At 36.4% G+C, this 282,515-nt stretch overlaps 20 protein-coding genes, 3 long non-coding RNA genes and 2 pseudogenes across 34 annotated transcripts; 12 read left to right on the forward strand and 13 right to left on the reverse strand.

The window, feature by feature from the left end:
• Positions 1-18,047: 18,047 nt before the first annotated feature.
• Positions 18,048-24,120, forward strand: LOC110896350. Of its 7 annotated transcripts, none has more exons than XR_004874407.1 (11): positions 18,048-18,632; positions 18,745-18,822; positions 18,897-18,978; positions 19,067-19,166; positions 20,230-20,315; positions 20,808-21,036; positions 21,147-21,212; positions 22,139-22,366; positions 22,456-22,538; positions 22,705-22,841; positions 23,438-24,120. It is a non-coding gene; the product is annotated as an uncharacterized LOC110896350 (long non-coding RNA). The 7 variants fall into 7 exon arrangements; XR_004874408.1 differs by having other exon boundaries at positions 20,248-20,315; positions 23,438-24,119; XR_004874405.1 differs by having other exon boundaries at positions 18,897-19,166; positions 23,438-23,731; positions 23,821-24,114.
• Positions 24,121-30,601: 6,481 nt separating this feature from the next.
• Positions 30,602-39,789, forward strand: LOC118484768 (ubiquitin carboxyl-terminal hydrolase 23-like). The gene is made up of 10 exons (XM_035980747.1): positions 30,602-31,162; positions 33,111-33,225; positions 33,309-33,419; positions 33,949-34,121; positions 34,900-35,226; positions 36,288-36,413; positions 36,504-37,076; positions 37,970-38,585; positions 39,157-39,247; positions 39,351-39,789. Exons 1-10 carry the CDS (start codon positions 30,803-30,805, stop codon positions 39,565-39,567), a joined length of 2,709 nt encoding a protein of 902 aa, XP_035836640.1. The 5' UTR covers positions 30,602-30,802; the 3' UTR covers positions 39,568-39,789.
• Positions 39,790-42,663: 2,874 nt separating this feature from the next.
• LOC110893952 (probable LRR receptor-like serine/threonine-protein kinase At2g24230) lies at positions 42,664-46,994 on the forward strand. Its single transcript, XM_022141110.2, has one exon. It carries the CDS (start codon positions 43,824-43,826, stop codon positions 46,389-46,391), a length of 2,568 nt encoding a protein of 855 aa, XP_021996802.1. The 5' UTR covers positions 42,664-43,823; the 3' UTR covers positions 46,392-46,994.
• Positions 46,995-53,904: 6,910 nt separating this feature from the next.
• Positions 53,905-55,961, reverse strand: LOC110892353 (annotated as a pseudogene).
• Positions 55,962-56,409: 448 nt separating this feature from the next.
• On the forward strand, positions 56,410-57,764 carry LOC110892354. Its single transcript, XM_022139522.1, has 2 exons — positions 56,410-56,812; positions 56,902-57,764. The coding sequence occupies exons 1-2, from the start codon at positions 56,752-56,754 to the stop codon at positions 57,762-57,764; spliced, it is 924 nt and encodes a 307-aa protein (XP_021995214.1). The 5' UTR covers positions 56,410-56,751.
• Positions 57,674-59,049, forward strand: LOC110893954. The gene is made up of 2 exons (XM_022141113.2): positions 57,674-58,549; positions 58,617-59,049. The coding sequence occupies exons 1-2, from the start codon at positions 57,989-57,991 to the stop codon at positions 59,001-59,003; spliced, it is 948 nt and encodes a 315-aa protein (XP_021996805.1). The 5' UTR covers positions 57,674-57,988; the 3' UTR covers positions 59,004-59,049.
• Positions 59,050-62,690: 3,641 nt separating this feature from the next.
• On the reverse strand, positions 62,691-68,754 carry LOC110893953 (leucine aminopeptidase 2, chloroplastic). The gene is made up of 10 exons (XM_022141111.2): positions 68,661-68,754; positions 67,588-68,002; positions 66,444-66,638; positions 66,122-66,347; positions 64,807-64,930; positions 64,429-64,524; positions 64,249-64,326; positions 64,097-64,157; positions 63,580-63,767; positions 62,691-63,019 (listed from the first exon to the last, which is right to left on the reverse strand). The coding sequence occupies exons 1-10, from the start codon at positions 68,724-68,726 to the stop codon at positions 62,888-62,890; spliced, it is 1,581 nt and encodes a 526-aa protein (XP_021996803.1). The 5' UTR covers positions 68,727-68,754; the 3' UTR covers positions 62,691-62,887.
• A 963-nt stretch (positions 68,755-69,717) lies between these two features.
• LOC110893955 (transmembrane 9 superfamily member 8) lies at positions 69,718-76,736 on the reverse strand. The gene is made up of 7 exons (XM_022141114.2): positions 76,388-76,736; positions 74,421-74,585; positions 74,231-74,340; positions 72,878-72,986; positions 72,646-72,758; positions 71,562-71,712; positions 69,718-71,094 (listed from the first exon to the last, which is right to left on the reverse strand). The coding sequence occupies exons 1-7, from the start codon at positions 76,499-76,501 to the stop codon at positions 69,937-69,939; spliced, it is 1,920 nt and encodes a 639-aa protein (XP_021996806.1). The 5' UTR covers positions 76,502-76,736; the 3' UTR covers positions 69,718-69,936.
• Positions 76,737-81,623: 4,887 nt separating this feature from the next.
• On the forward strand, positions 81,624-83,023 carry LOC110893956 (F-box/kelch-repeat protein At3g23880). The gene has a single exon (XM_022141115.2). It carries the CDS (start codon positions 81,624-81,626, stop codon positions 82,659-82,661), a length of 1,038 nt encoding a protein of 345 aa, XP_021996807.1. The 3' UTR covers positions 82,662-83,023.
• A 182-nt stretch (positions 83,024-83,205) lies between these two features.
• Positions 83,206-91,194, reverse strand: LOC110893957 (probable cyclic nucleotide-gated ion channel 5). Of its 3 annotated transcripts, none has more exons than XM_022141116.2 (8): positions 91,071-91,194; positions 90,570-90,632; positions 88,577-89,147; positions 87,678-87,890; positions 86,693-86,994; positions 85,400-85,511; positions 85,062-85,298; positions 83,206-84,023 (listed from the first exon to the last, which is right to left on the reverse strand). In XM_022141116.2, exons 2-8 carry the CDS (start codon positions 90,602-90,604, stop codon positions 83,337-83,339), a joined length of 2,157 nt encoding a protein of 718 aa, XP_021996808.1. In that variant the 5' UTR covers positions 90,605-90,632; positions 91,071-91,194; the 3' UTR covers positions 83,206-83,336. The 3 variants fall into 3 exon arrangements, with proteins under 3 accessions (XP_021996808.1, XP_021996809.1, XP_035836641.1); XM_022141117.2 differs by having other exon boundaries at positions 90,570-90,614; positions 91,071-91,188; XM_035980748.1 differs by lacking the exons at positions 90,570-90,632; positions 91,071-91,194 and adding an exon at positions 90,194-90,337.
• A 1,842-nt stretch (positions 91,195-93,036) lies between these two features.
• Positions 93,037-93,821, reverse strand: LOC110896338 (early nodulin-like protein 1). The gene is made up of 2 exons (XM_022143745.2): positions 93,613-93,821; positions 93,037-93,506 (listed from the first exon to the last, which is right to left on the reverse strand). The coding sequence occupies exons 1-2, from the start codon at positions 93,800-93,802 to the stop codon at positions 93,127-93,129; spliced, it is 570 nt and encodes a 189-aa protein (XP_021999437.1). The 5' UTR covers positions 93,803-93,821; the 3' UTR covers positions 93,037-93,126.
• A 2,286-nt stretch (positions 93,822-96,107) lies between these two features.
• On the forward strand, positions 96,108-97,665 carry LOC118484769. Its single transcript, XM_035980749.1, has 2 exons — positions 96,108-96,373; positions 96,508-97,665. Exons 1-2 carry the CDS (start codon positions 96,175-96,177, stop codon positions 97,419-97,421), a joined length of 1,113 nt encoding a protein of 370 aa, XP_035836642.1. The 5' UTR covers positions 96,108-96,174; the 3' UTR covers positions 97,422-97,665.
• Positions 97,666-100,426: 2,761 nt separating this feature from the next.
• Positions 100,427-106,521, reverse strand: LOC110893958 (cytochrome b5 domain-containing protein RLF). The gene is made up of 6 exons (XM_022141118.2): positions 106,358-106,521; positions 104,817-104,935; positions 103,664-103,988; positions 102,498-102,632; positions 101,672-101,722; positions 100,427-100,668 (listed from the first exon to the last, which is right to left on the reverse strand). The coding sequence occupies exons 2-6, from the start codon at positions 104,856-104,858 to the stop codon at positions 100,589-100,591; spliced, it is 633 nt and encodes a 210-aa protein (XP_021996810.1). The 5' UTR covers positions 104,859-104,935; positions 106,358-106,521; the 3' UTR covers positions 100,427-100,588.
• Positions 106,522-129,908: 23,387 nt separating this feature from the next.
• Positions 129,909-143,794, forward strand: LOC110893960 (serine carboxypeptidase 24-like). Its single transcript, XM_022141120.2, has 9 exons — positions 129,909-130,187; positions 137,837-137,944; positions 138,049-138,144; positions 138,536-138,628; positions 139,797-139,882; positions 141,497-141,894; positions 142,996-143,091; positions 143,182-143,287; positions 143,542-143,794. Exons 1-9 carry the CDS (start codon positions 129,947-129,949, stop codon positions 143,680-143,682), a joined length of 1,365 nt encoding a protein of 454 aa, XP_021996812.1. The 5' UTR covers positions 129,909-129,946; the 3' UTR covers positions 143,683-143,794.
• Positions 132,024-133,581, reverse strand: LOC118484770. The gene is made up of 2 exons (XR_004874409.1): positions 133,495-133,581; positions 132,024-132,191 (listed from the first exon to the last, which is right to left on the reverse strand). It is a non-coding gene; the product is annotated as an uncharacterized LOC118484770 (long non-coding RNA).
• Positions 143,795-145,910: 2,116 nt separating the features above from the next.
• On the forward strand, positions 145,911-152,815 carry LOC110893961 (serine carboxypeptidase 24-like). The gene is made up of 9 exons (XM_022141121.2): positions 145,911-146,255; positions 148,962-149,069; positions 149,170-149,265; positions 149,539-149,631; positions 150,762-150,847; positions 150,954-151,351; positions 152,026-152,121; positions 152,208-152,313; positions 152,475-152,815. The coding sequence occupies exons 1-9, from the start codon at positions 146,015-146,017 to the stop codon at positions 152,616-152,618; spliced, it is 1,368 nt and encodes a 455-aa protein (XP_021996813.1). The 5' UTR covers positions 145,911-146,014; the 3' UTR covers positions 152,619-152,815.
• Positions 152,816-161,614: 8,799 nt separating this feature from the next.
• Positions 161,615-163,571, forward strand: LOC110892356 (annotated as a pseudogene).
• A 326-nt stretch (positions 163,572-163,897) lies between these two features.
• LOC110893962 lies at positions 163,898-164,297 on the forward strand. The gene is made up of 2 exons (XR_002566021.2): positions 163,898-164,011; positions 164,143-164,297. It is a non-coding gene; the product is annotated as an uncharacterized LOC110893962 (long non-coding RNA).
• A 3,404-nt stretch (positions 164,298-167,701) lies between these two features.
• Positions 167,702-171,034, forward strand: LOC110893963. Its single transcript, XM_022141123.2, has 4 exons — positions 167,702-168,599; positions 169,647-169,717; positions 169,825-170,224; positions 170,648-171,034. Exons 1-4 carry the CDS (start codon positions 168,492-168,494, stop codon positions 170,804-170,806), a joined length of 738 nt encoding a protein of 245 aa, XP_021996815.1. The 5' UTR covers positions 167,702-168,491; the 3' UTR covers positions 170,807-171,034.
• Positions 171,035-172,105: 1,071 nt separating this feature from the next.
• LOC110893964 (OVARIAN TUMOR DOMAIN-containing deubiquitinating enzyme 5) lies at positions 172,106-175,635 on the reverse strand. Of its 2 annotated transcripts, none has more exons than XM_022141124.2 (3): positions 175,550-175,635; positions 173,765-173,872; positions 172,106-173,187 (listed from the first exon to the last, which is right to left on the reverse strand). In XM_022141124.2, exons 2-3 carry the CDS (start codon positions 173,851-173,853, stop codon positions 172,326-172,328), a joined length of 951 nt encoding a protein of 316 aa, XP_021996816.1. In that variant the 5' UTR covers positions 173,854-173,872; positions 175,550-175,635; the 3' UTR covers positions 172,106-172,325. The 2 variants fall into 2 exon arrangements, with proteins under 2 accessions (XP_021996816.1, XP_021996817.1); XM_022141125.2 differs by having other exon boundaries at positions 173,765-173,863; positions 175,550-175,622.
• Positions 175,636-177,688: 2,053 nt separating this feature from the next.
• Positions 177,689-179,623, reverse strand: LOC110893965. 3 transcript variants are annotated; one of them, XM_022141128.2, is made up of 4 exons: positions 179,376-179,623; positions 179,141-179,247; positions 178,731-179,071; positions 177,689-178,052 (listed from the first exon to the last, which is right to left on the reverse strand). In XM_022141128.2, the coding sequence occupies exons 2-4, from the start codon at positions 179,211-179,213 to the stop codon at positions 177,849-177,851; spliced, it is 618 nt and encodes a 205-aa protein (XP_021996820.1). In that variant the 5' UTR covers positions 179,214-179,247; positions 179,376-179,623; the 3' UTR covers positions 177,689-177,848. The 3 variants fall into 3 exon arrangements, with proteins under 3 accessions (XP_021996820.1, XP_021996819.1, XP_021996818.1); XM_022141127.2 differs by having other exon boundaries at positions 179,141-179,262; positions 179,376-179,622; XM_022141126.2 differs by having other exon boundaries at positions 179,141-179,250; positions 179,376-179,620.
• A 3,164-nt stretch (positions 179,624-182,787) lies between these two features.
• Positions 182,788-183,384, reverse strand: LOC110896339. Its single transcript, XM_022143747.2, has 2 exons — positions 183,223-183,384; positions 182,788-183,154 (listed from the first exon to the last, which is right to left on the reverse strand). Exons 1-2 carry the CDS (start codon positions 183,323-183,325, stop codon positions 182,916-182,918), a joined length of 342 nt encoding a protein of 113 aa, XP_021999439.1. The 5' UTR covers positions 183,326-183,384; the 3' UTR covers positions 182,788-182,915.
• A 2,939-nt stretch (positions 183,385-186,323) lies between these two features.
• LOC110892357 lies at positions 186,324-186,800 on the reverse strand. Its single transcript, XM_022139524.1, has one exon. The coding sequence runs from the start codon at positions 186,798-186,800 to the stop codon at positions 186,324-186,326; it is 477 nt and encodes a 158-aa protein (XP_021995216.1).
• Positions 186,801-187,249: 449 nt separating this feature from the next.
• On the reverse strand, positions 187,250-190,231 carry LOC110893966 (shikimate O-hydroxycinnamoyltransferase). The gene is made up of 2 exons (XM_022141129.2): positions 189,719-190,231; positions 187,250-188,249 (listed from the first exon to the last, which is right to left on the reverse strand). The coding sequence occupies exons 1-2, from the start codon at positions 190,160-190,162 to the stop codon at positions 187,362-187,364; spliced, it is 1,332 nt and encodes a 443-aa protein (XP_021996821.1). The 5' UTR covers positions 190,163-190,231; the 3' UTR covers positions 187,250-187,361.
• Positions 190,232-263,861: 73,630 nt separating this feature from the next.
• Positions 263,862-269,387, reverse strand: LOC110893967 (eukaryotic translation initiation factor). The gene is made up of 9 exons (XM_022141130.2): positions 268,991-269,387; positions 267,494-267,565; positions 267,121-267,216; positions 266,849-267,031; positions 266,296-266,396; positions 266,124-266,211; positions 265,676-266,026; positions 265,193-265,435; positions 263,862-265,102 (listed from the first exon to the last, which is right to left on the reverse strand). Exons 1-9 carry the CDS (start codon positions 269,129-269,131, stop codon positions 264,128-264,130), a joined length of 2,250 nt encoding a protein of 749 aa, XP_021996822.1. The 5' UTR covers positions 269,132-269,387; the 3' UTR covers positions 263,862-264,127.
• Positions 269,388-282,515: the final 13,128 nt, after the last annotated feature.

Genomic DNA, 282,515 nt, shown 5'->3' on the forward strand with positions numbered 1-282,515 from the left:
AAGTTCTCATGTAATATTGCTGTTGATCTGAAGAATGCACAAAACTTTGATGAAGAATCTGTGAAGCAACAGATGGTGTTTCTAGCATCTGTGCTAGAATCATATGAGGGGCTGATTGCTGGAAAGATTGGGAATACTAATCTGACAAAGAAGACTATGATCAGATAGATCCCGAAGAGATGGAGTTAATTGATATCCAATGGGCAATGGCGAGTGCAGTGCGACGTGCACAACGCTTTATGGAGATAACGGGAAGAAAAACAATCGGTGGTCCTTCAACAAAGCTGGGATTTGATAAATCAAAGGTGAAGTGTTTCAAGTGCAAACAGAAAGGCCCACTTCAAACGAGAATGCCGAAATGCATATGTTGAAGAATCTGAGAATCCATTCAAGGATGACTACTACAAGAAAGCTATCTATCATCAGAATAAGTCCGAACCGCAAGAATAAAGCAATCTTGAAGACAACAAAGGAAAATCTAGAGCTTTGGCAGTGATTTACGATGATGAAGGATATGATTGGAGTAAGGAAGTGTTACTGAAGATGATGCTATTGGTTATGCTTTTATGGCGAGTCATAATGAACCAATTCAATGGAAGGATAATCGTACAGAACAACAAAGTACGGAATATCGAAAAATGGTTGCTGAAGCAAAGATCATCCGACTCTCAGGTGTTTATGAGGAAAGCAACACGTGCAAACCGATGGGGATCCAGATAGAGAGTGTTATTTGGATGAATATGGTAACATTGCTGTCGACTACAAAGACGATAGACATTGAAGCCATTATCCAAGAATACAAAGAAGAGGATGAGTACTGGCAACACAAATGGTGGGGTACACCAACATCGAAAATGATCGAGGAAGAAAGAGAGAAAGAAAGAAGAGAAAAGGAGAAGATAGAAGAACCTGTGAAAATTGACACCGGGATGATCAACATGCACAGGAGATGACAGCTGAAAACTTGAGAGAATGGCTGATAAAGTGCTTGCTGTCAAAGCACTTGAGGTAGATTCTACTCCTAATTCTGAGTCAAAGAAACAGGTCAGTCAAACTAAGTCATCAACTGTGTCAGGTAACAAAAACAATTGCAATGCTGATTGCAAAAGTTGTAATAAACAATGCAACTTTTGTACAACAGTCACATACCTCAATGGGGAGAAAATCAAGAATCTGACAAATAATGTTAGAAAACTTGAAAGTCAAATTCTTGATTGTGACAAAGAGTCAAAAGAATCAGCTGAACAAATAAAAGAATTAAAAACTGAAAACCTGAAAATTAAAGCTGATCATGACAAAATTCTTCTTGAAAGCAGAAATGTTGTTGAAAATTTGAAAATTGAAAAATGTCGTTAAAGAGAGTGATGATAGAAATGGAAAAAACAACTAAGGAAAACGAGCATTTAAGAGCTGTTTTGATAATAAAAGAGGAAACAATCAACAAACAACTGGATGAGATAGCAAAATTAAAACTGAAGGTTCAAGAAAGTGAAATTGAAAATGAAAGAATCCAGTTAAAATTAAACAGCTATAGCTCAGCTAGCTTTGTTTTGCAGCACATAGTTCCTAAACCCATAGGGAAAACAAAGCTGATGAGGATGTGTTTTCGGATGGAAAAGGTGTAGGGTTTCACAGAGTTCCACGCCAATCTTAGACAACTACACGAAAAAGCAGTCTAGTTTGTTGGAAATTGAAGAAGAAAATGATGTTACATTCCCTGAGAGTATTGATGTCACGTTCACGTCTTCCAATGACGAGGGTGTCCAAAATGATGTGGTGAAAAGTGTGGTGGATAATGTGCTTAAACCAGATTGTGACACTTCTGAGGAGGATGGTTGTTTTCTAGACAAATACATTCCGAAACAGAAATCCAAAAGCAACTTACATGATGAATCTGATCTTGTCATGTACAAGATGTCAGGATCGGATAAGTTGTTTTCGGATTCCGAGTTTCCATTAGAGAATGTGAATCTGAACAAATTGGCCAAAGTTTTTAAATTGATTGAAGTCGAGTTGTCAACAGTAAAACACTCAAAAGGTCGAAAAGGTTCATAACAGGAAAACTGCCTATCCATCACGTGGTTATAATAATAACAACAGAAATTGGTCAGGTGGTTATCAGGGGGGTAAATCATATCAGAAAAGATTTGATCAAAATAAAAGCTATGTCAAAAAGAAAACATTTGTGAATAGCTCAAGTTCACTTGCTGAGGAAGAACAGAAAATTTTTTCAAAATCTAACAAAGAATTTTTTGAGAAGAAAGCTTCACAAATTCAGTCTGAAGGCACAAGTCAAGTAGTTGATACTCGTACTTGTTTCAAATGTAATCAAATGGGTCATATTGCACGAAAGTGTACTGTTGTAAAACCTAAGACTGAAATTGTGAAGGTTCAACAAAGAAAAGATGACAAAAAGGGAAAAGCACCGATGTATGTTGAGAAGAAAGTTGTTCAAACTAACAACTTGAAAGAAAAATCTAAACACGTGAAGAAGTTGGTACCTAAACAAGATAAATTTTATAAGCGGGGTGCTGAAACTCAACAAGTGTGGAAACCAAAGGTTGTAACAAAAATTGAAAAGAAGGTCTCAATTCCTGAGATGAAAAATGCTGAAGAATCAATGAAAATTGATTATGATGCAAATTTTCCACCTCTTAACTCAAAGAATTTCAAAATTCAAGTTGCAAAAGTCACGGTTGTCCCTAAGGCTGATAAGGCCTGGGTGGACTCCATGTTTGACTAAACAATTTGAATTGCCGGAGCTTCCTGGATTGCGAAGCATGAATCGGCATCTTTCTTGAAAGTTGTTTAAATGATGATTTGTTATGTGCAGGATCTTCCAAAACTTATATCCAGGTGGATAATGGATAGTGGAGCTTCAAGGCATATGACAGGGAAGACCGCATTGCTGTATGATGTGAATGACATTAATGGTGGCTATGTGGGTTTTGCGGGTAATCAAGGAGGCAGGATCATAGGTGAAGGAACATTATCAAATGGTATTATCACGTTTGAGAGAGTTAACTACATCGCTGAGCTGGAGAACAACCTGCTGAGTATCTCCCAGATCTGTGACAGGATGTATACTACTTATTTCACCGACAAAGAATGTTTAATCTTGAAACCGGGATTTGTGATACCTGAAGAGTGGATCATCATGAGGGCACCAAGAGTCAACGATCTGTACGTGTTGGACATGAGCGTTGCTACTACAACCACGGGTCAGGCTCATTGTTTTGTGTCCAGAGCAACGGAAAAGGAGTCAAGGTTATGGCACAGAAAGATGGGGCATATTCATCTAAGGAAAATGAATCACTTAGTGCATAACGACTTGGTCACAGGAGTAAATATTAAAGGTTTTCATCTGGAAGGGGAGTGCATAAGCTGTGTCAGAGGTAAACAGAAGAAAAAGTCACACCCTACAAAACAAGTCAATTCAGTTTCGAGACCTTTGGAAAGACTTCACATGGATTTGTTCGGTCCAGTGAATGTTAAAAGTATAACAGGAGACTCTTACTGTTTGGTCGTGACTGATGACTACTCCAGATTTTCGTGGGTCATGTTCTTGAAAACGAAAGACGAAACCTTTGATAGTTTGGTGGTTTTGTTTAAGAAAATTGAGAATCTGTACCAGAGACCGATTTGTAGAATTCGAAGTGACAATGGTACTGAGTTCAAAAACAGTAAGATGGAGGAATACTGTGATGAAAGAGGTATACTGCATGAGTTTAGTGCTCCGTATACTCCTCAGCAAAATGGAGTTGCAGAACGCAAGAACCGGACGCTAATCGAGACAGCCAGAACAATGCTTGCAGATTCCAAGTTACCAATCAATTTCTGGGCTGAAGCTGTTTCTGCTGCATGCTATACTCTCAACAGAGTTCTTACTGTGAAGAAGTTCAACAAGACATGTTTTGAGCTAATCAATAAACGCAAGCCAAATCTGAAGTATCTAGAGCCGTTTGGGTCACCATGCACGGTTATAGAGCCTAATGGGAAGTTTGGTACAAAGAGTTTTGAAGGAATCTTTGTTGGTTATTCAGGTCCTACACGGAGAGTCTTTGTTCCAAGTGAAAAGCGTATTATTGAAGCAGCAAATGTTGAATGTCAGGGTTATACTATGCCACCTCAAAATCCTGGTGATTCATGGCGTTATAACTATGATAGACTTTGGGGATCGTTTGACATGAGAAAAGAATCTGAAGAGGAAGAAGATTTCTTTGATGAGCTGGATGTTTTTCGAGAATATGAATCATCGCTCAGATTTCCAGCAGAATATACGAGAAGATCTAGTGAAACATCAAATGACAATGAAGCAGGTCCTAGCAATACTGGTGATCATGAGGATGAAGTTGCTCCTGGAAATCAGTCAGTGGTAAATGATAATCAAGAAGCTGAAAATATGCCAATGTTTGATGATAGTGATTCAGACCTTGAGGGGGAGCAAATCCAGGTTTTAAGTCAAAACCAAGTTAGTGAGCAGGATGCTGAACAGAATGTTACAAATCTAGAAGGAAATGTAGAAGTTCCAGACGAAGTGATGCCTCGAACTCTTTCGTATCATCCAGAGGAACAGATTATAGGAGATTTGCAATCAGGAGTTCGCACCAGACGTCAACTTGATCAGGGCCTTTCAAGTTTTTATTCTTCAGTAAAGTCTTTACAAGATGAATTCTCACTGTGTTGTTTTATTTCGCAGATAGAACCTCGCACATACAAAGAGGCACTTACTGAGGATTCCTGGGTCAACGCGATGCAGGAAGAATTGAATCAATTTGAAAAATTGAAAGTTTGGAAGCTGGTGGATCTACCTGAAGGTCATCGGAAAATAAATACCAAATGGGTGTTTAAGTGTAAGAGGGACGACAGAGGAGTAGTAGTCAGAAACAAAGCTCGGCTCGTCGTTCAAGGTTTCAGTCAACAGGAGGGAATTGATTTTACAGAGGTATACGCTCCTGTAGCAAGACTTGAAGCCATCAGGATCTTTCTAGCATTCGCATCATGGAAGAATTTCAAAGTGTATCAGCTTGATGTAAAGTCGGCCTTTTTATATGGCAAAGTGAAAGAGGAAGTATATGTGGGACAGCCGCCGGGGTTTGTCGATCCACATCACTCAAACAAAGTGTATCTTTTGGATAAAGCTTTATATGGCTTGCACCAGGCCCCGAGAGCCTGGTATGAGACTTTGTCTCAGCACTTGCTAGCCAATAACTTCATCCGGGGAACAATTGATGCTACTCTTTTCACAAAGATTGTTGATGGTCACTTGCTGATAGTTCAGATTTATGTGGATGACATAATTTTCGGGTCAACCAACGAAAACTTGTGCAAAGATTTTGAGCAAGTGATGAAGCAGAAATTCGAAATGTCGTCAATGGGGGAAATGAAATTCTTTTTAGGATTACAAGTTGATCAGCTTCCTGAAGGAATTTTCATACACCAGACAAAGTACGTCCATGATATTCTAGAGAAATTCGGAATGTCAGACTCTTCATCTGCTGCAACCCCACTAGCAACAAATCATGGGATTCACCCAGATCTCACCGGAGACAGGGCAGACGAACGACTATATCGATCCATGATTGGTTCCTTGATGTATCTAACTGCTTCTCGGCCCGACATTATGTACCCAACATGCCTCGCAGCAAGATTTCAATCTAACCCTAGAGCATCGCACTTAATCATTGTGAAAAGGATACTACGCTACCTGAAAGGAACTCCATCATTGGGGTTATGGTATCCTAGAAAAGGCGATTTCACACTCGAGGGGTATTCCGACTCGGATTTCGGATGCTGCAAACAAAATGCGAAATCAACAACTGCAGAATGCCAGTTCTTTGGACCTCGCTTGGTCACCTGGCAGTGTAAGAAACAAACATCTGTTGCGCTATCCACATGTGAAGCAGAATACGTATCTGCAAGCAGCTGCTGTTCTCAAATCCTGTGGATACAGCAACAAATGCGCGATTACGGTTTGCAGTTTCTTAACACTCCTATTTTTGTTGATAATGAGGCTGCAATTAACATAACTAAAAATCCGGTACATCACGCTAAAACAAAACATATAGAAATTCGTCATCACTTTATTCGCGACTGCTTTGAGAAAAAGTTGATACGAATTGAGAAAATCCACACTGATGAGCAAAAAGCTGATCTGCATACCAAAGCTTTTGACAGAAATCGTTTTAAATATCTTTTAAAACTAAATGGTATGATGCTCTTTTCAGTGGTTGATGGAATTGTTAGCGTTGATGCAGAAACCACTGTGGATGATGATGATAAACAATCTGGAATGGTTTGTCGTCTTTTTACATGTTTTGGTCTTTAGGGGGAGATAGAAATATTTGTAAATATTGTAAATATATCGTTTTAGAAAAGACAAAAACAGTAAAAATTCAAAAAGTCAAAAAAAAAAAAAAACAAAACATGATAAAATTTTCAAAATACCAAAAACATTGAAAAAGCAAAAATGAGTTTTGTTGATAAAAGAGGAAATGATAGTACATCAGTGGACTATCACAGCATGCTAAAGAAATGTAATGTCAAATGTGATAAACGGTCTCACTAATGATGTGACGATAGGTTTTTGTACATTTAGTAGATTTATTCGGGATATAAACATAAAATTTCAAACTTGCGAAATTTGTGGGGAACACTACTTGGATATATAGGTAACCCCTGAAATCTCGTTTGAAAGGTCTCGTATTCTGATATACTAGGTGTTAATACTCTATGATGTCTGGGGTATTATTCCGGGACTTCTGCTGAACGGTAGTTCTGACCTAGTCCCTGGATAATGCTTTGCAGTAAATGCTTGAAACATAGCATTCTAGCCCTCAGTGATTAGACAATAAAATTGATAATCATCTGTTGTAGCTAAAAAGATCCTCTAAAGGGGACACACTGCTAAGTCGAAGCTGATATCTCTCTGCTGAACGGAAGTTCTGACCTGAGATCCCTCAGTTCTCGCATTTAACCCCTAAATTATGTACAGACATCATTGTAGTATTCTTGCCTGTAAGACTGAATATTGAGATTCTGGATACGGGAGTATATTCAAGAGGTGGGACACATGAATTGAGCAAAGTTCCTAAAACATCTAAATCGTATCCTGAATAGATTGAAAATTGTGTGAAAATTTAAGAGGACAACTATATCGTCAATCGAGGTGAATCGTTTAGAACTTAAAACGATTAAAAGCTTAACGGTGCTAGTGATTTGTCTAATGAACTGATATGATCCTCTTACACAAACTCACAAAGAGGTTTGTAAATAAGATTTACTTTCATTCCTGTTAATATTTCAGTATTCTTTTGATCTACTTCATGCATTGAAAATACAAAAATATATTTTACATTTCTACTTTATTTTTGACAAACCAAGGTAGAAAGCGTATCATCAGATTCACAGTCTGATGCAAATGCAGAAAGTTGATCCTGTACTGAAAAGGCGAGTTGGGAGCTAATCACAAACAGAGAGTTTTGAAATATCAAAATACAAGTTCATTAATTTGTAACTTGTAAATTTTCAAGAAAAATCTTTGAAAAAACAATCAGTGTGTTTTGCTTCAGGTCAACCAAGGTCATTAAGTTGAACTTGGTAGACGAATTAAGTTTCTAGGGTCATTAACTTGGACCTAGATGCTTAAATGGATTTCTCATTCACTGATAACATATGAAAAGGTTCAAAATCAGAAAAAGGGTCAAACGTTATTCGAGTAAAGAGGTCATAATCTTTGAAACGAACAGCTAGCCGATCGGCTAGGCTAGCCGATCGGTTAGGCCAATCGATCAGGTCATACCTATAAATAGGCAGTCAAGGCTTCTAGAAAACTTTTTCATTTCCGTTCGAACAGACTGCTACTCGATTTATTGTTCTTGAAGATTCTTGATCCCTTTTTCATTTCAAATTTGTGTTGTTGGCTCACTCATCATCACAAATGGTAAAGGTATGTCATTCAATCTTTGAATCAGTGATTTCATTCATGTTCTTAACTGTTTGATGTTCTTCATTGAGTCGGTTAGAAAAATCAAGATTAGGAAAGATTAAGAAAGAGTTAGATGATTCTGAGAATAGGGTTTTGATCGGAATTGCATGATCTACAAGATTACCGGTTTAATTTTTGCAAAATCTTAATTAATCTTGATAGATCTAAGATTGAAAGTGACGTCAGTCGGAACTTTAGATGAAGATTTGAACAGGTTTTAGGTTGTTTTTAGAGAAAATGAAAACAGAGTTTTGATGTCGATATCAGGAAGAATAATAATCTGTGTTCAATTTTGAGATATCTGTTAGTTTGTTCTTCATGTTTATTTGAATGTTCTTCATGATGAAGATGTTGCTAGCCGATCGGCTAGACCAGCCGAACGAACAGCATCATGTTTTCATTTATGAATAATGTTTAAATCTTTTGTTTTTCTGCCTTGAAATGTGTGCCATGAAATATTTTGTCATTGTTTAAAGTGTTAGAATGAATCTGATGTATGTTGTTTTTGTTTAGTCATTTGCTAGCCGATCGGTTAGTCTAGCCGATCGAACAGCAAATGCTAGTCGTTCGAACAGCATTCTGCTAGCCGATCGAACAGTATTTTACTAGCCGATCGAACAGTATTTTACTAGCCGATCGAACAGCTTTATGCTAGTCGATCGAACAGCATTTTGCTAACCGTTCGAACAGCATTGTTTGATGACCTTAGATATCTTGCATAGTCTTTTGCTAATCGATCGAACAGTATTTTGCTAGCCGATCGAGTAGACCACTCGATCGATCAGACCAGCCGATCGAACAGCAAAGGTTCTTTCAACACATCATTCCTATTCGATCGAAAAGCAAATACTATTCGATCGAACAAGCCATTCGATTCATTGTTCTATCACTCTAAATGTTTCAAGTGTTTCAAGTCTCTATATCTAATGTTTAAATTTTTCACAGGGACGAGGAAAAGACACTAACAAAGGACACAATGTTCCAAGTGCAATTGATGAGGTCTCTACAAAAGGAACAGAAGCAGAAAAAATGGCTGAGTGCTTAAGAAAAAGCAGAATTGCTAAGGCATTGTCTGATACAACAATAGTTTATGAATCTCATGTTAGAAGATTCTGGGACACTGCAAGGTTTGAAGAAAAGGATAATAAAATTCATGCAGTAGTCAAGAAGAAAGATGAAAACAACAAGGATATTGATGTTGAAGTAGTGTTTGGAGTAGAGGACATAAGAAGGGTTCTTGATTTACAAGATTCTGACAATGATCCAACGATCATGTCAGAACGTCTTGCTAAAGGGCTATGGTGTAGATTGGGATTTTCTTCACACATCAACGGAAAAATGTTCAAAAGGAGTTTCTCGAGTCAATACAGATACTTAATGCATTGCTTAGTGCATTCCCTATCTCACAGAAAGGGAGCCTATGATGAGGTGTCTGACTACATAATGAACATTGTTGTAAGTATTGTGCTGAACAGGAAATACAATATTTCACAAGTGATTTTTGAATTTTTAAAAGAAAATTGCTTAGCCGGGAAAGACAAATACATTATGTACCCAAGATTCATTATGATGATCTTGGATGACAAAGTTAAGGATTTGCCAAAGAATAATGATGATATTATGGCAATGGCTGAAGTGAATAAGACTGCTATTCTGAGAATCACAAAGGAGAAGGATGCTAAAACAAAAGAGTTGATCTGTGCATTAAAGGATGAAGCATATGTAGCTCCTGAAAATGATAGATGGAGACATGATAATAGTGATTCAGACAATGAAGACAATAAGATGAGTGAAATGATTGAAAAGAAAACCAGATGGTGGTGTATCAAAGATGGAAAGAGAAAGAGAACACCAAAGTCGACCCCTGTGATTGTAATTAAAGAAACAGCAAAGGGTACAGTGATAGGGGGAGCTATATGATTCTTAGATTATGTTATGAAAATTGTTACTAATTTTGCTTTAAATAATTGTTTTTGCAGGGTCTTCTGAAGAACCTCAAAGAAAGCTAATTGATGAACCTGTCATAGAACCGAGGGAGGTGGTTGATAAAGGTGTTGGTTTAAAAGAGACTTTGGAAAGCTATTTTAAAAAGCATGAAGAGGCTGAACAAGCACAAGCTCAAAAGAAAGTTGGTCAAGAGGATGAAGCTCAAAAGAACTCCAGTAATGAAGATTCAGAAGAAACTTTATCTGAATCTGAACTGGTCAAAGAGACAGTGGGAAAAGGAAAGGTACATCTGAAGAAAAGACCTTTAAAGAAAAGAAAGAATTCTGAAGATGAAGATTCACCGTACAATCCTGAGGATTCCCTGAAAAACAGAAAGAAAAGAAAAGCTACTCGCACCGGTGATATTCCAAGAGTGGTTAGAGCAAAGAAACAGAATGCTATATCACAAAAAGAGAAGGAAGGAAAGAAGAAACAGGACACTGCTGAAACTAGTCCTGTAGTTGAGATACCAAAAGAAGTTCCTTTAACAGAAATTCCAATAGAAACACAAACTTCTTATGATGATTATGTGGAGATCACCGGAGTCAAATCTGCTAAACAAACATCTGATCATCATGATATTCCAGAATCATCACAACGAAAGACAGATTATTTCAACTTAGATTTTGATAGCCTTGGTGGTGCTACTGGAGATTTCTTTAAAGATATGCCAGAGAGTGAAGGAGACCTATTTCATGATAAAAAGATGAAAGAATTGGAAGAAAAAGTTAAAGCCTTGGAAAAGGAAAAGGAAGAAAACGAAGCTGTGCAAGTAAAGTTGAAGGAAATGATTGATGAGTTGGAGAAACGGCATGAAGACGTAATGGATGCAGTGCTTACAAAAGATGAGAAATTGAATGAAATGAAGGAAGATATAAAAGATAATGCAGAAGTTATTAGCGCACTTACTGATGAAATTGCTGCATTGAACGCCAAAGTCAAAGACTTGCAGAATATCAATCAGACTTTGAATCAACTCTTAAATGAGATGAATGAAGCTTCGACAAACGAAATGAAGGCAATGAAGCTAGAAATGGAAGCTATGAGAGCAGATAAGGTGATGAAAGATAAGCAACTAGAAATGCTTACGGCTGTGATTGAAGCACATCTGAAGGTGAACATCCACGAGGCTTTTGATCAAGTTGACATTATCAAGGCAAATGAAAGAAGGAAAGAAAGAGAAAGACAGCTTGCTGAAGAAGCTAACCTGAAAAATAAAGGCATAGCAGAAGAAGTTGAAGTTGTTGGATCTTCACAAAATCAACTTGAGGTAGGTGGATCATCTTCTCAACCAGAAATTGAAATGGTGGATGCTCAAGATGTTACAGCAAATGATGAAGAAATGGTGGAAGCAGAAAATGAAGCAGTTCATGAACCAGAGTTTATTATGGTTGGTGAATCTGTAGAGCCTATGATTCCGGAGAATGTTTTGAGAGACGTTCAAATCATACAAAGAAAGAAAAAGGCTAAAGAAGTATTACTACTGGAGTACTCTACCGACAAGTTTGTATTAGTTGGAAAAGCCTATAGAGTGCCCTATAGTGAAGAAGAATCTGCCAAGCTGTTAAGATTTTTTGAATTAAAGTATCAAGGGAAGATAGCTAGAGGAGAAGTGGAAGAAGAATCTGATAGTGATTTTTGGGAGGAAGAAGATGAAGATAATGATAAAGATGATAAAGCAGACGATAAATCCGATGATGATGATAAGCCTGATGATGATGATGATGATCAAGGCACATCGGGTTTGCTAATCAATGATCCATCCGTTCAAAATAAAGTAAATGAACTCATGAATGATGAAGTGAATGAACAGAATGATGATGCAGAGTGTGAAGGGTCATCTTCTGAAAACCAATCCGGTGATCAGGTACATCAACTCACATCTACTTTTATTTCTCTTTCTGAATATCATCAAGGAGAAGTAGATATTATCAGAACAAGAGCTGAAATGCTTGAGGAGTTGGGGTTAGAAGATGGGAAGTTTAAATTTGATATCGAAGATGAAATCCCAGAGTCTCCGATTAAAAACTTTGAACCACAATTTCCACTTGAAGCAGAATTTTATGATAATGTGACCATAGAGACTGATTCAGATTCGGAAGAAGAAAGAATAGATTTTCACTATGAAGGTGAAGACATGGCATTTCCTACATTCACAGAGTTGTTTGAAGACATGAATGCAGAATTATTGAAAAGAAAAATTGAAGAAAGAGTTGCATCTGCTGATATGCCTGAACCAGTTCCAAGAGAAATTTCTGCTGAAGAGAGAAAGAAATGGTTCAGATCAATGCCAAAGGAAAGAAAGCCTCTTAGAGCCCTACAGTATTTTACTCATGATAAAGACTTATCTTGGGGTGATATTCTTTCTTGGGGGTATTTGGAAGACTTGAATGTTTATGCAATTCGAAGAGAGCAAGGTGTTCAATACTTCAGGTGCATTTCTGATCTTGCTACCTTACCTTGGTGGGACGTAGATGAATTGGTGGTTACAAAGAATATTAAACAACTCTACTACGGTCCTGAAGTAAAACAGAGAGACCAGAAGCTGTGGAATTACATCAAGTATCAAGCAACGATCAATTATCCAGATTGGAAACCACAGTTTCCTAAAAGAATTGTGAAGTATACAGCTAAAGGTGAGAAGGACGTTACTCTTGATGTCAAACCGCCAAAGTGTTTGAAGAGCATGCCTTTAAGGGCTATTGAGCAGGATTTCTATGATTTATTTCAAGCATGGCTCTATAATCCTTCTACTGCTGAAGCTGTGATCTCTTTGTACGATAAAGACACTGGTGAAGCTAGGAAAATTTGTATTCTAGACCCGATGTGGCTGGTAAATTGCTCAAAGAAAGACATAGATTGCTTGTTTGTCAACAAGATAATCTATGACAAGAAAGACAAAGCCATTGCTCAGCAGTACCAGAGTGTAGTTGATGTCTGTTTTGCTAAAGAAATCAACTCTGGTAAGAACTGGAAAACTTCATGGAGAGAAATAGAGGTTGATGAGTTTCTAAAGGTGTACAAGAGAAGTCTAAGATCCAAGGAAATTCAGAGAAAAGCTGCTGAAAGAGGAAGACGAAATCTTGGATTTGTACCTCCTACTGATCAGACACCCATAGAGTCTGAAGAGAACAAGATCCCTAAGTGGGACAGAAAAAGAGATGGAGATCCAGTGTACAGAAATTGGTGGATAACAGAGGGAAGACATAAGAGAAGACAAATGTTAGCTGAACGAGAAGAGAAGAGAAAACAAAAGGCACGAGATAGAAGACGCAACAGGAAATAATCAAGACTTTGCTGGAAGGGACTACAGCTTCATCCGAGGGGGAGTCTGTTAGTACATAAACGTCTGTAGCTTCCGTCAGCTTAAAGTCTTTATTTTGTTAAAGTTGTATAGTTTAATATATAAGGCGTCAGAATACAGGGTTTGTTTTGTAAAAGTGCTGCTTTGTAAGCCGATCGGCTGGCCTAGCCGATCGAACAGCCTAACCGATCGAACAGCTGTTCGATCGGGTGGCCCAACCGATCGGTTAGCCTAACCGATCGGACAGCACTTAGCTTATTCTGACTTGCCTATAAATAGAAGTTCTGTCAGCTCATTTAGGACTTTTGAATCTGTCTGTAACCTAGAGAGCTGAAGTCTGTGATCAACTGGAACTTGTATCTTGTCATATATTTCAATTGAATTGCAGACTGTTGAACATGGAAATCATATGTCTTTCTGTATCTGTGTATGATTTGCTGGATTCCGCACAGCAATCATAGTGTGACATTCATTAACAGGAAGATCCCGATCAACCAGGGACCAACATTACCTTTAGTTCCTGAGGTGTTGGAGTACCTTTTTTATGCTGAAATTAGGGTGTCTTGATTTGAGGTGTTTATGATTCATGTAACTGGTAAAGATTTGTGGGATTATATGCAATACCTCTATTTTTTGCATATATTCTGGGATACCTAAAACTAAGAATTTTTGGGAAGCAATGTGTATTAAGGTGATGCAACACAATGATTAAGAATACAACACTTTACATGCTACCTTTCTTCACTAACAAGCATCCATAAGTGTTCATGTTAATATGTTATTAGTTAGCCCAGGGGGTGTGGTATAAAGCCCTCCTGCCACCTAAGCACCGTTAACGCCCTATAGCTCCCTATAGCCACCCCCTGGGCGCCAAAGGGGGAGCGCTATGGGGAGGGCTCCATTGCACTAACGCCAGTTAAAGGGGAAAGAAGGTGGGGCCCACTCTTTTCAACCAATCAAATCTCTTCTCCCTTTTTTTATGTATTTTGTTTAATAGATTGAGAAGCTGTTGAGAGTAAAGAGGAATGGCATTTTCCCTTTAGCATAGATAATCCATCTTTCTTAATCTTATGTATAGCTTACTCGAAGATTAGCCCCCTCTGCTAGCCTTGAAGGAAGCGAAAGAAATCAGGCAAGTGAAAGTGAAGTTGACTATAGCTTTTTGGCAAGAGATCTCAACAAAGAAGCATAGCTCAGTGACGACTATCAATTTACTAAGAGAAGAAAGATCGGATTGTAGGCTAGATTCAAGGTATGCCAGTTTCTTGATTCTACTCAACTTTCCAGATTGGCTTAGTGACGTGGCGTTGAGGTGGCGTGATAAAACCCCTAGGGGCTTTATACCACACCATGTAGCCTTGAAACTTGAAATGATGTTTAATTATTCTTTTAGATTTTCACTTATATTGTGCTTTCTTGATTCTAAGTTTTTGATTTGTGTATAATGCAAGTACCACTGATGGGTTTTATATGAGATAATTACAATTGTAACTTATTACATGATTAATTTAGTTTTTTACTTGAAGCTAATATTTATGTACCATTAAGGTGTGGAATAGACAAAAATAATATGTGATTCTTGATTTAATGTATGCAGGTAGCTTATGCTAGAGCCTTACTTCTTTGGGTTAAACATATGGAAAAAGTACTGTTCACACTTTGCGAGCCGTAGGTGAGTCATCCGTAGTCATCAGTATACTTTACTATAAAAAGGCAATGTGAACTCTGTTTATTTGAATTTCATTTACCTATATTTATTTCACTTTTATGTTTTTATTATAATGACGACTACAAATGGAAAATTGATGGTTGAACTTAATTAATCTAGGCAACGCCTCGCTGAAAACCTCACGGAAGTAACGGAGAAAGCTGCAAATATTCGCAAGTTACAAGCTGAATTGAAGGCGATCATTGACGCACTTTATGTTTATTCGTATATGTCATGTCTAAATTTCTAAGCCCCCGACCGCATCGCGGCGGGGTCTTCCATCTAGTTCTCTATGAATTGGGACACAGTATGCCATTTATACAAAAAGGAACGAAATTACATCTCGTTTGAAGAGGTTGCTCCTGAGATATCCCAGCCGGTCACATTCCTTAGATGGGTAATGCCCGATTGCGCATAAGATAATCACACCTTCGTTTTCTAATTTTTTAGCTTGAGAATCGGCAATTATGTATTTATTTACATCTATATACGACAAGTTGACTCTTTTCACAATGAAGCTTTCTTGGTGATCCATATACAATTATTTTGTAAAATTCATTATAGACTTTTTGAGATCGCATGCTTTTAACCATTTTAATCATTTTGATCGGTGTAACTGGTATCTAGTCTAGTATTAAAACACTAAGGTAGCGTTTGGTACGAAGGAATAGAAGGCGGAATGGAATGGATCATTCTATTGGAATGAAAAGAAAGATGTTTGGTTGTCAAGTGGTAATGGAATGGAGCATTCCACAAGGAATGTAAACCTTCCAAATATAATAATTTTCATTCCTTAGTAAGGTGGTGTTTTTTTTTCATTCCTTCAAGGAATGGAAAGATATATTATTATTATTATTATTATTATTATTATTATTATTATTATTATTATTATCAATATTTTTATTATTTTTACCATTATTATTATTATTATTATTATTATTATTATTATTATTATTATTATTATTATTATTATTATTATTATTATTATTATTATTATTATTATTGGTTTTAATAACTCACTCACGGGCGACACCACTACTGCCATAGTTGCCGCCGTCACCCACTTCCGTCACCACCACCACCACCACCACCACCCACCTCCACCCCAGCTGTCTCCCGCCACCACCCACCTCCACCCCAGTCGTCACCCACCTTCGCCACTACTAACCGTCACCCACATCCACACCTCCGCCCTCGCCGTCACTCGCCACCACCCACCACCCCCGACACCACCGCGCTACAGCTGCCACCCACCCCGCCTCCGCCGTCATCCGCCACCCACCTCCACCACCGACCACCACCGTCCCCGTCACCCACCACCATTGTTGTCGCCACCACCTACCTCTGCCCCTCCCACCACCCACCGCCGCCACCTAGAGGTGTACAAAAAACTGGTTTTAGAATCGAAACCGGAAAAAAAACCGAAACTGGTTTTTTTTTAACCGGTTTTTTTTATAACCGGTTTTTTTTTAACCGGTTTTTTTTAACCGCCGGTTTTTATACCGGATACTATTCTTGATTTCAAAAACCGGTTATTAACCGAACCGGTTACTAAAAAACCGGTTAAAACCGGAAAAAAACCGGTTTTTTTGGGAAAAACCGGTTAAAAACCGGTCCCAACCGGTTATACCGGTTATTGTTTTGGACCTCAAAAACCGGTTAGTAACCGGAACCGGTTATTAAAAAAACCGGTTTTTATTTTGGGTGAAAAAACCGGTTTTTTTTTAACCGGTTTTTTAAAAACCGATTAACCGATTTGTACACCTCTACCGCCACCCATCGACGCCACCCACCGCCACCACCTCCGACCATCGCTACCATTGCCACCTATCACCACCCACCACCACCGACTACCATCACTTATCACCGATTTTATTCTTTCGTCTATTCTTTCCTACCAAACAACACAAAGTAATGATTCACTTCATTCTCACATGGTAACCAAACAAGACATGGAATGGTAATGATCCATTCTATTACATCTTCCGTTCCATTACCTCATACATTTCATTCACCCGTCTATTCCATTACGTCATACCAAACAGACCCTAACTAATAATCAAGTTATAGCATGCTTTTATGCATTATTTATAAATTACATTACCTATAAAATCCCCCTAGGAGATCATTTTAATCATTTTGACCGATTATTGGTGTAACTAGTATACCTACTACCAACCGGGTATTTTAACTATGATTGTATACATGTTTCTCCAACTCCTTTGCTATAGTCTCTGTCTTTTTATGATTTTTTTTTTTTTTGAGTTAAATGTTATTTTAGTCTATGTGGTTTGGGTTATTTTGTCAGTTTAGTTTAAAGATTTCATTTTTCATATGTGGGTCCAAAAAGGTTTCACCATGTCCGCTGGGTTAAGTTCATCCATTTATTTCTGTTAACGAGAAGGATAATTCGGTCATTTTATATTTTATATGGCCAAATTGCCCTTCTAGTTAACATAATTACATATAAAATGACCGAATTGCCCTTCTCGTTAACAGAAAAAATGAATGAAATTAACTCAGTGGACTAAAATGGCAACAGTGAAACCTTTTTGGACCTACAAACGAAAAATGAAACATTTGGACTAAACTGGCAAAATGACCCAGACCATAAGGATTAAAATGACATTTAACTTTTTTTTCTACATGATAAAGTTGATATACAAATATAGAATGAGATTCGCCTACAAAGTCTAAATTTTCTAAAAATTGTACAAAGTTATAAAACATCCTAATTTAACAAACACCCAAAATCTACAAATAATAAAGTGAAGATTACTAAAACACAGTAATCTTTATTATGTTATGTGTGGGTTTTGAGTGTGTTTTTTGGTTGACATTAGAGTATTTTATGTTTTTTTTACATTTTTTAGAAATTTTGAACTGTATTTTATGACTTTTTTACATTTTTTTTAGAAATTTTGAACTTTGTATCCAACACCTAAAAGAATATATATTTAATTTCTTAATTATATTAATCTATCTATACAACCTAATAAAAGCCAAAAATAGGGGACACATGTCCCCCTTCTAGGGCCTCTAAAGCTCATTTTCCCGCCATTTTTGCAATTTCTTCAATCCGTTCATATGAAACCCGACGCGGGATCCATTTACACTATTCGGGTCATTCGGGTACTTCCATATTTAAAGCTCGAAACCGTTGATTTGTTTCAATTCTCTCTCTCTTCTCTCATACGTTTCTCTCTTTTCCTTCTGCATCTCTCAATATGCTCTTGGAGACATCTTCAATATCAAGATCGGAAGCTGCGGCAGATGCAGAGTGTTTTACAAGAGGTTTCGATTGATACATAACTTGATGTTACGGTTTCTGTTTTGTCCTGCGAACAAATGAGTGGATATCGTCTTCATCTTGCAACAAGTTTCAGATCCGATCTTCATCTTTTCGTCTTCTGTTCAATCAACGCATCATTTAAACAGATCTGTTTACGATCTACGTTCTGATGCGGTTGTTTATGTTTTTATGTATCAATTTGTGGCGATTTTGCAGGATGCCTAGGGTTTTGACGCAAGTTTTTGACTTTTTTTGTTGATCTACCTTTGATCGGTGGTAACTGGATTGTTTAGCGTCGATTTGGTTATCAACATCTCAGATCTACAGTCTCTTGACGGCGTGTACGGTATGGAAGGTACGGTTGACTTACTTTTGCTTTATGTTTATTATATTTTTTGTAATTTTATGCAAAAAAAAAAGTTGTTATGTTTATTGACAGAGTTCGGTACGTGCCTATTGTTGTTCAGGTATAACTTCGTCACGTCTGTTTCAAATTTAGTGTTTTGAGACAATTTTTTTTTTTTTGGAAAAGGCTTTATATTGAGGTGCGTTTGGATTATGTGAATTACAATTTCAATGTTACAATTGGGTTTTTCGATTGAGGATTTAACGATTTTAGGGTTTTGTCAAGTTTAATGAACACCTTCAGTGTTTGTGAATTTTATCCGACGTCTTCGATTCTTTGATTTCGATATTCACAGGTATGGTTTATTTCTGCGTTAATTGGAATTTGGATTTGGTAGTTCTGGATTTTAAAACAGGTGTTTGTTTGTTAATTGTTTGTGATAGTTGTTGTTTTAGTTCGAACAATAATCTTCGAAGATGACTTGGTTATTGCTATCTAACTCAAATTCTTATTATGAGAGGGATGGGTTGCAACGACACTAAGGTTGATTACCTAAATTCCATATATGATATACATGTTTTCTAGAATCCATTAGTGTAATTTGCGTATTTTTAGATTTATAACTATCCGTGGGATAGGCATATGGTAAAACGAGGAACTGCAATAGTAAAGTGCAAACCAAACTTAGCAAAAAGCTAAGAAGTTTGCAAAACAACAAGAATACGAGTAAATTGTTGTTTTAATAGTTTATTGGTTTGATTTCTTTTGTTGTCACCTATTCTATTGTTGAAAGAACAATAAAGACGCCGCTAATCGTCGATCGTGGGTGAAATTCTGTCTCCGTTCAATTTTGATGCATTTGAACACCCTAAATCCAATCCAAAACTGAAGACGCCCAATAAAGTCAGATAAATTAGTGCTTTGATTTCCAATTGTTTACAAACATAGTCTACTGGATCTTGGTAAGTTTCTGTTGATTTGTTTTACATGAAATGGAAATTTGTATGGTTATTTGGCTAATTGTAGGGTTTTAAGCTTTGATTATTGGTGCTTATTGATGTTCATGTGTGTTTGAAATCTGAGTTTTTCTTATGGTTTGAGGATGGTTGGGTTATGTTATCGAGCAATGTATGTTTTATGCAGTGACTTATTTTTAATTTTTATTGTAAAGCTCTGTGCAGTACTAAACTTGGTATGTGATGTTTGCTGATATAATGAAGATAATCCAAATTGAGATGTAAACAATAAAATGAACAGGTGTGGCAGTGCATGTGTGGTTATGACTTGCACTAAGAAATAATATAATCATATTAGTTAGATTTGTTGATTTCGTGGATGAAAGTGAATTAAACTCTATAAATGATACATACCTGATGTCATATTACTTTTTTGCATTTGGCAGGGTGTTAGGCCTTTCTCTGTTCAAATTTTAGATAAGAACTATATGCAAGGAACATCAGATTTGAAAGAACATAAATAAAAGAATGATTTTTTTTCTAATTATTAAGTAAACTAAATTGAAGTTTCTTTACTATTTAAAGGTGTGTTGGGACTTGAGAAATATTATAATTTTAATTTATACATTCAGCTTTTTATTTAATTCCAGGTTGTTGTTGATTGTTAGGCTGGAAAATGCCAGTTAAGGAGTACGAGTTTGATGAAAAGAAGATGACCAATGTGCAACCTCATTAGGTATGTCCTTGATTAGTTGTTGTAGCATAATTATAGTAGTTTTTTGTTTAATAGTTTTTTGATGTAGCAAAATTGGTTGGCACCAATTATTACTTGAACAAATCGGCTGAAGATGCAAGCATATCATACTTTTTAGCCAACAAAGTTAAACAAACATAAATTTAAAGAGCCTGGATTTTCAATAAGCTGCATTTTAAACAAAAGGTACATCTGATTTGGTTGGCAAAATACTTATTTTGTATACCAAAATCATTTTTACACTTCATTGTGGCTCTTGATTAAATGCATTTCCACTAAACGCTTCGTAACAAACTTATAATCAGATTGTTGCTGATGTTTTTTTTAATCTTTTGCTATTTATGATTGTTTTATATGTTGTTAATATGTTGAGCTGGCCACATAAGTCATAACTTTCCCAAAATGCATAAAAGTGTAAAACCTCCCGAACCGTCGAAAAAGACCATATAATATATTAACTTTGCTTCTTGACAGGTTAAAGTTCCAGACAAATTGCAATTGCATAAATAATTAATGGAATGTAAGGCGATGAAATAACCCGCTTGCAAAAGACTCAAGAGATTTAGAAAGATTAATTGAAGGTTAATTACCACCAATCTCTTCTGAGTAAGCTTATCGATCTTAGCATCAGTGTTGAAAAAGAAAACTGGCTACCAAAGGGTCATGTATTGGTATCACATCTGGTGCATCTACTCCCAACAAGGTAAATATTATTTAGAAATTAGGATCTTTAATTTCAATTTTGTCGATTTTTAGAACATATAATGTTTGTAGATATGTGGTTTTCATTCATTGAAATTGAACTCTGTGTAGGCTGTTGAAGATGTTTCTATGAGGGTGTTTGAGATCAGACGCGAAGAATCACTTCAGCTCACATAGGTTAGTGGTTTATTTAACAAGATAATCAAATACCATACCTAAGTTCATCTGCTGAACCATATATGGCATATTATTAAGTTGTGGTTCCTCTTTATGTTGTAACAAAGATGGTAAAAAGTGTCGACTTGCCGTAACCATTTGAAAACAAAAGAGCAATATAGTTCGCTTTTTTTCTTTAATACTCTTTAAGGCTGAAAATATGGTTCATAGACTAGAAATGTTAAGATCTTACGAAAAATCAAATACCAAATTACCTATAGCTATCCAGTGCAACAGACACTGGGGGTGCTGCTATCGTAACCACCACCACAGGGCATATCAACATCGCCATAAAAAGTAGCCACAAAGACAACCAATGACACTTTCCTCCATGTTTGAATACACTTCACGTTCTTACCCAACTTTGTCTTCTTGGCCTGTAACTTTTCAAGCATCACCATTTGTTGTCTATAAACTGAATAGAAATTTTTTATAAAATTCTTCAGTAAACGGGTCACCCGCATCATTAAAACTCTTCAAATCTTTAAGACTTTTCTCATACCTGTTCTTTACACCTTCGTCTTCATCAAAATGTTGTAAAGCTACAAGAATCAACGATTGGCTGCCTCAAACCCGTTAAAAACATTTATCCAAAGTGGAACATATATCTACGGTTTGCAGGCTATTCTCAAAATACTCTTCCACCAATTCAAAATTTCAAACAGAGAAGAGCATAAACTAAGCTCTTAGATCATACATTGATAGCCATGAACAGGTTAATTTTGTTACTTGGTAATATTAACAAATCTATACTTGATTTGATTTTGATCAAAGGATGGTTTGATGCTTAGCATTAAGTATGAATTCATACCTTAACTTTTGTTTTCAATTGTATGGAACATGATCTGAAAAGTCGCTGATTTTGGGTTGGCAAATTTCTTCCGCAGAGAAAATTAGGTAGGAGAAAGATTAAAATCATTTGGATCGAAAACACGACAAATTAACAAGTGACATTTTGTTACAAAGGAATATTAAAGCAGTTAGACAAGTCAGCGGAATATATGTGGTGACTGATGACCATGATAATGATGAAAACATGGTTAGAAATAAAAAAAAGGCGAGCCCATTCTCAATGATGGTCACTTCAGATCTTAACATCACACAATCTTCAGCCGGTAAGCGTTTTACCATTACGTTTTGTTAGATAGATAATTCATTTTTTATAATTACATCAGTTAACTTTTGAATGGTTAAAAATTAAAAGGTGTGATGTAGTTGTACAAATAACGAATGGTTGATCTAAGAGCTCAGTTTATGATTTGTGATTCTGGAACCAAACAAAGACAGGTACGCAGCATGTCTTTTAACAACTTGCAAGACTAATTTAGGTTGAATGAAATTAAATTTTAGCTTTAGGTTGACTAATGGTTTTGCACCACCTATGAATTATTAAACTTTTATTGTATCATTTTAAATTATCAGATTACTTTACCCATTTTTTAATGGTTGTCAGGGTATGTGAGTCTCATGTGATGGTACTGGAAAATCAGTCATGTCGCCCAAGATGATGGCCCGGGTCAAGCTTCAAGGTACACACAAAGTGACCATAGCACAAACTTGAGACACAATGAGAGTAGAGTAGTGCATCAGGTATATTTAATGACCAAAAGACCCATTTAGACAATGAGTTTTTGAAGCATGAAATCCGCATTTGGTAGTTTTGCTTGAGAAAAAATGCATATGGGATAATATTTGATAAATCATAATAAGATCAGCTACTTTCTTTCTTGATACATCTTACTATCTTTCTTATAATAAGCAGTCTGTAAGTTTACCTACGAATAAACTTTGGTCTATTTGTGTGTTTGTTAATGTGGGAGTTTATGTTAGGGAGGAATCAAACAAGACAGTTTAATGTATATTGAAATAAATTAAGCCATTTGAAATGTTAGACCTCAAACTTACTAGGAATCTACATTTCTATAGTTTGAGACCACTGGTGGGAAACAAGCATAAGATTTCTTTTAAAATTAGTGGTACTCCGAATGTTCTACCAACTGATTAAGGAATGAACCCCCCAACCCTTTAAAATTAGATTTGTCTTTGCATCTATTAAAAATTGAGGGGTTTAATAGAAAAGTGCTTTAAGAAGGAAAGATAATTGAAGAGGAAGCAGGATGGATTATGTTATTGAATGAAGAAGTGAAGATGGATCTAATGTTGTTACAATCTTTCTTCTTTTTCAGGAAACAACGGAACCATTTTTAAAACAAACCGACCCAACGCAAACCCGTTCCGACCTGAACCCGTTCTGACCCAAACCCAACCCCATCTAAACCTGTTCTGACCTAAACCAAAACTCCCTTTTTTTAAATGTCCCGTGTTGACCCGAACACGTTTTGACACACCCGATTTGACTCTGCATGCCACCTGATCCGACCGGCATGTCACCTGACCTGACCCGCATGTTTGGCCAAGTGTATTGAACATCTAATAAAGAATGAACTGCTACACTTTTGCTTTTTTGGTTCTGAAAATCTGTAAGTAATCACTTTATTATTTTGTTGCATTGTTGATGGTTACTAATATTTTTTTTTCATATACTTTGTTCTCTTTCATACTGGTACAGTGGCCAAAAGATTTATCTTGGTAGGGGTATTAGACTATTCAATTCAATTCAAAGTTATATTTATATAATGTGGACTCTATTTCTTTTTTTTTCATTTTAATATTGTTTCCAAACCTGTAGACTTTCTATTTGCAAATTTCAAATGTAAGAGGTACTTTCATAACAAGTTGAAGCCTTCCTTACATGGACGGATATGTAGCGAAAGCAGCACAAGAAGGTGTGAGATGTTTGCTGAGCTAAATGTTTTATAATATGTTAACTGTTAGAATTCGTATGATTTTGTCATAAACAGAACTACTCACTTGAAAAAAAATATGATACTTACAATGTATTAATGTTGTTATATCGAATACTAAGTACAAAATTAAATTCAAAGACACTAAATCATGATATGCATTCATAGGATCTTTCTTTTTCAAGAAAGTCGAACCGAAAGAACAAAACCCACCGTTTTTTACTACTGTTATTATTACTACACTTCCATATTTTTCTCTTGCTTTTTTCCCCTAAAACACCGTGTTGTGAGTTGTATCAATTTTTATTGAAGTGGTTTTGACCCGAACCAAAATTACCTTTTTTTTTTTTTAAAATGACCCATTCAAATCCGAGCCCATTATAATGTGTTACCATGCCTGGCCCGACCTGCATGTCTTACCATGTATGGAAGGACCCATGATATGCATCCATATGATCTTTTTTTTCTTCATGAAATTGGGTAAGATCGTGTTTCTACGGTATCTCTTTTAAAGCATTCATAGGTTTTCAACTATCATTCTTAAATCTACGTGTGTTCTACATTTATACAAATCTATAACCGATGTGAAATCAATTTACCATTTGCCGGACTACATGCCAAATACCTTGCTACATCAGCAACCGGGCAACTACTTCTTCAAGGTGCCAGTTACATAAGTTTTTGTTACCATGTTTTAATTTACTAAAAACATTTTTATTACAAGTTGTTTTGTTATCTTTAAAGTGAAGTTCGAGTATCGAAGACTTCGAGAAGTTGCACCTGTCCCTGTCCGACCATTTGGTGTGTAGTCTAGGGGATGAAACTAAAGCGTGGTCTTGGGTTGATCAGTTTAAATGTATTTTTTTCAAAAAATAAAAAACGTATCATTTTCAACACCGCGAAATTCACGGGTATTAGCACTAGTAAAACATTAAAAAGCATACAGATAGAATAACCGGAGGAAGAAAAGAGATTGTAGGAGGAAGGAGTAGAGTTGGCCATTATTTTTCAAACCATAATTCTGATTGCTACCATGTAAGAGTAGGAAATATCTACACCGATTTGGTGAGAGGTATTATTCTATTTATATATTTTATATATGACTAGTTTAAATTTCTGTGTGCTACACGGGCTGTATAAAAGAAAAAATTCTTCTTATAAATCTATTAATTTAATAAACTACACATAGATGTATATGGTACCATACTCACAATTGACTTGCGTGTTACAATTATTAATATATTTTAACAGCCCACTACTCTTTAACACAAAAAGAATATAATAAGTCGGATCCCGTGAGTAGATATAACCCATAGAAAAAGACTATAAGTACTTAACTAACTAAACCTCACCATAACCTAAATCCAGCTGTGTATAGCAAACATGTTTAAAAAAAAGTTATCGCCATTAACTAAATAAAGGGGCTGTTTGGCAACATCTGAATGGTTAAGTACTGCACCAGTAAAATGTCTAAAATGTCTGAACTATTAAGAGCCTGTATAATGCTTAACCGTTTAGAGTCAAATGTCTGACAAATTCAGATTAGAGGTCTTAACCATTCAAACTCTATATAAATCTTAACCATTCAGAGGCAAATGTCTGAACCATTCAGACATCTGCTCGTGAAACAAACAGTCTGAACCATTAAGTGCTGAACTAGTAAGAGGTCTGAACCATTAAGAGCCTCATTAAAAGGTAAACAAACAACCCCTAACTACTACAAATCTTATAGATTACTCTCAAGAGATGCTTATCACCCAAATTTTACAGATTAGCTTCATACCGAAAACAAAAGATCTAACAAAACCAAAGTATTCTAGAATCCCAACTATAGACCTTTTGGGGTGTTTGGGCAAATCGGATTCTGATTAATGTTTGCATGAAAACTACCTAAGTGACAAATTGACACAAATGATCCATTAATCAAAATATACTTCATATAATCAAACATAAAAAAGAATAGAATAGATTAGAATATACATAAAAACATCATATTAAAGCTTTTTTTATTAATGCTGTCGGGAATATATTAGTTTTTCGTGTTATGAATTTACATCAAGATAGTTGGTAAACGGGCAACAAATTACGCCGCTACCCCTTTTTGGATAACAAAACTAAGTTTTTTTTTTTAAAACTACGTCCATAGATCTCGTGGTTATAACATTACTATACATGACCCTTTGATACGTGGTCGAAAACCGGTGCTTGTAATTGTTTAATTTGATGTCTTTACACAAGTTTTAATTTCGAATAGCCTACTTTTGATTAGATACTTGTTTTGCAGGTCTAGCAGAGTTTAAAGAGCTTTTCGGGAGCTTTACGGGTCACCGGAGTGAAAACCCGAGCCACCGGGAAGCGAAACGGGTCAACCGGGAGCAAGGAACGCGAAAAACAAAGAATACGGTTTCTGGGCACCGTCGCCGACGCCCATATGGGCCGTCGCCGATGGTCGGTGTAAATGTCTGTCGCCACAAAAGCCCGTAGGCAGCAAGATTGGCCGTCGGCCGTTTTTGAAAAAACACACACCGTCGCCGACGGGGATTCAGGCCGTCGGCGACAGTCCCTCTATGTTGCAGACGCGCAAGTTTGACTTCTTTGATGGTTTTGACGAATTAAAACTAATCTTCACCAACCAAAAAGGGAGTTACACATTCCTTGGAGTTGAAATTCATCTTGAAGCCATTATCATTCATCTATCACCTACCATCCTACCAACCATCATCATATCCATTACGAATCAAGATCCGAATCACAATCAAGAACCCTAATTCATCACTATTCCGTTCATCTTTCACTTCACAATCACCAACCATCCACAACCCTAACCATTCATCCATCTTCAAGCTTCAAGATGACCCAATTCAAGTCTCAAGCATCCGTTGATCGTGCCTCTCCGACTATGAGCGGCTAATTCTTGGAGGTTTCACGCCGGTGTAGATGTTGTAAGATTTCTAGGGTTTATACATTTGTATTTTAATTTGGTTTTGTGACAAATTGTTTAGTATTTGAAACTTATGATAATTGTCGTGCATTTGAATTGAATTTGTGAATTGTCGAACGATGATAAAGTTATGACTTTGCGAAATGAATTTGTGCACTTATGCCTTATCGTAGGTTAGGATTTACATGTCCGAGGCAACGAAGTGCATTACGGTCCGTTGTCTACGACGTTGATAACAATTGGCACCTAAGCTTCGTGATAGTAATCCGTTAATCACTATATGCAATTGAATCAAATTAAAACATGTAGGAACCCTAGGTCTTGCAATTATCAAACGGGCGTGATCCGTATTCTCGTTTCTTGTTTCAACTTTCTAGTTAGTATTTTAGTTGCAATTTTAGTTAATCAAAAGAGTTTTAGATAATACCCATTGTCGGTTCACTCCGATTTATTTTCAAATCAATTGAACAAATAAAATTAGCAAACTTTATAAGCACGCTGTACATTGTTTGTAAATAGTCTAACTAATCGAACGGGTCGTGCGATACTGACCACCTGCTCTTCGTGGATACGATACCCGACTTACCCTAGCTACCTAGGTTTAATTGGATTTTGACTGATCGGGACGACACAGTCACGTCACCCTTTGAACGTAAAATGCACCACATGAAGTGCATATTTGAGATTGTTGTAAATCATTCGTATCAAGGGACATGTATTGTAATCCGTAGCTAGATTAACTGTAGGGCTGTTCACGAGCCTAGACTCGACTCATTATTATCTATTAGCTATTATATTAAAAAAATAAAAATAATAGACCTATTTCAGCTCGCGAGTTGATAAGTGAAGATCGGGCTCGTTTACTAAATAACCTTTATTTTAGGTTCAGACTCAGTTCATAAACAAGTTAAATAAGCTCATTTCAACTCATTTACTAAACAATTTAAAGTGATAAAAGTTATTAAATATTTATAAAACTAAGAGTTAAATGCTTGGTTGGTCCCTGTGGTTTTCAAAAATTGCAGACTTGGTCCCAATGGTTTACTAATTACACGCGTGATCCCAAAACTTGTCAAAAATGCACTCGGTTGGTCCCCAGCCCTAACATCAGTTAAATTTCTCAGTTAAGTCCATGTTAAATGACCAAAATACCCTTGCTTATTAACTCTCTTTATAATTTTTGTTTAGTTTTACTTTTCACTTGGTTAAATCTCAACAATCCCTATCTAATCAAGCAATCAAAGTGAACATATACATTGTTTATCACACAAAATCATCAAAAAACAAACACCAATCAATTAAACTTGTAAAAAAAGAACTGAAACAAACAAACAAACAAAAGAAAGAGTAAATTACAAGTTTTGTCCTTTATGTTTGTCCCAAATTTCAGGCGCTGTCCTTTACCTTTAAAATTAACGAGTTTTGTCCTTAATGTTTCAAAATCTTGCACGTTATGTCCTTTAAGGCAAACTCAGTTAATTTTTTTTGTTAGATCTGATCATGTGCCTTGCACATGAGGGCATTGTTGTCATTTCATGTCATCAGGGACCATTGTGTGTAAAAGAACTTGTCTTCAGGGACCATTGTGTAATAATAAAAAGATGTTTACTATAAAAAATAAAAAATATATATAAAAACAAAACCATCCCTCCCATCCACAGTTCCACACCATCACTCTCTCTTCTCTCCCCTCTCTCTCACCTGCCGGCACCTCCCACACCACCACCATCCCGGCGATCTGCTCGTCCGTCTTCTCCGGCAACATCACCGTCTCCTCCGTCTTCTCCGGCAACATCACCGTCTCCTCCGTCTTCTCCGGCGACATCACCGTCTCATCCGTCTTCTCCGACGATCTGCTCCTCCGTCTTCTCCGACGACATCAACGGTAAATCGCTCTAATCTGGTTTGGATTGTTACAGGTTGGGGTTAGGGTTCTAGTCTGGTTTGGGTTGTTACAGGTGGGGGTGGTGGGTTTAATGGTGTTTGTTGTTGGTTTGGGTTGTTACAGGTTGGGGTTAGGGTTAGGGTTCTAGTGAGGGTGGTGATGGTGGAGACGGTGGTGGGTGAAGGAGAGAGAGAATCGATGGTGGTGGGTGGGTTGTGTGGGTGGGGTTGCACTATTGAGACTATTGAGTAATCATGTAGGATGGAACTAGATCTCATGTCTCTGATGACGAGAAATCAGATGCAAGTTAACTTCAATACTTGTTGCTGGAGCACTTGGTGGAAGGTTTGACCACGAAATGGGAAACGTGAACACATTGTACCGGAGGTGGGTGAAGGAAAAAGACAAAGAATCGATGGTGGCGGTGGGTTAATCGATGGTGGTGGTGGGTCTGCAGATAACGGGAGAGAAGAGAGAGAGTGGGAATTTAGGGGTTTTGTGGGTGTTTGGTGGAAGGTGGTGATGATGTCGGTGAAGGGTGGAGGGTGGGGGTGATGGTGGCCATAGTGACGGTGGCGATGGAGGGTGGTGGTGACGGTGACGGTGACGGTGGATGGTGGTGGAGATGGCGGTGACGGGTTGTGGTAATTGTTAAAGATTATGGTATATATATACACTTATAATAATAATAATAATAATAATAATAATAATAATAATAATAATAATAATAATAATAATAATAATAATAATAATATTTTTAAAATCATTTTGTTTTATTTTTTAATAATACTAAGTAAACAGGGTAAAAAGACTAAAATACCCCTGGGTGACCAGATTTAACCAAAAAATCTATCTGGGTTTGGCCTAAAGGACATAACGTGTAGGATTTGGAAACATTAAGGACAAAACTCATCAATTTTAAAGGTAAAGGACAACGCCTGAAATTTGGGACAAACATAAAGGACAAAACTTGTAATTTACTCCAAAAGAAATAAACCATCGTTCATAAGAAGCATGCAGAGAGGAAGCTCCCGTTTAAACGCATCGATCTTCTTAACCTCCGATTCTAATCTGCTAACAAGATCCTCTGCTTTCAATATCTTCTCAGATTCACTCTCAATTCGACCCATATCCCCTAAAAATTGAGTAATCGATTTGGGTATGAAACCAAAATCCAAATTCAGTTCAGGTGGTGAAACCAAAATCGATTTGGGTATGAAACCAAAATCCAAACTTAGAAGGGAGTGATGATATGTGTGAAAAAGAGGAAATTTGTAAGGAAAAAGATGCAAAAAGAATCTGGATTTTATTATTAGATTAATAATAATAAGAGAGGTTGAAGAAATGAAAAGTCTAGATTCTGTATTTCTTTCTTTCACTCGGCTCGTCGCGTATTTTTATCTTTTAAGGAACTTGTGTAAGTGGTCCTTTTGGTTTTAACAATTTGCAAACTTTGGTCCTTTACTATTACTTTTGACTTGGTTAATAAGCAAGGGTATTTTGGTCATTTAACATGGACTTAACTGAGAAATTTAACTGATGTTAGGGCTGGGACCAACCGAGTGCATTTTTGACAAGTTTTAGGACCACACATGTAATTAGTAAACCACTGGGACCAAGTCTGCAATTTTTGAAAACCACAGGGACCAACCAAGCATTTAACTCTAAAACATAAATTAACTCGTTATCCCTGGTCAAGTCCATGTTTACCAATCAAATCCCTGAAAGTTGAAACCGTGTGAAGAAATTGACCCCACACGTGTGAATGCTAACATAGAACAAGTAGGGTTTATACACTCTCGTCCCCTTCACCTCCCCCCTCACAAACCCTAAATCAATCAACCAATCAATCGATCCATATACACATATCACACCAGTCTGCCGTATTTCAATCACCCATCACAACTAATTTCAATCCACCATGTCCGAAACCATGACCATACTTAACAGTAATAATATTATCCTCACACAAAACCCAATTAGTTTCAATCAAGAAACCCCAGGTGATGATGAATCTACGGAACCGTCGGCTCCGGTGGATGTTTTTCCGTTTCGAAGGATTGAGTTTCATTTAGCCAGGAAGCCGTTCACCGGGTTTAGTAACGGTGGCGGCGATGGAAGTTTTCGGCTCGAAACGCTTAACCCGGCTGCGGCGAGTAGTTGTGTGACGAATGTTGATGAGCAGAGAGTCGGGTCGGGTCGGAAAAGAGATGCGGTGGAGATGGAAAATGGGTTGGATCCGGAACTTGGTTTTGGGATTAGTTTCAGTTTCAGGAGGATTGTAAGTTTCTTGGTTTTTACTTTTTGAAAAAAAAAATACTTTTTTTTTAATATTATTGATTGGTTTAGTTGTTTATAACCAAGGTTTATTAGTTGCTACACTACCATTAGACTTTTGGTTAGGACAAATAAGTTGCAGAAAGCGCAAAAGCGGCAGGATTTTCGTACCCGAGGTGCAAGGCGATCGTGTAAAGAAGTTTTATATATCCCATCATAGTTGTCAATAGCGAGTGTAGCGATTTACACCCGCTATAGTGCGCTATGTAGCGTATAGGTCGAGGCTCACTATTAGGGCTGTAGTGATAGATAGCGATAATAGCGACATTTTATTTAATTTTTTGTTTTTTTAATATAAATAGCAATTAAATTTAGCTATAAAATAGCTGGATTTTAGTTTTTTTTTGTAAAGTAGCATATATACCAGGGTATTTTGATATAATATACATATAAATAGTTAAAAGAAATTATCGTGTATCGCTATTTATAAAATAGCCGATCGCTATTCGCTATCTAGCATATAGGTACCTTAGCGCTATTTGTCGCCATTCGCCATTAACAAGTATGTATCCCATAGTTTTTTAGCACCCTATATTCAAAGTGTAGCTATAACTAAGGTTTTAATATGAATTTACTTGCATGTACAAGCCAAAAAATCTTTTGTATAACATTTTAGTGCATAAAAACACACTTGGTACACAAGGCTCGCATCCCAGGCTTGAAAAATTCCCCCAAAAATGCGCTTCCTGGTTTAGGCGCTCCTCACCGTACACGCGGCTTGCCTCAGTGCGCCTAAGGCGCGCTTTTTAAAACCAAGGCAATGCTTAATGTCTAATCACACATGTCGCCCTAAAGAAATTGTGACCCGTTACAGCGTTACTACACACACCACCCTTTTCGTTTGCCATCTCTAGAAGGGGATCATGTTTCTTGTGTATTGTTTACTTCATTGGGCTTTTCAGTTACGTGTTTATCATGTTTACTTCATTTCAAAACTTCAAGGGTTGGTCCAATTATAGTTCCATTCTTGAACTGGGTCAGTTCCGATTTATATTGTTACCCGGACTACCGGCTTGAAACTTTGAGCTATGAAAAGGGAAAAAAGATCATCATAGTAACCTTGGGGTACCGATTACTGAGTTTAGTAATGGCAAATTGGCAAATCTTGTGTATGATGGGGCTTTTTATAGATATGGCCATTTTGTATCATTTAATCAAAAGAGTAAATTACAAAAATTGTCCTTTATGTATGTCACTTATTGCAAACTGTGTCCTCTATCTTCAATAATTACAGAAAACGTACTCGATATTTGCGAACCCTTGCAAGTTATGTCCTTTAGCCATTACTGAGTTTAGTAATGGCAAATTGGCAAATCTTGTGTATGATGGGGCTTTTTATAGATATGGCCATTTTGTATCATTTAAATCAAAAGAGTAAATTACAAAAATCGTCCTTTATGTATGTCACTTATTGCAAATTATGTCCTTTATCTTCAATAATTACAGAAAACGTACTCGATGTTTGCGAACCCTTGCAAGTTATGTCCTTTAGCCCTAACTCAGTTATTTTTTTGTGGTTAAATCTGACCAAATGGACCCCACATGAGGGTATTTTGGTCATTTTACTCTCATGTGGGGTCCATTTGGTTAGATTTAACCACAAAAATACCCTCATGTGGGGTCCATTTGGTCAGATTTAACCACAAAAATACCCTCATGTGGGGTCCATTTGGTTAGATTTAACCACAAAAATTAACTGAGTTAGGGCTAAAGGACATAACTTGCAAGGGTTTGCAAACATGGAGTACGTTTTCCAGTAATTATTGAAGACAAAGGACATAGTTTGCAATAAGTGACATACATAAAGGACGTTTTTTGTAATTTACTCAAATCAAAATTATTCGAAACAATGTTTTTTAGATATTCATGTGTTTTTTATGTGGAATTTAAAGGGTGCTGGTTTGGAGAATCTCGGGAACACTTGCTTTCTCAATTCAGTACTACAATGTTTAACGTATACCGAGCCTTTAGCTGCATATCTACAAAGTGGAAAGCATCAAGTTACTTGTAAGTATTCGACTTACATTTTAGTCAATAAAATAAACACTCGCCAGTATTTGACTTAGACTGACTTTGATTGACGTATAAAGGTCGAAAATCCGGATTCTGCGCTTTATGTGCTATTCAGAAACACGTCAGTCGGGCATTACAACTATCAGGGAGATCATTGGCACCTAAGGATCTGGTTTCAAATTTGCGTTGTATCCTACAATAAGTTTATGTTTGTTACTTTTTTTTATTAAGTTAAAGATTTCATTTTCTTCATTCTAGAAGACCAAAATTTTGGATTTGGTCCCTAGATTTCCAAAAGTACAAGGATGGTCCTTGTGGTTTGCACTTTGTAACACATTTAGTCCCCAAGTTTTGCCAAAAGTACCTAGATGGTCTTTGTAGTTTGCACTTTGTAGTGCATTTAGGATTTTAGTCCCCAAGGTTTACCAAAAGTACATAGATGGTCCCTGTAGTTTGCACTTTGTAACGCATTTAGTCCCTAACTTGGACCTGTTGAAACCTTTAGATTTGTTAGCTAGGGATTAAATTTGTTACAAAGTGCAAACCACAGGGATCATTCGTGTACTTTTGAAAAGATAGGGACCAAATCCATAAATTTGGTTAACCATATGGAGTAGGGACCATCCATGTACGTTACTCTTTCTTTTATTAAAAATTTTAAGCTCACTGGATTGAATTGTATTTCAGATATTTGAATATTCTTAACGGCATAATTAGGTATATCTAGGACTTTTAGGAATTCAAGGCAGGAGGATGCACATGAATACATGGTAAATTTGTTGGAGTCGATGCACAAATGTTGCTTACCGAATGGAGTGCCGAGCGAATCACAAAGTGCGTACGATAGAAGTTTGGTTCACAAGATATTCGGTGGCCGTCTTCGTAGTCAGGTAATTAATCTACGGTTTTCTGCATTAAAAATACGCTTTGGTGACTTTTGGTCTGTTGTTTACCTGTTAGTAGGGCTGCAAACGAACACGAACAAGACCTTGTTCGTGTTCGTTTGTTAAGGAAATATATATGTTTATTGTTCACGAACTGTTCATGAACAATTACTGAACGAGATTTTCTGTTCGTGTTTGTTCATTAAGGAAATGAACATGTATGTGTTCGTTTGTTAATTTTAGGTAACGAACGTAAACGAACACAAATGAAAACAAACGTAAACGAACACAAATGAAAACAAACGAGCACAAACAAGCGTTCATGAACAGAACATATAATACACTGAAACTTATTAAATGTATAATTTATCAGAATTGTAGTATTTAAATAAAATATAAAAATTAAAAACACTAGCTATCTAACACAAATGAACATGTCACAGAGCGTTCACGAACATAAATGAACAAACGCGACCTCTGTTCATGTTCGTTCATAAACTAAACGAATGGAATTTCTTATTCGTGTTTGTTCATTAATTAAACGAACAAACATAAATGACCTTCCCGCCGAACTGTTTGCTGAACGTTCGGTTTGTTTGCAGCCTTATCTGTTATTATCAAAACATAAATAAGACAAAATTGCCACTTTTAACACGAAGTGATCTTTTTTTTTTTTATAAAAGTTATGATATTTAATCACGAATAGAGACATCATTTATGTGTGTTTAAATTATTGAAAAATTTAAGGATTTGCTGAAATTTGAATAAACTGTCGATCTTGCAGGTGAAGTGCATGCAATGTAACTATTGTTCCAACAAGTTTGACCCGTTCTTGGACTTAAGTCTCGAAATTTTGAGAGCTGACACTATATACAAGGCGTTTGCGAACTTTACTGCCAAAGAACAGTTAGATGGTGGGGCTAAGCAATATCAGTGTCAGCAGTGCAAGCAAAAAGTCAAAGCTCTCAAACAGCTTACGATTCACAAGCCCCCAAATGTTCTAACCGTTCATCTTAAACGCTTTGGGTCCCACATGTCAGGTCAAAAAATCGACAAGAAAATCCAGTTTGGTCCTACTTTGGACTTGAAACCTTTTGTCACCGGTCCATATGTAAGTTTTTTTATTTCAACCGTAATTATTATTATTATATATAACATTTAAGGCTGACCTGATCACTGTAGCTAGCGTGTTTTTCTTTTCAACCGTAATTATTATTATTATTATTATTATTATTATTATTATTATTATTATTACTACTACTATATATAACATTTAAGGCTGACCTGATCACTGTAGCTAGCGTGTTTTTCTTTTCAACCGTAATTATTATTATTATTATTATTATTATTATTATAATTATTATTATTATTATTATTACTATTATATATAACATTTAAGGCTGACCTGATCACTGTAGCTAGCGTCACATTAAGCTATAGTGATTTGTTTTTTTTTTAAATTTTTTTAATTTTTATTGTCTTTATGTTTACCTCAACTTTCAGCATTGACACTTATACCCCCTAAGCTTTCATAAAACTTTGTAAAATGATTTTGACCCTCTCGAGTTTTACATGCTTATTTTTATGTACGTTTACCGTTGGTCTACGTTTTGACATATTTTTGTTCGGAAATTAGTCGGGTTAAAAATAATTCATTTTCACTAGGCGGTATAAATTCGAGTTACTATGTTTCGACGTTGTCGCAACATGCGATGCCATTCTTTAACTTAAAAAATGCTATTTTCCCGTGTTCTTATTTTTAAGTACATTTCGGTATAATCCAAGTTGGTCTACGTTTTGAGGTAAATTTTGTTCGGAAACAAGTCGGGTCAAATATTTAACAATATAAATTCAAGTTACTTTAAGTTTTGACACCGCCGCAATGCGTAACGGGTCAAAATACTAGTTATCTAAATATTGCATGAAGTAGTCGTAGTATGTGAAGAATAGTGTGTTGAATAATTAGTCTCAAATATTATTAGATAAGTTATATTGTTCAACAAGAATCCAAATTTTATTTTTAATTTTTGACTCATTTTTTCTGTTTCCATTTAAGCTATTTTTTTGTTTGACCCATTAGAGTTAGAACATGACCAAAATTGACATATAAAATGCCCCCATTACTTTATACTAAACATATTTTTATCAAAATTTATATACAAAACAATGCAGGATGGGGATTTGAAGTACACGCTTTACGGTGTTTTGGTTCATGCGGGTTGGAGTACACATTCGGGTCACTATTACTGCTTTGTTCGGACTTCTAGTGGCATGTGGTACTCACTTGATGACAATCGGGTACGATGCCGACTTGTCTTACTAAATATAAAAACGATAAATTGTTCCATTTTGTTATTTTTCTTTTTTTTTACACTTTTATTTGAACAGGTCTATCAAGTGAGTGAAAAGAAGGTTTTTGAGCAGAAAGCCTACATGTTATTTTACTTTAAAGATAGAAAAAATATTCCAACAAAAAAGACTACGGATGTTCATCATAAAGATAGGATTGTGATGAACGGTCCACTCAATGGGCCTGGTGCAGCAAGAGAAGCCCAAATGAAAACGGGCTTAAGTAATGGGTCAAAAGAGATCTCAACAAACACCGTTCTTAGTAACGTGTCAATAAATGGTCACACGTCTTCCGTTCCCGTTAGTACACAAAATGGATCTGGTGCACCGAAAGAGGCTGAAATTAAAACGGGTTTGAGTGATGGATCTTTAAATGCCGAAACGGCTTTAGTGACTGGTAACGGCAGAAATGGGTTCACCGCGGTTGCACCAAAAAGGACTCAAACAGACTCCGGTTTATGTAACGGGTCATTAAACGGTCAAAAGTCTTCTGCTGCTGCTGAATCCATTAGTAATGGGTTCAGTACTGTTGCAACGGAAGCGACTCAAAAGAAACAAGCTTCAGTTCCAGAAAGTATCTCAGAGCCCAGTAAAACAGAAGACCATATGAAGGTAAAAAATTTAATAGAAATGGGCGAAACAACTCGTTTTGTACGCGTTTTAGGTTGAGTTGTTCTTAAACCACTTTTTGGTCTGAACTTTTTGAAGTTTCTCTAAACAATTTTTTTCACATTAAACCCTCAAATTTTTTACATGAAACACTATTAATCGTCATCTTTAAGTAAATTGCACATTCACTTCTAATTTTTGGTAATTGACAACTTTGACCCTCCAACCTTTTCTACTTGATAACCTGACACCTCCTTTTGTTTAAATTACTTTTACGACTTCACACCGCAACGTGCAACTCATTATTATAGTGTTTTTTATCTATGTCTAACTATGTTAATGTCTAAATTACTTTTACGACTTTACATCACTCTCTAAATTACTTTTACGACTTTACATCACTGTCTAAATTACTTTTATGACTTTACACCGCAACGTCCGGGCCATACTCTTTTTTATCTATGTATAATGACGTTAATGTCACGAATGTAACATGTGTACAAAAGAAAAAACGTGTAATGTCACGTGCGCGCACTACACACCAATGCCATCATTGTTACGTGTGTAACGACGAAGTCACAAACGTGACGTTGCCGCCACAGTGCGTGGCATGGGTCAAAAATTTTAGTTATTACAAAAACTATATATTATTTCATTAGTGATATTTTTTGAATAAAATTGTTTAGGAGGTTTTAATGCATTGAAAGTACAGTTCTTTTGACTCGTTTGACCCGTTTGACTCATTAAAGCTGTTTTCCTTTTTGACTAATTTTTTACTTTACCCTTATGACCGTTAGAGATTAAACATAACCCGTCATACCATTTCATAAGTAAATGGTAGAAATCGTCATTTTCAATTTATTGTTTATGCATATTAATCAAAGAAAAATATTCAGGAAATTGGTGGAGGTGAGTCATCTGGCGGCAACAACCGTGGTAATGAGAAAGCTGTTGGCGGGAATACCAACACGATGGAGCTGCCAGATTTATCAAAAACCGAAAGTTCTATCGAGAAGAAAGCACTCGTTGAGAAAACTGTCAAAACAGATCCGTCAAATTTACCAAAAACGGAAAGTTTTCCAGAGAAAAAAGCTCTTGGTGGCAAAACCGATAAAAAAGTCAAAAACGCTTTGAAGTGTAAGATAGTCACCATGAAATTCAGCTCAAACGTTCTTATGGGTACATCGTTATTGAACAAGAGAAAGAAAAAGAAACATAAGCGGAACAAGCGGGTCAAGAATCTTGGTCAAGAGAATTCGGTCAATGACGGCCCGTCTTCATCAGCCAAAACTGAACCACAGGAGTCTGTCAAACCGGTTAAATCTCCTGCTGAAAACGGACTTAAAGAGAGAGTTGATAAAGATGGCGCTGTACCTGCAACGAGTGATTTGAATGGTGACTCGACAGGAAGCCAATCTCACTGTAAAGAATCAAAGCGTTTGGAAAATTGTTCAAAATCGTCGGCACAAAAAAATCTGGTTCATATGCTTACCGTAGGCGATGAAGGAAACCGTGAGTCAAATTACTCTGTTGTCTATTCTATACTCCGGTGTATGGTTATATTTAGTTTAAAATGCCATTTTTGTCCCTGAGGTTTGGCCAGTTTTGTGACTTTCGTCCAAAGGTTTGTTTTTTCGCACATGGATCAAAAAGGTTTGAAATCTTGACATTTTCATCCGGCACGTTAACTCCATCCATTTTCTCCGTTAAGGCAGGGGTATTTTCATTTTTTGTTAACTTGAGGGTATTTTCGTCTTTTCTGAATACTTGTACATTATGCTAAATGCTTGTACACTAAGTGAAACAGACCAAGTTTCCCTTTAAGTTAACAGAAAAGACGAAAATACCCTTGCCTTAACGAAGAAAAATGAATGGAGTTAACGAGACTGATGAAAATGGCAAGATTACAAACCTTTTTGGATCCGGATGCGGAAAAACAAACCTTTGGACGAAAGTCGTAAAACTGGCCAAACCTCAGGGACGAAAGTGGCATTTTACCTTTATATTAATCCGTCAACCTTTCGAGAACTGTAAAGTCAAAAGTTTTGCGAGTATTTTTGACCCGTATTTTTTTTTATTGTAGTCCCTAGGTGGGATGAAGACGCGTCAGCACCATTTCAGAAATTTAGAGAGAACAAGCGTGATCTCACTATTGGTTATATTGGCGATGAATGGTAAGAGCCATAGATCGACCATTTTCCTTATTCCGATCTTCAGAAACCGTTATAAATTACACATAATCTTTAATTAATGTTTTCGAGCTTATAAATCCAACAGGGATGAAGAATATGACCGAGGAAAGAGGAAGAAAGTACGGATCTCAAAAACTGAATTCGACGGAAAGAACCCGTTTCAAGATATTGCGAACGAGAGGCTAAAATCGCGTATGGGAAAACAAAATTTATCGACAAGACCATTTACGACCAAGAACAAACACAACGGACATTTTAAAAAATCAAGATCTGGTAACGAGCCTTTCAGGATACGAAACTGAAAGTGAGCCAAGATTTTGTTTTCTGAGAAATTAAGAATGACAATACGAGGTAATTCGTAGTAGTTCTTATCCGATCTGTAGATTTTACGTCGAGTTCCCGAGGTGTGGGAGTACTTTTTTTTAATATTTTAAATTAGGGTTCTGAATTGAGGTGTTTATGATTTATGTAACTGGTTAAGATCATCTGTATGATTATTATACAATACCTCTAATTTTTGAATATTTTCTGGGATATTTAAAATTAAGAATCGAGTTAATAACTGTTTTCGTCCCTGTGGTTTGTCAAAAATCACTATTTCAGTCCATTAGTTTAAAAATTGCGATTTCAGTCCCTGTGGTTTCACTTTCGTAACCATTTCAATTCATTTATTATGTTAGTACAGGGACTGAAATGGTTACGAGGTGGACTGAAATGGTTACGAAAGTGAAATCACAGGGATTGAAATCGCATTTTTTAAACTAATGGACTGAAATAGTGATTTTTGACAAACCACAGGGACGAAAACAGTAATTAACTCTTAAGAATTTCTGGAAGCAGTGTGTGTTTAGGTGATGCAGCACAATGATTAAGAATACAACACTTTACATGATAGCTTTCTTCATTAACAAGCATCCATAAGTGTTCATGTATTAATTAAAAGTTAAAACATGAAATGATGTTTAATTATTCTTTTAGATTTTCACTGATTTTGTGTTTTCTTGATTCTTAGGTTTTGATTTGTGTATAATGCAAGTATCACTGATGGGTTTTGTTTGATAAAAGATAATTACAAATCTAGTTATATATTTGTCTTGATGATAAATGATTTAAAAGGGTATTTCTTCGCCGGATGTGGATGATGCAGAGGGAGGGCGTGTTTGTCCACCTGAACGCTATACGTGAGGATTGCGAGAGGGGAAACAAATCTGTCGGTGTTTGTGGAGAATAATCCTAGCGAACGACGCTAATATGGAGGTGAAATGAATGATGTTTGTGAGCTCCGTGAGAGACACTTCTACAAAATGAAAAAAAATATGATGGATTGTGAAAAGTAACTAACACAAATTTTTTTTCTAATGAATTAAGATGATAAAAGTATAGATTTATCTCTTATGTAGTGATCTGGCTGGTAAAAATGCTCAAAGATCCATATGGTTAAGCATTTACCCATAATCAGTCAAAGTCAATGATGAGAATTTGGTCTTTAGATATCACACATTATTATACCCGCCTCGAATTTGTATCAACTTTTTTAAATAAAGGAAAAATTACAAGTTTTGTCTTTTATCTATATATAACTTTTCAGGCAGTGTCTTTTTCAATGAATTTTGACAGGTTTTGCCCTTTATAGGGAATTTTGTTACAAAATCTAACTGGGTTAGGGTCAAAGGACGTAACTTGTAACAAAATTCCCTATAAAAGACAAAACCCGTCAAAATTCGTTGAAAAAGACACCGTCTGAAAAGTGGTATATAGATAAAGGACAAAATTTGTAATTTGTCCTTAAATAAATTCATTGCGCTCCCTATACCCGAATACTCACAGGTTTTGGGGTTTATGTATGAACTACGAATTTTTAAAGTAAGTTTTTTTACGTACTTTTTTACTATTTTTTAAATGGTAGTTAAACAATATATAAAAGTTTTTGAGGGGACATAAAGTGAATGGAAGATTCCAAACAATGAAACACTTAAACAATGAAACAAGGCACATAAACTTTAACAAAAAGGAGAATCTTAACATCGTTTCAATCAAACCTACAAATATAGTGTTCCTCCATGCGGTTTTGTTAAAAAAATCACACCACCATCCACATTAAAATAACACACACATGTATATAGATCCTTTTTATTTATCATATAAAATATGAAAAGATTTAGGGTTATGATTAAGACCATATTATAGTTTTTTTTTAATTTCTTTGTGTGAATATATTTTTGATGATAACCATAATGCGGATTGATAAATACTTAATTTAAAGAAAATTAACAAGCATAAGTTATTTTTTATGATTTTATCCATAGTCCAATAGTTATATTTATGGAAAAAAAAGTGTGAAAATATAATTGTTTTATAAGAGATCAAGTCCAACTTGAATACACTTAAAAGTTTAAACGATATATAATATGAACAAAATTCATGCAACACATTTATCTAAATATGTCAAATGGGTTGAACTAGGAAAACGGGTTGAAAAAATTTAGAGCTTTTTCGACATTTAAAATTTAGAGCTTTTTCTACATTAATAATATTACTTTATTTAAAATTTAGAGCTTTTTACTTCATTTGGTTAAAAAGCAGATCGAAATTCTATGATATCGTATGGGAGAGATGGGCGGACTTTAATATTCGAGATATAGTGAGATAGTTGATATAATCGGTGGGTGTATTACGTTTTGGCTTTTGTTTTTCTTTTCTGTATTGTACTTTCGGGTTTTTACAGTATATGCTGGCCCTATTCTATTAATCATAGAATCTTACCGTTCAAAAAAAAAAAAAAAGTTAGATGGTGTTTTGTAAATGAGTAACAAGTTGAACTTGTAAATTTATATTAGATGGTGAAATACATGCATTTAATTATGTGCATGTCGTGGCTTAAAATTGGTATTATTGTTTTCCACGTGATTGCATAATTTAATGGGCCTAATTCCCAACACTGTTTTTCTTTAGTTCCCCTTCCCCAACAAAACGTAAAATATATTTGATTTTTATCATTATACCATAACAACTAATAAATATCTTTTCCAAATAATGTAACATATCGGATTTAGAAAAAGAAATATTATTGGAATTTAAAATTTTATTTTGTAAATATCAAAATTATATTTGATTGAGGGGTGGTCGGTTCGGGTGAAGATTACCAACGAACATATATACATTTTAGAATTAAAATCTGCATAATTCATCACAAAGATTAAGATTACAAAGAATCCATCAAAAAATAAATAAGCATTTAACATAATTATCTGAAAACAGTTGACATAATAATCAGAAACATGATTAACACAAGCTTAAGAAGTTTGTCACGCTTTAACGCAAATAGACATAAATAAAAGAACTTTAAATGAACGAACACAAATAAACATAACTAAACGAACATAAATGAACACATTATTGAGATTCACGAACGTAAACGGACGAACAAACATCTGCTCGTGTTTGTTAATTAACTTAACGAACATAATTTCTTGTCCGTATTCGTTCATTTATTAAACGGACGAACATAAACGAACTTTCTGCTGAACGGTTCACGAACTGTTTGCTAAACGCTCGTTTCTTTTACAACCATAATCAAAGAGCTTATAGCCTAGCGATACTAAGAAGTGAAGTGTGAGTTTTAGTCCCATATTAAACCTTGATGTAATATTTAGAAGCAGATTTAGTGAGCATGCGAGTTTGCCGTTCTTAAAACCATTAGGGTATACGGTGTGGTCGGTAAAGGGGCGCGGCAAAGTCGGTTTGCCGAGCGGCAACACCGCCGCCAACCCCTTTACCGATCGGTGTGGTAAATGGAGCGGCAACCGCTTGCCGACGCGGGGAAGAAGAGAGAGAGTGAGGGAGCAGGAGAGAGAGAGGGAGTGTATGAGAGAGAGGGTGTTCTGGGGTGGGGTCCATGCCATCTCTCAACCAATCACACCTTTTTCCTTTTTTTTAAAAAAAAAAAAGTTTACCACTTCACAAGTGTTTAAACCATTGCCAACACTTTTCACCAAAGTTTAAACACTTTTCACTGATTGACGTGGCACACTCTCATTGGTTGATTTTTTAGTTTGCCACTCCAAAGTGTTTAACCACTCCTTACACCCTTAATGTCAAACTTTCTTTTTAGCCTTCCAAAATACTGAATTTACATCCATAATTACATCCAAATTTGATCATAATCTCACCAACTTGAGTAAATATGATGTCTACCACCACACACATCAAAACACACACAATATGGCATCATTGAATACCACCACCTGCTTTTGTTGATAATCTCACCAACCCATGACACATTTATGAACACCCTTCACTCTTCACAATCTCCCACTCACTCTCTCTCTCTGCACTAGATTCACAATTTCCAACATTTCACCCTCTTTTTCTTCTTTTTTATTTAAAAAAGTTGGAGCCTTTTTTCATTCCCCTTTGAAAAAACACTCAAAAAATCAGCTAAAAAATTCTAGTAAAAAAAAAAAAAAAAAGACCCTTTTGTTCTTGAAGTGTTTTTTTTCTTCAACATTGTTACCTTCTTCTTTTTTTTTTTTTGTTTTTTTTTTGGTAATTTACAAAAATGGGGTTTGCTGTATTAGCTTCCATAGTGATTCTAACCCTTTTCTTGAAGTCAACTTATGGTCAACAACAAGACCAATCAATACCCAATTCAGATGAGTACTTCATCTCTCAATTCTTTGAGAAAATGAGTACAAATTCCACAAAAAGCACTCATCTTTACAATCTTTCTTCACCTGTTTGTTCATGGCAGTTTGTGTTTTGTGATGCTAATCAACAAACTGTCATTGGTCTTATTGCACCTAATCTTGGGCTCACAGGCCCAATTCCTGATACCACCATTGGCAAACTGAAAACCCTTCAGTTTCTTGATTTAAACACTAATCAAATCAATGATTTTTCATCTGATTTTTGGAGCTTAACTTCACTCAAAAGCCTTAACCTTTCAAACAATAATTTCTCCATTAATCTTCCAACCAACATTGGTAACTTTGGATCACTTGAAAAACTTGATCTTTCTGTCAACAATTTTGTTGGAAACATCCCTGAGTCTTTCACTTCTTTAACTGGTTTACAAAATCTTAACCTTAACCGAAACCGGTTCGATTCGGTTATTCCATTAGGGATCACAAGCTGCCACTCTTTGACTTCCATTGACCTTTCAGTTAACAATTTTCATGGAAGTCTTCCTCAAGGGTTTGATACTGCATTTCCTAAGCTGAAAAGCTTGAATCTTGCTGCAAATTTGATCACAGGGAAGGGTTCCGAGTTTTCGAAAATGGTTTCTTTGAATTATTTGAATGTTTCCAAGAATCTTTTTAAAGGTTCTGTTGTTGAAATCTTTAATGGGCCATTGGAGATTGTTGATTTGAGTAGTAATTGTTTTGAGGGTCATATTTCTCAAGTGGCATTTGATTGGTCTCATTTGATTCATCTTGATTTATCTGATAATGAGATTAGTGGAATGTTTTTTAGTAATTTTACATTGTCACAAGCCCTTAATCTTAAGCATTTAAATCTTGCAAAAAACAGGTTTTTTAAACAAAGTTTTATACAAATTAGTGAACTTTATAGTTTAGAGTACCTTAATCTATCAGAAACCAATATGATTGGTCACATTGGTAACCAAATTTCAGAATTAACTCATTTGAAAACACTAGATCTTTCAAACAATCATCTTGTTGGTAAAATTCCACTTTTGCCCTTCAAAACCCTCCAAAATCTTGATCTTTCAAACAATAATTTAACTGGAGACATACCCTTTTCACTCCTGCAAAAACTCCAGTGGATGGAAAGATTCAATTTTTCTTACAACAATTTGAGTTTTTGTGATTCGGAGCTTTCGGTCGAAACGGTTCGATCGGCGTTCATCGGGTCGACAAACAGTTGCCCGATCGCTGCAAACCCGACGTTTTTCAAGAAAAAGATGCATAAACAAAGGGGACTCAAGGTTGCTTTGGGTTTAGCTACCACTTTGATCATTTTGCTTGTCGGTTTGTTGCTTTTCGCGTTCGGGTGCCGGAAGAAAACCCGAATGTGGGATGTTAAAAAGTCTTGTAACGAAGAAAACGTCATTTCTGGCCCGTTTTCGTTCAAAACGGATTCCACCACTTGGGTTGCGGATGTAAAGGTTGCATCTTTAGTCCCTGTAGTGATTTTCGAGAAGCCGTTGTTGAATTTCACCTTCTCGGATCTTTTATCCGCCACGTCGAACTTTGATCAGGGTACCCTTTTGGCTGAAGGGCGGTTTGGGCCCGTTTATCGAGGCGTTTTAGGTGGTACGGTTCATGTTGCTATTAAGGTTCTGGTTCATGGCTCCACCATGACCGATGACGAGGCTGCAGCCGAGTTCATGCATCTTGGCCGGATTAAACACCCGAATCTTGTTCCTTTGATGGGTTACTGTTTAGCGGGTGAACAGCGAATCGCGATTTATGATTATATGGAAAATGGGAATTTGCATAATCTGTTGTATGATCTTCCTCTTGGAGTTCATGTGAATGAAGATTGGAGCACCGACACGTGGGAAGATCAAGAAACTAACGATAACGATATTCAAAACGTGGGGTCCGAAGCTTTGTTGATGACGTGGCGGTTCCGGCACAAGATCGGGCTCGGGACCGCCCGTGCACTGGCGTTTCTCCACCACGGATGTTCGCCACCAATCATTCATCGAGATGTGAAAGCGAGCAGCGTTTATCTTGATTACTACCTTGAACCGAGGTTATCAGATTTCGGGCTCTCAAAGATCTTTGGGAACCGAGTCTGCGATGACATGGCACTTGGGTCCCCTGGGTACGCCTCGCCAGATGGCGCAATCACAACAAAATCTGACGTTTATGGATTCGGGATGGTGCTTCTTGAGCTCATTACGGGTAAAAAGCCTGTTGGTGATGAGTATCCAAACGAGGATAACTCAAAAGCGCAAGATTTGGTTAGTTGGGTTAGAGGGCTTGTGAGGGTGAACCGTGGCTCACGAGCCATAGACCCCAAGATTCGAGCCACGGGTGATGAAGGTCAAATGGTTGAAGGTTTGAAAATCGGGTATCTATGTACAGCTGATCTTTCATCGAAGCGACCAAGCATGCAACAAGTCGTTGGACTTCTTAAGGATATCGAACCAGTATGAGATATCACACGGTTTCCTTGTTAATTGTTTCGTTGTTAGCAGACGTTTGTAACGGACATTGTACTTGTTTTCGTGGTTGTTAACTTGTTATGCAAGAAATCGACGGAGCCATTAAGCTAGCTAAAACATGATTATTATTAAATGTTGATCCAAATTGCAAGTCACAAAGAAACAATCGTTTTTGTAAAATGACTAAAATACCCTTATTGTAATTACCGCGGCTCTTTTTTTGAAGCAGGTATGTAGTATGTGGGGTCCATTTGGTCAGATTTAACCACAAAAATTAACTGAGTTAGGGCTAAAGGACATAACTTGCAAGGGTTTGCAAACATCGAGTACGTTTTCTGTAATTATTGCAGACAAAGGACACAGTTTGCAATAAGTGACATACATAAAGGACGATTTTTGTAATTTACTCTTTACACAATTATCAATTTTGGAACACGGTCAAATTTTTAACGCGCGATAAAAAAAAAAGTTAAACATGAGCATATAAATCGACCCGAAATAGAAAACAGCTCAAAGTTTACCTTGTCTACACCTTGATTACAGGCATACACCAAAGCATCAGCAAGTGTAAGTCTGCCTTCAGCATCCGTGTCGCTAACCTAAAATAATAACGATCTCAACGGGATGTTAACGACTGTATCAAAACTAGTGGAGTTGTAAACTGGAAAGAGATATACATACCTCAATTGTCTTTCCGTTTGAGGCTGTTAAAATGTCGCCGGGCCTCATACCGGTCCCACTTATCATATTCTCACAAGCTGCCACTATAAAATGAATCTGTGATGGCACATTTATAACCCGAGTCAGTTTAGTGTCAGTTATGATTTATGAATGGGTCGATTATGGCTATGTTCAATCACAAACGGGTCAAACAGGTAAAAGTCATAAGATTAGCCATAAAGAACCGGCAAAACGAGTTGAACGAGTCAAAGCTCCTGACCCGTACTATAATAGTATAAGGTTATTACTGAAATAATATATTTTTAAAATCAGAGTTAATGTGTTTTGGATAAATTCTGAACAAAAGTGTTTTGGGTCAAGCCAACCTAGGGCTGTTCACGAGCCGAACCGAACCGATCAGACCTTTGCTCGTGCTCGGTTCGTTTACAAACCGAACCGAATCGATCCGAGCGTTTTTTCAACCGAGCCAAAGTCGAACGAGCGCCTTTCGATCCGAGTATTTTTCGAACGAGCGTCGAGCGAGTATCGAGCGTCGCATAACAAATAGAAAAGTGACGATGGGGTACTTAGTTTTTATGGTAAATTGCATTTTTCATCCCTAAGGTTTCGTCCAATTAGAACACATGTATAAATTTACTAAGTAACAAGGAATAGAAAAAACACTTAATTGGTTCTTTCAAGATCATCTAAGCAGAAAGATAAATCATCTACCAATTGAAGCAGGCCTTTGATCTATAAGAAGTTTAAAATCGAATGAACTGAATGAAACAAACTTAGGGAGTTGGCGTCTTGGCGACAGAGAATTCGAATTATGATGGTTGATGCGGGGTTGTAACTAGGATTATATACTTCTAAATTGAATGTGGGTTGACACTTGAGTATCGATCAACGCTTCACATTTTGGTGTTTTGACATTTTGACTCAATTACTCATGATTATTAGGCAATGGACTATTGATATCGGCCTTTAATTCTATAATTAAATGGTCTCTAGTTGGATCTTGGTCCAAACATTATTAATGTTTACCTCTAGTTATTTTATTAATATATATATATATATATATATATATATATATGAAAAATAATTCGAGCCAACCGAGTCGAACCGAACTGAGCAGACCTTTGCTCATGCTCGGTTCGTTTCAAACCGAACCGATCGCCTTTTTCAATCGAGCTGAATCGAACGAGCAAATTCCGAACATTTTTCGATCGAGCATCGAACGAGTCTCGAGCATCGAGCAATTTGAACAGCCCTAATGTCACACCCCTAGTTTCCACGTGTCACCGGTGGGCCCGGTGGGGAGTATAGTGACGTAGTTGGCATCATCATAGACAAACAACACAATATATAAATGCACAGCGGAAGCAAAGATAGATTCATTTCAACTTTAAAAGAATGTAATATTAAACATCACTAATAGTTGAAACGGATCCACAGGCGGATCAAAATAAAATAAGATATTGTTCAACAGATTTATTGTCATCCAAGCTTGCGAGACTTATTGTGGACGCTCTAGAAGACTGCCAGCCTATTTCGTAAGGTACCTGCACTTAACCTTTTGGAAAAATATGTCAGTTTACACTGGTAAATACAAATTAACTGACTCATTTTGAAAAGGTTGAAAATTGATTTAAATGCTCAAGGCACAAAACATTTTTATAACTTGGGATAATTATTTATTATAATCTTGTGAACGAATTACATGTTACTTGTGCGTTCAGTAGCCCGGATCTTGTCCGGGTTAAAGATCAATAGACACACCACAATAATGAGTTATACACTGACAGGTGTACGCCTACACCTCGTGCTCTGGTCGTGGCCATCTCGTAAGATGATGCCAAGGATATCCGGGACATGGTCATTAACCCCCCAAAGGCTTAAAGTAAACAAGACTGTTTAAACGAGCCGATCAAATTATTCAATTAACCACCCAAAGGTGTAAGATTTGATGCTCGATCAAGCGGTTTTCTATATACCGTAACCCAAACCCGTATAGGGAAAATAAGTTAAAAGTATTTACCTTGGTAAGTATAAATCACAACTAGCAAGTGAAGGTAGCTTTTACTGGTTCTTCTATTCTGGAACAAAGGTTTATAATAACCTATTAGATTTCTAACGGGTCTCTAATTAAGCCTAAGCTTAGACCGGTTAGTTTTGAGGACGATACGGTTCAAACGCACGATTAAGCGAAGACCGGATAGAACGTGATTTAGACCCGACAAGTTTGGATACTTGTATAATATGGGTATGCTAAATACATTCTGGATTTTGAGACAAAAATGATAATGTTTGACCCGTTTTGGTCAATTTATGCAACTAGTTACATAAACCGAACCGAACGCTAAAAGAGCGTTACGGGCAACCATAAGAGTCATATGCAAGTTTCCTGAGATAATATGCTTCAAATATGTTATAATATCAGTAAGATATCTTCTATTATGCCCCAAACGAAATTAAACTCAATTTACGCCTCATAAGGGCATTTTGGTCATTTAAAAGATTATAAAAGAGTTAAATTTGTAATCTGAGTTACAGGTCTGATTTATACAGCAAATACACTTAATTTAACATGTTATAACAGTAGGTTATGACCCGTATGTGAAACTTATCATTTAAAACAAAACTATGCCCCTTAGGGGTATTTTGGTAATTTCACAAGGGCTCAAACGGTCAAAACTGGAAACCTGAGTTCAAAAACTTATACTTACTGTTATTTTATAAAAATATATTAAGAATATCAGTAGGTATCAACCTTATATGTTTAATATGGTTATAGTGCATACTAGGCGTTAAAAACGCTTAAAAAGACGATTTAGAGCATGTTTCTGGGTTTTCAAAAGAAAGCTGATATTTTTATATTTCCAGAATGCTCAAAATAATTTATTTAACAAATAAAATCAGTAGAAAAAGGTTTGGGGTCAAAAAGATTTATAAAACTCATTTTATGGCTTAAAAGGGTAAATTCGGTATTTACCGAATTAAACTTAGAGACCTATGGTACGATCAGCCAAAAATTAAATAAAAATCTTCAAAAATCCCAAAATATTATATAACATCAGTGGGTAAAAAGTTTGGTATTAAAAAGTGGGCTTAAATAGGTTATACGCTAATTACGCCGTTTATTTAACATAAAGCTTTAAATTTACGATATTGAGCATAACTCTAAATCTGGACCTCAAACTGATATCAAATTTTTGGTGCAAGTTTATAACTCAGTAACAAACGTTTCTACTCTTTCACTTTTTCAAAAATCACGTTTTATAGCAAAAAGGGCAAAATAGTCATATTTAAGCATAAACCGGTAACATGCACATGAATCGGACAAGTGCTGAACCAAGTTGTAAAATCTCATAGAGTTGCACATATATAAAAATGGTCCAAAATGAGCTCTAAGGCAGATCTCAAACATGCATGCACGGATCCGAATCGAGAGTCAAAGATTAAGTCATTTTATAAGACTTTCGGTTCCGATCCGGGTTTAAACTGAAAATTGTCGAGTTGATCATGATAAAACATGTTCTTACATTAATTACAAAGTTATTTTGATGATCAAACAGGTTGCATGTAACCTACATTACTATTTATGCTAAATTTTGCAAAAACACATTCTGTTGACTTTTTAAGAAAAGCTTTGACTCGACAATCATCATGCTTAGAGTGAGAATCTAAAAATACCCTTTTGAGGGTTTGTTACCTACATAAATACCAACTTGTAGGTACTTTCAATTCGAGAAATGACTGAGCCATTTTCGTTTAATCGAAAAGTCAAACTAAATTTACGACGGATTGACTTTCGGTTGAATAACTAAGCTAGAACGAATTAGAGAAGGGTATGAACACTTACAAGAGTCCTAATGACAAGAAGGAAGCCCTATGAACCCTTGTTGATGACCAGAGAGCTCCAGAATTGCTCTTGTGAATTTTTGAAGATGCAAGTGTTCTTGGTTTACTACTTCAAGACCCTATTTATGGAACTTTGATCTCATTAGGAGCTGCCACAAGAGTCTAGGGATGTTGTAAGATGGTTACAAGTGCCCCTAAATGCATGTAAGTCCATTGGTGAGTCCCTTGTATCGAGCAACAGCTGTAAACAACCGATATCAGACCTGAAACTGGCATTTGCCCGTTTTCTGTCGCTGGGCAGGTCACGCGGCCCGCGTAAGGGCCTTCAGGCGGGCCGCCTGGGCCTTCTGATCCACCAACAACCTTTTTAAAGTTTGCGTTTTGGTCCTTGGTCCTTGGTTACGAGGTTTTGGCCATCTATCTTGCTCTTTAGACCTTCAAACTTGATTTTTAAGGACCTTGGGACATTTACAAACATGGAAAAGTCCTCGGTTAACTTTGCGCTCACCCGAAAAGTCACGAAATTCAACGTTGACGCATTTAGCCCTTCGTGCACGGTTTTGATCATAACTTTCTCATACGATAACGAAACTTCATGAAATTTTTACCACATATTCTAGTGAGTATATTTTATCATTACAAAGCTTCGGGTTTGCCAAAAGATCACTCAGAGGTATACTTTCGACATGTTGACACAATTGGCCCCTGCAGTTTGCAATTCCTCACTTTCTTTCATTTTCCGCTTTGTATGATCCATGATTTATCCGTTTAGGGTTATAAACATCATGTAGGGTTATTGTAGAGCCTATTTATCCATTGTTGTCTCTTTGGACCCTTATATTCCATAGTTTCACTGTTTGTCAACTTTAGTCCCTCTAAAGTATGTTTTCGCATATCCAAAGCCTATGCCACGTGTCAATGTATTATTGGACGTAAATTTACGAGGTGTTACACCTAAGCCAACCCGTTAACCAACTGACCTCTACTCGAGGCCGTATAATTTGAGCTAGTTGTCACGGAGTAAAGGGCATTCCAACGAGTACAAGCGTTGGAAACTGATTTCGAAACTTTCAAAGACGACGTCAAGCCTCTCATGGGAGTTTGGCGTCACGAGCTTACGACGTTGTTCAAGGAGGAAATGTCGAAGCTACGAAAGGAGGTGGAGAATAGTATTCGTGATTGTCATCGAAGCTTCTTGGACCTGGAAGCTAAAGTAAAGGAAAATAAGCAAGTAGTTGTGCATTCAGCCAACACCGATCTCTTCACCCCTAGGGTGGAGATCCTAAAACCATCTCCATTCCCTGGCAAAAGAGAAGCACGAGCGGTTGACGACTTCGTATGGGAGATGGAACAATACTTGGGTGGAGTGCAAATCAAGGACGATGCCACCAAAATCAAGACGGCCAGCAAGTACCTAAAAGACACGGCAGCACTATGGTAGAGACGTCGATACACGGACATCACCAAAGGTACGTGCACTGTTAACACTTGGGCTGAATTTGTCCAAGAACTGAAGAAACAATTTTACCCGGTCAATGCTGAGCACGAAGCTAGGAGCAAATTGAGAAAGCTCAAGCATACCGGAACCCTCAAGGACTATGTCAAAGAATTCACGACACTTGTCCTTGAAATCCCCGATCTGTCGGATAAGGATTCCCTTTTCTACTTCCTCGACGGGTTACAATATTGGGCTAGAACAGAATTGGATCGTCGCAATGTTCAAGATTTAGCTACTGCCATCGCCGTAGCTGAAAGCTTGATCGATCTTAAGGAAAAACGCCCAACTAAACCCGTAGTCGAAGAACCTGATGACGACATAGGTGGGGGAGCAAAACCAAGTTACACTCGAAGGACGGAAGGTCCAAAACCCCCAAGATATAATAGCAACCAGCCCGCAAGGAGAGGATGCTTCATTTGTGAAGGGTTGCACGATGCACGCGATTGTCCAAAGAAGTCTAAGTTAACAGCCCTTATCAGGACTGAAGATGATGAAGCCGAAGATAGCGAGGAGGCTCGTCTAGGAGCAATGCAACTTCAAGCCCTCAATGCTTTAAGTCTAACCCAAAGGAAGCCTTTAAAAATGGTTCATGACCCCTCGAGAAAAGCCAAGGTTAGTCATTCAAATGGAGAACCAAAAGGTCTTCGGTTCGTAACTCTTGAGATTAACGGAGAACAAGCAAAAGCCTTAATCGATACCGGAGCCAGTCACAATTTCATTACCGGGACGAGGCCGAAAGACTTGGTTTGCGGATCACTATCAAAGAAGGACTAATGATGAAGGTTGTTGGCGGGGAACCTAAGTCAATCGAAGGCGTAACCTATGACGCCAAAGCCAAGATCGGGACATGGAAGGGCAAAATTACTTTCTCAGTCGTTCCCATGGACGACTACAAAATTGTGCTCGGGTTGGCATTCTTCGATAGGTCCAACGCCATCCCCGATGCATTCCTCAACACCTTGTACCTCATCAAGGACAAGGAGGTTCACACGGCACCCATGGAGACGGATACAACGCACCGAGGCAAAACCTTATCCGCCATGCAGATTGTGAGAACAAAGCAACAACCACGTAAGCGACACGACGAGGGCGTCGTGAATTTAGGTGGGGGACAATGTCACGATCCGCCTAAATACAGAATTTTTTTCGCGAGTTCCGGAAGATTCCGGAACACTAAAGAAGCATCTAGGGCTGCCCAGAAGTTTCCGGAACAGCTTACAAGTTGCGGGCACGTCTTGGCACCATCGGAAGACTCTAGATCGGCCTTGAAAGAGCTCGGAAGGGTCCAGAAAGGGCTACATAATTCTGTCCAAAGTTTCAGCCAAGAATTCTCTAGAAACACCTTGAAAACACTTGATATTTTGCAAGAAGGCTCTAGAAATCAACTTATAAATATCTAAGATATTATGTAAAGAATTATCTAGATGGAGAATTCTCTAGAACTAGGAAGGACTAGTATAAATAGGATGATAGGGTCTCATTTGGAGATCACCCAACAATATCACAAGTAAACACACTTGTACTTGTAAACACACTCTTGTAAATCTTCTTGTAATCAATACAAAGTTGTTTCTTTGTATACACAACTTGCAACCATCACTTGAATCACTCAAAACACTACATTGTTGGGGCACATAGCTTAACTTAGATCAAGTCTAAGTTGCTACACGTGAGTCGAAAGTTAACTCCGTGACATAGTGCTTTTGCAGCACCTAACACGGTAGCTGAACCACCCATGTCACATTTCATCAGATCCATAGAACCAGAGCCTTTCTTAATGTTGTAGCCACCACTGCAAACATATGAAATTCAAGCTCGCCACGAGGTGGTAATTTCAACCCATTTACTAATGTTTAAAAGTTTCTTTTTAAAAAAGCCGAAACTCAAAAGTCTCCCAAGTGTATTTTTAAATTCTAAATTTTCTTTATTAAAAAGTATAATCTTTTTAAATACTATGAATCATATAGAAGAAAAAACTGGCAAAAAGGTTTTTGGGTCAATCCAACCAGGCGCGTTAAAACCGTAGAAACGGATCATCTTTCCTTGGGATTAGTGCGTAATATGTTCTAGACGGAAGTTTTAGATAAATATAACAATTTCGGCAGCATAACGTTTAGTCAACACATATTTTTATTAACTACCGAAAGAGTTTACATCGATAAGCACAGGAAGAGAACAAGTGTGTTCGGTCTCTATCAAATCTAAAACATATCACTGACTAACTCATGTCTTCCTATATATAGGGTATGAGTCATATGTTGGTCAGTACTTCACGTATGACTCGTACGTTCAACATCACTGAACATATGTCACATTACAAACGCATCACTCATGCATTACACACTATCTAACCTATACATATACAACACACACTTCATCTATCCTATTCGCACAGTAACGGATACACAAATATGCACAAGCAGCGCGTACCAAAATTACTCGTTTCTACTAGACCCATTACCAAACCCCTCCAAACCATCCATTTCGCCACCTCTAATATCAGAAAGGAAAATACTCATAGAAATGAAATTTGACATTTATACAAAGGAAATAAGATTATTACCTGTCAAAAGTCAACCCCTTTCCGACTAAAGCGAGCTTGGTTTTAATAGGCCCGTTTGGAGGTTTATAACATAAATGTATAAATTTAGGAGGATTTGTAGAAGCAGCCACAACGCCAAGATACGAACCCATTTTCAATTCTTTGCATTGTTCCGTATCCAAAATCTTTATTGTAAAAACATCACTATATGTAGCAGCAATCTTTGCAGCCTCTTCTGCTAGCACCTCTGTGGACATAAATGTAACAACACAAATAGTGAAATTGAAAGAATAAACAGAAATGACAAATGTTTACTACCCGGGAGTGAGCACGTTAGCAGGTGCATTTACAAGCTCTTTTGCCAATATTACCCCTGAGCAAATGTCTTCTGTGTACTTAAGTTTCTTTTCGAACTCGGGTCCACCTCCGAGAGCAACATTGTTCGCTTATGAAGCAAGTGCGACAACAACATTGTTCGCTTATGAAGCCTTCGCTGCTGATGCAACAGACTCACCAAGAACACGATAACTAGACGGGTCTGTGGGTCCATTTCCCAGCCCAATCAAGCTGACCCGTTTGGAACCAAGACCTGAAACTCTAATAACAGTTGACTGTCCCGCCTTTCTAGTGAAATCTTCCTCTCCAGATACTTCAGACAACAATCCATTCACTTTAGAATCAAGTTTTTCTAAAATCTAGTTGACGAATTTTATGTTTTTGTCTTTTGTCATGTCTTTCTCAGTGACGCCTATTGCAAGTATATCTCCTTTCCATTCTACCAAATCAGTTTCTTTAGCAGCAAACAATATCTTTCATATATCAAAAGAAGCAAATTAATATTAATACAAACAAATTTCTTTAAGACGACTTCACATAAATTAACACCAGGCTTCAAAACAACATCTAAATTAGTATTAGGACAAGAAGGGACCTTGGGGTGATCTATTTGGGCAGGATGAGTGAGGCCAAGAGTGGGCTTAGTAACAACATGATCCATCTGTTTGTTTCTTGGAAATAATATTTAAGAATGTGGATGATGAGAGTATATATAGGGAAGGAGTTGAACTTGGAGGGATTTGTTTAACATTTAAATGTTTAACTAACTATACGGGGAGGATCCGCGATTAGATGCGGGATGGTATGGTAAAACTGGTTAACGTGAGTACAAAGTGTTACACCTATGATTTGTACGGAGCAGACCGATTTTTAATAAAATTTAAATAAAAAGTTAGATATTTGAAAGTTAAAAAGTATTAAGTGTTTAATAAAACAATAAAAGGAAAAGAGAAAAAAATATAAATATGAAACCAAACAACAAAGTAAAAAAAAAGGAAAAATAAATAAATAAATAAATAAAATAGAAACAAACTTGAAAATGGTTTTGTTAATTAAAGAATAACTATTAATTTAATTCCCCAACTAATTGCAATTATTGGTGTTGATTGGGTTAGGAAATTAAAAAAAAGGGGTTATGTGCGGGTTGGATGGGTTTTTTTTTGAAAAATAAACTTTAGAGTAAAATGTAATTTGCGTCCCTGTGGTGTGTCCCAAACATCAACTTGAGCCCCTAAATTAAATTTTTGGTTTTTTGAGCCCCTGATTTTATAAATTCATAACAGTATGAGTCCTTCTGTCAAGCTGCCGTTTGTTTGACTGTTTGAGCTAGGGGTAAGACCGTCTTTTTGCTTTATTTCCCTTCTAAAAACCCCAAAAATCACTATTAAGCCCTAATTTACTCCCGCCAAAACACATAGACGGTTGATTGTGCAAGAGAGAAACCCAAAGCGATGGTGTTCACATGGCGACTTCGTCCTCAAGGTGAATACTACGATCCTGAAGATATATATGGTAAGTTGATTGTGTCTTCTTCCTCAGGGGTATAGTTTGTTTTCGGTAAGTTGAATATTATCTGATGGTTTGATCATTTGTGTTAACAGGGGATGAACCCAGACTATTTTCTCTAAAGATTAACCATGGAGGTGAGTTTACTGATTATCCAGGAAGGGAGTATGTCAACGGTAAGGTTAGTTACATTGACTGGGTTGAGTTTGAAAAGTTAAGTGTTGATGTTCTTCGTGAAATGCTGAAAGATATAGGTTACTCTGTAGATGATGTGTTCAATTATTTTGTTAAAGATCCTAATCTGTGTTTGGATTTTGGTCTTAGACACTTTACTGATGATGATGAGTTAGATTATGTGTATGACCAACTTAGAAAAGGATGCAAGTTAGTAGATTTGTATGTTGAAATAGGAGAATCTAGAATCAAGGATTCAACTGCAATGAGCTTGGCTTTACTAGATAATGTGGGTGAAGATAATGTGGTTGAGGGTGAGTCAGAAAGTAGCGAGGCAGTTTCTAAGGGTGAGTCAGAAAGTAGTGATAAAGAGAACAGTGATGAAGAAGATCCAGATTACACATTTGATCAGGAACCAGATAATCCAGTGTTTGATTATGAAGTAGATATGAGTCAGTTCAAGTCATGTGTTGACTTTGATCCTGATGAAGTCAATGAGACAATTAAGGATGCTAGAAATGAGAATACTGAAGAAGAACTTAGGCAGGAAGATATAACTTGTGATCATGAGGATTTTAGTGATAAAGATGATAACTGTACACTGCTGGACAAGGTTGCCAAGAAGGTAAAGAAGAAGAGAAAAATTACAGGTAATGTTAGTGACTTATACCTCCCATTTTCAATTGGTCAATTAATACCAGATAAAAAACAATTGAATGACATGGTTAAGACATATGGTGTTAAGAGTAGAAGGCAGATTTATATATTAAAAATGATAAGTTGAGGTTCAGAGTTATTTGTCTTGGGACTAATCCTACTTTGGGTTCTGGTGAGGGGCAGAATAGTAAATTTAGAGGGCTAGGGTTAAAACAAGATAAAAGGCACTTGAAGCCCACTTGTCCTTGGGCGGTTCAGATCTTCAGGAGAACTGAAAAGGAATCTTGGTGTGTGAAAACCATTACCTCACAACATCATTGCCTCCAAACAAGAGAAGTGGGCCTGTACACCATGTCTCGGATAGCTAATGAGATCCAACCCATGATCGAGTCAAACCCTGACATGCCTTTGCCAGCCATACAGGATATGCTTGTGAAGAACCATCAGGTGAATGTTTCAATCCAGAAAGTGTTTAGGGCTAAAAGAATTGCTACAACAAGGATCATTGGAGATTATAGAGAGCAGTATGGTATCCTAAGGTCTTATTGTGAAGCACTGTTGAGGGCAAATCCAGGTAGCACAATTAAAATAGATTGTGAACCCTGTGCTAACCCTTGTCTTCCTACTAGGCAATTCAAGAGATGTTATGTTTGTTTTGCTTCTATTATGAGAGGGTTCAAGATGTGTGGTAGAGAAATATTGGGACTAGATGGATGTTTTATGAAAGGTCCATTTCCTGGACAGATTCTTACTGCAATTGGTGTTGATGGCAACAACGGTATATATCCTGTAGCATATGCTTTAGTGGAGGCTGAAACTTTTAAATCTTGGGAATGGTTTTTGGAATTACTCAAAGATGATCTTGGCTTAGAAGACAGTACCAACTTCACATTTATCTCAGATAGGCAAAAGGTATGGCATTTTATCATTTAAATGTTTATGCCATTTTATCATATCTAACTTACATTGTATGAGGCAGGGACTACTTCTGCCTCCCAAACACCATAAGCAGGTTGGGAGGCCACAAAAGAAGAGAAAGAAATCAGTTGGTGAGGCTGAAGTTGAAGCTCATTTTGATAGTGAGGAAAAAATGACCAGGAAGGGCAATACAACCAAGTGCAGCAAGTGTGGAAATTTGGGACACAACAGTAGGACATGCAAGGGGCAGGGTGGGGAGAATGTGGAGAATGTTGTACATGCACCAAGTGAGGATCAAGTTGCAGGTGGAGAAAACAAAACCAGGAAGAAGTGTAGCAAGTGTGGAAGCTTGGGTCACAACAGTAGGACATACAAGGGCCAGGAAGGGGAGAATGTTCAAGAATCTCAAACTGTATCACAAGGTGCACCAAGTGAGAGTGAAGCTTAGTTAGGTTGATTTCAATGGTTTAAGACTTGTTTATGTATGGTTTAAGACTTGTTTATGTATGGTTTAAGTATGGTTTAAGACTGCAGTTTATATTTGTAATGGTTTAAGACTTGTAATGCAGTTCAACTACAGTTTATGTTTGTGCTGCAGTTTATGTTTGTGCTGCAGTTTATGCAGTTTATGTTCAACTGCAGTTTATGTTTGTATTATACACATTGAGTCTCAACCAACTAAATTTCATTAAACGTATCAATACAAACACATGCAATTAATGTATCAATACAAACATTTAAAACCCTAACAATCTACTTCCAATGAGCATCATCATTTGACCATTCGGAGTCAGAAGAATGCTCCCCCGGGTACAGATCGTGGTACCAATCATCCTCCGGTGGTTGAACTGCACATTCCCACCTATCCCTTTCCAACTCTTCTGAGTCGTAGTCCGCTGCTGGATCTGGAAGAGATGCTTCATACTCTGCTTTCAACACTTCTATCACAGCATCATAGTCATCAAACCACTCCTCCTTCAGCACAGACGACACTAAGTCCAACTCATTGTCAGCCACTTCCTCAACCAATTCGTTATTCTACACATCAACGACAACATTCATAGCATTAAAGTGATACTAACCAAAACTTGTTGAATGCTCATTCATACATTAACCAAAACAAGACACATAACCAACATTCATTACATTAAGAGACTCTTACATTAAACTAAAAATACACATAAACAACCACAATCATTAACCAACTAAACAATAAACACATCTTCAAAAACATCACTTCGTTAGCTTTCTTGATTGCAAAATCATCTTTCTTTTCCATGCTCCTTAACAATGCGGGTATTACCTTCTCACAAGCAGAGCATGAATTTGAAGGTGGAGATGAAGGTGTATCAGCCCACCTTATAAATCCACAATCTTTCTTCTGTAAAAACAAATCAATCAGGAAATAGCCATATAACTTCAATCTTTCTTCTATAATTTTAACTTACACAACATAAGAAGCGTCGATTTGGGTTAGCTTCCGTCTTTGATACCTTGTACCATGTAGGTGCACCACAAGAACACAGGAATTGAGAAGCTTCCCCACCAGCTGATTTCTTGTTGGAGCTTGAAGCTGATTTTTGAGACATATTCACAATAGTTTAAGACTGGATCGATCGATTAGGGAATTGGGGTTAGGGTTCGTATCAGATCAGTGTTCTTTTGAATCAGTTTGATGAATTTAGGGGATAAGGGATTATTTGTATAAGGTCATTAAGGGTATATTGGACATTTAACAATAGTCAAACAGTCAAACAGACGGAACCTTGACAGAAGGACTCAGAGTGTTATGAATTTATAAAGTCAGGGGCTCAAAAAACCAAAAATTTAATTTAGGGGCTCAAGTTGATGTTTGGGACATACCACAGGAACGCAAATTGCATTTTTCTCTAAACTTTATTAAAACACAGCTCTGACCCAACCGGACAAAAGGCCAAACAAGCAACAACGCCCCCGACCCAAACAAACAAAGGGCCAAAAATTACAACATGTACAATGAGTATTTACATCAGTCCGTCCAACTAATATAATTGGGTTTTAACACAGGATACTCATGTTGTTAGCCAAGGGTAGCAACCAACTGCGCTGATTGGTTTTTCTTCTTAAATTATGTTTCAATACGTGTTTGTGTTATTTTTTTTGAACGTCAATAAATCCTTTAAATGGACTACTAGCGAAATTCACCATATCGAGATACACTCGCTTCCGAACAGGGGAAAACCTCACCTAGGGCCGAAGCTTGTGAACACTCGTCCGAAGACACGACAGTGCGGTGATATAAAACCCGCTCAGTTAGTGGTTTGCGTGTGAACCAATGGGAGTCCACCATGTGAAGCAGTGAGCTCAAATCATTGTTTAATTGTCTTTTTAATAGAGTACATAATTTTCTTTGGGTTTTAATACATTTATAAACAAGTCGCATAAAAAATGATTTATAATCTTATTGAACTTTACTAGAGATAATTTATTTTTTTTTTATGAGTAAATTGCCAAAATAGTTCCTGAGGTTTGGGCATGTTTGCCATTTTCATCCAAAATATTTTTTTTTTTGTACCATATACTGCTTCATTTTTGGGATTTTTGTCATTTTCATCCAAACATCTAATTTGCTTTATTTTTTTTATCAAACATTTGGATGAAAATGACAAAAAATCCTAAATCTCAAGGATGATTTTGGCAAAAAAATTAGACGTTTGGATGAAAATGGCAAAAAAAAAAATAATACCAAAAGTGAAGAATTATATGGTACAAAAAAGTTGTTTTGGATGAAATTGGCAGACATGCCTAGACCTTAGGAACGATTTTGACAATTTACCTTTATTTTATTGTAGTAATATATTTTTTTACCTTTTTTCGTTTATGCAATCAATAGAAATGTTTATTACTTTTTAATTGTCAATAAAACTTTCAGAAATAAAATTCATCTTAACAATTTCAGTTGTGTAAAATAAAGAATATAGAGATATCTTATAACGTCTCATAAAAATAATTTAAAACTGAAAATAATAAATATATTTAAGCTTGAAAAGATGTTGATTGGGTCAGGCGGGTCCAAATGGTTCTTACCAGAAAGAGTTCGGGTTGAAATGAGTCGATTTAAGAAAGAAAATCCAAATGGGTTCACCTGCCATATATTTTTATGGAGGTAGAGGCAGCGGCGTAAAGCCATAGGTGCTGCGTTTGGGTAGCGTTACATGGTGGTGATGGTGGTGGAGGTGTGTCGATGACAAATAATAGGTAGTGACACTAAACAATAGGCATAGGTGGTGCGTTTATAAGAATAACCTATCTTAACCATATTTTTTAAATTGAGTTGAATCAAACTGAATCGTATATATTTTGAGTCATCCAAACAAATTATGACAAAAAGAAAGAATGAAAAAGAAAAATTAATTTCAGATAATCCGATATCCGAAAACTAATTTTTTATAGATATATATAGTATACAACCTTATATTTAGTTTGAAATATAATAAAAAGTAGTAAATAATAGGATTCGGATGTGGATTTATGAATGTTTTTAGTTATCAATGTTGGAAATTTGGAAAATAGAATATAGGTTTAGTTTTAATCCATGTACGAAACAGATTTTTTTTTAACTTTTTATAAATTCGGATATCCGTTTTAATATCCGAATCCATATCCGAATTTTTGGATATACAAAATCTCGGATACGGATTAGGATATTAATGTTCACTATCCGAAATTTTCGGATATCCCAAAACCGGATAATCCGATTTTGAACACACTTACCTTACATTGTCACAACTCACAACATAGTTGAAAAATTAACTAAAAATTGAAAATGTTATAAATGATGATAATGGACAGAAATAACGTACCATCATTCTTCTATTTATGAGTTAGCGTTAGTTACACTTAGTACGTGTATATATATAGATGTTATAAATCGGGTATCTATGTCCAACTGATCTTCCTTCAAAGTGGCCAAGCATGCAACAAGTGGTTGGACTTCTTATTTTCTTAAGGATATCGAACCAGTATGAGATATCGCTCATTTTCTTGTTAAGTGTCTCGTCATTATCGGAAATTTGTAACATTGTACTTGTTTTCATGATGTTAACTTGTTATGCAAGAAATCGACAAAGCCATTATCATAAAAATTTTATTAAGCTAGCTAAAACAAGATTATTATTAAATGTTGATCCAAATTACAAGTTACAAAGAGTTCAACTTTCTTTCTAGACATATTTTATTCATACACATTTCACAATCTCCATTCTCTTATACATATAACTTGAGGGCATTTCAACACCCAAACTTGTAGCTGCCACGTGTGCAGGACAATAAGATAGTGTTGTTATTAAGGTTTTAAGATGATGAGTTGGACAAAACCCATTCTACCAAAGTGGGAGTAGCAAATCCAGTTGCAGCCTTTTTCTTGTGATTCCAAACAGGCCCAGACATGTCTATATGCAACCATTCTACTTTCTCATCAACAAACTGCCAAACGAAAAAAAATCGGTTTTCGTAAAATGACTAAAATACCCTTATAGTAATCACAAAACAAGGGAGCTTAATTAGTATAATCATGACTCTTTTGTGATGATCACAATGGCAAAAATGTAACTTTTAGTTAACAAGTTGCAACACCAAACACATATAATCAATTCTGTGTTTATAACAATGAGCAAATAAGTAGCTTGAAATTTTTAGTTTGAACAAAGTTGACAAAAAAAAAAAAAAAGAGTTAATTACTGTTTTCGTCCATGTGGTTTGTCAAAAAACACTATTTCAGTCCATTAATTTAAAAATTGCGATTTCAGTCCCTGTGATTTCACTTTCGTAACCATTTCAGTCCACCTCGTAACCATTTCAGTCCCTGTACTAACAGAATAAATGGATTGAAATGGTTACGAAAATGAAACCACAGGGACTAAAATGGTTACGAAAGTGAAACCACAGGGACTGAAATCGCAATTTTTAAACCAATGGACTGAAATAGTGATTTTTGACAAACCACGGGGACGAAAACCGTAATTAACTCAAAAAAACAAAAATACCTGCTTCAAGAAAAGAGCTGCGGTAATGGAACCACCGTGACGACTGCCAGTGTTGACCATATCCGCAACCCCGGATTTCATACAATCCCAATAACTTTCTTCCATTGGCAACCTCCAAAGTTTTTCTCCGGCAACTTCCGCAGCGGCAACCACCTCCTTAGACAACTCATCACTAGGTGTGAAGATGCCTGATTGAATTTTTGACCAAAACATTATAAAAATTTTTACGTAAAAAATATGGGTTGGGAATCTAAATTACTACAGAACTTTCAGAACTCATAATATACAATCTTTATATATCTCTATATATTTATATTTAGGGTACTTTATCTTTTATTATGTGGATTTTTACGATTACATACATGTTTATTATGATTACACATATGTAAACTACCCTTAATATGTATGCAATCATAAAAAATATATATAATAAATGATAAAAGTACCATAAAGATATAAATATATATAAAATGATTGTTTATTAGGTGTTCTAAAATCTATTTTCAGCCCTATATACCTGCAATTGAGGGCCCAAGAGCAACTACACATGCTGCAGTCAAAGTTGCCAAGTCAACTATCTGCAGACAATATCAAATTTGGATTAAGATTAAATCTATAACACGCAAAATAAAAAAATCGACCCGAAATAGAAAATAGCTCAAAGTTTACCTTGTCGACACCTTGATTACAGGCATACACCAAAGCATCAGCAAGTGTAAGTCTGCCTTCAGCATCAGTGTTATTAACCTAAAATATAGAAATAAAAAAAAATAAAAAAAAACACTCATGTCATTTTATTTTTTTGAAACTGATCAAACTAATGAACTTATAAACTGGAAGGAGATATACCTCAATTGTCTTTCCGTTTGAGGCCGTTACAATGTCACCGGGCCTCATACCGGTCCCACTTATCATATTCTCGCAAGCTGCCACTATAAAATGAACCTGTAATATAGCCCAAGTCAATTTAAAGGTGGCGATAATGAATGGGTTGATTCTGGTTGTGTTTAATTGCAAACGGGTCAAACAACTAAAAAAAGGAAGAGACAAAAGGGTTGAAGGCCTAAGTGTATTATTAAGGTATACAGAATATTATTAACTCATAAGATTATTGTTGAAATAATTTATTTACTATTAATCATGTTACTCAACTGGTTACCTACAAATAAAGTTTATGATTACTGGACCAAAATGTTTTGGGTCAACCCAACCCGTTAACCAACTCACCTCTACTCCAGGCGGTTTAATTTGAGCTAGTGCTTTCGCGGCACCTAACACCGCTGCTGAACCAGCCATGTCTTTTTTCATCAACTCCATAGAAGCCTGGCTCGTCTTAATGTTGTAGCCACCGCTACAAACGAATAAGATTCAAGTGGCATGATTTACAAAAGAGAAAAAATAGAGGTGCCAATTTCAACCTATTATAAAGAGTAAACTGTCAAAATCCCTGAGATTTGGTCACTTTTGTCACTTTAGTCCAAAACTCAAACCTGTTTCAATTTTGTTGCCATTTTCATCCAAAACCAAAATTTGATCAGATTTTTCAGTTAATATCCAACTTTTTTGTCTTTTTTTCTCCCTTTAATGAAGGGCAAAATGGTCTTTTAACGTTTTATTATAACAAATTAAAAAAATCTGACCATTTTTCCATTCATTAAAAGGGAGGAAAAGGACAAAAAAATTGGATGTTAACTGAAAAATCTGACCAGATTTTGCTTTTGGATGAAAATGACAACAAAATTGAAACCACAGGGACCCAGATTCAAAAGGTTTGAGTTTTGGACTAAAGTGGCAAAAGTGACCAAACCTCATGGACCAATTTCAACCTATTATAAATATACACTAGATTATTGTTGGGTTTAATGTGTGAAGTCCTTGGGCTAAATTAAGTGCTATTGGGCTTGGATGATTAGAAAACTTAGATGGAGGCCCGTTGAGTTTTCTTGTTCATTAAGTATTGGGCTTGGATGATTAGAAGACTTAGATGGAGGCCCGCTGAGTTTTCTTGTTCATTAAGTTGTTAACCCTATCCTGTCTATTGTAATTGTAAATATTGGCAGAGTCAAATAAAATATCTCTAGTTGCAGCCGGTGGACGTAGGTTCCGCACTGGAACCGAACCACGTAAAATTCTAATGTTCATGTGTTGCTTTATATTTTCTCGTTTATTAGGCTATAGGGTGTGGTCATGACCCTCATGATCACCATGACCCTCCACATCAGCGTCATGTCACCTACTTCTAATCCATCATCCAAAACCACTACCCTAAGGGTGTGGTCATGACTCAAACCACTATTATCTTACTTTAATTTATTTTTGTGAAAAGGAAAGAAAATATTAAATATGGAAAGTAGGCTCATGGTTGCCATGGTTTAATCCATGGGAATCATGGTGGATGAGACAAGGGGGTGGTGTACCAATCCATTAATAGTCCTACGTGGCGATTAATGACCCAACCATGTCCCTCACACCCTATAGCCTTATTGCGTGTTCATCGTGGATTGATATTCCACTTCGCCACTTGATACCTAACAATTATTACCTGTCAAAAGTCAACCCCTTTCCAACTAAAGCCAGTTTGGTTTTAGTAAACCCGTTTGGAGGTTTGTAACATAAATGTATAAATTTAGGAGGATTTGTAGAAGCGGCAGCAACGCCAAGATACGAACCCATTTTCAACTTTTTGCATTGTTCTGCATCTAAAATCTTTGCTGTAAAAACATCATTATACGCAGCAGCAATCTTTGCAGCCTCTTCTGCTAGCACCTCTGAGGGCATAAACATACAACACAAATAGTATAAAAACAAATAATGAAATTCAACGAATAAACAGAAATGACAAATGAGATGAAATGTTAACTAACCAGGAGTGAGCACATTAGCAGGTGCATTTACAAGCTCTTTTGCCAATACTACCCCTGAGCAAATGTCTTCTGTGTACTTAAGTTTTTTTTCGAGCACGGGCCCACATCCGAGACCGAAAAAGTCAACAGACTCGAGAGATGGCTTCTTAGACTTGGATTTGAATCTGTTATCTTCATAAGTACCCAACAACGTGCCTATATAAAAAAACGGGTCAAAACAGGTATAGGTTATTGATAGGTAATTTTAGTATGTCCGGCCAGGCCAACGCCTAAATACCTTTTTATTCTTTTAATATAATATGATAAATGATTAATGAGATAATGATTATAAGAGAACTATATTATTATTTATTATGATAATAATTTATTCATCTTCCAGATTACATTAAACCTATTTGATCCATTTTTAGTGATTCTTTAATTTTAACCTATTTTACCTGCTAAAGATCGACTAAAACCCAAGTGGGCCCATTTATAGATAAAACGGGTCAAACCAGACATCTCTAGTCAAACACAAATTTTTTTTATTTTTATTTTTCAAAGCCTGTTGATCAAAAGTCACCAAATGGTCACATCCTCCTAAATCCCTACATTAAAATAATAAACAATCATTTTAATAGAGTTTTTGTAATCACATGATAACAAACATTTTATATAAAATAAAGGGTAAAATGCCATTTCCGTCCCTTCGGCAAGTTTTGCAATTTTCGTCCAAATGCTTGTTTTTCCGCATCTGCATCCAAAAGGTTTGAAATCTTGTCACTTTCATCTGGCTCGTTAACTCTATCTATTTTTCTCCGTTAAGTCAAGAGTAGTTCCGTCTTTTTTGTTTACTTAAACGGCAATTCGTTTTTTTTTCACTTTATGTACAAGCATTTAGCATAATGTACAAGTATTCAAAATACCTTTAACATAGAAAAAATACGAAAATACCCCTGACTTAAAGGAGAAACAAACCTTTTACTCTAAAATGGCAAGATTTCAAATCTTTTGGATCCAGATGCCGAAAAACAAACCTTTGGACGAAAGTCGCAAAACTTGCTAAACCTAGAGACGAAAATGACATTTACTCTAAAATAAAAAAGAATAAAAACAGTTTTTTGCCACCTCTAACTAATAAAGTCAAAAATAAAAAAAAAATTACCTTTCGCTATTGCTGAGGCAATGGCCAGCCTTGATCTAGGAGTCAAGCCTTCCGATGAAGCAAGTGCAACGGCAACAATGTTCGCTTGTGAAGCCTTAGCAGCCGATGCAACAGACTCACCAAGAACATGATAACTAGACGGGACTGTGGGACACTTTCCAAGCCCGATCAAGCTGACTCGTTTGGCCCAAAGACCCGAAACTCTAATAACAGTTGACCGTCCCACCTTTCCTGTGAAATTTTCCTCACAAGATACTTCAGACAACAATCCACCCAATTTAGAATCAAGATTTTCTAAAATTTGGTTTTCGAATTTTAAGTTTTCGTCTTTCGTCATGTCTTTCTCAGTGACACCCACTGCGAGTATATCTCCTTTCCATTCTAGCAAATCGGTTTCTTTAGTCGAAAAAGATATCTTTCATATATCAAAAAAAAGCAAAAAGGATTTAGACTTTCATATTATATAAGTTACATCCCCGGTAAATCCTGAACTAACGGGTTAATGTAAAAAAAAATCAAACTGCTTTCTTATTTTTCACAAAACAAAGTCTCTCAACAAAATTTTGACGCATAAGATTATATTATCTTTTTACAAAATGTTGAATGTCACTTCATCAAACTTTGAAAAAATGAAGAGGTAACGGACTAACGGATCATCTAAAAAATATCAAAAGTACCTGCATTCTGAACAAGTGTAAAGACTTTAATAAATCAAACAGACTTTTTCATGTTTTTTTTTTTTTTTTTTTTTTTTTGACATGGGACTTTTATACCAATAATATGTTAAGAGAATTTTTCTTGAAAAATAAGAAAGTATATTGGTTTTTTATATATGGTTAAAACCAAAATGTGACTACGTTTGGAACAGAGGGCGTATGATTCAAGGCAACTTTATTGGCCTTTAACCAAAATACAAATATAAAGATTATAGAACTAACACAGAATACAGAAAGATGAAATGATGGGTATGATAAGAAACTGAATGATCATACATACAAACTAACATAACACAACTGATATGAATTAATAATAAGCAAGATCAAAACTAGTGGAATGAATTAACAAAAACAGACCTTGGGGTGATCAATTTGGGCAGGATGAGTGAGGCCAAGAGTGGCCTTAGCAACAACATGGTCCATAACTTTGTTTATTGAACAACAAAACAATGAATATGAAGAAAGAAGAACCTGTAACTCTATTGGATGATGAGTGTGTATATATATATGGAAGGAGTTGAAAAGGACAGAAGGGTAGTTCTTGTAAATTTAAACACAAATTGCATGAAAAGGACTTGTATTTTTATTTTATTAGACTTTGCAAAAGATAAATTTTATATTTTATGGGAACATGTTTTTGAATTTTTGGAAGTATAATTGCTAGTAACAGTGATCAGTTGTGTAAAATAAAGAAAATCTGAGCATAAATAATTGATATAATAATAGTTTAAATCAAGATTTACTAAAATACATTTTGAAGTTTTGAAAACCAAGTGGATCCGGTTAGGTAGTAGCGCAAAACTATTCTAACCAAAACGAGTTCAGGATGTGATGAGTGGATTTAAGTAAAAAAAAAATATCCGGATGGGTTCACCCGCTATATTTATAGCGGCAGAGGCAGCGGCAGTGTATGTGTATTCTGTAGGCGGTGTAGCGGTGGTGGAGGCGATGGTGACGTAGTTGGCGTCACATGGTGACGGTGGAAGCCGTAGTGAAGGGAGTATGTTGGTGCCGACTAGTAGGTAGTTGTAACAGATAATGGTCCTAGGTGGCGCTTCGCATAATATGAGTCAACCCAAACAAACTCATGCAAACCCATTATTTTGTCTTGAAGAATATATTGTTGTTTTAGGTAAGTTGCATGTTGTATGATTTATTCTCAAAAATTTGTCATATATAACAAGAAAATGTGATTTATTTAATAACTAACCCATTTTTTAAACATATATAAAACGTATTGAGATAAAGGCAGAGTAGGTTATATCTTACAACAAAATTTGGAAAATAAATTAAATGAAATTTGTGAATTAGGTTATTGTCTTGTAGCCAATGCTGACTTGCCAATTTCAATACATTATTCCTAACTCAAAATTAAAAATTTAAATAAAAATATTTAATCGAAAGGAAACGAACAAACAAACAAGAAACTGATTAAACTACACATGATTAAAATCTGCAAATACAATTAACTTCAAACACAAAAACCTGAGAGAATCACTTAAATCTCTACACACAAATCATGCAGAAACTGAGAAACAATTAAAAAAAAAATTAATCGAAATTCGAGTAGCAAAAAAGCCCGATTCGGGAAACAATTTGTATAACTAAACATCAATAACATCCCTATAAAACATCAATCAATCTTCACCGAAGAGTAAATAAGCCTCGTGAACCAGAAGCACGCGTAGAAACCAATCGCGCCAGTGAGCACGAAGAAAGCATACGACGCAATCAACATATACCCAAAGTACAAAATACCCGAAACCGGCTTAGTGATGTTAAGCTTTGTGAAGAAGTAGAAAATCGTGTATAGAAACAGGTATAAAGCCGATGAACCTGAGGTTAGATAGGATCTCCACCACCATAGATAGTCCTCGCTGCACAACTGGAAGTAGCATAACACGATTGTGATTTCCGCACATGTCACGATTAAGATCACAAACACGATAAAAAGGAAGCCGAAGATGTAGTAAAACTGTTGTAACCAGATCGATGTTAATATAAAGAAAAGCTCGATAAACACCGCACCGAACGGAAGTATTCCACCGATCAGAATAGAGAAAGCTGAGCTCATGTACCAAGGTTGTTCGGGTATTTGTCTCGGGATCTTGTTCGTTTTCACCGGGTCTTCAATTGCGGGCTTTTTAAACCCGATATAACTTCCAACAAAAACGAGTGGGACCGAAATCCCGAACCATAAGCACACTAAAGCAAACATGGTACCAAACGGGACCGCTCCAGATGATTTCTCGCCCCAGATTAGCGCATTGAGTACGAAGAAAACCGCAAACGCGATTCCCGGGAACATGAAAGCGGTTTTGAGAGCGATCGATTTCCATTCGGTTCCTTTAAACGCTTTGTAGAGTCGAGCCGATGCGTACCCGCCGAAGATACCCATGAGAACCCAGAGTAGAAGTAACGCTGTCATGAGCCCGCCGCGGTTCGATGGGGAGAGAAACCCGAGTACGGCGAAAATCATGGCGATTAATATCATACCAAAGAATTGAACACCGGTTCCGACATAAACGCATAGTAGATCTGCGTTAACTGGAGGGCGGAAAACGTCGCCGTGAACGAGCTTCCAGCCCGTTTCTTCTTGAGCTTCTTCTTGGGTTTCGAGTTGGTTGTATTTGGAAATGTCACGGTAAAGTGTTCGTAACATGATCATAGCTACCATACCCGATAAGAAAAGAACGATCATCAGTGAGTTGACGATTGAAAACCAGTGAACTTGATCATCTGCCATTAGAAGATACGTGTCCCATCTGGACGCCCACTTAATATCACTCTCCTGTAGAAAAAAGAAAAAAAAGATGTACAATTTATATGGGAATTAATAACGTTAATGACGTTTTTGCTCGTATTTGTTAGTTTTCATTAAAAAAAATAAAGATTATCATTTTACTAAATAAAATTGTTAGAACAGTAATCTGAATCTTTGAATAAAATGGACGACTTTTAACCGTTTGACGTGTTCCCCTTTTAGCTCATTTTTAGAGTTAATATTCGTCCTTGTGGTTTGTTGAAAATAACTATTATAGTCCAACTCTGTTAACCCCATCCAATTTACCATTAAGTTTTTGGTGAAAAGACTGAAATACCCCTCATTTAAAAAACAATATACAGACAAATGAGTTACTTATGTTTTTCGTCCCTGTGGTTTGTTGAAAATAACAAATGAGTTAATTACGTTTTTCGTCCCTGATGCATAGGTAAAGCGTCAAATTGCAACCTCTAAATAACAGTAATAATACTCACCTGGAAATCAACATCGTAAGTGAAGATGATTTCCTTCTTATTTTCAACTTCTTGCGCTGGATCAGAGGCTGAGACCATCCGTTTTGCATGAGCATCACAGGTCGTTAAACGGGTCTTGTCGGTCCATTTGCCGTCATATTGATGATTAACACTGTATCCAACCAAATTTACATTTTTATGAACGATTAGTGAGTCAAATATAATTACAAAATCAAATTATTTCTTAATGTAAAACTTTTAGTACAATGGTTAGGAGTTTTTACTTTCTATGCATTAAGAATACATCTTGGTCAACACGAATAGACCCATTCAAAAGTAGATGGGTCAAAATCTTCACCTATAGATGATATGCAGTTAATATGGGTGATATACCGGTTATCGGTCCCCGTGTAAAATATCGGTACCGATATTATCAGTGATATTGACTGATGTATCACCGATTTTCTCGATACCAGTACACGACTTCTTAGTTCTACCATTTGTGTTTCTTCTTATTGCGGCTATTAGTGTTTTAAGTCTTAATTGGTAATGTTATGGAATAATGGATTTTAATAATCCTAACTATTAGCCGTTGGCCGGCAACAATCCCAACTTAAAAAATACCCAGTGGTGGTCCCACCTTTTCATATATTGTAAACCAATGGACCTTTACTAAACCGAAAAGGATAAGGGGACAAAAAGAAATTAAGGTTCTGTTAGTAAAGGTCCATTAGTTTACAATATGTGAAAAGGTGGGCGTGGGACCACCACTGGTTATTTTTGAAGTTGGGACCGTTGCCGACCAACGGCTAATAGTTTGGATTATTAAAATCCATTATTCCTATTAAAATTACCGATATCCCACCGCGATAACCTATATCTCAAACATCGGCCCTTGACTGATATCCAATTTTTTACCGCATTAACTGCTTAGATAATTACAGAATCAAATTATTTTATGTAAATCTTTTAGTACAATGGTTAGAAGTTTCTATGCATTAGAAATACATGCTGGTGGTCAACCCGTATAGACCCATTTAAAACTAAAACGGGTCAAAACCTTCACCTATATATGAAACTGGCTCAACTATTATAGCACAGTTACCTGAAAGCACTAACTTCGAATCCTACAATTCTTGCAGAGTCGGTTTGAGTGTCCCTGTGAAACTTGACCGTGAATGACAAATGATTGTTGATAAAATATTTTTCTTCCTTTGTCTGCAGATATCCATAAGTTAAAACTAAAATTAAAAAAAATATATATATAATAACACTAAAAAAAGCTGACGAAACAAAGTTAATCTGATCTAGTTACTGAGGGTTGTTTTGTTGCTTACTCCTGCATATTGTACTTTACGGCCAACAAAATATCCGTGCTGATATATAACGGGTGCATCCTTTTCCATCCTTGTCATGGGAACAACCAAAGGTAGATTGTCCAATATCCTGTTATAAAACCATGAAAAAATTAATAAATTAAATAACAAGCAATGCCACGCTGTGGGGGCGTTTGGGCTGCGATTTGAAACTGAATGTGTGATGCTAAATGGTCATGATTAGTTAATTAGTTATAATGGCACATGAATACATGATGCATGAGATAGTTTTTGGTAGGGGAGTGCACGGTTCGGTTTTCGAAAACCTTTCGGTTTTTTTCGGTTATAGCAATGGTTCGGTTTTGGAACAAAATTACGTAGGATTCAAAAATAAAAGGTATAATCCAAGATTTAACAATCTTACTTAGATGTTTACATTTAAGTTATTATATTAAACTTTTTTAGTTAATATTGTTTACATAAACCTAACCTACTAATCTATTTTTATGTTTCTCCAAGGTTTTTATTAAGACATTTTCTTATATAATACTTTGAAATAATAATTTAACTTTTATGTTGAATTTTGTTATTTCTAGTAGGCAATGGATAAATCATTTCAAAGATAAAAAACATGTTAATGTATCTATTATAAATAGTTAATATTCAAGAATAAAATTAATAATTCCTAAATCAATATAAAACAACCATTAAAAAATATTGAGTTAAATGCCATTTTAGTCCCTGTGGTTTGGGCCATTTTGCCAGTTTAGTCCAAAGGTTTCATTTTTAACCTGTGGGTCCAAAAAGGTTTCACAGTTGCCATTTTAGTCCACTTGGTTAACTTCATCCATTTTTTCTGTTAACGAGAACGCCAATTCGGTCATTTTGTATGTAAATCTGTTAACTAAAAGGGCAATTCAACCATATAAAATGACCGAATTGGCCTTCTCGTTAACAGAAAAAATGGATGAAGTTAACCCAGTGGACTAAAATGGCAACTGTGAAACCTTTTTGGACCCACAGGTTAAAAATGAAACCTTTGGACTAAACTGGCAAAATGGCCCAAACCACAGGGACTAAAATGGCATTTAACTCAAAAATATTTTTAGGTTATTCGGTTCGGTTTGTTTTTTTTCCGGTTTTTATAAAATGTAAAACCGTAACCGAACCGTAAATTTCGGTTCGGTTTTTTGTGCGGTTTGGTTTTTTTCGGTTCAGTTAAATCGGTTTTTTCGGTTTCTGCTCACCCCTAGTTTTTGGATGTGTTGTCTAAGGCTGTTAGATCAATAGTCATAGTTAACTCTGATCATTTAAGAAACTAATATATGATATCTACAAAATCAAACTCCGGGTGTGAACTGTGAAGTGGCTTACATGTTAACTCTATACTCATCATCTATCTTCTCCTTAAATTCTTTGGCTGTTTTCTCATCCAATACCAAGCGACATACAACATTGCACATTTGTGGCACTAGCATTTGAAACTGCAATGCAAATTTCATTAGAAGATAGTACAACATAGCATGAAACATAACTGTCATAATAGATTCATTAATTTATTTACCTCATAGGGAGAGTTTTCGATACGATCACCACGAAGAACTTCACCGAGATTTTCAGCACTGTCGACGATTTTATCGGGCCGACAATAAGGAATGGAGTAGTACGAATACGGGAGCTGGGTTTTTGTGGAAGCCAATTTGTTTACTTTTACCCTCAGCTTATCTCCCTACGGCATAAAGTCATTATGTTTAGACACCTTACAAGTCACAACATACTTTATGTACCATTACAAACATTACTGACATGCAAACATTATTTGATAATTGGCTACGATTTATAGCCCATTTTACCATTACAAAGGTTACACACTTACACTATAGTGTTTGATACTTATTGTCACACCCGTGCAGTTGTTTCAGTTTGTTATTCAGTAAAGATGTGTTAGTTTGATATATAAAAAAATATCATACATGGTATGCAGGGTTTATCAACTTCTCATATACATCAAAATGTACAAGAAAAATGGTACGTGATAGTTAATACTCTAGTCGCATACAAGCATTGTTTGACGTTGACTATGATTTAGATTTTAGAGTCCATTTTATTGTTATAACAGCTACACTATAGAGCCTGAATTTTATGGCGCACTAGTATAGTCGGTTCACTATTCAACAAAGATGTGTTAATCAACTTCAAATATACATTTTTTAAATTAAAGTCAAAGGTATGCTTTTTATATATAAACCAAATTGATGTTCCAAAAAGTCAAAAATAACAAAAGGATATACAAGCTCACTTATTGAGTTTGGAAATAGCAAATTGTGTGTTTTCTGCTCAATTTTGATTTTTTTGTTATTCCATAAATGTGTGCTTACATAAATACACTACACCATAGTTGTCAAAGACGCAAGCTGTGGCGCAACTTAGAGGAGGCCGGACCGGGCCTCGGCCCGTGCGGTTTTTTCGCCCAGTAGTGTTAAATTTCAGGTTTTCGAGATTTTTTTTAAAATGTGTATTGGTTCGGCCCAGGCTGATTTTATCTCCAAAAAACATCGGCCCATGCTGAGTTTTAGGTCAAGATCCACCACTAGATGCAAGGTGTACTCAAGGCGCAAAGGGTGAGCCTTGGGCTTCGGTGAAAGGCGCTTAAAAATGAAGTCTTTTATAATTAAGCGAGACACTTAGTATAATTTTTTAAAGGGTTTTAGACATGTTTTAGCCTTTTAGGCTTGTTTACGGCTAGTTTAGGCTGTTTTAGGTTGATTTCAGGTTTGTTTAGGGCTGATATAACTGTTTCAGACCTGTTCACACGATTTTTGGCCAGAACATACATTAAGGGTATGTTTGGCAAAAGTAGCCGGTAGCTGGTGGCTGGAAGCTGCTAGCTGGTGGCTGAAAGCTGGTAGCTGTTAGCTGTAGCTGGTAGCTAGTAGCTGTAGCTTTTTAGATATATTTGGTGTTCGGCAGAGTAGCTGGAGCTTTTAATAAAATGTATAAAATGACTAAAATGGACATAACTAAAAAAATTAAAAGTTTGTGCATTAAAAAGTTCATTATATTTAGAGGTTAAAATAGTCATTTTTTCCCTAAAAGCTTGTAGCTCCTTCTAAACGCTACTAGTAGGAGCGTTCAACCAAAAGCTTCAAGCTCCTAACCTAAAAGCTTCTTCAACCAAACAACGCTTTTTATTGAGCAGGAGCTTTTTCTTAAAAGCTTAAAGCTTGAAGCTCCTAAAAGCTTCATGCCAAACATACCCTAAAGCACCTCACATTCGACTCTCCAACTCTATATCTATCTCCATCTTACTCGCAAACACTTATTTCATCGTTTTTTCTCGGTTTTACACGCTCACAATAATATATATAGATCGATAAACAGCATATCTTCATGAACAACACATCAGATTCCCCCACACTTAGATTCAAATCACACAAAACAACACGCAACATAACCGATCTATCGAAAACAAAACCCTAACTAACAAAATAATCAAATACTGAAACAAAACAATCACATTCTGATAAATACCTTGAAGAAATCCTGTGGAGCGACACCAGGGAGGTAGAACGAGTATCCATGGATGAATAAGTGAAGAAACACGCAGATCGATAATTGAAACACTAGGTGAAATCGATTAGCCATATGGAGAGTTCAGATCTGGTTTCAGATCTGTGTTCGAATCTCTCAAATTCTCTTATAAGTGTTTCTATTTACTCTCTCTCTATATATATGTGTATATATCTGTTTCTGTCTTTATAGTGTGTGTGGTTTTAATGGCAGAAACCTGCACCTAATTGGAGGTCAAGAAGATGATGATGAGTGGAGAGTGAAGATGATGAAATTAACATCAACCGTTTGTTCATTTGTCACTTTTATAGTTTCTACCGTCCAAAATGACACGAGTAAAATGCACAAAACGGCCAATGTGACACTGGGTGAAGTGGTTGGGGAAAAACTTGGTGATTCTTATAACCTAGTTTGACTCTCACTCTCTCTGTTATTTTTTGCGGCATCCAGGTGAAGGGCGAATATGGGAGGTGCCGGTTCGTCTTGAATGAGAGGCGAGTTTTTACCAATTATTCCATTGTCATGCCTTCGGGCGGGTGGAGGTCGGGTTTCCACGCATCTGGACAGCCAAGGGGCTGGAAATGGTCGAGTAGTCGACCTTGGCCACAACGCCTGGTGTCACTGTCTTGCCGTTCAAAAAAAATGCACAAAAAGTCCTTTATGTTCCATTAAACTTGTAGGTTCCATTTTTTATGGAGTTAAATGTCATTTTAGTCTATCTGGTTTGAGTTATTTTGAAACATTGTCATTTTAGTACAAATAGTTTCAAGCATTGCCATTTTAGTCCACTGTGTGTTAACTCAATCCCTTTATTCTGTTAATTAGAAGGGTATTTCGGTCATTTTATATGTAATTCTGTTAACTAGAAGGCCAATTGGACCTTATAAAATGATCGAATTACCCTTCTAGCTAACATAAAAAATGGACGAAGTTAACCTAGTGGACTAAAATGGCAATGCTTGAAACTATTTGGACTAATCCATCCAAAAAGCTAGTTCTTGAATTTCCTCCAAGCCTACACACCAATCCATCCAAGCTTGCTGAAATTATCACATAGTCCTTGAACGGTAATGGACAGGTAGTGGTGATTGAATCATGGTCCACGGGTTCACAATCAAGCGTACGAAAAGTTCGGGTAGTTGGGTCAAGACGAAGAAGTTTATGGTTGGTTTGATAGCATAGGTGCATCCGCGCAAAGTGAGGCGTAGATGAGAAGGAATTCCATGCTTTACAAATGCACCTATCGACTTGGCAGGAAGCTGTGGAAGAATTCTAGGCATGATCTAAGGATTTGCAATTGAATGGCACTAATGTCACATATAATGAGGAAGTTCATAAATTTCGTGATCTTTTGGAATTATCCAACTATTTAGATGTTATTATTTAAATTGCGTTATGTGATAATTGGTGTATAGATTAATTGACGATAGTTATAAATATAGAGTTTCATGGTATCAAAATTTGAATACTTTCAATTTAAGTACTCTTTAAAAACAATACCAAACTTTCAAATCAACGTTAGTATTTAACTGAATCACATTTATTCTGCACAATAATAATCTATTCCTTTATTTATTTTTTATTTAATTTGTATACACATCTTTCTAAAATAAGTTTAAATTTATTTAATTTGTATACACATCTTTCTAAAATAAATTTAATCTTTACTATATAATAAAATAAATCACTTTTAAGACACTTGTCATCATATTAGGCCATCTCTTATAGATAATTATTAATTTAATTTAATTTCTTCAAATTAAATATAGATAATCCTTCTACTAAATATTATTTAATTTAATATCTTATATTATAGATAACCTTCCTATTAAATATTATTAGTTTAATATCTTATGGATAATTATTATTTAGTTTAACGTCATTCTTATTTATAATATTATTTATTTGAATTAATTATATTTGAAAATTTTGTTTAATTTGATATCAAATAAATTTTACGAAACTTAAAATAAAATTAACTAATTACTATATAATAAAATAAATCACTTTTAAGACACTTGTCATCATATTAGGCCATCTCTTATAGATAATTATTAATTTAATTTAATTTCTTCAAATTAAATATAGATAATCCTTCTACTAAATATTATTTAATTTAATATCTTATATTATAGATAACCTTCCTATTAAATATTATTAGTTTAATATCTTATGGATAATTATTATTTAGTTTAACCTCATTCTTATTTATAATATTATTTATTTGAATTAATTATATTTGAAAATTTTGTTTAATTTGATATCAAATAAATTTTACGAAACTTAAAATAAAATTAACTAATAGTATTTATCATTTATACATTTACAGAGTTTTAAATAAATGGTTAAATTTATCGAGTTTTCATTAACAAATTTTGCAACAACACAATAATCTATTTTTATCAAGAAACCAAACTTTATATTAATATATTAAATATTTTTATTTTCACTATACAAAATTACATTTAGACTGTGGGGTATGGGGCGGGGGTTGGGGAGTGGATTGGCCATAAACGCCCAAGTCACCACCCCGGGTGGGCTTGGGTTTCGGCGTGGCCCCATTGGCGGAGGTTTCAACTCGGGCGTGGGGCGGGGCTACGAGATTGACATGGTGGGATCTGATTGGCCAACAAAACTAGCCGTTTGAGCTAGCCGTTGGGCATTATTTAAAAAAAAAAAACCTTTTTTCCTATATAAATACCTTATCATATTTAACATTTTTCTCACACATAAAACACAATCTTGCCATGAGTTCTTCAAGTTCAAGTGAATCGTCATCATCATCTGACGATGGTGCGGAAATATTTCTACAAACGATCGCGACGATGGTGAAAGCTATCGTGGAAGACGATGAGGAAGAGACTTTGAAACCTAAACGGAGGAGGTACATCGCTCGTGAACGGCACACCGCTAACAATTTGTTGGTAAGCGATTATTTCTCAGCGGAACCTAAGTATGATGAAAAAATGTTTAGGCGTGGTTTTCGTATGAGTAGAAACTTTTATATATATATATATATATATATATATATATATATATTAAAAAAATGATGTGGCTTGGCCACGCCAGCCCAGCCACGCCCACCATAACCCTATGTGAACTTGGGTTTGTGTATTGAGCGTCCAAATCCACGTGTCAACCCATGTCTCACCATACCCCCAAGTTCTTACTCGACCCATGTAACACATGAGGTTTTTTAAGATATAACTTTTTATTATTTGATATATAAAATTAGATTTATTCAATTCGTACAATACACGGGGTTTTTTAAGGATATATATTTTTTTATTATTTAATACAGAAAAATACATTTATCCAAACCGTGTAATGCGCATATTTTTAAAGATGTAATTTTTTTATTGTTTGGTATATAAAATTACATTTATTCAACCCGTGTAATAAATGAGGTTTTTTAAAGACGTATTATTTTATTATTTGGTAAACAATATTACGTTTATTCAACCCGTGTAATACACGTGGTTTTAAAGATATAACTTTTTTTATTTAGTATATACAAAATTACATTTATTCAACCCGTACAATATGGTTCTTGTAGATATAACTTTTTATTATTTAATATATAAAATTATATTTATTCAACCCGTACAATAAATGAGGTTTTATATATTGTTTATTATTTAGTATATAAAATTTATTTATTCAATCCCGTGTAATACACGGGGTTATAACCTAGTTTAATATATAGAGAATGGTTATTGTATAAGACACTCAAATTGTACAACGTGTAGACGACATTTAAAGACATGAGTGTTATAGGAAAATCCAATATTGCCGACTTATAAACCACTTTCACCATGATTTTTAAACGGCTATAACTTTTTCATATAATAATATTTTTAAAAACAACTACATCGTATTAGCGAATATTTCATTCTCTTTAAGGGGCTGTTTGGTAGCCTCTTAATGACCATTCAGATGCTACCTCTTAATGGTTTAAAACTCTGAATGAATAAGAGGTAACCTCAAGTCCGAATGGTTAAGAGCTAACATCTGAATGGTAAATCATCACATGTCACATTCTTCTACCTTCTCATTAGTAAAATTCTTAATGGTTCCATTAAAATGTAGACTCTTAATGACCATTCAGAGGCTACCCAGCCCCTAACTCTAGTAGGTTATTGCTATAGTTTCTTAGTTTTTTTTTATAGAATACGTGACACATTTAAATACAAATCATTACGTGATTACACATTTAATACGATTTGTTATAATTGATTTTGTAGCTATGGCCTATGAATTTTCATACATATAGATTGAAACATAACTTCATGTAGCAAGATTTAAAAAAGCATATATCATAATTTTGTTTAAATTTAACATGTGAATGGACTTTAATGTTCAAAACAATTGTTGAGGGACTTTGTGAGACAAAACCATAAGTACGTTCGTTTTTATGTGTAAAAAATTGTTGAAGGACTTTTATGAGAAAAATAAGAAAGTATATTAGTTTTTTTATGATATTTGCCCTTTTCAATACATAAAACAAAGATAGCATGACGATAAACTATAACTATAGTCGTTATTATTGTATGATACGAGAAAGAGTAAACTGCCATTTTGGTCCCTGAGGTTTGGTTACTTTTGCCACTTTGGTCCAAAACTCAAACCTTTTGCATCTGGGTCCCTGTGGTTTCAGTTTTATTGCCATTTTAGTCCAAAAATGAAATCAGGTCATACTTGTCTTATAAAATCCTGCAATTTTGTCATTTTCCTCAGGGGCAAATCAGGTCATATTTGTCTTATAAAATATGGTATTTATTTAATATGACATGATTTCATTTTTGGATCAAAATGGCAATAAAACTGAAACCACAGGGACCCAGATGCAAAAAGTTTAAGTTTTGGACTAAAATGACAAAATTGACCAAACCACAGGGACCAAAATGACAGTTTACTCTACGAGAAAAATAAGAAAGCATATTAGTTTTTATGATATTTTCTCTTTTCAATACGATAAAACAATGATAAACTATAACTATAGTCGTCATATTAGTTTTTTTTATGATATTTAGCTCTTTTCAATACGATAAAACAAAGATAATATAATGATAAACTATGACTATAGTCGTTATTATTTTATGATTTATATCAAAATCACAGTTTGCGTAGGAATTAGGATGCTAATCTTTTATATTGACTTTAATTACATAGGCGACCAATTGCAAATCCTTAGATCATGCCTAGAATTCATCCACATCTTCCATATGAAGTAATACAGTCTGAGGTGCTACCAAGACTTCCAGCCAAGTCGATAGGTCGTTTCCGATGCGTTTGTAAAGCATGGAATTCCTTCTTATCGACGCCTGACTTTGCGCGGATGCACCTTCGCTACCAAACCAACTACAAACTTCTTCTTCTTGACTTGCTCTCCCCAACTTTTCGAACACTTGATCATGAACCCATGAACCATGATTCAATCACCACTACCCGTCCTATACCGTTCAAAAAACACGATGTGTCGATTATAGCAAGCTTAGACGGATTAGTATGTGTTTGCTTGGAGAAAACTCGAGAGTTAGCCTTTTGGAATCCACTAACCGGCGCCTACAAGAAGATTCGTACTAGCTTCTTTAACGATATCAGTTGTGGCGCTTTGGCTTTCTACAACGACTCTTCTAACGACTACAAACTTCTACATGTAGTATCCGAGGGTGCTTTTATCTATTCCCGGAGATTAGATTCATGGAGGAAGATTAATACATCTTTCGAAAGCTACGATATATCGAACTTCGTGTGGTCGATGACTACTTTTGTCGGTGACAAAGTTTATTTCAAGCTGCATAGTAAGAGTACTAGAGGTTTATGGTGCCTTATGTGTTTTGATGTGGAGTGTGAAAAGTTTAAGGAAATACAATTTCCACCCATTCCTTGTGGTGCGCATTTGCGTGTGAATTTAGCGGCGCTCGATGGCTGCATTCACTTGTGTGTGGCATGTGGAGAGACCTTTAAGGATTTGGAGTGTGATATGTGGAGGATGGATGGTGACGGGTGGGTAAAAGTGGCGGAAATCGCTATCCCACATTGGAAACCGTTCAGGGAGATATACACTAAGAAGAATGGGAATTGGCTTGCGATTTGTAAGGACGGAAACTGTGTTAAGAATATAGGATTTGAAGACTTTGCTACGGATTTCTATGCTTATTTTGTTGGGCATTCGACGCATTTGTATCATCAAGAAGTATACATCGAGACTCTCGTCTCTCCAAATCCTTGATTCAAGCAAAGATCCAAGTTACTCATGGTTGATCTAACCTAAGGTGACCGTAGTTTAGTTTATTGTTGCATTTTGTCGTTAGAGGTTCACGAATTTCAAGTAACCGGATGAACTTGTGTAAAACGATTTATATGATCAGAAAATAAATGTATGAACTCTATATTCGTATCGTAGTAATATTAAGTACTTTTTAACTATTATGATCATATGAAAGCAGATGAGTAACAACGAGAATGAAGAAAGGTGTATGAGTAACAACGAGAATGAAGAAAGGTGTATGAAAGAAAGATAGAGCGTTTAGTTAAATTATAAATGTATATAATTATCGTTTAAAGAGCAAATACAAATGGGTTTTAAAGGATTTTTTTTTTTTTTTTTGAATTTTCTTTTTCAAAATGTAAAAAAAAAAAAAAAATCGTGTATTTAGTCTAGTAGAGTAATTATGTATTTACTCTAATTGAGTAATCAAATTACTCTTAGAATAATTGTAATATTTTGCTATATATTTTTTCTAAAAAATAACTGACCATTTCTAAAAAATATATTTTTCTAAAAAATAATTGAGTAATAAAATTACTATTAGAGTAATTGTAATGCTGTATATACCACCACCATTAGTTACAGCAAAAAAATTACCAACACCTTTCACATGTGAACAAGTATCAACAACCAAAACTAATCAGCATCAGCCGTAAAATCCGGCTCCGGTGGTTTCGGTAAATTAACCAATTCTCTACCGGTCTTCACATTCCGGTTCCGGTGGACCCCACGTAGAGCATTGGCCGCGAATTTCGACACCAAGAAGGTAGTACCAAGGCTGCGAGAACCTCCATCACCATCACCGCCAGCGAGTTCCATCTCTACCTCCTCCTTATGCCGCTGCTCGATCATTTTCCGCTTGCAGTGTCTCCGCCACGCGGCCTGAATGAAACACGCCGCCCATGTCCGCCACTGCTGCGAGTAGAATCTGAAGGTGTGTTGCACCTGTCGGCTGTGCAGCCGCCTGAACTGGCCCGCAACGAATTTTAACTCGTCGGCGGATAACGCAAACGCCTCCACCTCTTTTAGTGCTTTTACGGTTCTAGTCGAAGACGGAAGATTAGAACCGGATTTAGGATCGAGGGCCCACGTTAGAAGCTCTTCTCCGCAGAAATCTCCTTCTTTAAGCAAACCGCGGTTGTAAAAACCGCTTCTGCCGCCATCGGTGGTTACGCTCTCGAGACGGCCGCGGATTATGAAGAGCATTTCGTCAACGGGATCTCCTTCGCGAACGATATACGAATGACAGGTGTATAAACACGGCTTTAATCGCTCGCAAATGGCGTCGAGCAATCTCTCATCCATGTTTTCGAACAGAGGAACCTACAAAAGAACAACATTGTTGTTATTTACGAAACAACAATTGCAATTTAGGGTAAATTGCATTTACGTCATTTAAGTTTGAGCAAAATTGCAGGCGTTGTCCTTTAACTAACGAATTACACTGAATGTCCTCTATGTTACAGTTTCTCATCATGCAATGTCCTTTTGCCCTAACCCAGTTATTTTTTTCCGTTAACTCATAATACATGCCACTCGCATGAGGGCATAATGGTCATTTTCACTTAATAACTAAAACAAAAGGGGAATTGGCCTGTAATAATCCCACCTAGACCTTATTGGCCATTAATAATCCCACCTCAGAATATTCCCCCCACCAGTCCCACCTTTCACTTATTTTTCCTACAATGGTCCCCCGTTAAAAAAACTTAACGGAGTTAAGCTTTTTTCCAAATTATAAACAGATTTTTTAGGGCTTTTGATCAGAACGACGATACGAGTCCATTGATGTAAAACTTTCCTCGAAACGGTGCTCCAAACGATGAAAACGGCGCTTCAACTCGGGTGTTTAAATTTCCAATTAACAAAAATCAAGTCACTTGGAGCACCATTTCGAAGCAAGTTTTACATCAATGGACTCGTATCATCGTTCTGATCAAAAGCCCTAAAAAATCTGTTTGTAATTTGGAAAAAAGCTTAACTCCGTTAAGTTATTTTAACGGGGACCATTGTAGGAAAAATAGGTGAAAGGTGGGACTGGTGGGGGGAATATTCTGAGGTGGGCTTATTAATGGCCCATAAGGTCTAGGTGGGATTATTACAAGCCAATTCCCCAAAACAAAAATATAAAGTATCCGTGAAACTTCAAGAGGACCATTATACCCACATGTGACACATGTTAAGAGTTAACATAAATAACTAACTGGGTTAGGGTAAAAGGACACCGCATGATGAGATATTGTAACGTAAAGGACATCCAGTGTAATTTCGTTAGTTAAAGGACAACGTCTGCAATTTTATTCAAACTTAAAGGATGTAAAATGCAATTTACTCTTGCAAGAATGAATGGTATCGAATTACCCGTTTGACCAAAGAGAGACAAAGATGGCGTTTTATGTCCCGTCTAAGATCTTTGGGTAAACTTTGAACCAAATTCTCTTCATCGACTCCACGGGTTTCTAACCACTTGTACTGATCGTACCGTCTCACACGCTCACGAAGGTCTTGTGGAAGTAACCTGTGGTGCATCCACTGTTCCGAGTCACGCTTCTTAACTCTCATTTCTTCGAGCCGGATCGTAAGAGATTGCAGGTACGTCTGTTGCAGTGTTGCACCGTTAAAAAAAAAAACAAACCGACATCTCAAGTAAAGGTCACATTTTTGTGGGTCCCACAAATTTTTTAATCTTATATACAAACCTGCATGTTACCGATCAACAGAGCGAAGAGAATAAGCCCCGATATCGCGAGCGTGATTGAAAATAAAGATTCTCCAGGATACGTGCTGGTTTGAAGCCCCTGCCCAAGTGTGCTGTCACAAAAATAACAAAAATTATTGTTATACAACGATTAAAGGAAAGTTTTGTTGTTAACGTACAGTTGAATCGTTTATTCTGTTTTCTATAAGAACTAAAACAACATTGAAATCACTTTTTTATTTCATTTTATAACCGTGAGAGCTCGAAGGAAAACTCATGGGCCCCACCAATACCATGGTAAAAAGTAGGCCGGTAAATGAACCGAACGAACACGAACAGAGGCAGGTTCGTGTTCGTTCATTTAATTTGAATCGAACACGAACGTATAATTGAACACATTTTTTTGTTCATGTTCGTTTATTAAGTAAATGTGCATGTTCGTTAATTAAAAACCTAAACGAACAGTTCACGAACGTAAACGAACATAAACAAACAAACTTGAACGAACATAATTTAACAAACAACACAACATAATTTAACAAACTTAAATGAACATAATTGACTAAACATAAACGAACATAAAGTAATTAGGCGAATTGGAAATAAATAATCCCACCTAACTCAATTTGGCCGATACTAATCCCAAGTCAGTTATTGGCCGATAATAATCCGAACTGGTCAATTTTTTTATAAAAATAGTTCGCCGTTAAAATAGCTTAACGGAGTTAAGTTTTTTTCCGAATTACAAACCGATGTTTTAGGGATTTTGATCAGAACGAGGATACGAGTCGATTGATGTAAAACTTACCTCGAAATTGTGCTCGAAAGGGCTTGATTTTTGTTAATTGAAAGTTTAAACACCCGAATTCGGAAAAAAACTTAACTCCGTTAAGCTATTTTAACGGCGGACTATTTTACAAAAAAAAATTGACCAGTTCGGATTATTATCTGCCAATAACTGACTTGGGATTATTATCGGCCAAATTGAGTTAGGTGGGATTATTTATTTCCAATTTGCCAAGTAATTATTATATAAATTAGTGATTAATTATGATAAATAAGTGGTTATAAAGTTCCTTTTATGTTTAATATTTATATGCATATGAATACTTATGTATTTAAATGAAAAGAACATAAACAATTGTAAATAAATGAACATAAACGGACAGTCACGAACGAAACGTGTGTTCATGTTCGTTTAGTTAAATGAACAAAAAGTTGTTTTCATGTTCATTCATTCATTAATTAAACGAACTTCCCACCGAACAAGTTCACGAACAGTTCATGAACGTACCTCAAATTCTGCAGGCCCCACCACAGGCAGTAGCAGTACTTTAACACAAACTTTTTTGACGAAACAATGCCAGATGTCAAAGCCTGCTTGAAAATCCCGAAATCAAACGGTGGATTGTCGCCATCTGGCGAGCAATTTTCGGTCAAAACCGAGCTACTGATATTGCTCCAGCTATTATAACCTGGCATGTGGTTATTTCCACAATACAAGAAACTTGTATTGTGACCGCTTTTTTCACAAGCTTCTTGCCAACATGTTATATTACGCTCTATGGATAGTAAATACCAAAACGCCCCCACTATCTGCAAAAAAAAAAAAAAAATGGAGATTTTTTAGATATACATACAATTTACTTGTTTTGTTTAACCGAGTTGAAGGTGTCAGCTTTGAAACGTTTACTTATAAATGCGTCGATTCGGGTTTTATTTCGAACGGGTAAATTAGGAATAATAGTTATAAAGGAAACGGGTCAAATAATCGAAACATACAAAAAAAAATCTCCCTTTTGACCCATTTTGCCACCTCTACAAAAATTTACGACTAAAATGCCATCTTCGTCCCTGAGGTTTGGCCAGTTTTGCGACTTTTGTCCAAAGGTTTGTTTTTCCTATCTTGCCATTTTCATCCGACTCGTTAACTCCATCCATTTTTCTCCGTTAAGTCAGGGGTATTTTCATATTTTTTTTTTCTGTTAAGGGTATTTTGAATACTTGTACATTAAGTGAAAAAGACCGAATTGCCCTTTAAGTTAACAAAAAAGACGAAAATACCCCTGACTGAACGGAGAAAAATGGATGGAGGTAACGAGCCATATGAAAATGGCAAGATTTCAAACCTTTTGGATGCAGATGCAGAAAAACAAACATTTGGACGAAAATCGCAAAACTGGCCAAACCTCAGGGACGAAAATGGCATTTTACTCAAAATTTAATAATATCAATGTAATAGAAACATCACTAATAATCGCGTAAAAACAGTAGATTACATGACTGGCAAGCATGTACAGCAACAGATAATAAGCAGCACCAGCCCACGCGGTTTCCGCGATAACGCCGGCAGTCCTTTTCAGTTCCGAAGTCAAAGGCACGATTCTTGCGAATCTTGGAATATATTGAAGTAACACCATAAAAAATAACGCTTGTTTTGTCGACAGTACATCCGAACCTCTGGACCTATGCAGAAACCTCCAGATAACAATCTGCAAAATTATAAAATGATGTAAACCTAGGGCTGCAAACGACCCGAAATAAGACGGACAAGACCTTGTTCATGTTCGTTTGTTAAGGAAATATATGTGTTCACGAACTGTTCATGAACACTTACCGAACGAGATTTTATGTTCGTGTTCGTACGTTAAGGAAATGAACGTGAACGTGTCTGTGTTCGTTTGTTAATTTTAGGCAACGAACACAAACAAATGTTCACGAACATAAATGGAAACAAACGAACACAAACAAGCGTTCATGAACAGAATATACAATACACTTATACTTATTAAGTATTTTATTTGTCGGAATTTTGAAGTATTTAAATAAAATACTAAAACTAAAACACTAATGAACTATCGAACACAGACGAACATAATCGAACACGTTATTGAACGTTCAGGAACATAAATGAACGTACGGGCCTCTGTTCATGTTCGTTCATTTAACTAAACGAACGGAATTTCTTGTTCGTGTTCATTCATTTATTAAACAAACGAACACAAAAACGAACTTCCCGCCGAATGGTTTACAAACTGTTCGTTTAATATTCAGTTCGTTTGCAGCCTTAGATGTAAACCTATATGCCAGCCATGTGGCAATTTAAACCATTTACGTATGTCTTTGTTGATTCGGGTTATGTTAATTTTGGGGTCCAACGGATAAAATAAACACTAACCTGTGGCAACGGGAGGACAGAAAGGAAATCGATGATGAAATACCACCGCAAATATCTTTTAGCAATCTGTGCGGGATTTATCACAAGTTCACCCCGTCCAAAAACCCGAGATGACGGTGCAATATACGCGGTTCTAAACTGAAGCGCCATGTGAATAAGATAAAACAAATCAACAATGGTCCGCAAAGTTGTAGCTATAATGGCTAAATGTTGGTCTATACCAAGGCAAGCATTAGATTGATCGAAAACCGGAAGATAAAAGAAAAGCGGGTCCACAGATACCGCAAAGATGCATGAAACTACGAAGAATTTGTTCCATGTGAGAAGGAATTTATCTTGTGGGTCGAATATTTTTTTCTCGGATACTTTAAGATCTTCGGCGAAAATGGCGAAAGACCCTCCGAATCCGAGGGTTCTGCCGATTGATTTAAGTCTTTCTGATCCATTTTTAATCCCTTTTTTGAATGATTTAGCGGGATTTGCGGTTGGATGAATTAGTCCATCGAATCCGCGTCTGGTTATAGCGGCTGAGGAACTGGGAGATGATGATCTAGAATCTAAATCATCTAACCTGTAAAAACGCCATTAAGCTAAGTTAATATGGGCACGTTCAATGCATAGTGTTTAATGGGAGTTGATAACAGAATAAACGGCTATATAACTGCTTTATGTATAAAAACAATAAAGCAAAATATATGTTTTTATGCGGCTCTGGCAGTTAGGGCTGTAAACGAACCGAACGTTTAGTGAACAGTTCATGAACCGTTCAGTGGGAAGTTCATTTATGTTCGTTTGTTTAATAAATGAACAAACATGAACAAGAAATTTGAACGAACATGAACAATGGTATCGTTCGTTCAATTGTGTTTGTGAACGTTCAGTAATGTGTTTGTGAACGCTTGTTCATGTTCATTTATTTATATTTATGTTGTTCATGAAAGATGTTTGTACATTTATTATTTTATCAAAATTTTTTATATTCTTTAATTATTATATATTATATTACCCTTAAAATAGAATAGGAGACCTTGTTTCCCTTTCCTTAATTCCTTCTCATTATTCACATCGACGAATATTATCGTCCTCCGTTCCACGATTAGGGCTTTAAGTGCTTGTGCCGCCTCCGCCAATTTTATTTGTGATCGTGAACACATTCATCCTTAATGAACAAACACGAACAGAGAATCCTGTTCGGTAAGTGTTCACGAACCATTCGTGAACACATTATTTCCTTAGCAAACGAACACGAAAAAAGCCTTGTTTGTGTTCGTTCGGTTCGTTTGCAGCCCTACTCGCAGTTATCTACTTAAAATTGATTTTGCAAAGAAGTTCCATAACCCACATATGAGGCGTGTTCATTTCATAACTAATAATACGTTGAGAACTACGAGAACCATATAATACTAGCATCTTTTAGGTGTGACACAAAAAGGTGGCTACGAAACCGCCTACCCCACTATATCAATAACTCATCAATGCAGTTCTCAATATACATATATATGCAATAACAAGCAACGGTTTAGGAAACAAGATCATCATCATCATCATACTCAGTAAATCCCACCAATGGCAAAGCAAAGGTAGGGTCTGAGGAGTGTAAGATGTAGACAGCCTTACCTCTACCCCGTAGGAATACAGAGGCTGCTTCCAGTGAGACCCCCGGCTCGATAGTAGTTTTGCATCAAGCCTTGGACATAAGGCACATAACACTCAGCAATCAGAACAAAGACCAATTAGTGCATGTACCCTTTTGTCTTTCAGCTATCAACGCAACCACATGATGCATGATTAACCGTCCTCAGCTTTTAACATTATTTTCACGAAATTAGTAAAATAACGTTAAAATTAGTGCACTTTCACTTTTGCCCCCAGATGGCCCACACATATATACATCATATGCCCATACAGCAAGCGGGGCGTAAGTTTAGGAAACAAGATAAAAATACTAAACCTTGACACATAAATCTACAAGGGTGTATGAGGAAAAAGTTACCTCCTAAACCGGGACTTTGATCCAAATTTGAACATCTTGCAAAACCTTAACACATGAATCCAACTGTAAATCAATATAAAAAATGAAGTTAAAAAAACCATCTTAAAAAAAAAAAAAAAAAAAAAAAAAAAAAAAAAAACAATTAACCAACACTAAGATATCCAACTTCCACTCTGCAAAACAGAGTAAATGCCCCTCATTTCCCATCTTTTTTTTCTCAAATGCCATCACATTCTTGTGATCTAAAATTCTAATCAACACTTTCATTATAGAGCATTTTGTGTTGTTTAATTCTATTAATTATTAAATTTAAACAAAACAAGCATTCAAATTCCGCTGATCGAACTTAATAAATCTGGTACCTTGCATGTCAATTAAATTCACAAAAAAAAAAAAAAAAAAACAAATCTGATGAAACCAAAAACCATGGAATCGAAACTAATGAGAATCGATTAACAGAATAATTAGTTAATTAGAATGATGAGTTGAAATCGCACTTACAGTAGAAGTAAATTACAACATCACCATGATCAGAGGAGACGATTTAGGGCAGAGGAACAGAGACGCGAAGAAATGTGGAAAATGTTTTCCAGTTTTGGTAAGTTCGATGTAGAAAAAAAAAAAGGAATCGAATTTCAGATTTGGTTTTTGTATTTAACGTTGTTTTATTATTTTAAACCGTCACTAATTACTCGCACTTTCTAGATTCATGCGTCAAAATTTTCTATTTTATTGTTTATTGTTTATTATTAGATAGATGTAAAGCCCAAGTATGTATAAAAAACAGGGCACTTGGCTATGTCCGACATAGCCTTTTAAACTGTAGTAGTAATAGTAATAAGGTTAGTTCGAAAATATCGAACGTATTAGTCCAAGTGTTATGTGATGTGTTAATCATATGAAAACGCATGTTTTGACGTATCCGATTGAACTTAATGTATCATATAGTTGCATTGCGATTGGATCAAAACGTGACATAAATCAAATTTATATAGTACAATCATTACGTATTATATGGGACCCGACTAACTCGAATTTATTTCGTCAAGCCAAAAACTCTCGAGGGGGTCAAAGTGGCATTTACAAAGTTCATAAAAAGTTAAGTGGTTAAAAATTGCATTTCGTAAACTTAAGGGCTAAGAAAAGGTAAAGATAAATTTTGATAAAGTTTTGGGGTAAGAAGGAAACTATAACGAAGTTGGGGCTGAAAAGGAAACTACGACAAAGTTGATGTGTCTAAAGCAAACCATTTGTAAAATGGAGTAGTAGTTTAGGGACTAAATTTATCATTTTATGAAACTTTGAAGGTACAAAAGTTAAGGGGCTAAAATTGCAATATCGTAAAAGTATGGGGAAGAGGGGAGGCAAAGCCGGTGAAGTTTCCACCGACTTTGTCTTTTAAGTTATAGTATAATTGGTCTTTTTTATAATTAACTAATATTTAAACAAGATTACCAAAGGATTAGTGCTCTAGCGGCATCCGGATTATTTTCTCTACGGTAAGTTACCGGTTGGACTCTCGTTCATGGCAAAAAGTCATGCACGAGCTAGGGGTTTTACTAAAGTAGGTCTTTAGGTGGTGGATTTCCTCTAGAATTGGTGACAAGTCGGGTATCGTTTTTTACCTATAGGTGTACCTGGATGGTCTAACTTTGTTGTACGTTCTAAAAAAGATATTTAAACAAGATCGTTTTCTAATAACTAAATTTGAACTTTGGGTTCAGTTCTAAAAACCCAAGTAAAAAGTTTTAAAGTTTTGATTCAGTTCTTTTTTGGTTTGTTAAATTGTTTTGAGAACTTCCAAACCGACTAGTCAAAGATAATTTTAATTTTAAATATTATTACGAAACAAATACCAAATAGTGATCGATTTAAACAATTTCATCGTTTCAATTCAAATCAAACGATCCACATTCATTGTAAACTATGAATAAGTAAAGACTAGAATATTCATCAGATATAATAATAATAAATCAAAGCAAGAAATTCAATTAAATACTAATATTAAGATAAAAAAAAAATATTCCAAAAGGTCTCCAAAACAGCCACCACAATTCATGCAAAGTTCAAATAAAAACCTCAAACATATCTAAAAATCAAACCAATATTCCTAAAAAACAGAAGACAAGAAAAACTTGGATAAAGATTCCAACCAAGGTAGTAGCCACAACGATGAACATATCAATAATCCAAAGATCCAACCGGGACCGAACCGGATTTCGGTAGAATTTCAAAATTAGGTTTTGGCGTAGCTTGTTACCCGTTTGCCTCGTTTGCCAACCATTTTATGTAATTTTTCTATCAATTTTATTTATGAAGTAACAGTATTTCAATTCAAATCAAACAATCAACATTCAAGCAAACTATGAGTAAATAAGGAGATTATTAATATTCAAATAATAAAAATAAATCAATACAAGAAACTAAACTAAATTAAATAATAATATTAAGATTAAAAAAATTCCAAACAACCAAACCACAATTCATGCAAAGTTCAAAAAAAAAAAAAAAAAGAACAACCTTCAAACATATCTAGAAAAAAACTTGAATAAACTCTTTAAACCATAGAGATTCCAACCAAGGTAGTAGCCACAGCAACAACGAACACATCCATGATCCAAAGATCCAACCCCACCGAACCAGATTTTGGAGATTCGGCTGGAGTAACCGGCGGAGTTAGGGTGGCCGGAGATGATTTAGGAGCTTGAGATGGTGGTGGTGCGCTATGTTTGTGTGACAAAACCCTAATCTCAACCTTCTCACCCTTCTCACAATGTCCATCAGCACCACTAATGAAAAAGAATGCCCCTGACTCGTTAATATTGATCGTCGTGTTACCATCGTGGTACTCTTCGATCGGCTTGGCTTTGATGCATTTCTTGTAGTCTCCTTCCTCCACTCGTAACACCGAATCATTCTTCGAATCGTATTTAAACACTAAATAGCAAAAAAATTAAAAAACATAAATTGTATACTATAACATATAGTCATATATGGACATGTTTATAAAATGTTTATAAAAGAAAAACAAATCAACATTTACCAAGCGAATCTCCGATCTTGAACCGTTCGTGTTGCGCCCACATGTTTAACGTGTCAGCAGAGGTGGGGATACGCCATGAGTTCTCTTTTCCACCGACTACAAACTCTCTTGCTTCATACGCGTCAAAGTTTAGTGAAAACAAAACGAAAAACGTAACAAAACACAACAAAGAAAACCTCATCAAACCCATTTGCAAATTGATTTTTGTTTGTCACTAAAGAATTGTAGGGTTTTTGCATGGAGTAATGCATCTATTTATAGATGTTAGGTTAGGAGCTAGGTATGGAGTAGCCGTTTGGGATCGGAGGATATTTCGTACTTGATAACTAATTATCATGTAATTCAAAATCAAAACAAAATTTGAAAAAATTAAGAGGATTAAGCCGTTTCAGTTTAAATTATTTATCTTATTAAGTGATAATAAAAATTATTTAAATGGTATAAATTTGATCAGTTTAGAAGTAAACTAATGGAATTCAATACATTAAAAAGTGTTTTTGACTTTTAAAATTTTGTTGGGAAAATGAGTCTTTATTTGTGTTTATTGGAATTAAAGTTGGCCCTTAAATTTTGATTCAAATTTTTTGTTTATATTAACTTTATTAAGAAAATAAGAATAAGAGATTAAGGTAAAGGATTACATAACTACCTATTGGTGTAGGATTACTATTTTATAGCCTACGTTTTTGTTTAAGTTTAAAATTGTTCAAGTAAAGATTAAGGGATGTAGCTCAGGATTTTAATTAAATTCAGATCACCTAATATTTTACTAAATTTTAAATTTTAATGTTAAACACCTTATCTTACACTCGTATTAGTAATAAAAAAATAAAAAAACAATCCATGAATGTTAACTTATGATATCAAAGTTTTTTTTTTCTTTCAACCAGTAGATAAAAGTATGTAGCATTTTGGTATAATACAACTTTATAAATCAGCTTATATACAAGTAGAGTTGCACAAAATAACCGGTTAATTAATCGTAATCAGTTATTAACTGAAATCGTAATCGGTTAATAACCGATGTTAGTGGTTATTTTAACCGTAGGTTAGTAACCGATTATAAGTATTTAGTATAGAAACCGTTTTTTAACCGGTAGACCAATTAACTGGAAAAAAAAACTGAAAAGAAAACCAATTAATAACCGAACCGGGTAAAGTAATTAACCAGACCAGTTAAAAAAGTAATCGGTTAAAGTAATAACCCGTTAAAACATTAATCTGTTAAAGTTAAAAAGTCAAATTAACCGGTTTAATGAGTTATAACCCTATATAGAAGTTTTTGGGCTCTAGCCCCGTTTTATTTAGGATCAAAATCTCTTGGTTCCGGGGTCCATTAGACACAATATTCACTAGCCCAACTAATCTGTTCCATTTATCTATTTGGGGCTTTCCATGGATTATAGCAATGGGCCTTAAAGACCAACTTTCCTTCAAACCAATTAACCAACCCACAAAAATGAAGAATGCTGCTAAAAAGTGAAAACAATTTATATTGTGAAATATTACTAAACTTAACCCACCTATGCTATCAGTCTCCATAAGAAATGCATCAACTTACATCAAGCCTGTTTGGGGTTCATATTCATAACTAGAAAACAAGAAGGGGTCATGGAATCGGGCCGGATCATAAGGGGAGGAACGTCAAATGGACTCACAAGTTCGGTGAGGGGTAGAATGCCCAAACGGGTCTTAAAAACCCTCTTTACTGTTGAAAATTTTAAGTAATTTTTTTTCATGTTTTAACAAGTGAATAACGAAGGCAACCATTTTTCAGTCTATCTATGTTATGCGTCTACAGTCATGTGAAAGAAAAAGCGCGTATATAGCTAGCCATAAGCTACGTAACTCCACAAACGTGTATAAACTCTTGCTTGTGTATAAGACTCACTCTAGTCACATGAAATGCATGACAAAGCGGAAGCGGATTTCTTAGAAGCTAAAATGCAATTTCAAAAGCATGAGTGGGTTTTTTTACTTTTTTTTATATATAAAGTTAATTAAAGTTGTTAGATTTCATAACTCCTATTGATCTATATTTCGAAAGCATTTCTCTAGAATCTTTCAAAAGCATGAGTGGGGCTTTTTCGTATAAAGTTCTTGACTTAAAGAAGAGTTGAATTTATTAAATGTGATAGGCACTTTAATCGTGTAAATTTCTAGGTATTTGTTTTCATGTTTTAAGGCTATACGGTATGGGGGTCGGCCCCGGCCCGTCGCGGGTCGGCGACGGTCCAAACACCGTGCCGCCCCCATACGTCGCCGTCCTCTCCGTCCCTTTTCGGACGTTCTCGACGAAGCAAAAAGATGTGGGCCCCCCATATGACCGTTTGAATATTAATAAAAAAAAAAAAAACTAACGGCTACTTTTCAAATAAACACCCATTTCAATACCATTTTTATAAATACTCACACCCTTAACCCCTTTTTTCACCACTTTTCACCCAATACCACCCCATCTCTCTCACATTTTATAAACCACTCATCTTTTTTTATAAAAAGTCTTCATATTTTGCATCATTTTTTACCCGCTTCCACACCATTTCTCGCTAAAAAAATATCATGGCTTCACCCGTTTCTTCAATTTCCTCAATTTCATCAATGTCTTCATCGTCTTCGTCCGAGTGGTATTCATCATCTTCGGAAGAGGATGTTATTATGCACAACATGATTATGAACGCGGCTCAAGTGTTCATGTCGGCCGCTGAAGGGTCGTCCCAACCGCTAACCAGACGAGCAAAATATAATCGAGACCAAGAAGGTATTTTAATTTTTTTTGTATGTTTTAAAATGTATGTTTTTTTTATATAGATTTTAAAATGTATGTTTTTTTTATATAGATTTTAAAATGTATGTTTTAATTAATTTCATTTTTGTTTTGTTCTAAATTTATAGCCGGCCACGATAAACTAGTAGCCGATTATTTTGCCGACGAACCCGTGTACCCAGCCGAGATTTTTCGACGTCGTTTCCGCATGAGTCGTCGACTGTTCTTACGTATTGCAGGCGACATGGCCCAGTCTGATCCGTTTTTTACATTGCGAAACGATGCTAGGGGTCAAAGGGGTTTCAGCAATTTACAAAAATGTACGTCGGCCATTCGCCAACTTGCGTACGGTTACGCACCAGATGCATTAGACGAGTACATTAGGATGTCTGAAAGAACCGCACGTCGATGTTTATACAAGTTTTGCCAATGGGTTGTCAAATTGTATAGCAAGCGATACCTGCGGAAACCGAACGTAAACGACGTTCAAAAATTATATCAAGCCCACGAACAGAGACATGGTTTCCCAGGAATGCTCGGGAGCATTGATTGCATGCACTGGCAGTGGCAGAACTGCCCGGTTGCATGGCAAGGTCAGTATACTAGGGGAGATCAGGGACATCCGACTATCATTCTAGAGGCTGTTGCGTCACAGGATCTCTGGATATGGCATGCTTTTTTTGGTCTACCTGGTTCACTCAACGACCTCAACATCATATACCAGTCACAGATTTTTGATGATGTAGTGGCGGGTACAGGTCCAGACACAAGCTTTACGGTTTCAGGGGTGGAGTACAGGCGAGGTTACTACCTAGCCGATGGGATATACCCAACGTACTCGACAATTGTTAAAACTGTCCCGCACCCGACCGACGACAAAAGGAAAAAATTTGCAAAGTTTCAGGAGGGCGCAAGAAAAGATATTGAACGGGCTTTTGGTGTTCTACAAAAAAATGGCACATCATTTCTATTCCAGCACGTTCGCAAACACCAAGGAGGTTACGACACATTATGTACGCTTGTATCATCCTTCATAACATGATCATTGAAGACGAAGGGAGAGCGATATGTGATTACGACGAAAACGCGTCTACTGGAAATTCTGTTCCAGTTAGTGAGCAAGAACAAGATTTGAACGCCTTCGCTCTACGTAACGAGTACACACATCACAACCTACAAGCGGACTTGGTGGAGCATATTTGGAACAACGCTGAAAACGAACCCGCCCACCACATGGAAGACGACGACTAGTAGCTTATTTTAGTATGTTAGGATATTTTTACGTTTTTTTTTTTTTAACTTTAGGTTTTTAAGTTTATGTTTTTTTTAGTTTATTTTTTTAAGTTTAATTTTTTTTTATGTTTATGTAATGTTTTATAATATTAATTAAAATATTTTATTACTTTATTTGTTAAATGTTTAAAAAAAGATGGAGATTTAAAAAAAAAATATAAAAGTGGTGGAGGATGATGACTAGGACCATCCTCCCATGCCCCCTAGTTTTGGAGGATGATCCATCCTTGGGAGGACTATGATGTGGCGCCTACGTGGCGGATCATCCTCCAAGGATGGTCCATCACCATACCATGTAGTCTAATATAAGAATCACGAAAGTAGCCATTTTTCTCTTTGCGTTAAAGAAGAGTTGAGTTTATTAAATTAAATGTAGTAGGTACTTTAATCGTGAAAATTTCTAGGTATTTGTTTTCATGTTTTAATATAAGAATCACGAAAGTAGCGATTTTTCTCTTTGCGTTAAAGAAGAATTGAGTTTATTAAATGTAGTAGGTACTTTAATCGTGAAAATTTAAAGAATTTGTTTTCATGTTTTAATATAAGAATCACAAAAGCAGTCATTTTTACTTTTGTGTTATATGCATAGTTAAGTTAGGGAAATATTAAGCCTATAGCCATGAGATACGCAACTTAATAGTTATGCATAAACTTCCGGGCGTATTTCAAACTCTAATCACGTATAATGCATAACATACGCGAATTCGCTATCGCGTATCAGTGGTTGTTTGCGCATTACATTTTCTTGAGGCTAAAATGTATGCTAAGGAGTGCAACGGATTTGTAAGAAAAAAAACATTATGCATTGTTTCGTTAGTTTGGTTGACCCACCATGGAAACAAGTCACTCAGTGGGTTTAGTTTCTCTCGCATGACAAGTTAAAGACAATTTAGGGCAAATGAAATGATTGAAGTTGTCAATATTTGAGGAGGACCATGGACCAATTAGATAAGGGAAAATAAGACAGAAAGGACCTCAGCTTTAAGTGCACACAACTTGGGCTACGATTGAAGTCACGGGGCCCACAAGTAGGTGATGAAAAGGTCTCAACGGGCCGTGTCAAGTGAAAACACCCTTGACGGTTTGACACTTTGACCCAACTGTCAGACCTAAATTCCTTGATCAAAGGTCTGATTTTGTCAATTAAGATTTTCCCTAAACTTTACAAACGTTTGCATTTTCTTTTATAGCTTAAAACCGACGTGTAAATCTCTAATTAGCATAATCTACGTGTTTATTTATGGTCTTAATTTTAGTATTTGCCAATCAATTTGTAATTTCAAAATTTTATCAAACCTGTCAAATTCAGAAAACTTTGTATATAATAGGCGCATATTGTATTGATTTTAACATTAAGTTTTTATCAAAGTTATTTGAAAATAGTTCTCTTTATTATTATTTGCTTCCGCTTCGTGTTAGTATTCAACCTTTGAAAGTTATTTGTTAAGGGGGTGTTTGGTGTTGCGTTTTCAAAATAGATTATGCGTTTTTAAAATAGATTTTGCGTTTTGTAGGCAGATAATCACTTTTTCATCCAAACACTTTTTTAGATTATTTATGTTTTACAAACGCAACAATCAAATAATCACTTCAAAACGTAATTCCAAACACCCTCTAAATGGGATATGTATTTTACCCTTGAAAGTTTCTAAGTACTTTTCACCATGTTTTAAAAAAAATCCATAAATTTTGCAACCTATTTCTACGAAAGCATTTTTGTTTGAATTTTTTAAGAGCGTGAGTGGGGGGTTACCTTTTGTTATTATTGACTTGAAGAAGAGTTGAAATTGTGAAATAACATAGCTTCTTTACCCTTAAAAAATTCTAAGTTTTTTCTTTCGCATTTTAATAAAAGAATCACTAAATTAGCCGTTAGGTGTGTATCAACTCTCGCTCGTGTATCATACTCTAGTAATTAAATGCACAGTACACATGAATTTACGTCGCATGTCAATTCGCTCGCGCACCTCAATTTTTCGAAGCTAAAAATGCATGCCAAAGAGGAACAACCCGATTATTAGAAAATTTTATTATGCATTGTTGGATCAATTTGGTTGGAGCACCATGAGAGCGAGTCACTCGGAAGTTGATGAGTTTGATTTTTCTTTCATATGATCGATAAGTCCAGAGAAAGTTTTTTCGTAACTGATTGAGTTCGTCAACATTCAACGTTTCTATAACTATACGCAAGTATTAGTGGGTATAAGATCCTTCCATTTGGCAACATATTCGACATCGGAATTTCGAAAACATTTCTAAGTAAATTCTTACAAGCATGAGTGGGGCTTTTTTGAAAAGTTATTGACTTGAAAAGAGTTATTTGATCTTCAATTCACATTGCTTTCCGACTTCTAATTTGAGTCAATAATAATACATTATGTAATTCAATAATAACTATTAGAATTAATTACATAGTTAGTCCCTGTGGTTTGCATAAAATAACATACTTAGGTACTAATAGTTTAAAATCACCTTCTAGGGTATTAACTTTTCATTTTGTAACGTTTGTAGGTATTAACTTCTTGGGTATTAACATAGTTAGTCCTTATGGTTTGCATAAAATAACATACTTAGGTACTAATAGAATGTGATTTTAAACCTACAAATAACGTTAATACCTCCAAAGTTACAAAATGAAAAGTTAATACTCTAGAATGTGATTTTAAACTATTAGTACCTAAGTATGTTACTTTGTGCAAACCACAGGGACTAACTATGTAATTAACTCTAACTATTATGTATAACCCCCAGATGTGTCTAAATAACAAATAAAATAAAAAACAACACAAATGTATACACATGTCAATTTTAATAATGTATGTATACAGATTTTACTTAATCAATGAACTTATAACTCACAACATTATTGTTTAACTATCACAATGTTAAATGGTGTGTGAGAAATTATTCAAAACATCATTTCCGGCTATCGTCTAAAATCCCAACAAGGCACTTCTCCAGCATAAATTCAGCATTCACCCAAGCATGGTATTTATCTGAATCAACGCGTTAAGGTGATTATCACACGCGATTAATGTTTACCGTAAATGACCCCTTAAAGTAGGGCTGGCAATTTTACACGAATAGACGAATACACGACACGAACCTACACGAAGTTAACAGGTATCGTGTATGGCCTTAACAGGTATCGTGTACCAAACAGGTAGACACGAGATTACCTGTTAATTTTTGTGTATAAACAGGTTAAATACCTGTTTACCTGTTAATACCCGTTAGTACACGATAAGAAATTAAATAAAACTCATCAGCCATGTGCGTGTGGGTTTCCTTAATTCCTTTCTATTTTCATTCCTCATTCAATTCAAAAAAAAAATAAAACCCTAAACTCCCTCTATACTCTCAGATAGCATGCCGTGTTCGTGTTTTTGTTCGTGTTAACATGTATTAACAGGTAATTTTCGTGTAAAACAGTCGAACAATAGTGTTAACAGGTATTAACAGGTAATTTTCGTGTATATCGTGTCGTGTTGGTGTTCGTGTTTGAAAAAAAGGACACGATAAGTTATCGTGTCGTGTTCGTGTATGGGATTTCGTGTATCGTGTCTTATCGTGTACGGGTATACACGATATGCCAGCCCTACCTTAAAGTATACAACCTGCGATTCAACAAAGTTGTATACAATCAGCAGCCAAATGTTTTAACTAGTTGTACACTCTGAAACATTGACAAGACGGGCGGGCCAAGCAAGTTCTTTAACGGGTCAAACATCGGCTTATGCTATTGCTGAATGGGTCAGTATGGGTTGAAACGAACAGGCGCCAGAAAAAGTGACCATTTTATATTTTAGAAACTAATAGGTTTATTATAAATTCAATAATAGCTTACGATTTTGATTAAAAAGATTTAAAAGGTTTTAAATTTCTGCTAATTTTTTTTATTTGACCCGTGTAAATTGCCACTTGTACTATGACCTAGGGGCTTACGAAACAGTATTCAAATTAATATGTTTAATGATCTAAAATATGATGAAAGGATACTGAAGAGAGCGGTACAATCTTTTCCAACCGCCTTCATTAACATATCAACACCTGAAAGATGGATAATAAGAAAGTGTAATTATATAATCACGCTTAGAGCTGTAAACGAACCGAACGTTCAGCGAACAGTTCGTGAACCGTTCGGCGGGAAGTTCGTTTATGTTCGTTCGATAAGCTTAACGAACGAACACGAACAAAAAATTTCGTTCGGTAAGCTTAAGGAACGAACACGAACAAAGGTCTCGTTCGTTCGACTGCGTTCGTGAACGTTCGGTAATATGTTTGTTTATGTTCATTCGTGTTCGTTCGTTTATGTCCGTTCGTGTTCGGTTTTTTATGTTTATTTTTCTAAAACTTTTTAATGTTTTATTAATTTTTTACTTTTCCCATATGTATTATTTCTCCCTCTCTCTGGCCCTCTCCCTCTTTTGATATCACGCTCCTTCATTCAGCTCATCTCCAAACGATCGAACCCAATATTATTCATCCCTTCAATCTTTAAATGGTTATATTTAACTACTTTCGTTGTGTACAATGTTTAAGATTAATGGTGCCTTTTTTAATATTCAAAATTAAAGTTTATTTGTGTTCGTTTGCGTTAGTGTTCACGAACTGCTCACGAACAACCAAAATTTCTTAACGAACGAACACGAACACAAACTTCTGTTCGTCATGTGTTCGCGAACAGTTCACGAACATCCAAATTTCCTTAACAAACGAACACGAACATAGCTTTGTTCGTGTTCGTTTACAGCCCTAAATTCACGCTGTCTTTATGGTAATTAACAACTAGCATGTGATAAAAGAGATACTTTGACTGTCTTACCTCCAGGATGAAATTTCATGTATGGAGTGATGTTGTAAACACGGCCTTTAAGAACGGTCCACATCGAGTCCTCTGTATTGTGTAGTTTGACTTCACTTAACGGTATAAGTCTCTTGTTTGATTGTCCCTTCAATCCTAAAAGAAAATTTCACTAGATTTAGAAATAGTTTTTCTTTTTTTTTTTCACTAAATAATAAATATTTTACAAGAATGAGAGTTATGTTTGTGACGGAAAGTCAACTACTCTACGAAAAAAAAATTAGTTAAGCACACAATTAAGAGTGTAAACAAGCCGAGTCGCTCGCTACTGCAAAAAGCTTGAAACAAGTTGAGCTTGAACGAGTTCGAGCCTAAATTAGAGTTCATTTACTAAACGTGCCCGAGCATGAGCTTCACACCCTGAGCTTGACCAGGCTCGAAGGCCTAAAATTATATTAAAAAATATATAGTTAATTATAGAGTTAACTGCCCTTTACGTCCCTGTGGTTTGTCCACTTATGCCATTTCAGACCAAATTTCAAAATTGTACCATTTTCCTCTCTGACATTCTCGAAATGTGGCATTTCAGTCCAAAAACTAACCCCTGTTAAAAAACTCAGTTAGCCCAGTTAAAAATTTCTCCACCACCAGTCCCGACCACAGCAACCACCACACTTTTTTCTCTAGATCTTACCTGGAAATTGCCCGATCTACAAAGATTCGGAACCCGCAAGCCATAACAAAGTTGTCGAATCCCACCAGAACTTGGTCAATCCACCCCCCAGAACCACAGCTAACTGAGTTTTTTAACTGGGGTTAGTTTTTTGGACTAAAATGACACATTTCGTGAATGTCAGGGACGAAAATGGTACAATTTTGAAATTTGGCCTGAAATGGCATAGGCGGACAAACCAAAGGGACGTAAAGGGCAGTTAACTCTATAATTAACTATATATTATTTAATATTTTTTACAAAATTTTAGGCCTGCGAGCCTGGTCAAGCTCAGGATGTTATAGAATTACAAAAATATATGAATAATTATATATGTACACACAGACATAAAACAATTTAATATAAAATCAAAAATAATTGAGCGGAGCCCAAGCATGAAAAATTACTAAAGAGCCAAGCTCAGGCTTCATTCGGCTCGTTTAAACCCTTGCACAAAATAGAAAGCATGCAGTACCTGCTAGATCAGGATGCGTGCGAGTGACCTTGAGCCAATCCATATGGCTATACCCTATTTGAAAAGGAACCTTAGCCCGAGTTGCCGGCTTTTTCACAGCACTTTTTGTTTCCTTTGAACTTCCAACGTTTGACCCGCCTACCTTGGTTGACGGTTTTTGTGAGGATGCATCAATAACCTTAAAAGTCAAAGATCCGACCTTTTCCTGCTTCTCTGAGTCAACGTTACTTCTTGAATTGTCACCCCAAATAGTACCACTATTTTTTTCATCTTTTATACTCATACTACTGACATCTGGTAAACCTTTCGGTTCCGATTCACCAACCTGTGCATATATAATTATGAACACCAATAAGCATAGTTGTTAACAGTGAATAGCGACAAATAGCGACACGGGACCTATTTGCTACATAGCGAATAGCGACAAATAGCGACCGCTATTTATAAAATAGCGATACACTAGAAAAAGAATTTTGAAAATTTTTATATGTATATTATATCAAAATACCTTGGTATATATGCTATTTTATATTTTTACATGTATAATTAACAAAAACCTATAAATCCAGCTATTTTATAGCTATATCTAATTGCTATTTACATCAAAAAACAAAAAAAAACCTAACTGTCGCTATTCACGCTATTGATCACTATGACCCGGATAGCGACACTTGGTCGCCTCGCTACATAGCGCGCTATAGCGGTCGCTATAGCCGCTATTGACAACTATGCCAATAAGGAATACATCCCTCAAGAAATAAGGTGGTTTAGCCGGTTTGAAAGTTATATGGTTCGGTTCCTGGTTTGGAATTTAGAATTGGCCATATAAACCGATCCAGTTGCTTACCTTTATTATTATTATCTTTTTCGTATATTCAGTTTTGCATATGCATATTATTTATAAACCATTTTTTATCTTATTAAAAAAAAAACTAGCACAAACTAACGATTCATATAAAAAGGTATCAAACCACTCACACAACGGAACCAAACCGTTTTGGCTGGTCCGGCCGACCCAACCAACCCGGTCCGGCTGGTTTAGTTTGCCGTTTTTTTAAACCGTAGCTAGCGGCTCAAACCATAATTATCTTCAAAACCACTTAAACCAGACCGTGAACGACATTTATTCCACAACTAATCGGAAAGAACTTACCTGACAAAAGGTGAAATCATCATTGTTTTCTGTTTCATCCATTATGTTAAGCACCCGGAAAATCCTTGAAGCAGATCAATCAGACTACAGTATTTCTGTATCTACGATCCTTAGTTGTTCTGAAAGTAAAATTATCACCAAAATTGATTAACTTATGTGATAAACTAACATGTATTCAAGATGCAATAACTGTTGGAATATTAAACTTAATTCCGTTATTTTATTATGTATTAAGTGTAATTAGGATAATTAAAGTTATTATTATGTATGTATGTAACGATATGAACGAACGGAAATCTTGGTTGGTTGACACCGTTTCAAATGACGGTTACTCCCGCTAAATTAACCGCCAAGCATTCCCGTATATATATGTACTTACCGGCAGTTTGTTCGGTACCAAGATATTCAATTCTATAATATCCATTTACCAAGAGTTCGTTACTCTCTGTACAAACAAGTACAGAGTCACAAACACGAACACGAACACGAATACGATGATGATGATGATAACAGTTTCCGCTAACAATAACACCCTTAGACTAATAATACTAGTGTTTAATATTCAAAGAAAATACATAAAAGATTGGAACAATAAGCTGAGAGATAGTCTAATATCTGAAATCAATCTGCATTTTACGTAATCACAAACTCGTAATCTTTACCATTAGGATGTCCAGTCATACAGAAGATTAGCTATGTTCCTCATGATCAAATATAGGTGATTTTAAAACAAAGAATTACTGCAAATGCACCTTATAACAAACCCAAAAAATCTGAAACCAGATAAACTGATATACGAACAAAAAGACCTACTCGCGGCACACAGGCTATATCTTTGAATGAATCATCGACTTGGGACCTATTCTTTCATTTTTCCAGTGAGGGGGTAGGGATGAGCATATCGGTATCCGATACCGAACCGATACCGATACCGCCTAATACCGATCCCGAATTTCACCCAAACTAGATACCAATACCGATACCGAAACATGTCGGTTAGGTATCGGTACGGTACGGTATCGGTATTATACCGTATTTTGAGGGTCGGTATCGGTATAATACCGATACCGTACCGTACCGATACCGAAAACGCCAAAAAGTGGATACCGATCGGGATACCGATCGGGATCGGGATCGGTACGGGATCGGTATTCGGTGGCATATGCTCATCCCTATATACGATTGTCTAATACAAATAAAAAGAGATTAAGGAATGTGAAAACAGTGGACATGCATAGAAAAGTGAAGATCAGCAATTACCAAACACAAGAAAAAACCTTATTTTTATATGAGAGAGATTAAAAGAATCTTACTAAATAAAATTTGATGTCATTACATTTTTTTAATCGTATGATATAATTAGAAAGGATTTGTTAGACTTCCACCTCTCTGGTCGAGGACATAGTCACATAATTCGCTGGTCATGGCATGATTTTCGTTTTGGTTCGTCCGATCCAATTCGCGGTACGAACAGGATCCGGGTTCGCAAGGGCAACAATTCAAATTTAATAGAGAAGAAATGGTGGCTAATCGAAGCTTACCTGCTTGCTTGCTTGCTTGCTTGCTGGCTGATTGAACCTTCCCTTCCCTCCCTCCCTCCCTGCTGAATCGTAAAATGAATGAAAGAAGATCTCTCAGTCGGCTGTTTGTTTTTTAGGTTTGGAAGATGGAGGAGATAGACAAGAGGACGACGGCGGCTGCTTTTGTTTAGTTTAGGGTTGTTTTAATTTTTATTTTAACTGGTGGCGGAAGCTTGATTTGGAACGGTATTCCAATCGAAAAAGAAAACCAGAAAAATCGTGATAAACCAATAATTATCAAAAACAGTAAAACAATTATGATTTTATATATCTAAAAATTAATTTTTACGATGTTCCTTTTTTTTTTTTTTAATTTTACCATACTCCTATGTAACTAAATCTTGGTTTATATAATTTGCAAAATATATGTAATAACACTTAACTATAATAATAACATGATTTTGTAAGGTTGAAAGAACATATTATGATATTCTCGTAAATATCAACAAACACTCAACCCAAATTCCCTTTCTCGTAAATAATCTGAAAAAGGGAAAATAGTCAAAGAAAGTTGACCGAGCACTATTCATCCGAATGTGATGAATTAATATATATATATATATATATATATGAATTTTATTTCTATTTTTATTTTAAATATATATATCAGAGTAAATTACAAAAATCGTCTTTTAGGCCTACCTCAGTTAATTTTTGTGATTAAATCTGACCAAATAGACCTCACATAAGGGTATTTTTATGGTTAAATCTGAACAAATGGACCCCACATGTAGGGCTGTCCAAAAAACTCGCGCCTCGGAGCTCACTCGGAAAAAGCTCGCTCGATATGGCTTGGTGAGAAAGTGAGCCTAGCTCGGCTCGGCTCGTGATAAGCCAAATTGGCTCGGTTTGGTTCACTTGGTAGCTCGGCTCGGCTTAGCTCGAACTATTTTACTTATAATATATTTTATTTTTATGTACACTGTTATTGGCCAATAATAATCCCAACTCATTTAATCACCAATGATAATCCGAACTATTCACTTTTGTTTGTAAAATACTCTCAGTTAAAAAAACACTAACCAGGTTAAAAAATTGCTGATGTGGCCCTTTTAGCTGATGTGTCATATGACGTGGTAGTTGATGTGGCATTTTTTGATGACGTGGCAGCTAATGTGCAGTATACGTGGCATTTTTCGATGATGTGACAACTGACGTGGCAGGTGACGTGGCAAGCCACATCAGCAATTTTTTAACCTAATTAGTGTTTTTTTAACTGGGATTATTTTACAAACAAAAGTGAATAGTTCGGATTATTATTGGTGATTAAATGAGTTGGAATTATTATAGGACAATATCAGTGAGTTGGAATTATTTAAATCCAATTTGCCTATAATATATTACAAAAAATGATTGTTATTTACATGTATTTAGGCTTGTAGTTTGATATCTATGACATATTTAAAGGTTGATTGTCGTGTTCATGAACAAATATTGTATTTACTTTAAATATAAAACTTATTTTGCGTTGTTGAACGTGATTTTGGCTTATAATGTATTAGGTTGAACTTATTTTGAATATGTTCTTTTGAAGTATTGAATAATATTTTAGAATACTGAATTTTGAGAGCTATGTAATAATTTTTATTTTTAAAATCGAGCCAAACCAAGCCGAGCCAGCTCGGTTTAAAACCAAGCCGAGCCCGAGCTTAGATTTTCAGCTCGGTTTTAAATCTGAGCCGAGCCAACTCGGTCTATAATCGAGCCGAGCCCGAGCTAGGAACAGTCCTACCCACATGAAAGTAAAATGACTAAAATACCTCATGTGGGGTCCATTTGGTAAGATTTAAGCACAAAAAATTAACTTAGTTAGGGCTAAAGGATATAACTTGCAAGGGTTTGCAAACATCGAGTACGTTTTTTGTAATTATTGAAGATAAAAGACACAATTTGCAATTAGTGGCATACATAAATGATGATTTTGTAATTTACTCTATACATTATTATTAGCCAATGAATGGTAAAAGAAATTTAATCTATTTTTACCTAGCATAGTTAAATTATTTTGAGTTTTTTTTTTTATTTACTCTATCTTTGTTGTTACCATGATTTTTATTTTGAGTGAATTTCAAGGATTGTTCTTTATCTTTATACCCATTTTCATGCGTTGTCTTTTATGTTTAAAATTGACGATTTTTGTCCTTTATGTTTTCATATCATAGGTGAGTTCACTGCTCTTTCACAAGCATGCGTCTAGTGGGGACAAACAAACAAACTTACATCCCTGTAGGGGATACTTGACACACTTTTATCCCTAGAGGGAATACGTTATAACTGTTGATGTTGGATAATACACTCAAAACTATCACCTTAAGTCCCATCTTACCACCGAACTAGTTTCTTGGAGGGCAACGGGGTTATTAGTTGATAGCGCTATTAGGTTTGGCACCCTTACGACGTATCTGGACAGGACGGGCGTGAACTAATGACCTTAACCACTCGACCAATGTTGATAGGCATTGGGGAAGGGCAAACAACAGTCGTTTTGCGGTATCGAGTTATTATCAACATGCTTTGAAACTAAACACTTGGCAACTAAACGTTTTACAAAACTGTGAACTCGCTAGCTTTATGTTAATACACTTTTTCTGCATGCTTGTAGGTCGATAGGTATTTGATGTGGGACTTGCAGTCTGGGGAGCTGGAGTGGTCATGGGTCGTGACTAGTGTAAAGACAAGGAGTATTGATTGTTTTTACATACTTTGGATTTGAGTTACTAAAACAATGAATTATGCTTCCGCTGAACTTAAACATGTTTTGAACAAATGCTTTGAATTTTCTAATTACATTGAATGTGAATTTTTATTTATTGTATTATGTTAGTTCAATGTGATTAGTGGCTGGATCCTGGTATGTCACACGCCTTGCGGTGAAGAAGATTGTTGAGTTGGAAGAATCACATGCTAATACCTAGAGGGACTTCACGAGATCATTGAAAGATAGCTAAAGGGCCTTAATATATATATATACACACACACACACACACACATATAAACTGGTGGGTGGTGTACGGACAATGGTGGTGGCGGTTAGGGATGAGCTTTTTTTCCCAAATACTCGTACTCGTACCCGTACCGTACCTGTACCCGTACCAATTTTAGGTATTTGGTACATATATCAGTACTCAGTTTTATATAGACCTTTAAAAGTTTTTTATAGTATGTTTTATCTCGTGTTATGGTATTTATAGTACTTGTATTGATTTTACCTATACGGTACCCGTATTATATTGGTACTCGTACCAATTCTACATATTTGGCACCCGTACTATATTGGTACTCATGTCAATTTTACCTATTTAGTACCTCGTATAAGTGCTTAAAAATTATATAAAAACAAAATGGTACCAAAGCGGGTACTGTATCGAAAATACTCGTACCCGTACGATACCTATGTATTTGGTACGGTATTTGGTACCCAGTTTTGTTCAAATTCGATATCAGTATTTTCAGTACCTGTACCGGTATGGGTACGATACCAATCCCATCCCTAGTGGCGGTGGTGGTGGGAGGTGGACGTGGATGATGGGTGGTGGTGTTGGACGGGGGTGGTGGACGGTGGTGATGGTGATGGTGATGTTGATGGACGGTGGTGGTGTTTAATTCTCTACAAACCTTAGAAGATCTTAAAAGTGGTTGGTCTAAGTATGCACCAACAAGAGCTCGCGAAAATGTTTTCTAATGAAACATATTTGAAAAAACAAACAGTCTGCAGATCGCATTGTCTGTGTGGAACATACAGAAGAGCCTATGCAAATATTTTTTAGAAAAACAAACACCATCTTAAAATAAGATGTAGATAAAAACTAATGTTTATTTAAGAACACACTAAGTTTGAAAAACCCGATTAATGTACAGGAAAACAAAGACTCAACCGAAAATATAACTCAAGACAAATGTTTGACTCTCTATTATAAACTTTATGATTAAGAAAGAAATTGTATCTTTAAGATTTAAAAGTTAGCATTTATGAGAGATACATAGTGTTTTGACATGTATAAGGTTAACACTACGCATGGGATAACAAGAATTCGTGCGTTAATCGTAATAAATATGTTTAGAATACTTACGTATTATTGAAAAAGTATGTTTATAAGTTACAGTAACTTTCGGGTCATTGAAACTACAAGAATCGGCAAGTAGATCAACTTACGCGATTTCAACACGTAGCGCGTGTGCGCGACATTTAATTCCATATCAGCAAAATACTAATATTTTGAGCATAAAAATAATTATTTTAATTTATAAACTAATTTGTATTGAAATTTATGCGAGAAAATGAGAATTCTGGCCCAAGAACAAGCTGGAACGGAGTTGTGTCCAGACAATGGTGGGCTGAAGAAGGATGAGCTTGACTGATGGGCTTCAAAGTTCAAACCCACTCCACCAAAACTTAGGTATATAAACCCTTATATACCTCAACATCCTTCATTATTCACAAACATTTTATCTCTCTGCCTCATTTCTCTCTAACCTCTCTCTACATTCTCTCTCTATAACACAAGATCCGTCGACCAGAATCCAGCCACCACACGGCGGAGCCATGGCGGCAGCGGCAGCTGACCACGGCGGCACATGCCGGCGAACCTTTCGGCGACCCTTTTCTGGCCAAAGGTACACTTTGTCTGCTAATTTCGACGTTCTGAACACCATGGTGAGGTCCATTTTCTCTAATTCAGAGCGGTTTGTGCCGTCGAGAAACTTTGAAGATAATCCAGCCAATTTCTATCAAGTTTGTTTTCAAGTTTTCTCTTCATGTATGTCAAGATCTTGCTTTGAAGAATGTTGGTATTGCTTATCCAAACTATGTCAAGATCTTGGTTTTAAGAACCTCCAACTTATTTATAGCTAACTTCAACATGTACATCATACCATATTATATGGTAAATCGTACCGAAGTGATCCGAAATTATCCTACCCCCGATCGTACCGAATTTTAGAGACCTAGCGAATTGCGACCCCGTTTCACGTTCCCGTACCGGAGCGTATCACAAACCATGTGACTATGGTCGAGGACAGGAGTTTGTGGAGACGTAGGATTAAGGTTAAGGACTTATAGGGAGGGGGGCTCTCTTGTCTTAGGAACTTAGCCTTTTATAGTTCTTTGCCGGGTGAATTTTTAAACCAAATATGTTTTTTTCCGTAGACGCGTGCAGGTGTATGCTTTTTATGACTATTATATCTTGATATGTCTATGGAGCCGAGGGTCTCGCAGGAAGCAGCCTCTCTATCCCCTATGATAGAGGTAAGGTGTGCCTACATCTCACCCTCCCCAGACCCTACCAATACCTTCTTAGCTATAGGTGGGATAAACTGGGTAAGGTTGTTGTTGTTGTTTTTTTTTATATAATTCACCTTAAAATGGCAAAATAACAAATTACAAACAAATGGCAGGTAAACAGGTAGCAAGCTGCGCCACAACCCCCTTTCGAATCGCAGAACCGATCCTACTAAAAACGAAGCGACTCTTAAGGGTCGAAAGGCTCACGACCTGTTGGACCCTGTTCAGAAATTCCACGGCCTCTAGGGCTAGGGAACCAAATGTGTCAAAAGCAAATGGGATAAAGTAATATAATATAACACCGATTTCTTCATAGTTATGGCAATTTCGCATGTAACATTGAACCCTCATCCCAACCAATGTTAGTTTCCAGGCCTCTTGACCCTTTTCATTAAACCCTAGCAGCTAAACACAAAGTAGGTTAAAGCTACAATCAAATCGAAGAACAGGCCTTACATATTGAAGGTTAGATTCAACGAAACAGAAGTACATGATTGCAACAATCGGAAATCAAATAAGATAAGAAATAAGATAATTATATAAACAAGAAGGTGAAATTTGGGGCATATCGCATGAATGCTAAATAAGAAAACGGAAATTATATGAGACAGTGAAGCACCTGATCGGAAAATTAACAACTGGCTGAATGATGAAAATGAAGAGGAGAAGACGATGATGAAGTTTTAGGGCTTTTTGAAATCAAAATCGAATTTTGTCAAAATTCCCCAAATTTGAAATTGACCAATTTTGTTTAAGGGAAATGAACTAACAATTTATGTTTTAAAATTCACTATTACTTATCATAGATTTTGTGCTAAAAAATGCTAAATACTTCATACGGAGTCTATAAAATTAGCTTTAATAGCGTTTTGATGTTTTTTTTTCGTAGGGTGAATACGAGTGTACAATTCATAGAAACCAAGGCTTATAAATTTAAAACACATCAATAATTTGTCGATAAATGTAAAACACATGTTGGCATACTTTTTGGCTTCTCTTGCGGTTGTTATACCGAGTTTGAGTATTCTATCAATACTGTAATGAACATAAATTAACCAACACCGAGTGAATTCCCGTGAACAACGTGCGTGGTTATTTTCTAGTTCAATTGAGGTTGCGGGCTATATTGGAATTTAAATCATGATATTAAATATAATGATATATTGGGAATATATTGATATAAAATATAAAACAAATTTAAACTATATAAATATCACATAAAAACTTATAGGATAATATATTACATTAAAAAAAGGTGAGATTTTTTATTTTTAATATAAGTACAATAATGGTTTATTAATAAAGGACATATTTTAGAAAAATATACTATTGTGTGAGATTGTGTTACTTTACCATTAATTACTATGTTGCTTTACCATTATAGGAAAAATTGTGTTGATTTACCAATTATAACTATGATGCTTTATTATCATAAGTGTGATGGTACCATTATAATTATTGTTTTACCATTATAGTGAAAATGCGAGGTATTTGGTAAAACATCACATTGTTCATATGTATTATTTCACAAATGTCGGTGGAATAGTGTTTATCAAAGTTTTAGGATATTGCCACAAGTCTTTCTTCATGTTTAGAATTTTGGTCACTCAACAAAAAGCACTTCTACCCTCTTTTTGTTTTTCCGCCACCGCAAAAAAAAACAACCTCAACAGAAAGCACTTATCTATTTACATAAATAATTAAGAGTAAACTGCAATTTTACCCCCTGGGGTTTAGGCCAATTAGCACTCTGACCTCCCCCCCCCTCTAACGAAATAATTGCAATTTTACCCCCAACGTTTGGTGTTATGTCGCAAGTTTACCCCCTGGCGTCAATTTTGTTAACAGATCTGTTAACTGGAATGTGAAATGACTATAATGCCCTTTCATATCACCCCTTGTGTTTTGTTCTACTCTGTAATATTACCCCATGCCACCAATGCCACCGCCATTCACCACCACAACCACCACAGCCACCTCCAGCCACCACCCTCAACCACCTCTAGCCACCACCGTCAATTTTGTTATCAAATATCAGTTTAATTCATCTTGTTCATACATAAAGATTGATTCCTTCCGTTTTAGTGAAATTAGGACCCTTTAATGCCGCTATCAGATTCTTTATAACTACTGCATCAGACAGACTTCACTTGATAGGTCTATGTAAAATGCAATGGTTTCTTGTTTGTTTCCCAACAGCTGAAGAAAAATACTTTACACTCTCCCCCCCTTTAAACTTTCTTTCTCTAAACTAGAGCAACTCCTTCTTCATCCCTACTCATAAATCAACACCAGATCACAAATCACATTCACACCATTATAGCACTAGTCTGACCAGTAGCAAAATCCACAGTACCAACTGAATTTCTATTAGCAAAACCCATTTAATGAGATGAACCGATGGAGTTTCGCCTGCGACAGGACCCACAAAATCGAAGGACTGTTAATGGTCGTGGTTGAGAGATGAACCACCACCGTCGGATGTTCGTTTCAACCCCACCGTCTTTCTTCTCCTCCTCAGATCTGGGCGGTGGCCATTTCAACCCCACCACCGTTCTCTTACAAATCCCTCAATTTTTTCTACCCATTCTCTTACAGATCTGGGCGGTGGCCATTTCAACGCCGCCGCCTTTCTGCTCCTCAGATCTGGGGCGGAGGGTGGTGGTTGGGAGTGGTGCGGTGGTGGGCGGTGGAAGTAAATGGTAAAATAATCCAAAAACGTAGCAATGTTTGATATACACAAGGGTTTCTTCAACATATAGCAATGTTGGTTGGAAGTAAATGGTAAAATAATCCAAAAATAGCCTCGTTCGGGTCTTGTTGTTTGGTTGGAGTCCTATATGCAATTGATTGTTGTGAATTGCAAATGCTAAAATCATCTTGTTTAATTTTTGTTTTAGAGTAAACTGCAATTGTTGTGAATTGCAAATGCTGAAATCATCTTGTTTACAGTGGTAGTGGTTGGTGGCGGTTGTTGGTTTGGTGGTGGTGGACCGAGGTAGAGAGAGTTGGAGAAGTAAACTTGCGGTGGTGGCTGGAGGTGGTTGTGGTGGTGAATAGCGGTGGCACTGGTGGCAGGGGGTAACATTACAGAGTAGAACAAAACACATGGGGTAATATGAAAGGGCATTATACTCATTTCACATTCCAGTTAACAGATCTGTTAACAAAATTGACGTCGGGGGGTAAACTTGCGACATAACACCAAACGTTGGGGGTAAATTGCAATTATTTCGTTAGGGGGGTCAGAGTGCCAATTGACCTAAACCCGGGGGGTAAAATTGCAGTTTACTCAATAATTAAATATATGAGGCCACTTGGGGTTAACCTCATAATTATCCAAGTATGATTAAGATTTTTAAATATCTCTAAATTCAATAGAGATGAAATTGGAACAAGTTGACCCCCGATCGATTGCGTAAAGCCCGTGGTAGTCCTTGAACTTAGCTAAATTTTAATGTAAGGCTTTTAATTTGATACTTTTCATTATGTACCCTTATTATAAAGTACGTTCATTTGAAACAGTCTAAAAATAGCTGAAAGTTTACACGGGTCAATAAAATAATTAATTTATCACTTCTTAAAGAATTTTTTTGGTTTTGAAAACGTTATTCTTCCGCGGTTTAACACATTATGACGATATCATCTAATGTAAATTCTTCTCATGGTTTTAATTGATGTAAAATACGTGTAGATATCATCTTGGGCAAATTTGTTTGATTGCTATAACCAAACAAAATCGATACTACCCGAAACACCGCCACGTAACGCGTGTGTTTTTTTTAGTTCAACCTAATTGTCTCACTATCCTTATAATTTTTAAATTTAATGCTTCTACACTCTTTTGTATTTTGTGTGCTTAAATGGATGCTAAAGAAACACCAAACTAATCTGGTGATTAGCTTGTGGTTAGTGTCTCGTCTAAATAAGGTTAATCTTCATCTGTTCTCGTCTAAACAACGATGATGATCCTACAAAACAATCAACATACCGTAAGCTCGTTACAGGGAGGAGAATAGGGGGTTCTCCTTGTAACCACCATCCGGTGTGAGAATAAGTAACTGTTTTGAGGATGTGTATATTAAGTGAGAGAGCAAAAGAGCGATCCTTAAACCTGGAGTTGAAGTTCCTTATTTATAGCCGAGGTGGTTTGTGAAGGAGATGGGCTGATGGGTCTTGGGCCTGAGGACGACAACAAGGAATATCTATTCTGCTCACTCTGCCACGACCGTTGGTGATTCCAGGCGAGAGGGTAGCTGACGCATGCTGAATGGATCCACGTGTCCTGACGATTGTCCTTGTTGTCTGGTCTGTCATCAGCAGCTAAGTGGAGATCATGAAGCAGTGGTCGGCGCACACTGATTGGTGCCACTATACGTCCTTGTGTACCTTCTGTCTCATGTATGATTGTCCATCATGCAACACGATCGGATACAACCTGTTGAACACTTATTGGCCCACTACTCTGCCACCTGTATGTTTTGTACTTGTCCGATGTTTACCTGCGCTTCTTGCCTCCGCGCGACTCGGGTATCTTCCGTGCAGTCGGCGCAAGGTCAAGGAAGCCAGGTCTGTTATCTGATGAGCTAAGTGTTGGAATTGATCTTGTTTTGGTCATGACCTTGCGCGCAACTTGGAACACATCTGCGTAGTCAGCGCAAGGTCGGGGAAGTTATCAATTTGGTTTATCTTAGGTATGGTGTCGTGCGCGACCTAAGGTTGACTCGTATGGTCAGGATTTAGGACCATACCCCTTCAGATGCAAATAACTCTTGCCCACAAAACCAATAACTTACATCATTACATGTGGCGTGTTCTCATCCTATGATACCCATTTTAGACAAAACTCATTTTTAGTGGAATCAACCACTATGTATTAGTCTAAACCCCTCATTTTCCTTATCTCCTATTTTCATTCTTTTCGTTAAATCTAGAAAAAATTACAAGTTTTGTCCTTTATCTTAATACCACTTATCAGGCGGTGTCCTTTTTAACGAATGTTGACAGGTCTTACCCTTTACTAGGTATTTTGTTGCATGTTTAGTCCTTTACACCCAACCCAGTTAAAAAACTCTGTTAAGTTTGGGCACGTGATAAGCACATGAGGGTAATTATGTCCTTTCCCCCACCCCTTCATTTCCCCCTTCTATAACCCCCAGAAACCCTAAATTCCATTGTGCAGCATAAAGTCTTGAAATTTTAGTGTTTCTCAATGTGATTGTGGGCGATTAATCATAGTGATCTGTCAATGTGGGAAAGAGGTTGTGATCGTAACATCATGGACTAGCAAGAACCCTAGTCGTCTATTTTTATGCATGCCCTGAACCCGTAACTAATATGAATTTGAACACATTGTGATGTAGATCGTTATTAATTGTTATGGTGTATAATATATGGCAGCAATTGTCGATTTATTGGCTGGTACGATCAGGAAAGGTGTCAAAGATGCATCGATACCATACCTGGTTTGCTAATGAGGAAGAACACACTGGAAGAAGCGAATTTCAATTTGGAACAAGCTAACAGGTATATTCATCAGGCCAACATAGTTGTTGAAGGCAAACTTAAAGAAAGTGAAACAAAAACTAGGAAATTGAAGAAGTTTTTGGTTCTAATAAGCACTACATATACATATTTATTAAGATTTTCTACTTAAAATTGATTTGGTATTTGTACGTCACTATATTCACGATTTATCCACAACAAATCCTTAACATTTTTTACACTGACATGTTTATAAGAGTTATGTTTAATAAAAGGAAAACTAACATTTGATTAATGAAAACTCAATTTTCACTATAAAAAGGCCAAAACATTAAGGAAACAAACATCCCAATAACCTGACATTCCTCCTCGGAACGTTACCCGATATCCCTCCCCGAGATTCATGCTTGTAAAAGAGCAGTGAACTCACCTTGGTTTGCTCGGTTTTTTAGTTACCCATTTCCAAGTTAATCAACCAACCCTAACGTGGATACCAACTGACATTAGTTACAATATCACACAAGTCATACATTTGCACACAATCTTTCACATATGATTACACAGTTTGCATGCATCACATACCGAATTATCACACTATGCCACATCTCATGTATATGTCAGTATTTGTTAAGCAGTAAGGTTATCATGTACAATTCTAAGAACCCCTATACGAACCAACATCAAAACACTATCCACCCCATTTCAGTTTATGAGAAATCAGTAACATAATCTACCCATTAACATTAACAAACCCCATGGGTTCCTATCATGCCCACTGTTATACCCATCGACTAATTACCAAGATCATATTCATATTCATTCCTTACCAATCCAAAGGGAACACATCAATTATTAATGGCACATAAGCACATCAATTATTATCGGTACATAACTTTCCTATGTGAACCAACGTTACAAACATGCATACATTCAGATATGTATCACAAGCTCACATTTCAAGCATCACAGAGACGGAACACCATGTGTGCGGCGAAACATGATGTTTCGTCGGGCTGGAATATGTGGCGAAACTTGATGTTTCGTCGGGTTGAAACATGCGACGAAACTTGATGTTTCGTCGGGTTGGAACATGTGACGAAACCTGATGTTTAGTCGGGAAACAGTTATCACCTATACGCACAAACCCTAATCACGTTTTACAGCCGACACATCATCATTAGCAATTAGCAGTTCGAATTCAGCGGTTTAGTTAAATCATTAATCATTCATTTAATCCTTGTAGATCATCAACATGTTGATCGTATCCTAAACTAATGCAACTAGTTTCCAATCCGTATCATCGGAAACGATTATCCTTGACAACGATCGCATACGCTAGAATCAACCAATAAACAACATCAAATAGTAACATGATCAATCAGATTCAATAACACGTATAATCAATATCATGCGATTATGAATAACAATAGGCAAGGACCGTTAACCAAGATTTTAACCGAATAAGATGTTAACTCGAGTGGGGGGTCTGCCACTGAAATCGTGCGATCAGCGGGAAGCTTAGGGTTTTTGGTTTGTGTTTTAAGTTTTATCCAATCAAAAGGCATATTACATATTAATATAATGTGAGGGTTTGGGCGGTTTACATTATTGGCCGAAATGGGCTCAAGCCCACTCACTTGGGCTGCCACCTGGGCCGAAACCCATCACGGCGAAACCTCCAAGGGACCATGAAACTTCCTAAGTTTCGTTGACTAAATGGTGATGACGAAACTCAATGTTTCGTCGAGTGTAGCTTGAGGTTGTTGCACCAAGGTTTCGTCGGGCATAGTTTGTAATTTGTGAAAGTTTAAGAGTTTATAATAAGTGTTTATAACTACTACTGTAACCAAGTACTACCCATACTCAAATAACACACATATTCAAATAGATTCAAAAGACAGAGTTTGTAACAAGTAACATGTTAAGAAAAAAGTCTTGGAAACTCGGGTTTCCACAGTGGTTGTTGGTTTTACGATGATGGCGGTGGTGTTGGTTGATGATGTGGGTGGCGGAAAAGTGGCCGGTGGTGGTGGGGTGGGTGGTGACAGTGCAGGCAAGTGGTGGCGATGATAGAAGGTTGTGATTGGGTGGGTGGTGGGAAGTGGTGGTGGTCGGTGAAAATGATAAAAAATGACAAAAAGCCAGAGACTAAAATGGTAGATAACAAAACTATTTAGACTAAAATGGCAAGAAAAAACTATTTAGACTAACGTAGCAATTTTGATCAAAACTTTGGGACTAAAATGGTAATTTTCTCTTATTTTTTTTAGTGATGGGAATACCAGTGAGGGAATTTTATTTTTCTAATATTAAAAGACATAGATCGCTAGTGGGTAATCACTAATCAATGTTCAATGGATATGAAGTTGGGTATAGAATATGTATAAAACATGCACGATTTCTTCTAACCTTTTTGGAGTTAAAAGGCGAAATAAAAATTTGGAGTCTTTTTTTCTTGTTTGATTATTATAAATGATACTTCCTTATCCGTGTGTGAAACCAAGCAAAAATCTAACACAACTATAACAAAAAGTTGTTTGCTTGTTTAAAAAATCAAATAAATCTAAAACAATAAGTTTGCACTATTTTTATAGGCAGTATACTAATTTTCTTTTAAATGGAGACAATATTTTTAGAGGCCTTAGGCCGAAGTCTAGGTTTGTATGTAGGTCCGGCCCTATTTTTTCGTTCGTGTACGTATTCCAATGTTTAATCACTTCAGGATTATAATTCTTACATCCATTTTTATGTTTTCTTTTATTTTGAATGGCAATTATATAAAGAGTGAATTTTAAGTTTTGTCCTTTATCTTTAGGCCACTTTGCAAGTTTTGTCCTTTATGTTTAAATTTGACGAGTTTTGTCCTTTATGTTTAAAAATCTAGCACGTTTTGTCCTTTATGCTTGATTTTTAAGGACAAAACGTGCTTGATTTTTTAAACATAAAGGACAAAACGTGTTTGATTTTTAAACATAAAGGGTAAAACGTGCTTGATTTTTAAACATAAAGGACAAAACTCGTCAAATTTAAACATAAAGTACAAAACTTGCAAAATGGCTTAAAGATAAAGGACAAAACTTGTAATTCTTATATAAAATAGAAAAAGAGACCCGTAAGAAACTAGAATCTCAACTAAACAATAAAGTTACATAATTACCTAAAAAACATTAAAATTACACCACCTTCACAATTTATCTATACTATTATAAAAAGGAGAAGTGATGTACACACATGTAATTTTACATGGCGTCCATCATTTTATGCAACATGTACAATCATTGAATGCTTGTTTTGTGAGGGTAAAATTGTAAAGAGTATAAAATTTTAAGACACTGTAGGGTTATAATAGTAAATTCCACCTAAACCCCATACTTATAACCCCCAAATCCATTACTTCTTTGCCCTCAGGAAACCTAGACGTCCCTCACAATCAATCGGAAGAGTGAAGAGCCTGCATAACCCCCATTAAATTACGACTGAAGAGCCTGCATAACCCCCATTAAATCGTCCTCTCAAATCCCCCTGCAGGTCCAAATCCCCCTTGCAGGTCCAGGTTTCCACGGCAATCAACAACCCCTTCAAAGATCCCAATCAGATTATTGGTAAAGTTCCATTCTTTTTTAGTTTTTCAAGTTAAAAAACATATTTTAAGTGATGTTAGCTGTGGTTCTTCAAAAACAGGTGTGATCTATCATGATTTCTTTGATTCACCATGATTTCTTGACTAATGATGTGATTACCGTAAGTTAGTTTGTTTAAAGATTAATTTGTGCTAATCATGCTATTAAGTATTCAGTAAGTTCACTAAGGCCAGTGAGATACTTCAAGCATCATGTGGTTTCGATTACGCTGGTTCCATTGAAAAAGACTTTCCAAAAATTGTAAATGGTAAAATGTAACCAAGTTTAAAGCTTCTGTTACATTTAGAGTTGTAAATTAACCAAAAATTATGTTATTGTGGTCAAACTAATAACTTTGGATGGATGAAAACATACCAAAGCAGTTTCGTGGAGGGGCATTTTGGTCTTTTTATAATTTTGGGCATTTAATCATTTTATGGTTTTATGCAAGTTTACGCCTTGTATGTACTTCATTTCTGTATGCTGTAGTTTACGCCTACGCATCTCACGTATGTTATTGTTCTTAAAATTTGTTTTGTTATTATCATTGTTTTTCCTAGAAGTTGCAAGTTGCTAAAGGGCATTCTGCACCCCATGAACACCTAGAGAACAACCTGACACAAACACCTACAGAGTTGAACCAGAGGCCAGGGCCTTCAGGACGGCAGTGTATTGGAGCTCCGATTGAGCCGATGGAGGACACGTCTATTGTGAACGATGAAGGTATCTTTTTATAAATTTTATCCTCCTTTTACGGGGGTGTTTTGATGTTATTTTGAAACAGATTATCATGGTACCTGGTCGCAAGTATTCAATTTTGGATAATCAATTGATAAAACGGCTGGCAAAAGTTTGAATATAAAAGAGCACAAATAAGTTATTTTCTTATTTTTTAATCTAATTTGAGAGATCTTGACATTTATTTCACCAGACGTCTCCCATTTTTGGCACACGGTTGTTCTTTTAGACCTTTTGAATTTGGTGTTTTTATGTCGTTTTGTTCATTTTGTTCATTTGAGGAAAACTAATCATTTTCAGTTTACTTTTAAGTCTTCAACCCAGTGAAAAATCTTAAATATGCTTCATTCTGCAGGTCTTTTTTATTTTTATTTTTGAAATATGCATATTTTCGAAGATTCTTGCTGTTGTTCTACGTGCTACGTTTATACTCATACCTAAAAGCCTTTCTAAAAACCTCTTCACCAGCCACGTCTCAATTCGGAGCTCATACATCCGACTCAGTTTTGGGAAGGTTAAATATTGAGTCTACACTTTCAAAATGAACAAAAACAGGTCAAGCGAGTCAGTTTTATTAAGTTGTGGTCATTTTTATGAAAGCCAACGATCAGTTTAATTAAACGGGTCAGTTTTTCTAACTTTTCAAACAGGTCAGTTTTATTAAGACGTTTGATAACTAATCATATATTTTCCCAGTTGGTTGGTTGCTTCACAGTTTTAATAACGGGTCATTTATCAAGGCGCTCATATAAATTCCGCATAAAGATTAGTTAAACTGAAGCGACATTGCAAACTCACACTGTTTATTGGGGTAGAGAACAATATAACCTTAAATTTGTAAAATGATCATAGCTGCACAAGAAAATTATTAGAACGTATTATTTTATTTCTATCTTATAACTTAATTAGTGAAATTAAAATTTTCAACTTTTAGCTATGGCGGATGTTGTTTCGGTAACAGGGCTGCTCATGATGCTATTCAAGAATAGTTATTTAATTAAGCGAGGAAGATGACTCTATGGAAACAATACCCAAAATTCTCAAGTATAATTGTGAAATTAAAGAGGCAAATGGGAGCTTGATGAGTGATTTGCTGTAAATGTTGAAGAAAGCAGCAAGTTTAATGCTTTTAAGGTACTAAAAATGGGCGAAAAACTTAAGTATTAGTTGTGTTTTTAATAGACACCTTGGGATTTTGGGGAACTGTTTGGTTATGTAGATACAAAAGCCTATTATTATGAGATGTAATATTCATTCACAGTTCATTGGATTTTCTTTTTATATGATGAATTTGACTTGATTTGGTTGAATATTGTGGATAAAGATTTGTTCTGAGCATAGATGAAACGGCTTAAGGTGGTTGGAACATATGTCGGAAACAAGAAGCGAGTTTTAGTGACACTATAACTTTCTTGAAACGGATTAAGGTGGTTGTCTTAAGAAGCTGGCTCGAACTTGAAACGGCTTAAGGTGGTTGGAACGTATGTCGGAAACAAGAAGCGAGTTTTAGTGACACTATAATTTTCTGTGATATTAGTCGGGATACCCGCCACAACGCGCGGGCATTCCAACTATTATATATACACACACACGACGTATATATGATTTTTTAACGTTTTAGGTTTAAATTATGTTTTCGGCCCATATTGTCAGCTCCGCTGCAACGCGCGGGTTTCCCACTAGTACTATGTAAAGGAGACCTACTATTAATCTTAAGGAATGACTCTCTCTTAATAATCTCTACCGTCTTCTCAATACAATTAACTTATTGAACTCGTTGGCCTTCCAAATATTCCACATGCTTCTATTAAAAACAGCGTTAATCACTTTCTTCCACCTCTCTAATCTTGATTAGACATGAATTTTAGTAGGCAATTGTTCAAATTCACTACCAATATCCTTATCTGTCCCTAGCTATTAAGCTACAACATATCCCTTTAAGATCACAATAAGAATGACTTAAATTGGTAGTGGTGTTTTTTTTTTCATAACAAATGTTTCTGTTACTCTAAAATATACCAATAAATATTAAATTACATCTTATGTCAGAATTTAAACCATAATCTTTTCCGTAAGAGACAACAGTTTTTACCACTCAACCAAAGCTGAAATGATGAATATGTAGTGGTTAGTTGCCTTGATTTACAATTTGTTATTTTTTTTTCTATTATCAAACTATTGCACATTTTATATTAGTAGTCTACCCGTTATTAACCTTGTGTATTTTGTACTTGCTATATACAAATGCATATATAGAATAAGATCATTACCGAACACTAATTATTGCGAGAACAAAAAGAACAACTCTAAATCACTAAATTTTGGGATTTAATGTTATATTTCTTATATTTTATGTTTCTTACATTCATATGCGTATTTATATACATAAAAAAATCATATATTTTCCCCTACACATAGTCTACATACATGTAGGTAATTTAGCCTACACATAACCTACATGTGTGTAGGTTATTTAAAAACTGAAGATTTTTCATATGTTGTTTTAAATTCTAGTGTGAGAAACAATAAATCTTACATTTATAACATTTTTATTTACTTTTTAGGTTTTTAGGATTGAAAAAATGAGAGATTCATTTTGTTCTGCGTGTTCTCGCAATATTTAGTGTTCTGCATAGAATCTTCCCCTATATATAATACGGGTGAGGATCAAATACTAAGTTTATTTTGGCTACGAAGGATAGAAAGCAATAGGATTAGGACATGTGATAAAATTTGAAATAAAGAGTAAGGGTATTTTAGTCAATCTTAACATTTTCTTCTGCCTTCTTCTTCCCAGTAACATCAAAACCCACCATTTTCAAAATCCATCATCTTCAACCATTTCTTCACTTTCTATCTCAATAATCACTACATTATAGTGCGATTTTCGTCACCAATCAATGATTCAAACACCCGATCAACGTGTTTTTCAGCTTTTTTTTTTTTTTTTTTTTTGAAGAAAACCCAGTTTAATTTCATTCAAAATCTCGTTTTTCCCGTGATTTTGAAGATAATCACTCGAACCGTTCGATTTGATCGCTGATAAGTGTTTCTAGAGTAAATTACAAAAATCGTCCTTTATGTATGTTACTTATTGCATATTGTGTCCTTTATCTTTAATAAGTACAGTAAACATACTTAATGTTTACAAATCCTAGCAAGTTATATCCTTTACCCTAAACACTGTTAATTTTTCTTGTTAACTCATGTCATATGGGACTCACATAAGGTCATATAAGTCATTTAACCTACCCACTTATCTTCTTCCCTGTATTAAAACCCTAAACCCCTAATTCAACCCCTCTTTTTTTTTCAACCAGTGGCTTATACTCTCCCCCCCTCTCTATCCATCTATATCTCTCTCTCTTCCCTCTGTGATATCTCCATCCCAAATCCCATCAACATTGATCATATATCCCATCGAAAACCTCATCAATACTGACCATAATCAAGAAACCCATAATCAAAAATTTTATGTATGGTGGTTGTAGAATCAAACCCATAAAGAAGAATCTGCTCTTTCTCTCTCTCTCTACACATGCTTTCTCTTCTCTCTCTTGTTGCTGATCACTCCACACCATCAGACACAAAAGGTTTCCTCAATTCAGACTTCGAAGGTTTCCTCCGGCGACCTCACCGTCGCTCTGTTCCTCCACCGCTCTGCTCCTCCGCCGCTCTGCTCCTCCGTCTTCTCCGGCGACCTCACCGTCGCTCTTTCTCTACAAATACCGAAGGTTTCCTCAATTCAACGGTAAATCGCTTCGTCTTGGTTGATGCACAAATATCTTTTCCTTTGTTGTGCATTGGACCCATGGTGACGGAGATGTGATGGTGTTCCCCGTTGTTACTTGCTGCCGCACCGGTTAAGTGATTACTGCTACTTGAAAACCCTCAAGCAGGTGGGGTGGTGGTGACGGTGGTTGTGGTGGTGGCCGGTGGGAATAGGTGGGAGTGGTGGCAGGTGGATGGTGGTTTCAGGTGGGGTGTGGTGGCAAGTGGGTGTTGATGACGCTGGTTATGGTGGTGGCCGGTGGGGGTATGCAGGGGTGGAAGGGAAGTTAGGGGCAGAGATGGAATTGAGATGAATGTACAATCTTTTTTAATATAATCTTTTTTAAAAATAATTAATGTATTTATTATTATTATTTATGATTATTTATTTTAATATTTAATGTAAAATTACTAAAGTACCCTCATGTAGGGTCCAACTGGTCAGACTTAACTATGAACATTAACTGAGTTATGGTCAAAGGACATAGCATGCAATGGTTTGTGAACATTAAGTATGTTTATTGTATTTATTAAAGACAAAGGACACAGTTTGCAATAAGTAGCATACATAAAGGACCATTTCTGTAATTTACTCGTGTTTCTATCATTCAAATTTCGTTTATCGTTGAAGAAATCGGCTTCGATCCATGTAAGAAATTCTTTAATTTCATTTTTACGATCTGGGTTTTTGATTTAGTCATTGCGTTTTACGATCTTGGCGGGGATCCGGGGGGCAGCGCCCCTTGCAGTAGGGTCCAAGGGGCGGCAGCCCCTGGCGGGGTCCAAGAGGCAGAGCTCCTGGCTCATTTCGATTAAATTGCTTTAATAAAAAAGCATTAGAAAATTTAATTTTCCAGAAATTGGCTCATTTCGAAGACAGTAATTCGTAGACAATTCAGACAATTTTTGATTTGCTACTCTCTGGTTCAGACAATTCACAGACAGTTTTATGTGTCCATTGCGTTTTAGAAATAAGAGAGTTTTATGTGTTTTCTGCATTGCATTTTAGAAAAAACACATTTTTAAGTGTTTTTAGTCATTGCGTTTTAGGTAAAACACATTTTTGAAGTGTTTTTAGTCATTGCGTTTTAGGTAAAACACATTTTTAAGTGTTTTCAGTCCATTGCGTTTTAGAGAGAACACTTTCTTTTGTTTTTTAGGCCATTGCGTTTTACAAATGAGACATTTTTAAGTGTTTTCTGGCCATTGCGTTTTAGGTAAAACACATTTTTATGTGTTTTCGGTCCATTTTAAAAAGTACATCTTCTTTTGTGTTTTTAGGCTATTGCGTTTTAGAAATAAGACATTTATTTGTGTTTTCTGGCCATTGCGTTTTACAAATAAGACATTTCTTTTTGTTTTTGGTGCATTGCGCTTTACAAAAATGTCATTTTAGGGTTTTTTTCATTGCGTTTTACGCAACCGGATTTTTTCTATTGCGTTTTACGCAACTGGGTTTTCAAAATTCTTTTAAAAAATAAAGCAATAGTATACTCGTTTTAAAGATAAAAAACGCTTGTTTTTTGATGTAATTTTTATAAAAAAATAATATCGTATGAAAGAGTTATTAACGTTTAAAAAATGTGGGGGAATTGGAGGAGAGAGAAACTATTGCCTTGGATTGACTAGAATGCCACTAAACAAACCCACACGCCTCTTTTTTTCCTTCATTTTCACTCATTTAATCTTAGTCCTTGATTAAATAAATGGACAAGATTACTTCCTAGACTTCCTACCAAAATAAACTTCCTATTATATCCTAACCCAATATAATATTATAAAGAAAAGAGTAAATTACGAATTTGGCCCCTATGGTTATATCACTTTTACTGTATTAGCCCAAAATAGGATTTTTTAACATATGTGCCTCCATGGTCTCTATAACTAACTACTTTGGCCTCTCAGTCTAACTGAACCCCAAACTCTTGTTAATTATTTGTCACATGTTAGGCACATGATAGGTATAATTGTAATTTTTTTAACATATGTGCCTCATGGTCTCTATAACTAACTATGCAGCGGTTCCGACGGAGATGCGGTGAATAAGGAGTTGCGTGAAGCGTTTGATCTGTACGATCGGGATAAGAATGGTAAGATCTCGGCCGTTGAGTTGCATTCGGTTTTGAAAAGTTTAGGTGAGAAGTGTTCGTTGAATGATTGTTGTAAGATAATTGAATCGGTTGATGTTGATTGTGATGGTTATATCACTTTTTCAGTGAATTTAGATGCAGAATTGTAGTAATATTGCTGTCATTTAGTTTCGTTGTATTATGGATGGATTGAATCAGTTTAATAGTTTTGATATTGATGAACATGTTCATAGCATATAAGATCTAACAATTTTCTTATTGATTGAATAGTTTGGTGCATTTGTTTTCAAAATTCAACTTTTCACGATCCAATCAATTTTAACTTGTGGAAATCATGTCAGATTTGATATATGTTAATCTTTGTTAATCGAAGAGGATGTTCAGCAATATTTGATATAGAGTAAAAGGGGAGGAGAAATTACAATTATACCCATCATGTGTCTGACATGTGATAAATAATTAACCAAAGATTGGGTTTGAGTTAGATTCAGGGGCCAAAATAGTTAGTTATAGAGATCATGGGGCACATGTGTTAAAAAATCTTATTTTGGGCTAATATAGTAAAAGTGATATAACCACAGGGGCTAAAATCGTAATTTACTCTAAAGAAAACCATTAAATTGTTTTTTCAGATAGTTTGAATTTTTAATTTACCTAAACATATGTAGGTAATATGCACATGTGTGTACTACAAAAAATAAATCTAATACAATTAATAAATCTATAAACGTTTTTTTATACAAACATAGAATGTTTTATTTGTAAGTTTTTTATCTCTTTCCAAATTATAGATCCGTCGTGAACAATTAAAACAATATAATACATAAATTTCTAAATAATTCTTATAACTAAAAAGTTGCGCAACCTTCCTCAAGGTTCTGCGCGGGACCATACTCCTCATTCAACAAACTTCTTATTGGCAACCTCGCGCGAGCTACGTAACATTTCATTAAGGTAGCGCGAGGACAGACCAAGAGAAACCACAATGAAGACACTTAACATTCTGAAGGAACATACAATCACCACAACCCTGCGCGAGGTAATTACGTGGCCATCAAGAATCGTGCAGCGCAACGGCGCAAGACCATATCAGATAGTACACAGGGTACAAGTGGTAGAAGGAAAGAGCCAATCAGCGTCCTTCTGGCCCTGCTCAATCGTGCTCCACGATCATCTGACGTGCAGGAGACAAAAGGTACTTAAGGACGTCTACGTGACACCAATCACAGGGCAGAGACACCTGCCCCACGATCTCCACTAACCTGCTGATGGCAGAGAGGCGGCAAGAATGACAACCATGACACGTGGCTCCAATCACAGTGCGCCAATACCGAAGAGGTTCTAGAAGCCACTAATGGTCGACACCAGTGAGACAAAGAGCATATCCGTCGTGTTGTCGCCTTCTGGCCCAAGGTCCATCAGCCCACACCCTCTTACACCTCTCCGGCTATAAATAGAGACCTCAGTTCACAGGTTAAATATTCCATTCTCTCTACTCTAACTCTGAATACTTAATTATTTCCCCACAAGCAGTCGCTTATTCTCACGCCGGAGCCCGGTTAAGAGGGAAACCCCCACATTCTCCTCTTAACGAGTAACGGTGTTTTGTTTTGCAGGAATAGACGACAAGAACGAAGCTCAGAAAACCATTAGAAGATTAACCTCTATGAAAGAAACATAAACCCAACTGATTAATCACATAATTAGTTCCGTGTTTCTTCACCTAGTTTTATATTTTATTAGCTATAATTTTAGGTCAGGTGACTTCCGACCCTCCGATCGGAAAACTTAATCTTCGCCACTTACCAACAACCTCCTAATCAACTCTTAATCCCATATCATCATCATACAACCATTCTTTTATCTTCCCATCAAGGAACCGTTGAAAATATAAACTTAAAGTAAAAGTTTAGTTTTTGTACCCCTTGAAAAAAATTCATAATTATATGACTGAAACCCTTGGAAAAGATCAAGTTACCGAATATTTTCTTTATAGTGATGAGGGCATAAGAATAAAGACGTTTCATGGCTTTCAAATATGCATGCTTTTGTGTGTTTTATGTATATTATAAAGTATATATATACTTAAAAATAGGTAATGGCAGGGGATATAATTTTTGTTTTTAAAAGTATATAGACTTAAAAATAGGTTGTGGCAAGGGATATAATTTTTGTTCTTAAGATTCTCGTTATACTTATTTTTTCCACATTTAGATGCATAATTTTTAGTATTTATTAAAATTAATAGATACATGTGATGCAAAATATATTGAAAAAAAATATAACTTTTAACTCGGACCATTTTTAAATCCAAAGGTGGTCTTGGTCTTCCAAAAAATAATTTAAGAAAAAACCATATCTTTTACAAACGTGACGCACAATGAAATCTTTTTATACTTTTCTTGGATAACAAGTCATATAACAATTATCTTTTCACACACCTAAATATAGATAATTTAAAAGTCACAATGAAACCTTTATGTGTGTGAATCTTTTTTTGCATATAAACTATATAAAGAGAGGAAGAGAGATGAGTGGTGGAGAAGAAGAAATATTAACATAAAGGATGAGTCTCCTTGTTATGTGTCTAGTTTTCATTTCCATAATCACCAACACACTTTCACTAACTCAAGAACAAGAAAACGATCGAATCACCGCGTTGCCAGGGCAGCCGGAGGTGGCGTTTTCCCAGTTTTCGGGTTATATTACCGTCCACAAGAAACATGGTCGAGCCCTTTTCTACTGGCTAACTGAAGCTGCAACTCCCAATCCACTTCTCAAGCCTCTTGTACTTTGGCTAAATGGAGGTAATATTTTACTACTTATTCCATGCATAATCCTATATGTTCAACCTATGTATATATATTTATTAAAACTGAAAAAATATATTCATCTGGCTCTATTTACGTTCATATATGTATATATTAAACGCGTCATTTTTATGAAAATTTTGTGAATAATTAAGGTTATATTATGTTCAACCGAAAATACATAACAAAGTTGTTAACTTTTTTAGATTTGAAATATTTGTTAACTTTCTATATTGGAAAATAAAACAAAGTTGATTTGAAATGATTTGGTAATAATTATTGTTTTTTTTTATTTGAAATGATTCGGTAATAGTTATTGTTTTTGGCTACGTTAAAAATTTAACTTTACTATGTGTATTTAGTTATTTACTTCCAACAAATTCAATGCATGTTCTCCAAAATTTCCAAAGGCACGTAGATCATAGATTGATTTCTAAAGTTTCAACAACATCCACAATTTTGGTTAAACGAATGTTTAAGAACTAGATTGGAAATCAAAGTGTTCGATTTTTTTTAAGGCTAAACTTTCCCCCCTTAAATACTATATTAAATTACACCTTTCAAGAATTGAACTTTAGTCTCTTCGGGCATGTTTGGCTAAGCTTATTATAGTTAAAAAAGGACTTTTGGAAAATGACTTTTGGGAAAAGGACTTTTTAGAAAGGAGTTTTTAAAAAAAGTGTTTGGATTAGCTTATTGATGTAAAATGACTAAAATAGACATTCTTTTAGATATAAGGGGGTAAAGAACGGGTATATTGGTAATCTGTAGTTTGAAAAGTTAAAAGCTGGCAAAAAAGTCACAATATTGTGACTTCTTGAAACCTCTTTTTTCTTCTTTACAGAAAGCCATTTCTAAAATGACTTTTGGCTTAGCCAAACACAAAAACAACTTATTGGCTTTTTGATAAGTCAATAAGCCAATAAGTTGTTTTGAAAAGCTTAGGCAAACATGCCCTTCATAAAAGGTAACTCATCTTGACCACTAGGACAAAGTGAATATTTGAGGTGGACATTCCTTATAAACCTGACAGCTATTCAGTCTACGGTCAATATAAGATTTGCCTAGGGTGTTACAAGGAAACTTTTACTTGGTCAAGTCACTAATCGTCTTACTTATGGTTTTCGACTTGATTTGGTCCTCATGACTTGTCCATCTTTTGCTCTCGTTTTTACATGTATTGATGTATCCGCTTCTTGACGTCGTCCATCGAAGTCGGCTCCTGTGTCGCCTTTGTTTTTTGTTTCCCTCTTGCCCTTGCCACCTTTGCCTTCTTTTTGCCTTGGAGTCTGATATCGAAAATACTAATCTATATTGGAGTATCATTGTCATCGAGGTTGACGACATTGGAAGTAGATATGGTATACTGTCCCGAGTCCAATGTCTTTGTCCTCTTGTATACAGTCCGGGTTTCGTGCCTACTTTTGAACCAGGTGTCACGTACAACTCTCCGGACACCCAATCGTCCGGTACATCGACTACATCTTCGTCAAATAGCATAGGCCTACTACAACCCGAAGTTCAGGAGGGGAGACAGTGCGAAACCAGGTTGCGTCAAATAGTAGCTCAGGATGTTTTTGTTTGGGTTTAGGTTTTATCCGGAAGACGACAATTCTTGGAAACACCTTTGATCATCCATGGTGATGAATTATAAGTAAGTGAAAGAAAATTCAAGAGTTCATGTGAAGTACGAATTTTTTAGAGTGAAATGTGAGGGTTTGTATGTATTTGATTAAAGTTTGAATTTGAAAGTTGTAACACCCGGTCTTATTATTCAAGGTTTAACGTAAATTTTACGTAAAAACAATCATGTAATTTAAGATTACATAGACATTTGGAAATACGGGTTTATTTAAAACTTTTATAAATCATAAGTTATTCTACATAACGTGATCGAATTCGTTGTTTAAAAATTACAACGTAGCAAGGTGCGGAAGCGTGTATCATTATCGTGTTCGGTTCTTCGCTGAGCTTGATCGTCTTCCGGCGTCCAAGGTGTACCTATATTTCATAAACATGAAATGCTTTAGTCATACGGGGTTTAAATCATGTCCGAACGATGTCCGGGAAACAATTGCTTTTCAAATGAAAACAAAATATAAAAAAAAAATAATCTCCACCGTAATTTACGGTGGGACCGTAAATTACGATGGCCCCTGGGTTTCTATTCTTCTACCGTACAACAGACAATTAGCACCGTAACCAATTCATCTCCACCGTAATCTACGGTGGGACCGTAAATTACGGTGGACTCTGCATCCAACTTCTCTATTTTTGCCGTTATTCGACACGAAAACTTTCGTATCTTTCAAACCGCTTATCCGTTTGATCTACCGTTTCTTCCTACATGATTGTAATTTAATCTTCCATCATATGGAGTTAACATCCAACATCCGGATTAATAAAATTTAAGACTTTTAAGTCTTCGGTTTATTACTCTTTTACCAAAATTTTGACCCGTTTATACGTTTATCAAACAAACATACTTGTTTAACCTTTGTATCACGTACACTACTTCAAATTAAGGTTATTTACCATATTAGGTTATAATCACAGGTTTATTACACAATTTAAAACCCGTTTTCACTCGTATGCTTATTTTGACCCGTAATCCCTCTTTTAACCTATGATTTTGTTTGAAAAGTCATTAAGCTTTCCAAATACAATGTTCCTTACCTAAAACATTTGGTTTACTTATCAAGTAACCAAATGATCACCTTGACTACTTTTAACTCTCTTTGAACCACATGTTCTAAATGAGGGTTACCCTTTTTCACATACCTGGCGCAGATCAATATATTGACCCGTTTTTAATACCTTGCTTTTATAACCACTAATTCATAGCGTTGCTAATACCCATTTGACATTTACACCTGAAATAATATAACTCGACAAAAATCATTAGTCGTTATTGTCAAAGGGTGATATCTTCACCTTTTAACCCATTTGGTCTAAGTGACCGAATATGTTGACGAGATGATATTTATTACCATCTCATCTACATGACTCGCTCCGGTTTACATCGTGCGGTCATTTCACTTATTAATCATTTCTTAACACTTTTTAGCCTATCATGGTTTATGTTTTACTGTGTCTTTCAAAACCAATAGTTATGGTCAACGCATGACCAATTTGCCGATTTAACTCCTTTTAACCATCCACGTGGTTTCTTGTCATGATTGACTACTTTGTTCCGTACGTTTACATGCCGGAACATCATACCTCAATTATGTATTTATCTCATTCATAACTAATACGATAAGAGAATATCCTAACATATAAGACTAGTGTAAGCTATACTTACCTTGCATCCATGCCACGCCTTTCTTTCCGTACGCGCTCCGTTTGACCCGCTTCATCCACAAGCTTCCACCTAGCTTGTTAGGCGTCAGACTATCATCATTCACAAGGTGGTTAGATTAGTCATTAACGAATACGACTATTCCACCTTACGTATTTTCTATGTCGAAATCATTATTCGACTTCGTCATTAGTAAATTTTAACTTTCTACTAGTTAACTACCTCTAATCATATGATACGTGTAATTAACTAAAATCTACATTATGATTAGATTCCGTATTATCACGTATCACCCCTAATTAAATAAATTAGGAAATTACGTGTTTCATTCATAGTTTCAACATATGAACTTTGTGGGCATAATTTATAACACCAAAAAAATCAAGTTTCATATCACTGAAAATAGGCTGTTTTTGGTGACCTGTTTAACCTGTTTACAAGTCTTCAAAAATTATGATTTTTTTGTGTGGCGTACCCCTCGGAGGGTTCGAACTTGTGTTAAAATTTAAAGATCTAACTCTTTACCAAGAATTCGTAAAAATTCATTTACTAAGCTGCAATCAGATTCGTCACTTCTGACTGCAGCTTTAAAAATTCATTAAAAATTCCTCGTTTATCCGATTGACGAAATTCCAATTGGCAATTCTTATAATCACTTAATACTTTCTACAGTAAGAATTTGAGAGCATAACTCAATTCCTAAATTGAGTTATGACATTCGTAATGGGCTGCAGATTCTGCCAGAAAACGCAGCTTGAACCTTTGATACGGAAAAATTCATAAAACGCTCAATTTTCGTCGAAAAAATGCGATTCCAGTGGGGTTTTAAAGATATTTCCTGGAATTACATTTTAGGCTCAAGAAACACATGTTTTTACCACGTTTTATTCAGGTTACAGCCAATACAAGTTGGCTGTAAATTCTGATCAAGAACCGTTTGAATTCAGCTTTCAAATTAAGCATGTTCTTGACATCATAACACTGTTTATTTAGCGATCAAAACCCTAAGAACATCTTATACCTCAATTTAGCATCAACAAAAATCTGAATTTACTTGAGCTAAGCATGATTTCAATTTATACTTGTCTAGGGTTTACTCCTAAACACTATTTCACTTCAATATCATCCAAACAACATTCATGCAATACTAATTTCGGATTATAATTGTTCATCCATAATTTTGAATAGAATCAAACAACGAATTTTGACATACCTTGTAATCCCCTAGGTTTGGTGATTACTAATTTATTAAAAGCCCCAATTTCCTAGCTTGATTTCCCTTGATTTGGCTGAATTTCTTGTGATTTAGGGTTTTGATAAAAAACCCTTTTTGGCTTAAATCACGACCAGAACACACACATGAGTGTGTGTTTTGGTGTTTTGATTTTTATTAAATTAAAACTATTTTCTCATTTAACACTTTTAGTCCCTCAAGTTTTTAGAGTTATCAAAAGGATTATAAACCAAGTTTTCTTTATTGTTTTCAAACCACATAATTAACTAGGTTGATATTCCTAGTTACTTAGTGGGTTTCGAGAGTTATAACCCTTTTTATTTTAAGTCCCGTTAACTCGGGCTTCTTATAAACTTACTTTTCTCAAAGTATTTATTCTCTTTTTAATTAATATTAGGTTTATTTACTTAAATCATAATATTTACCGGGTAAATTTTCACCACTAACGGTATTTTACCCGTCTTTTAGTATTAACGTGGTTTGATTACCAAACCCGTTTTCGGGGTGTTACAAAAGTGAGGGTGGGTGGATAATTTTAACTTTAAAAATTAAATTAATTTTTGTTTTTATTTTAATCGGGGTTGTCCGGTAGAGATAAACGCAAGGCAGCTTCAAGAGCAAGAGCAACTCTTTCAGATTAAGCAAGCTTCTGGAGGAACTTAAGATCTACAACCCTTTACTTATTGGTGCTCTTATTCCTTAATCGAGAGAGAATTCGAGTGAGTTTCTAATCCAGTTTGAAGAAGTTTGATGCACACTTAGTATTTGTTGTTTTAGACGAGGATTTGCTTCGTGCTCGTGCTCTTGAGGCTGCCTTGCGTTTATCTCTACCGGGAAGGCGTTGCAACTCTTTCGGTTCCTCAAACTCAAGGTCATCGGGGTTGTCGTTTACATCTAAATAGGAATGAGCATTTGGTCAACCTATCGACCTGGGTTAAGTGGTGGCACAAGATACCACTTTGGATAATTTCAAAGTAGCTCCCAAGGTTTTATCATGTTAATAGCGCAACCATATTGTAATCTATATTCATCGTGGGCGTCCGTCATAATGTCCACGTCGTTCGAATTGCTTCTTCTTTGACGATTGTTTGCATGGAAGTTAAAAATGTAGTTGAAGTTAGTGATTTTTTGCATTGAAGTCCATTTGCCCGAGAAAGAATCATTAGTACGATAAGGTTCACGATTCATAGCGGCTAAATTTTTTTCACAAATGTGCTTGCAAAACACAATTGCCTCTTGATCATCGCCTGTTTAAACAATTAAAATATTTTTAAATAAACAATTAGACTATACCAATAATGGGGTCTTCGGAAACATCGAGCCACACTATTGGCAAAGCTAACTCCTCCTAGCTTGACCACTACTAGTGTGTTTTTAGAGCATGTTCTTCTTCATGCCTACATGTGGATGAAGTCGGGCTGGTTTCAGATGAGTGTTGGGTTTCGGGTACGATTTGAGATTGGGTTTCAAGTGGAGATATAAGAGACATAGGCTAAGACATATCTTGGCTAAATGGGGGCTGTGAGGAATAAAAGAAATAATCGGGCATTTGTACGGGTGGAGACATTTGTCAACTTTCTAGGGATGGTGTGTCCCATTTTGGGGAATTTTATGTCAGTAATTGTCGACACTCGCCTTTGCCAGTATTGGTATTGACCACCCATGGGCTGTCTTGAGCGTTTGCATAACGCGGGTGGTTCGGATCAAATGTGTTTGGATCGTTGTTAAATAGAAACACGATGGATGAGGGTTGTGAAATGATATATAGTTTTTAGTTGATAGAAGAGAGTTTGAGATTTGTGTGTAAAATTTGAAATGTTAAATGGTATGTATAGTTGTTAAAAATAAGTTCAAATATTAATTTTTTACTGCTGTAAAACGGTCATAATCAAGGGGACCACCAAATTGAGCCATTGAGGCTCGTTATTGTACTCGCGAGTCTTTAATGTCGCCCCCTAATGGCACCTCGAAAATGGGAGGGCGAAAGGGGGGGGGGGGGTATTGATTGTTTTAAGGCTGGGGTGGAGAGGGCACTAACTCATACCGATTAACCTAAACCCAACTATGTAAATTTCGTAGTAGGTTCATATCGTGCCTAAAATTCACACCCATACTAACATTGTAAGAATATCATTTATGAATAACTAGTACAATTATAACTATATTACAATATGAACCGAAAATCAAAATACAATGATGGTTTACAACTAGTTTGTTGTGTATTCGAAAGTGTTGTTGAAGGTGTGTTTTGCTATGAATTTGTTAGAATGCTCAAGGGTGGTTATTAACTAAGGTAACTATCTTAGGGGCTGTTTGGCAACATCTGAATGGTTAAATGCTGAACCAATAATAGGGTCTGAATAGTGGTGAACCAGTAAGAGGTCTGAACCATTAAGAGCCTGTATAATGCTTAACCGATCAGAGACAAATGTCTAATCAATTCAGATTAGAGGTCTTAATAATTCAGAGGCAAATGTCTGAACCATTCAGACATCTGTTCATGAAACAAACAGTCTGAACCAGTAAGAGGTCTGACCTATTAAGAGGTAAACAAACCGCCCCCTTACTTTTATAGTCAAAACAAAGGAGAAATGGTAAGATAAATTGAAACCATAGGATCTTCAATTTCATCTGCTCATCAGTAAAAAGGAATAACACCCATTTTTGGGGTTTTTTAGCTCACGTGAAGGATAGAGGGAGGATATGATTGACGACTGATATTGTGGAGGATAGAGGGAGGAGAGGTGCCTAAATGCATTTTTAGGCTTGCACTACAAGAATAATGAGCAAAAGCGGCCAACCTTTAGCGGCGACATGTCTCCGTTATTACCTATAGCGGCGCAGATCAGGCTTATTAGCGTTGTCGCCGCTATTGCCACGTTTTCTTGTAGAGTTGTCATTGTCATTGTCGATGCTATAACAGTGACTTATGGAGTGACTCTAGAAACTGGCTCATGTGATCTGGACCCGGTGCCTTATATTATGTAGAATTGATTGTACTCACGTTAATATGTAATCGTGTAATTTCATCTACCAATAGATTTTTATTGAATATTTTTAAAATATATAATGTGAACATATTAAACTCATATACTTGGTATTTAAATGCAGGACCGGGTTGCTCATCAATAGCATATGGTGCATCAGAAGAAATTGGACCATTTAGAATTAACAAGAATGCATTTTCACTCTATCTCAATAAATATTCTTGGAACAAAGGTTTATTAACTTTTAGTTACATCTTTAAAGCTTAAACTATTTTTAATTAAAAATAATGAATTTTTTTTATATTAATATTAATCCTAGTTTATATGATAATACAGAGGCAAATATTCTATTTCTCGACTCTCCGGCTGGTGTTGGTTTCTCGTACACGAATACAAGCTCCGACCTCAAGGACTCGGGTGACAAGAGGACGGGTAGATTTCTATCGATTTAAACTTGTGTTTTTTCAAGCATGAAGTTAAACTTGTGTTTTGTCATGGGTTCGATTCCACAAGTGGGGTTGGGGGGGGGGGGGTTCCAGATTTATTGAATATTGAGTTTCCTCATGAATTGGTGTATAGACATTATTGCCTAGTTGAGATGGATATGATCGATGATACTTCAGTGGTCATTCAAATTTGTTGTTCAAAAATTGTAATCTGTTTTGTCTTGTACAAAATAATTAGGCGTTTGTATTTACACGCACATTACCAAAAATATACTAGCTACTATGAATCATATTTCGTATTTTACTAAAAGTTTGATAACTCTACAATTAAGATGCCTAATGTACAATTTATTATTGTGTTTTATATCATGATGCAGCTAGTGATGCGCTAAGATTCCTCATAAGATGGATGTCAAGATTTCCACAATACAAATATAGGGAGTTCTATATATGTGGAGAGAGTTATGCAGGTAATCATTTTTTACTTTTTTCCAATTTACCGTTCGGGATGATAAGAAATATCAAACCAAACTTTTATTTTTTTGTGAGTAATTTGTTATATATACGTTCAAACTTTTTTTTTGTATTTCATGCTTAAGGTGTTGTTAAAAGTGCTTTTTTAAACTTAAAACTTTTTATCGTTTGCAATTTAATCTTAAAAATTTTGATTTTTTTTTTACTTTTAACGTAAAACTTTTCATCTTCTACTGTTTAAGATCAGCATTTTTAACCTTTTTTCCCTATACTTTTCGTCTTTGGCAATTTTTCTTTTTACGTTTAGTTCTAAATTTTGCAAGTTAACACGGCGCAACATGCATGTGTGGTTCAATGTTTTCACGTATCATTCTAAATTTTGCGATTTAATACGACGCAACGTGTTGTTTGCCATGTTCATCGCAAAGAGCGGGTCCTAGATCGAGTTAGTTATTTTTCTATGTTTTACGTTTCGGTATAATTTATTCGCATTAACACGCCACAACTTCAATGTTGATGGTCGATAGCGATGATGTGGTATTCGTGCTATTTGGCACGGTTTTACGTCCCACGTCGCAACACGGGGGATGAGGCTTAATTCAACTTTCGTATAAGTAATACAAATTAATATAAGTGCTAAGACTTTATTTAACCGTGGTTTTATTAATTGAAATTAGATTGAATTAATCCACAACCTTAACTTGGTTAACTGATGATTAACTGAACCATCTTTTTCCTATATTGGAATTATCTGAACTAATTCTTTATGCATTGTTTAGATACTTTATGTTTTTAAGTAAACTTTTATATTATTGTTAGTTTTTTCGGACCATATTATCTACTTGTGGCACTTATATTCACTCATTAAACATGTTACCTATAACCGCTTACAACTCATCAACATGTTTGACTCGTTAAAAAATATAGATTAAACAAGTCATATTAGGGTTGAAATATCGGACATGGATAACAATATGAATCTGATTCAGATTACATAATTTAAACTATCAACCCGCTTTCCGACATGATTGACCATTCTATCTCAAACTAAAATAAAAAAAAAAAAAAACACTTATCCTAATTAAACCTGATCATCAAAATCGACAATTTATTTCTTTTTGTTTTCATTTACTCTATTCTATTTTTCTATCTTTTGATATACAGGTCATTACGTTCCTCAATTAATGAAGAAAATCCATGATTACAACAAGAATCACCACTATCCATTCATCAATCTAAAAGGATTCATGGTAAGTTACCTTCTTAATTAGCCGTGGCGAAGCTTGAGATTTCCGACGGGGGTCGAAAACGTATATACCAAAAAATTGAGTTTTTTTTTTTCTTAAAATGGTGTAGTTGGAAAAATCATTTACCTAAATGGGTACTTTGAAAATTATTTACCAAAATGAGTTTTTTTAAACTAATTTTTTCTCACTCCTAATTTTATTGGATAAAATAATTTCTTTTTAAAAATATGTTATTTAACATGAGTTAAAGAAAAAATTATAGTTCAATTAAAAAACAATTCGCGTGACTTTGCAAAAAACTATATGAATGTTATTTGAATTATTTATTAATATTTATATTTCCTTTAACTATTTTTGAAGAACGTTGTTTTTATTCTTTCTCATATAATTTTTGAACTTACATAACAATATTTTTCATAACTGTTTGTTAGTTGTCGTTTTAAAATTTCACACATACAATTCAATTTAGCGGTGTTCATCGGGTCAAGTTTTCGACACGAAACATACTCAACCAAATAAGTTTTTGACATAAAATACATAGCAATAAGTCAAATAAAAAATGAGTCAATCTATGAACCTGTCGGGCTGACATGAAACTGACCAATTAGCTAAACATGTTCGTAAGTTTACCTGAAATTAACCTCTTTATACCAAACCAAACTCACAAATTTTGTGTGAAGTGTGTGTCTTATGATATATACAAAACCTTACTTTTCATGTTTTAACTGTTTTTAAACTTTTTTAATACTTTACATGATAAAAAAATACATCTTACTTATTAAAAAAAAATATAAATATGATATCGTTCATAGATTAAAAAAAAACGCTTTAATAAAAGCAAAAAAAAAAAAAAAAAACGTTTAAATTAAACAGAAATTAAAAATCTTTTCATAAAATTTCATGATGGAACAGTGTGTTTTTAGTTTTATTAGAAACTTATTTTTTTAACTCTTAATAAAGAACATTGTTTTAAGAGTTAAATGCCGTTTTAGTCCCTATGATTTGGGTCATTTTGCCAGTCTAGTCCAAAGCTTTCATTTTTAACCTGTGGGTCCAAAAAGGTTTCACAGTTGCCATTTTAGTCCACTGGGTTAACTTCATCCGTTTTTTCTGTTAACGAGAAGGCCAATTCGGTAATTTTATATGGCTGAATTGCCCTTTTAGTTAACAGGATTACATACAAAATGACCAAATTGGCCTTCTCGTAAACAGAAAAAATAGATGAAATTAACCCAGTGGACTAAAATGGCAAGTGTGAAACCTTTTTGGACCCACATGTTAAAAATGAAACATTTGGACTAACCTGACAAAATAGCTCAAACCACAGGGACTAAAATGGCATTTAACTCTTGTTTTAAATAGAAATTATTTTACCCAATAAGATTAGGAGTTAGAAAGGTAAGTTTTTAAAAAACACCCATTTTAGTAAATACTTTTCAAAGTACCCATTTAGGTAAATAATTTTTCCAACTACACCCTTTTGGGAAAAAAACTCCCCAAAAATTTCTATAAAACCAGGGGTCGAAAACGTATACACCCAAAATTTCTATACGAAAACCACATATATTACACTACTGAGCGAAAAAAATGTGGAGAAATAATTTGTTGATGATGCAGGTAGGGAATGCCTTGACAGATCACAAGTATGATAACATTGGAACAGTAGAATATTGGTGGACTCATGCGCTCATATCAGACGCAACATACAAAACAATTATGAGTTGTTGCAATTTCTCAACACAAAAACAAACCAGAAAATGCGATAAAGCAATACTTTATGCATGGAGTTATGAGATGGGAGGCATCGATGAGTATAGTATTTACACACCAAAATGTAACAATCCATCAGGTAATTTTACATCAAGCAGGCTCAAGAACAGTCTGGTGCGTAGACGCGTTTCAGGCTATGATCCATGCGTTGAGATGCGAGCTGAGAAGTACTATAACCGGCCCGATGTACAACACGCAATGCATGCAAATTACACAAGGATTCCATATAAGTTCACTGCTTGCAGGTAAATGTGATCATGCAAAAAAAATATATATATAGAGAAATGAGATGATGCATGCATGGGCGTTGAATGATCAAAGGAAATTAATATAAATAGAACAATAAAGCTGAATATGTTACATAATTAAGGTGCCCTTTCACAGGGAATACTAAATTTGATAGGTATTGTCAAATTTATAAACTTTCAAATACATACTCAAAGGAGTTTAATAATTCTAATTATTTAATGTTGGCCTCTAACAGTTTCAACTTAAAAAGTAATTACTGGCAGTCCCAACTATTAACATATTTGCCTCCAATAGATACTGACTAACAAAACCCTAACATCGTCAGTCGCCGAAAAAACGTTTTTGGCCGGAAAATTCAACATTTTTGTCTCAAACCTCTTTGTAACCTTATTACGGACCTTTTATGAATCTTTTTCTAGTAAAAGCCTCAATTATTAAGTTCATCGAAGAACTCTTTTTTCGCCGAAAAACTTCTTTTTGGTCAGAAAACTCAACTTTCTAGTTGGAAAACTCAACATTTCGTCCAAACTTATTTGTAACCTTAGATCGGACCTTTAGGAATCCTTTTCTGGCCAAAAATGGTCTCCCGGTGACCGAAGACTAACGGAATTAGGGTTCTGTTAGTCAGGGTCCATTGGAGGCCAGTATGTTAATATTTAAAGTTGTAACTGTTGGCGCTCAATGACGAATAGTTGATATTATTAAACTCCAATATTCCATATTGAAATAAAAAACATAAATAAATGTCTAAATTAAGACAATCAATGATTTACATATTCTACGCTTAAAAAAGAAAGAATATAAAAATGTTAAAATTGGAGAAAGATGTTAAGCATGACGAAATCATAGCCCTAGTTGACGAAATTTGGGTCCAACAATTAGCCATAGTGGTTTACCATTTCATCGGGCTCGTCAAGACCCTTTCCGCCCATTGGTTATGGGCCTCGTAACTCCACTCACAACATAAGTTATGCTCTTTTTAAATTTGAGAATTTTCTATTATGTTTTCCTCTGGCTAGCTTGGCGAGGTAATAGTCTTTTAACTGTTGGATTAGCTCCTTACCATTTAATATTTTGGTTGCTGATTGTTTATGCAGTCTTGAAATGGTGGAAAACTGGAAGGATTCTCAGTTTTCGTTGCTACCAACATACAAGGAGCTAATCCCGGCTGGTTATAGAATATGGGTGTATAGGTAAATTGCTCAACCATCTTGAAAATGTGACAAAAAGAACATCAAAACACCCCCTAACTAACTAACTGTATATTGTATTTTGATACATAGTGGTGATACAGATGCGAATGTGCCAGTTACTGCAACAAGATTATGGTTAAGCAGTCTCAATTTGACGGTTAAGACCAAGTGGTATCCATGGTTCGTGAATGGCCAGGCACGTACCTAAATATATAATATGGATATAAAGTTTTCTTCTTTTTTTAAACTAAACACAACTATATGGTATATATGTCTGTAAGGTTGTTGTCACTAATAAAAGTACTAGAAAAAATATCATAGTTAGGGTTTATTGTTATATAATATTATAGTTAAAAGATATGGTTTGATGAGTTTTCTGTGTGATATCTTCATTGTACGCCTATTAATAATTCATAATTCCTCACGGAATTTCCGTTATCCTATAAACAGGTTGGAGGATGGACTGAAGTTTATGATGGGCTAACGTTTGCAACGGTTAGGGGAGCTGGTCATGAAGTCCCTTTGCTTCAGCCTGAAAGAGGGTTTCTTCTATTCGAATCATTCTTGGCTGGTAAAAACTTACCAAGGTGATGAACTTGTTGTATTGAAGTTTAAATGGAAATTGTTGTGCTAACGTATCACGACTAATTAAACTCTTGTGATGTTATAAGTTATAAGATATATAAAGTATTGCGAACGATCATTTTGTGGACTTGGAATACGATGACTGACGATTGATTTGATATGATTCAAACATAAAGTTTAACAATGAAAATGAATCATACCAATTCTAAAAGAACTCACAGAATTTGGGAGAATTGTCCTAGAACTCATAAATGTTTGCACTTCATGTTTCTATACTTGGTAGATCGAATTGCAATACCCTAACGTGGATGGTTCACATGCCACTACAATTAGAGATCAAATACTAAAACATACTTTCATAATTATTGAACGTGGTTGTCTAACACACCAAAATCATCCGGATAATCAAAAGATATAATTTAACAGTCCGTCACATCAATTATTGAACATGGTTGTCTGGCGCGACTAAGCTAATAATGTTGATGGATAACTAAAATAGGTTAATGAGGCGGACCATATTTGTTAACATCGATAAGAATCAAACATATAATGAGATAAGTTGTATCATATAGAGTAATACTCCTATAAAAACTGCAACAATTAATAAAAGTTCACCATGCACGTACGTCTGTCAATCTAATACACATAAATTTGAGTTAGGATGTGACAAACCTAGAATCACCAATACGTACTTTAAAAAAGCTGGTATCAACCAAGAATAACAAGATCTGCTATACAGATTGATCAACAACTTTATTTCAGAAACCCTAAAATACAAAACACTACTACGAATCACAAGACTCCTGATCACCTAAGATTATTGATATGATAATCTCCTAAAAACTCAAGATCTAACAGATCTTGTAACAACTCAAACTGATGAACAACGATGACAAGTACGAGTGTGTGTGAGAGAAAGTGAACTTCTAGACTGGTCTATATCTCTCTATATTTATGTGTAAATATAACCCATGATATGGACCTTGGACCGCAACACAACGAACACCGAATAAGTCCAACTTTATATCCAGCAACAAACCCACTATGTTCAGCTACAAGCCCATCCTTAGCCCATCCACCTTATGACCTGAATATAACCACAATAAACAAACAATGTATTAAAACCATGTTACATCTTTAGTTAATGAATTGTATTAACTATTTCAACAACCCCGTATTCATTAACGAAAGATATTAAACAACCTCAACTTATCACATAACTCAACATGTTGAGTTATGAGAAGTCCGTTTATAAAAATGTATGTGAATTGATTTCTAGATTCAACTCCCACAGTTTTAATGACCGCATTTAAAAAATTTCCTCGCAAGACAAACAAGTCCAGTTCAAAATGTTTCGTCCTTTTATATCACTTAGAATATTCAGTAACCACATAACCTCACATGTAACAACACACATGGATCTATACTCAGCTTCTGCTGAAGATCTAGATATTGTGCTTTGTTTTTTTGGTTTTCTACGACAACATGGAATTCCCAAGAAAGACACAACACCCAGTAACCGATTTCCTTGTATTAAGGCATTTGGCCCAATCTGAGTCGGCATATGCCCTCAAATTTAAAGTCTCACTTTTACTAATCAAAATACCCTTGCCAAGTGCCAGCTTTAAGTACCTTAACAATCTTAGTGCAATTTTTAGATGTTTTGACGCGGGCTTATGCATTAACTGACTTAGATAATGCACAACATAAGAGATATCCGACCTTGTGTTAGTTAAATAAATGAGTTTACCTAATAATTTTATATATCCAATTTAATTAGGAAAGTGTCATTGTTTTGACTACACACCATAAAAACAACATTATTTTGTTTTATAGAATTACTAACAGGTTTGCATGTAGATATGCCATACTTTAAAGTATTGATTCTCGGTATAGCCTGCCTGGTTTTCTTAATTCGTTTTTTTTTCATTTAGATGCATAAGTTTTCTATTGTTATGGTTTTTTTTTTTATTTATGAAAAACATAATAGATGACCTTGATGCCCAAAATATTGAAAAATTAACTTTTTTTTTTCACTCCCACTATTTTTAAATCCATAGTTGATCATGGTCTTCTAAAAGAAAATTATTTAAATGTGTTAATTATTGTTGTGATACATAAGAAAATTTTCAACCGTGACAAAAAAAAAAAATCCTATTTTATACTTTTCTAGGATAAGAAGTCATTCAACATTAAATAATCCATTCACACATATATATATATACACATCTATATATGTGTGAGTGGAGAGAGAGATGCATATTTGACTCTTTAATTTCTGCATATAAACTATAGAAAGAGAGGGGAGGTTGGTGGAATAAGAAGAAAGATAAAGGATATGAGTATCCTTGTTATTTGTCTGGTCTTCACTTCCATAATCACCAACACACTTTCATTAACTCAAGAACAAGAAAATGACCGAATTACCGCGTTGCCAGGGCAGCCGGAGGTGGCATTTTCGCAGTTTTCCGGCTACATTACCGTCCACAAGAAACAAGGTCGAGCCCTTTTCTACTGGTTAGTTGAAGCTGCAGCTCCCAATCCACTCCTCAAGCCTCTTGTACTTTGGCTAAATGGAGGTAATATTTTACTAAGTATTCCATGACATGCACTCTCATCCTATGATGGTTTTTTTTTTTTTTTTTTTTTTTTTTTCTAATCTTTATTTTTGTCTTTTCACATAAAAATTCAAAATACCAGGAAGAAACCATAAAGGAACCAACTCTAGTTCCGCTTATGAAAATATAAACCAAGTCTTTTAATGAAAATATTGTGAATAATCAAGGTTATATTCAACTGGAAAGATCTATCTAACCAATCATTTTGCAAAAGATATGTATTAAATAATACTATATTTTTGTAGAATAATTATTTTAAACATAAAACAAAATAAAAAAAATGGATTAAATGATTTGGTAATAATTAGTTATTTTTATGGCTACCTTCATGATTAACCTAATCCCAACCACAATTATTGTCTCACTTATCTACCTTACTATATCTATGATATATATGATGTGTATTTACTTCACCATATTCAATGCATGCTCTCCTCATACACCGAATTCTAATGGCTCAACAACATCCACATATTGTCTCATTTATCTACCTTATTATTTTTTATGTACATTACATCCATATACGATGATTAATAAAAGAATTTTATTTCCTTTTTATAATTTTTCATATCTCAGTATATCTATCAACAACATGAATATTTTACTAGGTCAGATCATTTGACTCAGATACTCTCTAGAGATGTTGTGACATATCTCATAGGCTGGTCCCGTATGATCAAGTACCACATGAGTGGATCTGATTCAATCCTCCAATAGCCTCAACATCATCCCCCCCCCCCCCCCACTTGCATACACACTTATGTACATACACATGCAAACCCTATTACACTACTCATGGGACTAAATACACACATCAATGCATCATGAGTGTGTTTGTGTGTATATATCTTCTTCATGGTGTGTTATCTTGTCAAAGTTTTTTTTTTTTTTTTTTTTTTTTTTTTTTTTTTTTTTTTGTGACAAATCATAATGCATGGTTAAATTACTCCTGGCAGTTTCTTTTGTGTTGGCCTACGCATGTGAAAATTTAAGGAGCATTAAAAATAGACAGTTTGTCTTCTTTAGTTTCAGAATAAACTATTATCACACTCAAAAGTCAAAGTGGTACTTCTATCTCTCTTACTCTCTTTGTCTCTATCATGGCCGGCCTGAGGGTGTTATTATATAATTTTTTTGTTTATAAACAAAAATCATGAATACTGTTTCACAGTTTTTCTATCTTTTTATGTTGAATATTTTCTTTGTTTTAGGTGGGGAAGTTGATGAAAAGATAGGGTATGTATCATATCATATTTATTTTTCTAAGTTATTATGTGGAGTAGTAAAGTGACCGGTCAGAATAAATAACCAAAATTTTTGAATTCAATCAAATTAATTAAAAGTAAATGATGGGTAGGTAGCTATGAAATAAATATGAGAATTTGAAGTAAGAATTGTCAGTAAAAAGGAAATTTTTTACCCAAACCGTGACGCCTTGTTCTATTAGCCAGTATCAGATTTTTGACAAATTTTCGTTATAAATAACTTTAAGGAGATGTTTTTTTTATCATATAATATTAATTTTCCTACATTATAAATAGTTTAGTTTAGGATATTTTACTTCACGCTTTATCCTCAAGTCTTCTCCAACGATGACAAAGCCACCGTCACTCGTTCACCACCATGGCACCTCACCTTCGGTCCACTCTAACAATTGAGTCGAACTTGAACACAATACAAACCCAAAAATCATATCAACCACATGAATAAATAGATAACACCCTTACATAAGTTTTCCTACATAGACACGAACAAAATTCATTTAATCCGAATATTTACTTTATTTAACTTTCATATTTTTATATTTTAATATTTTAAAATGTAAAGTTTATAACAAACATACAAAATAAAAGGTTATTAAGCTTAAACTATAAAACTTAATGCTCTTTGCCAATATTTTTTTAAATTTCTTTATAAAATACTCAATTTGTCTAACTTACAAAATAAAACCCAACCAGTTAGCAAGATGCTTTGTCGGACAAAATACTCAATTAGTCTAACTTACAAAATAAAACCTAACCAGTTAGCAAGATGCTTTGCCGGACATGGGTCTTTTTAGTTAAGAGGTTATAATAAAGCTCTCTTCTCTACTGCTTACTTACGACTAAAGGCTCCAATTAACTCCTCTTTTCTCTTTTTTTACAAAAACTAAAATTTTATACACAAAAAATCTAACAAATTATGTTGATTGGGGTCAGCGAATCCTCTTCACTCCCTCTCCCGCGTCTGCTGTGCCCCTGGCTAAACACGTCCATGGATTCAACCCGCAACTTGATTAAACAAAACCCGAAATTGTAAGGTTTCTATCTGATTCGTGTTGTAGTAGAAATTCACATCAAATCACATTCCCTCCCACTCTACCATGTAGGATCATGTCTTTGTTTTAAGATGAATATAATTGGCTATTAAATAAAAACGTGTTAAATTGTATTAAATTGTAATAGGTGGCTTATGGTGTAACTCTAAAAACTGGTTCACGTGATCCGGACCCGGTGAGTTATGTATGTAGAATTGATTGTGCTCACGTTAATATGTTTCTCATTTTCATAATATTAATTGTCTTGTAATCGTGTAACTTCAGCAACCAAAAAAATGGTTTTATTATTATTCTTTAAAAATAAGTAATATGAACATATTAAATTCATATGCTTGATATATAAATTGCAGGACCGGGTTGCTCATCAATAGCATATGGAGCATCAGAAGAAATTGGACCATTTAGAATTAACAAGAATGCATCTTCCCTCTCTCTCAATCAATATTCTTGGAACAAAGGTTTATTAACTTTTAATAACATTTCTAAACTATTTTTTATTTAAAATAATAAAAATTTTATATTCTAATATTAATCCTAGTATACATGAAAATTATACAGAGGCAAATATTCTATTTCTTGAGTCTCCGGCTGGTGTTGGTTTCTCGTACACGAATACAAGCTCCAACCTCAAAGACTCGGGTGACAAGAGGACGGGTAAATTTCTGTCGATACAAACTTGTTTTTTTTTTCAAGGATGCTTTCGATTGATAGAAGATGACCGTAGTTTGTTATTTATATTATTTTGTAGAGTACAAGTACATAGCCGCGTATATTAATTAAACACGCACATTATATTATAAATAATATATAGAAAAAAATAATTACAATATATGGTGTATGAATCTCTCTCATATTTTACTAAATAACTTAAAGTTGTACAATTAATGGTCCATAACGTCCAATTCATTATTGTGTTTCATGATGCAGCTAGTGATGCGCTAAAATTCCTCAAAAGATGGATGTCAAGATTTCCACAATACAAGTATAGAGAGTTCTACATATCTGGAGAGAGTTATGCAGGTAAGCTTATTTTAACAGTCAGTCATAAAAACCGAACTAGTTTTGAAACCGATGACTAAGTTATGACTTTTTAATAATTGGTTTTTGTGGTTTGGTTATTGTTATATGTGTATAAATAATTGAATTAACTAAACCGAAATTAAAACCCAACTTATGTGTTTTATCTTTTTAACATCTTATATTTCAAAAAGGTTGATATAATATTGTATAAATAACATATTAATTGTTGCTTATTATTCTTTATAAACAATAAAAAGTGCTAATATTTTATTTAACCCAGGATATATTTGGACCTATAAATTAAAATTTTAAGTTAAATACATCCACATCTGATCCAAAGCTGACGGTTAACCGAAACAATCCCATAATCTTTTCTGGTAGCCAAATTAAATACGACTATAACCAAACCAATCGGTTATGAGAATATGAAATATCAGTTAGTTATAGGTTTGGATTTAACGCATCAAGAAACCGAACCTCCCCATGTTGAAGCCAAGAACAAAATAATCATTATCCATTTTGGAGAGGTAAAATATATTTTCCTTATAACAAACCCATACTAACTAAATGTACTATTAAATTTTACACCAATGTTTACTACGAAAATAAATTTTTTTTTGAACGGCGACTTTTCTACAACAGGCGATAGATATCGCATCCACCACATCGGCAGGTCCACCACCCTACTCTGGCCAAGACTATGTTGTTTTAGCAGGGTTCACGCTTGCCATCAGAGTTTGGCTTGGCGCTTCCCGAGAAAATTTCCAACCTACTGCCCACCCGAAATACCGGAAGCGTGTAGTTGCACCCTCCACAAAAGTCTTAGACACTCTGGAGTAAATGCACTGTAATAGAAAACTCATGTGTGCTCTAACCAGGCCTTTGTTCCCATCATTGCATGACCACTGGGCCAAAGCCCAAGATCCAGAAAAAAAAAACATTTAAATCCCAATAAAGTTACCACTTCCTGAAAAAATAGGTTTTACCCAAAAGCCAAAATTGGGTCTCCAAAAGTCTAAAATATAGGTTTTACCCAAAAGCCAAAATTGGGTCTCTAAAAGTCTAAAATAATTTATTTCTGTTTTTTTTTTTACTCCTGTTTCTTTAATCTATTTTTCTCTCTTTTATAGGTCATTATGTTCCTCAACTAGCCCAGAAAATCCATAACTACAACAAGAATCACCATGATCCAATCATCAATCTTAAAGGGTTCATAGTAAGTCACATTCTTGTTAACATGCATCATCCGGTTGTACAACACAAGCACAAACACACTAAACCAAGTAACATTAAACCAACAAATGTACAACTTGTTGATGCAGGTAGGGAATGCCGTGACAGATAACAAATATGATAACATTGGCACAGTAGAATATTGGTGGACTCATTCAATTATATCAGACACAACCTACAAAACAATTAAGAATTCTTGCAATTTCACATCACCAAAATACAACGAAAAATGCGATAATGCGATAAACTATGCGTGGAATCATGAGTTCGGAGAGATTGACCAGTATAGTATTTATACACCATCTTGTAACAAATCATCAGGTAATGTTACATTAAGCAGGCTCAAGAACACGCTGGTGCGTAGACGCGTATCAGGATATGATCCATGCGTTGAGAGGCGAGCCGAGAAGTATTATAACCGGCCTGAGGTACAACACGCAATGCATGCTAATTACACAAGGATTCCATATAAGTGGACTGCTTGCAGGTAAAGATAAAATGTGATGTTGCATGCATGCATGGGTGTTAAAGATTTTGTTTTTCTTTGTAGTGATGAATTTCTTGAAAACTTAATATTGATTTTCTTTTTCATTTTATTTTCTAATAATTCATTTAACATATAATTATATTTTCTTTATTTACTTGTAATATAAAGAAAACTAAATTTACAAACCTGTTTATTTTTTTTCTTTTTCTTTTGTGACATTCTCTAATATAAACTATACTACAAATGAATTCTTTCACAACAAAGTATTTTGTATATTTACAAGATAAAGAATACTTTATTTGAAAAAAATCGCTTTTTAATATAATCTATATATCGGAAAATTGATTTTTAACAAAACTATGTATTTAGACTTGGGGAAGGTTAACGTATAATAATCTTTAACGTGTGATGCGTACAATATTAAATCAGGCATGTTTTAAAATTCAAACCCTAATCACGCATGAAAAAAAACACATAATCATGCATGAACAAATCAAAACTCACGTGTGGGGTAAACCCTAATCACACATGTTATAAAGAAAATTACGCACGTCATAACTTTCTATCGTACACATCGCACTTGGTTAAACGATTACCTGGAAACCAAATTACTTTTAAAAACTAGCTATAAACGCTTATTATTTTTCTGAACCAAATAATACTCTTATTTGCAGTGATGACCTTTTGGAAAACTGGAAGGATTCTCAGTTTTCGATGCTACCAACATACAAGAAACTAATAGCGGCTGGTTATAGAATATGGGTGTTTAGGTAAATTGCTCAACCATATATAAGGCTTGTTAATTAACACCACCTATTCCTAACTAACTACATGTTGTATATACATTGATACATAGTGGAGATACAGATTCGGTTGTACCAGTTACTGCAACGCGATTATCGTTGAGCCATCTCAATCTAACGGTTAAGACCCGATGGTACCCGTGGTATATAAATGGCCAGGTACTATATAATTGTATATATCATATATGTGTAATCACTACTAGAAAAGTGCCTACTTTGTGACAGCCAAGGTCATGATATGATTTTAATGATATGATGTAATCACTACTAGAAAAGTGCCTACTGTTGGTGTTAATATATATTTAATGATAACTTAACAGGTAGGGGGATGGACTGAAGAGTATGATGGGCTAACGTTCGCAACGGTTAGGGGAGCGGGTCATGAAGTCCCATTGTTTCAGCCTGAAAGGGGATATCTTCTATTCGAATCGTTCTTGGCTGGCAAAAACTTGCCAAGGTCATGATATATATGATTTTGTAGGGTTAAGTTATGATCAATCTGCAGGAAAAGAGAACTGTGGGTTGGTTATTTAAGTATGTAAGAATATGATTGCATTTGATTCAACTCATACAAGTTTATATGGAAATTGTAAGTGCTACTGATATATAAATGTAAGATGAACAATTGGAATACTGAATACTTGAATAGGATATCTCATGATGCCTTAATGTGCTACAAACCAAAACTAAAAAATAAAAATGAATCATGTTAGATTATTTTAGTGTAATTGAATTGAGTTGTTGACCAAAGTGTCTCATGATATACATCAAACAAGTTAGAAGAGTCCGAAAGTACAGGCTTGCTTGTGTTTATTATTGTTTAATTAATTTTCTGGAAATTGTATTAAAATTTCGGGATAGAATTTTGGCTCCAAATTAGAAGCAATGTTGAACTAAAATAGAATTTGCTATAGATACTTATTGGCCTAATTCAAAATTCTATATCTTTGGTCACAATGGCTTGTTTCATCTTCTTATATCAAATGGTAAAACTTTATAAGCACATATGAAACAACTCATTGTTTTTAAATAAAAATATATATTGTTTTTATATATAAATAATTATTGAAACTATTTCTCCATGTTTGTAGCTTTTTGATCCATTTTATATATATATATAGGGTAGGGTTCATGAGTGAACAATGATTTATTTGTGAACAAAATGAACTTATCCTGACCATTGATTTTGTAGATCTAGATTTTTTCTTTAGTGGCAAGATTGTAATTATCTTTTGTAACTTACATTTATTTTAATAGACACAAGGGTATAATTGTATTTTTCTATCTTCATTTAATTAATTGACTCTCTCCTTATTTCTCTTTCCAATTAAAAGAATATTTAATTAAATTCTCTATATTTTTTCTCTCTCACATATTACCTAACTTAATATTTGATAATTTAAAAAAATGCAAACATTATCAAATATTGTTCCATCTAGAACACGATTAAAAATATTTAATTACATTCTTTATACATATATGTATTAGATCAATGTTTGATGAAAAGACGTATAGTGGAAACAATATGTAGTAATACACAAGTGTATAAGTCTGGTATATATCGACATGCATACACTATGTACTTGAATAATACACAGGTGTATACTGACGTGTATATACATATGTACTTGAATAATATACAAGTGTGTAAATCTGGTTTATACCGACCCGTGGAAAAAAGATTTAATAATACACAAGTGTATAAGTCTTGTATATACTGACCTGTATACACATATGTTAAAAAACATAATTTAATTAGGTTTAATATTTAATGTTAAAAGGAACATAAGAGTTTATTTAAAAAAAATTATCCATTCAATCTCTTATAATTAATTAATGATGGAGAAATAATTAAAAATGAGAGAGAGAGAGAGAGTTAAGAGAGGAGAAAATTAAGGGATTTTAATTAAAAGTATTTGGCTAATTACCCTTTTAATCTAAAAAATGATCAAGGGTCAAGATTAGTTCACTAAGTTCACTCTCAAAAAGTTTTTCACTCATGATCCTAATCCTATATATATATATATATATATATATATATATATATAGAGGCCGGTTATCATACAAATGCTCTAATCCTACATTATATACGCTACAACAACAACAACCGTACGATCATCTCATTAAAAGCGCGTGTTTAAATAATTAAATTAATCAAAATAAAATTAGTAAAAGAAACCGCCAAGGTTAGAATCGTCCATAACGAGAACAAAACCCCTGATTATTAGCACACAATAACTCAAAATCATACCGTAAACCCAAAATCAAAAGCATTCTCCTTCTCCAAAACATCACCTGCTACTCTCCATTGCGATTACCTGCTACTCTCCATTGCGATTTCAACTACGATTCCATGAATATTGAGAAAAGAAGCAAAGCAAACAACGGCAGACCACAATCGAAGAAGATGAATCCAGGTATCAATTTACATTTGCGATTTAAAAATGTAATATACAGGTGCTTAAATATCAAATGCGATTTTGTTTGTTTATTAACGTTTTAACTAAACATATAAGTTTTATAACATTATATCTTGATAACAACATCAATTTTGCTAGGGTTTGTTACTGGTATATTTATTTGTTAGGTTTTGAATTTTTTTTGCATTTGTCTTAATGATACTGATGGATGTGCGATATCATATAGGGTTTTGTTGTGTTTTTTTTTTATATTTGCGATTTCATATGATAAAAGCTGGTATGTAGAAGGTTTTTTGTTTTAGGTTAAATTAGATTTGCGAATTCATATAAATGCAAATGCGATTTTATATCAGAAGTTAGATGTATTGTTTTTTTGTTTTAGGTTAAATTAGATTTGCGAATTGATATAAATGCAAATGCGATTTTATATCAGAAGTTAGTTGTATTGTTTTTTTTGTTTTATGTTAAATTAGATTTGCGAATTGATATAAATGCAAATGCGATTTTATATCAGAAGTTAGATGTATTGTTTAGGTAATGCTTATGTAACAAATGCGAAATCATAACACTTGAAAGCAAATTGATAAAACAAAACGTGCGAATTGATATCTAACACATGCGAACTAATGACTTGTTGTGCATGATTAGCTGACAAATGCGATTTTGTAAGTGTTTTTTAACTATAGCTTGCGGTTTTGTAGAAATAGAATCTGATGAAGACTTTGAAGGACCAATATCAAGTCTGATAAAAACTAAAAAGCATAGAAAGAGATTGGTGATTCAAGAAAGTTTAGAAGATGATGAAATTGTTAAACCACCCAAAAAAAAAGAAAAAGCATGAGAAGAAGGAAGATAAAAAAAAATCAAAGATAGTCACAAAAAAACATTAAAAAAAGGGGCAACAACCTAAAACAGAACATAGGGAGTTCTTCAAATACAGCAATGAAGCAATACTACTGCGATGTCAACCTAACTCATATATGGATATTGTTAGAAGATTTTCAAAAAAACAGCTTGATGATGTTAGGGATATGGGGTTTGGAGCTATTCTTGATATCAACATCAACCATATTTCAACACGGTTGGCATATTGGCTAGCCATAATTCTTGATATGAATTATTGAAATCAATTATTGAACTGAATTATTTGATTTCAATAATTGAAACACAGTACAAAAATAAAAATAATTACTCATAAAAGAATGCGAAATCAAAAGCTGCAATTGATAAAACATCTTTAAAGTTTGCGAAATCTAGAATCACATTTGCGAAATTATATACCAAACTTTATTGTGTGCGAAATGAGTATATTTAAACATGCGAATTTATGCAACCTATCCATTCCTTTACTAGTCGGTTTATTTTAACACATCACATGCGATATATAAAAAACACATGCGATATAGTAACCCAACAATTAGTTCCAATAAAAACTTAACTTCTACCTCCGATTATAAATATAATAATAAAAAAAATTAAAATAAAAAAAAACCCCCAAAACTTAACTAAATGACGATTCAAGAAATCTCTGCAAAAATGGCCGTTCTGTGTTGAATCAATCAATGAAAACCCCGCAATCGAAATCGTTCTGTGTTGAATCAATCAATGAAACCCCCGCAATCGAAATTGATAAAGAAGAATACTTATATAGAACGGTTATGAAACGAACACCAAAATTGACGGGATTCAATGATTAGCTGTCGTAAAAATGATAGAATAGAATGTCTGATATACCCTTATTTGTAAAAATTGAATCAGGACACGTGTATGGCTGTAGTTGTAGCGTACATAATGTACGATAGTGGGATTTGTATCATACTCTTTACCTATATATATATATATATATATATATATATATATTATAAATTTACAACACTCTTATGCATTGGGTAGTTGTAAAGTGGGCTTATATGGTTTGTTCTTTTTTTTTACCACGTCTTTACTAATGTATCCATCTCTTCTATTTAGGAGACATCTGTCTCATTGAGGGTTTAAACCCCCTTTTAGGTGAAACACCTCTTCATTTTCAACTCAACCCTTTCTCTCAGATCTCCTTCTCTCTCTGAAACTCTCTCTATTGGTTGCATATATTCTTCGGCAACTGTTTATGGCTCACCGTTTATGGACCTTACGCCGTCTTATTTTGTAGAGAGAAAGACAACCATCGGGTTTCTAGAGAGAAACGAAGCGAGAAGGATGTTGGGTTTATGTTGACGGCAACTTTCCGAACATCCAAGGTGGCGACGGTCATGTGTGTTCTTCAATATGTCTCTTTTTGGTAACTCCTTAATGCAGTGTGATGTTGTACCCCTGGCTTCTTTGGTGCTTTGGTTATAAGATACATGCCTCTTTTGGGGTTTTAAAAACATAATGGGTGTTGGGTTACTGTTTTCGACGGCTATCCGGTCCTCTATGGCGACGGCGTACCTTTGCGGCCTTCTATATATCTCTCTTTGTTGTGTTTGACTCGATGATAGTGAGCTCAGCCGCATCTAATAGGTTTATAGCTCGATGTTATCGGTTAACCGAAACATTTTTTAGGTGTTGAAACTGATGATTACCTTGTGTTTTCTTCGTAATCCAGGCTATGATGACGCTCCACTATTTGGCGTGGCAACTTATGTTGTAGCCAGATGTTAGACCATGGGGTATGGTGGGGCTTGGGTTGGGCATTGGTTGACACGTGGAATGGGGTGGCAGACATGGGTAAACCCACATTCAACACGGTATGGTGGGGCGTGGGTTTGGTGGGCTTCGTGGGCTGACCCAATATTATTTAAAAAACAAATTTAATTTTTTAATATTTTTAAATAAAGAAAATTACAAAAAAAAAATTCCTAACTTTTATATTTGTTTTTTATCTCTTCTCTCAACGCCAATACTAGTTCTAACTCGTCACCCTGTAGGTTATCAATCGGCTGGGATAGAATTTTCAAATCATCCCGTCTTTGTTTCAGTGCATCTCTAGCTTCTTTGCTCCTTCGTATTTCGGCCCTTTGTTGTTGGAATACATTGAATGTATCCAACTTGCATGAAATGTCATCCAACTGATCGCTGTATATTCCCCTACGCGAGCCACAACTCCCAGCTGAAGGCGATACCGTATCAGATCTAGATTTTTGAGCACGCCTTCTTGAGGCATTTCTTCCATGCTCAGGCCGGTTTGGGCTTGGCGAATCATCCAAAAGGTCCTCAAACTCTTGATCTCGTGCATCATATTGGGCTTGGGACGAGGCCCTTGACCTTTTACTAGACGAGTTAGTTTCGCTACCAGTGGGGATAGTCGCCCACTTTGGATGGATTTTCCAATGTCCCAACAATGCATGAAACGGAAGTCGATGTTCATATTTGATTTGAATGCATTTACTGCATTTGTCAAAACGTCGGCTTCGGTTTCACCACTTTTAGGGTTTTGCTTTGCTTTATTTAAAAAACCACTAAATTTTGTAAGTTGGGAGCTTATCTCGCTCCACTTTGAGGATAAGCTATCGTTTTCACGATAAGTCCCCTTACCCATTTCTTCATGGAATAGTCTACTAACCGATTCCCACAGGGCGGTTCGATGTTGCGAATTTCCTATTTTAATAAAAAATATTAATATATTACAAAGTTATATAAAAATAACCATTCCATTAATATAAACAAAGGTTAAGAATACCTAAAGTTGAATGTTGAGATTGTTCACACCAAGTCCTCGCCAATGCAACTTCTTCAGCATAGACCCATTTTTGTTGTTTTCGTTTGGCGGTTTCAACTACTTTATCCTCCTCGGTTTTTTTCTTATGACTTCTCTTTTTGATGGGTTTCGATGCGGAAGGACCATGATTGGGTGGTTGAGTTTCGGGAACGGTTTCGTTTTGTGAAAGGTCGATGGAGGTTGGTGAAAGGTTGATGGGCGTTTGTGTAAACGGGGTAGGTATCGAATCATCGGAGTGTGAGAAGTTAGTAAATACACGATTCCCGAGAAGCGATGCATAACTCGCTTCATGGGGCATAGAAAGTGTATGAAAAATGGACGAGGAATTGGACGATTGGGTGGTGGGCTAGGATTAGTTTCTTGGAATGCATACGGGTTGGTCGGGTCATAAGCACGGTTATAAGGATGCATTTTTTCATATTGTAGAAGGAGAATTTGAAGATGTATAGAAGATGTGGTTGAATGTGGTAAAAATGGAAGAAAAATGTGAGTTTTATAGTGAAAAATGGAAGAAAAAATTATTTTTTTTTAATATAGCCGTTGGCTAACGGCTAGCCCAACGGCTATTTTCTTTTGGCCATTCACAAACCAACATGTCAACTTGCTCCCCCGCCCTACGCCCGGCTTGAAACCCAAGCCCCAAGGGGCCACGCCCCAACCCAAGCCCACCCGGGGTGGTGCCTTGGGTGTTTTCCCCCAACCCACGCCCCAACCCAAGCCCCATACCCCACGACCTTAGTAGTGGAGATCTGAGCCTCGATCTGTAACTATTATAACTTTGTGTTTTTTGGTTTTGGGTCTGATGATTGTTAGGTTGAAGGGTGTGGGGTCATGGTTGGATCATGATTCGTCACGTAGGAACATAAATGGAAGATTACACCACCCTCTCCTTGATTGATGGTGGTTGGCGTGGATTAAACCCCGATTACCACGGCCCTGCATTTGATAACTTTAAGACAAAAATGTATTAAAATAATAAAGGGGACAATGGTTTGGGTCATGACCATACCCTTAAGGTAGTGATTTTGGATGATGGATTAAAGATGAGTGACATAGCGTCTATGTAAAGTGTCATCGTGGTCATAATCACACCCTTTAGCTTTACTCGGTCACTAGCATTGTCAAAGATCAAGAATATTTGTTTACTTTTGGGTAATGTCAAGGAAAGAGAAGTAGAGTCCAAGATTTTGCAGTATTGTATATTAAGATAAGATTTTCTTTCCTTTACAACAAGATTCTTTTAATACGTTTGAGATGATTTGTGTTTGTAATGGATTTTGTTTTCTATTGTTGATACTAGCAAATGAGTATATTAAAAGTGGGAACCCAAAATCATTGCTAAAATCATGCTTTGGATTTGCAAATAAATGCGTAAGGAAAGATAGAGCTATGTCTGTACATTTTGGTGTTGGAGAAAAGCAAGAAACCATGATTGAAGGGAGAGGGTTAGTGGTGAGAAGGTGTGGTGTTGTCATAAAATGGGGAGATGTTGGGATGGTATATCAACACATAAAGATACTTTGGTTAATATGAATGACCAAATGAGACGACATTTCGTAAAATAATGCTATGCTTTATATAAAAATGTTATGTTTGTCTACAGTTTGAGTAATGTGTTAAGAAATAGTGAAGTTTCATAGAAATATCACTTAGAAAAAAAGTGTTGGTAGTCGTCCATGATTACACATTAGATGTCACATATAATAACGACATTATATAACATTTTAATTCTGATCCACATAAAGCGGGGCAACTAGATTAGATGTCGTAACAATAAGTATGACGCGTAACTGTGTCATAATTGCACAATAAGCACAATAAGGATGCCTCATAAATTCGTAACTGTATCCAATAAGGATGCCTCATAAATTTGTATATGCCACGTCTTGATTTGTAAGCCCTAAGCCTTATCTCATCCCAAGATGCTAATAGGAATAACATTAACGCTTGGTTTCTCCTCATGTTCAGTTAGCACCTTCCTAAGGGGCGCTTCTCCCTTGAACTCCTGGGTTCGTATGTGTTTAATTATAACCATAACAATCTCAAACAAACGTGTACTTCACCCCTCCTATATATTAATTTGATTTTGATTTTAGGTATATCAAGGGTCGTCCCTGAGAATTTGGATGTCATGTGCGACTAGTAAAAGTGGGTCATTAAAATAGAACCTTATACGCGCACACACACCTAATAAATAAGTAACTGGTTACGCCAATTAGTGTAATAAGGTGTTTCCCTTCAAGTGGTGTGATTTCTAGTCTCTTTGTGGACATTAATGTAAAATTTAAATGTAGATTTAGTAAGTGTGTGTTTTTGTCGTTTATGGTACCAAAAGGTTGTGAGTGATTAACATTAGGGTCGTATGATGTACATTTCAAGCAACAATTACATATAATATATATAGGTAGAGGATCCTGTAAAAAGTGCTCAAAGTGTGAGAAGTGTAAGAAGTGTATTATAACACTATATATAATACTATATAACACCATATAAACACCGTATAACAATATGTAACAACATATAATACCATATAACACTATGTAACACTATATATCATTATATAACAAATATAACACTATACATCTATCATAGACATGTTATCAGACAACCTATAGTGTTATATCTATACTACTTTATAAAGCATATCCAAAGGACTTCTTAAAGTCATAAAATTTCCTTTAAAACACCCCTAAAGCATGGTTTACAACCCTCTAAAGCACATTATAATTTACAATCCCAATTATACCCTTCACTAAAAAAAAACACACGGGGTACAACATCAGATGCATAATGTACTACTCATTAAAAAAAAACACGGTATCACTCTCATTAGGGTTTCAGATTTCTCATCTCATTCCTATCCGCCTCCCCCTCTCTCTCTCGGCGATCCAGAAACCCCAAGCTCTCTCTCTCGGAGATTCAGAAACCCCAAGCATTCCTACCACTCGACAATCGTCAGGTAAGCTTAAATTGTTGATTGTGCAATTGAGCTTTTAGATCTAGGCTTTCTCTGTGACACCAGATCGATGATTATCTCTCTATCTGACACCGGATCTGTGTAGTATTTCAGACATGCGCTGCGTTCGTCAACGATGGTGGGTGTGGGTGGAAGATGATGACGTTGGTTGGTGGCCAGATTGGTACCATCCTTACCAGATCTACCTTTTTGTTTGGTATTTGTGTAGTTTATGTTTATACGCTGTTAAATTTCATGTATTTATGTTAGATCTGCGAAAAATTTTCAGATCTGTGTTGGTTCTGGGTTTTTATAATGTTTTGTGAACTGAGTGATAAAATTTTCAGATCTGTGTATAGATAATGTGAATGGAGTGATAAAATTTTCAGATCTCATACCGTCGTAGCGACCGAAGATGGTCTCTCTTTTTCTTTTGGGTGGAATAAACACGGCCAGCTTGGTACAGGCTCAACAAAAACGGGTGAGCTCACCAAACTACTTGTTTTATCGAGACCATAGTTTTTAATTATTTAACCCCTAAATAACCTGATAACTAAAAGCAGAATCTATTTTTTTTTTTTTTGTAGAATTTGAGTTAGACCCAGTCCGCTGTTTGGTAACTGAAGTCACAAAGGTTGCTTGTGGAGCAGACTTTACTGTTTGGTTGACTTCTGATGAAGGTGCTTCTATACTGTATGGTGCACGTATTTTTGTTCATAATGTTAGTTTGATATATGGTAAATTAGACCAAATGTAACTTGAATTTACGTTGTTTATGGTTTCTAGAACTGCTGGACTTCCATAGTATAGTATGGTCAACTTGGACATGGATCTGACATGGAGGTAACATTTTTGTCATAGTTGTCTTCTTTTTAGTTATTTTCATTTAAAATTATAATGATTATGAGATCATAATTTTTTTATCTTATTTTCAGTATAATACTAAAGATAGCTCTGCTACCCGCTGCAATATCTTCTTTTGCGGACGAAACCATTGTAAACATGGCGTGTGGATCAAATCACACAGGTTTTTAACTTTTTATATTAATCTTGTTTGTTTTTATTCTTCTGTATCTAATGTGGTTGTGTTCAGTTGCTGTGGAGTCAAAGGGCTACGTTTACACATAAGCTTTCTTGCACTCTTGTTACCAAATATTGATGAAATGAAAGGTTTTGATGATTAATTGATGTGGTTCCTCATTACTAAACACTTTCTTCGTAAATTTGTTCTAGGTGGGGCTTTGGAGGATATGGAAGGTTGGTACTTCTTATTTTAAGTACCGTTAGTAACTTATTTTTACCATCCCGTTACATTTTAATTTTATTATACAATATAAAATGATACAGGCTTGGGAATAGAGAGCAAAAGGACAAGTTTACCCCTCGTCGTGTTGATGTTTTCACCAAGCATAATGTTTTACGTCCAGGTGCAGTCGTTTCTGCTGGTTCTGCAAACTCTACTGTTACTGGTGGTACGCGCTTTTGTTATTTGCATCTTGGACAAAATTTAATGGTGATCGTTTACGTTCTCTTGGATTGAGTGGCAAATTTGTAATTTCAGGTGCAGGGCAGATGTACATGCGGGGCAAGATTAAGAACACCGGTGATGATTTGATGTACCCTAAACCGCTCTTGGATCTCAGGTTTCCACCTTCTAGCTATCTGATTCTAAGCATCACACACGCATTTTCAAAACGTGCATACAAAACACGTTAATGTTTTTACATCGTGTGATTATTATGTTATCGTGCAGTGTTGCATGTGGTTTCGCACATTCTTTGGTGGTTGTGGACCGAACAAATGCCGATGATCAACTTGATCTGGTAAACCGAACTTGTAACTTAGAATCATTTTATTCCAACTATTTTTTTTAATATTTACTGGAATACGTCACCGGTTCTGTGCAGCTTGAAATTTATGATGGTGAAGGCGTCGAAGAACCTAGGGCGGAACTATCACCCGCCAAACAAACAAAAAAATGAGCTGCTGCTGCAAAAACATCCAACAAGAGGAAGAAATCCAAAGAAGCTTTTAATCCAGAAGACGAAGAGGAAAACAACAATGAAGAAGACGATGATGATAGTGACTCAGAAGCTAACGTTGTTGCTGAAAAAAAGAGTAAAAGAGGCGGGAAGGCTTCTAGCAGAGGCCATGGAAGAGGCCGCCCTCCTGCTGCCAAAAAGGAGGATGGTGGAGCTGCATCGGCTAAGAGAGGAAGAGGAAGACCAAAGGCATGAGCTGACCTTGGGGTGTATGTGGTTTATAATGTATCGTGTTCACTAACTTTGTATTCTGATTCACTTGGTATGTGGATCGAACGTGAGCGAGCTAACAGTTTATAATCTATCTTTGTTACTACTAATATCATGGATGCAGGATCTGTAACTTGTTCTCCAGCACAAGACCAAATTCTTCAAAGAAAAAGTTCTAGAAAAAACGTAATTTCTGTTTCATAAGTAGGGCTTTTTGTTTGGTTGAATCGGTTACTGAATTAGGGTTTTGTTTGTAGTTGGATAGATTCATACTGAATAGATCAGCGATGGATTTTGATTACGCGCATTGCATGCTAACACAGTCCAAAAAGGTAAGGAGAATCCGATTGCAAGCTCACCGGCGAAGGAAGCGTACAGGAAGTGGTTGGTGGACAGCCTCAACATGAACAGAACCAGGATTTACTGGTGGTACCGTGCATTATTAGCTGCATTTTTACCTACTCCAGTCTGGTACCGGATATTCCTTCCTAAACAAAGGATATGGGAGTCTTTTTTCATCTTTGACCACAAGGTTACATTTGAGTTTCAAGCTTACATCAATAGTTGAGAAGTTATTAGTTGCCAATGTTTCAAAAGCAATTGCATTTGTTATCTTTTATACTATTTGGAGTAAATAAATAGTGTATGTCATCTTTATCTCAGGTTGGATACTTGTGGAGTGCATGGAATGTGTTATCACCAAAGGACATCCATTTTTGGTCATATGCCACACAAGAACATGTATAATGACGATAGAAATTTACCTAAAATCCATATTAAAAGCATTATTATACATAAAGGTTATAATTATGTTGCAAGTTATTGAAATATGCATAGTTTATGATTCTTATAAATCTGGTTTCAAAATGTATTTTTTTTATTTGTTTTGTAAATCACATTTGGATGTTGTGTTCTTTCCCAAAAGTGCGGAGGGCATTTAGACTTTTCAACAAGAGGGTTGGCATTATGAGCCGAACCTCCCTTCTGAAAGAAATTACTTATGAACTATGTTGGCTTTTCTTCATTGCTTACAATTAGTCAAACATAGCTATTTGTATTCAAATTATCAATCGAAGAAGTAATATATCTCTAATAATAGTTAAGTAATATATAATGGTTGTGTTTTTCCCTTTAATTTTTTTTTCGTGTAAATCGACAATATTATTCCACACGAAAAAGAACAATTACAAAGCAATGGCAGGTAGTCGGGTAACAAGTTGTATTACTTTATGATAATTAAGATATGTGCTAACCTTTCAAATTATTTTATTATTTATAAACTTTAACCAATGGCATGTGGTTGAGTAGAATATGCCAAGCGTTACGTAACTACAAATATTTTATTAGAAATATAGTCTACATTTGTGCTGCACATCTACATGGGGTATGACTTTCTGACAAGAACACATAACACGAGACGAATTTAACATGGAATTTGCGAGTTTAAGTTTAGTCTAAACAAGTCGGGTTAGTTTTAGGTTATACTTATATGACTGTGACATTAAATACCCATTGCAAATTGTCGCCCCTGCAGCAAGTGTTGTGTTTTCCATTGTATCACGAATTTGGTTTTGGTATAACTCAAAACCGAACCTCCTCGTACATAGCCCTAAACTCACCAATCTAAGTGACATGTTTCCCGCCGCATCGCGCGGGTAAACGGCTAGTTTGTTATATAATGATATATAGTGTTACATAGTGTTATATGGTATTATATGGTGTCACATATTGTTATACGGTGTTTATATGGTGTTATATAGTATTATATATAGTGTTATAATACACTTCTTACACTTCTTACACTTTAGGCCCTTTTTACACTATCCTTACCCAATATATATATAATAAAATTTAAATGTAGATTTAGTAAGTGTGTTTTTTTTGTATACATGATTAGTAAACAGAGAAGGCAGATAAAAATTAAAGCTTGCGAAGTGGTTAGTGCACATACAGGAGAGGGAAATGACCCAGATTCGAACCTCAACCTACCCTAAATGCTCGTATATATGGATTTTAAGTAGGTTTTTCAATATTATTTGAATAAATTCAACTAAATAGCTTTTAACAAATTTTAAAATTCTTTTTTTTTCCTTTTACTGTCTATTAAAGTTCTTTCATTATTTAACTTAAAACTTTCTTTTAAATTAATATAACTAAAAATAATAATTTTATATTTTAATTGATTTTCTCATTATTTATCTAATTGTTTTTAAAACACTGAATTGAGTTATTATAATATTGTTGAATATACCTTAACCCGTACTTTTATAATCTACGTTTCGATGTGTAATGCCGAGCCTCGCACGGTATAATAGTTACATACGTTAACATGGTTTTTATATATATAGCTATTTTAAATACATTTCTTTTTTATAAAAATTGGTTTTCTTTTTAACCTTAAGCTCATACATTCACTAAATCTATTCCTAAATTTTACATCAATATTCGGTATGGACTAAAGTTTGCACCACTTGAAGGAGAAATACTTTACTACTCGTTGGTACTATGATGCGACAATCATTTTGTATATAAATTGCTTTCTAATATATACAAAAACGATTTTTCTCTATTTAGATTTAGGAACTTTTGATTTTTCTTCTATTGTTGCGTAGGTTAAGGACTAAAGACTAGGTGTGGTGGTACATTCATGTGAGATGGGACAGAAGACATTTTAGTTTGAAACTAGAATTACGACCCGCCGCAATGCGGCGGGGATTCTTTAGTTATAACTAAGTCGATTTAGGATGCGCACGTTATGTTGAACCTTTCAAACGGGAAAAAAATAAACGATGTAAAAACGTTCACCCACACACGTACGTTGCGTCGTGTTAACTCGCAAAATTTAGAACGAAACGTAAAAACGTTAAACTAAAGACGCACGTTTCGATGTGTTTAGTCACAAAATTTAGAACGAAGCATAAAGCGAAAAATTTGCGGAAAATGAAAATTATAAAGGGCCAAAGTTGAAAGTAAAAAAGATTGTGAGCATAGATTGCAAAAGATAAAAAGTTTTATGTTAAAAGTAAAAAAAACAAATAGTTTTGCGTTAAAGGTAATTTATGAAATACATTTGAGTGAAAAGTAAAAAAATCAATTTTTTTTTAAAAACCCTCAAAGCCAAGGTTACAACAACCATATGCATAACCATTTTTTCTTTGAAAAACTCCCAAAGCCAAGATTACAACACATCAGTAAAAAAAATCAAAGTGGTTAAATCGCAAAAGATGGAAACTTTTGAATTAGAAGTGAAAAATCAAATTAATCAAAGGGGTTAAATTGTATAAGATGAAAACTTTTGAATTAGAAGTGGAAAATCAAATTAATGAAAGGGGTTAAATTAACAAAGATTAAAACTATAAACTTAAATTGTCAAGATTAAAACTTTAAGGTTAAAAATGAAACAAAAATTAAAACTTTAAACTTAAATTGTCAAAGTTTAAAACTTTAGGGTCAAAAAGGAAAATTTCAATTTTTTTTTGAAAAGCTCCCAAAGCCAATTGTACAACTCTCATATGCATAACTTAGTTGCTTTTTAATAAGGTTATAATAAGTTTATGATGATATAAGATAGTGGTAGAGTGAGTTGTGGAGACTCAAGTTTAATCTACTTGTGTCACTTTGATGAATAAGGTAATGCTAGATAGAGTCCAGCCTCTTTGCAGTGGTGTCAGGCTTTATCCTGAGTCAACGCGGGTTTTCGTCCCACCATGTGTTACGCCAAAGAGTTATGCTCTTGTGGTAGCACAACGACTGTCAAGTGGCAGTCGGTGGTATGGTTTCTCGGAAGGAACGCCAAAGAGTTATGCTCTTGTTAACTAAAATTTTGTTATGTGCTATTTTTTAGATCTGGTTTGAGGTGACATAAAGATTATGATAATTTTAGAAAAGGATGAAAATGAAAGAAATGTCTTTAATAGAAATGTCTCAATAATACAAGGGCTAGAAAGATCCCTTTGTTAATTTTATTAGATGCACCTTCCTCCACTACCACTTGTAGTTGTCACAAGATAATATTACCCAACCAGAAAGTTGAAGAATTGACCTCTATCTTCCATGGTTGTAGCAAAATTACTCTTTTACCCTTATAGACTAGGAAAAGGGTATCCCTGCAATATAATAAAGAATTAAAGACCAAAATCCAAATGAAGGAATCTTTGAATTCAAAAGGATGAAGTGTTGGTCAAAAATGTAATTTCACAAGGTTACCTATGGAACCCAGGCCTAAAAACAAGGTACTACCAACAACTGCAACACATCAGAAAAGCACCTCTCTCTTCAATCTTATCTTCATACCCTTTCTCTCTCTAGAAATTTTTATTTTAAATAAAAAAATTTAATATTTTTTCCTGCTTCTTTCTGTCTTGTATTGTATGTATAACACAATTACAGACAACACCCTCAAGAAATGGAAGAAAAATGGAAGCTTTTAAAGAAGAGTTCACACACACCACTCATCCTCTCTGTCTCTCTAATGGCCCATTTGGACCAAAAAAATGCATGTAAAAAAAAAAAGTCTTGAAAGATGAGAGAGAAGGAAAGAAATGATAGAGAGAGAAAGAGGGAAGGTGTCTTCAAATTCTAACCAAACCCACCTCACACACACAGTCACCCACACACACACACACAAAAACAAATCTCACACACACACACATACATATACACAGACCAATTAATTATCATTTTCTTCCACAAATACCCTTCTGCAAACCCCCAAAATTCTCCATCTTCATCACTCCATTGTCCACCAAACCAATGGATATGTGTGGGCTTTTTGGGCATTTTTATTTGGTCAGTTTCATCAACATCAACAGAGAAAACAGGAAAAGCAAGAACCTTCACCTTCTCTCCCCCACACCCATTAATCTTTCTTTTAAAGACTTTCTTCCCCACACCCCTCTTCTTCTTTCTCCTCTTATCTACCTTTCAAGACTCCATTTTTATTCAATATTTTTCATCAAAATTGCATCTTTTGTATCTTTTCTAACTGGGATTTTCAAGAAAGTTGAGATCTCATGAGTAAGAAGATGAAAGGGGTTGCTTTTGATCCGTCTCCTTATGAGGATGTTAGGGCAAGATTTAAGCACCAAACCCTTGTTCAAGATTTTCTTGAGTTGCAACAGGTATCTTTTTTTTTTTTTTTCATTTTATGCTTAAAGATTTGATCTTGGGTTATGTTTTGCTTGATTTCCTTTTGGGTTTTGTTGTTTTGATCATATGTTGTGATTTCTTATATGATTCTTGATGTTTCTTGATGATCTTTATGCCATCTTGTATATGGGTATGCATCAGAATAGATCTATTGTTTTTTGTTCAAGATTTATAAAAAAGATTGACCTTTGATCTATGTTTTGAGTCTTTTGACATGAATACCTGGATGTATTTTAGGGTTAGGGTTATGATCTGAACTGGGATTGAAAGATGGAAAAAAAAATTGTTTAATAATTTGCAGAATTTTCTTTGAAAAAAAATCTTGTTTGATCTCTCAATTTCAAAAGGGTATTTGTATAAAATCTTTTATGATCTTGTACAATCACTGGATTTATCTCTTTTTAAGTAGGGGTGCAGCCGAGCCCGAGCTCGAGAGCTCGACCAGGCTCGAGCTCGAGCTCGTTTAACATATGAAAGCTCGAGCTCGGCTCGTTTAACATATGAAAGCTCGAGCTCGAGCTCGTTTAACATATGAAAGCTCGAGCTCGTTTAACATATGAAAACTCGAGCTCGAGCTCGGCTCGAAGGTAATTTTTCAAGCTCGAGCTCGGCTCGGGCTCGACTCGTTTAGTATTTTTTAATTAATTTATATTAATTATAATTATAATTATTATTATACATATAATTTAGTTATTTTTTTATATTTATATAAATGGTAATTATTATTATTATATAAATATATGTTTAATATATTAGTAAAAAAATATATAAATAGAAAGCTCGATTAGGCTCGGGAGCCGGCTTGAGCTCGATAAGCGAAGCTCGGACTCGTTTACTAAACGAGCTTGTTTTTAGGCTCGGGCTCGAGCTCGTTTAAGCTCGGCTCGTTCGAGCTTTTTTTCGAGCCGAGCTCGAGTAACTCGCGAGTAGCTCGGCTCGTTTGCACCCCTACTTTTTATAGTACCAAAATCTTGAAGTTACCATCATATTTATTGTTGAATATTATTCTAAATTTACAGGAAACAGAGGCTGCAAGAAACCAATTGGAGGCAATGAAGCAAAAGAAACAAACTTTAGAAGCTGAAGTTAGGTATGGCATCACCTTGATAATTATTTACAACGTATTTTATATAAATTCCGAATTCTAGAAATTTAAATGTTCGTCGAGATTACGGTTCTTGTTCTTTGTTATTCCAGGTTCTTGAGGCGTCGACGCAAATTTTTATTGAAAGTGAGATCATCAACTTCACAAGAAGTGATTTTACCGAATATAGAAACAACCCAATACAGGAAAAGCAAGAAGGAGAAGGTTAATAACCCGAAGAAGGGTGCGCCTTTGACGAATTTGCCCCCGACTCCAAACGTAATCCAGAGGGGGAAAATGTATACCAAGAAGAAAAACATTACTAATAATGAACTACCTAACGCGGTTAACTTGGGAAGAAATGTAAATTTGTATGGTGTCGATCTAAACCAAAGGGTTATAGGGAACAATTCGTTTCCAGCGACCGAATTTGTTCAGAAAGAAAACGGTGTTAGTGGTGAGAAACCGTTGGTTCAAGCGCGTGCTCCTATATTCGACTTGAACCAGATATCAGTAAGTTTTGCTAAACTATAATGAACCATGGAACTAGGGCTGCAAACGAACCGAACGTTCAGCGAATAGTTCGTGTACCGTTCGGCGGGAAGTTCGTTTGTGAAGTTAAATGAACGAACATGACCAGAGGCCTCGGTCGTTCATTTATGTTTGTGAACGTTCAGTAACGTGTTCGTTTATGTTTGTTTGTGTTCGATAGTTCATTAGTGTTTTTAGTTTTATATTTTATTTAAATACTTCAAGATTTCGTTCATGAACGATTGTTTGTGTTCGTTTGTTTCCATATGTGTTCATGAACAATACATGTACAGTTCATGAACACATATATTTCCTTAACGGTTCAGTTCGTTTGCAGCACTACATGGAACTCTTTATGGAACAGTTTTTAAAGTTTTCTAACGCTATAATATCGTATTTTTTCAGATGGAAGAAGAAGAAGTGCAAGAGAGCTTTGACGATCAAAGAAAAGAACAACAGAATGATTTAATGCTATCGGTTTGTAGGAACGTTGGCGATGGTTCAACGAATCGATCAGGGAAGAGGAAGATCTCATGGCAAGATCCTGTGGCTTTGCGCGTATGAACCAAAGGTTAATTAGACGGATTAGGTTAATCCATAATTATATACTTCAAGACAAAGACTATGATCTTGAGTTGGTAATCGGTTTCGGTTGTGGTTATGTTGATATTTTTTTTTATAGTAAGTTTATGGTTTTAAACAAGTTTGTGTAAATAAAGGTTTGTGGGATTACTGATTTTTATTTACTTTTTACAATTTATGACAAGACAGTATGAAATTATGAATGATGAATATAATCATGTATGTGCTGGATCAATAATGTGTTTGATCTATTTGGCTGGATAAACAAGAACATCTTTAGCAAGATTTTGACTTTCTTAGGTCAAAGTTGTGTTTGTTTTCTTTGAAACCCAATTGGAATAAAGTAAGAATTCTGTTTTTGCAAATTAAAGTAAGAATTTTTATTATGCAAGTTGTTTTCATGGTTTTGACTGATATCAACATTCACAGTTGACCTTCATCTCTTTATGATTATACTAAAAAAATTTATTTTTTTTTTCAATTAAATAATAGTTTTTTATACTTTAGTTATTGTATTTTCTCACTTTATGACTATACTAAAAATCTTTTTTTTTTCTTCTTTTTTTTCAATTAAATAATTTTTTAATACTTTTATCATTGTATTTTCTTTCACAATTACTTTCAAAAAATATTAAAAAATTATATAGAATGAACAGTGTATTCTCTAAATTTACCGTGAAGCAAGTCAAGCTCGAGCTCTCTTAAGTCTCTTAAGTACGAGTCTTAACGAACTTGACTCGACTTGGTTACAGGCGTTCTGAATTCTGATGCCCACAAGTAACCAGTCAAATCTTTAATCAAATCTTTAAAAATGTCGAAACAAATATATCATAAACTCAGATCAAGCTTGGTTTAAAAAAGCGGGAAGGGCACAAAAGCGATGAGGTCTAAAACCGATTTTTAAAAAGCGAAGCACAAAAGCGGTAAGCTTTTCGTACACCAAACGCAAAGTGATTATATAATTTATTTTATATATATATCATAAGAGTTTAGCATCCAATACCTATATTTTAGCTATGATTAAGCTTTATATATGTTTTAAAATGAAAAAAAACATAAATGTACAGCATAAAAAGCCTGTTGTACAACAAGCATAGAAACACCACATGTACAAAAAGCGTACGCCTCAGCTGCGCCTTAGGTCGATTTTCACCCTAAAAAGCGCGCCTCAGCTGGCTTCTTGTACATCGTGCACCTTATGTCACACAAGACGATGGGATTTGCGCCTAGATGCGCTTTGCGCTTAAGGCGCGCTTTTTTAAACTAAGAGATCAAGCACCATACTTCACATGGCATCCATGATTTAAGACAGCAATTATGTTATTTGAGTGATACAAGTTCAAATTCAAAAACATTTCACAGCAATACTCTACTACAAACTCTAACACAAGAGATTAAGCATGACTTCTATTGCCATTACAAAACAAAAAATTATGGGAAAGAAAAAAAAGTATCAACTTAAAGTATGATATGTTGTTATCCGACCCATTTCAACCGTTTTTCAAACGGGGACGACAGAATTATAATGCTCGCCGAGCCCAAACGCGTGCTTATGATACGACAACATAATACTCGAACCCAAAGACTCACCAGTTTTGTACTCTTTTCCCATCTCCACATCAGGAAAAGATCCCGAAAATATCATGATATGTTTCTTCAAGCAATGAGTCAACGCACCGAGTTCAAGTTGACCACCCCAAGCAGCCGTTGACTCGACTTCGTTACAGTAACTCTCAAACCTCTTTTCCACAACAGGGTCATCACAATCTCCATCCGTAACTTCCGATAGAAAAAACGGAAGAAAATCGGACGAGTTTTGCCGCATATAATCCGCCACCATTTTTCTAAGTTCTTGAAATGTGTAAAAAGTCAAACCTTTGACTTTTAACTGGTCTTCAACAGCTCTGTAAAGACAATGCCCGTCCGGTTTGATTTCGTTAATCACCAAACCAAGGGGTTCAAGTTTTTTCTCTAATCGTTCATTCTCAACCATTCGATCGCTTACAATACCGCTTTGTTCTTCTTGTATTCTTTGCTCTCGGGCTGCTTCTTGTTGGGCCCGTTTTTCTTTCCGTTTTGCGCTTTTAGTGGGCTTTGCGTGCTCAATTTGGTTGGTAACGGAGACACCGGCTATGGCTTTTGCTAAAATATCGATATCACTTTCTTTATCTTTCCCACTAGTGGTTACGTTAGCGTAACCTACGGAAGCAAGTTCGGTTGCGTGTTTTTCCTTGAGTTCGGTAGTGAGTTGAGATACTTGTTCTTCCACTTGTTTCTTTTTCGCTTTTTGCTCGGCTTTGCTTCCTTTTGCAGCTGCTTTTTTTAGCGCAATTTCCTTGTTCTGTAGCTGAGTGATCTCTTTCCTGTATGTATATATATATTTTTAATTAAGTTGTGTAATTTACTTCTTGAAAAATCTTTAAATCGGTAAATTTTAAATACGGGCTAAAATGGAAACGGGCCGAGAGTTGACCGAAGTGTATTCACATGCATAGGGCCTCCTTAATTGTTTTATTTAAAGGGTAAAATACATGAATGGTCCCTGTGGTTTACCAAAACTTTGGATTCGGTCCCTAGCTTTTTAAAAGTACACGGGTGGTCCTTGTGGTTTGCACTTTGTAACGCATTTAGACTCCAACCAATAAATCTAAAGGTTTTAACAGGTCCAAGTTAGGGACTAAATGCGTTACAAAGTGCAAACCACGGTGACCATCCATGTACTTTTGGAAAAAGCTGGGGACTAAATGTGCTACAAAAGGCAAACCACAAGGACCATCCGTGTACTTTTACAAAGCTAGGGACCAAATCTAAAATTTTGATAAACCACAAGGACCATCCGTGTACTTTACTCTTATTTAAAAGACAAGATTATCATAGTAGTAATATAGTATAACAGTATATTTAAAACATTGATTATTTAAAAAAACTCGATAAGTTTACCTGTGCCTTGAAAGCATCTCCTCGCGCGTTTCTTTTTCTACTATAACCTCATTAGTCTGATTTTCCTCCAAATCTTGTGTATTTTCCATTCTCAAAAATCTGTAATCACTAGTGTAAACAATTAAATTAACAATGAGCTATTATAGTAGTTCAGAAGCAGAAGCTATATAATATAGTGCAAGTTAACAACATGAATATATATACATATATATAAGGCGTCACCTAGCTTTAATTACCAAACTTGTGCCACAGGTAAAATCTTAATGAGATTCAGGATTGCTTTTAGATAGAAGTTTTACAGCAATTAATGAGCCACTCTGTCTAAGTAACATCATTGCAATGTTAGCTACTATAATAACAGCACACTGCATTGTTAATTTCTCTTGATTAGGCAGATTTTGACTGCCAGATAGTTCAAATACGGTCTCTTTAATGTCAAATTACACAGCCATATAATACGCCAAGTGGTTTTGCTGTTTTATCAGACAAAATTACTCGGTAAATGACAATCTACAGTCAATTAGACAGATTTTGACCACAAAATAGATCAAATTTGGTCTGTTTAATGTCAAATGAAGCCGTACATAATAACACCAAACGGTTTTACTGTTTTACAGCTTTTACTAGACAGCATTCATGGATTAGTACATGCATAATAAGATGCGCTTAGAACCATCCAAACAAAGATGTTTTAAACAAAAGACAAGAGACTAACATGGGTTTCAAATAACAGAAAAGGCCCACTGTCCGAAGAAAGAAACAGATACAAAAGGATATATGCATTGACTTTGTAGTATCATATACTAACTTCTAAATTGTTATAATTTCAAAACTTGAATAGAAATTAGGTTATCTTGGTAAGATATCGGTGGGATATCGGTAATTTTAATATAATGCAGAATTTATATATATAGCAATTTAACACCAATAATTCAGTGATATATCGGTCAAATATCGGTGATGTATCGGTTATATTGGTCAAATATCGGTGACATGTCGGTTATATCGGTCAATATCGCCGATAATACCGGTATCGATATTTTGACCGATATTTGACACCGATATTTTACTAAGGGACCGATATCACCGATATTAACTGCATAGCTCCTAAAACGACCCAAAGTACCCAAATTGAACCAGCCAATGAGGGAGTGCCACCTTACTTTTACCCAAATGAACCCAATTGTGAAGGTGTTCCCAAACTACCCAAAAATATACTTTTACCCAAAGTACCATTTCTCTCTTCGGGTTCACGAACCAAAACGGATTTCCCGATTGCACTACCCAAACCCATTGCGGCAGTGTTCCAAAAGTACCCGAAGAAGGTGCCCTCTACACCCTTAAAGACCCCAATCGGTCAAAACAGAGCTACATTTTCATCTGATCAATTAAACTTCCCCCAAAAGTTCACAATCCTCCTCAACATCTATTTATAACCTACTGTTACTTGCAACACAAGTATTATAATATAAACAGACACATACTCTTACTTATGCTTAACCCATGACCCATATCCATTCCTTCGAACCCGATCCAACTTAACATATATTGGGATTAATAGTAACCTCATAGAACACATTACATCGTCTCAAAATTAGAGGCCAAACAATAAATAAATTACAACAAAGTAATCAAACCCTAATTGAATAGCTAATAATATCAGAATCCTCTCAATCGTCTACTACAGATTCAATTCAGACAGGATTTAGAAGCATGTTTGGACAGATAATAGAGACAGTTGAATCAATCGTTTGATTGAAAAACAAGAAGAAAAAGAGATATTACCGAAAGGGTCTTCAATGGCGTACTGAAGAGCAAGCAAGCAGCAACAATTACACCACGAACGGCAGGGTTTTATTATTAAGGGATCTATTTAGCATATTTCAGTTTTTATTTTCAAGTCCCTTGAGTTATAAAAAACGGATGACAGACCCTCTACGTTTTACTTATTGTTATTATTCGTTAGTTTTAGGAATAACGGGTTTTAATAATTTCAACTATTGTTAGTTGGCCGCCACCGGTCGCTACTACAAAAATTACCACCGATGCTCCCAGCTATTAACATATTGGTGTCTAATGGGCCGTAGCTAACGGAACCTTAACGTCGTTAGTTGCCAGTCGCCGGATGAAAGTTCCTGAAGGTTCGGCCTAAGGTTACAAAGAGGCTTGGGACGGAAAAGTTGAGTTTTCTAGCCAAAAAAACGTTTAATACTTGGGGTTTTTACTTAAAAAGGCTCCTTAAGGTCTAATCACATGAAATTAGTAAAATAACGTTAATATTAGTGCAATTTCACTTTTGTCACCCGATGGCCCACACAAGCATACATTATATGCCCACACCGCAAGCGAAGCATAACCATTGGTTATTTACTTCATAATGAACATCACTACAACTGCGTGCCACCTATGTACATGTTGCCATCAACGTCACCAGCACGAACGCCAACGTCGACGCGATCACCGCCACCATTGCGGCGCAACCTCTACCTCCGTCACTATCGTCCTTGCCTGCGCCACTACTAACACCACCACCCTCGATATCACTTGTACTTGTCTCCACCGTCACCACTACTCACCATCAAAAGTAGGGGTGCAAACGAGCCGAGCCGAGCTCGAGCTTGACCAGGCTCGAGCTCGATTAACTTTATGTGAGCTCAGGCTCGATTCGAGCTTTGTTTTCAAGGCTCGAGCTCGGCTCGTTTGTATTTTCTCAAGCTCGAGCTCGGCTCGTTTATTATCTATTAATTAATATATTAAATAAAAATAATAGAATTTTTAGGCTCGTGAGCTCGATAAGTGAAGCTCGGGCTCGAGCTCGTTTACTAAATAAGCTTATTTTTAGGTTCGATAAGGCTCGACGAGCCTAACGAGCTTCACATGCGAGGCTCGAGCTCGGGCTCGATAAACAGATGAGCTTTATTTTAGGCTCAAGCTCGGCTCGGGCTCGATAAGGCTCGGCTCGTTTCGAGCTTTTTCTCGAGCCGATCTCGAGTAGCTCGCGAGCCGCTCGGCTCGTTTGCACCCCTAATCAAAAGTATTGAAGATGAACTTATTTGGGATACTTTTTTTCTGAAGCGACTCATTTTGGCCGGAACACATTTTGACCCAAATCAATTTTGCTCAAAACCTTTATCAATCCAAACATGCATCGGCTCATTACCTAAACCTTCCCAACCCGCCCAGATTGATGGGTGCCGCAATCCAAACGAAAATGCAATCTCATATTCAAACAAGTTTGGATACTTGTACAGAAAATACACTTCATGAGTTTGCCAATAATTTGCATATTATGACAAGACACTTTTAATTTGTCCATAGCATATTCTCAAGCAAGATTTTAAACATCACGACAAAGCTGCATTATATGTAATAATAATTCATAGATTTTACACAGATTTGTATTTAAGAACATCGATATAGTTGCTGTAAAAGCTCACATGTTACTACATTGACATTTTTGTTTTGTATAAATCATATCATTGTCACATCATATTTGATTATGTACTTTTTAGGCTAGTGGGTATGGGGGCCGGCTGAGGCCCGGCTAGGACCGGCGCCGGTCCCCCACACCACCCCCCTCAGGTCCGGCCCGGCAAGTTCGGCTTCCCACAGCCGATGTAGCCGTGCCTCTCTCCTCTCTCCTAACACACACACATCTATACATACACACACACATATATATATATATATATATATATATATATATATAAAAGGGTTCATCAGTTCATCCCCCACCCCCCTAGGTCCATCCCCTCCAAGCCGAGCCTACGTGGCGCTGACGTGGCGGCCCATCATCTTGAGGATGGGGCTCTCCATACCCTCTAGTCTTAGATGCACAAACCTCATTATTATTTGTTTCCATCGTATGACAACATGATGCGGGAGCGTGGGAACACTGCCCCCACATTCGGGACAAGCAAGAGAGAACACGTCAATGATTCATCTAAGATTGGACTTGAAACCAAGTAACAAGAAACCTTGAACACAATGTTTCAAAATAAAACCTAACAAACCATAACAAAGTCCTACTGACCAATTACAGTTAGTCAAACTTCAACCAAAAACGTGTTAACTAACATGGTTTCTAATGTTTCTTTCCTTTCTTACGCCCCTTCTTCTTCATCTTCTTGCTACCCGGTTTCATACCTATTTTCGCCAAGTGTTTTTTCCCGGATAAGTGTTCTTCGAGACCTCGTGCCGATGGAGCAACGATCTTACAAACTCCACAGCTAAAATCCCCCTTCTTTGATGGTGCTGGTGCCTTCCTTTTAGAGCTTGATGGATGTCCCTACAATAGATAATAAGTGGTAATCCACTATATCAAAACAAGAAATACTGGGTTCTAACCCAAACCATTCAAATCTGATAATTTAACTTTCTTCAACCTTTCGCCTTTCCTGACCCAAACCGGGTCGAACAAAAAGCCGGGTTTGACTTTTGTTGACCCAAACCGAAACGGGTACGGACTGAACCAGTTTAGCATATACAGACCGAGTCTGGAAGCGAATGAAAACCATGAGCTTGTGCTCTTAGCATAACCTAGTATATGCATATGCACCCAATTAAATTGACACCCGGTATACACGACTTGTAAACACGTACATGAGTCGTATGTGCTTTGTTGGGTGAGATGTAGGGATGAGAAAATGGTACCGGTACCGAATTTCCCAAACCGAAATATTCTCAGTACCGATTCGGTATCCACATTTGAAGTTTTCGGTACCGGTCCAGTACAGTACCCGTATTTACTGGTTTTTTTACACTCAAATACTCGCACCGGGTATATTCAATACTGGTACCTTTTTTTGGGGATTTTTGGTACTGGTTATATTTGTATACGAGTCATATAGTTCATGTAAAATAATGACACACGAGTCTTATGTTGTCATTTTCAGGGTGTCATTATCCGGACCAGAACCCGGATCCGAAACATAAAAAGAAACACAGGATCAAGAACGATACTCACCAAACCGATCATTTCCTGTTTTTCCTCATTTGTTTGCTTAACAACGATCGATTTGATCGTCGATCGTTGAACTTGAACCGGAACATCATATCTCTCCGGCACCGGCAAAGCGCCTCTTCTAGTCTCAAACAAAAACGGTCCACCTTGCGGCAACATCTCCGGTTCAAACCGGTACCGGTCAGTAAGCATCCGTTGGCCCATCACTAAACCCAATTCTCTACGAACTTCATATTCCAATACTCTCCGGCGTTCCAGTTCCTCCGCCAGAATCTCGTTCCGTATCTTCTCTTTTTCTAGTTCTCGAAGAATCTCGTAACGTATCCTCTGTTTCTCTAAATCGTCTGTAAAATTATAAAAAAAAAGAAAGTTGGTGAAATTGAAAAAGAAATTGAAGATAAGTGATGGTATACCGATGATGGGGTGGTCGGAAAAGTGAGGGTGCTGCTGCTGCTGCTTATGAATTGTTCGGAAAGTGAAGTCCATAGGGTTGGTTTAACAGTGGTGAAGCAGGCGGATTCTTCTGTACACCAAGCTAATTAGGTTTAATTTAAAAAACACATGAAAACTCAGAATTTCCATTGGAAAATTTCTCATTTCTTAATTTAAAAAACTTGTAGATTGGTATGAAAAATATGAATAAGATACCTTCAAGATACTTGGTTGGTGTTGCTTATCGGTGGTGAGTTTGATTTGAATTTTGAAAGAAGAAAGAGGTAAATGGTGGTGGTGACACAGTGAGTTACTACAATAATGTAGGTAGGAAGTAGGATTGTAGCAGCAGTACATTAATTTGGAATTTGGAATTTGGAATCAGTCTCTTCAAAGACCCCCTGCCTAATTTCCATTTCCAACATATACATTTACAATGGCTAATTTCCATTTCCATTTCCATTTTCAACATATACATTTACATTTACAAACTTGGGGAATAGCAACATATACATTTAAAAGTTTGGAGAATAGTGCCAGCCAGAACATATACATTTATAAGCTTGGGAAATTGTACCAGACAGCTGCGTGTCACTCCCCTATTAGACTAATTCATTTTAAATTTAATTTTATTTTCAGTTTAAAATTACGTTTTCGTCCTTTATTTAAAATTACGTTTTTGCCCCCAACTCAAAATAAAATTATATTTTTGCCTTTAGCTAAAAATTACGTTTTTGCCCTCGATTCAAAAACTCACTTTTAATTTTGTTCCCCGTTTTTACCCTCCGTTTAAAATTGTGTTTTTGCTCACAGTTCAAAATAAAATGTTAGTTTTTTCCTCTAGCTCAAAATTACGATTCTGCCATCAGCTCAAAATTACGTTTTTGCCCACAGTTCAAAATAAAATTATGTTTTTCCCCATAGCTCAAAATTATGATTTTACTCTCAGTTTAAAATTATGATTTTACTCTCAGTTTAAAATTATGATTTCGCTTCCAGTTCAAAGTATAATTTACGATTTTGCTCTCTGTACAGACATACATGTTATGAGAGAGCAATATTCAGCTTATTGCCCCGCAACGCGGGCGGGGCAAAAACTAGTACATATATATATGCTTATATTTGATTTTTTCCCCTTTTTTAGACCGCGGGGTGTGGGGTTTGGATTGGGGGTATTGCTCGACACGTGGTGAGTGTGGGCTTCATCAAACCACCCAAAAAAATGGGGAGTGGAGGCGGCGTGGGGTGACGTGTGGATTTTTTTTATATTTTTTACATAGTTGACATTTATATAATAAAACACAAACTTATATTAAGTTAAAAAAAGTTACATAAAATCCTTAAAAATTTAAAAAAAAAACCTACTTATTAAATCCTAAAAAAATAAAAAAAAATAGTTACTAAATCCTAAAAAAAGAAAAAAAATTACAAATTTCGGTAAATATTAAAGTGGGGAACCCACTTAATATCTGAATTCCCATCGTGGCTATACTCGATCTTCGCGATCTCCACTCGATCGTCATGGGTCAAGTCGCCCACACAGGAAGACGGTCAGAGCAAACTTTAAACCGATCCAACTTCGATTCGTTGTTAATAGGTGTTGTTTGACATTTATTTAAATATCTAACGATAGAATAATTCTGTGTTTTTTTTGAATTCATAGGTCCCACTTCACCCATTGAAGACCAACCGGCAATTTGTGAAAATTGCTCGTGCATCCAATTTCTAGAAGGAACATGTTGGATCACTGATCACCCGTCCATGCCTATGAATTGGGGTTTCATGAAAAACAGAAATTTTCCACCATGGCTTGCAAATCACTAATTTCATCCTTTAAAGGATTGTTTTTGTAATGCTCTTCGTGTATGATTAATCGTTTGTTTGGTTGAATTTAGACGAATGAACACAAACAAGCCCCATTCATGTTCGTTAACTTCGTTTATAAACCTTTGTGCATCAAAACAATTAGTACGATGCACTCAACTTTGCGTGTTTAATTCACTCTTATAGTGTGTTTTGACGCAAGTATGGTTCGCCATTTTTAATGTACAAGGTATTCAACTTTGCACATTTGATTTACCATTGCAACTAATTTTGGTACACTAAGTTTATAGAGATTTGTTGGATTCGTTAAATTCGTCATAACAATGTCTCAAATGTTGCAATTCCTATAAAGAGACATGATAAATGTAAAATAATATAACGGTTCAAGTAAATTTGTAAGATGAAAGTCAAAAAAACGAAATGTATAAGAGAGCAAGGTATGTTTCAAGAACTAGGAAGCATTTCGTCCCGATTTGGACGAAATGGCGTTCTAGCACAACCCCGAATCAACCTTACCGAATCCACTTGGTTTTTTTTTTCTTCGTTTCAGCCCTGAATCTCGCCAAATCTTGTAGGGTTCCCAATTTTGAAAGATCTCATCTTCCCCAAACGGGAGAGGATGGTGTTCCCGTGTGTTCATTGTTGTTAATAACGAATAACGACAAATAATAATAGCGATAAATAACCGGCAGTATTTTATAAATGGCGATACACCATAAATAAATTATATGTAAGTTATATCACATATGTGTGGTTATGCATTCAAGTTATTCTACGTTTATAAATAGCGATAAATAACCGGCACTATTTTGTTCATCTACTTTAAAAATACTATTTTACATGCGTATTTTCACGTATGTGTGGGTAGAGGTGTACAAAAACCTGGTTTTAGAATCGAAACCGGAAAAAAAACCGAAACTGGTTTTTTTTTTAACCGGTTTTTTTTATAACCGGTTTTTTTTAACCGGTTTTTTTTAACCGCCGGTTTTTATACCGGTTACTATTCTTGATTTCAAAAACCAGTTATTAACCGAACCGGTTATTAAAAAACCGGTTAAAACCGGAAAAAACCGGTTTTTTTTGGGAAAAACCGGTTAAAAACCGGTCCCAACCGGTTATACCGGTTATTGTTTTGGACCTCAAAAACCGGTTAGTAACCGGAACCGGTTATTAAAAAAACCGGTTTTTAGTTGGGTGAAAAAACCGGTTTTTTTTTTAACCGGTTTTTTAAAAACCGATTAACCGATTTGTACACCTCTATGTGTGGGTATGAATTCAAGTTGTTCTACGTTTCGATGTAAACTTATTTTGCAAAGGAATAAAGTCAAATATAATACTTTTTCATACTTATTTTATGTATGTTTTCAGTCGGTCCACATTTCAACGTAAATTTTGCTTCAAACCGAGTGTGGTCAAATATAACATGCTTCATTCGACGGTATAAACTAAAGTTACTTTACGTTTCGACTCCATCACAACGTGGCGATGGGTAAAAGTAATATTATATTATATATTACACTTCATGACTTTGGTTTACCCAGTGTGTTTTCTTTTGTCATTTTATGGTTTTTTTTTCTTTTTTTAAATTTATAATTAATCTCTATGTCAGTTTTTCCTTTATATACGTTTTATTTTATTTTTTTGGTACTTTTGCTATGTATGAGTCAGGTCACTTACATATATGATTGTACTATATAAATTCAATTTATTTTAGGTTTTGATCCAACCGTAATACTTATATAGGTTACATTGAGTTAAATCATATACGTTAAAACACACTTTTTCATATTGTTAACTCAATACATAACGTTTGAACTAATTCATTCAATATTTCGAACTGGCCCGTGGCGCATTGCCCACGGGTCATATTTTCGCTTAAAGACAAATTTCACATTTCAAAATATTCTTTTTTCACAGAGCCCTCAAGTGTCTTTATGACCTACCAATTGATCCATCAAAACATGGGGTTTCAAACTCACGAAATAAAGGTCTCGGCCGGATCTCCTGAACCGGCATTCGAATTCTTCTAATCTCCGGTTCACCATGCCGCAATTCCAAAAACCGGCAACGTTGTAGTTCCTCCGTTAGTATCTGTTCTCGTATCATCTCTTTCATCAACTCTCGCTGTATCGCATCTCTCGTAACTTCACTTCTTCCGCTACTCAATCCCTCTGTAAAATCATAAACCCAAAAATTAAATAATATGCAAAAAAATCAGAAAATATCAATGGACGCATACCGGTCATGGGGTGATCGGAGACATATGGGTAGTTGAAAGAAGACGTCGGAGACACGTGAGTGTACTGTCTCTGCGTATCAAGTCGTCGGAAATTGTAGTCCATAGAGTTTTCCGGCGAAGGGATGTATGAGGTTAGGGTTTAATGGTTTGAATTTTGAAACGAAAAGAGTATATATTGTGAATGCTTTGGTTGTTCCGAGACTTTTGAGTTTTTTATTTTATTTTTATTATTATGTTAAAATCCGGTGTATTACACGGGTTAAATAAATATAATTTTATATGCTAAGTAATAAAATAGTTCATCTTTTAAAAACTCGTGTATTGCACGATTTGAATAAACACATGTCTTATAGACTTACACGAATAATGTAATCCGTTAACACATTTACTCATCAAGATGTGTTTTTTAACAAAATGAACTTTGAGCTACTATTTACTTATTTCCTAGCGTTTATGTGCCATTTACGTCCCTGGGCTAATTGAGTTAACTGACTTTTTTAACTGGGTTAGGTTTTTGGACTTAATGACACGTTTCAAGAATGTTACAGAGTAAATTGGTACATTTTTTAAATTTGGTTTAAAATAGCAAAAATGGACAAACCAGGTAGATGTAAATGGCACTTAAGTCTAATATATTTAAAATTCATCTTATAGTTATAAAATGAAAGTAAAAGAAACTCTCACGTAGAAACTATAGCAATCAAATGGTAAATAACTTGATGCTTTAATAAAAAAAAAATTAAGAATATAGAATGGTTGAAAATCATCAAAGACGATGATCAGCTGAAGTAGAACTCCTGAAGGCTTGATAAAATGCAAAAATAAAACAAAATGGGCCTCATTTTATTGTGCCAGTGCTAGTTGGAGGCCCTTTTCCGGGGCTAGGCCCAGGTCTGCCGGGAATATTAATACATTATTTGATTTCCTTAACAAAAAACATTATTTTGCTTTTAGAGTTGAATGCTTGGTTGGTCCTTGTGGTTTGCGAAAAATGAAGAATTGGTCCCAATTTGATATGATTACTCAATATAATCTATGACTCATTCGTATTCGTATAATCTGTTTCTTTTTGTTGAGCTAAAGTGTTGTGTGTTGACGTGTTATTGAACTATTTCAAAAAACTTTCAAGAAAAACATCGTTTTATATATACGTTTAGAAACTTTATAAAACTGATTGTGTGCCATGTTTGATTACATTTATTTTAGGGTCTCTATGCATGGTGAACATAGTCTGGGTATGATGTTCGATTATATGTTCACTCATGCGGCGTAGAACCCTAGATTCATAGACATGACTCATGAGATAGGATTTTTGAGACAACCGCCTACAGAGTTACAACATGCATGTCATTGTGGCTCTAACGACTTGACACCATCCATGGAAGTGTGATCAATTCATAACATCTTCACTTTGTTATCATATTGTTGACTACACACAAGCATGTAATCTGTTTGAGAGGCATATGGATGAATCATAGGATATGATATGATTATTTTGGTGGTCGAACGGTGTAGTGTTATATATGCCTTACGAGTTTGGCATGCATTGGGGGTCAAAAATCTAGTGTACCATTAAGGTACGATATATTATATGTCTGGCATTATGCGTGTGCATTTTGGATATTTGTTTGTACACGCTATACATAACCCTAACCCATGGTTGTTGAAGCCACATTTCTTTGTATCTATCTATTTGGATATGGAGGTGTTATTTGATAGGAAATCTTGAAACTAAAAATTTGATTTCTTTTGTGACTTGTATCTGTTAGAAAAATAACCACGGCTTGAAACCACTGATCAGTTTGATAAACTACTGATCAGTTTGCCTAACTACTGATGAACTTAACTACTGATCAGTCTAACCGCTGATCAACCACTGTCGGTTGAAGCAGTGGCTAGATGAAACAGAACCACTGATCAAAACAGTGGTTAGAAAGGTTGCAAAATAGAAGTATAAAAGAAACAGTAAACGATTTAACCGGGCTTGTGTTTGACACAATTCCCTTAAACAGATTCGCCGTCTGTTCCCAGGGTACGCCGGTTCGAAAAAGCACCGAGCGCTGCCGGACTTGAACACTTGCCTGAAAGAAAACTGGAGAAAGCTGTAGAGAGAAAGAGAAGAGACTGTTGATTTCGGTGTGTCTAAACTGAACGAAAAGGTTCGGTTTTATAGCCATAAAATTGTAACTGTGTTCTCAACATCATTGCAGCATATTAAAAGACCAGACTAATGGTCATTATTGCAATTATTGAATCAGTTTTAAAACTGATACATAATGATCATTAAAAAGAAATCATAACAGTCTAGAAACTGAAAAGAATGATCATAATTAAAAACGAGAATAACAGTTACGAGTCTGTGCAAAAACTGGCCTCACGCGGGCCCGGGTTTTCGGAGCTGCGGACATGCGGGCACGCACGAGTTCAACCAAATTCCAGCTCCGAAACTCAAATTTTTGCACCCCCCCCCCTGCGCACGCGCGGGTAGGACTTGTGGTAAAACATGTCATAAGACTACAATTGCTTGGAGAAGCTTTTGCCTTATAAATTGCCTTTTCTTTTGTTCCCACACCAATGTGGGACAAGGTGGTTTTACCACTTGAGACTTTCCATTCACACCAAACTTCCAACAGTATCCATTATTGTTCGAGATATTTTATTAAAAGCATTAGAGACTTCATTCTATTTACTTCGTTAAGCTTTAAACTCTTGAATTAGTTTTTACTTAGTGAAATAATCTGACAATTTGTTTTGTTTTCATAGTTAAGTAATTCCTCTAGACGAAAGTGTTACGTTATCGGGATGGGGCGTCACAGTATTATTATAAAAATATAAAAATAAAGGAGTGAAATATGTAAACTTAGAACTGTTAGCCGACAATTATGCCCAACCGACATCTGTTTCAACGATTCCGCTCCAGTTTATGCCTTCGTCTTCCTACGGCTCAAACTGCGGGGGCGTGTTAGCCGACAATTATGCCCAACCGACATCGGGCCATATCTGTGTATATTTTGTATTCCTCTAATTTAGTTAGTTGCCTTATTTATCTAGCTGTACTCCGGTATATATGTAACACATTGTGATGAATAATACCCAAGGTTTTATACTATCTTATGTAACACTATTTTTTGACAATACGCTTCAAGGTTCGGCATGGAGGCAAGGGTGGTATTAGCTAATTCATGTTGAAGGGCCTGTGACCGTGGACCTTTGTTGTTAACAAAAAGGCGTTTGACACGGAGCCAAGCTTCATGGGCGGTGGACTCATCGGTTAAGACCCGAACAAGAAGAGCGTCCGAGAGAGTGCCATAGATCCATTGTAAGACAATGGAGTCGATGTTCTCCCATTCGGCAAAGTCGGGTGTGTCTTTTCCGGGTGACGGTGTACCGTCTATGTGGCACAGCACCTTGTACCCTTTGGCGTGAAGCGTAAACAACTTGACCCATGATGCATAAGATACGTTGGTGCCATCTAAAACGCGAACTTTGTGCTGAATATTACTTACCGTATACACGGGATGGAGAGGCTTGTGCACGGCGGCATCCGAGGATGCAGATGTACCTTCTTTATCAGTCATGACAGTTGACTGTGAGTGACAAAGGGCTGTTCGAAAACGGCAGTAGAAGGAAGGACGGCAGGGTGTTCGAGAACAAACCCTAGGGTGATACCATGTAAGATAGTATAAAACCTTGGGTATTATTCATCACAATGTGTTACATATATACCGGAGTACAGCTAGATAAATAAGGCAACTAACTAAATTAGAGGAATACAAAATATACACAGATATGGCCCGATGTCGGTTGGGCATAATTGTCGGCTAACAAGAACATTATTATTAGATTGCTTTGTATGTCAACACTTATCACCATATGTGGATAAGAAGATGTAGATTTGTATTTTATACACATGTACACTTAGAATATATATATAGCATCTTGCACATGTTGTGCCAGTGGTATACTGTGATTTGTGGTCCAGGGGTTACGGTGGTGAAGTTAAGATGCAAACGTGTTTGGACACGAGTTAATGAAGAGCTCTACGCAAGCATTACATTTTTATTATTAGAAAACAAAAAATAATAATAAAAATTCAAACCAAAAACCAAATTGCCCACAACTTGGTTTGTTACAAAACATTACATATCATACAAGTACTTCTCAAAAAGTGGTTGTTCACTTGCATCTAAACAAACAGCCAAAGACATACTTCTATCGTTGTTTGGACTCGGTAGAACATATATGGTTCCCTCGTACAATATAACCGCGGGCCCCATAAAAATCGGCCGACCCCACCCGAAATCTGCGTCATGTACGGGAAGTCTGGTCCAGGCGTTTATGTTTAGGTTCGGGCTAGCAAAGTAACTTGGTCCACGAATAAGAGCCGATAGGTCAGGTTGTAACTCGAGGTAGTCTATAGCCGATCTCAAATACTCATCGTCCATTTTGGTTAATGTGGTGTGAATCAGCTTTGCAGCGTTCGACAATGATCCTGATGTAAGATCACCTGATTTTGCAACTGGGGTGGCTGTGAAGACCACGTTCCCCAGGTAGCCTCGTGGGAGGTGGGGACTCAGTCTTGACCGTCCATCTGTGGCTACGTATAGTTTCGTCAGTTGGTCATCTGGGAGCCCTCGAGCCTTGCACGCGCATCGCCATAGGTGAGCCGCTAGGATCTCATATGTGCTATGGTTGGGGCCACCGTCGCTCTTGGCTTTAGCTTTGAGGGTGTTGAGTTGGTCTAGTGTGAGTTTAAGCATAGTGGTGGAGGATTTAGAAGGAGAACCCGATTTTCGGCCAACGGTGTTCATGGTGGGAGGTGGGTGGTATTCGACATGGTCATGGGTTGGGGTGGGTGGGTTGCGTGCACGTAGTAGTGTTCGGTCAATGAATGGTGGGATGGCTACGGACAACCCACGAGCCACATCAGACCATGTGTTTATGAAATGGAGAGAGGATAAACCGTCTGATAACGTATGGAATACACCACAACCAAGACCGACTCCTCCGCATTTGAAATGAGTTACCTAGAGAACAAAAACAAAACAAAATAAATCAACTTAGGTGAATTCTAGTACCTTTTGATCAATTTGATATACAAAAGGTATAAATCAAAAGTCAACAATTAAGAGTCAAAATAAGCAAATTCCATTAAAAATTGGTGGTCATGATTTTTTTACTATATAAAGTCCCTATACCTACCTACTCTTAATCTAATTGGTGGTGATGGCCACTTACATTAATTTTTCAATATAGTATTGCTATTGCTACTATGATAAAACAACTACCTACCCACTTGACCATGTGTATTATGGTTGACATCTTTCTCTCACATGCATTATAAGATTGTTTTGTACAACCTAAGACTCCACATTATGTTATACAAAGATAAAATTGTTCTTCCAAGAAAAGGATTATGACATGTAACCATATGCATTATATGTAGTAAAACACATTTATGTTCTGGAAAATAAGAGAAAATAGGAAGTTTGAATAAATATTAGGTGAAAGATTAAGGATTGTTTTAAAACTTTATGAGCATTCACACAACATGATAAAAGCTTTTGGACCACATAATATAATAGAAATTAAATGTGCATATAGCAGCCTCACATGTAAAGAAAGACTAAAATACTTAACATTGTCTTTTTGGCAAATAAGAATTAGATTTTGACAAATACATAATATTTTTTAGAAAATAATTGCAAGAATCACATAATGCATTTGTATCTATATTTTTAAGTGTGACATTTAAGACGGTTACGTAACTGCTTACCCCAATCTCTTTCTGACTCTTATTACATTTGCCAACATAAATTTGGCTATGTATTAAACACGTCTTAGTAACAATTTTACTTGATAGTATGTATCAGAAATTTCGGACAGAATACCAATACTATACCGATATTAAACATATATGATATGGTATTTTGTTTTAAATTTAGCTTAATTTCAATATTGATAATATTCTAGTACCGGCATTAAACATATACCATATGTTATTCGGTTTTAAATTTAGAGTAAAGTACATGGAAGTTGCTGTGGTGAAGTTGTTGTGGTTAACCAAAATTTTGGATTTAGTCCTTAGTTTTTTTTAAAGTACACGGATGGACCTTGTGGTTTGTATTTGTAACGCATTCAGTCATCAACTTTTGCTAAAAGTACATGGATGGTCTCTAACTCTCTGTGGTATGTACCTTGTAACGTATTTAGTCATTAAACACTGAGGACTAATTGTGTTACAAAGTAAAAGCTACAAGGACCATTTGTGTACTTTTGGCAAAAGTTAGAGACTAAATACGTTACAAAATGCCAACTACAGAGACCATCAGTGTACTTTTGAAAAAAAAATATAGGGACTAAATCTAAAATTTTGATTAATCTTCGTGTACTTTACTCTAAATTTAGTTTAATGTTCATGACTTCTATGTACCGACCAAACATATACATACAATAAGTATTCGGTTTTGGTTTTAACTAAATTTCAGTACAGTACCTGTGCGAAAAACAACGGGTACGAAGAAATGTCGCCGGAGTAATCAACGCTGGGCGTCAGCATCTGAAACTCCGGCGACGGAGTAAACTCTCCGAAATCATCCAAACACGCATCCGTTTCGGCCTCAACGAACAAAACTCCTTCACCATTACAATTAATAACAATCCTACCACTCTCATCTCTTCCCAACCGCCCAGCCATCGGATAAAACGGCACGAGCACATCCGCAAGCGCCTTTTTCATAACATTCGAGTCGAAAAAGTTGGACGACCCGTTCGGCCTGTAGAAGTAAACGGTTAAAATATGAATTCTTCCAACAACAAGATCCAAGTTAGAGGTCCATAGCTGCTTTGGAGCGTCTGCTATGGGCTCTGATGGAGGAATGATTGTTGAGTTTTTTATTGTGATGTTCATCTTGATGTTGTGATCAGTTTTCATGGTCATATTGTAATAAGGGTGTATGGTTGTAATGAAGGGGAAAAGGGAATTGGGTTTTTGAGCACAGGATTTGCATTCATCGGTGGGGTATTTATAGGATCGGTCGGTTTGTCAGTGTCCAGCTGGAAATATTTTATTATAAATAAAAATAAAAAAAAATACACTATAAATTCAAATACCTGCAACAAGTATACAATTAAAAAATAAAATCATATATCACATACAGAGAAATGTTCAGTTGGTATCAGTTTGGTTCAGTTTGTTAACGATACAGTAGAAGTAATTGGTATAGTTTGTGGCACAAATTATATATTATTCTAAACAAAACTCGGTTTGTTATGATATTGATATTGAGTATAGTTTGGCATAAAAATGGTTTATTTAATTGTCTCATTACAAAAAAAGTTGCCTGATATAACCTAAAAATAAAGTTGTATATCACATCGATCGAAAACAATTAAAGACGAATATCGTTATTGGTTACACTAATACACAGGGGCGCAGGATTGGGGGGGGGGTCACCTGACCCCCCGAATTTTTGCTCATTAGTGTACGATATGTAGTTTTCGTATAAATTTTTTTAGGTATATACGTTTTCGACCCCCCGGTTTTTTAACTTTTTTAGGTTTATACGATTTCAACGCCCAGTCGGAAATTTCAAGCTTCGCCACTGTTAATACAAATACCAGTAGTGATTTGTTCAATTTCATTTGTCACGGTATAGGTACTGGCACTCGATATAGCTTACGATACAAACAATATATATTTTATTTCGAATACAACTCCATTTTAAACGAAATATAAAAAAATAATTAAACGCAACTGTATATTTAGTTTTTTTTAAGCTAACGAGCGTTAGTTATTAGAGAGAAACAAAATTAGTATAAAAATAAATAGTATAAAGGATTAAATTAAAAATTAAAAAATCACCCAAAAATAAATAGTATAAATAATTAAATTAAAATTTACCCAAAATCGTCCATAAGGTTTGGGTATATTTATCAGTTTCATTCAAAACAATTTTTTTATATTAAATAGTCCTTCACTTTTGAGATTTTTTGTCATTTTCATCCAAAAGTCTAATTTGCTTTATTTTTTCTGTCAAATATTTGGATGAAAATGATAAAAAATCTCAAATCTCAGGAACGATTTTGACAAAAAAAAAGTTAGACGTTTTGATGAAAATGACAAAAAATCCCAAAAGTGTAGAGCAATATGATACAAAAAAGTTGTTTTGCATGAAATTGACAAACATACCCAAACTTTAGAGATGATTTTGGCAATTTACTCTTGATAAAATATTTTATATTGTAAGTACATCCAAGTATTATACGTGTAGAAGGTAATTCCGATTTTACAAAAAGATTATTTAACATTTATATAACAAAGTTGGTCACAATTAGTTAAACTTAAACATGTTCACATTAGCTATAATATTGAAAGTTATTAGTTTCACATTAGCATTCAAAACATAACAACTCAACTTTACGTGTAACATATTTTGAACCGGTATATAATTTGGAAATGAATTTATAGACATCAGCAAATATGACTCTCGGTTTTTACGCTTACTACACTTATGTGTTGTTCGTGTTTGTGTATATAGGCTTCATGGTTTATTTTGTTTGTGTATTCTAAATCTAGTTCATTTTTCTTCTCAACTACACCGCTTTCTGTTGCTACTAACGCAGTAACGCTATTATAATAAACGTGGTTTGCTATTGGTACGCTTAGTATGATACCGTTTATTGTATTTCTTAATAATTCTGTTTTGAAATTGAGTTAATAACACATTGTGCATAAACTCTATGATAACCTTGTATATATGTATTGCATCGGAATTTTCCTGTTGAAGCATGTTTACTGATTACATATTGTTTTTGATATAATTATATTATATGTATAAAACATTTGTTATCTACAATAGAGTTTTGTACTTTTGAATTTCGACGACAATGTTTTTCTTATCTTTTGATTTTAGCTTTGACTTTTTGAATTTGTATTTTTTAAGGAATTCTAGTTGGTGTTTTCATCTGATTGATGAGCTTGGACTATACTCATTTATTTTTTCTACAATTTTTTTTCTACGATTTTTGCATTAATCAAACACTTTGCTAGGTTTACCAACAGTTTAGACGAAAAAATAAATTAGTTAAAAGAAATTAGCTTTCACCCTCTTATAGCGGATTAAGATTTGTGACAATTTTAGATTTTTTTTTTCTGTAGGCTGCTACAGCGAGTGTCGAACTGTAGCGAGCTAAACTAATACTGATTGAATTTCTGCCGCGTAGCGTGGAAAATCTCACTAGTTGCTTAAAAACCTTCTTAACCATTTATCATGCAAACTAGGGGCAAAACGATGTACTAGAACAACGGTTGTATGATAATATATGAAGTCACATATTACGCTATATATTAACGGTGGTATACTATGTTTGTTATTTCCCCCGGTTTATCTCTTCTTCATTTTTAATGTTCCCAATGTCATATGACAATTTGACATATGTGTAATTATTATAACACGCCTCAATATAGGTATACATATTTTTTTTTCTAGAAAATTATGTGTCATCTCATCACCATGTTGTTTGTATTTATCAGTTATATTATGATTTGGCGTGTGTGTCTATATGTTCTTCTACAAATGATTATTTCTTGGTCAATGAAGAAGAAGCAATTTTACAAGGTAAAAGATAAAATCACTAAAGAAGGATATGTAAACCATTACGAGAGTATTCACATCCCATTCATCATCTTTATCTTCAATGACGGATCCAAGAATTATTTTCTAGGGGTGTGAATGAAGGATTTAAACAAATTTTGAATGGGTGCGATCAGGAATTTACCCTATAAAATACACTAAAAAATATTTTTCTAGGGTTGCGCCCGCCCACCCAACCCTCTACCTAGGTCCGTCCCTGTTCATCTCTATAACATAAAAATGACATTTTTCTCCGAATGAGATGTGAGAGGTTGCGCCCGCCCACCCAACCTCTCACATCTCTATAATTTTTATTTTATTATATTTTTTTTTCTTTTTATTCCATTTGTAGTTTTAAGTTTTAACTGCTTACTATTTTGTCTTATTATCATTTTCTTCACACTACTAGTTTATGGGTGTTGATCGGGTATTTTTTCTGATTTCAGGTTAATCAAGTTGGGTTATTCGAGTATTTTGTAAACATCTTCGTTTACTTTAACAAAAAAAAAAAAAAAGCCCCTCATAGTCAACCAAATTAGAAAGAAAAGGAAACCGATTCATCATGACTTGATTATATATAATACTAGACATGCTATTTTACTCCCATTGATCTAACAAGATAATTTAAAAGGTTCATGTTAAACAAAAATAAAAGGACTGTAAATTAAGTACGATGATATAATATATGATTTGAGATACTAAAATGGCAACAAAAAACTCATATAATATGTATAACATTAGCCATTGTTACTCATATATTAACTTAAATCAAACACAATAATTTCATGCATATTTATTTTTCTCTTTAGCAATTTAAAGCAACAAACTTGTCATTTCTGTTACCAGATAATGCAACAAACATAAAACTTTAACACTCAAATCAAATGCAAACATTAGGCACAACAATACAAGAAGTCAGTGGGTCATAACTACCATAATATGTGTAAAATGTACATTCATAAAAGAATAGGCTGGAAAGCTAAGTGTGGACCAACAACATGAGAGGTCACTGGGTCACATTTAGTACCATTTTCTTTGCTAAATTATTGGTGTTGTGTATGACGTAGCCACAAAACTTATCACATGCACAAATCACTACTTAAAAACGGAGATAATCAAGTTTATAGGTTGCTTGAATCACAATCGGGATTGAACCAAGTATCAATTTTGGACATCATTGAAGTAATAGTAGAAGCATTGCAACATGGGGAAATCTAATAAGCATTGTTGATTAGCATCTAGAAAGATGGAATCTATGAATTACGTATTTCCTCATCATAACATGGAGTTTTCTCATATCGTCATTAAATCTTGAAAATCGTAGTAGAATACTTACTTTCACATAGATTACCATTCAAAGTTGAAAGTTTTACAATGAATCCCCAAATCGAAGAGCAACCTAAGACCTCATCGAAGGAAAAACGATTGTGGTAGGAGGAAACCCATGAGTCAGTGTGGAAATTGTGGTTGCAAGCAGAGCAAGAGGTTGTCGGTGGAACAGGAGATGGAAGCGGCATCGGAACAGCAGTTGTCACATATCTGAGAGTAATTATACTTGATGAGTAGAGCATTAGCAGAGTGTACGACGTTGTTACAGAACAAACAAAGCTTAACTTAATTGATTTTATAGTATAATACCGCGGAACTTTGATTACGAAAATCACAGAGAGACTTAGGTGTTGTTTGTTTTTTTAGAGGTAAAAGGTCTGCAGTCTGCGGATCACATCTGCAGGCATCTGCAGGAGAAGAGGTGGACCAAATGTCTGCAGTCTGCAAGGAGAAGAGGGTTTGTTTTTTTTCTACAAAAACCACTTCACACACACAACACACAAAACAGTTCTCTCTCTCTCTCTGCCTTGAACTCTCTCTCTCTCTCTACAATCTGTCACCACCACCGTCCATAGCACCACCACCACCGCACCACCTCCGCCATCACACCACCGCCATCACACCACCGCCATCACACTACCGCCTCTCTCTCTCTACAGTCTCTCTCTTTCTCACCGATCTCTCTCTCTCTCTCTCTACGGTCTCTCTCTCTCACCGATCTCTCTCTCTCTCTCTCTCTCTCTCACCGAGCTCTCTCTGTACGGTCTCTCTCTCTCTCTCTCTCACCGATCTCTCTCTCTCTCTCTACGGTCTCTCTCTCACCGATCTGGGTTTTGTTTTATATGATGGGTTTGGTGGTGGTGGGTTTTGACGATGGTGGTGGTGGAGGTAGTGGCTGAGATGTGGTGGTGGAGGTGGTGGCGGAGGTGGTGGCGGAGGTGGTGGCGGAGGTGGTGTCGGCAGGTCGAGGTGGAGGTGGTGGCGGAGGTGGAGGTGGTGTCGGAGGTGGAGGTGGAGCTAGGGTTTTGGAGCAGATGGATGTTTTGAAGAGGGAGAGAGGGAGAAGGAGTTGGCAGAGGTTTGAATACATGGGGAAGGATCTGCTTGGGGAAGAGGTGAGGCAGAGGTAAAAACTCTGCAGATCTTCAAGAAAACAAACAAGCTGCAGGACCCTTATGTCTGCGCGCGTCTGCGCGATGCAGACATAAGTGCTCAGAAGAGCTTTTGGCCAAAAAACAAACACCACCTTAGTCTGTGAAGGATTTAGGGTTTTGAATTTGAAGAGTGAACTATGATGAGAATGATAAAAATGGAAGAACGGTGTAGTTGATGGCGCCTAAAGTTGAGCTGGAGAAGATGGTGGTTGAATATTATACGGAGACGAATAATGGCTTTTTTATAAATGTAGCTTCACTATAGCTATTTTTAGAAATTAGAGATGGGGTAGGAAAATAGAGAAAAGGATGAAGTGCTTTTTCAGAAAAGATATTTTAAATATTAAAGAACGGTGTAGTTCAATAAATGAGTGTTATAAGAAGTTAAGCGGATCGATCATATTGGATTGGGGTTGGGTTGGGTGAGGTTGCAAAGTTTGAATACTGAGAAGGATGAGTATGCATAGCTAGCGGCCATATTACATCAACAAGAGATGAAAGAAACAAGCGATAAATAGGTAAGGGGAAAATGACTTTGAGGTACATTTTTTCAGTTAAACATGTCAAATGGGAACTAAGAAGGAATAGTGGCAAAACACAACAAACAATGACTTTTAATTGGAATAAATGGGTTGTTCCAAAGGTGAATTTGTTCGTTTGGCGAGCAATAAAAGGAGGATTTTGACAGTGGAAGCATTGGTCAAACGAGACCTGATGATCATCAAAGACTTATGCACATATTGTGGATATTCTGATAATTTAGGATATTCTTCGCCATCTTCATCCTCGACATCATTCACTTTCTTGCTGTCGTTTTCACCATACGGCCTAGAGCGATATGGTTTATACGAGGATTCCGATTTCCTGTTTGTTGATTCGTATGTCGAGGATGCATTCATCCTCTATTGCATTTTCTTGTCATCTTCAAGCCTGATATATCTCAAAGCCCTGTTCTGAGCTTCGTCCAAGTTCCTGCAAGGATTCATCACAAGATCCTGATAAAATTGGGAATCCTTTTTGTAATCCCATCTTGAATACTTGTACAGCTGTAGCAACATCAAGGTGTGGGATATCCAAGGATTCCCTGTTGAACTTGTTCAAGTAATCCCTTAGGGTTCGTGAGGCCCTTGTGTTATCCTATAGAGGTCACTTGTTAGTTTTTCAAAGCTTATACTGCAAGAAAACTGACTGTTAAACAAATTAACTAAATGAGCAAATGATGTAATTGAATGAGGTGGAACGTTTAAGAACCACTTCAAGGCTGATCCTGTTAGGGTAGAGCCGAAGCCCTTGCAGAGGCATGCTTCCTTAAGATCCGACAGAATAGGGTTAATCTCCATCCTCTCTCCCTATACTGGGCAATATGTTCCCCAGGATCCGTGGTCCCGTCATAAAGCTTCATATTGGGAGTTTGGAATCTTTTTGGGATTTCAGCATCACAGATAGGATATGCAAACCGGGATATCCTGTGACCATCCTGGGATACTTCCGATATGGGCTGTACCACCCCAGGTACCCTCGATATCATATCCTTCAGCTTCTGAAGCTCTCTGGAGAGTGCCGACGTCACACCTGTATCCTGCGAAGATCCAAGATTGTTAGTAGCAAGAGTATTAACATTATTAGATAAGTTACCAGTCTGATGATTCTGGCCATATCCTGGGCCCCTCACAGTTGATATCCTGGCTCTTGAGGGTATCTCAGGAGCATTGCTCTGGGAACGGCTTGGTACGACATTGCCCTGATTATCCCCAGTATTCCTAGGTTGCAAGGGGGTGACAACATCCTCAGCAGGTCTCTTGGAGTTGGACTTCAAGAGTTGTATTTCTTTCAATATTATCTGGTTAGTCTCCTATTGTTGCTTCATCTGAACCTGTATACTACCAAACAAAGTTAGAATTTCATCATTAGAAGCCATAATAGGAGTTCTCCCAGGGACACCAGATCTGTGGACATTTTGGGCAGGAAGAGTGTCTCGGGATATTTGAGTTTCAACCCTCGTTGGAGGAGCTTGAACTTGTGAAGAAGCTTGGATTTGTGGAGGTGGTGGAAGCACCGAACCGGTTGTAACAGAGGTTGTAGCAGGCATGGAGGAGGAGCTCATGTTTGATTTCGAAGCCATTGAAAATAGTTGTGTAAAAAGTTTTGAAAATAAGAAGCCAAGTAGTGATTTTAACAAAGCTTTTAATAGAAATAGCACCATAAACCACCGACCTCCAGTAACCAATGTTCTACCGAGATAAGTGGTGACACATCCTTCACTGCCATATTTAGAATTCACGGCGAACAAGCACCGGAGGCTTGTTTGCCGATCTCGTATTACGAGGATCATGAGTGATTGATATCTTCTCTGAATTGTATTTGAGGTTTTCTTAGAAAACATAGTATTGGAACAATTTGATGTACTGACTAGTCTAATACGTCTCACGTCCTTATCACTTCAATGAGTTATCAATTTGAGCTTGGTTTAAATAAACCACACTAGTTCTCTAAATATTAAGATTCACTATTCATCTCTAAAATTTATCTTTGTGGGTTTATAAAATTAAAAAAATAATAAAATAAGTATTTACAAGTAAGGTAGAAATAAAGATAAAGAATCTCATGTAATTTAATTAAACGGGTGGGGAAGTGTAGAAAAAATGGGTGAAGTTGCCCATCTCCGGGACTCGTTTTTGAGAAGATCGATCATCTCAGCAATCGTTGATATGATTCGATCCAACGACTCGTTCCATTCGTAATCGGTTGATAGATAATCCGTTGAGTGGATCAAACCCAAAAGAAATTAGCAAGAAGCAAGATTTGAGATATTTCTCTAAATTTTTCATTCATAATAAAAAACTAACACATATGCCTTTTTTGTAGGAAACCGTTCACAAAATAAATAAAATAACAATTTTTATTAATAAACAGTCTGATTACAATACATAAAGAAGAACAGATCTAAACAGAAAGAAATTACAATACAAGAAATTGAATTAAAGTAAGAACAGGTTACAAAGAAAAATAAGGAATAAAACGAAAAAACCAATGGTGACTGAGGCACGTGAAGATCACGCTTCCCTTAAAACAGATTTCGGGCCACCCAGGTGAACCCGTCTGTTTCCCAGGGTACAACAGCCTAAGCAGATTGTACTGCCGGGATTAGCCTAGCACCTGAAAAAAATACCTGAAACAAGAGTTCTCAGGGATTCGAAGTTAGGAAATTCTCTGTGTGTACTATGAACCATACGAATGTGTAATTTTCAGTGTATCTTAGACAAAGCACACAACTTGTATATATTACTGTTTAGAATTCTAACTGAAATGTTATATTGAATACAAAATTCAATAACGAATTCAATGACAATGAAGGTCATATTGAATACTGAATTCAAAAAAAATTATGTCTCATATTCAATGAGAACTTAATTCACCTTAACCAGTAGGAATCTAAACAGTCACCAGACCACTTGCTCAAGCCACACGAACCAAGACACATCTAAAAAATAGTAAAGGCGGCTCCAAGCGGCGATGCGAGCGTGCGAAGTGCAAAGTGTGCCACATTGCGCCCATCGCCCTCGTCCCGTGCCCGGGCGTGGGCGTGGGCGCGGGCGCGGGCGCGGGCGGGTGCTTCGCACCCTCCTGGCTACCACTGGGTGTGAGTTGTCATACAAGAATACTTTCGTGTAGAGAATTCTAATTATAAATCCACAAAAGATTTATCTCTCCACCTATGTGGGACAAGCTCAATTTCCCACATGTTTATGGTTCCAACACACAAACTTAATGCACAAGATCTCTCATTCATCTTGGCTTAATTATTAAATAATCATTATATTAACTCATAATATAATATTATTTATAAAATTCCCAACAATCCCACACATGAATGGAGATCGTCCCATACATCAAGTGTCATGGTAAAATTTCAGCGGTTAAGTAATGCAGGATAGGTAGCTTTCCCTTTGAACCCTCCTTTGTGACATATACTTAGTCTCCTAGCGGTTAGTAGACGCGATGTCCTTGAACCAACCCCTTTTTACGTAGACGTTATTACACATCACACATTACTCTTCCTGGTCTGGCTAACCCCTCATAGTTGTGTCCGTTATGGTCATGGAACACCATCCTGGTTTTGCGAGAGCTCTAGGAATTGTGCCCCCAATTCCATTCAAAGCGACCCCACTTCTCTCTAACATAGGTGATTTACAAATCATTAAAAGCCATATGCTTAACCTTTCTTGATATCACTGAATTTAAGTAGGAATGGACTAGGAAGTTTGTAACTCCCTTTGTATGTTGAGGTACTCCCCCACAGTGACCTCAGTTCGTACAGTTAGGTGGTCCCATTGAACCTAGATCATGGGATCTCCAATATTTCTAGGTTAGGTTTTCCGTTGTACAAACTTACTCCAAGGGCTTTAGTCCCATTCCAATCGACGACTTATGTACTACCTCTCTGCTTAAGCCTTTTGTAAGCGGATCCGCAATGTTATCCTTTGACCTCACATAGTCAATCGTGATAACTCCAATTGAGAGTAGTTGTCGTATCGTGTTATGCCGACGTCGCATGTGTCTTGATCTGCCATTATACATTGCACTTTGAGCTCTACAAATAGTTGATTGGCAATCACAATGTATGCAAATAGCAGTCAAAGGCTTAGGCCATCTTGGAACATATTCCAAGAATTGACGCAACCATTCTGCCTCTTCTCCAGCTTTATCTAACGCAATAAACTCAGATTCCATCGTGGATCTAGCTATAAGAGTTTGTTTGGACGACTTCCAAGATATAGCTGCTCCTCCAAGGGTAAATACATAACCACTTGTAGATCTAGAATCTTTTGTATCGGATATCCAGTTGGCATCACTGAATCCTTCCACAACAGCTGGATTTTGGCCATAATGCAGTCCATAATTTCTCGTGTATCTCAAATACCTTAACAATCTTGTCATACCCTTCCAGTGATCTGAACTAGGATTACTAGTATATCTACTTAGCCTACTCACAGCATATGCTAAGTCTGGTCGAGTACATGACATGAGATACATAAGACTGCCAATGATCCTTGAGTATTCCAATTGAGCAACACTCTCGCCTCTATTTTTTTGACAAATGTTGAGAGGTATCAATTGGAGTTTGAGCTACACTCGTGTCCCCGGGATTGAACTTCTCAAGAATCTTATCCACATAATGAGATTGACTTAGCACCAAACCAGTCTGGGTTCTAATGATCTTTACTCCAAGAATCACATCAGCTAGACCCATGTCTTTCATGTCAAATCTCGCTTTCAACATGTCTTTAGTAGATCTGATCATCTTATCATCACTCCCAATGATAAGCATATCATCTACATAAAGGCATAAAATCACATAACCCTTAGAAGTGTCTTTCACATAGACACATTTGTCGCATTCATTTATTTTGAAACCACTGTTAAGCATAACTTGGTCAAATTTTTGATGCCATTGTTTTGGAGCTTGCTTCAAGCCATATAATGACTTGACGAGTTTACACACTTTGCCCTCTTGGCCAGGAGCAGAAAAACCCTCTGGTTGCTCCATGTAAATCTCTTCCTCTAATTCCCCAGTGAGAAATGCAGTTTTTACATCCATTTGATGTATTTCCAAATTTCTCAAAGCTGCAAATGCAAGCACAAATCTAATTGAGGTTATTCTGGTCACAGGCGAGTATGTGTCAAAATAGTCAAGACCTTCCTTTTGTCTAAACCCTTTGATCACAAGCCTTGCCTTGTACTTGTCGACAGAGCCATCAACTTTCATCTTTTTCTTGAATATCCATCGATATCCAAGTGGCTTGCACCCTGGTGGAAGATCTACTAGCTCCCAAGTATGATTCTGCAAGATAGAATCAATTTCACTCTTGATGGCTTCTTTCCATTGAGGTCCATCTGAAGAGGTAACTGCTTCTCGATAGGTTTGAGGCTCACTCTCAACCATGAATGTAAGAAAGTCAGGCCCAAAGGATTTCTCAGTCCTTTGCCTTTTACTTCTTCTTGGCTCACCCTCTTCAACCTCTAATTGTTCTTAAGTTTCCTCTCGAATAGTCTCATCAACCATTGTTGATGAACTTGCATGATTGGTTGTTGAAGAACTCGCATGAGTTTGTACTAACAATGGAAACTCTTCTTCAAAGTATGTCACATTTCCTGGCCTTGTCTCTATGATAGAGTCCTTGTGCACATCAGGATTCTTGGATTCATGTACAAGAAAACGATGTGAGCTACCGTTTTTGGCATATCCAATGAAAATACAATCAACAGTTTTTGGGCCTATTCTAAGTGCCTTAGGGGGTGTAACAATCACCTTAGCCAGGCACCCCCACACTTTCAAGTATTTATAGGATGATTTCTGTCCCCACCACAACTCATGAGGTGTTATGTCCTTATTCTTGAAAGGTATTTTATTTAACAAAAAATTAGCCGACAAAATGGCCTCCCCCCACATGTCCTGGCTCATCCCAGAACTTATCAACATGGCATTCATCATTTCTTTTAGTGTACGATTCTTTCGCTCCGCGATGCCATTGGATTGGGGTGTATAAGGAGGGGTACACTCGTGTATTATGCCACTTTTTGCACATAATTCCCCAAATGGTGAAACATATTCACCTCCTCTATCACTTCTCACACGTTTTATTTTCTTGTTGAGTTGATTCTCAACTTCAGCTTTATACAAGATAAACTTGTCAATTGCTTCATCCTTACTCTTAAGTAAGTAAACATAACAATATCTTGTATTGTCATCAATAAAGGTAATAAAATACTTATTACCACCTCTGGTAGGAATTGATTTTAAGTCACACACATCAGTGTGAATCAGATCAAGGGGTTCAGTTATTCTTTCAACTGATTTGAAGGATGATCTTGTTTGTTTGGCTTCAACACAAGTTTTACATTTTGTTTTAGAGTCAATGGCAAAAGCTGGTATGTAATCTTATTTAATTAAACGACGCATCGAATTAAAATTTACATGACCAAGACGTCCATGCCAAACATTAGGAGACTCAACCAAGTAAGCAGAAGTACTAGCACTTTTATTCATGTTTTTCTTAACAGCCATTACATTAAGTTTAAACATGCCATTCTGGGCATAGTCCTTTCCAACAAACATACCACGCTTAGTTAAAACAAAATTATCACTTTCAAAAACCAAACGAAAACCATGCTTGTTAAGCATCCAATCCGACACAAGACTCTTGCGCAAGTCTGGAACATAAAGCACATTCTTCAAAGTGAGCTCTTTCCCGGAAGTCCACTTCAAGATCACATCACCTTCTCCCTAGATATCAGCTGTAGCAGCATTACCCATGTACAACTTTTCTCCCACCACCTCTTTAAATGTATTAAAGAGGGTCCTATCTGGGCACACATGGCGGGTTGCCCCAGTATCAACCCACCACCCTTTTGGCTCGTTACCCACCAAATTTACCTCCTCCGCCATGGCAATGAGGTCTGAAATCATGGCCACTAATGGCATACCATCATCATCAACCATAAGAGCCGTGTCATGTTTAGGCTCTTTACATTGGTCAGCACGGTGACCAGTTTGTACACAGTTGTAACACTTCCCTTTAAAGGGACCAGCCTTCTTCTTCACACCACCTTTCTTTGGCCCAAGGTCAACACCTTTGTTCTTCCCTTTTCCATTGAACTTGTGGCCTTTGTTACCCTTGTGACCCCTTGAGGATTGACCATGTTCCACAAGGTTCGCTTTAGCAGAAGCTTCAACTTGACCTCCTTTGTGTGCTATTCTGTTGTCTTCTTCAATACGAAGACGAACCACAAGGTCTTCGATAGTCATTTCCTTTCGCTTATGCTTAAGGTAATTCTTGAAGTCCACCCAACTAGGAGGCAATTTTTCAACAATCGCTGCCACTTGGAATGTTTCACTCAGATTCATCCCTTCTGACAGAATATCACTAAGAATAATCTGCAGTTCTTGGACTTGACTCATCACAGTTTTTGAATCAATCATTTTATAGTCCAAAAACCTAGCGACAACATACTTTTTAGTACCCGCATCCTCAGTCTTGTATTTCCGTTCCAATGACTCCCATAATTCTTTGGCAGTTGGAACCTTGAGATACACGTTATACAGGGCGTCTGATAGGCCATTCAACACATAGTTGCGGCATAGGTACTCAGAGTGTTTCCAAGCATCAATAGCACTCACAGATTGGACATCAGATGTCCTTTCTGCGAGAACAGGAGGAGACTCTGTCAAAAACCTCGCAAGGTTTAGAGTGGTCAGATAGAACAACATCTTTTGTTGCCATCTCTTAAAGTTCAAACCAGTAAACTTCTCTGGTTTTTCAGCATGGTTAGCAACTGCTTGAGCCGCTTGGGTACCAACCAATGGTCCCATGGTAGTGGATGTGGATCCAACGGTGGTTGATGTGGTTGCTGCAACAGTAGCCATTTCTGAAACAAGAATATAAATTCAATTAGTTTATAGCAGAAACAGATTGGTTTACAGAAAACCAATACAAACTACAAAAGTTTGCTAATGAACAGAACAAACTGTTTATAAAAAAAAATTTTAAAACCAAAACAGTGAACGGGTTTTAAAAATCTGTTTTAAGCTTGTAGGAAACCGTTCACAAAATAAATAAAATAACAATTTTTATTAATAAACAGTCTGATTACAATACATAAAGAAGAACAGATCTAAACAGAAAGAAATTACAATACAAGAAATTGAATTAAAGTAAGAACAAGTTATAAAGAAAAATAAGGAATAAAACGAAAAAACCAATGGTGACTGAGGCACGTGAAGATCACGCTTCCCTTAAAACAGATTTCAGGCCACCCAGGTGAACCCGTCTGTTTCCCAGGATACAACAGCCTAAGCAGATTGTACTGCCGGGATTAGCCTAGCACCTGAAAAAATACCTGAAACAAGAGTTCTCAGGGATTCGAAATTAGGAAATTCTCTGTGTGTGCTATGAACCATACGAATGTGTAATTTTCAGTGTATCTTAGACAAAGCACACAACTTGTATATATTACTGTTAGGTGCAAAGTGCAAATTGCGCCATCAAAGCACCACATTGCGCCCATCGCCCTCGTCCCGGTCCCGTGCCCGTGCCCGGGCGCGGGCGCAGGCGCGGGTCGGGTGCTTCGCACCCTCCTGGCTACCACTGGGTGTGAGTTGTCATACAAGAATACATTCGTGTAGAGAATTCTAATTATAAATCCACAAAAGATTTATCTCTCCACCTATGTGGGACAAGCTCAATTTCCCACATGTTTATGGTTCCAACACACAAACTTAATGCGCAAGATCTCTCATTCATCTTGGCTTAATTATTAAATAATCATTATATTAACTCATAATATAATATTATTTATAAAATTCCCTAACATTTTTTATAGGCTTAATTACAAACTGAATTAATAAAACATGGACTAAATGGTTAAACCCCACTAACCCTATTACTTAGACACATGCAAAAGTAAACAAACAAAACATGAACTATAATGGAAATCGTGGCTTGCATGAACATGGAGTAGTAGGCACATATCAATCCACCCCACTCGAACTCGACTTGTCCGCAAGTCGAAAATCAGGATACGACTTGGTGTAAACCACGACGGACGCCACTCGACTCGTACCGTAGCACTCGGAGTCGTTTCCAATATCAAGCGCCATGGTGGGTGCCACTCGAATTTCTCGGCTTCACCTTTGTCAACTTCTTCCCTGCTTACAAGACCAAAGCAATTGGATGTGGTGACAAGATTGTTGTGTATGCATTTCCCATGTGAGGGTGAGGGTGAGGGACTGGTGCCTAGACTTGGAGACCACCATGAAATTGAAATCAAGTGGCATTTTCAATTGAATCCATATTGAAGAATTTGTGGCTGAGAGTGAGGGAGGTTGGCCGTGACCTGGGCGATTTTTGTTGCAAAGTTGGTAAAAAAATGGGTTTGTAGGGGTTATGAGAACTGATGTCACTATTGGTTTGAATTGATAGGGGTAGTATGAGAGGTTGAATTTTTATAGGAACTGAAATACGTGTAGAAGGTGAGATTAAGGGCAATGGGCTCCAGACAAAATCAAGAGAAGCAAGGGCTGATGTCGGTAAAGCCACAAGAGCCGGTGGTGGTTCGGGGGCGGAAACCGATGGTGGCGCGAGAGAGGGAACTGGTGGTGGTGTTGTAGTTGTTGGTGCGGTGGCGGAAACGGGCTGTGGAAGTGTAGGTACGAGAGCGGAAGTTGGTGGTGATGATGCGGCAGCGGGTGACGGCAGCGGTGAAGAAAAAATGGGTGAAGTTGCCCATCTCCGGGACTCGTTTTTTAGAAGATCAATCATCTTAGCAATCGTTGATATGATTCGATCCAACGACTCATTCCATTCGTGAGCGTCCATGAGGGGATCAAGACCGCTCTGATACCAATTGATACGAACTAATCGGTTGATAGATAATCTGTTGAGTGGATCAAACTCAAAAGAAATTAGCAAAAAGCAAGATTTGAGATAATTCTTTAAATTTTTCATTCATGATCAAAAACTAACACATATGCCTTTTTATAGGCTTAATTACAAACTGAATTAATAAAACATGGACTAAATGGTTAAACTCCACTAATCCTATTACTTAGACACATGCAAAAGTAAACAAACAAAACATGAACTATAATGGAAATCATGGCTTGCACGAAGATGGAGTAGTGGGCACATATCATGAAACACCCGGAGTGATGAATTGATCGAAATTATAATTTTGAATAACTTGTTAAATGCACAAACCATGGATCTTATGATTATTATTATTAAGAGAATTACGTAATCCACAATTATTTTGATGTTAACATTGTAAATAATTCCTTGATTTGCTCCACATATGTCCCCGGCTGCCTCAGGCACCATGAATATTTTATTATTCTTGTGGCTTGAATATTTTTTTTTTATAGATTTCGGCCTATAATAAAAAAATCACGTTTTTTCTTTATTTTGTTATATGTGAAATAAATCATCTTTCAACAAAAAAAAAGAATCTTTCAAAAAAAAAAATTATGGGAAATAAATCAAATAATAGTCAACGGTTGAAATATTGAAATATAGTAGTTAATTGCTTGATTGTTCTATGTGCTTTATGATATTGCATCATAATTGTTATGTAACTATTAAACGTTGAGAATCAGTGGTGAATATTTACAAAACAGAGAGACCAACCAAGCAATTAACTTTATTTATGTTGTTTATACTTGTCAATTGTAAGAAACGAGTTAACGTTAACTCACGCGTTGCGACGGGTTTTTATTATGAATTTCTTTATTATGACTATGTGAGATGTGCAAAATCTTTATTTTTGCAAAACATTATTTTCATTTTGCTTTATTATCATTCTATAACAACGCTAAATAATTTTATATTCAAGAAAATCATGCTATATTTGATAAAGAAGCCACTAAACACATACAATCAATTTATGCTCGGCCGCATAAAGAAAAATCAACTAAGGAATCATTTGTCCTTTGTAATTTTGTAATTGCACGCATTGGCGGATCTTAAGTTTTCGGTAAAATTAGAGGGTGGGTTAGACTCTCAAAATCTAATATTTCATACTAAAAATAAAATAATTTCACAAATTTTCGGCAGTAAAATTTATACGAAGCTAAAAAAGAAAGGGTCGGCTATATTCAACGTTGGAGATACAAATTGATCATAATCACATTTTGGTTATATTCAAGGCATATAAAACGTTAAATTATTCTTTAGTTAAAATAAATATCATTCAAATTTTGTTGTGAGCGGTGATTCCATGGCATCATTCAAAGAAATTTAGTCATGCATGCATGATTCTCACATGTTTGACCATATGCATCCAGGTGTATACTATTATGAATCTATGATGGCAAGCATCAATACTTCAATTGTGAAGACGGAATTATGAAGGGCACATCTTTTAACGAACATGAAATTGTATTTGTAAAATCAATCGCTAAAACCTAATATCCCTTCCTCTTCTGATAAACATTACAAACCATCTCCCCTAATTACCCCCAACCAAATACTCTACAACAAACTAAACCCTAAATCCTAGTGACAGAATAGAAAATAAAATTTCATTCTTGTCCAATTAATTTTAAGCTGTATTCAAACACACCTTCTCTGCCCACGAACTGCACTACACCTTCAATCAGATATAAAAAATCCCAAAATTATCCAAAACCCTTAATTTTGGTTAATTAGAAATTTAAACACTCGAATTGAAGCGTTGTTTTCATCATTTGGAGCACCGTTTCGAGGCAAGTTTTACATCAATGAACTCGTATCGTCGTTCTAATCAAAAGCCCTAAAAATATGTTTGTAATTTGGAAAAAAAGCTTAACTCCGTTAAGTTTTTTTAACGGGGGACTATTGTAGGAAAAATAGATGAAATGTGGGACTGGTGGGGGGAATATTCTGAGGTGGGATTATTAATGGGCAATAAGGTCTAGGTGGGATTATTACAGGCCAATTCACCTGCTTTTAATGAACCGTTGTAATACTTCATTTTATTTTTATATTTTATAACAATAAGGATATGCAAATTAACCAACGAGACTTTTAAACGAAGGCGTGGTACAATATACCTAGCCCCTCATTTCATAGGAGATTATGTTTTTTTTGTATGTACATATAATATACGAAGGGTTGTGACTTTTGATAAGGGGTGTAATATATTTAAAATTAGTTTAAAGTATTGTGACTTTTTGAAGGGGTGTGACTTTTCGAAGGGGTGTTATATAATGAACAAATGAAAGGGTGTGAGTAAAATAAACTAAAGGATGTGACTTTTAAAAAATAAGAAATAACCTAAGTATATAATTGTAACACCCCCAAAATCCCACCTGCGGAAATCCCGCGAGGCGTGTTACGCATCAGAGTTCGAGCCACCAATCACATTGAACCAATGGTAAATACTTAAATAAAACATAATATCAATTCCCAAAGTGTTGTGTAGCGGAAGCATGTAAATAATCGTTTAGCAAATGTTTCATATTAATACTTAAAACCAATGTATCAAACGTAAATTAATCCAAGAGCCTCGATCCATGACCACTCCAACACTCCCAGATAGCAAGTCCATGTTCCAAACGTTAATGACCTACAAGCATGCAAACAAGCGTGTCAGACTACGCTGGTGAGTTCAAGGTTTTGTTAACGTGTTTTGTTACCATATGTATGTTAACGCGATGTAGTGTTGTGATACGATGTCGTTCACGTTAGATACCCTAGGGAGTGTGCCCATATGTATCCGGGGAGTGTGTACCCCTTAACGACCGATGCTATGTTGTTCACGCTAGATACCCTAGGGAGTGTGCCCATATGTATCCGAGGAGTGTGCCTCTTAACAACCATAGCGATACCCAGATAATTAGTTCACGCCCGTCCTTACGGCCCGGTGTGAGGTTTCCCACCTAATAGCGCTATCAACTAATTACCCCATTGCCCTCCAGGCAATCCGATGATAGATCCCATGTTCAATAACCAAAAACCGATTAAGTTGTTTACCCAAGGTTTCCCTTCCAAATGTTTACCAGTTTTCCCAAACCACCGGGACGCATGCTTGAGAAAATGCAATGAACTCACCTGGGGTTGCTCGGTATGATACACAGAAAGTTCAGTTAAGCTACAATGTGATCAACCACGTCCTAGCACGTTTATCATACAAGTCAGGTTTGTATTCAAGTATTGCACGTATGTTCTACACGTATCGAAACAAGTCGTGTACAAGTATTGACCATTGTATTCACGTATAAGCATAACAGTTCAACAGTAGCTTCACAAAAACAAAGTCCAAATATGCGGCCCAATCTGATGGATTCGTAACAGTGTGCAGGCCCAAGAGCAGAGTGTACGTGGAACTGGTCTCGAGTCGAGACTAAGTTCTCGAGTCGAGACTAGGCGGTCTCGGGTTGTCCTGGTTTCCAAGTCTCGAGTCGCAACAAGGTGATCTCGAGTTGTCATGTGCTTGTCGAGACTACACGGTCTCGAGTCGCAACCGGACCCGCAACCATGGTCTCGGCTTGTGCTGTTGTGTGTCGATAATGTGGTCTCGAGTCGAGACTAAGGGTTCTCGACTCGCAACCGTGTCGAGACTAGCAAATTGTAACAGACTTCCTAATTTCCATAATTTGCAGCTCAATCAGTTCCGTATTATTAGCAAACATCTTTGGCAGTTTCACAATCAGATCAAATCAGCAGTTTAATCAATAATTATGAACATTCATATCATCATCAAGAACAACAATCGGATCATCATACAAGCCGAATCATTTAACTATCATGAAACCGGATTCTAGACTAATCATGCCATCCTAACCCGAAATCATATTATCACAGCCCGTTTAACTAGCATATAATCGGACTAACTATCATATTGCCAATCATACATGCAACCGATTTCATGAACACTAAAAATCAACAACATAATAAATCATGCTAACAAGAACCCTAGATCATGTAACAATGGCCCTAGATTTTCATGCAAGGAACATCATCAAACGTGGAATCATATAACAACAACACTTAAAACACTAACCGGCTTAGAGATGAAACCCGTGAGGTCTCGAGTCCAAGTGATGTTGTCGCCGGCTTCAAGAGAGAGGGAAGGAGTTCTAGGGTTTTGTGTAACTTTGTGTTTTTGTAACAAATGAGAGAATGTTACTAACATCCTATGTGTTATGTGATTAAGGGAATGGGCCGAACCCATCCTTGGGTTGCCTAATGGTTTCGGTTACAACAATACGGCCCAACGGCCTTGTGCGATTGGGGAGTGGTTGTGCGATTCGGTTCACTTAACACAAACAGTTAATACACAAAGCATACAATCACACATTCAATAATCATAAAGGTTCATATAAGCATGTAACGTTACACAAAGTGGGTTCGAAATACGAGTTGTCACAATAATGAAAAGGTTTGAGTAAAATGAACTAAAGGTTGTGACTTTTAAACAAATGGGACATAAAATCCAGCTTTTCCACAGACGCACTCTTCCCGTTAAAAAAAAACACTCTTAAAAATCACTTTAGAGATTGTTCATATCCCTTATGTTAATTTCTTATGATCACAAAATCCACTCTTCCCGTTAAAAAAACCATCTTTTTTTTAAATCCACAAAAAATCTTCAAAGATTATCCAAAACCCTTAATTTGATCCTGTTGAGAAAAGTAACATTTCAGTTACATCTACTGATGAGTTATGAATAAATAAGCAAACCACTATTTGAGACTAAACGAGACAAACAACTGGTGGCATTCTAAGCACTGCTTGTGATCAAACACTGATGGTGGTTAACAGCTGATAGTAACAACTGATGATGGTAAACAGCTGCTGTTGAAATAAGCAGTATATAGTGAATCAGTGGTTTGAAATATTGTTATGAAGTGAGTCAGTAGTTGGAGTATCGGGGAGCAGTTGTTTAGGTATAAGGTTTGATGCTTACATTCTTGTAAGTTCAGGGGGTGTTTGTGGAAATTCTTACAACGGATAGTTGTAACTGAATTTAGGTCGATTAGTATAAATAGGGGTTTGCAGTAGTTTGTAGTTAGTTCATGATTTTCAATTTCTTTGTAATTCTTTTCTTGTAATTCAATTTCTGATTCAATAAGATTCAATCGTTAATCGTTGATTCAATTCTCTGGGTCAATTTCTGGGTTGTTTTTCGAACAAGTGGTATCAGAACCATTGGTGGCTCGATTAAGAAGAAATTGAAGTTCAATTCCGCAATCAGAGATCAAAGATGGTGTCAACGAAGTTTGAATTGGAGAAATTTGATGGGAGGAATGATTTCAGTCTATGGCGTGTGAAGATGAGGGCTCTTCTGGTTCATAATGGTGTGGTAGATGCGCTGAAAGGAGAAGATAAACTTCCTGAAGGCTTAACTGATAAAGAGAAGAAGCATATGCTCGAGAAGGCTCATAGTGCAATCATATTGAGTCTTGGTGATCGAGTTCTTCGTGAAGTATCAAAGGAGACGTCTGCTGCAGGGATTTGGGCAAAGTTGGAGTCATTGTATATGACTAAATCTTTGGCAAATCGGCTGTATTTGAAGAAGAGGTTGTATACGTTTCACATGTCGTCTGGAAAGAGTCTTGAAGATCATACAGATGAATTCAACAAGTTGATCTTGGATCTTGAAAATATAGAGGTGGTGTTGGATGATGAAGATCAGGCCATAATATTTCTCACTTCTTTACCATCATCATATGAACACTTTGTGGATACATTGATGTATGGTAGAGATTCTCTGTCTATGGAAGATGTATTGTCTACCTTGAATTCAAAAGAATTGAAGAAGAGGTCAGATTCTAAAGAAGAAGGTGGAGATGGTTTGTTTGTGAGAGGAAGGTCAGATCAAAGGAATTACAGCAGTGGCAACAGAAATTCCAGGTCAAAATCCAAGTCAAGATTCAAGAGGAGATGTTTTGTTTGTAATTCAGAAAAGCACTTCAAGAAAGATTGTCCAGAATTCAAGAAAAGAAAAGGTGAAGGCAGTTATTCAAGAGGGCAAAGTAGAAATTACTCAAAGGGGCAGAGTAGTCATGTAGATTCTGATGATCAGTCAGAAGGAGGTTATGACAGTGCTGATGTTCTTGTGGTCACAAGTGAATGTAATCAAGAAAAATGGGTAATGGATTCAGGGTGTTCATTCCATATGACACCTCTGAAAGAATCCTTCAAAGAATTGAAGATGGTGGACATGGGGCTGTAAAGCTTGGAGATGATAGGCCTTGTCAGATTCTTGGCATTGGAACAGTCACAATGAAGACAAAATCTGGCATCACATTTGATCTTAAAGATGTGAGGTACATCCCTGATCTTAAGAGAAGTTTATTGTCTCTTAGTACTTTAGAGAAAATGGGATATCATGTTAGTCTTAGAGACGGAAAGGCCAGGGTCATAAAAGGGTCTATGGTGGTGCTTAGTGGTACTAGAATCAAGAACAACATTTACATGTTGGATTGTAAAGTTGTTGATGGAGTGGCTGCTGTGGCAAGTGAAGAAGGTGATGATGAAGCCCTGAAGTGGCATAAGAGACTTGGTCATATAAGTCAACAAGGCCTGATTGAGTTGTCCAAACAACAAGTTCTTGGTGACTTAAAGAATTGTGATATAAGCTTTTGTGAAAGCTGTGTTTTGGGCAAACAGAAAAGAGTGAAGTTCAGTAAGGGAAAACATATTTCTAAGGGAGTCTTAGATTATGTTCACTCTGATCTGTGGGGGCCAGCAAGAACTGAAACTTTGGGGGGGTGGAAGATACTTCTTGTCCATCATAGATGATTACTCAAGAAGAGTGTGGGTTTATGTGCTTAAACACAAGAGTGATACTTTCAAGAAGTTTCAAGAATGGAAAGTATTGGTGGAGAATCAAACTGAGAAGAAAGTGAAGAAACTCATAACAGATAATGGGATGGAGTTTTATAATCACGAGTTTGATCAATTTTGCAAAGAAAATGGTATAGCCAGACACTTAACCATTCCTGGTACTCCACAACAGAATGGTTTGGCTGAAAGAATGAACAGAACTTTATTAGTAAGAGTGAGGTGTATGTTAGCAACCTCAGGAATGCCAAAGAAGTTCTAGGGTGAAGCTGTATCCACTGCAGCTTATTTGATCAATAGATGTCCTTCATCAGCAATTCAGATGAAGACACCTATGGAGATGTGGTCTGGTACTAAACCTGAGTATGAAGATTTAAAAGTTTTTGGGTCTTTGGTGTATTCTCATGTGAGTGATGATAAGTTGGATCCAAGATCTCGAAAGTGTGTAATGCTGGGATATACTGAAGGTGTAAAGGGATACAGGCTTTGGAGGTTGCAAAATCCAAAGGTGATAGTGAGCAGAAATGTTCAGTGCAGGGAGAATGTCTTATACAAAGATGTTATGGAGTCAATGAATAAAAGTGTATCCAAGAAAGATGATCTTCAGTTTGAGGTGGAGCCAGTGTTAAACAGACCAAAGGTGAATGTTGAAAGGTCTGGTGCAACTCAGGGTGAAACAAGTCAAATTGGTCCTGGTTCAAATCAGGATGAGACAAGTCAAAGTGTACCAAATTTGGAGGATTACATTTTGGTGAGAGAAAGGTCAAAAAGGAGAGTTGTGAAACCACTAAGATACAGAGATCAAGAAGATATTTCTGCAGTTGCCTTTGTAGCAGCAGAGAATGAAAGCATTTATGAACCACTAACTTTTGAAGAAGCTGTTAATTCAGAAGATAATCAAAAGTGGTGTCAAGCAATGGATGAGGAGATGGATTCCCTGTACAAGAATGGTACATGGGAGTTAGTAAACAAGCCTAAAGACCAGAAGTTGGTGTCTTGTAAGTGGATCTACAAGATTAAGGAAGGTGTTAAACCAGGAGAAGATCCGAGATATAAAGCAAGATTGGTAGCAAAAGGATTTACTTAAAAGGCAGGTGTTGATTACAACGAGATCTTTTCTCCTGTAGTCAAACATGTCTCAATTAGAGTTATCTTGTCCTTGGTTGCATCATTAGATCTGGAATTGGAACAAATGGATGTAAAAACTGCATTTTTGCATGGTAATTTGGAGAAGAAGATCTATATGGCACAACCAAAGGGGTATGAGGTCAAAGGCCAAGAAGATAAGGCATGTTTACTGAAGAGGTCCTTGTATGGACTGAAGCAGTCTCCCAGACAGTGGTACAAAAGATTTGATGAATACATAGTGGGCAGTGGTTTCAGCAGAAGTCCTTATGACAGTTGTGTGTATCATAGGGAGTATGACAGAGGTAAATTTGTCTATTTACTCTTGTATGTTGATGATATGCTGATAGCTTGTGAAAGCAAAAGCCAAATAGAAGAAACCAAACAACTGTTGATGAGAGAGTTTGAAATGAAGGATTTGGGGAAAGCCAGGAAGATACTTGGTATGGAAATCCACAGAAACAGGGCAGAAAAGGTGTTAACATTGTCTCAATCTTCTTATATTGAGAAAGTGTTGAAGAATTATAGAATGGGAGAGTGTAAGCCTGTTACAACTCCTCTTGCAGCTCATTTCAATTTGTCAAAGAAAGATTGTCCTCAAACAGATGAAGAGGAAGAATACATGAGCAAAGTTCCATATGCAAACACTGTTGGAAGTCTGATGTATCTCATGGTCTGCACAAGGCCTGATATTGCATATGCTGTTTGTGTGGTGAGCAGATACATGGCAAATCCTGGTAAAAATCATTGGGCAGCAGTAAAGTGGATTCTCAGGTATTTGGCATGTACAAAGAAACTTGGTTTAAAGTTTGAGAATCATGCTGAGAAGGAAAACATGGTCAGTGGTTATGTTGATTCAGATTATGCAAAAGACAAAGATAATGGCAGATCAATAACTGGGTATGTGTTCTCATTAATGGGTAATGTTGTTAGTTGGAAGTCTCAGTTGCAGCATGTGGTTGCATTATCCACAACTGAGGCTGAATTCATACCTTTAACAGAAGGAGTAAAAGAGTCTTTATGGTTAAAGGGTATGGTTGCTGATATGGGAATCAGATTGGATGGTGTGGAGGTGAATTGTGATAATGAAGGTGTTGTTCAGTTGTCAAAGAAGAGTGTTTTTCATGAGAGAACCAAACACATCAATGTGAAGATGTTTTGGATCAGAGATGTGGTGACTTCGAAAGAAGTGGTGGTCAAGTGGGTTGGAACAGATGTTAACCCAGCTGATGTGATGACCAAGGCTTTGCCAGGGGCAAAGTTTACATTTTGCTTTAACTCATTAAATTTGGGATAAACTGAATTGTTACTTAGGTGGAGATTGTTGAGAAAAGGTAACATTTCAGTTACATCTACTGATGAGTTATGAATAAATAAGCAAACCACTGTTTGAGACTAAACGAGACAAACAACTGGTGGCATTCTAAGCACTGCTTATGATCAAACACTGATGGTGGTTAACAGCTGATAGTAACAACTGATGATGGTAAACAGCTGCTGTTGAAATAAGCAGTATATAGTGAATCAGTGGTTTGAAATACTGTTATGAAGTGAGTCAGTAGTTGGAGTATCGGGGAGCAGTTGTTTAGGTATAAGGTCTGATACTTACATTCTTGTAAGTTCAGGGGGTGTTTGTGGAAATTCTTACAACGGATAGTTGTAACTGAATTTAGGTCGATTAGTATAAATAGGGGTTTGCAGTAGTTTGTAGTTAGTTCATGATTTTCAATTTCTTTGTAATTCTTTTCTTGTAATTCAATTTCTGATTCAATAAGATTCAATCGTCAATCGTTGATTCAATTCTCTGGGTCAATTTCTGGGTTGTTTTTCGAACAGATCCCTTCACAAATCACTTTCTTGGTCCCAAAAATTATATTTCCGATTAAAAAAATCATCTTTTTCAAAAACCTACAATGATTATCAACAACCCTTGTGTTAATTGCTTATAAAAACGGTTTCTTGATCTCAAAATCAAATTTTTTACGGTTAAAATGGACGTCTCGCTGGTAAAATCATTACCGATAAGATCTTTAACGATCGACTACCATTTCAACCCACTGATATAGAACTGGTTAATCTTTAACTCCGGTTGAAGATCAGCGGTTTCGATAAAGAAGTGCGTTATATTCGTGAAATAGATGTTTCCAGTTAAGAGCCTTAGAACTTACCCAGATTCATTTTTTTATTTCTTAATTTTGTTTTACCCTTTTTTATCATACCCAGATTCATAATCTTGATAATTTGGGACAACATAAACAGAAGATCTAGTAATAGAACTAAAAATGGAAGAAAATTCCGTCTAGATTTATCGGTGACTGAGTCAATAGACGATGAATGGTTTTTTCTGCCAGTAAAATAGAATACATCAGAACGGGCAGCGATTTAACGGGGCAACAGTTTCTCGGTATTGGAAGGCTACTGGAAAAGATCAGACGATCAAGACAAATAGGGGGAGTAGTTTGATTGGGAAGAAGACCCTTGTGTTCTATGCGGGTAGGACGATCAAAACATGGTAATCGCAATTGAAGAAGAAAATAACGACAATCATGGAAACACATACGCATGCATCGATTGTAAAGTACGTAGGTTCAAGTATAAAAACAACGATGAACATGGTAATCGCCATTTAAGAAGGAAAAATGAAAATCTTGGATGCATATATTATTAAATCGATCGAACATAACTTAGATTTTTACCTTAGATATCGAATTTGGTGAGTTGGTGATGTGAGGATGTCTAAAGAATCTTCTGATTTGGTATCGGCGAAAGCGGTAAAACACGAATCTGGTTATTTAAAATGTAGAAATGTATTGAGATTATTTAAAGAATTAATGGTGTGTCGATCGGCATGAAGCTTCGTTTGAAAACGTAATTTATTTAATTTTTTGATAGGGTATGAAATATAGTAAGAAATATTGAAATTATTTGACCATGAAATTAATATTAATTAATTTGTTGTGTGGATTTGGGAAAAAATAATATTAAAAGGAGTAGTGCGTAAATTTTTTGGGTGGATGTTTTGGTTGTAATATTTTAAAATAAGGTGGGGGTAAATGTTGTGGGTAATAGTCAAGAGATGTGTTTTGTGAAGACATAAACGGTGTGTTTTGTAAGGACACGAAGTTTCATTTACCCGTGTCTATAGTTACTTTTGTAATGTATATTTTTTTATGTAAAATGAATAAAATGAAAGGGTGTGAGTAAAATAAATTAAAGGATGTGACTTTTAAACTAATAGGAGATAACCCAAGTTACTAATTGTATAAGGGTATAATTTCAGAAGAGTGGACGAATTAACAAACGGATTATAGATAATTCTTGTGAATATTAAGTATTATATATTTTAATTAGGGATAATTACTGGTTTATTAGATATGTCTAGTTGGTTATTTTATTAATTAAATGGAGTTTTAGTTAGGTTAGGATTAGAATGAGTTTAGTATGAATAGAAGGTTAAAACTAGTGTAATTGGTTCTTTTATATCATTCCACATGAAAAAGGGTAATTACAAAGCAATGGCAGGTAGTCGGGCAACAAGTTGCGCCGCCACCCCCTTTTGAATAGAAAAACCAATTCTACTAAATACAAAGTTTGAAACCTTTAGCGACGAAGAATTACTATTAACGACTTTTTGAACCCGATTCAAGAGTTGTACAGCGTCAGGAGCGAGACCACCAAAGGTATCAAACGCAAACGGGACAAACACATGTTGATTCTCCCGGCAAGCTTTGTCATGTTTTGCCACTTTGCTCGCCTCTGCCTTGAGCACCGCTTGCCCTACGACAAAGCCCTTGTCCTTGAGTCCGACAAGGGGGGAGACTCCAGTTAGATCTACACAAGCGTGTTTCCCCCTTCCCATCCAAACACAAGGATGTCCGCCGGGCGTAAAGTGGACCTCCCCTCTAAGGGGTCAGTAAGGAAATTTACTGGAGCCTCCTTTTTGGCAGAGATCCCGGCCCGCTTAAGAACATCACATAACACATCTCTCACCCAATCATGCCGATATTTAAACCCTGGTAGCTCTTTACAGTGGATCGCGTGCTCGCCGAAAGAATCCAAACACGCTTTGCGGCATACCGGACATGGCTCGTCAACTGGGAACAAAGGAATCATCAGTCGGTATCTAAGGATAGCACGGTATTCCACAGCCGACATGTGTTGCCCCAAGCCTTCAATTGGTGTGACAGACAGAAAATCCTGAGCATGTGGGGCACGTAGACATTCAAACACAGCTCTTTGCCGAGGGGATAAAACAAACTTCTCTTCAAACCTCTTGACAATTTCTCCATATAAGTCGAACAAGTTGTTTAATCTCGTGTTTTTTATGTTCGATTAAGGGCCTGTTGGTCAACGTGATATGTATGCAAAGTATTGAAATCGGTGATCGAATTGATGTGGAATAAAAAAGGTGATTGTTTATGATTAGACAATTTCATTCAACATTAAAAGGGTTCAATTGAGGTCGGGTTTCGAATGCTTCTTAGCCGTGTAGGGAAAGATAGCGAGTGTTCTTTTTCAACAACTGGTAAAAAACCAACATATTTTGGTGCAACAAAATAAGATCAGCAGGGCTGGAGGGGGTTTGTTTAACAACAAAAAAAGACATAATAGCGGTGGCTTGTCATGTTGGCGGTCGATAGCAACGTGTGCATATCGATCAAGAAAATTTTTCATGTAAAAATCCGAAAGTTGTTCACGAGGTAAATTTAACACAAGTTTGATCATGTTTTATTTTTGTTGGTGACTATTTCTCGCCAAGGAGGAAAACCGCAGAGGGAAGGTCGATTTTTTGTGGCAGAAAACCAACGGGCATGTCGCGGAAGGAACGAAAGAGCAAGGGGTTAGGGATTCTTTTAGCGACCGAGGGACGGATCAACCAGCGGTTGTTGTCTTTGTTGGTGGTTCATATTAGCAGGGGCATATTAAGGGGGGTGTCTGTCAGGGTGGCAAAACTACGATCAAAGAAGGGTTCAATCTGTATTACATAAACTAAAGCGAATGGTGGTTCGGGTTAGCTGGTGTTATAGTATAGTATCGTTGGCCATGTGATGGTAAGAGATGATCAGTTCAATTCGTTTCGGTGGTGATGAAGTTTACTACATTAGCAAGTTTCAATCTAGGTAAGATCTAGACCCAATCCTTCCCACCAAGGATAAGAACGAAGTAATCGGTGTAGGTTGTTCTTTTTGGCAGAAATATCCGATCAGATTTACGAGTAAACGACCGGAAGCAGATTCATCAAAGCGAGGTGCTTTGAATTTTGTCGTGTCTAGTAAAGAAAGAAGAAAAAGGTAGAATAGTGTAGTTCTCGTGACCCGGGAAGAGGGAAAAGATTGGTCAAAGGATTGAAGTTATCGATAATTGTTGGTGTATTAGATATGTTTATCTAGTTGGTTATTTTATTAATTAGATAGAGTTTTAGTTGGGTTAGGATTATAACGAGTTTAAAATAAATAGATGATTAAGGCTATTGTAATTGGTGTGCTTTGGTTATAAATAAAAGAGTCAAGCAAGTAAGCAAGTTGTTCAATCTCGTATTTTTTCTTTCGATTAAGGGTCTGGTTTCCAACGTTAATTACCCTCTTTTCCAATTGTATTGCTAAAAGAACTAAGGTGGTGTTTGTTTTTTCAGACCCAAAAGGTCTGCAGTCTGCAGACCACATCTGCAGGCATCTGCAAGAGAAGAGGTAGACCAAAAGTCTGCAGTCTGTAAGGAGAAGAGGGGTTTTTTTTTACTTCTACACAAACCCTTCACAACACACACACAACACACTCTTCTCTCTCTTTCATTTATACCAGTTTTCCTTTCTCTCTCATATAACAAAAAACCAGATCTAAACCTTTAAAATCTCATAAACCAACCATCTTCCATCCCTCTCTCTATCATAACCATGTAAACTAGCCGGACTTCACCCACCATACCACCACGTGTTTGAAGATGAAGGTGGTTGGACAAAGATGGCGGTTCGACGGTGATTTTTCAGGTGGTTCGACAGCGAGTTTCAGGTGGTGCGACGGCGAGTTTGGTGGAGGTGGTGGCGGAGATGGTGGGTTTCAGGTGGGGTTCGATGGTGGGTTTCAGGTGGTGCGACGTGGTTTCAAGGGGTTCGATGGTGGGTTTCGACGACGAGTTCGACGAGGTTTCAAGGGGTTCAATGGTGGGTTTGAGGTGGTGCGACGGCGAGTTTGGTGGAGGTGGTGGCGGAGATGTGGTGGTGGAGGTAGTGGCGGGATGTGGTGGTGGAGGTGGTGGCGGAGATGTGGCGATGGAGAGTGGTCTGCGTTTTGAAAGAGAGAAGAGGTGAGAAGAGGTGGGCTTATGTCTGCGTGGGGAAGAGGTGGGGAAGAGGTAAAAGGTGAGAAGTGCTTCTGGAAAACAATCTGCCGGACCCAAAGGTCTGCGCGTGTCTGCGCGACGCAGACATAAGTGGCCAGAAGTGCTTCTGGCCAAAAAACAAACAACACCTAATTCTTTTGATATCGTATTTTACAAAGTAATAATATGTGGAGAGTGTACTTAAGGGGTTTGAAGTACGGGTGTCAGTTGTGTCAGGTTGAAATATACGACCCATGTTATTATTAATGTCAAAGATTTCAACCCTATCCCATAGACATATAAATCTGGATCAACCTGATCACGACCTATTTAACCCGTTTTTTTTTAAATGACTCAAACATGTTGACGAATTAGAAACAGGTTATTGGGTTGTAACTTGTAAACGGGTTATCGATGGCGTGTTTCAGTGGGTACGAGTGTGAGAACTAGATAATATAGTATGAAAAAACTAACATTATTACAACAAATCAAAGTCATAATAAAATACAAAATCCAAACCAAATTCAAGCATAAAATTTAAATTGTTTGATCAAAACCAACAAAATAACAAATCGTTTGAACAAAACACATTATATCTGTCAAAAAAAATCAAAAGATTTTTTTTAAACAAAATGGAAATGATTTAGGCATTTAGCCAGTAGAGTAAATGAGTAATATGAAATTCTTCTGTACATGGCTTTATAGCCTAGTGGCATTTTAGGGATGAGATGAGACATTATACCTAGTGGAGATGGATATGATCGGATGGTTCTGCTGGTGGCACGATAATACTCCAGTAGTGTCACACCCCAACCGATGGCGGAATCATCGGGGCGCGGCACTAGGCGAATCAGATTGCTCAAGAGAATCCATAACAACTATATTGCGATAATATTTATTACATTTGTCATCCCATACTAACAAACAATACAATCACATAAGTTATCACAGATTTCTTGTTCTCTCGAACAATTCAAATCCGACAACCTATAATTTAGTTGAGTTTCTAGACTTCCTAGCTTGATTTGATGTATACTTCGGCTAAACCTGCAACATACGTTAAAACTTTGTCAATACAAAAGTATTGGCGAGTATACAGGTTTGATATGTGATAGTGTGATAGATTGAAAGTGCTGCGAATTTCCACATGCATAAACGTAATACACAACATATATACTCACAAAACTGATACTACCAGTTAAGTCCTCGATGCTCGACTCTTGATGGCATAACTAGACCCCGTCGGGCGAAATAGTACTATACTAGTCTTGGTGGGACGTCACGAGTATAAGTCCTAGCATACATGTACTAGCATCACGTATATCTATGCAAACAGTTATTCGCAAGTGATAAATAGTCCAATTAAATCATTCGTTTGATAAGTTTGGTTTTTATGGAACGTATGTTACACCCAAAATTCGATAAAAGGGGTCAAGTATACTCACAGCGCGTTTTCGGTTAGGTTTGCGGAACCGGTGCCGGAGAATATCCTGATTTCAGATAATTTACGTGAGTGATAGATTACTATGCGTGAAACGGCATCGATTTGCGCGAAATCGGGCGAAATTGGGTTAAAATTGGACGAAATGCTGAAATTGGGCTGGCCCAGTCGAACAGGCCACTCGATCGAATGGGCCTGTTCGATCGATTGGGCCTGTTCGATCGAATGGGCCTGTTCGATCGAATGGGCCTGTTCGATCGAATGGGCCTGTTCGATCGATTGGGCCTGTTCGATCGAATGGGCCTGTTCGATCGATTGGGCCTGTTCGATCGAATGGGCCTGTTCGATCGAATGGGCCTGTTCGATCGAATGGGCCTGTTCGATCGAATGGGCCTGTTCGATCGATCAGCTGTTCGATCGACTAGCTGTTCGATCGACTTAGCTGTTCGATCGACTAGCTGTTCGATTGGCCATCCTGTTCGGCTGTTTTCGATGATTTTTCGAGCGTTTTTCGGCGTTTTGGGTCGAGACGTTACGATGAGGTGTTAAGCAACTGAAATCCCGTCAATTCCGACCTGTTTTAACGGCCGGGAATCACCCCGTTCGTCGGAACTTGGTCGTTTTTGTCGGTTTTTCCGTGTTTAACTCGAAATCGATCATTTTATCACCAGAAATGTGTAGGAGATTGGTCTAAGTTCTGGTTTTACCATTTTTATGTATAGATCTGATGTAAAAACCTTGATTTTACTTAGGAAATGCCCTGGATCTGAGTTGTTCTTGATGATATAAGGTCAACACTTGAAGTTCATAAGAACTTTGTGATGAAATCTATCCGAACAACCCAAATCCGTGGCCTTTTGATTAGAAAAACATTGATTTGGTTGAGATTCATGAAGAATCGTACGTAAATCATCCGAATCTGAGTTGTTCTTCATGGGATGACATCACCTTTGAAGAACTTTGTGGTGACATCACCTTAGAACACTCCAAATCCGTTGATTTCACGGTTAAAAATCGAGATTCGAAAGATAGAAAGATGAAGGATTGCATTTTGATCAAGGAAGTACAAGATTCGGGTTGAAAACTTACAAGAATCGGAAGAAATCGAGAGATTTGAGGGCTGGAACGTCTTGGTCGGTTAGGAGCAGCAACACAAGTGTTTGGGAGTGAATGGAGGGGTATTTATAGGCAAGGAAGGAGAAAGGAAGGCAAAACAGCAGTTGGTTCGGCTGGCCCGTTCGATCGGCTGGCCCAGTCGATCGGCTGGCCTAGTCGATCGGTTAGCCCAGTCGATCGGCTGGCCTAGTCGATCGGTTAGCCCAGTCGATCGGCTGGCCTAGTCGATCGGACTGGCCCATCCGATCGGACTGGCCTATCTGATTGGGTCGGTCTGACCAATTGGACTAGTCTGACCGAATTGATCCGTTCGGAAGCCTTTTGATCCCGTTTTTGGTGCGATTTCTACGGTTTGAGCCATATTTTCATATATTTATATAATTATTAAATTATTTATTATTATTAATCACAAAAGGGCCGTATATACGTATTTATGTATCCAATTCTCAGTGCGGTGATCGAGTTACGCGTGCCTTTGAGTGCGTTCTTCGATGTGATGTGCCACAATGATTATCGGGGCACCACTTACTCATATTGCCATCATCGTCATGACGGTTAGAGTCATAGTACTCACCCGATAACCCTCGTTAGCGTTGATTACTCACATTTTGACACCTCACGCTCATCGAGAAGGGTAGTTTAGGCCCTTATTCGACATCGTCGCGAGTGTTATGCAAAAATAGGTTTGTAATAGCGATAGAATATGCGTAATTATTCGATTAGACTTCGATTTAGCGATAAAATTGATATTGTTACATTATGATCCGAATCTCCGGTGCTAGGCGTAACGAGTGTATCGAGTAGTAACAACGCACAAAGGTGCGGGTTGTTACAGTATCCCCTCCTTTAGGAAATTTCGTCCCGAAATTAATCCAATAGTAGGGTCGTAAGAGTTGATGCGATTGATGGAAGGGATTAATAGCGTCTAGACAACGAGCGATCGATTACGATTTGGCGAGTGAAAATAGAGAGAGCATACGATTCGATTATTTAGAAGTGATAACACATACAAAAAGCAATTTTATAGCGTTTTAAACTTACCAATACTCGATTAATTTCCGAAGTTAATTAAGAAAATCTCCTCATGGCGCGGTGTCGACCGTTTTGATGTCCACACCAGCGCTATGTGGAGGGTTTTGTTATTTGATAACAGGTTTTGAGTTTTACATTTTAAAAGAATCAGGTGGCAAAATAAGTTTTAAGAAAACTTTCCTACAACGTGGGTTCGAGCGGAACTCGACTGCCGAACCCTCGTTCTCGGGAAGATTCCTGTCGGTCATTGCAAAGGTTTTTAAGAAAAGAATTGGACTTATGAAATTTTCATTGGGCACGGAGCCAAACTGATTCAATGTTTTCTCCATGTTGTAAGGAATTTCATTTGTCCAACGGTTTTAATAAAAATTTTATAAAATAGGTTTTCCTTAATACTATGGAAAAATAACTTACATCGGGCCCCACGTGGCACCTTCCCACAAAAGTTCGTTAATATGGTTAAAACACTTATATATAGGAAGTACCAGCGGCGTATCCACCATGCTTTACCCATATTAACTCTGTTTCATGAGGCAGTGTCATGCGTGCCGATAAGACACAGATAGAATTTCGATTCCCTTGATCCTAGCGATGAGGTGCTAGACCGAGTTTTGAATAGAAATAAGTTGGATGCAAACCAAGCGTAGGCAGCGGGTGCGAGTAGTCCGGTCGCACAACGCCGATATGGTATGCTTGGTTGGGCAACGAATGACACGATTTTTGATTCGGGTAAATGAGATTTCGATTTGATTCCACACGAAGTTCGCATGGCACGTTTCCACAAGACTTGCTAATATGACAAACACCATGTTTCCATATTAGTTTTATCTTGTGAAGCAATGTCATGCACCCTAACATTACACCACCTGCGATGACTTCCAAGTAACATTCGAACATCGATAGACAATAGATTCCAACAGATTGACAAGCGACGATTGTTGCGTTGCGAGTGATAGACGATTGATTGAACTGATTACACCACGAATAGTACTAAGGCTAGCCCACACGGCCTTTTTCCACAAAAGTCAACTAATATGGTCAAAACATCACCATGTTTCAACCTTATTAGTTCCGTCTCGTGAAGCGAGGTCTTGTGCGCTAACATGACACGTAGGATGCGTACATCGATAAGTAATAGCGAACCATGATAAGAGTAGCGAGTTGGTGGATTAGGTGCGAGGCGCGTTAAGAGTGGAAGGCGACGAGTGATTCTCGATACTCGTCTAGCGAATCCACAATAGACGATCCACACCAGCTGATAGAAGTTCACACAATTGACAACAACTAGCGTTAGAGATTTCTAGACAAACACATGATGCGATTGCGATTTCGAGCCACTTTATCGAATGATTTGATTGCGAGATTGATCCGGCAAAACTGCGATTAAGTTGCGTTCTAGACTTTACGACCAGTCTCGCGTTGCTCCAATTGCTCTTCGGGGTGAACTTACCTAAGTTCATCGATGTGGCAATTTGTGTACGCGGACTTACGAGAAGCCTCGCAGTGATGCGGTTTAGTTTTGTTACGCCTTGTGATTGATGGTAGAGTGTCAAATTAACCATAATAGTATAATAGGTCTAATAACGTCCAACTCCACATGGCACTTTCTTCACGAAGTTTCGGTAGTATGGTAAAGCGTACCCCCGCGTCACCCCTACTACTTATGCCCCGTGCTTTGGTGTCACACGTTGTTGACACGACCAAGACCCTTGACCGTGCTTTTAAACGTTATGGCACCATTAGAACTCCACTACGATCTCCGTGCACTGACCAAGGTAATCCCGTGTGCACCCGTGATTAGTTGTCCCTTGCACGTATACCGTACCTCATTCTAAGAGTGTTATAGGGATAAAATACATAATATAGTACATAGTGCTAGCGTCTAGATAGTGCTCGATTGTAAGAGAAATAGAATCCACACACGATGATATATGAAATAAGTTCCAGAAATGATAGCGATAAATCGTATTATTACAACAACATTAGGATCAAAATAACGTCGTTGTGGAAACTTGCGGAGACGGCGGTTGCTGATGACTTCCTTCCAGGTTACGGTCTTGTACGGCACTGCGACGTATAATGCCCATACCAGTTGCAATTTGCGCAATAGCGACATTTTGCTTCTAGCGGGTGATGATACGTGCATGTGAAACACAGGGGATGAGATCCATTGTAAGCTCGCTTTGACTGAACTGGAACTGATCGGAGAGGTTCGGGTTGCGGCAGTCCAGTTGTTGAAGAGTCTGGGCTCACGGTCTTTCGTTTGCGGCTCGGTTGGGCTTCCTGAGTTGATGCGGCGTCGTCTTCGGATTCGCCTGATGATTTGACGGAGACATTGTCGGAGCAATCCTTAGAAGAATCCTCCGAGGAGCTGTCAGATGATCCATCGACCGATTCTCCAGAGGAATCGTCGGATGAGTGGATGATGATTGCTTGATGAGCTCGTGTGACAGGCTTCTTGGTGAAGGATCCGTTTACGTCTCGTTTGCTGTTGAGCTCTGCGGCTAAACGGTAGGCTTCTTCGATGGTAGTAGGTTTTGCAGCTTCGACAAAATCACCCACACACTCGGGCAAGCCACGAATGTACTTCGTGATAGCTTTCCTTGGAGTGTTGACTTGACTTGGGCAGATTACGCTAAGCTGTTTGAACCTTGCTGTATAGCTCGCATTGTCACCTTCGGTTTGCTTGATTTTCCAAAATTCGTTCTCTAGCTTCTGGACTTCGTGAGGGGGACAATATTCTTCCTTCATGAGTTCCTTCAGCTCACCCCATGAGAGGGCGTAAGCTGCGGAGATCCCACGTTTGTTGCGTTCGGCGGTCCACCAGTCGAGTGCTCGCGATTGAAATACTCCGGTGGCGCAAGTAGTTTGAAGGTCCTCGGGGCACCCACTCTGACGAAGGGTAACCTCGATGGCATCGAACCACTGGAGTAATTGAGAAACATCTCCTTCACCCGTGAAAGGCATCGGATCACAGGCTTTGAAGTGTTTGTAGAGGAATGCAGATTCCGTCTTGACGTCTTCCGGGGCTCGAGAGTGGCTTTGAGAGTGCACTTGCGCGACAATTTGAGGAATGAGCTTGACCACTTCCTTGGTCACAACTGAGGCAATCCTCTTATCGGCGCGTCGTTGGGCTCTTCTCCTAGCTACTCGTCTCGAGATCGAGTTGTTGGAAGGCATCTAGACAGAAGGATTCGGAATGAGATTCGATCATAATGATTTTTAAACTTTTGATACGATTCGATTCGATCAAAACTTGGTATAGAATTTAATTAAACACATAGGAGCCACATAGGAAAATTCTAGGTTCCTAAACTCTCACATAATTGATTCGTTTTGTATATAGTACGTATAGGTATAGCTGTAGGTTACACATAGATATTGGTTCAGAATTCGCGAGGACGCGATAGGAGAAATAGCGTAAGCGAATTCAAGTACTTAGGCGTTTGTTTTGTTGCGATCATTCGGTCTTTGTTTTAGATTGCGATGGCTGTGCAAGTTGTGCGCTTTGTAAATCGAGGTTCGTAAATTCGATAAATCGAGAAATCGGTAAATCGTAAAGCTTAAATTTGAAAACTCATAGACGTAATTGATACCATATACGTAATAGTTTAGATAGAATGCCTTGGGTGTTTAGGCGTTGACTACCCAAGTAACCCGACTATAACCAACAGGTTCGGGCATACGCGTTGACCTAGAGGACTCACGCTTCCACTGGGATGCAGCTCCTGACATTCGTCTCTCTAGTCTTCGCGTAGCCTGAGTCGTTGTTATGGTCGTGACCTTGGTGAGAGCTTTTGTAAACCATTTTATGGAGTGGAACAGTTGATTAAGGTATGGGTTTCACCCCTGGCTTAACAACTTCGTTCCCATTTGTGGTTGTGCTCATCGAATAAATCCGAGAGTTCCACCAGAATTTCGAAATGGAGACCTTTTGTCGAGATGTGGATGTCACTCCTAGCTCAATAAAGAGTTCTCGTGCTAGAAAAATACGCTGAGTGAGTGATCCTATCGAGAGTTATTGGTTTTCACACCTGGTCTCGACTAGATCACTCGGTTTTGTTATGCGAGTAGTTTTGAAAACATGTGTATTGTGTCAGCCTTAGGAAAGGCTAAGTAACCTTCTAGCCTTAGGAAAGGCTCTTTGTGTGAAGCTGTAGTATGCGGTGTTCACACAATAGTTGTAACTTTTCAACAAATTCGATCGAGAGTAGCAAGTTGGCCCAAACAAACCCTAACGAGTTCGTAAGAGTCGGCCTGTTGGTACTTAGACTATAGACTAGGTCACTTTCATAAGACATCGACCCGGACTAGGTCGAGTCTCAAACTTTGCCTAATTCCCTATAGTTATGGCTCTGATACCAATCTGTCACACCCCAACCGATGGCGGAATCATCGGGGCGCGGCACTAGGCGAATCAGATTGCTCAAGAGAATCCATAACAACTATATTGCGATAATATTTATTACATTTGTCATCCCATACTAACAAACAATACAATCACATAAGTTATCACAGATTTCTTGTTCTCTCGAACAATTCAAATCCGACAACCTATAATTTAGTTGAGTTTCTAGACTTCCTAGCTTGATTTGATGTATACTTCGGCTAAACCTGCAACATACGTTAAAACTTTGTCAATACAAAAGTATTGGCGAGTATACAGGTTTGATATGTGATAGTGTGATAGATTGAAAGTGCTGCGAATTTCCACATGCATAAACGTAATACACAACATATATACTCACAAAACTGATACTACCAGTTAAGTCCTCGATGCTCGACTCTTGATGGCATAACTAGACCCCGTCGGGCGAAATAGTACTATACTAGTCTTGGTGGGACGTCACGAGTATAAGTCCTAGCATACATGTACTAGCATCACGTATATCTATGCAAACAGTTATTCGCAAGTGATAAATAGTCCAATTAAATCATTCGTTTGATAAGTTTGGTTTTTATGGAACGTATGTTACACCCAAAATTCGATAAAAGGGGTCAAGTATACTCACAGCGCGTTTTCGGTTAGGTTTGCGGAACCGGTGCCGGAGAATATCCTGATTTCAGATAATTTACGTGAGTGATAGATTACTATGCGTGAAACGGCATCGATTTGCGCGAAATCGGGCGAAATTGGGTTAAAATTGGACGAAATGCTGAAATTGGGCTGGCCCAGTCGAACAGGCCACTCGATCGAATGGGCCTGTTCGATCGATTGGGCCTGTTCGATCGAATGGGCCTGTTCGATCGAATGGGCCTGTTCGATCGAATGGGCCTGTTCGATCGATTGGGCCTGTTCGATCGAATGGGCCTGTTCGATCGATTGGGCCTGTTCGATCGAATGGGCCTGTTCGATCGAATGGGCCTGTTCGATCGAATGGGCCTGTTCGATCGAATGGGCCTGTTCGATCGAATGGGCCTGTTCGATCGATCAGCTGTTCGATCGACTAGCTGTTCGATCGACTTAGCTGTTCGATCGACTAGCTGTTCGATTGGCCATCCTGTTCGGCTGTTTTCGATGATTTTTCGAGCGTTTTTCGGCGTTTTGGGTCGAGACGTTACGATGAGGTGTTAAGCAACTGAAATCCCGTCAATTCCGACCTGTTTTAACGGCCGGGAATCACCCCGTTCGTCGGAACTTGGTCGTTTTTGTCGGTTTTTCCGTGTTTAACTCGAAATCGATCATTTTATCACCAGAAATGTGTAGGAGATTGGTCTAAGTTCTGGTTTTACCATTTTTATGTATAGATCTGATGTAAAAACCTTGATTTTACTTAGGAAATGCCCTGGATCTGAGTTGTTCTTGATGATATAAGGTCAACACTTGAAGTTCATAAGAACTTTGTGATGAAATCTATCCGAACAACCCAAATCCGTGGCCTTTTGATTAGAAAAACATTGATTTGGTTGAGATTCATGAAGAATCGTACGTAAATCATCCGAATCTGAGTTGTTCTTCATGGGATGACATCACCTTTGAAGAACTTTGTGGTGACATCACCTTAGAACACTCCAAATCCGTTGATTTCACGGTTAAAAATCGAGATTCGAAAGATAGAAAGATGAAGGATTGCATTTTGATCAAGGAAGTACAAGATTCGGGTTGAAAACTTACAAGAATCGGAAGAAATCGAGAGATTTGAGGGCTGGAACGTCTTGGTCGGTTAGGAGCAGCAACACAAGTGTTTGGGAGTGAATGGAGGGGTATTTATAGGCAAGGAAGGAGAAAGGAAGGCAAAACAGCAGTTGGTTCGGCTGGCCCGTTCGATCGGCTGGCCCAGTCGATCGGCTGGCCTAGTCGATCGGTTAGCCCAGTCGATCGGCTGGCCTAGTCGATCGGTTAGCCCAGTCGATCGGCTGGCCTAGTCGATCGGTTAGCCCAGTCGATCGGCTGGCCTAGTCGATCGGACTGGCCCATCCGATCGGACTGGCCTATCTGATTGGGCCGGTCTGACCAATTGGACTAGTCTGACCGAATTGATCCGTTCGGAAGCCTTTTGATCCCGTTTTTGGTGCGATTTCGACGGTTTGAGCCATATTTTCATATATTTATATAATTATTAAATTATTTATTATTATTAATCACAAAAGGGCCGTATATACGTATTTATGTATCCAATTCTCAGTGCGGTGATCGAGTTACGCGTGCCTTTGAGTGCGTTCTTCGATGTGATGTGCCACAATGATTATCGGGGCACCACTTACTCATATTGCCATCATCGTCATGACGGTTAGAGTCATAGTACTCACCCGATAACCCTCGTTAGCGTTGATTACTCACATTTTGACACCTCACGCTCATCGAGAAGGGTAGTTTAGGCCCTTATTCGACATCGTCGCGAGTGTTATGCAAAAATAGGTTTGTAATAGCGATAGAATATGCGTAATTATTCGATTAGACTTCGATTTAGCGATAAAATTGATATTGTTACATTATGATCCGAATCTCCGGTGCTAGGCGTAACGAGTGTATCGAGTAGTAACAACGCACAAAGGTGCGGGTTGTTACAAGTAGTCCGTCAGTGATCCAAATTTACCGTTCAAAAAAAAAATATTAAGATCTTCTTTTTTCAAAAAAAAAAAAATCTTGAATATTGATTGGAAATTACATGTGTATCATAAAAAATTAGAAAAGAGAATCATCAAAAATAAAATAATAAAAGTTTTTCTCTAAGTTAAACGGATTAACGGGTCAATCCTCTTTTTATACAATTCAACCCGAACACGGCCCACTTTTATAATAGTGACGACCTAGAGATTGGACGTGCATATTAAATAGAGTAAAGTTCACGTATAAAGTAGCTTATCGTACAAAACGTCTGAAAGGCATGAAAAAGCCAAAAAATGCGGTGGCATTTTCGTAATTATTTACTCATTACTCTACAAATGATCCTGTAGAGTAATTTTGTAAAATGTTTTATAGGGTAATTTTGATCCTGTAGAATAATTTTGTAGAGTATCATAATTACTGTACAAATGATCTTGTATGCTAATTTTGATCTTCTAAGGTAATTTTGTAGAGTATCATAAGTATTCTACAAATGATTTTGTAGAGCAATTTTGAACTGTATGTCGTTTGATAAATTTGCAAAGTAATTTTGATACACTTGTAGAGTAATTTTGATGCAGAGTAAATTTGATACACTTGTAGAGTAATTTTGATAATTACCATGCAAGAACAAAATTACTCAACAAGGTGTACTTGTAGAGTAATTTTTATAATTACCCTACAAGATCAAAATTACTCTACAAAAACATTTTACAAAATTACTCTAGAAGATCAAAATTACTCTACATGATCATTTGTAGAGTAAGTTTGATAATTACTAATAATTACGAAAATACCATTGCATTTTACAGCAAAACCTTCAGTTCGTACGTTAAAATTGTTTGTATTTGATCTTTTGTCTATTAAATAAATCAAATGTAAGAACCATGGATCGCTACTCTTGTTATAGAGAGGCCGTATCGAATTAGAACAAGATTAAAAATATTTTTGTATTTATTTAAGATCAGTTACATTTTTTTTTGAAAGGTTAAGATCAGTTACATAATCAACCAGCCTAATCAACTTTGAAATAAGGAGAGTCGCTTAAACGACACCACTTCTATTAATATACAATAACTCAATTGTCACATTCTACGGGTTACATGATATGATGATGAAAAGTCATGCGGGCTCTATAGGTTTGACAGTACTCACATCAATCATTTATTTGTCAGTAAAAACATCCTACAGGTCGTATAGTTTGATTCGCATGTGTCCTAGTTTGATCACTTTTCGCCCTATCATACGACTCGATCACACATCACTAGTTTTTAAATAGTGTGTTAGAGCATTCACATCCAACCTCTTATTTTTTTACCCTATATAACATTAAAAATCATTATTTATCTCTCACTCATTTTTCAATTAAATAATATTTTTAATACTTTTATCGTTACATTTTCACTTACTTCCATCACAATTATTTTCAAAATATATTAAAGATTTATAAAGGGTGAATCTTGTTCTCTCAAATTTACAGATGTACAGTAATATTTTCTCTCTACTCTACTCACAATCGTTTTAGGTTGTATATGAATGCTCGGTGTTTTTATAGCTTGGCCCAAAGTTAAATAACATAAGCTTCTAGAAGGATTCATGTTGTAAAGAGTGGGTAGGTACAAGTTTCTCATTTGCCTTTTCTTATAATAACGACAAATTTATAATCATACTCAATATTGTGGCCATCACATCTCCACACTCAATTTATGATGCTGACTTCGCCATTTTAGAAAGTTATATCAATGAAATCACAGTAAATTAGATTTTTTTTCTCCTTATCGTCTTTGGTTTGAATCCTTCATGTAATGTTTTTTTTCTAACGCCAACAAACTCAATCCCGAGTACTCTCAGGGCACCTACTGAACAAACGGAGTACTCCGAGAGTAACTCGAGTCCATCACCAATTGAATTAATATTACTGAATCCTTCATGTAATATTAATTCAATTGTTAATATATAACTCATACCGTCATTGGGGAAGGTTCATTGGGGAACACTAAAAAAGTGAGGAACAGCGGGGAACCGGCTCAAACGAACTCCGATTGGACTCATTCCAGCGGCGTTGGAACCGGCTCGCCGAACCCTAACTAAGATCTCTTAACCCTAAACCCTAAATCCTAACTTCTAAACTCTAAACCCTAAAGCTAAAAAATAAGGCTAAAACCTAAGCTAAACCGTAAAATCTAAACTATAAACCCTAAAAGCTAAACCCTAAAGGCTAAACCTAAAGCTAAACCCTCTAGCTAAACCCTAAACCCTAAAGCTAAACTCTAAACCCTAAAGCTAAACCTAAAGCTAAACCCTAAGGCTAAACCCTAAAGCTAAACCCTAAAAGCCAAACCCTAATATATTTAGAGTTTAGGGTTATGATTTAGGGTTTAGGGTTAAGAGATCCTAGTTAGGGTTCGACGAGACGGTTTCCAACGCCGCTGGAATGAGTCCAATCGGAATTCGTTTGAGTCGGTTCCCCACTGTTCCCCACTTTTTTAGTGTTCCCCAATGAACCTCACACTACCGTCATTTATAGATAATTTTAAACTATTCTTTCATTTTTTTTACTTTTTTATATCATAAACACATAGAAAAATGCAATTTAAACTGAACATGTGATATTTAAAGGGTTAGACAATAAAAACTGAAGTCTATACTCATGTATGATGTCTTAGCTGAATCAGATGCTTAATATTACATGGTTTTTTTTCTTCTTATTATTTAAAATTTGTTATTTAAAAAAACATTAATCGATGTGATCACCCTCTAATTTTTAAGCTGATAACTATATTCTTAGCATTAAATATAATCATACAACTATAATTAACGTATATCCAATAATTAGTATATTACATACTATTCATGTTCTTATAATATAAGATCACCACATTTGTAGTGTATATTATTAATTTATTTTATATAATCATCTGCAGTGTATATATTATTTTATATAACCATCTGCAATAGAAAAGGGGAACAAACGTAGAAAATGCTAGAGTAGGATTAGCCATCAACTTTTCAGCTTTATAAGTTTTCTTTAAAAAATTAAAAGTCTACTGTTCTAGAAGCTTTCAGATGATGAAAAATATGTTGTTTATATTTATCTATTGTGTAACATATTAAAATCATTATACCCCATGACTTTACTATTGTTTGTAGCAGGTGAGTTGAACATCGAGTAAGCATTTTTTTTCTGTAATTATTTTGTTTTCAAGGTATTTAAAAAAATAAATTTGTTGTTATTATTAATATTCTCGATTCTTTTTGTTTTCAAGGTGTTTAAAAAATAAGAGTAAATTACGTATTTGGCCCCTGTGGGCTGTGGTTATATCACTTTTACTATATTAGGCCAAAAGAGTTAATAGCCAAAATGGTCCCTGAGGTTTGCTCACTTTTGCCACTTTAGTCCAAAATCCAAAATTTTTAAATCTGGGTCCCTGAGGTTTGCATTTTGTTGCCATTTTAGTCCAAATTTCAAAAAGTCCCTTTTTTGACTGTTCCAACCAGCCTATTTTGTCCTTTTGTGCAGAGGTATTTTGGTCATTTTTATGAGTTATTATAACAAACTCAGATCAAGAACCCAGAATACCCCTACGCAAAAGGACAAAATAGGCTGGTTGCAACAGTCAAAAAAGGGGGTTTTTGAAATTTGGACTAAAATGGCAACAAAATGCAAACCTCAGGGACCCATATTTAAAAATTTTGGATTTTGGACTAAAGTGGCAAAAGTGAGCAAACCTTAGGGACCATTTTGGCTATTAACTCAATTAATAATTTTAAACATATCTGCCCCATGATTTCTATAACTAACCATTTTGGCCCCTGAGTCTAGAGATCATGGGGGCCAAAATGGTTAGTTATAGAGACCATAGGGGCTAAAATGGTTAGACTTAGGGGTCAAAATGGTTAATTATAGAAACCATAGGGACAGATATGTTAAAAATCCTTATTTTGGACTAATATAGTAAAAGTGATATAACCATAGGGGCTAAAAACGTAATTTAATCAAAAAATAAATTTGTTGTTATTATTAATATTCTTGTTGATTTAGTAATTGATATTTATATTCTTTTAACGTTATATTATCAAAATTTGTATACACGGTTGAATTAATATGTATTCTTTTAATGTTATATTATCAAAATTTGTACACAAATGAATTAATATATATATTTTTTTCAATTATCCGTGTCACGTAATTCATTAACTGGATTAGGTATACCATTTCATAGAAACGCTAACTCAGTTTTGGTAAATTCAAACATTTTGTTTCAATTACCCGTTTCACGTAAGCTATTAACTGGATTTAGGTATGCCATTACATAAAAACGCTAACTCAGTTTTGATAAATTCAAACATAACAATTTTTTTTTTGGGTAAAGGGTTACCCCGGTGATTTTATATATCAACAAACCAAAACAAACCAAGTAGTGTAGAGAGTCTACACTAGTTCAATCATGAGGCATACCCCATGAAAGTAATCCAAAACAACCATAGACAAGCAACTACAAACCCAAAACAAAAAACAACTAGCCTGACCACTAGGAAAAACAAATACAATTTAAACAACTAGTCAGCCACCATCGTCCAATAGCTCTTTGCCATGAACATCCCATTCGCTTAGAAGCCTGCGGACATTACCAGTATTCTTCAACCTCGCACCCATTAATTTGTATCGAACCAATTGTATAATATGAGCACCCACAGTCTCTGGAGGTCTTAGCTGATTTTTGAAAATCCTAGCATTTCGCTCCTGCCAAATAGTGTAAGCCGTAGCCGCAACCACCACTCTAGCGACATAATCCTTAGCTAGTTTAGATTTGGACCGAGTAATCAACCAGTCTACAATATCTGCCCATTTGGGTTGAACCGAATCCATTCCCACCTTTCGTTTCACTATATCCCAAACCTTTGTCGAATAATTACATTCAAAGAACAAATGGCTATGGGAGTCGTGATTAGCATAGCATAACAAACATAACAATTTTAGTATCTTGCAGCACCTACACACCTACACGTAACTACAATAAATGTCATATTAAATGGGTTTTTGTGCAATTAACCTTGCACAAACCTAAAGATGTGTAAGCATGTGTAACTTATCAAAATTTATCTACAAACTTATACCCTTATTTGTTAAAGAAAATTTTCCTCTCAAGTTTTTTTTAATAACTTAACGATAGAAAAATTACATAAGGATGACAGATAAACGAGCAACAAGCTGCGTTGTAACCCCCTTTTGAACCATCATGTTGACTTACATAAAGAATAACAATGCATATCAGAGATGATTTGAAATAAAAACTCAATTATGAACAACTGAAGAGTCTTGCGTCTATTGTCCGGTAGAACTTAGTGTTCCACAAAAACACAAGCCTCTTGCTCTCTTGGCCTCAATTTCTTTAGTAGACAGCTTCTTGTGACTTGCCGAGTTATCATTGATGGAGGCGTTAGTACTAAAGTAATGTGGTCGCATTCAATGGTGGTTTGGTGTTCAACTGCTTGCATGTTTGGTTAATGCATAAGGCATAAGCATCATTCAGGTTGTTGGGTTTGAACATGTAACAACTAACAAGGCACCTGGTCTTAGGCTTTCAACTAGGGGCGGATAAAATCCAAACATAATGTGTTTAAAATGCTTTATCTTAATGTTTTTAAACAAAAACAATATGTACCTACATGGGTTATCTCAATCTTTTCTTTCATGAATCAAAATTCGAATGACTAGAAGCTGCTATCATATTAGTTTCTGAGCATATGTCCCATTTTTCAAGGACCCGGAGATAACATGCCCATTTCTACCACGACTCTTTAAAAGAAGTGGTCTTCTTAGACCCTGGGTGTGGATTGAGGCAGTGGTTGCCAAGCAACACTGACTAGATCACACCAGGCTAGCGTTGCCCCGCTGGCGGGGGCGCGGGGGAGGGGGGGGGGGGTGACATGGCTGACTTTGGTTGGCAACGGCTACTTTAATTAAAAAAAATCCACATGGCTGGCCATGCCAGCCGAAATCACGCCACACCACACCCCTTGTTTTTGAATATTACCTTGTGGATTCCATACTCAGCACGTGTCGAACAATGCCCCCGATCCAAGCCCCTCCACACCCCATAGTCTTCTTATTCATTAAGTAACCTTTAGATGTTAGTTAAAGATCCTGATTGCTAGGACTGCTTATAGTAAGCAACCAACCATCTTTCTTTCTGGTTTGTATTGTTGGATCTGTGTGCCCAATAACATGTGCTAAAATTGTTATTGACATATGATCCTACATGGTTAACTAAAATTGTTATTGACATATCATCCTACAGGGTTTGACACTTAACAATCTTATCAAGTACCTATTTAATTTTGATACGATCATAAGCAACCCATTCAAGGTTTTTTTTTAAATAAATACAGCCGTTCCCAAAAAAATATTATACGTACATTTATATATAACATACACGTAAAATAAAACCAAAACAACGATTATTATTACATATCTAGAGAGAGGATCAAATAGGAAGTATGTTTTAGATAGGAAGGATAGGAAGCAATAGGAGGAGGACACGTGATAAAGAATAAAAATCCAAAGAAGGGCAATTTTGTCAACCAAAATTTTATCTCAAATAACCCTAGATTTTAAAAAATATCCAGTATATCTTTATCGTTCATCCCACCCCCACACCATCACCATCACCACCAGTGGCGGATCTTGCCCGTTGAACCTGCCAGGGCCGAAAGACACGGACACTAAAATTAGCACTACGGCCGAAAAACTTGCCAGGGCCGAACATAGTATATATACAAAATTTCGATCGAAATGCGGAAAATTAGCACTACGGCCGAAAAACTTGCCAGGGCCGTGGCCCTGCCACGGCTCCACTAAGATCCGCCCATGATCACCACCACTCCACCACCCATCGCCACCGTCACCGCCACCACTCCATCGCCCACCTCCACCACAACTGTTACCCCATTCCTACCACATGGTCACCGTCCACAAATCACAAACGAACCCTTGCCCAAGATCTCTCAATCTCATTTCAAAGTTGACACATACATCTGGAAAAGAAATTAACAGATCTGCATCGCTGGAGTTTGCTCCTGATGCGTCGTTCATCGTCACCGACACCGACACCATAGCTGGAGCATCGACGAATCTATTGCGTTTTACATTAGTCGTTGAATGAACTACGTTTTATTGAAATCGTTAAATGGGTTGCATATTTTAGAAGTCATTGAAACAAAAGAATCGTTGAATGAATTGCGTTGTATTCTGTATTCATTTAACCAAAAGAAACAGAGGTTAGTTTGACTTGGTACATAAGCTTTTATTATTGCGTTTTACAATGAAACAATTATTCAAATTTCTAAATTTAGTCAAAAGTCAAATGTGCTATTTATGTCGGATAAAATACATTTTTATGTGTTTTTTGTTCTATTGCGTTTTAGAAAAAAAAAATATTTTAAAGTGTTTTTAGTCCATTGCGTTTTAAGTAAACACATTTTTATGTATTTTTAGTCCATTGCGTTTTAGAAAAAACATTTTCTTTTGTATTTTTAGTCCATTTCGTTTTAGGTAAAACACATTTTTATGTGTTTTTTGTGCATTACGTTTTAGAAAAATGTCATTTTTTAGGTTTTTTTTTCATTGCGTTTTACGTAACTAGGGTTTTTTTATTGCGTTTTACGCAACTGGGTTTTTAATTTTTTTTTGAAAATATAGCAATAGTATACTCGTTTTAAAGATAAAAAAACGCTCGTTTTTTTTGTGCAAATTTTATAAAAAAATAATGTCGTATGAAAGAGTAATTAACGTTTAAAAAATGGGGGGAATTGGAGGAGAGAGAAACTATTGGCTTGGATTGACTAGAATGCCCCTAAACAAACTCACGCGCCTCTTTTCTTTCTTTCAATTTCCATCATTTAATCTTAGCTCTTGATTAACTAAATGGATGGTCAAGATCACTTCCCAGCCTTCCTAGCCAAATAAACTTCCTATTATATCTCCAGGCAAAAGATCAAATACAAAAAATCTTAACATACTAAACATACAAATTGAAGGAAAACCCAAAAATACAAGGTGACATTTTTGTAATTACCACCAACTATCAAAGTTACAACCAAAAATACCTAAAAAAACACAAATTTTTTTTTTTAACATTTTTTACTAAAAAATCGCTACATTTCGTTAGCAAAAAAAAAAAAAAATTTTTTTGGCTGCTACTAAAAAGTAGCGATTTTTTAATAAAAAATGTTAAAAAAATAAAATAAAATAATTTGTGTGTTTTTTTTTATTTTTTTAGATTTTTTTAGGTTTTTTTGGGGGGTTTAGTTTTTAGCATTTTAGCTTGGGTGGGGGAGGGGGGTGGGGGGTTAGGTTTTTTGGGGTGGGGGGGGGGGTTAGGTTTTTTAGGTTTTTGGGGGATGGGGGGTAGGTTTTTTTTAGGTTTTTGGGGGGGGGGGTGGGGGGGGGGTGGGGTTTTAGGTTTTTTTTGGGGGTGGGGGGAGTGGTTAGGTTTTTTTAGGTATATATGTAGAGTAACTTTGATAGTTATTGATAGTTACAAAAATGCCACCTTGTCTTTTTGAGTTTTCCTTCAATTTGTATGTTTAGTATGTTAAGATTATTTGTACAAGAACTTTACCCTATATCTCCACCCTACATATCTTCTATATCTTCTATACTATATAATAAAAGAAAGCAATAAAAAGACACTTGTCATTATTCTAGACCATCCTTAATTGTAGCTAATTATTATTTAATTTAAATTATTAAATATATATATATATATTTTTTTTGAACGGCCAACAAATCCTCTAAATGGGCTACTGGCGAAATTCACCACATCGGGATACACTCGCCTTCCGAACCGGGGAAAACCCTCACCTAGGGCCGAAGCCCGTGAACACTCGCCCGAAGGCACGACAGTGCGGTGAGGTAAAACCCGCTCAGTTCAAGGATCGAACTAGCGATCGCCGCCTACTCGCCTAGTCTCCCATCATCACCAGGTGCCGCAGAAACTAAATGCTAGGGGTAGGAATTGAACTTGGGTCACTTGGAACACAAGCTCTCTCCCTTACCACTCCACCACTAGCTCATTGGCAATTATTAAATATAATATATTATTAATTAAAATAATATAATCTTATCAACTCTAAATTATTGCTATAAACTTAATTTCAAATTGTAAAATCTTATCTAAACTAAAAAGGATTGTTTCACTTAACAACTTAACAGTAGATAAACATGCATGTTATTTTATTGAAATTATTTGTACTTCATATTTTTCATCTTATAAAGAGCAATTAATTACCGATTATACTTGATAATAGTAGACTACATGACTTCTATGATGATTAATATTCTTTTAACATTTTTCATTTTTCGCACCACAAGTCGTTAGTCTGTAGACTATATACTCTAATACTCTTCGATCATGATTCGATCATGAGCCAAATTTCTACCAGCGCATGTCGGTTGTGGTTTACTTTAATATGAATTTGTGTTTAGGATTTTGATATAAAGTAGAGTAGAGTAATATCTGCCTTTCCAGGGAAGGAGCTTAGTGTAAAATTTCCGATTTTTCATCTGAAAATTTTAAAATTATAAAAGAATCGTCCCTTAATTATTTTGTCTAAATAGTTATACAATATATAAATTGAGTCTCATGACTTTCCACCCCACATAATTTTTGGTCAAGCTCTGTCACTGTGCCTTTCAAAATAATAATTAAAAACTATAATACAACTAATTAATTACAATAATTATACCTATATAAAAGCTAGAAAAATCTTAGTGTTGTTTGTATTATGCAAGTAAACAAACATGGTATAAAATGGCATGCAAATATACAAGTACCTAACGATTTTGTGAGAGATTAAGGGTTATTGTATGAAGTGATCTGAAACTTTGATGCCACTTACTAGATAGATTGAGCAGGTGGCAAAGTCGTGTATAAGAATGAGTTACGAATTCTTCAAAGAGTAGAAATTGAATAAGTCGTCTATAGATAGATTGAGCGGGTGGCAAAGTCGTGTATAAGAATGAGTTACGAATTCTTGAAAGAGTAGAAATTGAATAAGTCGTCTATATTTTTTATACTCATAACTTTTATGTGGTTTTTAAGGATGTAATTTTTTATTATTTGGTAGATTTATTCAACCCGATTATACACGGGTTTTTTAAAGATACGGCATTTTTAGTATTTAGTATACAAAATTACATTTATTTAATCTGTGTAATACACATGGTTTTTAAAGATATAATTTTTTTTATTATTTGATATATAAAATTACATTTTTTAACCTGTATAATACACGGGTTCATAAAAATATATTTTTTTATTATTTAATATATAAAATTACATTTATTTAACCCGTGTAATACACGGGGTTCTAACCAAGAATCAGATATAAAGTATATCAATCAAGGAAAATGTTCAAATACATAGTCTCTAAAAAATAGGAAGTCGTAAGAAAGATATCAAACAGACTCTCATTGAACTCATTCTAGCGACATTGGAACTATCTCGTCGAACACTACGATCTTAGATTTAGGATGTGTTTGGTACGTGGAATGTTTTGGAATTGGGATGTGTCTAATAATTGAAATTTGTTGGAATTGGATTCTCAATTCCATTCTTGACGTGCTTGGTTGGTAAATGAATTGGAATTTATCACTCGGCCCCAACTAGGGGTGTTCAAGATCGGATTATCTGGTTTTTGAATATTCAGAAACTTCGGATATTGAATATTAATATCTGAATCCGTATCTGAAATTTCGTATACAGTGATTCAAATATTTAAATGAATATACGAATTTATAAAAAAAAATCAATAAGTTCCGATTCCTGTATAAATTAAAACTAAACACGTATTCGATTTTCCAAATCTTCAACATTTTAATAAAAAACATTCATAAATTTATATCCAAGTCTGATTATTTACTAGTTTTTTTACTATTCTATACTATATTTAAACTAAATACATGCTTCATAATATACACACACATATATATATACATATATGTACACACACTATTTTTTAGTTTCGGATAATCGCATTATCCGAACATTTTATAAATCCATATCCGAATCCAAAATTTGGATTATCCGATTTTCAGATATCAAAATCTTTGGATATATGAAACTTCAGATATTTTGGATACGGAATTTCGGATATTTCGATTTCGGTTTCCAAACCATATTTCTCTTAACACCCTTTGCCCCCACAACCCCCGCCCAATTGCTGACCCAATTGGGTCGCCGCCCCGACCGTAATGGCCCCGGTGCGGGTTGAAACGGTGCAGGTCGAGATGATACGGGCTAAAACGGTTCAGGTAGATACCATTTGGGTTGAAACGGTGCGGGTCTAAACGATGCGGATAACTTTACCTTTATCAATCAATATACGTATAATATAAAACTTAACTGCTCGTTGTGGATGTCGATAGAGAGAGGCACCTATATATCAGAGTGGGTAACAAATGTTACATGAATAAAATTTGGGCATCTGCTTTTTATACTCTTGTTATTAATGGCTTATGTATTTTATCAGACAAAAAAATACTAAGAATGATAATTTTGTTATTTTCTCTCTTCTTTTATTTAGTTTATGGGATAAAATAAAATTAAAAACCTTATGAGGTGGCCCTTTAAATCTTGAAATCAACTTTCCAATTAGTCAATCACGTGAGATAGCTAAAATTCAAGGAGGGAAAAAACCTAGCAGTTGCATTTCATTTTCATCCGACAACTCTGCTTTTATGACCCCATTGTTGTTCTAGGCTTAGAATCTCCTTTCCCCGTTTCTCTACAAGAAATCCAAGGTTCGGTTTGTTGATATGTAAAGGAGTATGGTCCTAAATCCTTCACAAGACATACGTGCAGAAGATCATACCTACACTCTTTGGATATAAATACCAGCCTTCAACCACAAGATTAAGGATCGATTCTATCACTCTCTTATTCTTAACACATACTCGTTTACTCTTGTTAAACGATACTTATTTTAACGCCAGAGGGTGGTTATAAGGAGAACCCTCCACCTCTCATCCTTGTGACGAGTTTCATGGTGTTTTGTTTTGTAGATCATACTCAGATCAACATCGAGGAAAGATTAAGGATTAACCATTTTTGACAAGACCATCCCCACAAGGATAAACCCGTCGGTTTAAATATGATGTTTCTTCAGTATGCTTATATTCGATAGCTGTCACTCATTATTCAAACTCGGTAGCTTAGAGTAACGTGTATTTAAGTTCAGTTTGGTTTTGTTTCTCTTACAGTCTTAGGTATTAAAGGTTCGATTTTTCTTGTTGTTTTAGTGTGTCTTCGTTCTCCAACTCATTGTTGTCTATCTTTTTAACCGATTTTATTATATACGGTAAGAAGTTTTGTCTCAATTTGCATTTGCTATATTATTCTATGAAGTACTAATTGAGGTTCAATAGTAAGACTTTTATATGATTTGATTTAGCATAATTCAACATACATAGGCTCGTGTTTGAATCAAAATTACAAGACTCAATTGAATTGGGTCATAAAACCAATAAGTCATGATGAGTTTACACAAATTCAAAAAGGTTTGCATGAAACTTGAATTGAATTTGTCATCTTGAGTTCAATTTGAATTTGTCATTGTCACACGACAAAAAATAAATAGACCCATTACATAATAATATTTTCATATTATTATTATGGTATTAATTACTGTGATTTAATGTAACAAGACGAAACACACTTTATAGTAATTAGTAAATTGAGGGTTAAGTTATTCTACAAAAGCTCATAAAAATAAGAAGTGTACAAATACATGGTGGATGACATAAGATGACACAATGTCGAGAAAAATATACATTACATACCAAATTCAAGTTTAACAATACAAAATACGTTCTCCATTTCAACTAAATACAATATAAGTTCATTAGCATGGTAATCAACCTTTAAATGTGGTATAGATATCAAATTACACTCCTAATCACATGTAATTAATAATCAGTTTCTGTGATATATTATACTGTATATAAAAATAAAACATATTAAAAGTAAAATAATCCGAGCTAAGCCGAGCCGAACCAAACCGAGCCAATCCGAGCTAGACTCACTTTCTAACCAAGCCGAGCTCACTTTCAAACCGAGCCACATCGAGTGAGCTTTTTCCAAGCAAAATCCGAGCAAGTTATGAAATACATAACCTAAATTAGTACTAATCTAGCTAGAAGAACAGTGATTTTTTTTTTCTTTCATTCTTTGGTTTTCGATTAGACTGCAATCCGAGAGAGGAGATTTGTTACTAGTTAATACTTACTAGTGTGTGAAAGTTGCATCTGAATTTTCAGCAACTGGATACAATGTGTCAACCTGAATCGATATCGAGTAAATGATTGAAATCAGAAATCACACAAATTTGGCTAAGCACCCAAGCGTTTATTATTCAAGAAATCTGACTGTAAAACTGGAACTACAATCTCTAATACCCAAAGCATGATATTTATTATTTAACCTATCACATTAGGCTATAACTAGGATTGCTAATTAAATAAAATATTGGACATGATAATTATCACTAACAATTAAACGTAAACACATTTAATTTGTTTTTAATTATCCACTCCTTATTTCCTTAACTTGAGCCTTGCACGCCTAGCCAGATCCGAAATCCCCAACAGCCAACAAAGTAAAGGAGTTGCCACAACCTCAATCAGATGAGCAGCAATGGAAACCCAACACACCAAAATAGCGTCATCACTTTCCTAAAAGACCCACTAGCCGCACACGAATGAGTTGTCTGATTACAAGATTTATGCTTCTTGGTTTTCTTCGGAGCAAAATGGTAGAACTCAAAATAGAGATAACCAGCTTTCATGACTTGAATAATCGACTCAAGCACAATATGAAGATAGATGATGATAAACAACATAGTTATGAAATCAAGATAGGAAGAGATATATGAATGAGCGAGGAAAATCATTTATATAGATGACTTTTGGTTTTATGACCGTTGTGTAACGGTCATTTTTATTGATTATATTTGATTTGCATATATCTTAGTAAAGATTTTGAAATTCAAATCGTTGCACAACGGTCATTTTTTGAGGTGCTTTTCTTTTGAATTTTTAACCGTTACAAGTTTTTGTACATGTATTTGTTTTTAATCATCAAGAATACCAAAATCAAGTTTAACAATATAAAATACGCTCTTCATTTCAACTAAATACAATATAAGTTCATTACCTTTAAAAAAACAATATAAGTTCATTAGCATGATAATCAACCTTTAAATGTGGTATAGATATCAAATTACACTCCTAATCACATGTAATTAATAATTAGTTTCTGTGATATATTATAATGTATATAAAAATAAAATATATTAAAAGTAAAATAATCCAAGCTAAGCCGAGCCGAACCAAACCGAGCCAATCCAGCTAGACTCACTTTCTAACCGAGCCGAGCTGGCTCGAATCACTTTCAAACCGAGCCACATCGAGTGACCTTTTTCCAAGCAAAATCCGATCAAGCTCCGAAACGTGAGCTTTTTGGACAACACAATACGAGAATAGTTAGATCCTCTACGGTTCTCGGATGCTTTGTTTTTCTTAGACAGATAGCACGAATCCCTAAAGAACGTGATAGACTGTTTGAAAGAGAATAAAAAACAACAATAAGTGGATCTCAAAATGATTTTTTTTAGATTAAAATTTAAAATTGGTTGAGTTTCTAGATGATTTTGACGGGAATATTTTTTAACCATTTTTACGATTTTATGTGTTTATTTACTAAGAATAGTGGTAGTGATTGTCGTAGTAGATTATGATGGATAGTTAATAAAACTAATGTCTTACATATTATCTGTTAATATAAAATAACAAATAGTTACCGTTGTTACAAAAAGACATGATAAAGGTTGTTCCAACTATATTAAATCGTTAACTAAACGCTAAGAGCCAGATGTCACAATAAAGTATTAAACTACAATAAACATAAAATAATAATGTATGTGCATATCCAATTATCAAATCGTGTTACACACTTGAGTTTTTAAAAGGGGTCACCGGAAATTACGAGGACTTGAAGAATAATATATTTCCGGTGTGTGTCACGTGGGCTTTGAGTTAATTGTATTTGGGTCCTCGATATATGAGACCTTTGCGTTTATGTTAGAGTTAATTACGCTTTGAGTCCCTGTGTTTTAGTCGTTTTAACCATTTGAGTCCAAAATCAAAAATTTTAACGCTTTGAGGCTCTAATCACTCATTTTAAAAGAATTTTAGATTTTCAGGAATAAATACACCAATACATGCATCATGTAGTATTTAGAACCCTCAAACCTTTTGATTATGTGTTTATCAAATCAAAATTTTAGAAAATAATTATTAGTAATGTGACCGGTGGGTCAATGGAACCAATAACGTATTGTAAGTTAAGTCTATTAAACGATAAATTTGAGAGTTGCTTACGCTTTTATATAATTATGGTAAAATCATAGATGTATTATCTAAATATTCAGTTTACGTTTAACGTATTTTATTTCATCTCTAGTTTAACCAAATTTATTTCATCTCTCTTATCTTTTAATAACAAGATATCAAATTTAATTAAATATGTCAAGTTTAGTTTTTGGCTAATATCTTCTACATTTCAACTAATTTGTTAAAAAGTAAACAGGAAGACCAATTAGTATGATTCAGTGTACTATTATCATGTATGTTAGATAATTCAAAGAAATAAAAAAGGGTTTAATAATCTCAATTATTAGTTAGAAAACTTCCAGAACAAAATGGACTAAGTTCTATGATTAAGCTAGCTAACTAAACAATTAATAGTGGCATCAAGTTAAATACTTTTTATATTGTATTTCTTCTTAATATTTTGGTAATTACACACTATACTCATTTGTGTATATTATTATATATACTACATGTATTTATGTGTTACATCTATGAATAAAGGTATTTCCAAAATTGAGTGTTAACAACAATTATTTCCACAAATGCTTGTCTTCACCCTTTGCTATCAACCAAGATTCCCACAAATGCTTTTCTTCACCCTTTGCTATCAACCAAGTTTTGAGCTATGACCGGCCAGTTGAAACTGACCACTCGTTTGAAAGTAGAATATTTTTGAAGTATTAATTTTTTAGAATTGTTATTTTTTATAAGGATTATAAATGTTTTTAATCGGGGTTTTACCCTGTATTTACACAACCTAGAGTTGTTTGGTGCCGCATTCAATAATTATCAGCCGACCCAGAGAATTCTCGAAAAAATTAGGCTTGACGCGAATAGATAAAGACCGGCCCCTGTTGGGCCAATTTTAAATAGATTTAAACTTTAATCGGGTTTAATTTAAAACTATTGGGCAGATTCTAAGTTGGTTTAAACCTTACAAATGGATATTAATGAGTAAAAGAGTAATGGACTTACTTTAAATTGGTCTTTAGTGTTTAATGGGCTTAAAATATAAAATGTTAATGGGTTTAAGTGTTTAAAAAAGAGTGAATGTGTGTGTATATACATATAATAAAAAAGGCCCCCCGGGGAGATCGGACCATGGGCCGTAGCCCACCTCCCTAGGTCTGGCCATGCAGATTCTTCGTGTATTAATGTTTAAGGAAACACGACTAGGTCTCTTTAACCATAACTTCAAAGTGTTTTTACATCGTGTTCATCATAGTGTGTATATGAGCATGTAATTTAGGTCTCTAACCTCGTGTTCTTTGCTTGGTGTCTTATGCATAGATGGCATAGTAGGTTAGCATGTCGAATGAGTTTCCTTTAGATTTAAGACTTTGGGTCTTTCATATATTAAGATTCATGTCTGTGTTTGGAAATTATGTGTAAATGAGCTGATGCACTCATAAGCTGCTTGAGACTGATTCACTAAGAGTTTGAATCGATACGAGCTTAAACATTAACAAGTTTAGACTTTGAGCTCATTTAATAACAAGCTGAGCCCGAGTTCTGTATCTGATCTGGATTAGTCTCACACCCCTAAACAAGCTCGTATCTATATACCTATAAATTTTATTAATACAATAATATATAATTACATAGTAAGTATTATTTACCTAGTTACACACTTCCAAAACTACTATGAAGCCAGAGTTAAAGAGGCCCTAATTATGCCTTACATGGACATAATATATAAACAACGACTAATATATAAACAACGACTTTGGCGATGATTGAACCCGTGATAACAAACAACGAATTAATTAGGTTCTTAAACTCCTCGAGGGTACTTGGGTGGTTAGAATGCAGGGGCGGACCTTCCTTGAGACCTTGACGGGTGGGTTGGTTGGGCATACCGTTTGAAAAAAAATTAGTGTATTTTTTAGGCAAAAAATTTAATCACGCCCCTTGAAAATATGGTTGAAACCTTCATCCGCACCCCTAGAAAAAAAAACTACTGGGTCCGCCACAGTTAAAATGTGTCACACAACTAAAAGGTTAGGGCTTCAAATCATGCAGAGAATACAGTTTGTGATGTATTTATCCTATAAAATCTAATAATTATTGTTAAAAAAAGACTTATGCAGCATTCACATTGAATTTCTTATCCTCATTTCTATAATTACATAAAAAATCTCTATTTTTTCTTTTATTTCAATTAAATAATATTTCTATATCTTTATCATTAATTTTTTCTTTCTCCTCAGCTCACAATCATTTTTATTAATATAAGTAACTCACTTACAAGTGAATGCTCTTAAAAGTTGAGAATTTAGGTTTTCAAGAAAAACATGACACTTTTAGTACCCGTTTTTATTTTAGAGTTAACTTTCATTTTGTTCCCTGTGATTTGATCACTTTAACACTTTTGCTCCAATCATTTAAAAACGGCTATTTTCCTCCTTGATGTTTCGATCTTGTTGGCAGTTTGCTCTCAGGCTCTAACTTCATTCATATTACATGTTAACTGAAAGGGTATTTTTGTAATTTCAAGTTAACATACAAGATCTAAGTACCCTTACGTTATACTTGAAATTACCAAAATACCCTTCCAGTTAACATACAATATGGATGGAGTTAGAGCCAGAAAGCAAACTGGCGACAAGATCGAAACATCAAGAAGGAAAATGGTCGTTTTTAAATGATTGGGATAAAACCGTTAAAGTGATCAAACCACAAGGAGTAAAACGGAAGTTAACTCTTTATTTTGTTATATAACACTTGGAAAAAAAAACCTTTCAAGAAAAAAAAATACAATACTTAGAAAAAAGCCGTTACACAAAAAAACACACACGTATATGGTACTGACTGTGATCATAATTTGTGGATATTAATGGAAAATATACCATAGAAAAATGGAGAGAAAGCTACCTAACCGTTCAATTATTCATCTAAATTATGAAACCTTCCAGAACCTTTTACTTATTTTTTGTGGTCATTGTCTTGTAAACTAAAATAAATAAATGTTTGTTAGATCATCTTTACTCATAAAGCTTTTTTTGAAGGCGTTATACGACAAGTTACAAAATGCATAAGAGATGAGCTTTATAGGGCTTTATATCACAAGAGGGTGTAGTGATAAGGGGGTTATATAACCCTTCAATTATACATACATATGTATGTATATATATGTGTGTGAGTGGGGACAAACATTGTGCAACGCTATCATCTTCGCGGAAACTGGATTTAAAGAACCCATACCACCCGCCATAGTGGTGTTGGGCAGCGCTGTGGGGCGCTATAGCCTCTTTTGCCGTTATATAATGTCCCACTATGAACGACCTTAAGATATTAAAAGACTTTTTATGTTCTTTCTCCTCATAAAATAAACTTTTGAATCCTCTTGCAACTTACTAGAAAACTTTAAAACCTTTGCACATGCTCCTTGACCATCAAGTAAGTTGACTTTCAAACTCCCAAGAAACTTCAAAAGCCTTCCCCTCAACCTCACGACTCAAATGAGGTCTACACTTCCTTGTACCTTGAATCAACCAGTTGGATAATCGATCAAAAAGTTTGTTAGGAAAAAGCTTTAAGTGTGGTTGTATTAGTTCTTGTGTCTTCAACTAATAAACACCTTAGTTTTATAGTTAAACAAAACAAAATTAAAACGAAAATTAAATTGCATTGAACATCTTCAAAGCAATTAATACACTTTTAAAGATCTTGATGAAAATGAAAACTACTATGTTTCAAGTTATGCATCAGTGAGAACCGAGCAACAATTGCATAATCGCAATTATTGCCCGGTAGTGGTATATTGACTTGGACATGGTGCATTGCACTAGTCCACACCAATTGGACTGAACGACTGACTTGACTGCCCCCACCCTCTGGATTTGTCTCGCTCTACTATGGTCTGTACTAGATTAGGCGCCCACTATAGCAGCTACACTAGTGCACGTTTCGAACAGCCGGCACAGGTCTACATCGCACCTGACCAGTCGTCTCACACTGCCAGGACGTGCGACTAACTTGTTTGAACAAACCGCATAACAATTTCTACACATGAAAAGGCAGCTATGTGAAGTTCAAAGTGTGCCAAGTTGTGCTCATCGCCCAGGGCACACTTGCGCGAGTTAGTTTACTTCTTACCTTTGGAGGTCCTTACCAGTTCATTTGTTTAATGAAACAATTTCCCACTCATTTTTTATCTTTTCGTAACGCTAGTTTAAACACACAACTTCAACAATTAAAATTTATTCATCTTAGCTTCGTTTTGAACACAGATTGATTCATTATGAAGCTCTCACATAGTAGAACACAAACTCGGTATATAGGACTACATTTATTGTAATTAAGTATATTTTTATGTCCAAAGTTATTTAAATTTTAATTTTCCATTTTGTGAAAAAAAAAACCCTCATTTTACCCACAAATTTTCCAACACTACCGTCACACTCCCAACCAATGGCGGAAACGTCGGAGTGAGACGAAAACTTCATAACGACTATTTGTGACAAGCATTTAGTAAGCAAAAATTCATTTCATTACTAACACAAGGGTACAATGTTTGGAAGCAAACTACAACATCTTGTAACATAGAAAACAAAGTACAATACATGATCTAAAATTTAAAGTGTGTTTCTAGTCGTTCTACTAGATTTCTTTCAATATGATGTCATCAAGATTCTGCAATACATATTAAAGTACATGTCAACACAAAGAGCGTTGGCGAGCATACAAGTTTGAATTACTAGCATAAGTATAAAAAGCTTAAACGAATCCACATGGCATAATCGTATACTAAGGCATATCATTACAACACTAGCATTCATCACATAATTGTCAACCCAACGATTCTACTAGTGTAATCTTGTCGTCGCAACGACAAGACCGTTTTTGTATGACTTAACATGAACACAAGAATACGGCGGTGTGCTACTTCTATAGCGCTATATATGTTAAGGTAAGCTCGTACGAAGTTAATGACAAGAATAGTGCAAGTATGGCTTCTAGCACGTATGAATTTCTAAGCATCACGTATTAAGCATGTATAATGGATTGTTTGTTTGTGTCAAGCATGTTTGTATGTGATTGTGTGAATTTGATAAGTTATATGTATTGCACCCCAAAAAGTGTCTAAAATTGAAAAAGTGGGTCATGTATACTCACGGTTTGCAAGCTTCTAATCAACACGCGAGTAAAGAGTCTTGAGTGTGGGGTGCGCCAAGTTAACCTTTAAGAGGAAAACAGGGGCGTGTAAGTTCGATGGATTATGGATATTAGAGTATGAACATGGATATTTTTTTTCTTTTCAAACAGCAAGTTCATTCCAATCATCAGGGCAAATTACATAAGGATAGCAGGTAGACGAGCAACAAACTGCGATATAGTATGATAATTTACAAGAATTTACACAAAAAGTCATCTTTGATTAAGCACTCATTTGGAAACCATAATCGGGTGTGTTTCATGGGCACTAATTTGCCCACCGGAAGTCCAAATTATGAGGAACCTAGATCCAAAGATGAATATACCGTAATACATAACTTTAAACATGAGTTTGGTTAAAGTGAAGATTTGGTTTAGGGTTTATGTATTTGTATTTAGTCTATTGTTATTTAGGGAGCCATAAAGATGGTCATGGAAGGAGGTAGGATGATAAACATCCATTGAGCCTCATTGTATGATTCACCAAAGCACAAGTTCATCAACATAGTTAATGAACACTGTTGGTCATGAATGATAATAAGCATAATACAAGAAGTAGAACATAAACAAAATCTAAAAGAACTAAGTGAGGTGGTAGAACTAGTTTAGGAGGCTATTGTTCATACCTTAACGGAAACACAAGTCCATCAACCATGAGATTGAGAACTAGGTTGGTTTCAATACATTGGAGCCTTTAGGACATAAGGTATTGGAGGTTTTTGAACCTTTAAGCTTTGGAGAAACAAACATACACAAGCCCCACAATCATGAGTTTGATTGGGAACAAGGTTGGTACAAGTTCCCATAAGATGAACATGAACAAGAACATGTTGTGAAAGTTATACCAAAACGGAAAATAAACTACACTTTGGACCCTATTAAGGTGATGTACCAAGCTTGGTTTATCATGGTAAACCTTGGGTAACATCCCTAGAGGTGTTCCTAAGAAGGAGGATCAAGAAAAAGTGAAGAAAGGTGAAGAGAAGTGAGTGAAAACTCACTTAAAACACTAAGTGTTTTCTGCCCAAAATGGAGAATTCTTGAGAGTTTTTGGAGAGTTTGAGAGTGTATTAAGTGTTTGGAAAGTGTTTAAGAGTGTATGGAGGCTCCCATTTATAATGGGGTTAAGAGTTTTTGGAGAGTTTGAGGTGAAAAAGGTGGCAAAAATGGACCAACCCACGAGCTGGTTGCAACCAGTTGCGGATTGACCTCTCCCACGTGTCGCTGGAGATGTCTGGGTTTCTCCCGCTTGGCGCCTGGGAGTCCAGTCTGAAAAAGTTCTTTTTTGGCCCCTGAACTTTGTAATTACGTTATTTTATGCCGTAAACTTGCATTTTAGCCATTTTTAGGTATTCAAAGTGTAATAAAGTATAATATGAGTGTAATGTATGTATGATTAACATTTCCAAGTATTTCGAGTCTCGGTTTTGCGTATAAACACGTATTCAACGATTGATTGCGTATAACACAAGTATGTAACATGTATATGTATAAAAGTGAATTTCATTATGATCAAAGCCTCGAGTTACAAGATTGGAAATGAAATATGAATACAACTTTCTAAATAAGGAAAGTACATAATTGTGAAGCGTTACAACTACCTTGTTCAATAAGTCATGTGCATACTTTTTATAGACCATTAGACTATCCACATCCCAGAAGCCTTTCCCCTCCTCCCGTCTCCCCTATCCAGTGCCACCTCAACTGCCTTGCCCTTCTTCCCTTCCTTTGCACTGGGTCTCCGACTTGTGGTTCCCATCTCCCCTACCACAACCACCCTTCTCTTGTTGCGATCTTTTCCCGTCTCTCTCATCTAAGTTATCCAACCGCATCATTTTATAGCCCATCAGGGGCGGAGATAGGCCTCCCTTCTTCTCTAAAGTTGGACATGATCTTATATATTCAGAGGTGCCAAAAAATGCTTGTCTATCCTATGGCTTATATATATATATCCCAAGACATTTATTAATCTTCTTCACTCTTATGCGTTTTCGATTCCTAATATATTTATGGGTTTCCGATTCTTAATATATTTATATAAAGTTAATGGTATTCCCACTAATGTATGTAAAAATGAAATAGTGACCAAATTTAAAACAATACTTTAAAATTAAGATCATCTATATCATCGTTTCTTATATATTATTATGTCAACATGTAATGCGATTACAAAACAAATGTCAACTGTTATGACGTGTAAATCTACATGTATCCAACTTAATTTTATGACGTGAAATAAAGTTCATGCATATATTGACCCGTTGTAACATGTAAACGTTTGTGTGCCGCTTTTATGCTTTTAAAAACGTCATTTGTGATATATTAATTATGTTTCTGATTTTAATTAAAATTTGCAATGATATAATATTAAATATTATTTTCTTTCACCATTTTTCAATATCCGTTAATATTGAAATATTAGATGTAAACAATGTAAATGTTTATGATTTGGAATAGAAGAAAGAGTCATTAATATTCAATTGAGTAAATTGCCATTTTAGTCTTTGAGTTTTGTCTAAATTTCCCATTTTAGTCTAAATAGTTTTTTTATTTTTGCCTATGGGTCCCTGACTTTTCCCTTTTGTTGCCATTTTGATCAAATACACTAACTCCATCCAAAAACTCCATCTTTAACCAGGGGTATTTTGGGGATTTTCATTTTAAATGTTTTCAATTGCCATTTTGATCCAATTCAAAAAAATCAAAAAAATTTCAAAAAATCAAAAAATTCCAAAAAATTCTAAAAAATAATAAAAATTCTAAAAAATCATAAAAATTCTAAAAAATCCGTTTCGGCGCGTACCGTTTCGAACCCGAACCGTTTCGAGCTGAACCGTTTCTACGCGAACCGTTTCGACCCATACCGTTTCGAGCTGAACCGTTTCGACCCATACCGTTTCGAAGCTGAACTGTTTCAAGCCGAACCGTTTCAACCCGTACCGTTTCGAAGCCGAACCGTTTCAACCCGTACCGTTTCGAACCGAACCGTGCCTAATCGAACCGAACCGTTTCGAGCTGAACCGTTTCGACTGTTCGGGTCGAAACGGTTCGGTTCGAAAGGGTTCGGTTCGAAACGGTTCGCATCGAAACGGTACGGTTCGAAACGGTACAGTTCGAAACGGTTCGCGTCGATAAGGCACGGTTCGCATCGAAACGGTACGGTTCGAAACGGTTCGCGTCGATAAGGCACGGTTCGCGTCGAAATGATTCAGCTCGAAACGGTTCGGGTCGAAACGGTACGGGTCGAAACGGTTCGCGTCGAAACGGTTCAGCTCGAAACGGTTCGCGTCGAAACGGTTCAGCTAGAAACGGTTCGGTTCGAAACGGTTCAGCTCGAAACGGTTCGCGTCGAAACGGTTCGCGTCGAAACGGTACGGGTCGAAACGGTTCGGCTCGAAACGGTTCGGCTCGAAACGGTACGGGTCGAAACAGTTCGCGTCAAAACAGTTCAGCTCGAAACGGTTCGGGTCGAAACGGTACGGGTCGAAACGGTTCAGCTCGAAACGGTTCGGGTCGAAACGGTACGGGTCGAAACGGTTCGCGTCGAAACGGTTCAGCTCGAAACGGTTCGGGTTCGAAACGGTTCGAGCCGAAACGGATTTTTTGGATTTTTTAGAATTTTTATGATTTTTTAGAATTTTTATTATTTTTTGGAATTTTTTTGATTTTTTGGAATTGGATCAAAATGGCAATTGAAAACATTTAAAATGAAAATCCCCAAAATACCCCTGGTTAAAGATGGAGTTTTTGGATGGAGTTTGTGTATGTGATCAAAATGGCAAAAAAAGGGAAAAGTCAGGGACCCAGAGGCAAAAAAAAACTATTTGGACTAAAATGACAAATTTGGACAAAACTCAGAGACTAAAATGGCAATTTACTCTATTCAATTCTTATAACATGTGTAGTGGGAGGGGAAGATGATGCCCTCACCTTTAGGCATTTTGTACCATCTGATGGTCTAGTCAGCAATAAGGTATTATGGGTGTTTTCTAAAGTGGGTGCAGTGGTATAATGTCCAATAATGTCTTATCCAATCATCACCCAAGTTTTTTTTTTTTTTTTGTTTTAATTAAAACTAATGATATTTTTTGTCTTTTTTCTGATGGGCCTAACATCTTTCCATCCGTTGTTTTATTTGTAACGCTCCAACAACTTTTTTTTTAACAAAAAACACTCATGGGGTGGTAGCTAGGCGTGGGAGGGAGATTTTAAAGGAAAACACCAAAAAAAACCTAGTACAAGTAGTCTAAGACATTATTACTTAGACACCAAAGTTGAAGATTACGCTAATGGCACCTTCAAAAGTCCAACCTCCAATTTTTGGAGCCCATATCATTGCTTGCTTTGCACACTTCTAGGTGCATGATTGGGATCCACAACCTAAAAAGATTGGGATCCACTCCCAAATTAAAGAGCCCTACACATTTTCAATATTTTTATTTGGTTGCTCACTACGTATTTAAAAACTTTTATTTATGGATGACAAATGTGAATGACTTATGAAGATGAAGAATGTTAAATTGTCTCATAGGTCAATCGTCTTTTGAAATTGAGTAAATTGTAGACGGTGTCATTTGCCTTTAAAATTAATGAGTTTTATTTTTAACGTTTCAAAATCTTGCACGTTATGTCCTTTAGCCCTAGCCTAGTCATATTTTTTTGTTAAATATGGTCATGTGCCTTGCACATGAGGGTATTCTTGTCATTTTACCTCTCCAGTGACTATTGAGTAAATAACTTATATCAAGGGATTAAATGTGTAAAAAGATTAAAGAATAAGATATAAATAAAAAAAGCTAACTAAAAAAATTCTATATCCCTCTCTCTCTTAAACGCCTCTCCTCTATCTCTCTCTCTCTAAAAACCCTGCAACAACCTTCGGCATCACAGTCATACCTCCTCCGGCTACTGCCACCACCTCCGTTACTGCCCCTCTCTCTCTCTCTCTCTCTCTCCCTCTCTCTCTCCCTCTCTCTAAACTCCCCCTATCTCTTCTCTCCCTCTCACCTGCCGGAATCACCCCCATTAACTTCACCTTTTCATTCGACGACATTTGTTGCAGTGGTATCGGCGGAATCGCCAATATTTTACTCGTCGAAGTTGTTAACTGCATCAGAGCCAGAGATTCCATCGAATCGACTCCCGGAAGTGAGAGGCTCAACGACGTCAGAGGATCGTTCGCGCATGGAAGAAGACGTCGGAGGATCGTTCGCGCATGGAATCAATGGTTGTGATCATGGGTTAATTGTGCACACCAATTTATGATCAATAATTAGGTTTCTTTATTTATATCTTATTCTTTAATTTTTTTACACATTTAGTTCCTTGATATAAGTTATTTACTCAATAGTCTCTGGATAGGTAAAATGATAAGAATACCCTCATGTGCAAGGCACATGACCATATTTAACAAAAATTTTGACTGAGTTAGGGCTAAAGAACATAACGTGCAGGATTTTGAAACGTTAATGACAAAACTCATCAATTTTAAATGCAAAGGACATTGCCTGTAATTTGATACAAACATAAAAGAATCTAGGAGTGACATGTTATAGGATGAGGAAAGGAGCAAAATTCTGTGAGAGATATATAGAAGGGACAAGAAGAAGAAAATAATAAAGGTTACGTAATTGTGACTTTTCTCTATGCATTTTTTTTTTTACGGCAACTCATATACCCATCTAATATCCTACCCATTCTACTCTATAATCTATAAAGGGACTTGGATCCTTATTCTACTGAGGAGGGGAACCATTTAATACACAAAGATACCATTGAGCTAAATGCCCTTTCGTCTATGTGTGTGTATACAGAGAGAGAGAGAAAGAATCATGAAAATTAATTAAATGTGAGAAAACTAAAAAACTACCCAAAAAGCTTAAACAACATAGCAATTATTTTTAACATTTTTTTGCCTGTAAGTCTAGCATTTCTAAGATAAAAAAATTGAAAAAAAAAACATATTAATTAGTATTACACATGTGTAACATTTGTTATGTTGTAGATGCAATTTAGCCTTAGGGTTTAGGTTTTCGGATTACTTTAGCTTCTAGGGTTAGGTTTTTGGGGTGAGCGGGGTAGGGGGTTTAAGTTTAGTGTTTAACTTTTAAGTTTTTTAGGAGGTGGGGTTAGGGTTTAGGTTTTTGGGGGTTGGAGTTTAGGTTTTTTCTAAGACTAGAGGGTATGGTTCGGCTCATCCCCACGGGGATGAGCCTCCACGTAGGCGCCACGTAGGCGGCTCGTGGGGGATGAGCCAAATGAAGGATGGAGGGGGATGGAGGATGGGGCCCCACCTCATTATTTTATAATTTCTTTTGTTTTAATTTAATAACCCAAGGTAATAAAATCTTTATAAAATTTAAAAAACACAATATAAAACAACATAAAATAATTTCATTTCATAACATAAAAAAAATTACATCTCCTAAAAAAAAAGAAACCGAAAATAAAAATAAAAAAAATTACGTTTCCTAAAAAAAAATACCGAAACTAAAAAATAAAAAAAGGCTACGAAATCTAAAATTTAAAACAAACACACTACTCGTCTTCGTCTTCGCCTTCGGCTCCGTAGTACAGCGTTTGCGAAAAACATCTCCTCTTCGTCATCCGAAGACGAGGGCCACCAAGGATTAGAAGCCATTGTGGGTAAAAAGATATTTTTTTTTTATAAAAGTAGGGAGAAATTGGTATAAAAGTGAGAGTGTTTTGGGTTGAAAGTGGGGAAATAATATTGAAAGTGGGTGATTTTATAGAAAAAAATGAATTTTTTTTTTTTTTTTATTGGAAAGAGCCGTTGCAACGGCTAGTTTTTTTGAAAGGAGGGTCGGCCCACCCGGCGGTGGGTGGCCGTTTGCGCTGAGAGCCGGACCAGGGGGCGGTGTGGGGGTCCGGCGCCGGGCCAAGCCGGCCCCCATACCTTCTAGTCTAAAGGAAAATTGTAGGAATTGTCACGTAAAGTTTTTAATCTATTTACTTCATTAGGATCTTGAGCTTTTTGACTTTGCCAAATACCTAAGCCTATGGGTCCTAGTGTGGTTTCTAAATATGCGAACATATCCATACTATTTTTTTATTTGTTTCTCATATTCTTATTACTACTATATATATGTGTCCTATAGGTAATCTATTTCCCTTTCCTATGGTGGTTGATTCATTTTGATAACTTGTTGACAGTCTTGTCCATTGTTCTTTTCATGTTATTTCTTTTGTTGAGCCTCCGGCGCACTCCACTCTATTTTTGACCTTTTATTAGGACTATTCATGTTTTGATCCATAAAGGCTTGTTCATATTTATAGAAATCAGAAATCATGGTTTTTTTTTCTTTTAAAATGTTATCTACTAATGGTATATTAGTAATATTCTTGTAACTTGTAACTTTCTTCATATGTCAATCCTAAGTCTAACATGCATTCAATGATCATATCATCTACTTCTTCTTGTATGTTTAATTATGTAAATTTTCTATTGATTGTTTGTTCTATTGTTTTATTAGTTTCTTTAGTTTTAAATACTGTAGTTGTTTCTTCTTCCAGGTCAAGATAATCTAGTAAACTATAATCCATATCTTCTTTCTCAAATTTATTGAATTTGTATATATTATTTCCTCTTCTTCTTTTTCTGTATCATCTATTGGATCAATATCATCTTCAAATCCTATAATATATATATATATATATATATATATATATATATATATATATATATATATATATATGTGTGTGTGTGTGTGTGGGTGTGTATAGGCCGGTTAACGTACATGACCACCTTATCATACGAAGCGTACGCAAGTATCTCAACTGCACATCTAACCAACCCTAGGCGTTCAATTGAAGTCGATGACACAATAGTAATTAACTTGACGTAATTACACACGTTATTTTCATAATTACGTATGTTATAATACAGAATTACGCACGCTATAAAAAATCAAAACCCGCATGCCACCAAACATGAAAATTACGCATGGGTTGTTTCAACTTTAATTACGCATGTTATATGCATAATTATGCACGTTATCCGGTGGTCGCGTATGTTCAGGGCATTTTGGGGTGTGTGTGTGTGTGGGTGGGGGGGGGGGGGGGGGAGGAGTTACAATGGAGTGTGTAGTTTGGTGGCAATGAAATTTTGAGGGTTTTTGTCCACCATACATGCAAAGCCAAGGTAACCAATTGTTCACTTAACTACTACGACTCCATTGATAGCAACTTTATAGATAGATATGACAGGTCTGTCGCATTGAATTTCTTCTAGATTATTTTCCTCTAACTTAAACGAATAAAATCTATTCATATATTTCTAGTAAAAATATTTTTTTTAGATTTCTAGCCGTTGTAAACCGCTATATTTTTGTCCTCACATGTCCCATCCTCAACGTCTCCTTCTTACCACTTTGGATGCCACCACCCCAATGGAAATGGTGTTGGGGCATCGCCGAACCTAGACGACCCCACACCGAGCAGCTTACTGTTGGTATATGGTGTAATCACTTTTTTTTTTATAACTTGGGCATCTAAATTATGTCAGTAGAATAGGACAAACAAATAAAAAAGAAAAACATTCTATTATAATCCCACGGTAAAAACGTTTTGATTGCATCAATGCTTTGCAAATGTTAGCTCATTTTTTTCCCATTTAAGCATCAAAGATTTTTATGTATTTATCTTCCACATGGATAATTAGGTCGATTATATATGCAATTATGATCTTATGCCAGGGCGGACCTAATGTGGTCCGAGGCGTAGCTCGGGCAACGGCTCAACTTTTATCCGTTAGTGTAAAAAATTTTTTTTTTTCGTTTTTTATACTAAGGACACCCCTCAACAATTACTAGGACACCCCTCAAAAAAAAATTACAAACTGAAATAAGCCCAATTTATTCTGATTATGTTGGCCCAAATAATCAAATGATAGCCCAATACTAGTTAACCCAAATAACAAAATAATAACCCAACAACATTGGGCGGCAGATTATTATGCAAGGATAATCAAAGGTCACGAACAAACAGGCGGAACACGGGAACAGTTCAACAATCGAACAGAATTGGCTTGGCTGAAGTGTTGAACTGCTGTTGTCGGTCACATTAGGTCACGAACAAACAGGCGGCAGATTATTTTCCACTTGCAGGTTTGTTTTTTGTTTGTTTCCCTTTGATTTTTTCAATATTAAAGTTTTATTAGTTTTATCACTTTGATTAGTTTCCCTTTGATTTTTTCCACTTGCAGATAATCAAAGGTCACGAACAAAGAAGTTTTATTAGTTTTATCACTTTATGAATATTAAAGTTTGATTAGGTATTTAGGTTTGTTAGTTGATTGTTTAGACTTTCAGTTTGAATATTTGATTAGTTTTATGAATATTTAGACTTTCAGTTTGATTAGTTTTATGAATATTGTTACTTATTGTTAATGGCGGTTTGATTAGTTTTATGAATATTGTTACTTATTGGTAATTGGTTGTTAGTTTGATTGTTTATTGTTTGAATTCTTTGTAGTGATGACGAAACCAAAATCCAAAAAACAAGCTTTAATTGGGAACTTTTTCAAAAGAAAATATGAAGAAATTAATGATGATGATACAACTCCGAATGAAACAATTCCTCCGAATGTTGACGTTGATTCAAGTCCGAATGTTGATCAAGCAAATGATGACGTTGATGCAATTCCGAATGTTGATCAAGCAAATGATGTTTTGAATGATAATCCTAAAACTTCAATTCCAACAACACGAGGTATTATTGATTTGAATGATCTTCCTTCGGATCCATTTGATAGGTCACCTATTGCTAGTTATCACCCAAATCAAATAGATGACATAAGAAGGTCGTATCTTGTTACACAAATGCTCTTTCAAAACACCTTCAACAAAAAGGTAAAGATTTATTAGAAGCGGCCAACTTAATAAATGGTACAAAACGAGCATTAAATGATTTAAGACAAAATGGGTTTGAGCCGATGTTGGAAAAAGTGACTTCCTTTTGTAAAAATATGACATTACAATGTTGGACATGACGGAAAGTTATGGTAATCCAAGAAACCGAAAGAATGTCATTACAAATCGACATCATTTTGAAGTAGACATTTTTAATGATGTTTTGGACATGCAAATTCAAGAACTAGGAAATCGATTTAGTGAGGTAACAACTAGTTTGATAAAAAATATGTCGGGTTTAAATCCTTCTAACGGTTTATCTAAGTTTGACCCATCGAAGATATTAGCGTTTGCTAAGATGTACCCGTATGATTTTACTACACAAGAAATAGGGAGTCTTTTGGGTGATATTGAGTCATTTCGTCACACAATAAGCGATGATGATAACTTTGAAGACTTGAATGGAATAAGTGATCTTGCGCGTGTTATGGTTGAAACGGGAACGCATAGTTCTTGTCCTACAGTTTATCGGGTAGTTAAGCTAGCTTTGCTTTTACCGGTGGCAACCGCAACCGTTGAAAGATGTTTTTCGAAATTGAAGCTTGTGAAGACGGATTTACGCAATCGAATCGGTCCGGAATTCTTGAACAATGCTATGGTTTGTGCGGTCGAAAAGGATTTTTTAAGTGAAGTAAAAGACGACGATGTGATGAAACGATTTCAAGCTATGAAAAAAAGAAGAGGATAAATCTATTAGGTATTTGTTTTACTTTATTTTATGTATTGTTGTTTTTTTTAATATTGTACGATTGCACGGTAATTTTTTTTTTTTTTTGGGATACCCCTGAATTTTTGTTCTAGTTCCGCCACTGACTAGAGTTATATTATAATTACATTTTAACACGGCTTATATGGAAAAGAAGCGGGTAATAATTATCCATGCTCTGCGACGGGTTAATAATGTAGACACGCCTGACTGGTAAAATTTGTAACGCTAAAGCTGAATTAAGTTTTACATTAATAGACTCGTATCCTCATTCTGGTCAAAAGCCCTAAAACATCACTTTGAAATTCAGAAGAAAACTTAACCCCGTTAAGTTTTTTTTACTAAAGACCGGTGGAGGAAAAATAATTGAAAGGTGGGACTGCCAGTAGGAATAAAAAAGGTGGCACTGTCAATGGCCAATAGCGTCTATTAGGGATTATTAGAGGCCGATGTCTTAAAAAAATAAAAGGATTGAAAGTAAAAAAAAAAACAAAAGAAAGAAAGAATAATTTTGTGAGAAGTTGATAAATTAACATATAAAACATGCATCATACGCATCATACATAGTAGTGAGATAAAATGTAAATCAATGAAATCAAAGTAAAATTAAATAGTTAATTAATATGGAGAAAATATATTAAAACTAACTCTTTAGTTTTTCATCATTGATCTATATAAAATTTAATTGGGTCTAACATAGGGAGAACTCCATTTATGGACTTGTTAGGTAATAAAAACAGGCCCAAATAAATTCGGGTTTAGAACAACTTATACTAATTCATCAAGTTTGGGCTTTTTATCCAAAAAAAGAGTAAGAAAAGAAAACGCTGCCTCAGGCCCTTAAGAGTTAGGCCTCAACTAGATTATAACATGTAGAAGAAAGCCAATTCATTAAAAGTTAGGCCTCAAAAATTTTCCCCGTCCTATTTTAGCTAACTAATTTATTCAACGCTTTTAAAGTATTTGAGAATAAAAATAACCCATATCGAATCGTCCATAGGTGAAAGGTGGGACTGGTGGAGGGATATTTAAAGGTGAAACCGTCAATGAGCAATGACCTCTAATCTCTAGTTGGGATTATTACAGGTCAATTCCCCTTTATTTATTATGTAAAACTAACAAAAGGACTGCCTAGACTTTGATTGATGATTTGAATGCGTTATATGGTCGGGGTGTTTAAAATACCAGCGAGTTTGTATGTGTGGTGATGATAAAGATTCTATTACGTCGAACCATCAAGAAATTGGAACTTAGAAATCAGGTGTGTTCGGAGCTAAATATCCAAAATTCACTTATGGTTTCTGTTACAATCTACGATTCAATTATGATTGTATAACATATATGTATAATCGAAACCATAATCAAAATTTTACGTTTTTTTATAAATTATATATTTAATGTCAATACTTTTTTTATCCCATCTTGTACATAAGATGTTAAAAAGTTTTTTTTTTTTTTTGAAACATTTTATAAATAACATTTATAATTTATAAAAATCTAAAAAGCAACATATTCATGGTCACTAAAAACACCTATCAACCATAAAAGCAATTAGATAACGTATTTTCGCCAAAACAACCAATTACAAAAAAAAATACAGGTAAACGGGCTAAAAGCTGCGCAACAACCCCCTTTCAAATAGTAAAACCGCTCGTAAAGACAAAGCTATAGCTCTTAAGGATCGAGAAACTATACACAACCCGTTAGACCCCATTCAGGAATTCCACAACCCCGTTAGATCCTGTTCAGGAATTCCACAGCCTTCGAGACTAGAGAACCAAAGTATTAAAAGCAACATAATCTAATATGTGCACAATCAATACAAAAAGACATGCTATATATAACCCAAAGCTCATAGTAAAGGGTGAAGCCCCAAAGAGGCAAACATATAATTAAAAAAAAAAAACTAATGAGATTTCAATAAAATACAAACAGTTGCTTTTATGAACTTCTCAAGTCTCAACAATAATAATCAAATTATACTCCAAAGTTACAAAACTAAAATGTAAAAAACAAAAGGAAAAGTCTCACCCCTCCAGATAATAATAATAATAATGTCAAAATTCATGATAATAATAAACCTTTTTTTCTTTCAAACCCCCACAAAAACAAGATTATACACTTTCTCACCTCTTGTTTTCAACATCCTGCACCCACCTTTTAAAACAAGCTTTCGCACAAACCGACATCCGCCGCTTGCGACTCCAACACGTCCTTCCCAAACGGGCTCGAACCAACGACACGCTTAACACCCGCGAAAACCGCTTTCTGATAATAATCATCCTCCATCGTCTTTAGAACGTCGTGCACGACCTTAAAATCCAATCCACCCGACAGCACTAGATGTCCCATGATCTCACCGAAGCTGCTCGGTGCTTTCGGTAAATCAATCGCGATATCGTCCAACAACGAGCCGTACGCGGTGCACCCCGTTATCAAGTTGGCTCGAGTGAGAACCTTTTTGGAGGTAAGATAGTCTAAAAGCTTCGCTAGCGGTTCGACACACGGCGGGCTTTTTTCCAACGCGAGCGAAACCGCTTCTTTCACGAACTCGGAGTGATATTCCGGTGCTTTCAGTTCCTCTAGACATTGTAACGCTTCATCGAGCATACGAACACTAAAATACTCCTCAAGTAACGAAACCGTTTTTCGTTTCAGTTCATCGGGATTTTTCGCCTTCAAAGGCGCAGCAGCAGCGGCAGCCGCAACAGGCTGAGACGATGTAGGAACAACAGGTCTAACAGAAGTCGTAGCAGCACCGCTAGATCCACCACCGCCTTGAACTAACGCACTTGGTTTGCCGCCAATAAAACCGCCGCTACCCTGAGGAAGAAACCGCTGACTTGGCGACGGTGTCTTGTTTAGTAATGGTGGTTGAGCGCCACGAGGCATCGAGCGGGACCTCGGAACCTCCCAGTTATCATTATCTAATCCGGGCGTACCCGGCATCATGCGGGTCCCGGGCATACCCGGCATCATGCCACCTGTACCGGGACGGTTGAAGTTCGGGCCTAAACTCCCTTGTGCTCCGGCAGCCAACGCACGGCTGTTTCTTATGCTAGCAGTGGACCCTGCACGGAGCCCCATGTTCTTTTCCGCTTCAGTATGGATCTCCGTAATCGTCTTTGCTTTTACCTATGCATAAAAAAAAGATCAAACATCATATACACACTACTGAACTTCAAAGATAATTTATTGAAAAATAAAAATAAAAACAAAAACTACCTCTTCGCGCCTTGGAATCCACTTATTTGATCGGAGATCGATAACGTCACGAACCATAAACCGCATACGTGGAGCTAACTGTTGGTTTGTTGCCAACTCCTTAAGTCGATTAAAATATAAATCGTTAATCCGCCTTGACTTCGGGCTCTCGTCAAGTTGTTTACCGATCGTGTTAAAAAACTGGCAAATTGCCTCAACGTTTTCCTCCTCGGGGCAAACTTTATTGTCGGGTCCCAGAAGTTCCTGCAAAATAGCCGGAAAAACGTTGAACCACATGCGTGCGTTGCGGCGTGTTAACTCGCAAAATTTAGAACGAATCGTAAAACGACAAATTTGTAAGAGATGTAAAGTACAGGGGACCAAAGTTGAAATTGGAAAAGTGTTGGGGTTAAAAATAGATAATGTTTGTGACAAATATGTAAAAGATGAAAGCTATTGGGTTAAAAACGTAAAAGATAAAAAGTAAAAGTGTTAAAAACAAACCTGAACAATGTGATGAACGATCTTTTCGGGGACCATTTTCTGCTTCAAAAGCTCACCGATTAAACGAATGTTTCCGAGAGTGCGTAGCTTCATTAATCTTTCTTTATCTCTACGTTCGGCTTCTTGTTCAGGGGCAGTCATTTGCCTTATTTCCGCCCGCAGTTTGTCGGCGCCTTCAAAAGCTTCTTGACAGTTATTTAATAATACACGCTTAAACGTAATCTCCTTGCCGTCGGGTTCGTCAGACGGAAACGGGGGGAGCTTTGTGTTGAGATCGGAACAGAGTTGCGCGTACATAGGGCAAAACGTAGGCTCGAGAACAGCTTTGTCGAAAATCAACGAGATAACCCCCTGAATCGCATAAACGATTAAACGTAAACATAATATTATGTAATTTCTATTTTGCATTTGGTGTAATGGAAGTACGAAGATTAAAGATTAATGATACCTTAAGAATATCAGCTGTTGTTATCCCTGAGTCAATGAGTTGACCCTTTAGAAGGTCAAACTTTTCTGGAGTCAACTTGTTCAGAATACTGAAAGCCAAGAGAGAAATGACTTCATGTTATATTCATAATAATAAAATGATAAATAAGAATAATTTATTTGCAGTAGTTTACCCTTTAACTGTCTTCAAGACGCGATCTTTGTCGGATAACGTTCCCCGTCGAACAGACCATGGCACCTCAGCTTTGACAAGAGCAGGAGCGGGCCCGCCCATCTATTCCAAAATTACAATGATTTAATGAATTAGCAATAAAATAAGCTGTGTTTACACACACACACATATATATGTGTGTGTGTGTATATATCGGAAGGTTAACATACAATAGCCCCTTAAGGTGCGACAGTACGCGACGGTGCGAAGTGCATTACGTATGTTCATTTCTAAAATACGCACGTTATAATACATAATTGCACATGTTATTTTCATAATTATGCATGGGTTAAACCCTAATTACGCACGTTATTTGCATAATTACGCATGGGTTGGGTTAACCCTAATTACACACGTTATTTGCATAATCACGCACGTTATTTTGGTGGTCACATACCGACGCATGTTAAGAGCCTTTTGTATTTTAAGCTTTCACAATATATATATATATATATATATGTGTGTGTGTGTGTGTGTAGGTGTATGTGTATGTGTGTATAATTTGAAGAACTGACCCCTTGGTTAGGTGAGGCTTGTGTTCGACCAAATTGTGAATTTGGATCTTGCCGATTATCACGACCAAAATCGCGGTTTTCTCGACCACCATCCCAAGACCGCTCATCCACTGACGGTGGAGCTCTTCCACGCCAGTCACGGTTATCAGGCTCAGAGTAGCGCGCCTGGGGCTGAATTGGTGCCTGTAATGAAAAGGTTTATCATATATAAGCATAAAATTTGAAAAATAAAATATATAAACGTAAAGCTAATACAAAAGTCGAATACTTACGTTTCCTTCAGATTTGGTCCAATTTTGGGCCTCTCCAAAAAATTCGGTTTCGACTTCTTGTTTGACTTTAAGAATAGCCTCAGAAATATCTACAACCTATTACAAATAAAAGGCCAAAATTACTATTTATTTAAATTTCTAACAAATACAAATAAATTTTGCCTGAGAAACTTTTTAGATGATGATACAATAAACGTATTAAAAATAACTGCTTTTATATGCTTCTGATATTTGATTTGTTGGGACAAAATAATTCACATAACCCGATATTAATAGAGCAAGTTAAATCGTTATATGGATAATAATTAGAACACGAAAGGAGAGTTTGAATGCGTTCATTTAAATTTTAAAGTTTGAAGCATTACGCCAATACCTCTCTGAGTTGTAACAGTTGGTCTCTGGTGTAACGAACACGCTCGCGAAGCTCGAAGCGGGAATCATTGCTCTGAAAAAAACATGAATAAATTAAGCAATACTAATGATACTGCTATTAGCATAACCATTGTCGTCAAAAAATCAGATCCTACACGAACCGCATATCATAGATAAGCATCAAAAGGAAATTCTTGAATCAATAAGGTATGCTTACATGTATCAAGGATCAAAAAACAGGCACATATATATTCACCTCAATAGTTATCAACCCTCGTTAGAGACACCAACGAAAATAACACAAAACTCAAAATACTTTTTTTCCAGGACAATATGGTAACTTTCGCAAGCGAAGTATCCCACGCAAGTATAATAATATGATAAGTAACATAAAGTTAATAAAGGTTAATCATTTGAAATCAGAATCACATAGTAGTATTCAAGGTTTAAAAAAACGGAAACGAGTTTCGAGGCGTTTTCCCTTCGCCTCACGAGGCGTAAGCCTCGAGGCGAACAAAGGCGTAACCCCGAGGCGGAGTTAAAAAATAAATATAAATATTATATATCTTATAAAACTAGTAATACTAACTAAATTCATCATCAAATTCATCAAAATAATCAATAACACACATAAAAAAGACATAAATTGCTTGAAATTGACACAAAAACTGAAAAACCTTAGTAAAAAATATCAAAAACCCCTGAGGCGCACCTGAGGTGCCGCCTTTTTAGCGCCTCAGCCCCTCTGAGGCGCACATACAGTATACACCCCCTGAGGTGCGCCTCAATCGTTTTTTGGCCGTTTTGCCTCGAGGCGCACCTCGAGGCGCACGTCTCAACCGTTTTTTAAAACCATGGTAGTAATATCTTGAAACCAATTTATATAGACTTACACGCATAACCATTGTCGTCAACAATTCCCATACCCCCCCCCCCACCCCCCACCCAAACCCACCTATTGGCCAATGCAAACTATAACTAAACCAGATCCCTTATACACAAACCCCACATCAAAAACAAATTCTTGAATCAATAAGAACATTATAGCACCACCAAAACTAACACCAAATTGTATATCACTATCATCTTGAAAGTTTAAACCACTTTATTTAAACTTATTAGCATAACCATTGTCATAAAAAAAAACAAAACAAAAACAAATACCCCCCCCCCCCATGCCCAATGCAAACAAACTACAAACAAACTATAAACAAACCAGATCGCATGTAGACAAACCTCACATCATAAATCAACATCAAAAACAAAATCTTGAACCAACAAGAACATTGTACAGGTATCAAAGATCAAAACATATGGCACTAAATTAATCCAACAACTAAAAAAAACTAAAAAAACTAAAATAAATAAAAAAATATCCCACAAAGAACTAATACCCATAAAAAGATAAGCAACTAGATGAGATAAAAATCAACTAAACAATCTTTAAAGGAGATTAAGGGCCCAGATCCAATTAGGTTTAAAAGAAAATAACAACAACCTTGATGGCGGCAGCGCCATGGGGACGAAGGGTTGGAAGATCAGAAGAACCAAAAGCCAACGAATCAAAACGAGGAGCAGAAGTTCTTCCTCGGTTACCACCACCTGGTCTTAAGCTCAACACTGTCTGATCAGCCTGCATACCTTAATTGTTTCTATCTTTTGTTGTTCAAGATCGATCGAACAAAACCCACAAAGTTGAAGAATCGGGGAAAGAGTGGATAAAGAATCAAGATTTGATAAATCTTGATGTGGGATAGATAGGGTTTTCTGTAGCGATAGATGAAGAAGGAAAAAGAGAGAGCTTTCTTTTGTTTCTCTCTCTTGGATGGAGGAAGTGAGAGAAACAAAAAGAGGAGAGAGAGAAACCCTTTTATTTTGGTGGTGTGATGATGGATGGATGGGTTCAAGATTTTATTTATACTCCTTTTTATAGGTAGACTTTGTTCCTTTTTTTAACTTTTTGGTTTTTAAAGGGGTGTTTATTGTAACTATACGTTTTTATATTTTTTTGTGAAGTACAAGTTATACCCTTCGTCATTTTGGAGATGTTGTTTTGGGGTGCTATTATTGTATGTGTTTCTTGTTGCGTTTCATGATGGAGAGCTACCACGGAATATATAAAATGTATAAAACTAACGACAGAGATAGAGAGAGTAGGGTTGTTCATGAGTCGAATCAAATCGAGTCAGTGTAAATTGGGCTCCACATGATTATAAACCGAGCCGGCTCAGTTCGAATCGGGTCGAACTTTTGGATTTAAAACATAACGATAGGAAATTGAATCGTTATGTTTCGGGTCGAATCGGGTTGACTATTCGATTCAAGTCGGGTCAAATAATAATAGTTCCAAATAAAACAAAGTGTATATGTACCAAACTACCCATCATTTATATACAAAGTTTATAAGTATTTAAAAATAAAATTTAATACATAGCTTTTAAAATTCAATCTAAAATATTATTCAATAGTTTAAAAGAACATATCCAAATAATTTCAACCTATTACATTACAAACCAATTGTTAGGGCTGGATTTTTAATATAGGTGATCCTTACACGTGATCCTAACCAGTGATCCTTGTTTCTTTGGCAGACAGTGATCCTCAGCCGGACTTCAGGATCAGGATCATGGGACATTATAGGATCCTCATACTAACGATCATCTTCGCTTAATGCAATGTTATTTTTGCAGGAATATCTAGCAGGATACGCTCTAGGCATCATGATCCGGGGACGCGTCTTCACAATTATGGCAAGAGCTTAATTGAAGATAGACGTTGCACAGGATATGGAAACAAGGCTTGATTTATGGGCGGCTATTTAGGCTAGATTGTATCTCATTTCTAAAGGGATAATGAGCTGAATATTAGTTTAACTACCTAAAATAGGTCACCTACACACATATAAATACCACTCTTCCTCATTCGGAAGAGGGGACACGACATACAACGCAACTCTCACACACTTAGACACTCGAAACAATAGTGATCCTTGTACTCAGCTCATTACTTTCCGAAGTTGTAATCATTTTGTTCATATATTGAAGTTTGGTGATCGGTAGTTGCCATCACCCGAGGTTTTTTATGCCGGAGATCATATATTGATCAAGGGCTTTTTCCTCGTATAAATCATTGTGTCTTTGCATCTCTATCACGAAAGTGATCCTTTACTTTTATAATTAACCAAGCATCATACCCCGATTACATAAAGTTTGGTTACATTATCCTTGTGTGATTTTTGACCAAAACAGTTTGGCGCCCACCGTGGGGCAATTGGTGCTTCATTCATAAGAAAATCTTTTGTTCGAAATCATTCCAAAGAGTTACACGGCTTCATCATTGAAGAACACGGCGATGTCTGCAGTCACCTCATCACAAACCACTTTGCCTCCTCCACCGGCAGGATCTCAGAAAAATACTGAGAAGAGATCAACTCCCACTTTCTCTAATCCTCTATCTTCTTCTGCTATGAATTCTTCTATTCCCAGTACTAGTGATGTATTTGCTTTAATTTTGCAGATGAAGGATCGTATGCAGCGGCAGGATGAGACTAATGACAGGATCCTCAGGGAAATTGGAGACCTCAAAAGACAAAAGAAAGCGGCAGAGGATCATTTCCCACTGATGCCTAAATCCTTGAGCTTCGATACTCCAATGATCACTTCCCAGCCATCAGGGATCCCGGACGTGCAAATCATAGGGGAGTCAAGAGGATCACATCTCAAGTCGGCAGCAATGACTCAGACATCAGGCTCACATTTTCAGCCAGTAGGATCCTATCCTCAGTACATGGGATCCTTCATGAATTCAGGAGCCTATCCGGGGGCACAACAGTTTCAAGGATCCTACTTTGTTCCAGGATCATTCCAGGGCCAAGGATCCTCCTTTGTTCCAGGATCATCCCAGGTTCAAGGATCCTCCTTCGTTCCAGGATCATCCCAGACACCAGGATCCTTCCAGATACCAGGATCCCTAAAAAGTTTGCAAACGGGAAGTCTAGATATCCATCAAGGGGACTTCATTCCAATGCAGACCATTGCTTCCACTGGTCCCTCCGTTGTTCCAGAGTCCCAGCAATATGGATTCACTAACTTGAACCCAATGGGAGGTAACACTTTAAATAATTATCTTACCACTAACCATGGATTCATGCAGGATACAGGTGTTTTGGTCAAAAATCACACAAGGATAATGTAACCAAACTTTATGTAATCGGGGTATGATGCTTGGTTAATTATAAAAGTAAAGGATCACTTTCGTGATAGAGATGCAAAGACACAATGATTTATACGAGGAAAAAGCCCTTGATCAATATATGATCTCCGGCATAAAAAACCTCGGGTGATGGCAACTACCGATCACCAAACTTCAATATAAGAACAAAATGATTACAACTTCGGAAAGTAATGAGCTGAGTACAAGGATCACTATTGTTTCGAGTGTCTAAGTGTGTGAGAGTTGCGTTGTATGTCGTGTGTCCTCTTCCGAATGAGGAAGAGTGGTATTTATATGTGTGTAGGTGACCTATTTTAGGTAGTTAAACTAATATTCAGCTCATTACCCCTTTAGAAATGAGATACAATCTAGCCTAAATAGCCGCCCATAAATCAAGCCTTGTTTCCATATCCTGTGCAACGTCTATCTTCAATTAAGCTCTTGCCATAATTGTGAAGACGCGTCCCCGGACCATGATGCCTAGAGCGTATCCTGCTAGATATTCCTGCAAAAATAACATTGCATTAAGCGAAGATGATCGTTAGTATGAGGATCCTATAATGTCCCATGATCCTGATCCTGAAGTCCGGCTGAGGATCACTGTCTGCCAAAGAAACAAGGATCACTGGTTAGGATCACGTGTAAGGATCACCTATATTAAAAATCCAGCCCTAACAATTGCCCCCAAAATATAAGGAGTTAATTGTAAATAGACGAGTTATATTTTGTTTCGATCTTATCTCTAACGGGCGACTCCGAATAACTAGCCGTTACACATGGACTAGCCGTTGTGATCATTACGTCATAGATGTGACAATCCCTGCAAATCATGATTATAAATAGGAGATAGGGTTAGGATCATTTTGCATTTAAATTCAAGATACACTCCCTTTATATTCTGCACCGAAGATTGATCAGGTATTCTTCTCTTTCTCTCTTTGCTCTGTTTTCTGCTTCTACTCTGTTTCCGTCTTGTCACAAACATGTTGCTCCGGAATTCTCCACACAAGGATTCCAAGAAGGATAGTCCCTTAAAAAGCCAGGGGATTATCAAGGATTCTCCTACGGAGAGGTGTTGCTTTACTGATGTTCACATAGACAGAATTCGTCGTTGCTTTCCGGCGAATGCTGTTTTCAAATCCTTCACCTCTACTGCTTTGAGCGATTTTGTTTCAGACGTTTGGGTGGCCTTTCCTGCTACTCCGTTCACCATAGGGTATTCGTATCCTTTTCCATCCTTCACCCAATCCTTCTTTTCTTTAACCGGCATCTCTTATATCCAAGCTATGCCGATGATCTGGAGGGTTCTGTATACCTTCGAGAGGATCATTGAGCAGAAAGGGATTGATCTGGGGATGACGGAGTTGGCCGAGCTTTACGATTTTACCACTTTTGGTTCTTACCGGTATCTGCTGAAACGGAAAGCCGGGGAGGATCACCCTGTTTTGAAAGTTACCAAAAATGACACAAACTGGAAGCGTCGTTTCTTCTTTGTTAGAAGGGATTCCATCCCGGATGGGAAGGATCTGCCCAAGGAATGGGCCACTCATGGTAGGGTAGAGGATCCTCGAAGGATCACTATCAGTCCTGTCTCATATGATGAGGATCACTAATGTCTTTTTTTTTATCTCTTGTGCAGCTATTTCCGTTGCTCACTTAAAGTTGACCCCTGCTGCAAGAGAAAGGGTGTTAGCTTTTAAAAAGCTTGATCCTGAAGTTAGAAGCTTCCAAGTCACTATCCAAGATTCTCAAGAGATATCCTCTGCATCTGCCACAATGTCAAGTAAGTATCCTCATAGAAAGTAAGTTTTATGTAAGAGTATTTAATTTAATAAGGGGACTTATCTTGTTTTTGAATTGTGTAGGTGCTGGAAAATCTGCCAGGTCTGTTAAATCTGCCTCCAAATTTGGGATAAGTGATCTCACCAACGTCAAGTCTCCGAGGAGAAAGACTTCTGCTGCCAGTCCCTCCGCTTCAGCCCCTAAAGCATCCATTAGGGGTAAGGGAAAGAAGAGGAAGACTTCCGAGGATCTCCAAGGATTTCCCTTGATCCGCCAACAGTTCCTTGACTTTGTCAATGAGGTAGGGATCATTGCCCCTGTGGGTTATCCTTCTCTAATATCCTGCTTTCATATATCCTGCTTTTTTGAGGATCACCTGATCCTGAACTTACCTTTTTTCTCTTTTGCAGAAACTTGCTGAGATCGAGACTTACCTTGGCCACGTCGAGGATCAGGAGAGCCAAATCGCCGACCTCCAACAAATGGGCGTGTTAAAGGATCTCAAGATAGCCGATCTTGAGAAGGAGCTCCGGGCTACCAAGGATGAGGCTGCTCAAAGGCTACTTGACATGGATGGCGAAAAGCAGGAGATCATCCAGGATGCCAAGGTCTCTGCCGCGACTGCTATGTACAAGATACAACTACAAATGGCTGCGGAGGCTCAGGATCCTGCCTTTGACAAGAGCTCATGGGACGTGGAAGGTTGGAAGGCAAGATTGGCGGAGCTGGAGGATGAGGATGAGGAGATCCCTATGCTGGAAGGTGGTGATGCTGAGAAGGATCAGGGTGGAGGAGCTGGTGGTGATGGAGCAGCAAAGGTGTGAGCTGCTGGATTGGGCGATGATGGATATTTTGAGACTAGGCCGGAGCCCAATTTTTTAGGATTGGTAGTGGTTTTTTGTGGTTGTTGATGGTTTGTGAACAATTGGTCTGTAATCTTTGAACAATAGTTGTTAGGGTAAAGGATCCTGGATCCTTCGAACAATAGGTAGGATTACAAAAGGTGGAGGGATCCTCTGTTTGGGGGATGAAGCCTTTGTGATCCTGCCGCTTTTACTTTCCTGCATAATGCTAAGACCGTATAGACAATAGACACCCTTTGCCAACCCATGTGGACGAGCCACCTTTTTTCTGGTAGAAATGTGGGTTGGCAATTTTGACAACTTTTTGAAAGGGTTAATGATCCTTTTGTTTAATAATATAACTTTAACTTTTCTGGCTTATCTCGTGTTGGTATCCTTATCTTCTTGTTTCTTAGTTGTTTTTGTAGTATATTTGTTTAAAGTGGCAAGAGTTGAAAATATATTTAATAAAATTAGGATATGATCCTAGATCAAATATCCTGATATTGAAAATATTCAAAGTATTTTAGTTCAAGGACCATAGGTTTGGTTGTCAAAGTATAAGGGTCGGTTAGGATAATGAGTATAATCAAAATAGTCAAGGATCATACCTGAGGATCCAAGTTAGGATCCTACCCTTCAATCGGGATAACCATAAGTAAAACATTTTAATGGATATTAAGGATTAAGGATCCTTAATTGTTTAACTTCGAAAACCTGAAAAACGGAACATAACTTGGGACTAAGCCAATGTAAGAGATAAATTAGCAACTGGGGACATACCCAAAGGATAACCGAGAATGATCCCGGAGGATCACTGGGGACAAGCCCAAAGGATAACTGAGAATGATCCCGGAAGATCACTGGGGACAAGCCTAAAGGATAACTGGGGATGATCCCGGAGGATCACTGGGTACAAGCCCAAAGGATCGTATGTAAACTGGAGTATGGCCCTTTCTGGCGACTATCCAAACTTAGTGACATGAAAATGTCAAAACCTTAGCTAACGTGAAAACGTTAGAAACCTTAGGAACGGATGTATGGTACGTCTACCATTATACGGAGGATCCTAAATATAGCCAGTACGATGAGGTTGTCAGCCCCGGAAGTGGGTACTGGTCCCAAAGACGTGAACTATATCAGGATCATCGTGCGCTGCTGGCGGAAACTGGGGATAATCCCAAGGATAACTGGGGTTGGACCCAAGGATCTGCGGTGCTTTTGAAGATCTTTGACGATATGCTGAAGATACCTGAACTTATCATAACTCAAATGTTTCGTGAGTAGAGGATGAAGGATGCATGATCCTTATCCTTAGGTAAAAAGTAAGAAAATGCAATAGTTTCTAGGATAAGCATATTACCAGAGTAGGGATCACTGATATCACCGGGATCCTTTAAGGATACTTCAATGTAAGGATCACGTGCACGGAGGATCATGTTCACATGAAATATTTCTTTAAGTGAACAGCATTCCAGGCTCTTGGCAACAAGTTTCCTTCCATGGTTAGCAACCTGTATGCCCCCTTTCCTGCTTCGGCTTCAATCAAGTAGGGACCTTCCCATTTTGGTGCTAACTTCCCGTCAGCAGGATTGATAGTATTTTGAAATGCTTTTCTCAACACCATGTCTCCAACTTGGAACTTCCTTATTCTGACATTTTTGTTGTAGGCACCAGCCATTCTTTGTTGGTAGCTTGCCATCCTTATCCTAGCTAGATCCCTGATTTCCTCAATAGTATCCAAATCCTGAGCTAGGATTGTAGCATTTTCTTCAGGATCACGAGCACTTGTTCTAGCAGTTGGGATCACCATTTCTGTTGGGATCACTGCTTCTGCCCCAAATACTAAAGAGAAAGGTGTTTGACCAGTGGCATTCTTGAGAGTTGTCCTATCAGCCCATAGCACATAAGGTAACTCTTCTGCCCATTTCCCCTTCTTGGATCCTAGCTTCTTCTTCAGATTGTTGATGATGATCTTGTTGGATGATTCTGCTTGACCATTGGCTTGTGGGTGAACTGGTGTTGATGTGATCATCTTGATTCCCCAACTGTCACAAAAGTTAGTAGTTCTGCTTCCAATGAATTGGGAGCCATTATCACATACAATTTCAGAGGGAATGCCAAATCTAGTTATAATGTTTCTTTTGATAAAGGATATAACTTCTTTTTCTCTGACTTGAGCAAAAGCTTCAGCTTCTATCCATTTAGAGAAGTAGTCAGTCATAGCAAGCATAAATACTTTTCCACCAGGTGCTTTAGGGAGCTTGCCAACTATATCCATCCCCCATCTCATGAATGGCCAAGAGGACGGTATTGGGTGTAAAAATTCAGCTGGCTGATGGAGGATATTGCTATGTCTTTGGCAAGGATCACACTTCTTAGCATACTCTATAGCATCCCTTTTCATGGTTGGCCAGTAGTATCCTGTTATAAGGATCCTTGAGAATAATGCCCTGCCCCCAGTGTGGTTTCCGCAATCTCCTTCATGGAAGTCTCTCAACACTTCTTCAATTTCAGGATCCTCAATACATCTTAAATATGGTCCTGCAAGGGATCGTTTATATAGCACATTATTTAAGATTGTAAATTGAGATACCTTGATCCTGAAAGCTCTAGGATTTTCTCCCATTGGAATCTCTCCGTTTTGCAAGTATTTCATGATTGGTGAGACCCATGATCCTGAATAAGATCGAGCTTCTCCACTAGGGATTATTGCAGTATCCTCTTCTATTTCCATGGCCACTTGGTTTTCAATAGCAGGAGCCAGGATATGGATGATAGGGATACTTATGTCTTCTGGAATTTTCAAGGATGATCCTAAGTTGGCCAATGCATCAGCTTCCGTGTTATCCTCCCTTGGTACCTGTGTTAAGCTGAAAGAAACAAAAGAGAGTGCCAATTTTTTGACTATCTCTAAATATTTGGTTAGTTTTTCACCTTTACAGCATAGGATCCGTTAAAATGATTGGTGATCAATAATGAGTCTACATATACTTTAAGATATTTTACCCCCATATCCTTAGCAATTTGCAAGCCAGCAATCAAGGCTTCATATTCAGCCTCATTGTTAGTTGCTTGGAACTCACAGGCTATGGAGTGGGGTATTATGTCCCCCTGTGGCGATTTTAGTAGGATCCCGAGCCCTTGACATTTGAGGATCCGTCAGTGTGTAATATCCAAGGATCCTTGGTTTCATCCAGCTGCTGGACCTCCAATTCTGCTTCTTTTTGTAGATCACTACTGAAATCAGCCACAAAGTCAGCTAAGGCTTGTGATTTAATAGCTGTTCTTGGTTCATATCTTATATCATGAGCACTAAGCTTCACTGCCCACTTAGCCATTCTCCCTGACATCTCCGGTTTCCTGAGGACATTCTTAATTGGAAAATTAGTTTTAACAACAATAGTGTTTTGGTCAAAAATCACACTAAGGATAATGCAACCAAACTTTATGTAAACGGGGTATGATGCTTGGTTAATTATGAAAGTAAAGGATCACTTCTGTGATAAAAGATGCAAAGACACAATGATTTATACGAGGAAAAAGCCCTTGATCAATGAATGATCTCCGGCATAAAAAACCTCGGGTGATGGCAACCACCGATCACCAACTTCAATATAACAAAAATATGATTACAACTTTGGATGATAATGAGCTGAGTACAAGGATCACTATTGCTTTTGGTGTCTAAGTGTGTGAGAGTTGCGTTGTATGTCGTGTGTGTTCTTCCGAATGAGGAAGAGTGGTATTTATACATGTGTAGGTGACCTATTTTAGGTAGCTAAACTAATATTCAGCTCATTACCCCTTTAGAAATGAGATACAATCTAGCCTAAATAGCCGCCCATAAATCAAGCCAAGTTTCCATATCCTGTGCAACGTCTATCTTCAATTAAGCTCTTGCCATAATTGTGAAGACGCGTCCCTGGATCATGATGTCTAGAGCATATCCTGCTAGATGTTCCTGCAAAACAACATTGTATTGAGCGGAAGTAGCCGTTAGTATAAGGATCACTATAATGTCCCATGATCCTGATCCTGAAGTCCTTCTGAGGATCACTGTCTGCCAAAGGAACAAGGATCACTGGTTAGGATCACTTATAAGGATCACGTATAATAAAAATCCAGCCCTAACAATTGCCCCCAAAATATAAGGAGTTAATTGTAAATAGACGAGTTGTATTTTGTTTTGATCTTATCTCCAACGGGCAACTCCGAGTAACTAGCCGTTAATATTGAACTAGCCGTTACGATCATTACGTCATGGATGTGACAATCCCTGCAAATCATGATTATAAATAGGAGATAGGGTGAGGATCAGTTCGTATTTAAATTCAAGATACACTCCCTTTATATTCTGCACCGAAGATTGATCAGGTATCTTTCTCTCTTTCTTTTCCCTTTGCTCTGCTTCTACTCTGTTTCCGTCCCGTCACAAACATGTTGCTCCGGAATTCTCCACACAAGGATCCCAAGAAGGATAGTCCCTTAAAAAGCCAGGGGATTATCAAGGATTCTCCTACGGAGAGGTGTTGTTTCACTGATGTTCACATAGACAGAATTCGTCATTGTTTCCCGGCGAATGCTGTTTTCAAATCCTTCACACCTACCGCTCTGAGTGACTCGGTTTCGAATACCTGGGTGGCTTTTCCTGCTACTCCATTCACCATAGGGTATTCATATCCTTTCCCATCGTTCACCCAATCTTTCTTTTCCTTAACCGGCATCTCATATATCCAAGCTATGCCGATGATCTGGAGGGTTCTGTATACCTTTGAGAGGATCATTGAGCAGAAAGGGATTGATCTGGGGATGACGGAGTTGGCCGAGCTTTACGATTTTACTACTTTTGGTTCTTACCGGTATCTGCTGAAACGGAAAGCCGGGGAGGATCACCCTGTCTTCAAGGTCACCAAGAATGATACAAACTGGAAGCGTCGTTTTTTCTTTGTTAGAAGGGATTCCATCCCGGATGGGAAGGATCTGCCCAAGGAATGGGCCATTCATGGTAGGATAGAGGATCCTCGAAGGATCACTATCAGCCCTGTCTCATATGATGAGGATCACTAATATCTCTTTTTATCTTTTGTGCAGCTATATCCATTGCTCATCTGAAATTAAGCCCTGCTGCAAAAGAGAGAATCCTAGCTTTCAAAAAGCTTGATCCTGAAGTTAGAAGTTTCCAAGTCACCGTCCAAGATTCTCAAGAAGTATCCTCTGCATCTGCCACTATGTCAAGTAAGTATCCTTACCAAAAAGTAAGTTCTAGACAAAAAATATTAAATTAGTTAGGAGACTTATCTTGTTTTGATTGTGTAGGTGCTGGGAAATCCGCTAAGTCTGCCAAATCTGCCTCTTTGTTTGGGATTGATGATCTTGCCAAGGTCACGTCTTCGAAGAAGAAGACTTCTGCTGCTAGTCCTTCTGCTTCAGCCCCTAAATTACCCATTAGGGGTAAGGGAAAGAAGAGGAAAGTTTCTGAGGATCTTCAAGGATTTCCCCTGATTCGCCAGCAGTTTCTTGATTCTGTCAACGAGGTCAGGATCACTGCCCCTGTTGGTTATCCTGATGGTTTTTGAGGATCACCCATGTCTGACGTTATATCCTGTTGTTTTTGCAGAAACTTACTGAAATAGAATCTTATGTTAGCCACGTTGAAGATCAGGATCGCCAGATTGCCGACCTTCATCAAATGGGTGTACTGAAGGATCTCAAGATCACTGATCTTGAGAAGGAGATCCGGGCTGTTAAGGATGAGGCTGTCAAAACATTGATCAAGTTTGATTATGAGAAGCATGACATTACTCAGGATGCTAAAGTCTCTGCCGCGATAGCTATGTACAAGATACAACTGCAGATGGCCACGGAGGCTCAGGATCCTTCCTTTGATAAGAGCACATGGGATGTTGAAGGCTGGAAGGCAAGGCTGGCAGAGTTGGAGGATGACGATGATGTTGAGGATATCCCTATGCTTGAAGGTGGAGACGTTGGTAAGGATCAGGGGGAGGCAAGTGGAGCTGGTGGTGATGGTGCGGCGAAGGTTTGAGCTGCAAGATTGGGCAATGATGGAAACTTCTAGACATAGCTGTTAGGGCTGGATTTTTTACTATGAATGATCCTTATACGAGATCCTAACCAGTGATCCTTATTTCTTTGGCAGGCAGTGATCCTCAGCCGGACCTCAGGATCAGGATCATGGGACATTGAGGTGATCCTTATACTAACGGTCACTTTCGATTGCTACAATATTATTTTGCAGGAACATCTAGCAGGATATGCCCTACATATCATGATCCAGGGACGCGCTTTCACAAATATGGCAAGAGCTGAATTGAAGATGAACGTTGTGCCGGATATGGAAACATGGCTTGATCTAAGGGCAACAATTTAGGCTAGATTATCTTTATTTCTAAAGGGGTAATGAGCTGATTAGTGGTCTATCTACCTAAAATAAGTTACCTACACATGTATAAATACCCATCTTCCTCATTCGGAAGAACACACACAACATACGACACAACTCTCAACACTTAGACACTCAGTGATCCTTGTACTCAGCTCATTATCATCCGAAGTTGTAACTACATTTTTATTATATTGAAGTTGGTGATCGGTAGTTGCCATCACCCGAGGTTTTTTATGCCGGAGATCATACATTGATCAAGGGCTTTTTCCTCGTATAAATCACTGTGTCTTTGTATCTTTATCACGGAAGTGATCCTTTACTTTCATAGCTAACCAAGCATCATACCCCGTTTACATAAAGTTTGGTTACATTATCCTTGTGTGATTTTTGACCAAAACAGTTTGGCGCCCACCGTGGGGCAATTGGTGCTTCATTCATAAAGAAAATCTTTTGTTCAAAATCATTTCAAAGAGTTACATGGCTTCATCATTGAAGAACACTTCCACGGCGATGTCTGCAGTCACCTCAGCACAAACCACTCTACCTCCTCCACCGGCAGGATCCCAGAGAAATGCTGAGAAGAGACCAACCCCTTCTTTCTCTAAACCTCCATCTTCTTCTGCTATGAATTCTTCTATTCCCAGTACTAGTGATGTGTTTGCTTTAATTTTGCAGATGAAGGATCGTATGCAGCGGCAGGATGAAACTAATGACAGGATCCTCAGGGAGATTGGAGATCTCAAAAGACAAAAGAAAGCGGCAGAGGATCATTCCCCACTGATGCCAAAATCCTTGAGTTTTGAGACTCCAATGGTCACCTCTCAGCCATCAGGGATCCCAGACGTACAGATCACAGGGGAGACGAGAGGATTACATCTCAAGTCAGCAGCAATGACTCAGACATCGGGCTCGTATTTTCAGCCAGCAGGATCCTATCCTCAGTATATGGGATCCTTCATGAATCCGGGAGCCTATCCGGGGGCACAGCAGTTTCAAGGATCCTACTTTATTCCAGGATCGTTCCAGGGCCAAGGATCCTCCTTTGTTCCAGGATCATCCCAGGTTCAAGGATCCTCCTTCGTTCCAGGATCATCCCAGATACCAGGATCCTTACAGCTGCCAGGATCCCTAAAAAGTTTGCAAGCAGGGAATCTAGATGTCCATCAAGGGGACTTCATTCCAATGCAGACCATTGCTTCCACTGGTCCCTCCGTTATTCCAGAATCCCAGCAATACGGATTCCCTAACTTGAACCCAATGGGAGGTAACACTTTAAATAATTATCCTACCACTAACCATGGATTCATGCAGGATACAGGTACCAATCACGCTATGGCCAGGGAATTACAGAAACTAAAGGACATGATCTCAAGTGTTCCAGGGGTAGTCAAGCCTATCCCAGAGATTGCAGATGGAAGCCACAAGGTATCACGCTTTGCACCACCAATTTGTGATGCAGAGGTGCCCAAAAGGTTCCATATCCCTACCATGAAGCTGTATGATGGCAACGACGGATCCAGAGGAGCATATAGCACAATACAGGGAAAGGATGGAAATCAATCCTATCCCAGAAAAGTTAAAGGAAGCATGCCTATGTAAAGGATTTGGATCCACTCTAACTGGATCAGCTCTTAAGTGGCTGCTAAGTCTTCCCCCTTACTCTATTACTTCATTTGCTAATTTAGTTAATTTATTCAATAACCAATTCTCTTGTAGTAGAAAATTTGAAAAATAACTAGTGATTTGTACAGGATAACTCAAAATAATAACGAATCATTAAG

The sequence above is a fragment of the Helianthus annuus genome, chromosome 12, assembly GCF_002127325.2.
Source record: "Helianthus annuus cultivar XRQ/B chromosome 12, HanXRQr2.0-SUNRISE, whole genome shotgun sequence".
In the NCBI taxonomy this organism is placed as follows: Eukaryota; Viridiplantae; Streptophyta; class Magnoliopsida; order Asterales; family Asteraceae; genus Helianthus; species Helianthus annuus.

Bases quoted from the DNA above. Each gene is read 5' to 3' on its own strand.
- LOC118484768 (XM_035980747.1), top strand. From the start codon at position 30,803: ATGTCCGAAACCATGACCATACTTAACAGTAATAATATTATCCTCACA. The intron at 31,163-33,110 runs GTAAGTTTCTTG...TGGAATTTAAAG, and splicing joins GTTTCAGTTTCAGGAGGATT to GGTGCTGGTTTGGAGAATCT. The intron at 35,227-36,287 runs GTAAGTTTTTTT...AAAACAATGCAG, and splicing joins CTTTTGTCACCGGTCCATAT to GATGGGGATTTGAAGTACAC.
- LOC110893952 (XM_022141110.2), top strand. From the start codon at position 43,824: ATGGGGTTTGCTGTATTAGCTTCCATAGTGATTCTAACCCTTTTCTTG.
- LOC110892354 (XM_022139522.1), top strand. From the start codon at position 56,752: ATGGTGTTCACATGGCGACTTCGTCCTCAAGGTGAATACTACGATCCT. The intron at 56,813-56,901 runs GTAAGTTGATTG...TTGTGTTAACAG, and splicing joins CGATCCTGAAGATATATATG to GGGATGAACCCAGACTATTT.
- LOC110893954 (XM_022141113.2), top strand. From the start codon at position 57,989: ATGTCTCGGATAGCTAATGAGATCCAACCCATGATCGAGTCAAACCCT. The intron at 58,550-58,616 runs GTATGGCATTTT...TGTATGAGGCAG, and splicing joins TTATCTCAGATAGGCAAAAG to GGACTACTTCTGCCTCCCAA.
- LOC110893953 (XM_022141111.2), bottom strand. From the start codon at position 68,726: ATGGACCATGTTGTTGCTAAGGCCACTCTTGGCCTCACTCATCCTGCC. The intron at 66,639-67,587 runs GTAATTTTTTTT...TTTTTTATATAG, and splicing joins TGCCTCAGCAATAGCGAAAG to GCACGTTGTTGGGTACTTAT. The intron at 64,158-64,248 runs GTAAACTTTGAG...TATTGTCTGCAG, and splicing joins GTAATCAAGGTGTCGACAAG to ATAGTTGACTTGGCAACTTT.
- LOC110893955 (XM_022141114.2), bottom strand. From the start codon at position 76,501: ATGGCTAATCGATTTCACCTAGTGTTTCAATTATCGATCTGCGTGTTT. The intron at 74,341-74,420 runs GTAAATAAATTA...TTTGCATTGCAG, and splicing joins TCGAAAACTCTCCCTATGAG to TTTCAAATGCTAGTGCCACA. The intron at 72,987-74,230 runs GTAAGCCACTTC...GTTTTATAACAG, and splicing joins GATGAGTATAGAGTTAACAT to GATATTGGACAATCTACCTT.
- LOC110893956 (XM_022141115.2), top strand. From the start codon at position 81,624: ATGCCTAGAATTCATCCACATCTTCCATATGAAGTAATACAGTCTGAG.
- LOC110893957 (XM_022141116.2), bottom strand. From the start codon at position 90,604: ATGTTCAAATTTGGATCAAAGTCCCGGTTTAGGAG. The intron at 86,995-87,677 runs GTAATCTACTGT...TTTTTTTTGCAG, and splicing joins TGTACATGCTTGCCAGTCAT to ATAGTGGGGGCGTTTTGGTA. The intron at 85,299-85,399 runs GTTTGTATATAA...ACACTGCAACAG, and splicing joins TGTTGATCGGTAACATGCAG to ACGTACCTGCAATCTCTTAC.
- LOC110896338 (XM_022143745.2), bottom strand. From the start codon at position 93,802: ATGGGTTTGATGAGGTTTTCTTTGTTGTGTTTTGTTACGTTTTTCGTT. The intron at 93,507-93,612 runs GTAAATGTTGAT...TTTGCTATTTAG, and splicing joins CAAGATCGGAGATTCGCTTG to TGTTTAAATACGATTCGAAG.
- LOC118484769 (XM_035980749.1), top strand. From the start codon at position 96,175: ATGGCTTCACCCGTTTCTTCAATTTCCTCAATTTCATCAATGTCTTCA. The intron at 96,374-96,507 runs GTATTTTAATTT...CTAAATTTATAG, and splicing joins ATATAATCGAGACCAAGAAG to CCGGCCACGATAAACTAGTA.
- LOC110893958 (XM_022141118.2), bottom strand. From the start codon at position 104,858: ATGGATGAAACAGAAAACAATGATGATTTCACCTTTTGTCAG. The intron at 103,989-104,816 runs GTAAGTTCTTTC...ATATATGCACAG, and splicing joins ATGATTTCACCTTTTGTCAG to GTTGGTGAATCGGAACCGAA. The intron at 102,633-103,663 runs GTACTGCATGCT...ATTTTCTTTTAG, and splicing joins CACGCATCCTGATCTAGCAG to GATTGAAGGGACAATCAAAC.
- LOC110893960 (XM_022141120.2), top strand. From the start codon at position 129,947: ATGAGTCTCCTTGTTATGTGTCTAGTTTTCATTTCCATAATCACCAAC. The intron at 138,145-138,535 runs GTAGATTTCTAT...ATCATGATGCAG, and splicing joins CTCGGGTGACAAGAGGACGG to CTAGTGATGCGCTAAGATTC. The intron at 143,288-143,541 runs GCACGTACCTAA...TCCTATAAACAG, and splicing joins CATGGTTCGTGAATGGCCAG to GTTGGAGGATGGACTGAAGT.
- LOC110893961 (XM_022141121.2), top strand. From the start codon at position 146,015: ATGAGTATCCTTGTTATTTGTCTGGTCTTCACTTCCATAATCACCAAC. The intron at 149,266-149,538 runs GTAAATTTCTGT...TTCATGATGCAG, and splicing joins CTCGGGTGACAAGAGGACGG to CTAGTGATGCGCTAAAATTC. The intron at 152,122-152,207 runs GTAAATTGCTCA...ATTGATACATAG, and splicing joins TATAGAATATGGGTGTTTAG to TGGAGATACAGATTCGGTTG.
- LOC110893963 (XM_022141123.2), top strand. From the start codon at position 168,492: ATGAGTAAGAAGATGAAAGGGGTTGCTTTTGATCCGTCTCCTTATGAG. The intron at 168,600-169,646 runs GTATCTTTTTTT...CTAAATTTACAG, and splicing joins ATTTTCTTGAGTTGCAACAG to GAAACAGAGGCTGCAAGAAA. The intron at 169,718-169,824 runs GTATGGCATCAC...TTGTTATTCCAG, and splicing joins ACTTTAGAAGCTGAAGTTAG to GTTCTTGAGGCGTCGACGCA.
- LOC110893964 (XM_022141124.2), bottom strand. From the start codon at position 173,853: ATGGAAAATACACAAGATTTGGAGGAAAATCAGACTAATGAGGTTATA. The intron at 173,188-173,764 runs GTAAACTTATCG...ATATACATACAG, and splicing joins GAGATGCTTTCAAGGCACAG to GAAAGAGATCACTCAGCTAC.
- LOC110893965 (XM_022141128.2), bottom strand. From the start codon at position 179,213: ATGGACTTCACTTTCCGAACAATTCATAAGCAGCAGCAGCAGCACCCT. The intron at 179,072-179,140 runs GTATACCATCAC...ATAATTTTACAG, and splicing joins TTCCGACCACCCCATCATCG to ACGATTTAGAGAAACAGAGG. The intron at 178,053-178,730 runs GTGAGTATCGTT...TATCTATTGTAG, and splicing joins AACAGGAAATGATCGGTTTG to GGACATCCATCAAGCTCTAA.
- LOC110896339 (XM_022143747.2), bottom strand. From the start codon at position 183,325: ATGGACTACAATTTCCGACGACTTGATACGCAGAGACAGTACACTCAC. The intron at 183,155-183,222 runs GTATGCGTCCAT...ATGATTTTACAG, and splicing joins CTCCGATCACCCCATGACCG to AGGGATTGAGTAGCGGAAGA.
- LOC110892357 (XM_022139524.1), bottom strand. From the start codon at position 186,800: ATGACTGATAAAGAAGGTACATCTGCATCCTCGGATGCCGCCGTGCAC.
- LOC110893966 (XM_022141129.2), bottom strand. From the start codon at position 190,162: ATGACCATGAAAACTGATCACAACATCAAGATGAACATCACAATAAAA. The intron at 188,250-189,718 runs GTACTGTACTGA...TTTGTTCTCTAG, and splicing joins ACCCGTTGTTTTTCGCACAG to GTAACTCATTTCAAATGCGG.
- LOC110893967 (XM_022141130.2), bottom strand. From the start codon at position 269,131: ATGCAGGCTGATCAGACAGTGTTGAGCTTAAGACCAGGTGGTGGTAAC. The intron at 267,217-267,493 runs GTATTGGCGTAA...TATTTGTAATAG, and splicing joins AACTGTTACAACTCAGAGAG to GTTGTAGATATTTCTGAGGC. The intron at 266,212-266,295 runs GTAAACTACTGC...CTTGGCTTTCAG, and splicing joins GTCTTGAAGACAGTTAAAGG to TATTCTGAACAAGTTGACTC.